The sequence below is a fragment of the Anopheles moucheti genome, chromosome 3 (assembly GCF_943734755.1).
Source record: "Anopheles moucheti chromosome 3, idAnoMoucSN_F20_07, whole genome shotgun sequence".
Classification (NCBI taxonomy): domain Eukaryota; kingdom Metazoa; phylum Arthropoda; class Insecta; order Diptera; family Culicidae; genus Anopheles; species Anopheles moucheti.
In genome coordinates, this window is record NC_069141.1 from 20,844,562 (window position 1) to 21,124,739 (window position 280,178).

General features: G+C 46.8%; 32 protein-coding genes and 1 non-coding gene across 41 annotated transcripts; 18 read left to right on the plus strand and 15 right to left on the minus strand.

Annotated features, from left to right (window-relative positions):
* Positions 1-18,732: 18,732 nt before the first annotated feature.
* On the minus strand, positions 18,733-19,415 carry LOC128304227 (DNA-directed RNA polymerase II subunit RPB9). Its single transcript, XM_053041387.1, has 3 exons — positions 19,267-19,415; positions 19,075-19,203; positions 18,733-19,009 (listed from the first exon to the last, which is right to left on the minus strand). Exons 1-3 carry the CDS (start codon positions 19,329-19,331, stop codon positions 18,820-18,822), a joined length of 384 nt encoding a protein of 127 aa, XP_052897347.1. The 5' UTR covers positions 19,332-19,415; the 3' UTR covers positions 18,733-18,819.
* Positions 19,416-19,596: 181 nt separating this feature from the next.
* On the plus strand, positions 19,597-20,796 carry LOC128304132 (hsp70-binding protein 1). Its single transcript, XM_053041272.1, has 3 exons — positions 19,597-19,710; positions 19,777-20,595; positions 20,662-20,796. The coding sequence occupies exons 1-3, from the start codon at positions 19,660-19,662 to the stop codon at positions 20,731-20,733; spliced, it is 942 nt and encodes a 313-aa protein (XP_052897232.1). The 5' UTR covers positions 19,597-19,659; the 3' UTR covers positions 20,734-20,796.
* A 2,011-nt stretch (positions 20,797-22,807) lies between these two features.
* Positions 22,808-27,065, plus strand: LOC128301856 (putative ankyrin repeat protein RF_0381). 2 transcript variants are annotated; one of them, XM_053038507.1, is made up of 6 exons: positions 22,808-22,841; positions 24,662-24,938; positions 25,016-25,437; positions 25,762-26,000; positions 26,068-26,220; positions 26,289-27,065. In XM_053038507.1, the coding sequence occupies exons 2-6, from the start codon at positions 24,676-24,678 to the stop codon at positions 26,604-26,606; spliced, it is 1,395 nt and encodes a 464-aa protein (XP_052894467.1). In that variant the 5' UTR covers positions 22,808-22,841; positions 24,662-24,675; the 3' UTR covers positions 26,607-27,065. The 2 variants fall into 2 exon arrangements, with proteins under 2 accessions (XP_052894467.1, XP_052894466.1); XM_053038506.1 differs by lacking the exon at positions 22,808-22,841 and adding an exon at positions 23,833-24,134.
* On the minus strand, positions 27,017-27,616 carry LOC128301857 (INO80 complex subunit C). The gene is made up of 2 exons (XM_053038508.1): positions 27,391-27,616; positions 27,017-27,325 (listed from the first exon to the last, which is right to left on the minus strand). Exons 1-2 carry the CDS (start codon positions 27,536-27,538, stop codon positions 27,129-27,131), a joined length of 345 nt encoding a protein of 114 aa, XP_052894468.1. The 5' UTR covers positions 27,539-27,616; the 3' UTR covers positions 27,017-27,128.
* Positions 27,617-28,512: 896 nt separating this feature from the next.
* LOC128304202 (uncharacterized) lies at positions 28,513-30,618 on the minus strand. Its single transcript, XM_053041363.1, has 2 exons — positions 28,707-30,618; positions 28,513-28,643 (listed from the first exon to the last, which is right to left on the minus strand). Exons 1-2 carry the CDS (start codon positions 30,542-30,544, stop codon positions 28,640-28,642), a joined length of 1,842 nt encoding a protein of 613 aa, XP_052897323.1. The 5' UTR covers positions 30,545-30,618; the 3' UTR covers positions 28,513-28,639.
* A 305-nt stretch (positions 30,619-30,923) lies between these two features.
* LOC128300782 (thioredoxin domain-containing protein 11) lies at positions 30,924-35,318 on the plus strand. The gene is made up of 5 exons (XM_053036973.1): positions 30,924-32,253; positions 32,317-32,511; positions 32,580-34,192; positions 34,257-34,383; positions 34,510-35,318. The coding sequence occupies exons 1-5, from the start codon at positions 31,303-31,305 to the stop codon at positions 34,780-34,782; spliced, it is 3,159 nt and encodes a 1,052-aa protein (XP_052892933.1). The 5' UTR covers positions 30,924-31,302; the 3' UTR covers positions 34,783-35,318.
* Positions 35,319-36,863: 1,545 nt separating this feature from the next.
* LOC128305076 (uncharacterized) lies at positions 36,864-38,244 on the plus strand. Its single transcript, XM_053042365.1, has 2 exons — positions 36,864-37,361; positions 37,441-38,244. The coding sequence occupies exons 1-2, from the start codon at positions 36,864-36,866 to the stop codon at positions 38,242-38,244; spliced, it is 1,302 nt and encodes a 433-aa protein (XP_052898325.1).
* A 73-nt stretch (positions 38,245-38,317) lies between these two features.
* LOC128304082 (sodium-coupled monocarboxylate transporter 1-like) lies at positions 38,318-40,603 on the minus strand. Its single transcript, XM_053041214.1, has 7 exons — positions 40,371-40,603; positions 40,004-40,281; positions 39,846-39,924; positions 39,581-39,724; positions 39,365-39,505; positions 38,679-39,305; positions 38,318-38,610 (listed from the first exon to the last, which is right to left on the minus strand). The coding sequence occupies exons 1-7, from the start codon at positions 40,601-40,603 to the stop codon at positions 38,319-38,321; spliced, it is 1,794 nt and encodes a 597-aa protein (XP_052897174.1). The 3' UTR covers position 38,318.
* Positions 40,604-43,267: 2,664 nt separating this feature from the next.
* Positions 43,268-45,334, plus strand: LOC128302586 (uncharacterized). Its single transcript, XM_053039435.1, has 4 exons — positions 43,268-43,402; positions 43,507-43,788; positions 43,859-43,955; positions 44,027-45,334. The coding sequence occupies exons 2-4, from the start codon at positions 43,560-43,562 to the stop codon at positions 44,688-44,690; spliced, it is 990 nt and encodes a 329-aa protein (XP_052895395.1). The 5' UTR covers positions 43,268-43,402; positions 43,507-43,559; the 3' UTR covers positions 44,691-45,334.
* A 690-nt stretch (positions 45,335-46,024) lies between these two features.
* On the minus strand, positions 46,025-110,139 carry LOC128303970 (serine-rich adhesin for platelets-like). The gene is made up of 7 exons (XM_053041079.1): positions 110,072-110,139; positions 108,499-108,878; positions 75,445-75,561; positions 61,451-61,987; positions 47,733-49,638; positions 47,229-47,585; positions 46,025-47,162 (listed from the first exon to the last, which is right to left on the minus strand). The coding sequence occupies exons 4-7, from the start codon at positions 61,908-61,910 to the stop codon at positions 46,364-46,366; spliced, it is 3,522 nt and encodes a 1,173-aa protein (XP_052897039.1). The 5' UTR covers positions 61,911-61,987; positions 75,445-75,561; positions 108,499-108,878; positions 110,072-110,139; the 3' UTR covers positions 46,025-46,363.
* Positions 103,813-103,885, plus strand: Trnar-ucg (transfer RNA arginine (anticodon UCG)). The gene has a single exon. It is a non-coding gene; the product is annotated as a tRNA-Arg (tRNA).
* A 2,372-nt stretch (positions 110,140-112,511) lies between the features above and the next one.
* Positions 112,512-121,025, plus strand: LOC128305818 (nuclear hormone receptor HR78). The gene is made up of 5 exons (XM_053043433.1): positions 112,512-113,268; positions 117,812-118,169; positions 118,253-119,321; positions 119,399-119,676; positions 119,748-121,025. The coding sequence occupies exons 1-5, from the start codon at positions 113,263-113,265 to the stop codon at positions 120,254-120,256; spliced, it is 2,220 nt and encodes a 739-aa protein (XP_052899393.1). The 5' UTR covers positions 112,512-113,262; the 3' UTR covers positions 120,257-121,025.
* Positions 121,026-121,328: 303 nt separating this feature from the next.
* LOC128303442 (U4/U6.U5 tri-snRNP-associated protein 2) lies at positions 121,329-123,282 on the minus strand. The gene is made up of 3 exons (XM_053040391.1): positions 123,180-123,282; positions 121,857-123,096; positions 121,329-121,787 (listed from the first exon to the last, which is right to left on the minus strand). Exons 1-3 carry the CDS (start codon positions 123,211-123,213, stop codon positions 121,532-121,534), a joined length of 1,530 nt encoding a protein of 509 aa, XP_052896351.1. The 5' UTR covers positions 123,214-123,282; the 3' UTR covers positions 121,329-121,531.
* A 651-nt stretch (positions 123,283-123,933) lies between these two features.
* On the plus strand, positions 123,934-152,417 carry LOC128301315 (bridge-like lipid transfer protein family member 3B). The gene is made up of 15 exons (XM_053037722.1): positions 123,934-124,469; positions 136,693-136,894; positions 137,264-138,135; positions 138,692-138,811; positions 138,881-139,173; positions 141,822-141,908; positions 141,990-143,173; positions 143,248-143,386; positions 143,502-143,631; positions 143,709-144,275; positions 144,364-144,478; positions 146,540-146,560; positions 148,425-148,567; positions 148,756-149,214; positions 149,288-152,417. Exons 1-15 carry the CDS (start codon positions 124,426-124,428, stop codon positions 149,460-149,462), a joined length of 4,551 nt encoding a protein of 1,516 aa, XP_052893682.1. The 5' UTR covers positions 123,934-124,425; the 3' UTR covers positions 149,463-152,417.
* Positions 152,418-152,748: 331 nt separating this feature from the next.
* Positions 152,749-154,398, plus strand: LOC128300680 (sodium channel protein Nach). Its single transcript, XM_053036835.1, has 4 exons — positions 152,749-153,386; positions 153,460-153,544; positions 153,601-153,886; positions 153,959-154,398. Exons 1-4 carry the CDS (start codon positions 152,749-152,751, stop codon positions 154,396-154,398), a joined length of 1,449 nt encoding a protein of 482 aa, XP_052892795.1.
* Positions 154,399-155,519: 1,121 nt separating this feature from the next.
* Positions 155,520-157,705, plus strand: LOC128305678 (TBC1 domain family member 19). The gene is made up of 6 exons (XM_053043248.1): positions 155,520-155,648; positions 155,737-156,158; positions 156,299-156,545; positions 156,620-156,757; positions 156,997-157,331; positions 157,393-157,705. The coding sequence occupies exons 1-6, from the start codon at positions 155,547-155,549 to the stop codon at positions 157,646-157,648; spliced, it is 1,500 nt and encodes a 499-aa protein (XP_052899208.1). The 5' UTR covers positions 155,520-155,546; the 3' UTR covers positions 157,649-157,705.
* A 5-nt stretch (positions 157,706-157,710) lies between these two features.
* LOC128305679 (39S ribosomal protein L28, mitochondrial) lies at positions 157,711-159,072 on the minus strand. The gene is made up of 3 exons (XM_053043249.1): positions 158,959-159,072; positions 158,664-158,805; positions 157,711-158,589 (listed from the first exon to the last, which is right to left on the minus strand). Exons 1-3 carry the CDS (start codon positions 158,977-158,979, stop codon positions 157,889-157,891), a joined length of 864 nt encoding a protein of 287 aa, XP_052899209.1. The 5' UTR covers positions 158,980-159,072; the 3' UTR covers positions 157,711-157,888.
* A 319-nt stretch (positions 159,073-159,391) lies between these two features.
* Positions 159,392-160,377, plus strand: LOC128305680 (mannose-P-dolichol utilization defect 1 protein homolog). The gene is made up of 2 exons (XM_053043250.1): positions 159,392-159,559; positions 159,658-160,377. Exons 1-2 carry the CDS (start codon positions 159,472-159,474, stop codon positions 160,341-160,343), a joined length of 774 nt encoding a protein of 257 aa, XP_052899210.1. The 5' UTR covers positions 159,392-159,471; the 3' UTR covers positions 160,344-160,377.
* A 257-nt stretch (positions 160,378-160,634) lies between these two features.
* LOC128305681 (inosine triphosphate pyrophosphatase) lies at positions 160,635-161,483 on the minus strand. The gene is made up of 2 exons (XM_053043252.1): positions 161,094-161,483; positions 160,635-161,012 (listed from the first exon to the last, which is right to left on the minus strand). Exons 1-2 carry the CDS (start codon positions 161,329-161,331, stop codon positions 160,684-160,686), a joined length of 567 nt encoding a protein of 188 aa, XP_052899212.1. The 5' UTR covers positions 161,332-161,483; the 3' UTR covers positions 160,635-160,683.
* A 792-nt stretch (positions 161,484-162,275) lies between these two features.
* On the plus strand, positions 162,276-171,827 carry LOC128305915 (myosin-VIIa-like). The gene is made up of 11 exons (XM_053043551.1): positions 162,276-162,296; positions 163,454-163,591; positions 163,681-163,803; positions 163,879-164,997; positions 165,062-165,577; positions 165,647-166,522; positions 167,865-168,065; positions 168,142-169,929; positions 170,005-170,120; positions 170,191-170,353; positions 170,423-171,827. Exons 1-11 carry the CDS (start codon positions 162,276-162,278, stop codon positions 171,707-171,709), a joined length of 6,348 nt encoding a protein of 2,115 aa, XP_052899511.1. The 3' UTR covers positions 171,710-171,827.
* A 10-nt stretch (positions 171,828-171,837) lies between these two features.
* LOC128305916 (zinc carboxypeptidase-like) lies at positions 171,838-173,360 on the minus strand. The gene is made up of 5 exons (XM_053043552.1): positions 173,068-173,360; positions 172,612-172,993; positions 172,458-172,545; positions 172,104-172,394; positions 171,838-172,031 (listed from the first exon to the last, which is right to left on the minus strand). Exons 1-5 carry the CDS (start codon positions 173,358-173,360, stop codon positions 171,838-171,840), a joined length of 1,248 nt encoding a protein of 415 aa, XP_052899512.1.
* A 590-nt stretch (positions 173,361-173,950) lies between these two features.
* On the minus strand, positions 173,951-175,526 carry LOC128304284 (zinc carboxypeptidase-like). The gene is made up of 6 exons (XM_053041447.1): positions 175,362-175,526; positions 175,155-175,291; positions 174,707-175,088; positions 174,557-174,644; positions 174,204-174,494; positions 173,951-174,144 (listed from the first exon to the last, which is right to left on the minus strand). The coding sequence occupies exons 1-6, from the start codon at positions 175,524-175,526 to the stop codon at positions 173,951-173,953; spliced, it is 1,257 nt and encodes a 418-aa protein (XP_052897407.1).
* A 223-nt stretch (positions 175,527-175,749) lies between these two features.
* LOC128304168 (zinc carboxypeptidase-like) lies at positions 175,750-177,150 on the minus strand. Its single transcript, XM_053041322.1, has 3 exons — positions 176,998-177,150; positions 176,028-176,931; positions 175,750-175,952 (listed from the first exon to the last, which is right to left on the minus strand). Exons 1-3 carry the CDS (start codon positions 177,148-177,150, stop codon positions 175,750-175,752), a joined length of 1,260 nt encoding a protein of 419 aa, XP_052897282.1.
* Positions 177,151-177,562: 412 nt separating this feature from the next.
* On the minus strand, positions 177,563-179,260 carry LOC128302518 (zinc carboxypeptidase-like). Its single transcript, XM_053039356.1, has 5 exons — positions 179,105-179,260; positions 178,898-179,034; positions 178,335-178,801; positions 177,971-178,261; positions 177,563-177,882 (listed from the first exon to the last, which is right to left on the minus strand). Exons 1-5 carry the CDS (start codon positions 179,258-179,260, stop codon positions 177,683-177,685), a joined length of 1,251 nt encoding a protein of 416 aa, XP_052895316.1. The 3' UTR covers positions 177,563-177,682.
* Positions 179,261-179,728: 468 nt separating this feature from the next.
* LOC128304380 (uncharacterized) lies at positions 179,729-184,627 on the minus strand. Its single transcript, XM_053041561.1, has 7 exons — positions 184,609-184,627; positions 184,342-184,518; positions 183,598-184,274; positions 183,380-183,526; positions 180,420-183,313; positions 180,158-180,347; positions 179,729-180,084 (listed from the first exon to the last, which is right to left on the minus strand). The coding sequence occupies exons 1-7, from the start codon at positions 184,625-184,627 to the stop codon at positions 179,797-179,799; spliced, it is 4,392 nt and encodes a 1,463-aa protein (XP_052897521.1). The 3' UTR covers positions 179,729-179,796.
* Positions 184,628-186,036: 1,409 nt separating this feature from the next.
* LOC128303228 (CD109 antigen-like) lies at positions 186,037-191,002 on the plus strand. Its single transcript, XM_053040109.1, has 12 exons — positions 186,037-186,137; positions 186,203-186,380; positions 186,444-186,803; positions 186,870-187,609; positions 187,678-187,942; positions 188,081-188,299; positions 188,379-188,421; positions 188,487-188,607; positions 188,676-189,220; positions 189,280-190,571; positions 190,647-190,800; positions 190,871-191,002. The coding sequence occupies exons 1-12, from the start codon at positions 186,064-186,066 to the stop codon at positions 190,894-190,896; spliced, it is 4,017 nt and encodes a 1,338-aa protein (XP_052896069.1). The 5' UTR covers positions 186,037-186,063; the 3' UTR covers positions 190,897-191,002.
* Positions 191,003-191,489: 487 nt separating this feature from the next.
* On the plus strand, positions 191,490-196,722 carry LOC128301004 (CD109 antigen-like). The gene is made up of 12 exons (XM_053037288.1): positions 191,490-191,590; positions 191,849-192,029; positions 192,095-192,457; positions 192,531-193,249; positions 193,314-193,575; positions 193,643-193,873; positions 193,939-193,981; positions 194,050-194,245; positions 194,313-194,611; positions 194,680-196,286; positions 196,354-196,507; positions 196,580-196,722. The coding sequence occupies exons 1-12, from the start codon at positions 191,511-191,513 to the stop codon at positions 196,615-196,617; spliced, it is 4,173 nt and encodes a 1,390-aa protein (XP_052893248.1). The 5' UTR covers positions 191,490-191,510; the 3' UTR covers positions 196,618-196,722.
* Positions 196,723-197,657: 935 nt separating this feature from the next.
* LOC128305211 (thioester-containing protein 1 allele R1-like) lies at positions 197,658-210,421 on the plus strand. 8 transcript variants are annotated; one of them, XM_053042554.1, is made up of 12 exons: positions 197,658-197,715; positions 198,035-198,273; positions 200,158-200,338; positions 200,434-200,793; positions 200,865-201,848; positions 201,915-202,166; positions 202,234-202,276; positions 202,492-202,681; positions 207,716-208,023; positions 208,090-209,699; positions 209,765-209,918; positions 209,989-210,421. In XM_053042554.1, exons 2-12 carry the CDS (start codon positions 198,155-198,157, stop codon positions 210,216-210,218), a joined length of 4,431 nt encoding a protein of 1,476 aa, XP_052898514.1. In that variant the 5' UTR covers positions 197,658-197,715; positions 198,035-198,154; the 3' UTR covers positions 210,219-210,421. The 8 variants fall into 8 exon arrangements, with proteins under 8 accessions (XP_052898514.1, XP_052898513.1, XP_052898512.1 ...); XM_053042553.1 differs by lacking the exon at positions 202,492-202,681 and adding an exon at positions 204,749-204,944; XM_053042552.1 differs by lacking the exon at positions 202,492-202,681 and adding an exon at positions 206,777-207,029.
* A 15-nt stretch (positions 210,422-210,436) lies between these two features.
* On the minus strand, positions 210,437-212,678 carry LOC128305214 (uncharacterized). Its single transcript, XM_053042560.1, has 2 exons — positions 212,412-212,678; positions 210,437-211,317 (listed from the first exon to the last, which is right to left on the minus strand). The coding sequence occupies exons 1-2, from the start codon at positions 212,676-212,678 to the stop codon at positions 211,135-211,137; spliced, it is 450 nt and encodes a 149-aa protein (XP_052898520.1). The 3' UTR covers positions 210,437-211,134.
* A 3,189-nt stretch (positions 212,679-215,867) lies between these two features.
* LOC128300542 (ring canal kelch homolog) lies at positions 215,868-218,323 on the plus strand. The gene is made up of 5 exons (XM_053036642.1): positions 215,868-215,998; positions 216,309-216,461; positions 216,559-216,960; positions 217,027-217,123; positions 217,196-218,323. The coding sequence occupies exons 1-5, from the start codon at positions 215,868-215,870 to the stop codon at positions 218,321-218,323; spliced, it is 1,911 nt and encodes a 636-aa protein (XP_052892602.1).
* A 468-nt stretch (positions 218,324-218,791) lies between these two features.
* On the plus strand, positions 218,792-220,873 carry LOC128300686 (ring canal kelch homolog). The gene has a single exon (XM_053036841.1). It carries the CDS (start codon positions 218,792-218,794, stop codon positions 220,871-220,873), a length of 2,082 nt encoding a protein of 693 aa, XP_052892801.1.
* An 11,473-nt stretch (positions 220,874-232,346) lies between these two features.
* Positions 232,347-243,836, plus strand: LOC128301784 (protein spaetzle 3). The gene is made up of 6 exons (XM_053038414.1): positions 232,347-233,100; positions 238,801-238,934; positions 241,642-241,766; positions 242,721-243,128; positions 243,205-243,330; positions 243,412-243,836. The coding sequence occupies exons 1-6, from the start codon at positions 232,347-232,349 to the stop codon at positions 243,566-243,568; spliced, it is 1,704 nt and encodes a 567-aa protein (XP_052894374.1). The 3' UTR covers positions 243,569-243,836.
* Positions 243,837-245,871: 2,035 nt separating this feature from the next.
* LOC128303809 (sodium-coupled monocarboxylate transporter 1-like) lies at positions 245,872-248,797 on the minus strand. The gene is made up of 5 exons (XM_053040877.1): positions 248,738-248,797; positions 247,686-248,217; positions 247,528-247,618; positions 247,052-247,461; positions 245,872-246,990 (listed from the first exon to the last, which is right to left on the minus strand). Exons 2-5 carry the CDS (start codon positions 248,177-248,179, stop codon positions 245,928-245,930), a joined length of 2,058 nt encoding a protein of 685 aa, XP_052896837.1. The 5' UTR covers positions 248,180-248,217; positions 248,738-248,797; the 3' UTR covers positions 245,872-245,927.
* Between the last annotated feature and the right edge of the window lie 31,381 nt (positions 248,798-280,178).

Below are 280,178 nucleotides of genomic sequence, written 5' to 3' on the forward strand. Positions count from 1 at the left end.
GGACAAGCAGCATTACTATCGATTGCGGGATGAAACGGTTTGGGCAGCTTCCAGATATAGAGCTAGATGGGGCTCAATTGTGTCGGACTGTTTGTGGAGTAACTGATGGAATTTTCTACCGTGGTGGCGCGGTGCCTTGGGAAAATCCCTTTTTTCCGACCCCCAGGAGTAGTAGTAGGGCACAACGGACTGCGCAGCCGCAACGCGAACGTCATCATTGTCCCCAGCAGAACACTGGAGTGCATACACAGATCTACGTACACAGCCACAGACGACACAACACACAAGGATATGGTGCTGCGGAGATTGCGGTGAACGAGAATCCTGTGTGCACGGAACGCACTGGGCTGCTCTCAAAGAGAGCAACTGTTTGGCGTAGAAATTATTGAAAGGTTCGAATATTGGGCACTGTGCAGCGTTAGTGATCGGTATCATAAGTGGTTAATATCAAACTAGCATTTTGTAGTGGAAATTTTGATTTGTCTTAACGTCACACTAAAGAAAAAGGACGATTTGGCAACAAAGGAGTAAACGCAAAATTTGTTTTTGTTTTTTTTTTGTGTGTGTTTGACGCTCAACTCGTATTCGATAACAAAGGAAACCAGTACCGAGTGTACTGACGGTCGCAGTGATAGAGAGTAACGTGAGAGAGCTCTGGGAAACTCTTGAAAGGGACATGAAATCCAAAGAGCCCTAAAATCCTTTCTGAGTGTTTAGTGACAACTGCACCACAGTATTCGGATTCGGAACAGGAAGAGAGAGAGAGAGAATGTTGAACTCCAAAAGTGTGGAAACAGAGCGATCTGTTCGTGGGGATGATTGATAGCTCGGGAAAAAAGGATTTGAATTGGAATTAGTGCTCCCAGGGTTTTCCCTAGTTATATCTGAATGAAGGGACAAATTTTGATTTAAAATTCAAACAACAAGACTAGTTTGACGTGAGATTTTCCTGAGAAATTTGGCAAACATTTTAAGTATCCAAATGTGTGGATATATGGCTGGTTATAGACCAGGACTAGATCATGCTCTTCATTAGTCATTAGAATTCTTTTTATATCTGAATAGTATATTTTGTATACTTATTGTATACTTACGTATTGTATGTTATTATTCCTTATTAGATGGGAATTCCCGTCTTATTACTTCATTTCTTGCCTAATTTGGACCGCAGTGTAGACGCGTAATCACCGTGGGAATTTCCCTGTTCCAGTAGAGACGGAAAGAGTAAATTCGAAGTTCATTCACGTACCTGTGTTGTTGCCCTGACGCGTTCACTAGTATGAACAACATTAAGCTCGGAGTTTTGGCAGGTTTCTTTGTTCTAAAAACAACACCATCCCAGGCACACACATAAGAGATATGGATTCTTTCTTCCAGCGATATTTGTAGGTTCCCAAACGACTAAATTGAGCGAGAGAGAGAGAGAGAGAGAGAGCGGATTTTTCCGAATCGCCTTAGCAAGGGTCTTCTCCTTCAGTGAAGGGAAACTCAGGAAAAATCACCCCAAAAGCCTCAAACACTCAAACACATTTAGAGCAGCGAACTTGTTACTCTCTTCACTGTTCCGTTCTCATGGTATTTGGTACAGGATTCGATTATTGTGCAGGATCAGTTCCACTGCCGATAGGGAGCAAAATGTCTCCCACGGTCTCGTTTCACGCCGAGCATGTGCAAAGTCCAACACACACTCACACTTGCAACTAGTCGTTTGTATTTGGTTTTGGCACGAGTTGCAAAATTTTGACAGCTCGTAGGACGAGATGTGCCCTTTACCATCGCCGTTGGCAGACATACCGCTGCTGCAAAGTTCTAATTCTTAAGGGTATTTTACAAAAGAAAAAACAGCATTACCCAGACACCTACTTTCTTTATTGGTTTATTGCTTAAAATCTATCAAGCGGTTTGCTAATTTTAAGTGGAATATTGTTGAGTTGGAAATCAACGGTTTTAGGTACGTTCGATATGCGCGAGCCCTTGTTTCTCTCGCTCCTTTTATGGAACGAACTGTGTGTCGGTGTGTTAGTGTTGAGGTCATGTCGGGTTCCTACCATCCCAGCCCAGCGCGTACTACAGAACGAGATTGAAGAGTCGTCCTGTCATCGCACTTTTGACAACCGGGGAAGGAAAACAATAAATCATCGTTGGTGGAAAAATTGGGGCGACTCCCCGGGTTTTTATAGCCGTCACAGCCACAGTGTGCTGGTCGAGAATATTGGAACTTTGGGAAGGGAAGAGGGATATCGGGTGGTTCTAGCAATCAGCTGGCAGCATTGTAGAACTGGCATTGTGTGGCTGGTTTCTAAGTGATTGAGTTGACGTGTACTTGATCCTTGCTTTGCTCTATTTCTCTGCCTACTGGGACCTGCAGGAAAAACTTACCACCGAAATTATACGTTCTTTTGGATAGTTGCAATACTTTGCTCACCATTGCTCCGTTCTTTGTTTTGTTTTTCTTCAACAGAATTCTTCACCGAATCTTCGTCACTCACTCTCGGATCAACAGACGACGACTACCGACCGGACCGTGTTGTACGCAAGGAAGCAACACACCAATATTATCCAATACCGGGACAAGGGATGGCCTCCAGTGGAAGAATTTCGAGCAACGAAAAAAGTTTGCACCACTCCACGATTGGTCGAGAACGAACGGGGAAATCCCAGGGGATGGTGGACAGCACGGAAGGACACACACAGAACACAACCCCTTTCTAGCGCCTCGGTGGTAGAAAATATGCAAAAATAATACCCCTTTATATCCGCGCGCGAAGAGAAAAGGAAGGTTCTCTGTTGCGGGTCGTGGTAGTGTTTAGTTGTGATCCGTAGGCCGCGGTAAGAACACCTAATTTCCTAAACTTCTTGAAACCACATCTTTCCTGCTGAAGAGAAGACCATCTTGTGTGTTTGTGTGTGTGTGTGTGTGTGTGTACGTGCACCGTGCAGATAGTGCAGTTTTCCTTTACCCTTTTAGTGTGTCCCTTGTCCCTTTTTCCTCGTGATGTTTGGTCACTTCAAAGCTCGTAAGCTGTGTAATTTAACGTCCTGCCCACTCCTGGCTCTTCTCCCCTTTTTACTCCCCACGGCATACGCATAGGCATGTCATTTCCCCGTCTGTGGAAACCCGTAGATCCGAACTTGTGCTGCATTGTACACTGAACGCAAGAACGGATATATGGGATTCTGTCGACGGTGGGCCATTCATCGAAGAGAATTGATGGGGGGGTGGTGGGCCCAGATTTTGGGCGGGCAGCATTTCGATGGTTTACAGTGTACGCGTATTTCGGTGTGCTTTTCCGATAATGATGTGTGCTCTTCGGCCCGAGAAGAAAATGCAAAGCGCGGTGGACGAATGGTGCCTATAGGAGAATTATCCACTAGAAGAGTAAATACCGAGAACGAGATCCGGGGGAGATCGTCTGGAAGAGGAACTTTTTTAAGCGATTTCCTAGCAATTGCGGAGCAGACCTTTTGTTATGGAGTGAAGACACGATTGGTGTGTAGTTTTAATGAAGTGTAAACCCATTTTTACTGCTACTTAAATTCCAATCTCAATCACAAACCATTAACGGCATCGACTCATCGGTACACACAGATGCAAATATAGCTGCTAAGGAAAGGGACAGCAAACGAAGCAGCGCAAAAGTGTACGTGTATGTGTGTGTGTGTTTGTGTGATTGATGGAAAAGAGAGCGTGATCCTTGCATTGGAGTTTCCTTTTTTATTTAAGTTGGAGCATCATCATCGGCCCCCGTAAAAGAGAAAACAAGCTCCCAGAACCCAGAAGATCTCCTAATGGAGGCGCCTCATCCTTCATACTGGTAGCAGCACTCCAGAGAGAGAGAGTGTATATGTGAGAGAGAGAGAGAGAGAGAGAGAGAGAGAAAGAGAAAGAGAGAAAGAGGAAGAGTGTGAGCATCTGTCCTCTACATCCATTCGTCCTTATCCAAACGGTAGGCAGATGTGTCTCTGTGTGTGTTACGCTACTGTATGTGTATGTATGTGTGTAGTGCTATGGACCCTGCCCGGAGCTTTCGGGTTCCTAAGCAGTATAGTACAGAGTTGAAGGTAGTAACGGCAGCAGACACAAGCCAGGAACAACAACGGAGAACAACAGCGCACACCTAGGATCAGACACTTCCGGAATGCTGCTGTTCCCCGGAGGTTTTATCTTGTTCCTCTCTTCCGGATATCTAGTTCTGGTGTTGCTCAAGGCTCGATCACACACAAGCAGCAGCATCAGCACCACTACCCAAGCAGCACAAAGAAATAAAGAAAGTGGTTGGAAAATTTCTCCAAAAAACTCCACACGTAAACGTTCGTGCGGTGCTAGAACTCTAGTGTAAAGTTATCCGCTTATTTCTGTAAACCAGTTCCAGCATTTGCTGTAAAAAGCTTTCTTCGATCAAGCGTGTGTGATCATCTCGTGTTTGTTACCGTTTTGTGACCGTGCTCTTATTTTTAGTCGTGCTGTGTGTTTAATATTTGGTGCTCTCTCTCTGATATTTAACAAACTAATATTGATAGCAGTGTACCTTTCAGTCCCTTCAATCCATTTCCTCCGCCTCTATCTGTTATATCCCCAAACTACCCAAACCTCCGTACATAATTTCTTCTATCGCCCACAGGCAAAACACCAACAAAAAAAAAACGCATAAGTTTCTCTTCCGGAGTTTCCATTACACTATTGGTTCGTTTATTCGACATTGGCGATGTGTGTTTAGTTTATAAATAAATTTAAAAACCAAAAATGAAAACGGAAATATTCCGTGTACAATCCCCAAAATTAATGTTTGCACACACTGCACTCGTGTGCTCTGGTGGAGACGTGAGTTACAACTCTGTAACAAAGAACGATCTTCTCCCCATTACTTGTATTTGTGTCAGTGCGTGTGTGTGTGAATGGATGATTTTGTGGGTTGTATGAACAAAAAAAAACGAAACAAAAATAGAAAAATAAAAAAAATAACAAAAAAACACAAAAAAATCTTCCTTGAAAGATAAACAAAATTTAATGAAACACAAAAATTTACAATAAAAAAAGCACAAAAAAAAACAAATACAAAACAACGCAAAGAAAAACAAAACAATGCAAATCTCACAAATCTGGTTGTTTAAATAAAATTTCGAAACCAATTGGCAGTTTTCTTATTCATTTTTATTACGGTAGCGTATTTCCCATTCGAACATAGTGTGTAAAATGTGGTAGTTCGGTTGGGGGGGTTGGGGTTGGGATTTGTAAAATTTTACAGTAGGACCTTTTTTTTAGGTAGCTAAAGCTTGATGGTTGTTTGGTGGAGTTGGTGCGGTAGATGGCAGCAGCAGTAGTAGCAGCATTGTAAAACTCCGCACTAATTCCAAATCGATGGGAAGAGCGGGCGCATGCATAAAAGGGCATTCCTCCCGCGGCAGTCGTCGGTCTCTGTTTCTGTGCCGATGTTCTTTGTTTGAGCTGGAGCCCTGTGTGTTTCACGGGAGAAGATGAGATAAAATCGATCGAATCTGTAAGTTATGTGACTGCAATGCCATCTTCACCGAAGAGGAAACAACCATCCGGACGGATGCAGCAGCTGAGTATGGGATAAGGGTGGTGGTAGTAGTAGTTTTGTTTTATGTATTGTGTAATCTTTAGCTGTGTTAGAGCAATTTTATTTATTTATAGAGTATTTTTAGAATGTCCTTTATTTATTCTAGTCATACATTTAATTGAAGCAACCTCTCGTAGCGTTGTTTTATAGAGGTATCGATCTCATATTCGACAGAACCAGTACCAAACCCCGCTTAGACCTTTCCATCGTACGAAGGATTTACTGTCTGGTTACGTAGAAATAACAGGCAAGTTAAGGGTGAGCCATTTAGGGTCTTATATAGGTCCTTGTGCCAAAAAGAAGATCGGATTTCTTTTTAATTCCATTCAAAAAAAATGAAAATGATTGTCAAAAAAAGAGAAATTTAATTCCATTTTACTCTTTTGTTTCCCTTTATTAAAGTTATTCTTCTCTCAAAATGTATAGTTCTTTTTGTACTGATGGATATTTTAAGATATCTTTAGTCATATTTTTGTTGTAACCTTCTGGTCGACACCATCCGTAAGGTGAATTCTAGAAAAGATTCTCTACCTGAAAAGACTGAAGATCTATTCATGGTTATAATAAGGCGAGGAAGACTTGTACTTTCCAACGCCATAATGTAAGGAAATTAGATCCTTTTGTCTGTTTCGAGGATGGCTGTTTGCTAGAACTGAGTGTCCAGAGCCCACGGGTTTGTGGTTTGTTATTACTAAACACTTCTTCCCTTACTTTCGCTGTTTCTCGACTATCTCTACTGCATTGGTCGACCTTTTCTAATGGTTAAAGCTAGTCGTTTTTTAATTACCCACACCTGAATGGTTAGTCCGGTTCATTGGAGACACGGTACAGTTAAGATTTGAACTTTGACTAAGCGTATAGTTAAAATTGGTGTATTGTAGGCGTAATTGAAATAAAATTAGAACAAGTTTAATGGCTAGTTTAGTTTGATTTTGTGTATCTTTTTAACAAAGACTTTGACTTTCGGGATTCGGGATTAATATACTCTATTTCTGATCTATTCCGTTAGCCTTATGTTGAATGTAATGCTTCATGTTTTTAGCAAATATATTTTAGTTTTTAGAATATTCAAGTTACAGTGGAGTTTAAGATTTTTTTTGACAAGGTTTTTTTAAATATTTCTATACTTTACACAATCAACTATCCACGAAAATGTCTCTAAAGTTTATCTTCTCCATCCACGATGGGGAAAAATGGAAGCTCCTGCTTATGCGAGCTGCGTGAGAAAATCACACCCATGTCGTAGGCCTTTCGCCATTTCAAACGTCAATGTTTGATGATTTGTTTTTGTTGTTTTCCCTATCACAAAACGCTGCACAAAAAACCAAGGTGAATATAAGCATAAAATGGGTAAGTACAAAGGGATGCGGATTTATTATGAAATGGCAGTTTGGGGAGGGAACAAAATTAAACATTTTATTAAAGAAAGCACATTCGTTTATCATCATATCACTCCATTTGTTGTCCTTCCAATGGAACAACATTTACTTATGGTTGTATTAAAACTATTCCCCTCATACGGACGATTCGAAAGCTCTTGAAGAAAGGCATTGATTATCATTAACATTGTTGCTTGCATGCGCACACTCAACCCAGGATGTGATGGCGATGATGATGGTTAGTGTGCACGAACGCAATTGTTTTTGTATGATAATTTAGGTCAAACACCCGGGTTTTGGGGTCATGTACCCCGGAAAATTGATTATTATAAAGGACAATTTTCTCGCCGATCGGTGAAGCCACTCCAAACTTGCAATCCTGTTTAAATTTCGTAAAGAGTTGTTTTTCTCTTAGTTGTTGACACACCGTTTGAAAGGATTGTTTTATTGTTTCAATAACGTTAAATAGAAAATTACTCAAAATTCAAAAATCAAAATTCAAAATTAATTTCTTTTAAGTTAGTTACAGATTTATCAAATTTCCGGTATAATGTGTTTCAACAGCAAATTAATGCCATTAGTTTGCATCCAATAGTGTACTAAACGATGTGCTGTTTACTTAGAATTGCAAAAGATCCCTCATTTTATCTGTCAGTTTTGACAGTTCGCGCAGCAGATCGTAACGCGGGCAACGATCGTCAGAGTTCGTTTCTACGTACTATTCCCGTGTTGAGGTAGTTGGTTGTATAGTACCGTGGTTCCGATACTCGACTATACAATCCGCTAACTTGCCTCGTGGGTAGTGAAACCGACATCCTGCCACACAAGGATACAACAATCAACCGTCTACTGAGCACTAACAGCACTAACACGACAATAATTCGATCGTTCCGCTTGTAATACGATCCCTTTTAAATGTTTCAGTTATGTTTTACCCCATATGGAGGCTAACAGTGTTTGATCCTGCATGTTTGATTAGGGTGTGTAACAATCGATTGAAGATCGTGCTATAGTGAAGTTTTCTAACAATCGTTTGTGCATTTTGTGATAAAAATGCTTCGTTATTATCTTGTATAATCCTTTCCAGCTATAAGGATAACGATCTGATGAATGCCTTATGAAATCGCCTTCCTAATAGATAATCGTTCTAATCCTTGTTCCCGAAGTCGTTCACAACTCCCTCTCACATCCTCCATCATCCACAGACACACACACCGAAGCTAGGAAGCATTTGTTGGGTCCGGGAGAACCTAGTTTAGTTTTGTTTTAGAGTAGCCCACTTTTATTGTTTCGTTTTTTTGTATCTGCTGATTCCCTGAGACCCTAACTTGTGACTATCGTTACAAAGTTTCACAAGTTTTGATCTCCGGTATTAGCGGTTGAGATGCAACGGTATTTTCGTACGGTGAAAGTGTTGTGTATTTTGTGCGTTTTCGGTGGGAAGTTCGGAAGATAAAGACACGGTGTGCACAAGCTAAGCGTTCGACAATCCTTTAATCCTTCGCAATCCCCAACTCCTCCCCACCTCCACCTCACATATTAGCTGTGTACGCACTGTCATACACACACACAGCAGTGTCTGGTGAAAGGTGCCGTGACTGTGGTGAACATGGTGGTGAATGGGTTTTAGCAAAACTGTTCCCGCGGGCCCATTACGACGGTTTATTCGATCGTTCGGGTTAGTGTTGCCTGTATGGTAGGATACGATCTGGTGCTGCTGTTGCCGTTGGCTACTCCTTGCTTCCCGGCTGGTAGATGCATCCGGTAAGATAGGACACAACAAACACGAGGCACTGATTTCCGAATGCAAACGGGGTCGAGCGAATACAAGGGCGATCTGCAGAAACCCGATGCGGAGAACATGTTTGCCGGAGCTCGTTACGAAACATGTTTTCCGCCCCGTTTCAATGGCAATTCGTTCTGACAATCGAACAATCAATGAATCAATCAGATCCCCCCAAACAGGAGGGATACTTTGTCATATTCCTTCGTGCTTTTTGGGTGTTTGTATTATTTTAAAATTTTGGTAAAGTTTTTTTGATAAAAAATTAGGACTTACGATATGTTTCCTTCAATAAAATTTCAAAATTGGATTTAAAAAAAATTTTACTTGAATTCTTACCCAACATAACTTATTGTCAAAGCCTGAAGGATTCTTATTAATTATCTAAAAATCTGCTTCTTTTATAACAAACTAACTGCCGCTTCCTTTATTTTCCATGCCCTTTTCCTGCAATTAAAACTCAAACGAAAACGCATCATAATGGCTCGATACCCGTAAAAGGATCACCAACACGGTGGTGGCCCACGATCGTTAAACCAAACACACTCGCTGTACGATCTTTGAACAGAATGGCCGAACCAGCGTAAAGGTTTGATTGCATGGCCCAGCCGGGACGTATCCTACACAACAGCCCTCCAACAGCCTAACTGAAGCCAGCAGCAGCAGTAACACCAGACATGCCAGTTGACCTCTCCTTCTCTGAAGGGGGGAGGCTTCTCGTCTTTGTGGAGCAGCCTGACGGAAAAAGGGACCACGGGTTAATTTCAGCTCGTGTCTAAAGCATCGCTGGGCAGAAACAAAACCAGCGAGAACGAAGTAAAGGGCCAAAGGGAAAAGAACAGTACAAAGACAAATCTCAATTCCCACCCTACACACACACACGCGCGCAAGGTGGCGAGCGGTGGGACATGGGAGGAGTTCGAGAAGGGAACATGGAGAGGTAAAGCCGGTTTCTGGTGCCGGCAGGCAGGTATTCGGCGATGGTGGCCCGTCTACGGATGCTGCCGCAGCTCCGTGAAGTGCATCGGTGCAATTGCAGCGGATCGTTCATGGATTTACAGGGTTTGCTACTAACTTTCTCGGTAGACTCAACCCATTAGCTAATCAGCTCATAGATATGAGTTTTTGATAACTAACAGGGTAGGGATGAAATTGTTAAATTCAACCTAAGATACGTATATATTGACCCTAAATTATCCCAGTCCTTAGGCTTGACCATAGATAGGTGATCTTTAAATGTTGACTTCTGTGAACACATTCTCACCTTCAGAAGTCTTAACTCAACTATACCATACATAATCAATACTCTCTATGCCATTTGCTAAGACTTTGTATTTATTCTATCCTTATGCTACAACCGATTTGCGGTCTTGGCTTGCTGCGTAGCACCGTCGAGCACCTTCGTCGTTCAATCCCTATCCCCGAAATGTCCACCTCCGAGTCGCAGATAGCCCTCTCTAGCTTCCCTAGACAAGTAGACAAGCTGGTTCATCTCCTTGGCGCAGACGCCCATGTCCTTGGTAGTAGCAAAGGGCCCTGAAAGTTTTCCATCCACCATCACCTGGCATGTGACGTTGGTCATTGTCATTCGTACTAGCCTGGTAAGTTTGGCCGGAATTCCAAAAGAGCTCATTGCGTCATAAAGTGTTGGCCCTAGCTATGCTGTCGTATGCGGCCTTGAAGGCAATGAGGAGATGGAAGGTGTGTAGCTGCTGCCTCGCCATCTTCTCCAAGATTTGCCTGCATGGTGAAGATTTTGCTCCATTTGTTAGGAACTTTATTCAATATCCTAATATCGAAGATAATTCCTGAGGTTTTCTCCCTCAAGAGACACTGCCCAATGTCATTAGGAGTAACTGAACGAGATCAAATTTTGGTATTTCCTAGTATCTAGAGAGATTTTATCCGGGCACGTGGTGTTTATAAAAACATCAAAGGAACTCATTACATTGGAGAATTTCGTTTGCCATAGGTGAACTTTTAATCAGTCACAATCCCTTCAATAAGATGGTTAATTTAACATAATATAACATAATATATATAAATCATGCGAGAAACCCTTTTATTTTTCAGTTCCAGTTTTGTTCAGCTTCTTTCGCTCCGAAAGATGCACCACGCTTGACGATGCACCGAACACATTCGGTGTGCTAAAAATAATGAAGTTCAGAAGATTTTACAGGGCAGGAATGTGCATACAGAGCATTAGGCACCACCACACACATTCCTCTTCATTTGGGCCGTGTAATGGCTGAGTGTACCGAAGAGTACCGAATTGAGTTTAAAATTGCGCGCTGCGAAAATGAAAGTGCGTGCGCGTATGTATGCCACTCGCATGTACGTTGCGTGAATGCCAGGACAACGTGACCGAAAATCTTAACATCACGGCGGTGCGTACCTGACAGTGTGTGGAAAAGATTCCGTGCCCGTGTCTGTGGAGGTCAAAGACATTTCGCTCTGTATGACCTTGGGTTTTGCAGTATCCCGGCGGTCAGGCAAGGGTTAGTTTTAGATATTTCACGCCTAGATTAGAACCACAAGCTGCAACGGTTTTTCGCTGCAACCAAAACCTTGATGATCTTTCGCTAAACGAGGGGTTGTGCAGAGGTGACCACGGGAGAGGCCATCAACCCGCCGGTATTGACCGACCCGCATCGAAATCATTTATTCACCCTTCGCCCAAGAAGCCAGGATTCGCGTCTAATCGCAGACATTTTTTGGTCGAGACAACAATTGCATGCAGCTGAGCTCGCACACCAAAACAAATGGCGAACTTACCGAAAGATGAGTGCACTCATCTGCATGTCTATTTTGTTCTCAGCTGGGAACAGCATTCACACGATACAAGCACATCCCGCTGTGTGAAGATGTGTCCGGTTTCACCGATCATGCTTTGCTAACCCTTCCCTCTGACGCCACCTCGCCCAGCGGGGCAGCATAACTGTCCCAAAGATGGAAAAATAATGTTGTACCACAACCCCGAAATAAGAATGCTTCTAAGTCTCCCGTGCGTCCCGTTGAAGGGCCCCGCCGGGTAGAAAGGCATGACGGAGCGCAGACAAGGCACTGCCCGGTTGGTGCATCCCGGTGGTGCTGTGCACATCGAGTGCAATTGTGTCCGGTTTTTTTGAAAAGCACCGGACGAAAACGGCACAACAAAAACTGGTTATGATAAACAGGATAGGAAAAAAAAGCGCAAAAAGCATGGAAAAATTGCTTCAAATTTTGCTTCCAACCACGGATGGCATGGCAAAACGACTTTGAGGTGGGCAATGAAAAAAAAAAAACAACACAATGTGCACCGGATGTAAGTAATGGCGTGTGTAACTAGCGAAAAGTTCGATCCTGAGATCATCTAATAATATGCTCGCAGGCAAGCATCACAATGCATCCTTTCACCCCTAATTCCTAATCCCGATTGTAGTTTGGTCCCCTTTTTTGCTGGTCAGCATTAGGCTTGCATATGTCCCGCAGCAGGACCTTATTGTACTTTCAGCACCGGTTTTGCACAAGTCTCCTGTAGTCTTCTGTAACGATTTTCATCTCTCTTACCAACGGGATGCGCTACCAGAGGACGGTTGCTACAACAATGGGAGATTCCATGCCCGGACTGTCGTCCACTGGTGGGCCATGGATGGAAATCATTGAAAAATATCTTTAATGACACAATGATCTTTTGACGGTTCTTAAGATGGCGGGTGGTTTTAGAAGGAATCTAAATAATTTAAGACGATCTTCAACGAAAGTAATTTTTTGGACGAGATTAGTATGTATTTGGCTGAGACTAGTTGTTCGGTGTCATTCCCGTAACATGTTGACCAGATGACCACTGGAAATGGCATAGCAAAGACCTCAATAAAAGTCCCTAGTATATCAATAGAAACACAGTACATCTTGAAGAATTTATTCTTCTTCGTATTCAGTGAATAATTTCCAGCTTGGATCTACCAACAATAGTGTTGCACTTTGGGTAAAAATTGACATTGGGGATAATCCCTCTCAAAATATCGTGTCATTATCGGTATTGACCAGATTTTAGACCTGAGCAGATTCGTCTTCCATATAGTGATCTTAAAGCTTGTTCCTCTATGTTTTGTTTGCTCGCCAATTAGTAGAGTGATTTTCCCATACACCTCTATTAATATACGTCCAATGATCCACCATGAATTCCAGGATAGTGTGACATAATAGACCGATCATATTCAATAAAATATTTTACTTTATTGCTTGTGTAATTTGATTTTTGATATGGAGCATTGCGAACGAGAACAATAATTAAGTAAATTAAACCACTTTCCACTTTAGAAGAAGATTGTACATATTTCTCTCATGCAACGATGCCTCGTAATTTCATTACAAAACCGTTTACAGATGGAAAAATAACTCATCTCTGTGCATAAGCGCATTATGTGAAGGATCCCAACCATACACACACAAACACATATAACGGCCAATGTGGGAAAAAGCATAATCCAGCATCCTTACATTGTGTGGCGTGGATGGCGATCGAATCGAACGAGGTGTGGTGCATCTTTCGTCGCTTTTCGCAAATAAAACCCCCAAACCTTCTTCATTAAATCAAACCTTTTGCCGGGACGTTTAAGGGAGAGAGAGAGAGAGACATGAAAGAGAAAGACTCAATGCACATTTCTATGCAACCGCAGCAAGGTAGACATTCGGGAGAGGGGGGAATGCTAAGGGGAGCACTAGAAAGGGGGAGAAAACGGGCAGCATGATGTGCGTGCGCGCGTTTTATACACGTGACGACGGTTTTTCTCGAATATCGCTCTCGACTGCAATGCTGCGTGTCTCTGTGTTGGTGCACCGAATGCAGTAGTGTGAGATATTGCGCTGCTTCACTGCTGTGCAGTTTTGTTCCCTTTCCCCATATTCCTTTCGCACACACATTCTCGTGCCAAGTACAGTTGAATGACCTTTCCAACAGGCCGGGTCCACGGATGCTGGGATTAAAATCTGTTATTGCATCGTGCTCTCTCGCTCAGGGAGCTCGTACTGTGTGTCTCTCGCTCTGTCGTTCTTCTGCTTCCATCGCGACACGAATTCTATGCTCGTTCTATGCTGCATCTCCTGTCACACCGTTCTCACTCTCACGCATATTTCTTTCTCATTTCAGAGCTTACCTTGATTCAAGTTTACTTCCCCACACACGAGCACGCACACCGGATGGATCTTCTTTATTGAACACACTGGTGGACCATCGTGGTACGCATCCTCGTCCGGACTCTTCCAGACTTTCCTCCGCGGGTCCTGTCCCATTCCCCCACGGATGCCCACGGATGCATACGGAAGCTGCTTCTTACTGTTGTTCCCGCATGCTTCCCAACTCGTTCCAGCATTCGCGGGTCCTTTTCCCGTTTTCTATCCCCGAAGATCGCGTTCGATCGGCCGATCGTGAAACACCGTACAGCGGGTGCATCTTTTGCCTCAACTAAACCGCACAGTTCCCACAGTTTCCAACCGAGGCGGCAACCATTATGCTTTCGATGATTGTTCGTGGGTTTATTGCAGGCGCAAAATCTGTTCCCTCCTTCACTCCGGTTGCTTTCGAACAAGAAACATATTCAACCCCTTTATCCACACGTGTGTGTCGTCCGTGTGTAACGGCGGTTGAATGATTTGTGGTCGCGTTTCGAAAGGATGGTTTGGAGGGGGGGATTGGAACTCCTTCCTGCACTCTCTCCAGCTAGTGGAGCTCCGATCATACACTGGATTATCTTACTGCTTTGATGACTTGTAAGCGAAGATCCCTTCTTCTGCACTGCGCACCGGATCCGTAGAGATACTGTTGAAGCGAAAAAGAAATATGGTAAACGAATACGCAGAATGGGCCAAAAACAACCTCAAAATGTGAGTTTATACGACTGGGGACGGCTTTAAACAACAGCCAGATCGGGATGACAAAAACCCCCCCGTCATGCAGAAGACTTTTCTTCCGTGCATGTGTGCGCTTGTCCCGGGGGTCCTTATTGCGGTACGGAAAGATCAAAAGGATCAAACCGTCCCACGGCGAGGAGGGATAAATGGACTGGAGAGGCAACGGACGGTTCACGCTCTCAGCACGCTTCCGCATCGATGGATGCGTTCGGCCTGTTGGTGGTGACGTGACCAGGAAACGCCAATGACCGCTCACAATGGGATTTGCATCGATCATCCGAAGGACGAGCGGCTTTCTTTCTCTCCGCTTCTCCGGTTTGCATCTATCTTTCTTCTCGTTAGTGCATAAAATGTGCTTTTTTCCCACGTAAAATACGACCCGGCCTGCGGGTGACTGTCCTTTCTCGGTGCAGCTGCTGGCTGCTGGTAAGGAGTTTCACCTACCTTACTCGTACACAACCGTCCAGTGGTCGGTAAATCATCCGATAGACAAATGCGCGACAACCAACCACCACTGGCGAACCCCGGGCGAGGAACGTAAACGATCAAATTTAACGATCATCGTGAAGGAGCGATTTGAAATAAAATTAATAATTACACCACTACTCCACCACAGGAGATGGACGTGAATTGGAATTAAAATGTTGAAGAGAATATAATACTGTACGTAGTAATAAAACGACTCTTTAATACGGGTGCAAATGCATTTACAGAGCTGGCGAACCATTTATGGCGAATGATTCCCCCAATGCGGATTGAGTCCGTTTTTATGCTCACCTTTATTGGTACCAGCTTAGAATCTGCTTTCGTGTTGGCTTTTCACGATGATGGGGAGATACTGTTGGTTGCTTTTTGTTGTTGTTGTTGTTGTTGCATGAACTGGTTTGAAAAACATGTTTCTAATCCACCGATAGAAGAGTGTGTTGGGGATTGGGGAATTGCGGTCCAAGGGATATATGCAAACCGCAGGCTGTTGCTCTCTGCTTTCGGGAAGCAGGAACACCAACCGTATCCGGAGGAAGCAGAGCGATGGGTGCGACGATGATGCGGGCGAACATTGCTTTATGAGTGCAGCCCATGTAGTGATGTTGTTTCTGTACCGAGCATCAACCTTCTGGTTTGCTTCATGCCCACGGTGGCGTGCGTGTGGGTGGCTTGATACGTTGATATGCGAAGAATGGACTTCACCTAGGAAATGGATCCCGTCCATCGGGACGGGGATAACGGGATATTCATAGCAGTAAGCGAAGTGGAAGAGATCAGTCTCTTGCTTCGTATAAAATATATGGCAGTTTTGTATATAAAATATAAATTTGTTTTAAGAATTAAGTATTTGGACTCAATTAAAATCGTGAAAAGACGGTTTCTAACTCATCCTCGATACATAAAATCACAACACATCCAAACGAAAGTGTGCAGGACAGGTCAAATGAGATGAAGATTTACATAATCAAATTAGGTTCTTTAAGGAAATGAAGTGCAACATGGTTTCCAATAGGTAAAAGGTACAGCGCCACACTCTGCAGCATGTGCGGTTCCATGACATTAGTTAATTAAATCTGACGTGTTTAACCCAATAAAGCTTGGAATTCTTTAGTGTCTGCTTTCCGACCAGCAAAGGCAGAAGAGCAAAAATCAAAGCGAGAGGATGCCAAGGTTTTCATAGTGGCATGGCAGCTTAACACCTAGAGCAACATCAAACACTACATTAAATGTATCTGTTGTATTTACTGTGCAATGGGCCAGAATCACCAGTTGATATCTAATACGGTACATTCGCTTTGTTCGGATTCTGTTTTTGTTGGTCAACTTCTCTATTGTTTCTCCCTTTTTAAACTTAGATAACTTTTTAGCAGTTGTTTTTGGTATACTTTAATTATCTTTTGCTTGTAACATATCTCACGTTTTTACACTTTATTTTCTCCTGAGTCTCCTGAGTTGCGGCAGTTTTCTCCATGAGTAATGAAATTATTGACGTATCTACGAAATTACTCTCTAAAGGACTAGTTTCAATCATAATCAAACTCCCAGATAGAATATTCCTTGAGAAAAAGCATGAGGTGGGACCAACTAGAGATTTTTTTTTGAGCTACTTCACCAAAATCCTTCAAAATCATGTAAAAAACAGAAAGAAATAGCCGGAATTTACAATCCGAAAAGCAGTGGAGCTGGAAATGTTTAAATGCTACTAATTATTAATTATCCTTTAATGACAATTATTGCTTACCATTCCTTCTCTTCATTAATAAATGTACGCTTCAACACCCTTGTTCTCCTCGAGTTTCAATATGTTCGAGAATGTTTCTTTAAATCCAAAATTACATTCTTTTCTCATTTTTTCTTTCTCTCCCGTTCGCCATGCGCTTTCCTGCTATCCATCCCCCAAATGTTTACGATTGCCACCGACTGCTGCGGACATTTTCGCATTGTCTTCCCTCCTCTTTAACCTGAAATGCATCGAATTAGTTAACCGGGGTGTGTGTATGTGTTATAAAGTGATGGGAATGGCACCACGATCACGCTTGCTCCAAAGACCAAGAAAGTAACGGGAAGGGATGAATGTCCATGCAGTTTTCAAATGCGCGCGCGTTTTGTTTGTTTTTTTTTGTTGTTTTGCTGTGTGAGTTCATTAAACTCATTCTTGTCGTGTCAATTTTATTGTAGTTTTTTTTGTTTTATTTATTGCGACTGGGGTCGATGCGCACGTTAGGAAAGATACCACACCGTGACCACCGCTCTCGGGGTGGTGTGCACGACGTCGAGGGGTTGATGAATAAAGGGGATATAAATAATATAATTAAACGCTTTGATTGGTTGAAAGTTGGACAAAACACCGTCGGGCAAAAGCACAAGATCGTGAAATTGATCATTTTACCGCACACGCATACATACACACAACCGGGCGCATAACGCACGTACGCAAAAATGTCTCTTAATAACACTTATGTCGTTCGAAGGAGTTTTTGTTTCCCATTCTCTTCGCTTAGTGCAAACGTTTATACTGTTTATCCTTCGCTTCTAACGCTAAACTGCTTTACCTTTTGCACGCGTAATTGCATTTAGTAATTATGACCTTCATCAACCCCTATGCGAAAGGGCGTTACAGAGCGCACTGTATGGCATGGTGTTTTGGTGTCGTGCGTGGATGTTGGTAGACACATTATGGGACAATTAATATGCACACCAGCAAAACCGTCAATGGGCGGTCGGACTAGGCTGGAACACGTTAGCGACACTCTTGCGTGATCAATAACAATATCACCCCTATTCAGCTCTAATCTGCTATGTTTGAAAGTCTGGCTAGCATGATTGCATGAATCAAAATATTCAATAAAAATTATCTAAAAATCTAAATGTGTTTCTCTTTGTATAAAATTTTATATGGGGTCACCATCACAAAAGGTTGACGGTATAGTAACTATACTCAGTTATCTTTGTGGTCGCCCGGTACACGTTTAGCTCTATCTGCACTAGCTTGAGAAGCAAACTGGATTACGACGAATCTCTCTCGTCCTGTCCGCCTGCAGTTCACCTGCTTGTCCATTTACTTTATGCAAATGCATGTCGTATCTTCGCACTTTCGCACTGTCCAATCTTAAGCTACTTTGGACATGGTGAGGGCACAACTGTACCACAAACCCGAAGGAAAATATGTTCGGTGTAACACTAGAGGAAAGATTATTTTCTCTACGAATGATTCAATTGGTAACTGTAACTCGGTTAAACTGATGTCTTTCTAGGGTGAATGGGTTTACAAGGCACACGGTGGCTCAACGCTGATGCTTGTCCTAGCGATAAAGGCGGTTGTCGTTGTACCTTTCTCTTTTTTTTCTTGGTCGTGGGAGCAGATCATGCGTGTGCAACAGACATATGCCAACATTGATACAGATGGAGCAGATAACGATGAATGTTTAATTAACGTACACACCGTCCGAAGCTACTGAACTGAAACGTGCAACGAATGACGGTAGCGCTAGGAAGGATTAAGTGAGATTTAGATTGAAGTACGAGTTACGAGAGAATGCTTAGTAATACATTTTTAAATCAAATGTTGGAGGTCAACAAACTTAATAAAGAATCGTCATTAAATATACGCTTCACCAAAAAAGATGAACTTGAGAAAATATTTATTTTATCTTTAATACTTCCATGAGAGTATAATCCAGCAAATGATGCATGAAGCTCATTCCGTCCACCGATGACAGCAGGAAGAGTTGGTGCACACATAGTACAGCCTCATTTCCTCCTCAGCTCGGCGGGTCTGTGCCTGAAAGAAGACTGCTTCACGGTGAGAACATTTCGGGCAAGCATGCTCCTCAGTGCGCGGCAGCGTGGGATCCGATATTACGTCCGGTACAATGTGCGTCAGTTCACTGGCGGAAAAGGAGGATCATTAGTCATTGAAACAAAAGACCGATATACTTCTACAGAAACTTACTCGATTTCGTGCATAATTTTGTTTACATAGATACAGTTCGAGTCTGCCTCCTGCTTGTAATCGCAGTTGCGACAGGCATAGAGCAGAATTTTATTTTCCTTATCTTCCTTTGGGTACAGCATGTTGTTGCTAAAGTTGAGGACAACGGAACTATGAGCGGTTTGATGATTCATGCAACATGAACGTACTTACCATTCCTGACAGAAACGGATACCAACGAATCCTGGACCATCATCATGTGTTGCATCGTAGGCCATCGTTGTGTGAAATTTCTTGCTAAAAACCACAAAATACTTCACTGAAACTCCCGGGATGTAAAAATACGCGTCTATTTCCCGGTGTGTTGTTTGTTGTGCTAGGAAACTGTCAAATTGACAGCTCGCATGGTGTCGGAAATGTTTCACACCGACAAGAGTGGTTATGCCGACAACACATTAATTTGGTGAAATATTACATGGTGCATTCTCGAATTGTCTCGAATGTTGTGACAGGAGGGATTCGAGAATAACATCAGTTTTGGATAAAAACATATCGTCCCACGCATTTGCTCAAGAACTTTCTGTACTTTACTGAAAATTAGCTAATATGGCTAGCGGTAAGAATCCAGATCAACCGAGACAACCTCGCAACATGCAAGTAAGTGATAAAATGGACGCGGAACATTTCGTGGTGAAATTTAATCACAATACATCTCCTACAAAGGGTTTGCTGAAATTCGCCATGGAAGCTACCAAAAGCGAAGACGCACCACATGCCGCACAACTTCAGCCGTTGGACGAAGAACGTCGAAGATTTCTCGAGGAAGCACTCAAATCCCTTACCGTCGATGTCGTTCAGGAGCTAGAGAAATCGATGAGTATTCTACTGGATAGTGAATCGGATGAGGAGGCAAAGATTGAGGCACTAGAAACCGTGACCGATTTCGTGGAGGATATAGACACAGCGAACGATTTCTTCAAAGTTGGTGGATTCGTTATTATAAAGCCGGGGCTCGAATCAAGCAGCGCAGAGGTTCGTAGCCGTACACTACGGTTAATAACAGCACTGGCACAGTGCAATCCATTCTGCCAGCAGCACCTGCTTGAGCTGACCATCTTGCCCAAACTGATGGAGTTACTTGCGGACGAGTTATCAGTCGCACAGGATGCTGTATCCGCTGTATCCGCTATGGTACGACAATACGAACCCTGCGCGGCGGCATTCATCGATATCGGTGGTCTCGAGAGCATTATGAAATGTTTACGATCAGATGATGAAAAGCTGTGCACAAGGTCATCATTTCTGATGGTCTCCCTGAGTAAAGAGTTTGCACCGGTTATGGATAAGTTTATTAAGCTAAATGCGATCGAATGTGTGCTGACGTGGATTGAGCTTTCGGATCGGATGCTGCAAACCGGACTGTCCGTTCTGGCAACGTTCGCGGAGACTAAAGAGGGCGTTCAGCGATGCCGGGCAGACAGTAGCTTGAAAGAGAAGCTGGACATGATCATTGAGCTTGGAAGTGAAAAGGATGATTATAGGGTGAGGAATGGGAGAAAGGGACATTTCGCCTCGAATTGCCTGTAATTGCTTTTGTTTCTATTTTAGGCACCACACGATTTCGCTAAAACTTTGCTGAAACTCTGTTATTCCGGTGAGCAGGATGGCGCCGACCGGTAGACTGTTAATACGAATCAAATGTACAACGCGTAAGAAGTTTTTACAATAAAATCAATTTCACCGTCTGCTAATGAATTGTCGTAACCGTTAGCCCGAAAACGTCCAAAATCCATTACCTTTAACCCATATTTTACGACGAACCACCCGGAAGACTTCTTACACTCTGGTTTGTGCACCCAAACGCACGCTTGAATGTGCGCAGTATTGCACCACATCGACACACCACGATCAGTAAACATGTTATCCGTACCCACACCGGGAAAACTACGACGATACGAAGCAAATGTGTGTGCATTTTTTACAATCGCGCGTCGTAACTGGGTTTTTGCGTCTGCGAGGAATGTTTTTGTTTTGTTCCGTTTGCATCTTTTAACTGCGTTCCGGCTTCGTCATGCTCGTCCGCGTGTTGATTCTGCTGTTTACTTAATCTTTAACCCCGTTCACAATAGATCCCGGAGCGAGTGCGCCATTTTTGTTGTTTGTCTGTTTGTTCCCTTTCTTCGCTGCGGCGTCACGTGTGCGTAGCATTTTAATAAAAAAAAAATCCTCCCCAATTGACTGCCTTTGTGAGGAAAGTGTTGGGCACGAAACCGGAAGGGTATTGGCCAGCAAAGTCAGAGATTGACGGTTGAAGGTACTGCGTGTGGTGGAGGCGCATTGTTTCGGAAGTCGATGTCGGCGTTGCCGGTGAAACCAGTCGAGAAAAGTTCAAGGTTCCCCTTTATGTTGGGCCCTATGAGCCCTTACAAGAGATGGATCATCGATAACAAACGGTCAGTGGAAGCGAATAATCATCATAAAGTTCATGATCAAAGTGCGTCCTATTGTGTCAAGTACTGGGCGTCTCCATGGAAATTCTTACAATCGCATATAACGATCATTTAAGAATTTATTACAGAAAAATAACGAAATGTTTTTCTTTTGTATATTTAGTTTAATATTTATACATCAGATTTTAGGAAGAAATTCAATTTCTCGAAGTAGAACAGTTACGCAGTAACATTGACGACGTTTTTGAACGACTGTTGACGACGTGTTTAAGTTCTCGGAATTGCCTATTACGATGCGCTCAGTAAATGTACCCGAATCGTTTATAGTTATTCATAACGTTTTTTTTTGTTGGGGTGGTTTACCAAGATTCAATTCTAAGGGGTAAAAGTTGGACAAATTTTCGTGCTAAAACAACAATGTTTTTTGTTCCAAATGATAAACTTTGTTCCCATTTCCCTAAGAAACACCTTTTTTGCCAAACCGTTTCCTTTGGGACCTTCACTTACCGTTTGTGTACAATGTACTCCACCTGACACGACATTTCCCCGAGTGTCCTCGAGGGTGCGGCGGTGTGGATGGACAACAATGAGAGCGGCCACCAACACGAAACCATGCACGATTTTCCTTTATACGGAGGAAAATAAGCCAATTTGGCATAGATTCTTGTGCGGAAACCGCTCACACAAACATGCCCAAGCAAAATGCGTTCGTGAGCGTGTGTATCCAATTCGTATCGTTTGCGCTTGCTATTCTTCTCGCTCCCACCCAGGGATGCCCGGATACCCGTGCCGGAGGATGCTGCTCCGTACCGTTGGGTTTTGTATCGGTCCCGCCACACACCGTTGTTTTGCTCTGCACGGCTGGTTATTAATTACGCTTCGGTTCTTTATGGGTGCGAAATTCGCAATGCAGGAAGGGATTTCCCGCTGAGAAGGAACCGACATATACCAGCAGGGTGGCCCGCACGATCTTCAGTCGACGATCGGCTTCCAAGCAGTCGAAAGCGCAACATAACAACAACACCTCTCAGTGTGATCAGTACTCCCTGCAAAACCAAAAGCGGGGAAAAGGAACATTAAACGGAACAGCGCATTATTTGCTAGAAAGTTCACCTACCTGGTGGGAACTTTAGTGGCAAAACGCAAGTGTGGTGAAGTTGCACGCACGGAAAAAGTGTGCTCCCCAAGTGTGAACCAGTACGCAAAGTGAGCAAGACATTACTGGACTGGAGATAAGTGAACGTGAATATTTGGTGGCAAACCGTCAGTGCCTTCGTGGAAGAAGGGAGGAAACTTTGCCAGCAGGACAATTCAAGTTTTCGATACAAACCGATTAAAGTAAGTGATCGTTAAAGTGTCGTTGATCTTCTACAGTGATTCCATCCCATCATCCTTTGATTGACAGCAGACAGCTTCAAATCACGCTTCGAAGAAATCCGAATCCCAAACCAGACGGCATGTCTTTTATGCTATTTTTGAATTATGCCATTGAACCTGGTGTCGGTACTCGCGCACAAACCGAGGTGCACTCGAAGAACGAGTTCCGATTCCTAACCGTGTGATGAGTTTCATCTGTCATCTGTGGGGGATGCTTCCGAGTGGAAGCGATCACGCATCCCGCCAATGCGCAATTGCGCGTTTGAACGAGACACGTTTTTGGAGCACGTACGGATACTTCTCGATCAGGTCGTCGAAAAAGGAATTGCCGGCACAGATAGAATAAGTGGATTAGCATTGTTAGCGGTCTCGAATGTGGGGGTTTGCTTTCATCTGCTCGAACGGCAATCGATCTTCATCATGAGCCGGACAACGAGGCAGCAATTTACCCACCGCGTTGGCATTGTTTATACAACAACGTGAGATATTTAGCATTCCCGGTTTCTTTTGCGGCTGTTGCGAAAATTTCTTGTTGCAATTTCAACCGCCCAAGTGATGATGCGCAGTGAATTACACATCAGGCACCAGACTTTTATTGAGATCAGCTGACGAGTTTCAACCCACCCTTTTCCAAAATTACGCTCCTGTGTGAGTGTGGCACCCAGTTTCCGTTGTGACCAATTTCCACCTGAATATGTTGATAGCTGACCCAACAGAATTGTCTGTTTGGGTTGTGAGAGTGTGTCTTGTGTCTTTCCCGAGGGATCTTTGAACGATCGTGAACACACTGAGTGTCTTCTATTTGGTGTCACTCACGAGAGGAAAACCGGCGGAAAACTCGCTCAGCTTATCATCCTCACCGAGGAGTACACTCGTGAGTCTCATTTGTCCGATGCTCTCGCGCTAACATCACAACGCATTCAGTTCCGTTTGCGTTGTGCGGTAGCGTGTACGGAAAGTAAAATTGTTGCGCCCCGATTTTAACGCGCAATTTTTCGCGATCCCAAAACTCGATCGCGCCAACCGAAAAGTCAATCCACAATCCACGGTCCTTTGTTTGGTAACTTGCTAATTAAGCACACGGTTTGCACGTGCTGACAGGAACACATTTCATCGGTGCCATCGGGGACGGTGGACGGCAATCGGTCCTCGCATCCTCACCACCCGGTCAATTTGTTCTATTTTCTTCGCTTTTTATTTGGCGCCTGCTCAACTCCACCACGGGAGGTGGTTTATCCACGATGAACGGACGAGGTAAGGGACAAATCGAGCGCATCGAACGGATCATCAAATCGATGGCGTGGCTGTGTGTTTCTCGGCTTCCGGGTGCGTCCGATCGCTGGATGGACCGTTGATGCAAATGGTGGGACCGATTACGAAATAAACCGTATCCGGTCAAAACCGTATCCGTAGCAAATTATTGTCACGATCGCGACCGTACAGAGCGTGTGCGTGTGTGAGTGTTGGCCCCTTTTCCCTGAAGTCGCGTTTTGATCAGGCAGGCAGCGTGATTGCAGGGAGTCGCGAAGGAGGTGGCGAAATGTTTATTTTTGTAAATTACGAAAATCCGTCCACACGTCATTCGAGAGCGAACGTGTGCGGTATACAAACGAATCGGTTTGATGCAGATGCCGGTTTGGTTCTGTAATGAACGAGAAAGGAATGGACGTTAGTTTTCGTGGCGAAAAAATTCGCTTCTCTCATACTTGAAGAACAATGTACTTACTGTGTAATCTGTTTCATAATCAAGCTCCCTTTTTTGGATTTCTCTTTTGTTCCAGGACGCATTATCACGATGCCGGCTGAGTGTGCCGCTAATCCGCTGCAGCGGGCCCTGGCCGATGCCATCATACGGATGGTGTCCATGGACGAGTTGCGCATACTGCTCGCCTGCGGTGCGAAGGTTAACGAGCAGGTGACACAAGGTCTGAGACCACTGCACTATGCCGTCTGGCAGAATAATGAAGCTGCCGTTAATCTGCTTATTGTGCGTGGTGCCGATATAAACGCGATCGATGAAGTTGGCTACAGTGCCCTACATCTGGCGGCAGAGCATGGGTAAGTGTAACAATCGGGTATGCCGAACTAACCTAGAAGAGCCGTACATTAACAAAAGGAATGTTTTCCTTCATTAGTTATCTGCATCTCGCGAAGATACTGCTGGACGCTGGCTGTAAGGTGGACTACCGTGAGCCAACGAATGATCCTTACCCGCGCACGACCCTCTGCGATGAACCGCTTCGTTTGGCACTGCGTAACAAACACTACGAGGTGGCCCGTCTGCTACTCGATCGTGGTGCAGATCCGAACAAGCGTTATTTCTTCGGCTCCGAGATCAATCTGGCGACGGATGTGGAAAGTCTGGAGCTGTTGCTTACGTACGGTGCGAGCACGGACGCACGTGATCGTTCCGGCATCACTCCGCTCATGCGTGCCGTGCGAACGAACGGTAACATCGATTCGGTGCTGCTGTTGCTACATTACGGTGCGGACGTTAATGCGATGACGGATGCACGGAATGATTACAGAACTGTGTTGCATTATGCCGTTCTCTCAGGTACGTCCCAGGATAGTGTAGTGACGAATGTGGCGAATAATCCGTTGTTATTTGTTGATTCTTTTCTTCTGGGGGCGATCGGTAACTGCGTAATATAATGGATGGTTAGGATTAGATCTGTTCGGTGGTATGTCGTTTGTAGCTTATCGTGTAGATTGGACGTGCTCTATTATCTCATGCCACCAAAACGACCACATTTTCAAAAGTTTTGTCTATTATTAGTCGTTTGCTTTGTCGCTAAATTCCCACGTTTCGGCCTTCCTCGCGGTCGCGTGATCGTTATCATTTGCTTTATGAACTTTGTGACCATTTGTTTCATTGCAGGCAATGCGTCACTCGTAACGATGCTTTTGAAACAAGGAGCACGGGTAGACATTCCAGCACCACTGCCGGAACCGGATCGGCCAAGCCCGCTCGATCTTGCCGTACTGCGGGGCGATCCCGTGCTGGTGAGAATACTGCTCGAGCATGGTGCTAATGTCAATCGCAGCAGTCCCGTCATTGGTTCGCCGTTGCATGTGGCCTGCGCCGATAACATACCCAACAGAGTTGAAATTTTGAAGGTGAGTGTGATTTGCGCACCAGTAATTGCTGGTGAAGCTAAACAGTACCTTGATGATTCTTCAACAGATGCTCTTGTTTTACGGTGCTGACCCAAATATACGCGTCGTGGGAGATGTTGCCACCAATGCGATACTACGTCCTCCGTTGGCAGAGCTGCTGGCCAGCAACGAACACGTCACGCCACAGGAACTGCATTTGTTGCTACGATACGGTGCAAGGGTAAGCATTAAATGCAAGGTTTTAAAGTATCAGCAATGTGTCACTTACCAAATTCTCTTCACCTGCAGGTTATCCTAAAGACCCAGTATCGCGATCCGGACGGTTTGCTAAACTGCCTGTCAAACCTGCATCACGAATCGGCCGCCTTCCGTATCATACTGGACGCTACCGAAGAGTTCGATCCTTGCATGATACGCCGTAACCAACAGCTCACAGACGAACAGCGCGATCTGCTGGTAGAACGTGCATCGGTGCCACGGAAACTCAAGTCCCAGATTCGTGCTTACTACCGCCGGCTGTTCGGGCGGAATCTGTGCGAGTTCGTACCGCCACTGTTTATACCGAGCGAACTGAAAAGCTATCTGCTGTACGAGCACAGCCTGTAACTGTTTGTGCAGTACGGCCAAATTGTTCCCCGTAGTGGTGACCTTTTGTCTTTTACACTGGACCTGATAAGACTATTACTGTCCTGATGGTGAATCATCCGATATTCCCACCATATGATAGACTAGTTTGTAAAGCGACTGTTTCGAGCCTTTATGTCCTCGACTGCTCAACTTCCGCACGTTCCAGACGGCACGTGGCGAAGGTGATCATGGCCTTGTGAATTGAGATGAAACCCCCCAATAGTGCTTTCCGTTTCATTCGAACACGGAGAGCGTTTACGCGCGCGTGCATGTACTCTCTTTTAGAGTAATACACATTGTGAAACGGTTGTGATATAAGGAGTGAAACATTTGTCTCTTATACCTTGTCGATTAAGTTAAGTTAATGAAAGATCGAACTGTTAGCTTGTAAGATGTCGAAGCAATTCAGCACTTCCAAGGAAGGTTTAATAAATATATGAACACTAATATGATGAATCACCGGTGGAGCTTGATTTTCGAATTGGCCGATATGGAAACCATTTAAACGATACTTGTAGCACCTCTTAGCGCCAGGTAGCCAGCGGTGAGATCCATCGGGAAGGTGCGAATTGTTTGGTACTCTTCCACGTTGTGGTACCGTAGCTTCGAATGTGGATCCGTGTACGGTGCAATCAGTCCGGAAATGTCGGAATATTTTTTGGCCGGCTTTAGTGACGGTGGAGCATTAACAGTCGAATCTGTAATCGAACGAAATGCAATCAATATACCGTACTGGTCTCAAGTATGGCTGTGGTTTACTCACATGTGATATCCGATTCTTTCCAAGGTAGCGTTTTTTCGTGTGTTAAGATCTGCTTCAAAGATTTCCACTGTCTTTTCTTCCCCATGATGTGGTTCACTTCGGAAAGGTCTTTCTTTTTGAATGCAGGCTTCGTCGTATCACTATCCATTGTGGGTTAAACGGTTTGTTCTTTAATTTCCCTCTTTTTTGCCAAAAACTACATCAGCCGGTGTCCGTACACGACGGAGCCTGTTGTCTGGATGGAGGAAGCCAAGCGAAATTCGCATTTGACAGCCAGCAGAGGTAAACAAACCACAACGTATTGCAGGGTTTTTCTTCGCATACAAGATAAAAGTTTTATCTTGAAACGAGCAAGATTTACTGGAACGATACGTTGCGATATTCAACAAGCAAAAACGGGAAAAATTTCCTGATTTTAACAGTTGTCTCTGTGCTGGTAATCATTCTCCTAACTTCTCATTTATTTTGATTTTTTCAACCGATAATTAGAATGATATTTATTAACTTTCCCGGTGATACAACCATTTCGCGGCCTCGGTTTCCTCTAAACCGTTAACGGTCAAATGCAGTTGTTTGCCAGTCCAATATCCTTTTTGGAGGACGCCTCAATGATATCACTCCATTCCAATTTGGCGCAATCACACTTCCTCATGTTCATGTAGATGACCTGGTAGGATTTTAAGAGCTGGGTCGTCCGGTATCATTCTAATAACATGACCAAAAGTCAGGGCCAAAAGTCCTCCTGAACATTTTCCTTTCGAACACGGTTAAGACACTTTCGTCAGTCTTGAACAAAGTTCTTGGCGCAGAGGCGGATGTAACTACTGATACTATATAAGTTCTACATAGCCTCAGCATTGATCGACGCCACAGGTGTTTTGAGAACAGAAGTTTCTGCAGACTGTAAAAAGATCGATAGATCCAGCACTTCAGCACGTTTCTCAACGCAAACCATTATTTTTGGGCTTACTAAATCTCGTTGCCGTCCTGCAACTTCTAAGCGTGTAACAGTGTGTGTCATCAGTGTATTCCAGGATGTTTAGTGACTTACAGAAGATGGTCGACCAACCAACTTCCAATTTTGGAGGGTTGGTTAATATTAAGAAATAAATCAATGTTATATTTGATAAAGATCGAATTGCTAACATGAAAAAAGCTATGCATAATAACACAATTTAGTAAGTCCCAGTAAGCTTGATAGGTTGTACGCCGTTCACCTGAATATATGATATGCTTTTATTGGTCGATTTTACCTGCAACAAAGCAAAAAATGGATTAATTCCTGTCTGTTGTTCCCAATCTTATGTCTTACATACATACAATCCATGCTTCCCTCAGCGCACGACAGATAAAGTTCTCCGTTTTGGTCAGTGGTCATTTGATTCGCGTCACGTGATGGTATTTCACACGTTCGATCATTTATACGATCCCTGGATGTGTTAAAATCGATCGAAGAAGAATTGCTGTCAATAATGATAACTTCGGGTGAGTTCGGTAAAATTTCAACGTATCCTTCATAGCCGGATAAATCGCTCTGCGACGACCGTTCGCTGGGTTGTTGTTTAACACAGATACTGCTCAGCGACACCACACTTATGGTAGGCGTTGACTTGCTTGGGGTAGGTGGTTTCTGTGCTTGGTACGGTGGTATGCAGGAACTGGGTTGCAATTGCATATCGGTGTGGATGTCTTGTCTTATCGTTTCAGCAAACGGCAACACAGTGGTGGTAGGTGTTAGACTCGCTATCCTCGCATGGAAGGGTGACAGGGTTGATATCGCCCCAGTCAGTTGCAGAGGATCTCGTGTGGAAGAAGTCACTTCAGCGACGTTTACGGGGAGGCTGTTTTGAACTGCTTGTGATTGGTTCTGTGTAGAGGTAACGAAAGGTGTGAAGATGTCCGAATCCGGAAGAGGAGAATCTTGGTTTAAATCAGTGGCAATCGATTGAATATTATGGTTTGTCACTGAACCATTCTCACTGGGCTCTGAGTCCAAGGAGGTATCCGATTCATATGAGATGCGTCCCGCTCGTATAGGACAGGGCCCGTTTCGTGACATGGGTTTATGCATGGGGGTTGCTGTCCGGTGTGAATGTAATGCGCGTTGAACTGGTGTGGGTTTTGGAGATGGTTCAACCATTACCGGCCCGTTGTTATTGTTGTTATGTCCTATAGAGCTTATTCTCGAAGGGTTGTTGTCTTCGATGTTGCCTTCATTTTCTTCCTGTTCTAGTGCAGTCGTACGTTGCGGCCGATACTCTATTAAATTTTCCGGTTCCATGTCCAGGGCGTTCTGGAATTTACAATAATCACCTGTGCTATATTTTTTATTTAGATAGTCACTATCGAACCGCAACGTTGGCCATATTAAATTTGTTCGCTGTTCGCTCGGAATCCTGGACTCTCGAGTAAGTTGCTCTATCACGTCCGGCACACGTAATAGCTGGCTGCCCTTCAGGGACGAATGATGTTTCAGTCGGTATCGGAATCTTCGTTCTGCAGCTTCGTGTAACCGTTGGCTTGCGGATAGGTAAGTGGGTAACTTGCCCAACTTGACTGGCCAGTTTTCACCGAACCTCTCCTTCAAAACACTCACCACCTTTTCCTTATGGTCGAGAGCTAGATTGTCGCGTGTCATATCGACGAAGTATATCTTTTTTAAACCCGCTTCGGCAAGCTTTTGCTGGTACACTGCTTGTTCCTGTGCACTGGTGATTGGCACTTTGAGCGCAATGCGGAACATGCCTTGAGCATAACGCGTGTCAAATCGTATTGCTTCAATATATTTACGGACTTTAGGATTTCTTGGTTTTGTAACAAAATCTTCATAGATCTGGGCAGCATACATTTGTATGGCAGTACCACTAAATTCGGGATGTATTTGTGCCACAACTTGCGTTATGTTTGTGTGGCGGAAGAACAGTTCCCGGGCATATGAGTTGGCAAGTACAGGGAAGGATTCCACTGTTACGGCTGAGGCGCTCGGAGTAGTCGCTTTGGATGTACACCTTTCTGAAGACACTGAATTGGTTACGCTCTCCTTTGAACGAGGAAGAATATGTTGTCGATTCGAGCGTATATTATTCATGACCTCGCGAATATCTCTCTGTCCGACAAGGGTCGACTGTCTCGAACTTTTCGGTGTATTCTCCATACTGATTTATTACTTTTATTTGCAGGAATATTTACGAACAGGACAAAACAATCTCGATTGAAAACAAGCGATCACCAAATCCGTTGATTCTGCGTATTTTGAGCGCCAATGTTGACAACCTAGGGCACGGTGAGAATTCATCGGTCATCCGCATTGCTTGCAATGAATTTGCAAGAATAAATCTAAAACAGACCGATGGAGTCTTAGCAATTCTTTCGGCTGAATACAATAAAAAGTGGGATTGTTTCACAATTTTCGAGCGATTTAAAGTTTATTTTGGAGTTATTCCCAAAACTTTACTTCCAGAAATTCGGATAACCAAGAGAGCACTCACAGTGCACTTGCTCAAAGCACAGCTGTCAAGACGTTCTGAACGACAGCTGTCAGTGGCAATGAGGCTGTGTGTGTGTGTTTTTATGTGTTTCTTATTTTGCTCGCGAAATTGGATTACGGAGTAGAAAAAGGAAAGGAATTCGATAATTGGATTTTCTAGACGGACAGATTTTTTACCATGACCAGCGTACGATACCAGCCCGTGTGAGAATTCGTCGACGTTTGTTGTCCAGCAGCAAACAGCAGCTTGCAGTAGTCGGTGCTTCCTCGAGTTGTGCTCGGTTCGGTCCGTGTGTAGAGAACGCAAATAGAATAGAATGTTTTGAACGAAAGCAATCCGTTCTTCAAAAGGGTAATGACGTGGTACTTGCTCTACCTCAACGGGCTCCGACATCAGCGATCAAGGCGAATGAAAGCACTTCCCTATGCATGCACTAACATTAGACCCGTCAGCAGAAGATTGCAGCAGCAGCAACTTTCAAGAATCAACGCGACGTCCCGCACTACCACCACTATCATCGCTACCAACACCACCAGCACCGGCACCGTCGGCGATATCGACAGCTGCAGCAAACAATCCCAGTCACCAAACCAGCCACCAACTGCGACGTCAGCAGTTTCCAGGGCGCAAAGCACAACGCCACCGTGGCCTACTAGCCAGTACCATTTCCGCATCCCCAGAACGACATGGCGATGACACGGCGGATGCGTGTACGGTGGCACTGGTAACGGGACGACCGCTAGCTGCAGCAAAAAATGATAACGTGGCAACGGTTCAACACGAACAACCGAGTGATAACGGACAGTTGAACAGTGGAACGGTAGACGAAAAGACTCGTCGGTACAATCGCATCAGCATGATAATCATTTACGGGCGCGAGGTGCTCTGCATACTGGCCCTTATTCTAACCACGTACGCGACGATACAGAACAGTCCGCCGAAAATATCGAAGGCACCGCCACCGGTTCCATTCTTCTCGAAGGGTTCGCTAGTGAACGATTGGCCAACCGGTGCACTAGGGACGACACAGACGCGCGTTTCCGTATCGGAACTTTCGCTTGTCCTGTACTATGCACCGTGGTGTGCGGAAAGCCAATATGCGCGACACGCGTACGAGCACGTAGCACAGTTGTACTACCGCGAGGCACACTTTGCCGCCATTAACTGCTGGCAACCGGGTGGAGAATGTCGCGCGCGATACACAAAGGTCCAATCGTGGCCCGTGCTGATGGCGTATCAACCAAGCGGCTTGGCTGTACAGTATCATCAAGCATGGACTACGGCCGCTCTCTCCCGGTTTATGCAATCACTAATGCTCCCATTGTATCGTTTCGGCAGTCCCGGCGATCTAATGGATCATATGACCGGGAAGGATGTATGTAGACGCAAAGTACAAATCAAGCAAGAGTTAATCATGAATGTGTTTTTCTCCTTACAGGCTGTATTGGTCGTATTTCTGGATGTGGCTAAGGATAGCAAACTTTACCAGCGTTACTATCAAGCCTCATTAAAATGGCTTGAGAAGGATCCGTTCCAGGAAGTATCGTTTGGAGTCGTAACGGGCCAGTCTTCCAAATTGTTTGGCGTTGAAACGGTCCCCTCGATCCGATTGTACCTGTGGAATGAAACAATTGTAAGCTTGTCATCGTCTAAAATTCACCCGGCTTTATGATTCATCTCGACATTTCGTGTTGTTTTTAGGAATATGAAGGAAATAGTCCCTGGACACCGCAGGATCTTATCGCTTGGGTTCATAAACATCTGCACGTAGTGTCAATGTGGATTGCACCACCGGGGAACGTAAAATCTACCACACTTGCTTCTTACTTACGGCAAGGTCCAGCGCTGATACTACTATCTCCTCGTCCACTGTACGAGGACAGTTCCGACGCGTACATGATGCTGAGGCAGCTTAGTATGCAGTACTACAACTGTCCGGGTGATGCATGGATATTGGAAATGGCACGTGAATACATCGCAGAGCAGCGAACGGCTAACGCAGCACGATACGTCGAAAAGCGTGAACACTGTGTGCGAGTACTGGGACGTCATCCTTCTCAGGAGGAGGAAGACGACGAAGGTCCTACGAGTAGCCATCGATACCGTCGCAACAGGTGCAAGGACGGGTTCAAATCGACCGTATCGGTATCGTTCGTGAATGTCCTCAACTCTTCAAAGTTTGTCGACGGTAAACCAGTGGATGGAAAACCATCAGCAGAGGAATACTGTGACATTGCGCCGGCTGTAGGATGCGGAAAGCACGAATGCGGCGCATTTGGACCGGAGAGGTCGCGTAAGCGTAGCCTGCTTTGGCAAACAGATAGCTGTTCGTCGAGGCGGTATAATGAGGCGAACACAAACTATGAACAAGCGCATTCAATCGTTACATCCATGATCGATTCCGAGCACGACTATCGTGGGCCAAAATTGCTTGCGAGACAAAATCTGCGTCAACAGTGCGAACTGTTACAGCTAGCGGAAGTGGAAACGTCGAACGTTTTCTTCAGTGAACTGGAACGGCATAAGGAATCGGTGGATTATTACTCCGCCATAGGTGGATTATCTTGTAAGCACAACAAAACGCTTACCTTCATCAGTATGGATAGCACGCTGTATCATGCGTTCGGCGAACGGCTAGGAGTGGATGTTTTGCAGGAACCTAATCGTACCGTTGCATTTATCGTCGATCATACCGATGAGTCGGCGTATGTTTTGCGTGATCCAATTAATCTTCATACGTTGTCGAAATTCGTGCACGATTACTACAACCGATCTCTGGCACGCTTTCTGCGATCGAAGAAAACGACCTATGAGCACAGTCACGCGTTTAATGCTGTAAAGTTTGTAGAACAAGATCAGTTATATCTCGACCGCCATCGAACGGTACTGGATGTGGCCGAAGCAAAAGCCAAAGCGGAACAGGCATCTCAACAGCAGGCGAAAACAGTGACAGAAAAGCGAACAAACAGTGAAACAGCAAATACATCCGACTCGAAACACCCAGTAGTGCCACCTAGTGGGCCCGAGGAACCGGAACGAGTTCGTGTTCCGCGCACCTATCATCGTGTGAGAGAAATTTACTCGAGCAATTTCCAACGCACCGTACTCGACTCGAACCGCACCGTGGTGGTTAGCTTCTACTCAGCCCAGTGTGCCTTCTGCTACATACAAGCGCACCATCTGCTCACCGTGTCACGCATGTTGCGCCATCAGCCGAACGTTTGGTTTGTTCGAATAGATGGTGAATTGAACGATCTGCCCTGGGAGTACACGATGGATGTGTTTCCATCGCTTTTAATTTTTCCAAATGGAAGGTATGTTGGTGATGCTTTGCTTTCGTGTGTACAGCACTCTAATAGCTATCGTTTATGGTTACAGAAAAGCGGAAAGTCGCATCTTTCCCGAATCGTTGAAAATCAACGTACCGAACATAATCGGATTTATCCTTTCCAACCTATCTCCGGCCGAACGATTGCATGCCAACTTTTTGCTTTGTTCCGATGTGGTAAGTGATCCTTGTGTCCTTCATCGTACTACAACTAAATTATATTCTCCGATAATACGGTAAAAGCCGTCATGTTGGAAATGTAAATAAATATCTTATCTCTCCCATTTCATTTCCTTAATTCAGAATAATGCATCGCTCAACGATTGCCTGCATATGCTCAAGCGGGAACTTACCGACAGCATTCGGTTGAGTTTGCTCGAATGGCGTCGTCACACAGCAAACACATGCGAACGCGATCGAATCGTGCGCCGGTTGCAGCTGTTGAAGCAATCGTATCTGGGCACCCTGCGCTGTCTTAGTCATTCCTGTGATCTTACACAACTGGTAAACGTTAGGAAGCGTATCCTTGACCTGTGGACGGGAGAACACTGCCGCAGCAGGGAAGGATCGCTGTGATCGTTACTTCTCGCCAAACGGGCAATGGGAAAACGAGCCGAAATAGGGCTGTTTGTTGAGGTGTTATTTGGCTTTTGTTTACGTTGTTAATATTATTTTCCTTATGTAGAGTATTATTTTACCGCGCTTAGCCAAACCCAACCACCATCGTGCGTGTGAGCATTTCCTAAAAAGGGGTTTTTTTGTTTGAATTTGTCAATATGGTCTTAAATTGAATTCTTGGCTTGTTTGAGCGATAAACATTGCATGTAAACTATTCTCATATTTAATTCAATGTTTTAAAACAGATCAGTTACGAACGACTCATTTTGATGGTTAACTTTAACAAATTTTGGAAGCAGCTTTTGGAAATTTGTAATTTAAAATATTTTGCCTTTCCTTTTGCATTACAAAATAAAAGAAAAATAATATGTGATCATCTAAAACTAGAGTGGATCTACAACTTAGGTAAAAACTACAAGAATTTGCTAATTTTCTCAATTGCCTGCTGGGATAAAAATTACATATGGGAGATCCTTAGAATTATTTACGTATCGCAGATATTCACCTGCGAGCCATTTGTTCTATTAGATGAGACTTTTTAAATTTAAATTTAACAAATAATAATCCACTAATATCAACGTACTCAGAAAGTAGAGTAAGTGAGGTTTCATTTAGTGCTCCCTAAATCGTTTCCGTTCCACTAACCAATCAATCGCCCGCATGAAACGATAGTCCAAGGTTCCAGAAAACAGTAACCAGAAGCAGAAAACAGTAACTGTAAGAAACTTCATTCGTCATTCGAAATTGTTCGTGATTTGTTTCTGTTTCCTTTTTGTGAATTCTCGCTGTTAAAATGATATTAGTTATGGGATAGGCAAACAAATGAAAAAAGGGAAGCGCAGCTCTTGCAACCGGTTACAGGACACCGGTTCGGTCCACTGTAAATAGCGCTAAATCGATAAAAGGTTTAGTGTGGCTAGACAAAAAAAAAAATACAACAAAACATTACAGTTTACAGTTGAGGTAAATAGTCCTTAGTTCTGCGCGAAATTTGTGAAAATTAATCCGATACAAGGTATTCGGACGGTTTAGTCTAATAAAGAATAATAAGGTCTTATGAAATGAGAGAAGAATAATGCAGAGAATCAGTTTGTAGGATTATTTTGCTTTGTTTCTTTCTTCAAAGGCAATGCGCTTCAGTAGTGTCGTGTGCTGTAATAATTCACTTTACTTATGAATCAGTTAAAACAGTTCGTAACAGTGACCTTCGCTTTTGACACCAAGCGGGGCACGTGAGCGTGATGGAATAATCGCGGTTATCAATTGTATTGTCCGAAGGTTATGAAGCAAGGGCATCGACACTATATGTCTCCAACAGTAACTGTTTCTTTATAGGTGTAATACTACGTCCTGTGACAATTTACTGGTAGGGTGAATTTTTTAGGTAAACAATACTATGGAGTCGGAAATAGGGCAAGTATGCATTCTCGATCTTATTCCTCTATCGTTTGATTTTTGATTCTTTAATTCTTAAAATCATACACTCAACCCTAGGGAAAAAAATTCATGATTAGAAGTACACTTGTATCACATTTTTTTATAATATGGAACACTGTGAAGAAACCTCTTTCAACAGCTCGCCCGGATTATCAAGGCTTATGATCAGGCACTATTCAACACTGATGCCTTCCTAACGAACGTATTGTTCACCTATTTGTGCGTCGGTATGATAGACCGCTCGAAACCGGTTATGTTCGCAACCGGTAACTGAATTAGAAAATAATAATCCTTGTGTTCCGATCAGAACAAACTTTCTTCGGTGCGGCTGCACGCGTGTATGTCATACTCGCATGTGCGATGTCACGCCAGGATAACGTTATTGTTAATACGATGAATATGTCGTTTTGTGTTGCGATGAAACGATATAGATAAGCACACGAGGACACGAGGTGTCGAGCTTAAAGAGCAAGGGTGGCGTGACACTCGTTACTAAAACTCACACACACACGGCGTGCGTACGTGATTGATGAATAAGGCGACCCAAACTATCCAGCGCTCACAGTCGATAATCGGACGTGAAACGAACCTGCAGTTTGCCGATGGTCCATCCTCGAGCATTCAGTTACAATATTCGACGGCGCCTACCAGGACACTCGAATGGTTTTCGTACAGTGATGACCACCGGCATGGGATGTTCATCGTCCGTTGTGCTGGAGGAACCGATTCCACATCCTACGACGCCCGTAGTGGACACCAACGAGCAGGGACGGCTTCCTTCCCTAGGGCCAAAACATCCCGAATCTTTGGTAGAAGCCTATCGCCGATTGGACGAAGAAATCTGTGCGCTTGAAAGTACTACGCCCGGACCACGGCTCATGACGGCTGAAGCGTGGGTCGAGTTATTGAAAGGTGCAAAGAGTAGCACTGGGCAAGATGCAGTCGTACCACAAGCACCTTCACCACCAGTAACAAATGAGGCCCTTCACAATGGAATCATCCCGAATGGGGTACCTGGAGGTGTGCTAAAACGGCCGCTATCTGCGGAAATAGAAAGTCCAACCGAAAGCGCGCGCAAAGAGATGGTTAAGGTTCGTGAAGTACGTTGAAGAAGTGAGATGATTGCGGAGGATGGGTGGAAATGTAATTTAATTGGCTACTTTTACTCTACAATTTCAGATCATCCTTAAGCTGGACATTGTGTCCAATCAATTCAAGGCGGCACAGCAGGAAGAGTTCATTGCAAGGCTTTCGCGTACCGCGATGGACCAGGAAGCAGATCACTACCGCGAGGAGATGATTGTACACTCCCGAAAGCGTGCCCTTACGCTACGCACTGCTTTTGAACAGCTGAAGCGATTGTATCTCGAACAGGATCGTTTATTAGCGTCAGTTTACAACGGAGCGTACGGTACGCTGGCAGAACAAAAGCTTGACGGCGAGCTAGATGCTGCACGAGACGTACGAGATCGTCTAGGCGGAGCCGTTGAACAGTGGCGCATTGCAGGTGGATTACTCAGAGCGGCAGCCAAAGGACTGCACCAGGTGGTGGACTATTGGGAGCTGATACGCCCGTCGAAAAGTGCGGAAGAAACGATCACACTAGCCTTGGATGCACGATCTACCTGTCACGGTGCACTAATGGCACTCGAGGCCGCTCAGGCAGCACTTCCATCGGTTGAGATTCCGTACATTACCATCCGCCAGCAGTCCGCCGTACGACACGCACTGATCTACCTTCTAACGGATATGGTTAATCCAGCCCGGTACCAGCATACGCGAGACGTGTTCAGTGTGTTTAGTGCGAACGTATCCAAGGCGGTCCACTGGTTGCACGAATGCTACAACGAGACGCTCAAGCAGGACTTTGATGTTGCCGATCAGGCCGCCACACTGTTGGCGAAACATTTGCGCGAAGAACGTCTGCGATATCTAGTGAGCAAAATGCCAAACAAAATCTACATCCGACCCGCGATCGGGTAGTGAACGGATGGGCGGATCGGACAGTGGAACAGAGCGACACGGTAGAACAGGTTTTGATGTACGATTTGTGGAATTCATTTAGGGATTTTCTCTATATCCGTCATTTCACAACTTCGCGTTAGCTTGTATTCGCCCTTTTCGGGCGTGTAGTCTAGTGTGCGGTACAGTGGCCGCACCCAGGGAGTGAGCAGGTTTAGCGGCACTCGTTCTTTCTGTCCTCCAGTTGCGTAGCTTACCACGATGCCTACAGCAATGACGATGATCGTCCCGAGCAGAGAGTAGTACATGAATCCAATGCGAAATACCCACGGCACCTCGGAGTTGTCGTGTCCTGCCGCATCGCGATAGAAGGTGCTCGTTTCCACACTGCAAACCAAACCAGAATCAGTTATAGAAGCTTCCTGTAGGGCTAGATTAGCTATCTCAGTAGTTACCCTGTTGCATTGAATCCACTGCAACCATCGTACCGGAAGGGTAAGCTCTCATACTTCAGATGTCCCCCGAGTATCTCGAGTTGAGCTCCGACAGCAATCGCGCTGAGCGTTATCAACGATACGATCGCACCCCAGAATGCACCTCGTCCGTTAACGTGCGGCGAGAACATACCGAGGAAGAAGATACCGAGCATTGTACCGGAGGTTACACCGGACACGGAGATGGCCAGGCTGAAGATGCTGCCGAGCTGTTCAACGACAAACACCAGCAACAGGCAGATCACACCGATCGTCATCACCATGACTTTTACCACCGTGCTGGCTGTTTTGTCCTTGAGAGCGAACCGTGGCCGAATGAAGTCCTCGAACAGTGTCCCGGACAGTGTGTTCATGCTGGTAGACATTGAGGATAGGGCGGCCGAGAAGATACCCACCACAAATAGACCCGGCAGGCCGGGTATGTGCCGTGCGACATCCAGCACATAGTACGCGAAAATCTGATCGTACTTCTGTACCGTCCCCTCGTGGATAGGATCGCAGTCATGGTACTTGCCGAAGATCAGTAAACCGTTGTAGACGGAGAACAGTTTCACGAGGATGTGCCCAACACCGAAGATCCAAACTGCCCTGCAAAAAGGGACAGAATGGATTAGAAAGGAATAGGAAGTCGTCAGAAGAGGACTTACTTCTTGGCGCTTGACATGTCCGGTATGGTTAAGAAGCGCTGTACACACTCTGGCGTAACTCCGATGTTTGATATCCACATCGAGGTTAAACCCACCGACACCAACCAGAACGAGGTCCGAAGGTAAGGATCAGGATCCATGCTGGAAGAACAAAGTGGGCCAAGATAGTTGGTTTAGGAAGGAGTGCCTGCATTGATGACCGGCATACTAACTCACTTAAACCATATCAAACGACCACCAGCCTCTGCTAGTCGAAACACGTTGATCACTCCACCGAGCTGCAAGGTCCCGAGTGTCATTACGACGAACAGCGCGCACAGCATGGCACCGAACTGTAACGTGTCCGTCCATATTACCGCCCTGAAAGCAACAACGCTTCGCTTAATGAAGAAGGTGAAACGAACGTTTACATCCCGCCTCAGTCTGCCCATCGACAATGGGCCGCTCTTAATGTGCCCAACGCAATAAAAAAATACCGTACCGTATGCCGCCGAATGTTGTGTAGAAAATGCAGATACAGCAAATCATCGGTGTTATGATGTGCACATTGATACCGGTGACTGTGGTGAGAGATGGTGATAAAGCGTGCAGTGAGATAGCGAACGTAGATCAGTTCAGGAGATCATACAGGGGATTTACCTTGGCTGAAGGCAATCGCAGGCGCATAGATGATAACGGGTGTGTTCAGTAAACAGTAGAACATGAAGAGACCGCTGGCTAACGTGCGGGTCCGTTTGTCGAATCGTTGCTCAATGTAGCTATAGCAGGAGACCGTTTGCAGCTCGTGGAACACGGGCAGAAAGACGTACACCATGAAGATGGTCACGATGAGGCCCGATATTGAACAGGCCCAGTACTGTATGCCGTACTTGTACATCTCCGCCGGCACACCAAGCATCGTGATAGCTGAGATATGGCTGGAAGAGGTGAGAATGATCGCAGGGAAGGTCATACCCATACATTCCGGTGTGGACGAGAAGAGTGTATTAAGGCAGTGTTCACTTACGTCGCTGTCAGCGACATGGCAACCGGGAACACCTTCATCTGTTTGCTACCGAGCAGATATTCGGCCGTATTGTTTTGCTTCTGCTTGGCAAAGAATCCATAGTACACACCGATCAGTGCCGACATACCGAGCATTGAGAAGAAGATGACATAATCAACCGCCGAGAAGAGCAACCGTTGCTCCGGTGCCGAGGTCCCATCGTCACCTTCCCCAACCGATGCACTTGGATCCATTGCTGGAGTTTACGTTCCAAATTAGCAATCTTCACACACACGTTTTCCAACTGCAAACTTACAACTCTAACACAACGGGGTCCACACCACCGGCCAAAGGCAAACACGGAAATGGCCCGGTGGACGTCAATTACGGTCGATTAGATATTTTTAGCGGCAAAGCGACGCTTCTCTGTGCACAACAAATGGCCTAAAGTGGCAGACGTACTTTCGGCACCACGGAGAAAGTGGAGTCCCACACGCGAAGTCCCATGCACACCTCGAACACTGCAACCTTACCGGATGGTTGGCGCGGATACGACTGCGGGCCTGCCACTCCGCGGATGAGCTATTTTAAAAGATGTCAAGATAGCGCGAACAGCCCTACGCGCGCGCCTGTATGTGTTTGAAGCGATCGCGATTTAAGATCCCTCACCCGAAAAGCCGTCGGTTTGGCGTTCACGTTCTTCGTTGTGCTGTGTGACTGAAAGTGGGAAGTGTGAGTCGGGTGGAGGGATTTCATTCATGTTAGCTTAATGGGAGCTCAGATGGTGGAGGCCCGGGAGGATGGAAGGGGTGGATGGTTAGGGAAGATAAGTGCATGACTTTTTTCTTGTTTAATTCAAATGTTGTCCATGGATTTGCAATGTCTCCAACGCGATACGTAATGTCCAACACAAAGATCTAAGCCTTTCCAGTGTTTGAAGCTGTGCACACTCAGGCATGATACGTCTGAGACCAGGGGGTTTCTATTATCATTGGGAGCAGCCCAACGGTCAACAGAGGGCGATAGAAGGCTGAGTCGGCAAGAAGGCTTTGGTGAGTGAGACGGATAAAGCGGCGAAAATCCCTTGTTTGAGCATGAGATCTTCCGCTAAGACCCAGCAGCTGATCGTACCGTAATGAGCGACGGGAGGCCCATATACAGAGGGAACTGCCACGTCTACAAGAGTGATGCAGTACAAAACACGCAGTGCACAGGACGCAGCCTAAGTGATGTCCACAGCAAAGGTAACTTCTACGATCTGAACATAGCTTCCGCATTAATATCTTAATCTTCAGACGGCAAAAAACAGTTAGCGTTAGACAGAAGTACTCCCGGACATGATCAACAGAAATTAAATAAATTAACAAAAAGTCAATTTACACTGCATCGTAGTAACTGGGGCCGTCGACTTCTTTCGCGTAGATCACGTATCGTGTATGGTTGACGATTGTTCACGAATTATCTTGCAGGATTATCTGGCGGAACGTTTGTTGATTATGCTGTTGCTAAATATGTACCTCGTGCGGGGGTGTCTGTTTGCTTTTGAGGGCATTTTTCGGTAGATAACTTCAAGTCCAATGAACTGAGGATGCTGCCATGGGTTGCAATTGTCTGTGACTGCACGCACTGTTGTCAACGCATGTAGTGCATAAATAGCAACCATTCTCCTGGATGTGAATAATCTGAATTGCGAGGTTTAATACTATAAAACGATGTATGGCGGTGTGAAGTTATACCCACGGAATTCAGCCATCCTTAGGTTGCTTTCTCTTTCCATTCTAGAGTTCAGATTCAGCGCCTACTTTAGTCTAGTATATGCGCTCGAACACGAAGATGTTGTTGATGTGCATACAGTACAGGATCTTCCGGAGGGAAATACTCCCAATACAGTCAAGGATTTACGTCCTTAAACTCCTGAAAAAGTTTTCTGAATAGAGTGATTGAAGTACTGGATATCGTTACTGTCCTTTGTCTACAACACTTTTTCCAGTAAAAATCTTCCAAATACCATATTTAAAATCCATACTGAACATAGACAACAAGTCAACAACGATTCTACGAATACCCTTCGTAATGTACCCATTCGCTAGCTTGAAATTCTGTAAAGTTTTTAATTAAAATAACAAAAAAAAAGGTATAATCCTCACATGAGAGGATTCCAAAATTCGCCCAATTAGCAAAACTTTCTCCGCGCCTACTGTGTTACGACTCCCCAAGCAAGCAGATTCCAATAGCAACAGCATACCAACCGCATCGTCCAGTCACCAGACCGTATCGAAGAGGGAGTTTTCCATTTGCCCAAGGTGCGCTTTTCGCAGTCCCGAAGTGAGCATTAGCCATAGAAACCCGTTCGTTTTCACCGCCACACATACACACAGGACACACAGGTGCAAAGAATGTGTCCCTTCTGCGTGCTGTTCTGCGCATTTTCCTCTCCCGTTTTCCTTCGCGGCAAGGTGAGCATCCGTCCTCCATTATGAAACAAGGACGAACGGAGGAAACGATTTATGAACACCCCGCACGGTGTTCGGAAGGAAGCAATGGGAAACCCTCTCCCGGTATCCTGTTTTGTTCTTTCATGTTCTTTGTTGCGCTTTCGCTCTCCTCTTTCCCTTTTTGTCCATTTCCCGCTCGCTTTTCCGGGAGGGAAAACACGGTGATGTTTATTTTGACTCATCGCTACCAATTCCTTCATCCCTTTTTAATTCTGCTATCGTTCTCCTTCTACCAAGTGAAAAGGGGGCTGCTGGCGTCAGAGCAATCCCGTAATTCAGAAATCAATAAAAACATACACCCCAACCCTACGCTTCCCCCGGTCCAAAGTGTGTGGTTGCACGTGAGCAAGGACGCGTGCGCGAATTCACGACACGCACACGCACACACGTAGCCATGCTATCCTCGGAGCCGTGGACTAAAATTTTCCCGTACAGGTTGTAATGTAGTCCCCGCGCATTATCACAACTACGCACAGAGACAGTGTGTGCGTGTGGTACGAACGAATTCCAGTAGTTCGCGAACGAAACGCGTACAACAGGAAGCCTATTTTCTCGGTGGTAAGTTGTTTTATGGAAAAGTGATACCTTCAAATCATTTGTTGTGTTTTGCACATAAGAAACAAAGTGGACAAAAGAGTGTAATTTGTGCTTTTTCATTGTAGTAAACCCAATCGATTGCAGTGATACAGAGGGAAGACTCAAAGCCAGCACAACGATGAGTTGCCTCGGGGATTGCCTCGAGTTGGGGCCACCGCCCGATATGATATTGTCGATGCCACCGCCACCGTTGTCCTCGTTTCTATTGCCCCGGAACGCACTGGTGGCCACCAAACCGAATGGCAACAGCAACAACAGTTTGCTGTGCAGTGCAGCCTTCATCTGTGAACCGTCCCTGAAAGCGAACGAACAGTCCGGGATGGAGTTTGTGGAGTTGCCCGGAAATGGTAGGACACTGGGAGTCTTGCTTTACTTCCCTCACGACAACTAACTCGCCCATGTTTTTATTTGCTTTAGGAATGGACGATACTTGGGTGCTGGTGCTGATCTCATCCTGCGTTGGAGTTCTGCTGCTTGGGGCTCTATTGGCCATGGTGGTGCTCAAATGTCGCGAGTATGTCATTTTATACACCACTGGGCAGTGCTACTCCAGTACGCATTACAATTATCAATCCTTTTTTTCAGTCGGTTCTGCTTCCGTTGCAGCTCGTTCAGCTACTCGTACCACGATAGCAACTTGAAGCAACCGCCACTGCACACGCTCGGCCATGAACCATCCACCGCAAAGGCGGCAGTATTTATGCCCGGTGGTACAATTCTCTATCCGACCAATCACTTGCACCATCACCATCAGCAACCACCGCATCCGGACAACCGTACACTGTGGGCCGCACTGACACCGCACGGAACGCAGCATTTCATCACCGAATCGTACGGTGGCAATCCCGAGGATCACTACGAAGTGATCGACTACGGGCGTAAGCATGAGCAGTACATTCCCTCCGCACACGGCACAATCGTGAAGAGCAAGAACTCGTTCGAGAATTCCGGGTTTGTTGACTACGATTACGAGGATCCGACACCGCTGATGGAATCGTACGCACACTTCGACGATATGGACTCGGGCTATCAGGAACCGCAGGAAATGCTGGGATCGCTGAACCGTGCCGCCACAGCAAACCGTACCGCCACACTCATATCATCGCCGACACACATCGAGAACCCCAATATGGCACCGCTCAACCTCTATCCCACCATGCTGAGCTCGACGATGGGTCGCAAGATGCACGGTAACACCGGTCCGGCCGGTGGATCCTTGTCGCGACGCATCAGCGACATTAAGAACTGAGGTGGAAGTAGAAACCGTGGCAGGAATTGACCATCGTAGCAAGATGGCGGCTGAGTGAGAATGGAAACGAACGCATTCCTAACTGACGACATCCTTCCTATATAGTACTTGTGGAGGGGACCTGAAAACCACTCCGATCACTACTTTGGTGTGACGCAATCGAATCGAATTGATGTGGTGAGAAGTATGTTCCTGTAAGATGGTAGAACAGTGAAATGATTTATTGACTACACAGCACGGAGCAGCAGCAGCGGAGGAGGACGCCGAAGAAAAGCATCTTCATTTACGTACCAGATCGCTTAACTACGTATTACCACGCATCTAACTATAATAACTATAACGCATACCACAATGCAAACGCTACTCGTTATAAGAACACTCTTCCCCCTTTTTCCCAGCCCTGCATCAACCACAGTTTAAACCAGGCACTGCAAAAGAAAAGGAAGCGGACAAAACCGTGTCCGGAAATAGATAACGCCAGTATTTGCTTTCCGCCTGCAAACGAAAGTGAAATCAGTAGAAATTTGGCGTTCGCATTAAGGGATGGCGAGTGCGGAAAGTGGTAGACATTAATCCTGTCCAGTGACGTGACATTTTGGTGGGAATTTTAAAAAGCAAGACAACAATAAATATACTACTCTAGATCTAAATGCTATTATTGGTGTTTCGGTATCATCTTGAATGGGTCGTCTAGTCTAGACTTCCGGGAAGTATCATGTTCAATTCTTGAAAGATTTGTTGATGATCTCAATTTTACTGACAAGCTATTTAAGCGGTTCCAGAATTGATCAACAAGAAGAATGTCTTGAAAGATAATTATGGTTAATGTAGATCTCTTGTTCGGTAGTAGATCAGCATAAGGAACTTTGGAGGCCTTTCGTCGAAGACTATTGATTGTTGAGCCTCTACCCGTCTTGAGCTTTACTCAACGATTAGTCCTGGTATGAGGATGACTGAATGTCATGTGTCGTAACTTAACGATAGTGGCTGAATTGTGGACATAGTTTCCATTTCAGTTTCAATTCGTTCAAGTAGGAGTTCTAGACAACAAACGTCATGGTTAGCAAACTTTGGGCAAAACTTTCTCACAGATACTTGATACTACTTGTTTGTTCTAGTCCTGCTTGTGGAAGAATCGACACCATGGTTAAATTTCCGTCCCTGCCGTTAATGTGGACTTTCTGTGAAAATCTGAAGGAGTGAACCTTCCTGTACCGTAATTCCGGCACTAAACCAATATCTCACCCGTGTTATCTTGATTGCAACATTTTACACTGGACTTGAACTAGCCAGACTTGTGATACAATAAGTAATACAACACATCCGTGTAGGATATTTCTGTTCATATTTTAATTACATTCATTACCACATACATATAGACGCCTTCACTTACGCCACATACTAAAGTTCTAACTCTACACACGCCACACTAGACAGCACTGCTGCTCCCCATTGTGTCGGTGGTTAGCCAGCTATGAAACAGGATCCAGTGCATGATATTCACACTGCTACCCACTGTACTAACAGCACCACGCGCTTTAACTTACCCGCAGTCTACTAAGTAGAACCCTGATCTGTCCTAACGCAACAAAGGTTTTCTGCTGTACAATCACCTTCGTACACGGTTTGTCCTACCAGCTAATAAGTCTTGCTAAAAACTCTTCCCACTCGCATCAGCACGCATTCGCATCGATGTCCATCGACCGGTGGGTGGATTTGTTACGCCGGCACAGCTGCAGCACAATTTCACCCGTTTTGATGCTCTTGAACAGCTTCACCGCCTCCAGATGGGTAAGATCGTGACAAACCTGCCCATTCACTGCGAGCACCTCGTCACCGGCCCGCAATCGACCGTCCTCTGCTGCCTGACCGGTCGGCAGGATACTCTTGATGAAGATACCAAGCGCACCCCGTGGACTATCACGGCCTCCTACAATGGTGAACCCGAGCGACTTCTTGCCCGGACCCTTCTCGAACGCGACCGTATGGAACGAGCACAGCGCAGACGACTTCGGACGTCTCGGCAGGGTGCAGAAGTTGCTGGCGGTAGATTTGTCCAGCTCGAGCGAACTGGTTCCGCTGCTCGTTTCCGCATCATCGGAGGTGGATGCGTGCAGTTCCAGCTTTTCGTCGTCACACAGATTCATCGTACTGCGGGCAGTTGTGACGAGCTGCGTAGTTTGCGGGAGATGGTTGGACTGTTTGCCCACAAGCGATCGGCGGACGACTTTCGAGGACGTGTTGGATGGTTGCGTCGGGGTAACGTTTTTGGTGAACGAACGACGTTTGGTGCAATCGAGCGACGGTGGCTGCGAGTCCACTTCCGTGCCGGGGATACCATCGCAGGTTACGACGGTGTTTAAGGAAGGTGGCTGAGACTGTTGGGACTGCTGTTGCTGCTTGTAAACCATCGAGAGTGGCTGCTTCGAACGTCGGGGAGTTCCGAGCGTGTTGTACTTGTTACCGTCGATTCTAGCAGAGGAAAGATAGTGTGGTTAGTCATCGTGTTACATCAGCTCCATGGAGGTGCATACGTACTTGATAGCAATCGACGTGTAGTTGGTAGTATCCTGCTCGGAACCAGTCTCGCTTCCACTGTGATCCGGTCGTTCGTCTTCCAAGTACGAGTCGAGCGATATTTTGCGGCTATTGCGGAACAACCGTCTGTTAACGGACGGTGGTCTTTGCTGCTGTTGCTGATGGTGGTGATCGTCGTCGTCTTGGTGATCGATGCCATTTGCCCTGCTGCGACAAATGACAAGATCGATGCTGGTGCGGCCAGTACCGCGCCGTGCACAACTATTGAGCAACTCCTGCACCTGACGCATCGACAAACCACGCAGTCGCTTCCCGAGGATGTTGACAATTTCATCGTTCGGTTTAATCGAACCTTCCCTGTTGGGGGTGCAAGCACCCGTAACGAATCAAAAAAATACAAGAATGTTATTAGTGATTGCTGCCCTCGGGACAGGTCTCTCTAGCTGACCTATTCGAACCGGTTTCAAAGCCCAAAAATGTTCTGTTCGACAATGGCGCCCTTACCTGCAAACAAGTCCTCCGGGCAGAACGTGGGCCACCTTGTAGCGATTGCTGACCTCACCCTCCGTGGTGGCAATCGGGGTGATGATAATACCCAAACCACTTCCATCCTCTGCGCCCGTTTCTGCCACCAATTCCACCGGCTCGTCTAACCGTATAGTGACCAGCTTGAACTCCTGCGACTCTGCCCCACTACCGTTCAGCACCTTGGTCGGTATGTTCGGTATTCTGGCACCCTGCTCGTGAAACACATCGTCCGTCTCGAGGATGGAGGACGCACCGGATTCGTTCACAAGAATACCCGAATCGCCATCTTCTGCATCCGTGTGGCCGGTACTACCACCGATCGCGATCACTGTTCCACCACTAACCAGCAGCTCCGTATCGAGATCGTCGATCGGATGCTGCTGCTTGCCCGGTGGAACTGCGTCCGGTTGCTTTTCCACATCCTCGTAGACATCCTCCCGCTGCTCTTTGGAAACGTTCTTCTGGAAATCGGCCAGCCCGGGCAGTGCGCCGTAGCTTACACTTCGACGGCTCGCCTCCGACAGCTTTCCGGTGGACTTCTTCAGTGACTTGGTGGCGGAAAGGTGGTAACCCTTCGCCACACTCGTACCTCCCCCGCCCCCGTTGTTGGTGGAGTAGATGCGCGAGAAGAGCTTCTGCGTGCGATCGGACATCGCGCGTATTTTGTTGGTAAAGTTGTCCTTCTTCTTTGGCGTCTTGAACGTGGACGAGTGGCCGTTGGACGAGTGTTCACCGTTGGCGGTTTCCTGCTTGAGGGCCTCCAACCGCAACCGATACGCGGTCTCGATCGGGCCGAGCGTTGTGCGCATTTGGGCAAAGCCGTACGTTTCGTCGTGATCGGCCGGATCCATCATGATCATGCTTGGCTCCGTCGTTGCTTCGTCGTTCTTTGGTAGTTCGCTAGCCGGTCCACTCTGTTCCGCTGTCGCCGGCCCAATTGCGTCACGCTCAGCTGCCACCGGTCGTGTGGTGGAGCGTTCCGTGCTTTGTGGGTATGATAAGCGTCGATCGGTTGGGGCTGTGGAATTCGGAGCACTGCTGCCCACATCGGCGGTGATAGCGCGCTTGAGATGGTGTTGGTGGTTCCGTCTCGTATCAGCCGTCGTCGTCGCTAGGGACGCTAATCGGTGCAGGGTGCTTTGTTGCAGTTCGGCTGCTGTGTCGATCTGCGTCGCGGCCGCTTCTGACGCTATGCTGGATGGCGCGCGTGCGTCCGATGGCGTCACAGGTACGATAACGTCACCGGTAGAACCGAGAAAGATTAAATCATCCACCGACTTGTAGAGCGGATGTCGCACTTTTTGCACTCGCAACGTTGCACTGCTACCACCGCCCACCGTTGCGGCACCATGCTTCCGATCGGGCTGCTCCTTACCGTCCGCTTCCGTCGCGTTCGTACGCGTTTCGAGACTGATCGGCTGGTAGCAGGACAGCCGCGTGCTGCCGAGCGGATTCTTCTTCTCCCGGTACGGTATCGACCGTTGGCTGAGGGACGGGCTGCGGCTCTCGATCGTATCGACAATATTGCCGATCGAGCGGCTCAGTTGCTTGTACAGCGAGGAGCTACCGGACGATGCGATACCGCTGACGGACACATCCGCGCTCTTATCGGCACTGGCTCGCTGCAGTATTCGCCGCGATACTGGTGTGGTCGTCGTTGTCGTCGACGTGGCGGCGGGTGTGCATGGATGTGTATGGCCGGTGGAAGCCGGTGTGCTGCTGCCAGTTGTTGCTGCGTTCGCGATCGCTTGCTGCTTGTTTTTGATGCGTATCGGTGAAATGTAACGACCTTTCGGACGCTCGATAACCCGCCCTTCCTCGATGCTGTAGCAGTTGATGCCGGACGATCCGGTGCGCTTTGCCCAGTTGACGGGAGACAGATCTGCGTTGTCGAGTAGGGAAGAAAGAACAGACCGGGAGAAAAGCACAACATCAGTAAGTATGTGTTTGTTTGTTTGTTTGTTTGATTAATTAATCATCAAGGGAGTTGGCGATTATTTAGCTTGCACTGAGAGAGAGAGCGAGGAATTTGAAAGCAAACTCGTTGCAACTGAACTGGTTCTGTACCGGAAGAGAAATGTCCCCATGGTGCGGTATTTCGCGAGGACGAAAATTAAATCTCACGAACAATGACGTGAACAATAAATTATGTCTTTCGCGTTAAAAGAATGTCTCGGACCACTCCAGCCCTGTTTCGTGCACCAGAGAGATACGAAGTCGTGAATTTTGGATACCTCGGCCCGAGACGGTCAAAAAACTTCCTCACCGGAACGGAGTTTCTGGAACCGTTTGCTTTTCGACCGCACACAAGGTCCACACCGTACGTGTACGACACAACACACCGCGGCTAAAGGTGAAACAATAATAGTCTCGCCAAACACAAGAAATAAAAACAACAACAGCAACACGTACAAAACGCGCGATCCGTTTGCGTGCGTGTAAACGCCAATGTGCGGTAGGCTTTCCGATTCCGCGAGAACTACTTGCGCTCTACTTTGTTTGCCCCGGTTTTTTTGTTGTTGCTGTTGCTGCTGCTTAACTCATGCAAAAGTGCATACGAAGCCATGTCACCGCCGTGTTTGCATGCCGGGTGAATGCCGCGGCTCAGGCCACAAGAGAGCCACGACCCTGAACTCGTCGCGACATGTCTCACAATCCTTCGCAGAAGTGAGCGAGAATTTGTCAAAAATTTCCGACATGTCTTGCGCGAATTGGTGCTCCCCAGCATGGATGGATCGGATGCGCTGGCGAGATCGTTTTTTGTTGCCATAAACATCCCGGACGTTCGTCAGACACTTTTATGGTTCCCTTTTCCCCGGTTACCTCCAGGGGGCCGATGCTCAGGAATGCTTTCAGTGATCCTCGCCGAGCAGCGTAGTGATCCTCGGGACAGGCGCAGCACGGTATGCACGGTTGCAACTCACAATCGTTACGATCGTTACACGCGGTACTGAAAAAACCGCCACCCCGAATGCGTACGGCAGACTAAAATCGTTGCGTCCACCGACGGTTGGGCTGAGGCCTTTCGCGAGCTCTACACAAAGCAGTGGAGCGATAATGCGCGGAGACACACGGACCGCGAGAGAGAGAGAGAGAAAGTGGCCAATGTGTGAAGAAAAACAGGCTCCAGAGAGAAAGAGAACGATAAGAGAGACCCCAAACATTGAGTGATCTTCGGGTTCCACGGAATCAGCTGCGGACAACCGAAGGGATGACGTAAACGCGGGAGTCATCCCCTCGTTGGACAGCCGGGGCCATTATGGAGGAAACGGATGCAATGGAAGAATTCCTGTACATGTTTAATATTCCTCTCCCCTGGGGGGGGGGGCTGAATGTAAAGCTAAATGTGATCATATTTGCCTCCCCACCTAATCCTCATTGAAGACCCACCCCTCCACGAGGTGCTTTTTGGTGATCTATCGATCTGCAGCGTCATGATGCCACGACGTGAGTCTACGAGGCGCTAGTTACTATTCCACACGACACACCGTGTTGGAGAACGACAACAATAACGAAAAAAGTGGCAGCGAGTCAACGACAACAATAAATTAGCATAAATATCCACCATGGTTCGATCAATTAACAGCGTCTGTCTCTGGGTCTGCACTCACTACACGGGGGGGTTCAAAATATGCTAAAAAAAAACCACCCCTCGAAGTCAAAGTGCCTACAACACACATTTTGCCTACTTTGCAGTTGACTGACACATCGCTTTGCCATAGCCTACTGCGGGTTTCGAAAGTCATCTCGATCGAAGCGTTAGCCACGGGGCAAACAAGTGCGAAGTAAGTACAGGTGCAAATGTATGGCAAGCTACTTAATTTTTTTTTTCAAATCTGCAAACATTTCCTCCCCTTTTTTGCAAACCCCACACACGTGTGTTTGGCACACTGCAGACCGATTGAAGTGTCGCTAGAAATCAAACACACTCGTCAAGTTGGCTCATTGCGTAAGCAAAATGGCTGAGAATAAGAATGGAAACGTGACCACTTAATTACGCACATACACCCCATTTCTCTTGCTTGCGGAGGCAGACTTGCTGGCAGACACACAAGACAGAAGTGAGCGAGCGGATTTGCCTGTTTGGAGTAGAATTTCAAAGACTTCTAAATGGCCTCCACGGATGCGCAACTTATGGTGTGCACGTGTTGGGCGTGAGATAAGAACCGGCGCAATGTCCCCGACCACGCTTGTGGTCCAGATGGAGGTTACGAAAAATGAGAGCGTGCCTTCCGGGAAAGGTTCTCAAGGGACAGGTCAAGAAGGTTGTTCAATTTGGAGGTTTTGCTGTGGTGATAACAAACCAGAGAGAAGCGTTTGCTTCGTTTGTCGCTTGAACGATCATAATTTATTAGACTGCTTGTGTCATACACACAAGACGGCTTCCACAAAAACGGCAAGGAAACAAACGCATCAACGAGTGGCAAAGTGAGCGGAAACTGTAAGAAAAAAAGATGACTTTCTTCCTTGCCAAAAAAAAAAACGAAAAATACGCAAGCAAAACACACCGAACACGCGAACGGCTTTGGGGTGAAAGTGAAAACTGTTTATAAATATTAATGTCCATCTCTTGGGCACATTTCGGGCAGTATCACACATCGACCGTATCCGTGTCGTGTACACACCATTCGGCAAACTATCAAATTCCGGCCATCCTCCACCCATTGTTGTATTATAAAACAGATCACAACAAATGAGTCATAATGTCGGGCGCAAAAGCACAAACCCCCGATATGAAACTCGTGCAAAACTTGGCATGCGAGTAACAACAAAAAAAAAAACAAAAGACGCAAGGTCACGCTTAAACTTGCACCCCGGTGCGGGACGGTAAAATGGCAAAACAGTGGCCAATTAATATATTAAATTAATTATCTCCTCCGGTTGCGTCCGGTCGTTCCATCTAAATCAATAAACAACCGATAGAAAGGAAAGAGAGGATAGCAAATCCACCACGATCGGGTTAGTGCAGTTGGCTGGTGGAACGTATAAATCCCTACAAAATTACACCCCCGGGCTCGAAAAATGCCCACACACACACACACACACAGTTGTTATTCCACAGTTGGATAGGTTTTTCGCGATTATTGGTTTGATTCCATGCCGCCACCACCGGGTGAAAGGAAAATGCCAAATGCAATCGCGTCACCCCTCCCGTTCGTTGGTGGTGAAGATAGCAATACAGACAAGTTGCTGCGACTCGGTGGAAAAGTAAATCGGAACCACCGGACAGAGGGATGCAATAAACAGGGAAGTGGAGTTGACCTTATGGCAGGTTGCTGCTTGCTGTAACGCGACCCGATGTTGCGAAATCCATGCGAGATAAAGCGTTCCCGCCGGACGCACCGGATTGCCTCCGGCGGAAGGACGCAGGACGCCTACACCGAAACGCGCGCCAAAGGAGATCAATCGATCGACGTTCGATCTTGTGCCATTTGGCCGTATGCCTCCCGGCAAAACGTTGGCTATAATGTGTACCATTTTACAATCGGTTCTCGTGGGAGTTTTTCGAGGACAACGTTGAGGGTTTTTCTGTTTTATGTCACAAGACTATGCAATTCTGGTAAAACAATTTTTTAGTGTTGGGTAATTCAGATTCAGATTCATGAATCCTCCGAGATTCATGAATCCTCGAGATTCTTCATGAATTTTCGCGTCTAAAAAAATCATAAAAACAGGCCAACATTATGTTTCAGAAGATATTCATGAATCTATGAGGATCCAGTAATTTTTGTGGATTCATAAATCTCTGAGGATTAATAAGTCTCGAAGATGCATGACTTTATTGAGAATCTACTCATGATTTGAACGTCTTCTCGTTAAAGATTCATATTAATGACTCTTCGCGAGAGATTCAAGTGCAAAACTACAATTCTTCTTATTCCGATTTTTTCCCTTGTGCAGAGCATTTGGCATCTTCACCGGCAATGCGTACGATGTCGGTGGGACGGTGTAAAAAGGGAAAGTAAATGCGGTGCCCGACATGTGGTCAGGTTTTCGAGCATATGGCAACGGCAATGTGGTCCGATAAGAAACGAAACAGGTTAAGGTTTGAATGATATTTGCCTTCGCGAAAGGAAACCTGAGGTAGAAGAAGCATCGGACGATTTTGTTCAATATTATATGCTTCAGTGACACTTTATTCGGCTGAAATAAGGATTCTCCTCCCTTTTGTAGGGTAATTTAACTTCCTTTATAAAATTTATTAAAATAATTTTTGACTATTGTTTATTTTCTTTTCGTTTTTTCGATGATTTACAAAACCCTTCACTCTCCTTACCTGTAGGAAATTCCCAACCAATCATTCCCAAAAGAAAACACCCTAACAACCTTTTCAGGACCACAAACATAAACCGCCGAAAACAGCCATGATGCCGCCCTTCTGGAGCCCTCTGATTAAGGCGATGCGATAATGGTGAAACGTGACGCAAGAAACATAAATACACGACACACAGCGCCTCCAACCGACCTACACCGAAGAAATTGACCCGAGGCTCCACATAAAAACCCGTTTTCGCATCATCATGAGCATCGAAACGCACCGTCGGTTCTGTCCCGGTTGCGCATATCGGGATCGTGCGAGTTGGCGTTTTTGCATGCGTTTTTTTTTTGTTGCGGGTGCGCCTGTTCGCTCATTCGCTCATTTGCTGCTTTTTTAGAGGTCACTGCGTCGTGTTACATAATGATGGTGCAGGGATGGAAGAGGGATTGAGGCTGGGAATCCCAATTCTTCGACTGCGCAGGGGAGATTGATTAGTCAGAACACTTTCAGTAACTTGGCAAGTCTTGGCAGCAATTTGTTGTGGAAACATGACGAATGGATTACATCGCATCTCCCGAAATCCCCACCGGGATGGGTGGTTTGATCTATTTCAAGTCTCACCGAAATGCCGTGCTAGTTTGTAACAAATTTAATCCACGTGAGTGCATGCCGGTCAGTGACACCACGGGGATGGGTGCCCGAAAACCGAGACGCCGCGTAGACCAACGAGGCGTTATGATTAATGGGGTATGATTGGACATTAGCAAAGTGTGCGATTCGCACGAAATGTCTCACAGGCCTGCTTTTGTGGACACTTGGTAAGAAGCTATTCGCGAAGATTAATTAACAGCTGTCCAATTGAGTGAGAGTCACTACTGTGCTGTAGGTACAGACACGGGAGTGGAATCTCCACTGGAACATTCAACTACTCCACTGAGCTCACTGAATGGGGTGGTTTTTTTTCTGACTCCTCATATGCTTTGAACGGTTTGTCATGTTAAACCAAACGGCCAAAAGAATCACATTTCCCTAAACGGGTTAGATTTATGTTAGGCTCCCTTCTCCGATGGCACCGTGGGTGGATGGCAACACTTCAGACCGTGTGATGAGAAGTGTCCGGATATGCCGGATCGTCAACCTGCACGTCATACACACTTGTGTTTTTGTTGGCGAAGAATGAAATAATTTATTGCTTGCTTTATTGTCCATCAAGCGCTAATGTGATGCTGCTGAGCGGATTTTATTCGTTTGCTTTCGGGCACACAGTGTACGAAGCGGTGGCATTCGAGTGGTTTGCTACATTTTAATATGGTCGATACCAAATCGAGCTTGATCGTGGGGTGATGAATTAATATAAAGCATGTATGTTTGGAATGATTTAGGGTGTATCAAGATATTCGTAATAGTTGTTTAATCAATAATTGTTGTTAAGATATTTCGATTTTTGGTCGATAATATTTGGATGGAGAACTCGTTAGTTTCATGCTATTGCTTTATGTTTCAGGGATAGACAACACGGGTGATACCAAGTAGTATAGCCGTACATGACGCTCGGGAAATAGCGGCACGATCATCTGTGAGTTCAAATCTAAAAAACCATCTGGACGTGCTATATATTATTAAACATCACCGTCTAGAGCAGGAATCGGCACACCTTTCACGAATAGTGCCGGATAATAGAAACAACTTTTGAAGCTATGGGCCCCCTAGACATTAAAACTGAGTTTTTTAGACATTTGAAACTTTCTATAAATTTGACCAACTCTTAAACAAAGCTGCCTTCATAACATGGGTTCTGGACTTCGCTTTGAAATAACTTAAGAAAGCTTTCAAACCGGAGAAATTTTGTTAAAAAATCTAGACGTTACATCAATGTTACATAGTTGATGTCAACGATCACGATCACAAATAAACATTGTTAGTATCGTGGTGAAGAGATCTGGTGTTGTTTGAAAGGTCTTTTAAAATTTTCTATCGGGTCGGATAAAATCTGTTGATCGCGGGTCGCACTTTACCGACTCCTGGTCTAGAAGAAAGTGGAAGAATATCAACTCGGTAAGGAATATATACAGAGGTAGAACAATTGTAATAAAATAGCATTATTGCACTTAGCTAGATATTACCGTTACATGCGCAGCCGTTATTGTAGAAAAAATTGCTCCAATTAAAGAAATTATTGCCAGATTTCTGTTTGCGTTCCAAACACGATCGCCAAGAAACAGGTGCACGACAGAATCTAGCTGCAATTGATATTAAGAGCGGTTTAGCAGAGAGAACTCTTGGTAATTACACAACCGGTTACTGTACACATTCCCCTGGATGTCATCTGGAAGGCAAAAACACCATTCGATGTGTGGACAGTCTTCGCTTCAAACATATCAAAACATTGTACTTGAATGGCAGCAGAATCCGCCCGTGCTGGGGAAGAAGCAATCCGCATTCGTTCCAATAAAACTGGTAGTGGAATTTCTCAAGAACTTGCGATCTCCTCACGAGGGTTTTTTTTTTCGTTGCGAACACCACCAACTCATCCCCCGTCCGGTACACGCCTGCGAGATGGCGACATCAACGATGAGCACGTGAGTTATTAGCATCTGTCAGTGGGAAAACGCAAACGGATTACGACAGGAAATGGGGGGGGGGGGGGGGGGCTTTTTATGTTTCTTCTACTGCAAACGGTGTGATCGTATGTTGACAAATGTGGTTGGATTATTTATATACAATTTATTCCCCGCGTGGCATCCGGATGGCGTTCCGGAGCCCCGGTAAAAGGCGCCACCGTACTGCGGGAAATGTTTCTTTTATGTAGCGTTGGTTTTTTTCTTCAGCAAGCGAAATGCTATTACCTCCAACGGTAGAAGATTGTTGCGGCTCAACGAGATCGAGTTCTCTTCGTGGATCGCACCGTAGTTTCGTAACCGTTTTGGACTAATCGAAGGCCACAACGCTACCACTCTGCACGGTCATTACACCCGGCTTAGTGCACCAAGCGGCCAGTTCTGTCGGCCATAATTGTAGCTTCCTTCCAAATTTGCATTCCCCACATGATCCGTACAGCGATCCGGTACGGCACCTTCGGACGGTTCCAAGGTGACTGGACATCAGCCGTCTGCTGTACGTGCAGGAATTCGCTGAACCACGCTGGTGCATCCTTTCATGCGGCGTTCGCGCAGTTGCACTAATGATTATGATTACCCTTTTCGGTACGGCGCGGTAACGATTAGGCAACCGGTGCCCCATTATGATGCGCCCCCGTTACCATGGTTCCCAAAAGCGTGGTTCACCCAAACGAGAAGGTTCAAGATCTAAGACGCGACGGAGTTGCAAGCAATTTTGCAACCAAACGAGATCGCGAAAAAAAAGCGGCGTGATTTGCTGCGAAAAAGGTGTAACGATCGCATGTATTGTTCTTTGATCAGAGTAGGCTGTTAGTTAGTTTGACGTTTCTGTGACGTATGAAATATTGGACGTTGTTTTTTTTTTTTTTGGGGGAAAGACGAACATAATTGTAGCTCAAATTTATGATGATCTTCATAGCTCCATATAGCTTATGAAGTGGTCCGTAACTAGGATTAGTTTCGATACCTTTGCAACTTTGAGGGCAATTATTGCTCGTTAGCGGATCAATTCAAGCTCAGCTGGTGAATTTATAGATGAACCGTGGGTCAAACTTAGGCCAATCGGTACAAGAAATCACACCACAATCCGCTAGATGTTCGCTCTCTAATTAAAACACTTATCGTGTTACGGTCCCTTTTTTGGGGGCGCATGTTAACCAACGGAGAGAACAGCCTGGTGCAGCCTTCCGATACAGAAGAAAAGCGCTGCTAGATCCACGTATCGGTCAGCTAGACACAGGTCATCATCATTACTAATGCACATTCTTACCACCCCCCCTTTTGCAAGAAACTTCCGAAACGGATCGGATTTAAAGCAAACCCTACAACAACAACCGCTTTTCCACCCACTGCTACTAGCGGCCCTTGATCGGTCATTACAAGCTGTAATAGGTGCACAACCCAGCCTGACCCACATTGTACGACCCGCATGAAGAGGCTTTACTTCCTTCCTGCACAATAACATAAACATTCGCTGCGGCTTATTTTCTTTCGTCGCCCTTCGGAAGGGAAAGCAGCAATGCTGCCGGTGGAATGCTTCCAACCAGGAACAGAGCAGGCCGTTTCCTGCTTCGAACGCCCACGCCCGTGCCCCGTGTGGTCGGATGTTAACGGTGTCCCTGAGATGCTGAGATTTCTTAATGCATGCGGTACATACCGTTCCTCGGGAGGGAGGGTTTTTTTTTGAACGCCAGATTAGGCGTACGTGCCCAGCTTCAATTGCTAGCTGGGCGAGTATTTTATTCCAAGACCGGGCAGCTGCTTCGGTCGGTTAAATCGTTTGAATTGGAACCAATTTTCCTCGTAAAAGGGTGCATTTCACCTTTTTTGCCCTTCCAAGTGTGTTCGCTTTTCTTACTGCCTCTGATAGGGTCAACCGATCAATTTCACGAGTGCATTTAGGTGGAATTGAGATCACACGATCGCTAGGGTAGGTGGAACATTCTGCTCCAAGAAAAACCCCCAGGTAAATACTTTTTTTTCTGAAGGGGAAACAAAATCACTTATCACACGGCTCGCACCGGACCGGGAGGTCAGCACAGGGTAGGAAGTGTTTTACACTTTCCTGTCGAATTTCTGGAGCAGGGCGTGCTGGGCGCCGCACGTAAATGGAAACGAACGATTCAATCCGGACGCGGTTCAGTAGGTTAATGGGCGGTCGTGGAAACGTGCAACGTTCATCCCTCACAGCATCCCACCCCTTTCGGGGTGAGCAAATTGAATTAATAAGGTTAAACCATTTCGGTGCAGTTCGATGATGAAAAGCCGTAATTTGTGCAGCTGTGTACTCCCGAAACGGATCCACAAACACATCATGGGTCAAGTGTTTCCCGGTACTAGGGAAAATTTCCAATCAATTTCCCTCATTTCAAAGTGTAGGCTCCCGATAAAAAAGGGAACATTTTAGGGCAAAAATACACACACGATGGTTACTAAATAGCTCATTTCCATTTCACCATTAATCGGAGCTTATCGAGCCGTTCTGCTTGGGGCAGAGCTATCAGTGACTTAGTGGTTGCAGCATCAGGCATTCGTTACATCATCTTTTAAAGCGGGCAGATGCAGATAAAAAGACTTAAGTTTCGGAAGATTGGTTCAATAAAGCACGGAATTTGGTCGTATATTAATCACCTCCGAAAACCAGATGTATTTGGAGTGAATTCATTTTATGGACCACATGAAGGAAGCTGAAGCAGATAATACTGACAGGTAGCTTAACAAATGGAATAAATCGATGGCTAAATCTACGACACCCATTTGTATCTTTATTTAAATTAGTTGCGTTTTTATTAAATGATTTTCCCACGCGCATCTGTTTCAATTATAAAAATGTTTTTAGTTAGGGTTCTAAGGGTACTTTCTGGCGTTGTAAAGGAAGATAATAGCTTATCTTCCTTAATTCGTTTGTTTTATAATCCAAATTTGATTCTGCAATAGCAATTTGCTTCGCCAATCGTGTGTCTCACACAGAATTACGCTTAACTGCCTGGATTTGCCTCCCAATTTCCGTACATCGACTTTCTTCAAACCCAAAAGCTCCCCACGAACATGGCCCACTGACCGGTGGACATGTCTGCAGAACGACAGCAAACAATAACACCCATTAAATAGGGCACGGTGGTGTTTGCTTTTGTTTTGAAATCATTTTGGTTTCATTCGCTTGTTTGTTCGGTTTTTGTTTAGTCCTCACCTTCCGGGGGCAGTACGGGCACTTCAGTAAGACCAGCGACGAGGGGGGTTTCGGTATAAAATATGCACACCCGGTGAAGCCTAAGGTCCAATCTTGCATGACAATGACAATGACCAGCGATGCATGGGTCGTGGATCGCTCAGTGCCACCAAGCGTTTCTACTTGCTTGGTATACATTGGGTCCGGTGCATTCACATCATCGTGTGATTTATGACGTTCATCATTCTCCTGCATTTCACTGCTGCTCCGGTTCCGTGAAGTTCCTGTTCCACTTTCCAACTGTGGAAAGTGGAGTACCGGAGTAAGTCACCAAAATTTGGCGCCTTGCTCTACCGGAGCGATATTCTTAACTCTATTTAGCACATTGTTTTCTTGACTAACTTTACCGTACGGTAAAGGGAGGCAGCCATCTTTAAAATTCACCTGAATCACTTCGATCTTGAACTTCCCGGTGCGTCCACCTGTCGCATAATTCATAAAGCGCGCTTCCCGTTCTTCATAAATTTGACAAGTTTATGCGAGTTTTATGCGACACCGTGATCGAAATGGCACACCTTCACATAGCGACGAGTCGTAGGAGGTAGCTGTTCTGGTCGTCAGCTTCACCCAAATTATGCAAACATCTTCCGCCAGAACGCAAACACAGCCCACGGTGCGAACACGATCGCGCTACAAAACGGATGATCTTCCTACGGTAATGGGCACGCGCGAGACCCATATCAATGCCGCCGGGCGAAAGCAATTAAGCGAACAAGTTCAACCATTTCGGATGCCTCGGATCGCGAATCTGGCCGCCCGGTGCGTAAATGAAGGAATCAAGTCATGTGTCACACCGGACGCGTGCACGGAAGATTAACGATGAAATATTGTGCGGCCAGTTCTGGGGAGGATCCGGCGAGATACATGGTGGCATGTTACGCTCCCGGTGTGATCGCTCCGGGAGGTCATTAGGATGATCAGTGGTGAGTTCTTGCGCGAGGAACATGCAAGTCGGTGACCACGCGACGATAAACCCCCAACGGTAACGTAATAATTAGCGTCCAGAGCGCATTAGTCTATTTTTAAATCGTACCGCACGAATAGTCTGCGTGTATATATGAAGCGATAAAATTTCGCTTTTTGACCCAATGCAATTCCACTGTGCAAAAAGGCCACCTACTGGAAGAAGCTAATTTAAGACTATCGATAGAGACCATCCTCAACGCCGGACAGATGAAGATTGCGTTTTTCCTCAGTCTGCGTACGGTGTCTGTTTAGAAGACGCAAGCCAGGATGGCGTGCTGGCGTAATCCACACGAAACCTACCAGCAGCACAGCTGTTGAAAAGCGGTTCGGACGTACTTTTCATGCTACGAGTTCCCGATTTCATCCCATCTGAATGAAGCCGACGGCACTGCTCGAGCGTCCACTTGAAACTTTGGCAGAGCTGCGTGTGAACAACATCCAACGAACGCATTCGATCGTTTCCGATCGTTAAGCTGTCAACGAGCCCAAAGGCTGTGGGTAGATTTTCGGTACCGCCAAAATGGTTCACTTCCTGTTTGCACTTTTCGAGAAGGATTTCGCCAAACGCCAAAAATATCCCAAAACGATCGAATATTTGCATGTTGCATTGTGGAAGACTTACCTATACGGGATTTCCTTGGCGTTGTGGCAGTTCCGGACTGAAGAATTTTATGTCCACCACCACCACCACCACCATTGCTGCCACTGCTGCACTTGCTGTCACTGGTGTAGGAAAACGGAGAGCTGCTGGAGGTGCAGGAGCTGGACGAGTTGGTGGTCGACGGTGAGGATCCACTCGAACCGGACGAACCGGACGTGGTGGAAGCACTGGACGGGGAGTTGGATAACCCAACAGCCGGTACCAGCAACTCCTCGGCCGTCTCACCGGCGGGATTCATCCCGAAAACTCCACCCCCATCGCCCGCACTTCTGCGCCGGATCGTTGTGCGGCGATCATGATCGTGCGGGAGCACCAGCCCGGACGGTTCATTACCGCCGTAGACATTCCCGGACTCGGAGTGTCGCAGCGGGGACAGGCTGAGCAGTTTCGGCGACTCGGTCGATCGTTTAAACCATCTCATCGTGCCGGGCCAATTATCGCATCGGGTCCGGCCAAGTGTTTGTCGTTAGCGTTGCGGCGGCGGCCGGTCGATAAACTCTGCGAAAAAAGGCGAAAAGAATTTTGCAACGAAGGAAACGGTTTAGAAAGGTGAACGAAATTAGACGAAAGGGAATGGAAATGAAATTGTTTCAAACCGACAGCATCGCAGGAGCGCACGAGTGAAGAAGTTTAATTGAATTCATCTTTATAGGCACAATAAAAAGTGTATCTTTAAGCGATCGTTACACGGCGACATCACTTGCATCGGGCTTCAGGCGGCGGTCCCTGGAGGGGGGAGTCCTTCATGTGGTGATAGTCCCCCCGATAGGGAGCCTCTGCCGTTAATGACAGCAGCAGCACACACAAACAGCCTTCGGTGCAAGTGAACGCGCCCATTGAACCTATGATTACCGTCCGCTCACGATAATTGACGTCGCAGTCAGTCTGCTTTACCGGTAAGTTGTGTTGCTCTTCCAGCGGGACGCACCTCGGATGGTTTTTTTTTCTATTTGCTGCTAAAACAAACGCCCGACATTACGCACTGCAACAAAAAGCCCGCTTCAACAAGCAGGAAAAATGTGTCGTACTAAGCAGTTCTCGATGTTTATGCTACTGGGGAAAGAACAAAGCGGCAAACGCCGAACTGGTCACGTATAAAGCAACTGCGCAAAAAGAATGGCAAAGTACCACCTAGTGCACCTGACCGTTTGGCGATGCAATGAAGAAGCTCCCAACGGTCCCCCGTGGATCGGATCGGATTGAATGGATTTATTTCCACCAACTCCCGCCAACAAGACCCGATCGCAACACACAACCGGATCAGCACGGGAACTCTCTCGGTTCCAGCACGAATGTCAACATAATGGTGTCTTTTCTAGCCATTGGTGGCCGGGGAGTAATAAAACACCGCTGGACGTTGCGGTGCAATTAGTACGCGTCCGACGGTGTACCGGCGGTAGCGGTCACTCATCAGTGTCAGTGCAGCGGGTTGATCAAGTTGCAGCAGGGTGGTGATTTATTGTTGCGACTGACGGATTCGTGACGCGGTTGATTGGGGGTTAAGGTGGAGTGCGAAATGCAGTTGCACCATTTAGTACAATTAGCTGAAGATGGTACAGTAACGACTTTGCTGGTTAATTAATGACAAGCCGTTAAAGACATCAGAAGCGAAAGAAATCACCGGCTTCGTCGGAATGTTTGCTTGTTTTAGGGTGTTTCAAGAGGCTGGCGGGTTTATGTTGTTCAAGGTGTTATGAATTCGCGATGGGTTTTGTGTAATGGACGTGTAATCAGAACAGGTATTTGAGTTCTTTGAGATGCTTTGGAGTGAGATATTCTAATTGTTAATAGAGTAAATGGGCTTTAAAGAAATTGTAGGCTTGTAGTAACTGATTGTTGGTTAAATAATCAGGAAGCAGATTAAATCTGAAGATGTCTGATAAAATAAGATTCTTTCTCTACCTTTAATCCAATTATGAACTTCAACACCGCCCAAATAAATCATAAAACAATTCGAACAACATCAAAAAACATTGAAAAGTTCTCAACGTGCCAATTAAAACGTTCCAACATTTTATATCATGCAAAGCAATCTGATAAACGAATGCGAAAGATGAGCGATCGGTGCCCTTTTCCTTTGACAGGCGTCGAATTCGTGGGCTCAATTGCTGCGACATCTTCCCCGGCTTCTCGGCAAAGATCGCGGGGCGATCGAACCATTTCGCTCTAATGGGTTCCCCACATTCGGTCACGGAGAAACAGAGATTTATTGCACAGTGAATGTCCTTTCACAGGTATCGCCCACGCCACGAATTCCTACCAATGGAAGGGATGGAAAGGATCGGCAATCTGGCGAACGGGATCTTGGCGAGAATTTTAATGAAGACCGTACAACAACCCAGCCGAGTGGCCGATGTTTTCACATCCGCTTTTGTTTAAATAGTGCTCCAACCCGGCAAAGGTTGGGAGCGGGATGAAGTTAAATGAAAAGCCAGGTACATGTGAAACGGCACCCATAAAGCAATGCTGTTTATTAATCAACTGGCGAAATAGTACCCATAAATAATCGCACCAACTATCGGCAGGATCGATCGTTAAGGCGGGGACGGTGATTGCACTTGTACCTTCGGCATGCTAAAAGCTTTATGCGGAAGGATTTGCTCTCCAGCGTCCATTTCTCTTCCGAGGGGTGTGATGGGGTGTACATTTGCGAGCCTTGCGACAACAAAACACCGAAACACACCCGGATTAAGTTCTCGGGGCTCGGTAGTCTTCTGTGCACCGTTGACAGCGCGAATGGATGATCGAGTGAGTCTGTCAACGGTCGGTTTGGTGAGGTTGATCGGTGCCGGGGGGGGATGGAGGTGAATGTTTAACACACGTCCAAACAAGTTTTACACCACTCATTCTCGGTGGTTTCATGTTGGGCAAGATGTATCCTGTGTGCTATAAAAATTTATAGCATTTAAGAGAGAGAGAAAAAAGAAACAGCATCGAGATGATTCCTCATGATTCACAAGAACCATCCAAAACCCGGGCGAGCGTTAGAAACCAACCGGAAATGAATCGGATTACGCAGAATAAAACACACAAACCGATCTTAACGATTTTTCTTCCAAGCTCTGTAGCATGTGCATGTGTAAAAGCGTTGCTTTCCACAACGACGAGCGAATCTCTTAAAAGCCATAAAACAGGTAACTTGTTAAGACACTTAGAACCATCACATCGAGGCGGGATGACGAAACCGGAAAACGATTTCGCTGCGTTGGTGGCGGATGCACTTTTGCTTTGCTTTGGTGGGCCCAAGAGCGATTGTGCAGCGAGTCCACGTGCCAGACCGTAGGGCCGCAGGGGCATTGATGGATGGTAATCGATCGATCGTTCCGCTCTGGAATTAATCCGCTTTGTACGGGCTCTTAGCTGTGCTAAAGGTGCTAAAGGTGGGTAAAAGCGCACAAGATGCGTTCGATGATAAAACGCCTGCTTGTCGTGTCGTTATTAGCAAAGTAAAAGCGTTTGCACATTAGGATGATATCGCAAGCACCATAAATCGTCGCGATCGGTGCCGCGCATTAATTGCAGATGAGTTGGTAAGAACGGAAAGCCATGCCATATTTCTAGATCTTATTAAGCAAATTGATTCACGGCGAATGACATGTTAAGCTTAAGCTTCGGAAATAACTGTACTGCGATAGATAAGTTTGCGCCTAAAGGTAGGCAAACACGGCGCAGCCAACGGTTATTAATTTGTTGCTTTGCTAACATCAGCAACATTAATAGACTGTCGCGTTAGTAATCTAGCGGAAAAAGGCAAAATGAAAACAACGCATTTCACTTTTTACAATTAGTTGCAAAAGTAGCACCAAAACACCAAAAAAAAACGCATAATCTTGTCAACGTTGAGCGAGAGGCAATTGCTTTCCTTATTAAGCAATCAATTAATTAACCTTGCGCTAAATCATTTCCGCCTGGCGTGCCCTTACTACGCGGTTGGCAGAGCAGTACGGGGTTGGAAGCGAGCGAGAGATAAATCAGCGAAGAGAAAAAAAGGTTCAACCACGTGCAATGTTAGCTTTCATTTTCCCGAAACCAGCCGGGTGATAATAAAATGCCGCACCGTCCCATTGCACGTTTGTTTTCGGATGGCATTTTTCGTTGCACCATCGATAGCTTTCTCTAGCCTCTAACCTCGGAGAGGCCCCGGGGTTGGCCCGGGTCGTGGTTTATCTTGCCACCACACCGCACATATCGCCCGCTGTACCAATGTTATACGCACGTTATACCATTTGCGTTACCGTCGAGACCGCAAGGGGTTTTGTGTAATTTTCGGCACATTCCAACGGATAGTTGTGTTAAAAGTGAAACGATTGCCGACAACAAAGTGATAGCGAAGAATGTTTAGTGGACACGTGTAATCGTCCAACTGCTGCCTTGGCCACCGTTGCACCAATACCATCAGGCAAACAAAGCTCACTGCCAATGGGGATAATATTTGTTTGAAACAAATTGTACATGTCGTGGGATGTTTTCAAAAACCGAATGATTGACACACGTTCCACGGGAGTTTAAGTTTTTAACGGGAGATAAGTTTTTTTTTTTTTTGGTTTGGTAATGAGTACCGTAACTTTGCTGACACATTGCATAATGAAACAGAGGCGGTGAGGACAGACGTTTAATATTGCCGGAAAGGACAATGAACGGTGGTAGTGCATTTTGACACGATTTTCCAGGTCCATAGGGAGATGGAGAAAGAGGAGGCAAAACGGCGACTTGAAAACTTCATTTAACACGACACGTGTGCCACGTACCTTCGGGAAGTACCTTCACCTGGAGGGCATTAGCTGGCTATCAAGCGACCTGGTCAGTGGACACTTGATGCAAGTCCCCACAGGTAAATGCCTTTCACTGTCATTTCCCCAATGGAAAGTGATATTATTTACAATCAGCCCTGCAGCTGGAGCAAGGGAGCAACTTTATCCGTTGGTTGGATGCACAAAGTTTGCATGGGATATGGGACTCGAAACGGGTTGAGTGGGAAAGCCGTAATACCCGCAGAGTAATACAATGAATTTCACACCCCCTTGACGTACGGTCTAGACAGCCTCACACTATTGGTGAATGTTTTCTTTGCTACAAATAAAGCTGATCGTTGCATTCGTAGGAGGTAGTCCCACCAGGTCTAATCATTCCGAGTGGCAGGCATTATGCGATTGAATTGAGCCCAAACCACATGGAAGCTGTCCGACGCCAGATGCCGACCGGGTCAACATGGAGGTGGAACTAGAAGTTATCGTTCAGGGTGCACGCTATACAAAGTTGTGCAACAGTTGTGCCAGAAGTTCAGTGAACCTCGGGTAACACATAGTAGGAGTTGCTGGTATGAAGTATGATTTTCGCAGATTTTGGAAATCACCTTGCCACGGACCAGATGGCCAGTACGAGAGACAACCAACGAAACAGCTCCCAAGGTAGGGCTCCACAGAGTAGTCTCCACAGGGTAGCATAGCTTAACTAAATACAAGCGTTGCCCGCCCAAACATTCCAAGGATTTCTGTGGGAGATCTTGCCGGAGGAGCGCCCCAGGAGGGAGAGATATTGGAAATTGAACCGGCGGTCGGATTGTGGACCTGAATACCTAAGCGTGAGATATCCATCAATAGCCTGGGGTATGGATGGAGTGGCCACCCTTTCCTGAGCGCCCATTAAACGTTGGTAATGAACATCGCCATTTTACGATCATGCGCCTGAGATCGTGTCGTGTCCATTCGAACGGCAGCAAACTTCATTTAGCCAGTGCTGATAAGAATAGTCGGCGTACTCGGTAGCTTAATCGCACAACCGGAGAGGGGTAAAATGTCGGTAACGTTAATTGCCTTCCAATTTCGAGAAAGTACGCCGGACTCTTCTGCCTTCTGGGTATATAAAAAAAAAACCAGTAGCAAACGCAAAACAAAAAATGGTTTTTCCACTGTTTCATTTGCAATAATTTCGGAATCTAATTGCCGTCCGCTTATCTCGAGCCAGACGCTAACCAGATGAGCGGTGCCGGCTAATCAGACGCTCGGAATATGGCGCTGGACGCAGGAATGGCGTATGCAGATGGCATCCCTTGCGGTCAAGATATGGGGGACGCCGTTTGGGAGTGATAATTGGCGAATAAGCATTCGGGCAGAACGGTGGTGTCCCGATTAAGAACCATAAATTGCCATACGATGTGTTGCTGTTTCTTTAGTTGCTGATGGGAAGTGGGAAGCACTTAAGCGTTTAGTTCTTTCCGAACTTTCGGTAGCTACTTTCAAATTGATATTTCAATTATTAAGCCATTAGCGAGTGGAACAAACCGATTAGCAGTCAACTTTTTTTCTCATGTTGTACCTTATTGAGTAGTTCTGAACAGGTTTTTCAAATTCCTTTACGGAATTCTTCCAGCACGGTCGAGATATGAGGTGTTTCTGGGCATGTTTTTTGCCTTATGTAGCCTCCTTGATCACAACACGATGGGAAACATAAAATTTAACCGATAGAAGACAATGTTTCTTTGGTGTAGAGGTGTTTATAAGACCAGAAAGAGAAGCGAAACGTGATTCGATGCGGGCGCCAATAATTGTTTTAGCAAAATTAGTGCCTATCAGCATTCTTGGCCTCTCTGTATTCTTCTGCCGCCCTTTGGTACATCAATCCATCATGTCGTTGCTGGCTACCAGTGTTCCAGCAGGCGCCTGGAGCGCATTTCGATTCACGCTGAACCTCACTTCACCTTCACCGATTCGTATTTTTAGCTGTGATGGGAAATCACGCGGAATTATAATGGTGTGGCGTTCGGTAATTTGAAAATTGGTCCTCACCAAACAAACGTCTGTGTTGTGTTGCTAGTGCAACATCATCAAGTTAATAAATCGTGGATGTTGTTTACGTGATCTTTTGTATTGGAATTTTCTTGGTTGCATTTTCAAATAAATCATTAGAAGTATGGAAAAAGATTCCCATGCGTACAGAAAGTTGCTAATGATTCTTATTAAACAGAGAAAGGTTTGGATCTCATTTTGTGAAAAATAAACCATAGAAGCGTCACTAAATGTACAGCTCGATAATGATCGCCAAATGTGGTGTTGTTTTGAGAAGCTGATCCTGAACGGCCGATACGCAACGAACCGAAACGGTGAATGTGATGAAGAAAAATAGCATTGTAATTAACACCAAGAAATTGAATCACATAAAACGGAGGAAAAATTGAAAACGACGATGAAAGCAAAAGCTGCCTGAATGATAATCTCCCGTGAAGTTGTACGCGTCTAATGGATGTATTATGATCATTTTTCAAATGAGCGATGAGTTCCGTCATGCGTTGCAGTGAATTAAAAAACAATTAATGCGTGAATTTTCATTGCAATTGTTTGGTGCGCTGGTGGTGTTGCTTTCGCAATGAAAAGGATGGCCAATGGCAATTACACGCTAAACAGAGTGTTTTACGTTAGTTATGTAAATGATATTAAATGGGAGTGATCGGGTGATGTGTAAACCTTGCGGATGGCTGTTTATTGTTGTTATTTGATTTGACATTGACGCATAGTGCTATAACGTGATAGTAAAATCAAACGATAATCCTATCATATTTAGTAATAAAATGAACAACTTAACGATCGTTACTTCATGCAAGCTCATGAACTCTATGCCCATCAACCTACGAATAAAGCTTACCCACTCAACAAAGTATCTTCTCGATGGTCAAACAGCTAGTAAAGTGTAGGATTATCTAGTATGCGTCTTCAGATGTCCACTCGGAGCACACCTAGCACGATTAAGGCCAAAGACTTCTGCCACCTGTGGGTATTGCAGGCGGCACCAAGATTTAGTAACTGCAGAAGCTGACGAAATACCATTGCCATAATGGTATCCAAGACATCCGTCCGCTCACGTCAAACGTTCCGTTCGGTACATCTTCGTCCCACGTAAATGCACCCAGCACCCAAGACGCAACATACACACCATACCATAATTGTAGCTGACCTTTTCCTCCACTGGGCACAACGCACAAGAGCACACCCGGTAGGCACCATTGCGAACAATTTATCTCCCCATGGTTTGTACCGGATAATTATTGCGTCTGGTCAGTGGCTGTGGAATTTCAAACAGCAGCCTCACCTGAAGCATCAAATGCATCAATCATAACCGAGGCGGCGTTGTAATAGTTTACATATTTGAGCTTACAAACCCCCCTCACTCGAACTTAGAGAGAATTCTCCGTCCGTAAAAATTCTTTCACGACTAATTTCGACACCGTCCCGCACGATCGCCGTAAGGGCGGATTCGTCTCCGACAGCACACCGCGATCAGTTTTGGGAGGAATTCAAGAGCGTAGGGAAGGGTCCGCCACAACAAATGCACCCTCCAATGGTACGTTCCGAGGATGAGTTGGAAGATTAGAAACGTAATCACACCACTCGCAAGAGAACGCTGGCAAAGGAAGTTTAAAGTAGGGTGGATTCTTCACCCTTCTGTCGATCACCAGGGGCGAGTGCTTAGGCTAGGAAATAGAAGTAAATTGCTATCCAATTACTTGTCCCCACGGGGGAGATCGAAAATAAGAGCGGGTTCATTCTAGCGAGGTTTCTAACAGGGAAAACATCCCAGTGGACCTCAAGCTGAGATGCAGAATTGCAGGGGGGATGACATGTTTTCCGATGGTGCTTAAAGTCTCCAAAAGTAGGTTTACCGCACCGTAGGATGGAGAACTGTGCAAAACGCGTGATGAAGCTAGGTGAATAGGGAAAGGCAACATTAGCTTTGTCATTACACTTGTCAGAGTGGGACGAGTACGTGAATAAAAGGGGTGTTTGAATACCAAGGACTGAGCAAGTGGATTTTTTAACTTAACAACAATAAGATTGTGATGAAATTGTAAGATTTGTCAATCAATAATTTATTGATTACAATTCACCACTCCCCTAACTATATAGCAGGATTGGCATCTAAAACTACACCTCCCGATGGATGGTACCTAATCTGAACAGCCAATATGTCAGAATACGATATAACTAGAGACCAAATATTGAATTTTGTACAGCTACTTGGAAAATTGAAAGCGTGTACCTCATGATAAATATCTCTTCTTCATATAAAGTCAATTAAGAAGGCGTTGTAGATGAGATTTGACTCAGATGATTAAGAGTTCAATTTGTTTAGATTTTAAATTCTATTTTCTGAATAGTTTGGTCTTAAAATTGTAAGAACTTCATAGATCTAAGGTGTTATGATCTATATTCTTAACAAACATTTTAACGTTGTCATAAGTTAGCGTAAAATAACGAACTACGAACAGAATTTTGCTCCTAAGGTTGCTATTTAAAGCAACACGATTATTTGTAAACAAGAAACCATATCAGGCAGATCATGTAGCATCCAGTGGTTGAATATTTCTTCCCGTAATACGACATCGTTGTCAAGACGCGTAAAAAAAACAACAACTTAAGCTATCGTAAGGTGTCGTACCTTATGCTGCCAACGATATCTAATTACCCTCCCGCTAGGGTAGAAGTTGGTAGCTGCTCAAAAACAGGAGCATGATCCAATTCTGTCCGGTTACTTTAATCCAATGCTCCTCTTTTTGCCCCACGCTCAACCTTATCCCCATTAGTGCATCCGTTTTCGCACCCTCGTATTTCACTCTCGTTTTGCGGAACGAAGCACTTTTGGGTTATTTTTTTGTTGTTGTTTTGCAACGCCAACGGTCCAACCGGTGCGTTATGAGCTTTTAAGGGAACGGTTTTGCACACTTCCAACACTTCCTTCCTCTTTGCATTTTAGCGTTAAGCGTTTTCTCTCAGAAGAGGAAAACCCATCCCCCTCTTAAATCGGCTCACCCCCCTCGCCATGATCTTGCATGATCGCGCGTTTGTTTGGGTGTGGAAAAACTGGAACAGAAGCACCGCCCAGCCAAGCATACCATTACGACCATCACGTGCAAAACTGCAAACACCATTCGGATCCCCACAAATCCATAAGCAATCTATACACGGCTTAAGCAGAAGGGGAGCAGCGATGGGTTTTCCTCTTCTTTTATTAATTATCCACCTCTGTTCGCTTCCTCTGCTGTCGCTCGGTGGGAAACGGGTCGTGAAAAGAGCCGCAAAATCTCGTCCATCTTGCATCTTGGGGCTCCACACAAACAGCAAACCATCTCCGGTCCAGATGGTGCAATATGTGGTAGCTACCTTTAACGCAGGCAGCAAAAAAACAGGCAATGAGCTGTATGTGTGGCCATCTCAAAGTCAGCATAATCGGGAATGCCGTAAAAGATCCTTGTATCAAGTAAAGAAAGAAAAAAAGGGGTAAAAGGGATCATGCCGCCGATCTCCAAAGCATGGGAATTTTCAAGAAAAGGATGTTGTATTATGAGTTTTTTTACGGACCACTCGATTCGCTTGCTCTTTTGTTGCATGTCGTTTTTTGTGCTTCCTTTTTCGCCCACGGTTGTCATTTGTTGCTTGTGCGAAGATCCTCTTCCGAGTTTGTTCCCATTGCAGATCATGTTCGGCGGCATTCAAAAGGTAAGCGCTTAAAGCATCCGGTTTTGTTTTTATTTTCGGTAGCAAAGTAAAACGATTCCTGCACTGGTGTAACGTCCGAGATGTGTGTTTGTGCAATGTTGTTCGTTCATTTTTAAATAAAATTCCCACAATATGGCAAAATCTTCACAACCCGGGGTCGGTAACATTGCTCTACCGGTAAAACGGTACCAACAAATCAATCTTCATCCTACCAAAACCACGAAAACAAAACAAAAAACCGAACCATTAGATGTTTATCTTAGCCCAGCTCATACTCATCGCGAGTTGCAAAATATCGTCCTCACCGGCCAGCTTCGGTGACCTTTCGAGTGCGCTTTATGTTTGCTAGAAATATGGCTACAAGTACACGCACGGCCAGCACCGTGCACCGACTGGCGAACCTGACCGCAATAAGCGGTTGTAAACGATTTATGCGCACAACGCACCAACCGTGTGCTTGGTGGCTTGGTGTTTCAATCATCACCACCATTGGCCTTACTCTTTTTTCGGTTGCTCTTCGTTTTTCACCCAAACACCGTGCGTTTGCCGGCGTTACACTCGCCCAAGCACATAAACGGTGGGAAACTTGGTCAGTTGGGCAGTGTCGCATGACGCGGATGGCGCAAAAAAACCGAACTCGCCTCGAACGCGATGACGGACCAACGACGATGACGAACGGGAGACGGTCCCCCCCCCAAAATGAGTGACATCGTTTCGTGTGTTTTATGAGTGTGCAGATTTGTTACAAACGACAAAAAGTATGTAGTTAAAATAAACGATATGAAATGTCTTACTGTCTCCCGCCAGCCTAATTGGGGTGTGTTGTTGAGCAATGTTAAGCGGAAGAACGAAAAGTATTTAAAACTTAAAGAAACTAGCGGAAAGATAATGCAAAAGGTGACGATCGGCATCAATGGAAAGCAAGCACCTTATCACCACTACCGCAATGGGTGTTTATGAAACCGTAAGAAAATGAATCTCACGCGCAAACTGCACGTCGCTACGGGTAAGCGGGTTGAATCATTCATGAGCTCATGAAAATTAAATATTAAATTGTTTTCAACCCAGCACGTGAAGCACGCGCTCCACGTGTTCGTTTTGTTTTCTGATGGCGTTTTGAAGCGTTTTGAGGTAATTATGCAAACCATAATGTTTTACAAACGATAAACGTGTATGATTATGATGGTGTTGGTCCCATTGTTGGTTTTTTTTTTGATAGGGAGGCGATTATTTAAAATTTTTATTGATCAAGTCAAATGCTGCTTATCGTCATGATCGTCAGTATTCATCACTTTGAAGAAATTTGAATTTGAATTTGAATTAAAACAACGGGTTCTTGCGCATTTTTTTCTTTTTGTGCTGTAAAGTTATAGCTTAAAGTGTAGACAGTTTTATGTCGTATCTTTTACGGTAAAACAAGTGGTAATGATTTTCATTTGTTTTTTAATAGAAGCGTTGTCGCTTTTTGTATCTGGGATGAAGCCACCTGGTGTTATGCATTTTTCCTAACAATTCCAAGACGATCTTTAAGCCTTCTTTACTTGCTTTATGTGACGAAGTTATCTCTCAACGATCGGGTGAATGTAACAAATAACCCCTAAATTGCAATTACATACTTTCAGGCGTTGCTGACACTAGACACCCGCGGGAAACATCATCGATACAGGTAATACATCTGTAGACAATTTTGCTTTGTGTTCCAAATCAATTTGGATCAGTTCATTACAGTCTGGCATATTGTAACGTCTTAACGTTTAAACGTGGCGGCATGAAGCAAAACGAAAAGAATGTTTTAACACCTTTAAACCCGCTTGCCCAAAACATCATCATCCCTAACGGTACCAGCCTACATGCGTGACTCTTAAGATAGATTGATTTCGTACCCTCGACACACGAAAACAACACACGTGGCTTGCGGTAAGTAGCACATACCATTGCAGTTTCGCTTCATTTATTAAGCGCTTTAAATGTTCACCTTCACAAGGCAGACCAGTCCACCGGGTCCACGAACACCTGACGAGATCAGAACCAGCGAGGGAAGAAAGGAAAAGAAAAACAACAAAACCCCTCGGCAAAGAATGAATGCGGTCAAAATACTATTTCAATCCCTTCTGCCAAATGGAAGGGCCTGTCAAGCCCCTCTAAAGCATACCTCGCCGGGTTGAGATATTGTCGTTCGAAAAAATGCGATTAAATTCCACCGTAACCGCCCTTGCATGCCTCGGTACCGCCTGTGTCGATCAGTGTGTTCAGAACATTAACCCGCACGCTAGCCCCGTAGGTTGCAACTGATCGCCATGGTATTTATGTGCAGGGCATTCGAAACGGGAATAGCTTAAATAGACACACATTTTGTTTGCGGGGTGAGTGTATGACCCGGAGTGCAGTTGTTGAGGCGATTTTCGGGTGTGCGGGTGAGCATGATCGAGGAATGTATGTTCAACATCGGGCGGCATTGTCGGGGCTTGTTATGGTGGCAGTGTAAACAAGAGGTTCTTGTTTGTTCGCATGAATATTAATCGCCTTGCGTTTCCACAACCCGAACGTGCTTGATGATGGTATGTGCTGTGAGGGTAAGATATTTCGGGCGGTGATATTTAAAGCTACAAAAAGGCACAGAAACAATTGCGACAGTAACAGAGATCAATCTTTAAGTGAAGCCTTTAAAATATCCTACAGGTAAAATATCACTTCGAAGAATTCTAACACGTCGCAACGAGACGGATATGTGAGTTGAAGGTTTAAAATGTACTGTCTCGATAATGCACTGCGAGTCGATAAGTGACTTCCTAATGGACAATTTATTACCATTTGTCCCCGTGACGCTAGGGCACGGCTGGTCCGATTATCTACACGAGATGAGGTTCAGACGAACTTCGACCACCGGCAGACACTGTAAAGACCGAGTGCGAGGTGCCAAGATACCTTCGGAAGGATTTCCACCATTGCCCACCGTGCTCAGCTACCTGCTGACCTGGACCCGGAACGCCACACGGTTTATCGCCTAAAGGGTGCATGTTACCTACTAGACCCGTCGTAGGCGTCAGGGTTGTGAGTGAGTTCCATTACCGCTATCTGTGTTACTAAACATTTCAATTATCCTGTCGGCCAGACAGCTTTGAGGCCCTTTTTCGTAGATGTGGGTGGCTAAGACCTCACGAGCAAAGGTTCAACACCTTTGAACCATTTGGCCCAAACGACTGTAGAGCACTTTAGCGTTGATGATCATATGATCCATTAGAAATATAAGGAGATTTGCAAGATCTAAGTGACTTTTTATCCAACATTATACAAAAGTCTTCAAGAATGTCTTCTAGAACTCAGGAAATTTTAAGTTGATTTTTTCAAACGATTCTGAGTTAAGAATTGATCTTCAAGTGATCACCATGGTGAAAGATTGTGACTGAGACAAAATTGCCATAATCATTTGTGCGTTTAAAAAAAAATCATTTAAAATAGCGTACTTACATTCATACTATCCGGATCCCCAAACCAAAGGCTTCACTCCATACATGCGTCGCTGTTAGCCTTCACCACCTGCTGTCGCCTTTAGCGTGTCGTGTCGTGGTGTGATGCAATCGAGTCCTAAAGCGAGAGATAACAACAAAAACAGAAAAAACGTACTAAATTAGTACACAATTTGCCGGTGACAAGTTGATGGCCCTTTTGGCCGAGACTCCAGCACGAAGATGAACCTGATGCAACGCACCGTGCAAAAGCAGATAAACAAACTGCCCATGATGCGCAATCATGGGACGGTTTCTTACGGCACGGGTGATCTGCAGTGCTCGCACTTACGAACATGGCGATCGCAACGTAAGCCGGCTTGTTTTGCGTGTCGACTGTCACCAACTGTGGCTAGACGAATTCGTTTTCATTAGACCAGGTTAGGTGGCACGACAAAATGGGGAGTGGAGGGAGGGAGGGGAAGAAGGGTGTGGAAGTACTCTCGTCCAGAGGAACTAACGTTACGTTTTTTGCCCTGCCCTGCCGGTCGGTAAGACGCTGTATAAGGGAAGCCAGAACCAGTTCGTTGGTGGCGTTGGGGAGATCCGTTACAGCGATGCCCAAGCACATTTCCTAACCTGGTCAGGTCGGCCAAGTCCGGGCCCCCTGTAATCAAATCGCCTGTCGAGCCCGAGCTCGCGCTCGCGGTTTCGCTTTCGTTTGGCCAGTTGGACGAGGGGTTTGTTGCGTAAGCCGAGACTTCGCTTAAGCAGGTCGGAGGCCACGTTCTTCGCATGCCCGTTGCCGTTCAATCGAATGATTAACGATGGGACCGAAGCGAATGGCGGGGGTGGTTAGTGCGGGACAGCTGGTGCGAGTTCCACTGACCGCCGAAGAAGCCGTGTAGCAGATTAGCGAAGGAATTTGGAACTCAACCCAGAAGACGCGGGAGGTTACCGCTGTGTCGTAAGTTATCGGTGATTCGATGCGAAACTTTATTTACCTATCGGTCGGTGGTCATAAAATGCATCGTTTACGCTGCAAATGATAGCGCTTTAAAGGCGGGTGAGAGAGTAACCGATTGCTGACCGCGTTGCTCGACAATAAAGTACAGCGATTGATGTGATCGGTTCTGACATTATGTAAAACTGTTTCCCATGGAGGTGCAAGTATTTAAAAACGCTTTATTATGGAGCTTAGATTAACGCGAGCAGATAAATGTTGTGGCCAGTCAAATAGATACCCCCCTCCCGAAATAGCTCTGCCGTGGTTTGTTTATCTATCGCAACACCTCGAACCATTCCCGGCACCGTTTTAGCAAAAGAAGGTCTCACTTTCTAACCGTCATCCGGCATCAATCAACACACCTCCCGACCTAAAAATCGGCACTCAATTTGGCACACGAAGCAGCTGTGACGCCATCACGCCACGTTTCCCACTCTCAGCGTGTCGGCCATGCAAAGCAGGGCAAACTGTGGAAGGAATGGTTTTCAAATCACCTCTTCATTAGCCCTGATCGGTCCACTTTAAAGTGACGCGTTTTGTTTTGCCGCTGTCGCTTGTCGCTTTTCTTTCCCGCGTGAAGCTGCGCCGTGATCTTCTTCAACGAAAGTGATGACGCGAAGCGAAACCAACACGAAAAGAATCTCATCCAAAGAGCTAGCGCAGTGCGCGCGATTCAACCGGTACGATCAGATACGAAAGATTTGTTCGGCAAGCGACGAACCCCCATCGGGGCGCATCGATGTACTTCCGTGTGATGGCAAACAATAGCGAACGAACGAAGCTGCTTCGGCTTGTATGTTTTGCATTTCTCTGCCGAGCCGTTTTAAGCCGAGTAAACAATTTCATTCGAATATAAGCATAAATATCGAGCACCGGCTATAAAGAGCTGGCGGAAATCGAACCGGGTGTGGCTGAACGCTGAATGCCTGAGAATTAAAACGGTGCAAATCTAGTAATGGTGAGACTTTTTTCCATCAACTCATCACACAGTTGGCAGTCGCTCGAGCAGGGTCTAAAGATGCTTCTATTGTTTTTTAAGTGGCTCCATCAAAGATTCCATATTAAACTAGTTTAGCACAGTTGCTCGTATACGAAGCCACCCTGTCTACTGCCAACAACTGATGCAGAATGCCCGTAAGTAATGGCTTTCGGTTGCTTTTAACAATGCCGCGATCGACAAACATTAGCAAATGTGAAGGTACGTTTTAGAAAATGCTACAAAATGAAGCTCATCCAGTGGGTGTGGAGGGGTTTTGGGCACACAAGCACCTGCATGATTAAAATGGGTGGCATTAGGCGTGCGGGAGGCATGTCTTCACTTGGCTTGTGCTATTTTGTGCAAATACGGTCGGCACCCGAGAACGTAGAAGATGTTGCATAAACAGGTGGCTAGAATGGCTAGACCCGATTACCAGGAAGTGGTCGCGAAACGTCCATTTTAATTTTCCTACAAGCATCGCCGGTGGTTTCTTCAAAGAACGAAAGCCGCCAAACCGAGCTGGACGAGAGCGTCATTGTGGAGTACGATCACAAATACACTTAAGCGGCAAGCCGGTTGCTATCGGTGGAAAGAAAATCATAATTTCTCTCGTGGGCAAAGCACCGACAGCAGAAGGGTGTGGTTGGTGAGTTTGATTGCTAAACGGGTCTCCCTTGACGGGGAGTTAGCGAGCTCCACGCAAGACACACCATCGCCAAAAGGGACACCATAACAAGCCATAGCAGCGCGCACGCAATGCAAAATGGGCGGCAGCAAAACCGATATTGCTTCCGGTTACGAACGTTCCGATCAATCATGCTTCTAGTAGTATATTATGTAAATATGTAAACCCCACGGTAATATCAATCAAGCTAAAGACGGGTCCACTAAGCGAAAGTGGTCTTGAGGCTTCCTTCAATGATTAGTTTTCAATCGGAAGTGAGCTTGGGAAAGCAGGCAAGTGGGAACAAATATACCCTCGCTCTTGCTCGCCCCTTTTCCCCCACTCGGACTTCTTAAGTGCGTTGTATACTTTGCAAAATATTTTCACAAATATTTCAAACTAATGGAAAGACACTCCCTCGGTGAGGTAAATATAGCAAAGAGGAGAGTAACAACAAACTCGACCGGGACAAACAAACACTGCGCCGGGGTTGCCACCGGTAGCATACCACCTGGCATAAAGTGCTGCCGGACGTCAGCCGTCGGTCACCATTCACGACACGTCCATTTCATTGGATTGGTTCGTGCAGAGCGTCTTTGAATAACTTCATAATCATTTCTAATGTGTTCATCAATGCCATCGCCCGGCACCAACCCGGCAAGTATGGATGCACCTTCATCCGGTAAGGCAGTAAGGGTGAAAACATGCAGACTGTTTGCGTAGCGCCCTGCAGCCGTGGCGAGTAAGACGAGGTTGAGATATTCATTACGTTGCCCCAACCTTGCTTCCCCGTGTGAATAAAGATGAAGCAAAGATGATGCTCCGGCTGGTTTTTACATCAACTTTCAGGTTTTCGGCATGCATGCTGTCATGCGGTAGGCCCCTGGCTTGGACGACACGTCGTGCTTTTGCACCCTAATGAGACATCTCGCTAAAACGGCGGATGACTGCGGAGCGCCGTGCCGATGACTTCAACGCGTCAGCAACAAAAAAAAAAACAACGAACCCGGCATAAAGTGGAAGAAAATCATACATCATCTGTAACAACAACGAAAAAAAAGGCCTCAATGAACCGACGCACCTATTGGCTTCTTCGACGAACGCGTTGGAATGTCAGCACCTTCCTTCCTTCCACGATGCCGATCCGATCTTCCAACGTTGTTTGGTGCTTTAAGAATGATGAATAAATAACCCGCTGTCCACGAGTTATAGCGCTGCGTTTGATGAAATTATGTACCGGTAATTTATGGGTTATGGCAAAATGGTGGCGGCATTGGGTGACTTATATTTTTGCCGGCCACTCACCCACCACACGTCCGCGCGTCAGGGTTGCAAAATGCGAAACAGATCATCCGAACATGGTTTGGAGACGAGCGTACGGGTTGGGATTCCGGAAAGTGAAAACTTTACGCACAACAAGACGATAATGATCGGTTTGGGTGAAAGGTGTGATTAAAACACTGTGCGGTTTAGGGAAAGGGAAGGGTGGGTAGTGTGGGAAGCGGCACTCAGTAATGATTGCGAAGTGCAGGGAAGCGAGAGGCATGATTTGTGTTATTGCAACAATGTGCAATTCTTGTGCATCTTTATCGCGATACATATTTACTGGGAAGGATATAATCAAGGGGACAAGCGAGCATAACGCATATTAGTATTCCAACTTTAGCTCAGTTACGAATAGAAATCGAGAAAAAAATGAAGGAAACTCACAGACGTTTGTTCAAATAAATCAATATTGATTGTGAACTTCTTCATGGTTCCCCTGCGTTGAAGAATAAATGTTATAAAAACTAGCGTCTGGTAGTTGTGCTGAAGTTGTGCCATGGAGAACCAAGCAGAATGCTTGTCAAAGTTTATTACTGCACACAGTTAATGTGCAATATTTGAAGTTCGTTCCACTTATCCAGCCCCGCTGACATCATCGGTTCTATCTCGCATTTTATATTTGGACACTTTGCAGACATCACGTCATCGTAACTTCGTGCGATTAAGCCCTTTTCACCCACGGATGGGATCACATTCGCCCAAGCGGTAGAATAGAGCTAACAAATAAAACACTCTACATCCTACACTATCCAACCCTTATGCAACTCACCACGAGGGAGTTTCGATGGAGACCGCCGAGTATACATCGGCACAGCCCACCAATAAAATTACCCCCAGCAGTAGGTCACAATAATACTCCAATAAGGAGTGCAAGCCACTTTTTGCTTCCGATTAAGGATTCCAAAGCCCCGTATCCCATGCAAGAACAAAGACTTTCCACTGTCCACTGCAATATTCAATCGGTGGCGCCTGCACTGGCGGATCACCCCGCACGTGTGTGTGAGTCGAGTTGGAGAAAAAAAACGGTGAAACTTGATCTACCACTCGGTAGGTATTAACCCAGAAAAGAAAAGACATGTCTACGTCCTCGAGCCACGATAACTGGCGGTGTTGTTTTGTACCGCGCACATCAATCGATGAAACATTGTTGACTGCTCATCGAGTTGTTTCGAGTCGTGGCGCGGCTGTCATTTGATAGCCATACTAATGTGCCCAACTGCCAAGATTGTAACGTCTAGTTTCTAGTTTACGAGCCTAAAGCTGCCACTTTCGATTGTCTCGATGATGTTAGCCGTGTATGCCAACATGCCGAAGGGATCTTCGGACGTCGTGTCGTACATTTTGACACCAGCAGTGAAGCAGACGACAGTAATGGTCGCTTACAGTCAGACATGTAAAATAACTTCATTGATGTATGTACATGAGTTTGCGCCATTGAACAAATTTAAGCATACTTTGATGCCATGCCATGCGGGTGCAAAAATGATGGGAAAATTCATCGCGAAAAGCGTCAACTTTCCTTACAGACAGGAGGTTTTGGGAAGGATTACACCTTTCCCCTCTCGATCGATAGAGTCATTAAGAGGCTTTACTAGATTGCGTACACGATCACACGGCAATTGTAGCTACTGGCTACGAAACGAAAGGGCAGCAAAGTGGCGAAAGTTTGTGACACTGATGTTCATGTTTGACATTTCTTACCACATTACAAGTTTGCAATGTCGTGCACTCGTTACTGTACATCTTCGAGCGGGCGAAAGATCCGGTACGCTTAAGGCTTGCTTTGAGGGACAAATGCGCCACTTGGCGCCGCTACCATTTCCATCAACGTCACCGAGAGTAACGGGAAGGGTACGTCAGAAATAATCATCACCTGTCCCATTACGGCATCTGTGTGGTATAGAAATCAAAACACCAAAAATAGAGATGAACTTGTACGCAAGTCTGGCCTCTTCCATTTAGCCGTTCGCCTGGGAGGGCTGTTTAAAAAAGGCAAACGTAGACCTTAATCAAATAAATCCCCAAAACAACCTTTACCATGGTAACTAGATGTTTCGAAAACCTGCCCCAAAAAAAAACGAAGCAAGCCACCGTTAGTAATAAAACTTAAAGCGTTTTGCGTTGACGGTCCGTCCATCCATTTCACTTCGGGGCCGAGTGTCTATGCCGGTAATAGCGAATAATTATTATTTTGAAGTCATAATTCCTACCATCGACGGTGGTTTCCTGCTTCACTGCAAACCTTTACAGTCCGGTGTCACATAAGGGAGGGAAAACACAACCCGCGGGAGACAACAAACGACACAGCGAGACAGTTATGTCCACTTCCTTAATTGCCAAAATTGAGTGGTGCTTGTTTCGGAGCGGGAAGTTGATTACACAATCCGAGGGCTTATCTAGTGCGATGCGACATTGAAGTTGAAGCTGGTTGGCGGCCCGCCGTCCACCATTAAGTGGACCACCGTTCGGAACGGTGGACAGGTGACAGGAACGAAGTTCTATGCGAGGCCGAGTCTGAGTGAAAACCCATTTTTGTTTACCGTTGTGTGTTCGCCTTCTAGAACATCGCTGATCGTATGGACCGCTATAAGCGAGCAATAATGTCCGAAAACCGAACGGTGTTGTAGAGTTATGTTACACGTGAGGTAATGCATTTGAGCAAACCCTAAAGACATTACCTTGCTTGGTGAAAACTTCAATCAAGGACTCCCCGTTGGGCAAAACGCACCTTTTTTTTCGGGAGGAAAGCCATAAGATTGGCCCGGTCTGGCAAATTGTTATGGCCGTCCAATTAACACATCCGCTCTCCAGTGGAGCACTGCCATGCATGCATCATCCCGTAATGAGGGTCATCCGTAGGCGCAGATTGCGCACCATCAACTCAACCGTCAAGGGTTCGTCGTCTGCACTAAACGCACGCCGAAATCTCCAAACCGCGATGTGGCTTCCTTCCATCATGGTTAGGATTAATTGGTTTTTTGGATCGTGATGCGCGAGAAGAGGGCATCACTTTACCGGCCAGCACATGCTCAATGACAGACCAGACTTGCTGTGCGCATTTCGGTGTGCATTTTGCGCTCTCCATTAGGCGTACAATTGCGGATGTGAACGAGCCCGAAATGCGGATACGCGGACAAGTGTTAAGGTCGTGATGGTATACAAAGAAAGATGCGCTTAGCCGGTGGGTGCCAGTTGGTGAAAGAGCGGAAGTGGAAAGAATAGACAAGGGAAAACCTTCCACGGTGACCACTTAGCTGCCGATGAGCTAACATTGGAAGGTTGTGTGTGTTTTGAAATTAACCGCAAAGGGGAAAGATCGGTGTGAAAGACTCGTTTTCTCCCAGCGTGTAAGGTGTAAGTTAATGGCTAGAAAGGCTAAATGGAACCTTAGTGTAGACCTTGGTACGACGCTACGAGGTTGATAGATACAGAAATAATTATGAAAAATCACATTCTTTCGATCGAACGCTAGTATGGTGGCTAGTGGAGACATTAAAAGGCTGGTGCCGTGACCAGGATTACCACTCACTTCATATGGGCAGCCACACAAATGTGTCAGTAAATCAGACAAAATTCGTTCAACTTTCGCTCGGGATGGGAAATCATTTCCCGTACATAAAACATACATTGCTTCAACACATCCAGAAACATTAGGTTGGAAACGAAACTCATCAAGCACTAAATCTAACCTAATTCGTTCGACACACGTGTGCTGCGGTGATCGTACTGTGCCGAAGATTGATACTCTGTTGATGATGATCTGGTGCCGTACCGTACCCATATACCCTTCTTAAATAAACAAACTTCCAGTAGGGTGGGTGTTATACTAGCCCAAATTCATTCATTCTTTCAGGGGAGCGATCGTTGCAGTGGGTTTGATTATGTTATTTTTTTTAAACACCTTCACCTCCCTCGAGAGCGATGATGCGTGCTCGGCGCTGAACTTGACTGAGTTTTACGTGCCGCCACTAAAAAGCATCCATATCGAACGGTTTACTGGCTGTAAAGGCACCCACCAGTTCAATGGCCAATGGTGTTGGATTTTATTTACACTGCAGGCAAAGGCAGAGAAGTAACAACAACACAACAAAAACAAATCGAACAAACCCACAATATCATACGCTGGCGTTTGATTCGGATTGAGCGCCACAGTAGCAGCACCTTGACCATGGCTTCGAATTCGAAAGTGGAGTAGAAGAAGCATCCAAAAATGCGATCAAGCGTGTGCCATTGAAGTGGATCATCGTGAAGGCCGCTCAGCGAGCACGGAAGTTTTGCGTTTGGGAAATGATTTAAGATGACGGTTACGGTAAACCGCGAGGAAGGATCATGCTTCGAGTGGCCAACATCTCGTTAGCACCTTGTTAGCGAACGACCTTTCAACGTGAGTTGCTTGAAATCTCAATTGATCGGTGTGTTATTGTTACGTTATGTAAAGTTGTATAAAGTTATCTGTTCCGATCTAAACAACCTGAGAAGCTGTCGCTAGCTGGTGATCGTAAAAGGTAAATCCTCCGACAAATTAATATCCCCCGCCAAGGTGATCAAACAGCTATCGGCACATTTTTTAATGTGGTTACCGAAAAGGAAGCTTTTAAGTTGAGCAAATGAAGTCGTAAGATACCGCTACCGGAATAATCCTATTCCCACCGGTGTAAATCACACTTTTCATTTCTCCTACACCGGATTGTCCGGATCAGGCTACCTGTTGGCGTGGTGTGAATGTGGCGCCATTCCGAATCTGAACCACGCATCAGTAGATTTTACGGGTGCACCAAGCCCACCTTGACTGGTTCATTTACTGGTGGATCGTATATCATCACTAAGCGCATGAGACCATTTAGAGTGCGATGGGGTGTTGTTGCTTTTGCAGATGGGAAGCTTCATTGCCAGGTGTAAGGATTTGCATTTGTGATCAGCCTAAGTAGGATAGATAACATCGAAACGAGGTGATGCATCCCACACACAGTACGGAAAGTTGAAGGATAACCTTCAACAGAAGATTGTCCTTTACGTCAAGGAAGTCAATTCTAAGCGGACGGTACAAGTACACTCGTGACATAACCTATTTCGCTGCTCGAACTATTTACACGACGCCAACAATCAAACGCAACTGTTTCCATTTTCTCGATACCAATCTCTTCTCACGATTCATCTTGCCACAATAGACTGCAATCAATTAAAGACTTGCCCCTTCTTCTCCATGAGGCCCCATGTTTATGTTTTTTCACCCTTCTTTTTTACCGTGTGGGCATGTTGCTCCTCTCACCTATCAAAGCAATCCACACCGATCGATCCGCTCCAATCGATCATTGGTGCACCGGGTGTGGGCTGTCAGTAGCATATAGATAACTGTACCTGTTAATGTGCCCAACCTGTCCGAAATCAACCCCCAGATGGTTATCGGTTTGGTTTTGGGGCGGCATACGTTTGAAAGGAATCAGGTGAGGAAAAGAAAAATAGCGCAATATTAACAAATTAACGGGCAAATTTAAGGTGAAAGAGCTCCCTGTTGAGGGTGTTACAAGCCATTGTGCAGATGGTCCCTCCCTGGTGGTCGGTGCAAAATGAGACACTTTACCCACATAAACGCAGTTAGCCGGTTAGATTTACTTCCATTCTTTCCCATTTGGTGGTTGGTTTTGGGGCGATTAATCGTACACTTAAGTTGCCCCGTTTTATCACACTGAAGTGCGGTTATTGAAGGTACACTTTTTCTTACCTTCGCCATCCTCATCGGTAGCGGGGAAACAAACGGTATGTGCTTACCGGACCAAACCGCGAGAACAATTTCGCGGATCCGCTATCACGACCACCACCACCGATTGGTAACTGTATCTGGCGGCCAACCGCTCTAGGGCTATTACGTTGCACACGTGATGAGCTTGGCAGACATTTTAAGATCTTGCGATTGTTCTTCTTGCCTGCTAGCTGTACTTAGTGATTGTTCATAATCCGTTCAGACATTGCTTGAATTGCTGGGTTTTCGTTGTACATACCATCATCCTCTTTCGTCATTCCGACCGTTCACGAAACCTCATCAATAAACGAAATGCAACCAACGTTCGCCAACGCAACGTCGATAGAAGAGTAGTGAGGATGGTCTGGAAATCCTCAATCGGTGTGCGGTGTAGGTGACATTGATTTCGGTAAAAATAAAACCCCTTTCCCCTTTTATCAGATAGCAGCGATAGCGATAACGATCGATTGGCCGAACGCAAGAGAAGGGGTTCGATCGATCATAGCCCCAGACCATGGTCAACCGTTGCATTGATAATTGATCGATAGCATTGCAATTATTTCGAGTTTAGTATGGTAGAAGGCAATTCCACAACCTCGTCACGTCTAAGCTGAAAATTATGGATTGGACCTTTGTCAATACATTTATCATCTTCATATGGGTAGAAATCGGTTAGCCATCCAGCACGAGGTCAGCGAAAGATGGTCGAAACAAGCGAAACGCAAATAATTGATTGAAATTGGAGAATGGAATTACGTCTGCAGAGTTCGGTTTGAACAGGAAGACTGAGATTTGGTTGATTATTCTAATAGAATAGTTTACTGCTACATCCGTTTCGGTATCTATTTAACTTCGTGCTTTTTTTCACTCAAAACCCTAACGTTAACCATTATTTTGTTATGTAAATTTAGCTCGTTTTGGATGTGGGAACTACAAAACGGTTCACATTATGTTGGATTAGAAAACCGAAAACAATTTATCGATTATAAGTTATGCCTTCCCGTTTCCACTGCACCTGTTCCGGGACGTCTTGTCAATCGCACTAAAGTTAAGTAGCTTATTCTGCAGCTTCATTGGATGCAGCTGGCGATACAACAAAAAGGGACCCCTCATGGGTGTTAATGAACTATTTATATTTAAATAAACCGTTATGGCATCAAATTGAAGTGAGCTTCGCATACGTATCTCGGCAAAATCAATCCCTAATAAGCTCATCTTAAGCCCGCTTGTTGGCTTTGAAGCATCTCCACAAGAAATTCGAAATCCCTCACATCAATAACTGTAACGATCGATTGAAACCTTCGTGTCACATTAAGGAACCTTTCGAATGGTTTCAGATTGAAGGAAAACAAACCATCAACCATGGCATCAATATCTCTTCAACTGTTTCGATAAACAAATCTATCCACGAGTGCTCTTGGGGGTTGAAGGACAGTTGGTTGGACCCTCATCTCTTCAGGTATGCAAATGAGCTGGAACGGTAAACGGGCTGTGCGCGATAGGAAGACTTTGAGCTGAGGTAGATGGAAAATGTCACCTGCTTTATCGTTGGTTGTCTTCCCTACGATAGCCGAGCGAAGCTCCAGTCTCGATCGATCACTTTACCGGCACGAACTGAGGGATTGCCATCCTACGCACTTGATGGATGCACTGCACGGCAGTGATCGTACATTGCGGCTTGACGAACTAGAACATTGGAATCTAATTAACCTATCGTAAAGAAAACTGTTTTACAGCTTAAAAGCAGGTCAAGCAAGCTTTACAGGCACCATCCAGAGACTGTAGCAATCTAGTTGGCAGCGACGAACAATAAAGATGAAGCACCCTGTGGTGACGCGGTGTGATAACACCTACCGAATAAAATCGCAACTAGGCCACCACCAGCCACCAGCTTACCATCTTAGATCGGACACGCGGAACTGCCGCACAAGTATAATGCGCCGCAAAAAAAAGAGGCAGAGGTTTAAGTTCCGCCCCAAAATTATCTCCACCCCAGGAAATGGACGCGTGAAGGACTGCAGAAACATTAATCCGTTTAGTCGCACATAAATGACAACGAGCGCTCCCACCGTCAGCCCGTTGATGCATTGTGAGTAACGGGGCGTTGAAGATATGATTTAAAGTGCGAGGGTACGTTCACACGGGTGACACCTGAAAACGGCCGACAATAACACATTCCATCCGTGTTCGCGCACACCACCCTAAACTGGAGAGAAGGCCACACCGGTTCAAATCTAAACGTTAGCGTGAGCTAGTTAAAACCCTGTGGCTAATTTGCGATAGTAAGGGAACTACAAACCATTCATCTCTCGAAAATGAACCTTCACAAACGATGGAGATCTTCTCGCTGCCGAAGAATGGCGTTTCGCTTGGAAGGAACTCCCTTAGGTATTTCAGACACGATGACGATGCTAAACGAAACCTCTAATCGTCAGTTGATGGGCACCTCGAAGGAATTCTATCCCGATGGAAGAGATCGAATTGGATGCAGCGATTCGGTATGCATCAACACCAGTTCCAGCAACACGAAATATGTTAAATAGCCTTGTTCTCTAGCCAGAAGTTCACGGTGTTGTTCTAAAAATAGCGCTCTTCCCGACCCCGGTGCGGAATGGAACGAAAGCTTCGTTGACTACCGTGGTACATTCGTTGGACGGGAGTTGTGAGAACGAGAAGAGATATAAAATAATCTATTCACGGCCAGGGCCACTCATCTGCCAGTCGCCGCGATGATGATGATGCTGGCGAATCACTGCTTCTCCTGTACCGATTCCGATGGTTCGGGGTGGCAATTGGTTACGGTTTCGAAAGGGGGCCCTACACGCTCCGCGCGGGCTTAGTCCGGCGAGCGATGCAAATCAATAATGTTCAATTAACAACGGTTCGCCGGTACGCTGGATTGGCGAGTGGCTACAGAGATGGTTATCTTACAGGGTGACGTAAAAAGGTTGATGTACATGAGAGTGTGGTCGCTTTGCAGGTTTTGCACACCTTCAACGTTCCGTAGCTCGTGAGGGAACGAGCTTTCATCTAGCATCATACGTGCGATATAAATTTGCCGGAACGATTAACACGAGCGATGTCGTCAGCAACGTTTTGCAGGTAGTGCTCACATCCGGCCTGGAACGGGATCTCACCTTAATGTACAACAATACATTTGCCAGTATACGATGATTAATCGTGTCAAGGTAGATGAAGAGTGCTTCTAGTGCTTCTACTGCAGCTACTGTGAGCATTCGATGGCTATTGAAACAACCCGGACATTCACAGAGTTCACGTTGAAAGGTGAGTGTTATATGTAATCTATATTTAACTAAATAATCCGAAGCATTTAAGAGTATGGTAAGCCGTAAAATATAGCATCGATAAAACATGCTACATACCCACCACCACAACTGATAAAACGAACGATACAAGGTGCATTGTTGCACGTCTGCTCTGGATCTCTTTAGAACATTCGACCACATTAGTTGCACCTATCGCGCTAACAAATGGCCGGACGAACAATATCAATTGCTCCCACACGGACCCCGAGTGGCAGTCGGTAAGGGCGAGAAATAAATAGCACACATTTAAGGGTCCTTCGTTTGCTCGCGCCTGTGAACAGATTTCTCTCCCAGAAGGGAACCAAATAGACGCCGAACAGACAGCATGTGGTGTTGGAGGTGAATTCTTATTAAAATAGCACCTCCAGGTGCGGTACACATTCGTTCGAGAGTGACCCTTGCAAAAAAAAAGGGGAGTTCCAGAGTATTTTTATTGTATGCCTTTACGGTAACCCGGTAAATCTTGGGCACGTTTTGTATTACCACGCGCGCCCCACATGGAAACAAATAAACATTTTCACCGCAAGAGGGCGTTGGTCTTAAAAAGTGGTGTTTTAAATCTTTAAACCACCAGGTAAAGCGAGCATTCCAAACGGCAAGATGCGAGCATCCGAGGATGGGCGTATGGTGTAGAATGTTGTACCAATGCCGAAACGTGTCCAGTACGCGGGAAGGCTCCAGCTCCATTAGCACACCGCAAACCCGATGGGTTGCTGCTGCACTGTACGGTTCTTGTTAATATGATAATTTACTGATCGTTTTCCCGCAGGAGTGCCACAGTGCACACCGGGTGTGATATGACGCCCGGAGACCGCTGGGCCACTGGGCGAAGGGAGGAATGTCTTGTACACCGAGAACTCCTCTTTTCGCTTCACTTGGTCATTACAACCGATGTTGAATCATTACCGTTCCGCACTGGCTCATTATTGCAGTAACACTACGATAGTGGTCTGCGCGGTCGATAGGCGTGAGGTGTTTGAAAGTAGCGGACCAACGAACCTCCTAAAGCCTGGAGGATCACCCTACGGGAGAGATCGTCCAGGAAAATGATTATGGAGCATGGAGATACACACGTTTGTATGTCGACATACATCGTATAGGGGCTCAAATTAATTGTAACAACGTCGCAGATAGCTTATGCATCCAACGCACATACGGCTCGCAAACAACGAAACTCTTGGAACTCCATATCTCCGTAGAACTTCAATTTGGAGACCATTCCATGCGCCTCTTTCGAGACACCGAGACCACAGAGACTGTTTGTTCGCCCTACATCTGTTTGTTCTGGACGGTTTTGGAAAGCGCTTTTTTCCCCCGCCCCGTTCTTATCAGTGATTTGTAGGCACTGCTCGCGGGACAGTGTGTGCTAACGAACGGCGATTTGTCTGTTGTTTGCCAGTTTGCTTAGAATCGCGTCCTACGAACGCCTACGCGCGGGAAATGCACTTCAATTTCCCTGCGGAAGAATGTGCTATCTGGGTCTTCTTCGTGTTGCTGTGAATGTTTGCCTATTTGCACGCACCTTATAATCTTTTTAGACCGGGTAGAGCTGGGTAGATTAACGGGACCGTAGTTGAGTGGTTGTAAATTGTTAGAAAACCCTAGCAAAAGATAGGCACGTGGATGGCATTCTGAGATGTGTTGAGACTACGGTCATAGATAGCAAGGTGTGTTTAAAAAACGAAACAATTCGAGTTATAAAAGATTCATATTTTTTACAATGATTTTGAAGGAAGTAGAAGTGAAAAGCTCGAAGAAATTGATAGTACACAACATGGACAACTCTCTTAAGCATCCATGACAAATTTACAATTATGAGATGTGAGTTCTTAATGCTTTCAAATATTGTTTAATCGTATGTATATGCACTACAATTTACGGCATTTCAATGACTCTGTATTACCGATGGGAAAGCTGCAATAATAACATCTAAACGAAGTCGAGAACAATGATATCAGCCAATCCAAATCGCTAATAATGCAGAAGAAAGTTTATATTAATTAAAATCTCATCGCTGCAATCAATTAACCGTAGAAATTCGATAGCGTCTCGACTACCGCAAACGGTGGCGTACAGAGGTTCCGCTGGAATCAGCTGGAACCCTGCTCAGCCCCGGGGTAAGATGTGTGCGACCGATGAGCGGCGAGCCGCGAGAAACAAAAATCAATCCCCAACACCCAACGGTGTGGAAAAACCGCATGTTCCAGGCCACTGCAGCTGTACGAAAACGTGCCAGCGCTTAAATAAGTCTGGCAAACGGAACATCGGGAAACGAACGGCGATGCCTCCCGATTTCATTTCCATCTTCCACGGTTTCTGCCGAACGGGCTGATCGTTCGATCGATCGATTCAATTTTGAGCTTCTTTATCGTGGCTTGGAAGCCACCATGTGGGGATCCAATTTTATTTTGCCTTTTCCCCTCTTTGCAACCAAACAGTACGGAAGCAACTGCTGCCCGTAATCCAGCGTATCAACCACGCTGCAAATGTGATTTTCCTGCGGTCCAGTGTTGTGCCAGTGGGGGTTGCAGCATACGTACAGCATGCATCACCATCGGTGGAGTTCATCCCACGTTGGTACGGCCGGTGGAAGCAGCAATCATTATTACGGTCAATCATGTGTTTCATTGCATCATTAGCTTACCCACATAAGTACCGATGCGGGGATGAGAACGAAAGGATGCAAAAACCCCTGGCAGAGGCAGTGGTCGAACCCGTCGAAGAGCTTTTCCAATCGTGGTCGCGTTGATGAAAAGGTGTCGAAAGGGTCGTGCTACGGGTGGATTTCGATGATGCGGTACTAATAATCTTACCATGCGAACAATAATACATGTAATCTGGAAGGAAACTGGGACTCATCTCATTACACATACATACACACACAGGCAAAACGTCAAACCTGGCGAGCAGAGGAAGAAGTGACTCATTACACACCGGTTTGGCGGAGCGTTATTAATCCGCTCGTGGTTTGCCGCGTATTGAGGTTCCATTTGCAAAGATGCACGCGATGGTAATATGTGGATAGTTGAGCTAAAAAGATGGCTTTAGCACACGAGCCTAGCTATGATGGGATAAGCAGATGGATGGTTTGCCGAGCAAATGGATTCATTATGTAAGATTGAAATGGGGAAAAAATGAAATGATATCTTCACATCTGTACAGTCCAAAAATATTTAATGTGAGCAATAAAAACAAGTTTAATGTCATATTTAAAACAAAGGCGGAAATCACGAACCAGAACTGCTTGAGAAAGATGTACATCAATTTAATGAGCGTTTGAAAGTATGCTTGTTTTGTGAAGTAAAACAACAAAGCTTTAACGTTTGATGGATGTTTTCATGATAAAACCCTCGAGAAGTACACAAGCACAACATTGCTTGAGGTTTCAAATTTAAAGTTTTTGAAATGAATTCTCTCGATTATGTACAAGTAAAACCTGCGTTAAATTTAATCAAGCTAAGCATATTATGAAATTAAAGGCTAACAGTTGGCGTGTTCGAATTCCCTATTTAATGTTCTTTTAATTCCAAAATAATTGGTGTCCCACCAAAACAAGCTGTTTCTTCAGTGGCATTAGAAAGTATCGTTTTCTTCCCATATTTTTTTATTCGCCTGTTTTCAACGGACACCAAATGCTCAATTGGTAAGAGGCTGCATTTTTTCGTGGATTAAAAACGCACATTCAAACCGACGGAGGTCGAATGCCATGTGGACAATGAATGCCATTCCTGTTTTGGGGGTGCATCGTCTAATGATAGGATTAATTCTCTTTCCAATTCCTCACATTAGGAAGTAAGCTTCAAACGGGTGCCGACTGTGTGTGTGTGGTTTAAAAAGAATTAAACGTTTCTCACGATACAAGAAGGATGCGTGTGGGTGTAATTATAAAAAAAAACTGTCCCATAAAGCGATGCTATAAAAAGACAAATAATGTCCAATTATGTTTTGCAGTGCTAAAACCGACTACCACCTTCTCACACCCAACGCCATTGTGCAGCAGATCGTCGTAGGAAATTGTTTGGAACCTTCCAAGGTATTGAAACGGTATAAAAAGAATTCCACATTTATCCGTACCACAATACCCAGGAACCAGGGGAAGTTGCTCAAGCAAATGCTCATCGAACCGGATATTGAACAACGAGCGGGACGAGCGAAAAAATAAAAGGTTGATCGGGATGGGTACGTATCCTCACCGACCAGACACCACACTGTCGCCCACTGACTGTATATTTGTTTATTTTTAGGTAACGACAGTCAAACCCTCCGCTGAGAGCCTGGAAAGGTCTTGCCCGCAAACGGTATTGTGTCGCATCGGAAGTACGCCGAATAGATTGAAGGATATGGTTTAAATTTAGATTTATGCAGCGACCCGGTACGAAGCGAACCCTCCGGATACGCTGGGCCGGAAGTAACGGACCCTTGGTAAACATCCAGCATGGGTGTTGGGTAAAAAGGGACGGAAATTTTGAGAGAAAATCACGGCTAGAATTATAGCTCATTGGAGGGATTTTTTGCTTGACAAAGCAAGACTTTTACCAAGTGATGGTTGAAGAATTGCAATTTAAATTGTTTCCCATACCGGTACCAGCATAGAACGATTTTCCGAAACAAGTTATAAACAAGCATAACCAGTAACGTCCAATAGAACCTCATCATCCTCAGTCATCTCGTGCTCGAAAACAAACCGTCTTTGTGTGTGTGTGTGTGTGTGCAAACCGTTGAAGTACCGATGAAGTTAAATTACAAAATAATATGATTACCGTACCTGAATTGCATGCCGTTTGCCGGGTAAGACCTTCACGGATTAACACTCTGTCACCTAATTTTCCAATTTGTCTCAAATGGCGATGATTGGGGCAACGGTTTCGCCGTTTGTTTCACTTTTTGGGGCCATGTTTTCACAACATGTGACACGCGCTGGGCTGGAGGGGAGAGGAGTATCAATTTTCCGCTCATTTTCCGGCGCTAATTAGCTGTGGGAGTGCGGGTGTGATTGAAACATCTTGTCGCAAAGCGAATTGTAGAAATTGGTAAAAGATGACATCATTGTTGTTAAACGTTTAGGCTATACTTTTGAGGTATTGAAATGAAGTAATGTAAATTGTGCCATTTTCGTTGTAAAATGTATAGAGTTGTGAATATTCTTTACAAATAACATTTAAAATTGTAATCATTTAAGCAAAAAAAAAAATGATTTTCTCACGAATAAGCCTCCAATAATGTGTGACTGTTTTGTGAAAGCAAAAGAAAATAGTCACGCGACACACGAATTTTTATACAGGCAATGTCACGACATCAAGAATCGCATCAAACGACATTACGGTGTTCAAATTAGTGTATATCTAGCGCATCTAATGTATTGCGGAAATTCATTAAAAAGATTTTTATGTACGTCTTACATAAAAAAAAACAATCTTATTTTAAGCACAACACGTATCACAAAAAGCTCGCCTAACAGTGGCATTGTCGTAAGAGATAATTTCCGCTGTATGTATTCGACACGCTACAGCACACCGAAAGTTGCACTTTTACCTTTGTCCACGTGCTCAATGGATGCACAAAAAAGAACCGAAAAAAATACAAATATAAGACCAATCAAGTTATGCAAGTTTGATAGCTAAACATCACATTTTTTCAACCACTCAGAAAGCAAAGAAAAACAACAAAGCAATCTATTTAAAGCACTTGAAAACATAACAAATTTGTGGCCGTAATTCATCTGCCTAAGTAGGTAACTGTCAACGGGGAAACAAAAAGAAACCTAATTAAACATCAATCGCTACGTAAAACAAGACACGATCGCTCCCGTCTACCAAATGAAAATGCATTCAAATTAACCGCTTCATAATTATTACTATCCCCGTAGCCGGCGTAACCGGCAGGAATGGTCCCCTAAAAAAAGCCACAAAGAAAAGACGGGGAGAAAAAAAATGCACTGATTGCATAAATTGTTTCGTCTTAAATTCAGCTCCATTCCTCCCTTTAGCATTACCGATTGCTCGCCGATTAGGTACGGTTAGATTGAAGATTGTTTTTGTGTGTGTTTTTTGCGCTACCCCCGGAAACTGGGACAAAGCCTTACGATTCGCTGGGGTGGGGAAGGAGTTGGAAAAACAAAATCATTACACCAAACACTATCGCGGGTGAAGTTGTAGTGCACAAACAAAAAAAAACTGCATTTCGGAAACGATTTCAGCACCGACGTACCCTACAAACGATCTCCCTCAACCTACATTGGTGGATTGAAAAACGATCCCACCAAGGTGATCGGAATGGGGGGAGTACTGCTGCGGCAACAGAAGTACTGAATATTTTTCCGATTTTCCATTTCCTCAAACCTTTGCGAAGGGTTTGGTTGGCTGGAAATAAATAAAACACCGATCTGAAGATCTCTTGTCACCGACAGCTTGTTGTGGTTGGTGGAATGTACACACCTCTCATCGAATTAGTTCCTTCTTTTGAGTGAGTGGAAATTCCCTTCCCACCTCGTTTACGTACGACCACAATCCGGAACCCTTTTTTTGGAGGGGGTTTGATTTAATGATATAATTTCTCATCTTTGGAGACGATATTTAACCGTAGATCATTCCATCTTCAAGCTTTCCACCGCACAAACGTACGCCCCACGGCGATTGAATTTTCCCGCAGTCTAGCTCGCGTGTGCCTCAAGGGGATGGGGGGAGGGTCTTGGTGTTTCGAGGTCACACCGAAATTTTCTCGCCCAGCACAATCTCGTAGTTGCGGCATGGCTTTGGCGTGCATGATCCGCAATCCAGTACGCCCAAATTGCCCGCGCGAATGGAGAAAGTCAATCGAGCGCGGCTGGTTGGGCCAAAACAGGGAGGAAGACAAAGCCTGACTGACTGACTGACTGACCTGAAACGAGAAGAGTGAAAACAAGAAATGCATTAGAAAGACTGCAAGATAAATGATGGCTGTCGAATGTTGGTACTACTGAGTCAACATTAAAACGAGATCAGTCGCAGGAGAGCGCGAAAGTGGTTACTCGCGTTGTAAGATGGGGAGATTCCTTTGTAAGGGTTAAACATGCAACGTGACGTTTGAAATTGTTCAACAGCTAATTATTCTTGTAGATGTTCGTCCAGAAATGGTATCAAATTACTAATGTTCATGGATTAGGTAGTGGAGCGTACGCTCGATCCATCTTTTTCACTGGACCCTTTTGGATTAAATGATTCCATTTAAAAAAAAACAAAACGAATATCTAATGAGTCACCAGCATGTTGTATTCGACCCATTCTCGATATATAAATCTAATGCAGTGATACAAAGTGTCGAAAAAAACAAAGAACAACGGTATCTTACCACCCGTAGCTGAGTAGTGCTGGTTGCAACGTTTATCTACCGTCAACCACAAAAGGTTCTAATGGAATACTTCCTCAAAAGATCGTCGCTCCATCGCGAGGGTGAGTATCTGGACTAACCCACGGCACGATCCACTGCTACACGTAGTTGACATAAATTCAGACCCGCCACATAGACCATAGACCGGTACGTACCGGGGCTAGGGTCGAACGCATCGATCAGAAGAAATAAATCAAGTCCCATCCCCGAATGAGGGATGGGCTGTGGTTTTTTCGGAGTGCGGGGACCAGCGGGAACGGCTCTAGATATCACGGTCACCCCGTGGTTCGACATTTAAGGACGTTCGAACCGAACGTACACACCAACTCATCAGCCTAGCTGGTGGGCGTTCGGGACTGATCCCGGCACACGTTTTCGAATCGTAAATGAGCATTGGAGAGAAATTCAATTCCATTTGCAGCACTTTCCCGCAGGTTTGGTGGGTTCTGTTCTAGACGTCGCATAATATTAGTCGATGGGTAGGAACGATCGCCGTCAACCGTGGTCACAAAATGGGGTCGCTTTGAGGTTCGAGATTGCGGTTTGGAACTCGTTCGGGTGGGGGAGAATCCGCTTGTCACAGTGTCTAATTCCTGCGTAGGTAACAAACAGCCCGTCCGAGAGACATTCCGCGTCCCGTGCGTCGTGATAGCAGGATCACCTTGGGGGAGACACCAACGGGACAGTAGGAGACGAACCTACCGCCGGAGAGTAAGTCCCGTTTCTGTCATCCATCGATTCAGATTCGATCGATTCTGGAGCGCCCGGTCGGGAAAACTTCATTCCAGTGCGTCTTCCCCGGTGTGTCTTCGGCCAGGGAAAGAGCAGAAAAACACGTTGCAGTACCGCATTAGAACGCGTGTATTGCGATCGTTAAAGAGAAGCAAGAAAAAAAACCAGAACCCGCTCCTATGTTGCACCAAACCGATCAAGATCGATAACGACCTAGAAGATGTTGCGGTGATGGGACAGGGCCAAGGCGACGATACACATATGTAATCGTACACACGTACCTTGGCAACACACAGTGGTGAACAAGATCACGAACCTTGTACGGTGGAGCAAGAGCCCACCTTAATAGTGTCGTCATCTCTGCTGCCGATCGTCACCGCAGCAACCGTATCAGCGGTAGCAGTTTCATCATTGTTGCACGTACCCTTAGCGGTACTGCACGCAAAGAATGAGAATACGGGACACGGATCATACGTGTCCGAAGGGGTACATCGGAGAAGCATGGAGACACCGTACAACCATCCATCCCGGACTTGATTTGTGCTTGATGGAGAAACCTTAAATAGTGATGTAATAAACACAACACGCGATAACACCGCGTGCATGAGGTACAGTATAGCTGCACCACTATGTAGCTGTAAGATGAATCACAAAATAGGAATAATGAAGATCCAACGCTGTGTTTTGTCCAGTTGAACACAGGAAGACTTCTAGCGATCGCTTTTGATAAGACTTTTCTTTTGCCCATTTAGATCACCCTCGTAAGGCAAATATCATTTATCTACTTCGATTGGACCAGGACGATTATTTACAGATTGTGACATGTTCATCCTCGCAGGCACGGCACGCCGTCCAAGAATGGTGACATTACATGACATGTTGCTATTGTTTTTTATTTTATGGGAATAGTTGTACAACCCAGCATACAAAGTTGCACCAATCCTTGCTACAAAACATTGCCAACAGCATCGCCAACCTGTCGTCCAGCATGACAGCATAAGGTCCATTTTCGTGACGATCGGCTCGAAGTAACTGCTTTCAGCACCTTCCGCACACGCACGTTTCAATCACCCAACACTGCGCGAGCTACGATGACAAATCGCTTAACGTCATTAGGCTCGACGAAGAAGGAACCGCGAGGTGGGCAACGAATCCTTGGTGATGTCAATATGAGCCGGTTGTCGGAGCCCTAGGCTCACCTAGCCTCCATGCCCTCACCGAACGGATGCCAGGTGGATCGTTGTTGGAATTCCATTTCGTTCTGCAGCTCTTCCAACCCAAAACCGAACGTCCTTGAGCCGGGCAGGGTGGCGATTCCAACACTCGCTCGCACCCGACCGTAATGGAGATACGCTTTTCATCTCCCTCCCAGCGCAGATAGCATCGGTCGTTTAAAGAAAAAAAAGGAAACAAACTGCTAAAAATATCTGTGCGGTGATCACGGAGAAAGAGAAACGGGTAACGATGTCCAATTCTCGCACAAACGGAAAAGAAATAAGCGAACGTTTGAGCGGGCGCGTTGAAGCATAAAATTGACGCAGTCTTCACTGCCGTGGTGGGTTTAATACCGTCCGGTGGTGCGTGCTGTGGATTATCATGTTGCTTTCGCTTGATCCGTAAGGCAAACGTTCGAATCAAATCACTCAGCGCCGCACACGGTGCTGGTGATCAAAACGAAAGACTTCAGGCGAGTTTACAAGCGACGAACCCCGTTCATCGGCACAAGGCGTCAGCTATGCCGTCATTGTCGAGCGTCAGATGTACACATTGGCCGGAGAATGCAATCGATTTCCAACCATTCGGTAGTAGCCACAGTACTACGCTACCGATCGTCATCATCTTCCTCTCGCTTTATCTAACCGGCAGTAGCAAGCAGTAATAAAACATTGATATTTTTACGCCCGTCTCTATATTGCGTATGGTGAGCCTTTGCGAGGATTGGTTGGAAGATCTATCCAGCACCTGCGCGTAACCTGCGTGCTTCACCGCGAACCATGTTGCAGGGAAAACCTGCCACGTTCCATCCACCCGGAGGTGATCGTGCCGTTACTATCCGGAGGCACTTTAAAAAACCCTCGGCTCCAAAACGGGGCTACAGCAGAACCGTGCGATCGGCTGCGGTCGAGGCGATGGGGCAAACCGGTTGTTGTATGGTCGCAAAAAAAACGAAGAAAAAACCCCCCTCATCACACACACACACACAAACCACAATCGTGATAGCTATGCTGTGATTTTTTTTTGTACAAACGTTTGAGGATAATGGGAAGGGAAATGGATGCAGGACGTGCGAGACAATCATTTGCAGCGACGATAAGAAACTCCACTGGAATCGGCGCGAGAAGAAGAAACATATCTTCAAGCAAGCTCGTCCGCAGCTTTAACACGCATCAAGACGAAAGACTTAAACGGTGGGTAAACAGCGAACGTACGAACGGTTTTGGTGACACGAGCAGTCAAGGTCGTAAGGAACTGAAAAACCGGACCCGACCGTTCCAGCATAATGAGCTGGGGCCCGCATGTCCATGTTGCTAAACATATTCGCAAACAACAACCGAAAAAAGCGGACGGAAACATAAAACAATCCACTCATGACTCATGGGGCACATAGGCTTCGGGGTACCGAAATTTTCCAACATATTATTCATCCAGATTGCAACATGTACGCTAACGGGATTACATACCTTTGCGGTGATGGCAATGTGATGCAATGTTGGATTCTTTGCTTTCGCTGGAATAAATTAGACATTTTTCAACCAGCCCGTGTCCAGTTTAACCTCCAAATTGGGCGATGAAATATCGACGTGCAGATAAGACGATTTCGATGGGAAATAACTTCACCTTATGTGAGGGTTTTTTATGCAAAAGGGACAACGTAGGTATTCCATTTGTGGTACTGTAAATGGATAAATACTAGTCCATCTGTGTCCCTTTCATCGTTTTTCTGAACTGTAGAGTCCATGCGCATCGAACCATAACACGATGTTTGCCGCAAAAAAAGGGTTTCTTGTTGTTTTTGATGAACCAAACAACGATATGTACGTTAACCGTACTCTATTATTCCCAACATGAGCTTCCACCGATGATACAATGGACGATAATCGTAGCTGAGAGTTGAAGATAACGCAAACGGAACAGAAAAGATCGCTGCGCAACCATCCCGCAGCATAAGCATGAAGCCGCGATCGGGATGAACCGATTGCCCGAGAGCGAAACACCTGTGAACCCTTTGCCCTTATGCTCGATCGTGCACTCCGTATGTATGTTGTGTGTGTGTGTTTGTATTCATACGATAATGATTCCCAAGGTCGTAACTCATAATCAACCTCGGTCGGTTTCTACGTGAACTCCGGCTTCTGCTATTGACATGGCCAGAGCGTAAATCGAACACACCAACCAGGATGATGCGATGCTAAGAAGATCCCAAAAAGAAGAGCCGAGTTGAAACATAAACGAACGTAATAAAGGAAAGGGAAAAACTGAAATTGGAAAAAAAAGGGAGCCAACCAGGCCGGCGGTCGGTTGGAGGAATGGAAACGAACCCAGAAGCGGCAGCATTCGAGAGCATCATTAAGGGCTTTTCTACAGGGGGCACAATGCGATGCACCGGGTAGCGCATGCAGCATTTGAGCAAAACAGGAGAACCATTGGGCAATGGACAGTACCAAAGGGAAACCCCAAAAAAAAAAACAAGAAAATGGAACGAGATAGAACGTTCGCTTTTGTTCCGGGGGTTCGCGCTGGAAAGTGAACTTGCGCTTTCGAACCCGATGCGGTGCGCGGCAGGTTTCGATTCCCAAGCTCGAAGCCAAATTTCATTCTCGTTAAATCGTACGGATTAAACCTTAATTAAGTCGCCGGATCAACCGGCTGAGGAACCGGCCGCGTGTCTACTCATTTTCAATCCCATTTTCCAGGGTTGCCCGGTTTTGTTGCCGGTGAGAATTGGAAGCGAGAGTTCTAGAGTTACTTCGTCAGCTATCGATTGCTTCAATCGCTTTCGATGATGAAGCTACCCGAAGCGCACCAGAAAATTTGAAAGCATCTTCGCACCACGCATGTGATCGTGCCTGAACTATCACTGAATGATGGTGTGAAATTTAACGTAATAATTCTGGGTGTTGATTGGATTGTAGGGTTGTGTGAATCTGTCTTTTAAAGCAAAGGTCCGACGTGGGATGACCGTCATATTTCTCCGGCATGTAAATCACGCACTCCGTGTAGTTATGCGGGATAGACCATTCAAATCGAGGCAATTTTCTCAATTGAGCTTCGGTCCAGAAATCTCAACACTACTGGGCCCAGACAAATAATTCTAAACTGACCGTTATTAATTGCCCAACAAGCACCACTCCATTCCGATCCAGTTCTAACTGACTGTTTCTAAAAATAAACGAGCATCCCGAAGATCAAAGCGTACGCTGCTTGTGCTTCCGTTGGCGTAGCGTATTACCACCACCGTACGCCACCGCGCGCACAGGGACTATTTTTCTTTCGGGCCAAGCAGGATACCTTTACTGGCCGATCCACACTCCACGGCCGGTCCACTTAAATCCCGGAAGTTGTAAATAAATTGCTCCAGCAACTCCAAGCAATACGCAATACCAGTACGAGAGACACGAAAGATGGGTTCTCTTATATTTTCGCTTCCATCCACGGTGCTGTGCGCTGTGTCCAGGGAGAAATATTCTCACTAATGAAGGCCACGGAAATGCCTCGAAATCCTTCCTTTGTTCGTTGTTTCGTTGTTCCTCGTGAAGCGTTACCACAGAAGAGCAAGCAAAATGATAAGTTTTAACGGTGAAGATAGTCGTTTTTTTTGTACAATTTTTCATCAGCATCCATTGCTCCGATTGGCTTAGCAATCGCTTCGAATGTAAATGCTGTGGAGTGGGCTTTGGATTATAAATTCCCCTTGCTAATACATGATCACTTCCTGGGTTTGTGTATAAGGTCTGCAAATAACTGCGGCAATAAATCGATTGAAACGCTCTTCTGCTTACTGCAAACTTCAAAAAGACATCAGAAGCAATACTAATGTCTTTCCTCGGTAAACTACGTGACGTCTTGCGTTACCCGCTTTCCAAGGAAACGATCCAACTGCCAAAGAATGCACCTGTACATATCAGCAGGATAAATCAGAACGTGCCCTGTATTGTAGACCGCTCCAAGCATGTCAACAAACCCCAAGCTCTAAGCGCTTGCGAGATCTTCGGGCCGTGATCTTTCCGTGCATTCTTCCACATTTTGGGAACCCGCCGTGGAAAACGGTGCTGTCGATTGCGGTGACAGAGCGTACCGACGAACGGCCGGGCGGTTTCAGTGTTTGTACAGTCAAATCACGTGACAGTGACAGAGGTCGTCCGCCTGACAAAATGGGTGGCGAGAAAATAAAAACAGAAAGGAACATCCCTCGCGGTTGTCAAACTCAGCCTCCACCTCGGGAGGAGCGTGCTCAGGCCTCCCTCCGGTTTTCAGGTGATTAGATCTCGGTTTCGAAAGGCTGGTTCAATCGGTAATTGAATATTGAACAGAGGAGAAACACCGACAGCGGGCCATTGTCGTTTCCCTTCCCAAGGGGGGGTCATGTGCCTGTTGTCACCGACACCGCAGACCAGACAGACAAGACAGAAGAACACAGACGGTTCGGTTCTGTTGTTGTCGCCGTGGTGGAGTTTTTGTCACTGGTGGAGTTGTTTGGTAATTCGAGTCCGTTTTCGGTGCTCGGTCTGATATGAGATCGAGCTTGAGTAGCGCTAGAGTTTGGAACCATGCTGGGGTGGTTTTGGTAAATCAGGAAATCTTTCCTTTTGTTTCTCTCTCTCTCTCTCTCTCTCTCTCTCTCTCTCTCTCTCCGTCAACCTAGTCAACCAGCGCCATCAGGATTGTTGACATTATTTGTTTGGAGTTTTATTTTCGCCCCTCTTGAAGTGAGTCTCTTGACATCGGCACACCGTTCCAATGGACAGCTGTGCTGTTATGATGCACGGATAACAGGCAAAATCCCTATTTCTGGCAGAAGATAATTTTTTTCCGCTGTTTAAAGCCTTTCACCACCTCCAAAGAAGAGTAAACTCGAGGCAAACAAACCGATGCCGAGAGTTCTTGAGTATGCAAGGGGTTTGAAAAAAAAAAATGCCAAGTGCGTACGATCGAGGGTAGCCGAACACTTGTTGTTCCTTTGCTACATCTGACTACTTAGCATTCCACGCCGCAAGTGCCTTCAAAAAGGCTACTTTACCGTTCGCAATCGAGCTCGAATGGAAGGAAGAGAGTCAGCAGTGCCAGATGAGCTTTTAGGAAAAAAACCCACCATTTTACAATCCAAACCACCGTCAACGATCATCAAACTACCCCTAAGCCTTTTTGGGATCGCCTCCTTCGCGGCTAGTGCAATCTTCTATCACTCTACTTCTCTCTCTTGCTCGAGAGAACTCGGTGGCCTCTGTCGGTGCCTCACCGCCGCCATGATGGGGCGAAAATTCGACCGCAAACAGTCATCGCGAGGCTGCGAGTTTAGGGTAAAAAAGCATCAACATTCACTTGCGTAAGGTGAGATGGTTTCCTTTCGGGAAAATGTTTAGCAACGGTAAGATACACACAGATTTGTGTTGTGTTTTTCTCATTCTTCACTCTTGAGAGGAATTTAGAACCCAGCCGTGCCGTGGGTAGGGAATGCAGACGCCACCACTAAGCGCACCGTGCTCGAAAACTCCACTTGAGTTAGGAAGGTCGAGCCAGTCAAGTGTGGAGAGAACCCGCGCCTCCGTTCACAAAACCAAACACCCACTTCCGTGTGTTGCCGCCGTTCCCGACATAATTTCTTCGGTAAACATTGAGCTGGTTCTGGGTGCGTTTTTTTTTTTTTTCGAGTTGTAAAGGTTTGTGTTGTTTTTTTTTTCGCTGTTGCTTTGAACCAGAAGAGACTGCTGTGTTACAAGTTTTGACTTGAGCGCTCTAATCCGTTCGCTACTTGCTACTGTCAACATCACGTTCTCGCCTTGCACCGGATCGGAGTGTTCCGTTAAACGAGGCAAAGCGCGCACTGTACGCCAGGATGAAGCACGGGGGATGGGGCGAACCGGAGAAGGTTGAATTTTTGGACAAATAAAGTAGCAGCGACAGAAAAAAAAGAGCCGAGAGCCAAAACTCCATAACCGGGCAGTTGATGGCAATGGGGTATCGCATAATCTTATCGCACGAGGCACGATCCAAAGCAAACGAGTTTGCTTCCGAGCCGGCGGTTTGCAACGACGACCGTGTGGCCTAATGGAGAAGGCGTCGGACTTCGGATCCGAAGATTGCAGGTTCGAGTCCTGTCACGGTCGGGAAATTCGCGCACACGGCGAAATAAATTGATTTTTTATTTATGCTTCTTTCTTAACAATTTTACCCCCTCTTCGCTGTTTCTGGTGAGAAAGAATCAAACATTGGAAAATCTTTCTATCTTTTAAAGGGATAAAGAGGGATCTTTTTTTTCAATTTGGTAATTTAATTTAAACTCAACGCGGCCATCATAAATAAGTTTTGCATTGTATCGGCATCCAGTTCAGATTTAAAATCAACTTTCACTCGGTTCGTGTTCGCTTCACAAACCTTCCGGGAAGTGGAAGTTGCGGCCACTCACGATAATAATCTGATCCGCACTAAAGACCCCTTCCGAACCACCGCCGAATTCTGCAAAACTCGTCAGAATTTCTCGCACTTCCCAGAGTGGAATAGCATCTCGGTTTTGCACGGGTTTTTTTGTCTGTTCGCTCCAAACTTCTCCTGCTGAAGGATATGCTTTGGGTTGTGCTAATCCATCTACCAAGGTCAGCGTGTTTTTTTTGCCAACGTTTGAAGCTGATCTTTCACCACAACCTCAGGTGGAAACAATCGAAATAACACATTCAAAGAAGGGTTTCAACCCCAATATTTTGACCGAAACAAGCTTGTTTCGTAAAACAATTTGGGTAAATTTGCAACAAAGAGTTGACGATATTGGTTTAACAATTTATTTCCGTATCGAACACAGCTTCCGAAATGTGGCGCGGACAACTTTCTTATCATCAATGCGGCCAACAAAAACGGATACACAATTTGTACAGCACATACGCAAACGAGTGGAATGGAAATGGTTTTAACGCTTACCATATTAAAAAAACAGAAACAACAACAAATCCCATAACCAGATCTGCCATTTGTCCACCGAAAATGTCCGCAATAGCTTGTTTGTGTTTTTTTTTTCCTTTTATTTCGAACCGTCGACGTGATACTTATGCCAAAAACAGGATTTTAGATGTCGTCCGATATGAATTGACCGGGGGAAACCGGGGGAGAGGAAGGAACCCCGGGGCAGGGGGTCGAATTTTAATGCTATCACAACCCTCTCGGGAAGGAGATTGGCCCCTAGACATCGCGCCTCTCAAGATGGTGAGCTTCAGTTGTGTTTCATTTCGTCTTCTACGACAATACCGATGTAGTAGCTAGCCGTTATGGATTGTGTGTGTGTGTGTGTTTGTTTCCTCGCCGCGGAATTTGCTACTGTAACCTCCCCACCCCCCTCCCCCTCTGTGTTTTCTGCGCCATTTGCCAATGTCAGGCGACATTCTTTCTTGTGCAACGTTTTGAGTGAGGCTTCGTTAGAGGCGCAAGCGTGAAGATGAAAGCAACGAGGAGCACGATCGATGGAGGATGAGGTGCAAAAGTTTTCACTTTTCAGAGGGATGTGCCGGCGGAAGACGAGTAGGGGGAGGTTTGGTAGAAAACTCACGTTTTCACTCTCCGGCCATTTATATGATGTCCACCACCGTGCGTAATGGAATGGGAAGTGTCGCCGGTCGTTAGCTTTTTGTTTTTATGCTTGCTTTTTTCAATTACTGCGACAAAGTGATGCGTATTGTCTACTTCCTGGGGATGGCCAGCTATAAAAGTGCCAAGTGATTTATCAAGCTCAAGGAGCTGATGTGCGGTAACCGGTAAAAAATCGGTGATAAAAATTTAACAAAACAACCCAATCTTTCCCGGTTGGATATCTTATTTCCTTTTATGCAATTTGAAATTTTCTATTCAAAAACTCCGCAATAACTCCGCTGGTTCGGTACGTATTCGGGACCTTCGCAACGAGAGGTCGCTTTAGAAAAGAAGATTTAACCTCTTTGCGGTATGTCGCGCTTCCTGTGTTTCGTACAAATCACCAAAATTTCGTACATTTTCCTTTTCCAAAAAATGCATTTACATTCCGCAAAAGCGAAAAACCGCTCCATCCGGCAGACCCTATCATTACCGTAACCGATCACCTTCGCTTGTTCGGCTTTTATTCGGTCTTCATTCAAATGGTAATTACGTGCGAATGTGTGGCACAAAACGGAGATACGGACGCATCACTGCTCCTGCGCAAAATGATGCACGTGCAATTGCACATACTTTCACGGCTGGTGCCACGGTGGTGGTAGACGGTTTGTTTTGTGGTTTTGGCGAGATGGAAAAACCCCCTCCCTAGAGGGCAATGCAATTCTGCGAAGAAGAGCAAATGGTGTGCCGTATACATCCGAAAAACGAGACACCCGCTCGATCGGTTTTGCAATGTATTGCTTCTTCCTGCAAGGTCAGATGTGCGTTTGAGTGCACTTTCCTCACGGATGTGAAATGCAACTGCATCCCCAGATGATGTTTCCTTTGCAATGCGGCGGTAAATCTTCTTTACCATGCAAATGCACACCACTCAGGGACTCAGGGTGTGCGAAGGGGGATCCAATCGTGCTGATGATCCGACCGAAAGGGAAACGAGAATGCAATGGACCACCACGATCGTAAACTGCAAGGAAGAAACACACACCGCATGGCGGGAAAGAAAAAAAAAGCGAGCGTAAATCATCTTTCGGCAAGAGAAAAACTTGCCTTTGCTTTTAGCGCACTGCACGAAAAAAGGGCAAACACCATCCGAAACATGTGTTCCATGTGTTCGGCCCTAAAGTAAGGGTCCTTGAACGCGATCTTCTCGTGTTTCCGTTTGGGTTTTGCATGAAAAATTACATGTGCACGCTAATAATACTTCTCTCCCGCTCGATTTCCTTTCTATCTCGCATGGTGGAAAATCTTTTGGGATACACACGAAAAAAAATCCAGTTCCATTGCTCTAATAAATATTCACTCTAATTGCAGCTTCCTTGCGATTCCCTTTTTCGCAATGTGTGTTTTTTTTTTTTTATTTTGTACCCTTCGCTGCAAGCGCCACGTGCTTGTGAGTATGTAAACGCACACAACAGCCGAGGTTTTGCATTAAAATCGATCTGGACGGGGTGTTTTGCTGTTGTTTTTCTTTTTTAATTCTTACCCCAACATTGCACAGTTTTGCACGGAAACGGTGAAACCCTATTTTTAACCACAGCCCAGCGTTGGGTAATTGTACCTTCAGGATGATACACACACACACGTATATTAACGCCCGGGCGCTAGTGCGTCCCCGCACACAGGTGTGCCGTACACGTGGATCCGGTTTTTCCGCGGGTTTTCACCAGGGGGACGTGATTGAGTACGAACTCTTGAGCTACCACCGAAGGGTGTTGCCATGGAACGGGCCCCGGGTGTTGTCCAAAAGCGACGCGCTCTTTCCAAATGTCGTCTCACACGCGTGTTACCGTGCGTTTATTGTTGTTACATTTAATCTATCGTCTGCAGTCTGCACCGTTTCAAGCAACAAACACATGGTACCCCCCCGGTGGCACCCATACAAAATTATTACAAACTCTTAATGTTTAGAGAGTGTGCTTTGTGTGGTGGGCTTGTTGCAAATGTGATTGAAGCTGATAAAAAAACGAGAACAGAAAATGGAATGAAAGCCAGTCTAGCAACGACAACATCCTAACCCTACGGCCAACACGTGGCAGGATTTCCAGCAGCATATGGACATGCGTGATCAATAAAGTTTGATAAACACATTTATTGCGAGCTGGTTTTAATTCGTGATTGAAACAGTTGTTGTGCTTAATTGCCTATTATTGAATAGATCCCACCTGCTTGATATCGAGACAACGAGACCGTATTGTTGAGGGCATCATGAATTTATTCATAAACTTTATATTTGCCGATGATATACGACATCCAGAACAACGTAACATTATGCTTTTGATGATAATACTAAAATTTTAATTGAAATATCTAGTATAGCGGTTTATGCACATAACATAAAATTGAAACAACTTTAAACAAATATCAATTTCATATAAAGGCTATAACTTTTGAATGATAATGCACTTTTGTTTTCAACAATTCTATTAAATGGCTTCGGTACAGACAGAAAACTAATTGCAATAAAAATCGTTTGACATCTTGCAACCACATGGTTCAATGGTTGGGAAATCGGGAAAATCCACAGTAATTCTCCCACTCCACAAATGCATTATCCTACCCGTTGTATATTTAAGAGCGAAAAAAAAGGTCACACAGGTACCTCCAGAAGCAAAAGTCGATTGAAAAGATTCAACATCTCGAAAAATTCTCTCATGGCTCCGTTTGATGTCTCGTGCGTGCAGGAGGAGGTACAGCGTTAGGACTGATGATAGAATAAAATAATCCCATCCCATAAATAACGACCAAAAGGGTCCAAAAACAAAAAAAAAACCCAACTAGGGCTTAGGGAAGTCATCCGACGCCCGGTGACCATCACTCTTGGCAGTGCAGTGGGCTTTTCGAGTGGCAAAAGCAGATCACATTTTACCTGGACGCTGGCTTAATGTACGCCAGTGGACGGCAAACCGGCCAGGCGAATGTGTAACAAAAGACTCCTTAAATTGCATTCCTAGCCTTGCCGGTTCTTGCCGCATTTTGGAGGTACGAAGGTTCTAATTTTCTACCATTAAGTTCCTTCACATCATTACAGCAGTTCCTTCGATCAACCACCAGCACCTCCAATGCCGAGCCCGTTAAGTAGCGTTTAATGTGCGAAGTGTAAGCTTACCTTTTACACGTCCATCCAAAAAAAAACACTGCCGGCCTGAAGAGAATGCACCTGAAGTCGCTATTAATCACTTGAATTCTCGAGAGATATTTTTCGTGTTTTCACCTCCTGTGCAATGACACCGGAAAAACGTTTCACCTTTACACTGACGGAATATGAAAATCTTTTTCATACGCCGATTTTCATGGACCACAGCAATTTTTCCCCCTGCTAATTCACACTCACTTCCGAGGTCAGCTTGGTTTGGTAATTATTCTTCTTTTCTTTTCTTGGAGACCTCGAATATTCACTCTTTGGCACAAATGGAAATGGTAAAATTTCCCGAAAGCGTATTCGATCGTTTAACTTTCAAGGATCAAGTTGAAGATGATTGCGCATCTCTGTAGAAATGGGAGAGGGATGGATTTAAAATATTTTAATTACCAGCACTGAACGTACCGAGAGAAGGAGAAAAAAACACCTAAAAGAAAATTACAAAACTCCTCAAAACACTGCAACCCTTCATTACGCGGATGATTTGTTCACCAATGTTATTATTTTATGTTGCTGTTGTTTTTTTTATGTTATCGATTTGAGCTCACGCAAAAAAAACCTTCTTTTGCACTATTTTTCATTAATGTTGCAGCCACTTTTCCGGGGGCGCCCACCCCGCAATGGAAAAGAGATCCATTATTTTCGACCGAAATCGATGATCGCTCGATCGTACTTGACGACAATCGGTGCGTGCGGTGTGTGCGTGAAACGTGAAAGGCACGATGCGCAGCCTATGAAGCTGACGCCCGTCCGCCCACACGTGAAACGAACTTGGAAAACTTAGCGCATTTTCTTTCACTTTTCTTCGCTGTGCACTTCAATTTGGTTTTGTTTGGTTAGATGTAGATGGTTGTTGTTGTTGTTTTTTTTCACTACTTTGCGCTTCTCCTCCATCACTTCACATTCGGTGGTTTGGGTTGCGGAGAAATCCAGCAATTTACCGTAGGAAACCCATTTTCAAACATTAGCCAATCGTTTTTGGCCCCCACCAACCCACCACCAGGCGGGAAAATTGTGCGGCACCGATCGGATTCGATCCTTGTGCGAGGGTGCGATGGTGGAAATGGCACTGGCAGTGAAATTTTTTGCACCATAAACCGATAATGAGCGACAATTGCGATCGACGCTAAAGGCGGCGAACAAACCGAATGCAGACACAAAACACGCACCATCCGACACGATGGCTACACACTAAACGTTTTGTACTTTATTTCACCGCGGTTCCATTGCTGCTTGCTTTTGGTTTGTTGTTTTTGCAAGGATTATTTGCCACTAAACCAAACAATAGGACGAAACATTCGCACAAACACACACACACACACACACACACACACACGGTGGAGTAAACTCACGTGCGTTACGGCACGCAACACCTATATCACTGCATAACAGCGCAGCGTGTTACTATGGTGACGATAGCTCGTAATTAAATGATAAAAATCAAAACTAAACCCGCGATGACTGATTTCGATTCGGCTCCCTTCACAGCATGCACACACTTCCACAGCAGCGCGAACACCAAACGATCGGTTTTCTGTACCTTTTTTTGTATTCCTTGTGGGAAAATGTTTTTGTTAGGCGCACCACCGCCAGACGTGCCGGTAAAGCGATGCGGGTTTACCACAACGCAGCGACGCAGCGAAACGCGGTCTATCCGAACGAGAGTTGAAAACGAAATGTTCGTAAAGTTTATTTCTGCGCCCGTTCAGCCCGACCGTACGCCGTGCTCAACGCCGCGGGGAATGGTTGCTATAAGCAACCTCTTATGGCTACAGTGTGTAACGAACTTGAACGGCACTTGGTATTGGGCGTTCTTCGGTTAGCTGTTGAAAATGCAATTCGTGAAAAAATAATTTTCATTGTAATGTTTAACAGCATTACACTCATATAAATCTAAAGCCGCAAATATTTTTATAGTAAATGGTTTAATTGTTTTGTTACGTACTGTACACCTTTGAGTGCACATTTATCTGGAAAGGATGAGTGATATAAAAATTTACCTAATTTAGTGTAGGAATAGCAAGTTAAACCAAAATTGTAGCTGTACTGAAATCGAAGAAGAAGTTTAAAAGTTTAGATCTCAATGAATCTAAATTAGTTCAAACAGAGATACAAAATTTGTATAAATATCTTTCTTCCTGTAGAATCGTTTACACTTTATTGAAGTTTTAATATTAAAAAAGAAGTTTTGTTGATCAATCACAATAGAACAGGAAATCAACAAATTTTCTTTCGTAGCAACTGTTTGTTTATGGTTTTCCCATTACGGGTTCGACACCTTTGCGTTTGCTGCGAGAGAGTCCATCAGGTAAAAGAGAAACAATTCAATTCAAGCACGTGCACACCATAGGCACGTTGTTGTTAGCGGATCTAAACAGTTAATTTTATAAATTTAAACAATAAATAGCTATTAGAATTGAACTGTTTTCCTCATTTTAGAAGGAAGACAACAAAAATCTTTCGGATACCGATGATTTGTTTAGGCTTCATTCATTCTTTCCATCTCGCCCAACATCGCTCCAGATTCGACAGCAATTGTGTTTTAATTAGCTTCGTACAAGAACATGCAGCGCGTACTAAAGGATTGAAACTACACCGGAAGTGGAACGCTGAAACGTGCCATATCGCACATTTCACATGTGCTGTAATGTTTTCTCCTGTATGGATTGCGAACCTGCACGTCCGGTACAATTGACTCTTTCAACGGGAAGAAAAATCTACAGAGAAATGCTAGTGCAGCTTTGAAGAATTGTGCAGACAAATGATTGTTTTTGTAGGACAATGAAGAAAACGGGTGTGGCAAACATTTCAAGTACGTTCAAATGTGTTCCACCTGCATGTAGGTCTTATTATGTTTTGCACAGTAAAAATAGACAAGTCTTTTGCCTATTTATTTTCAAAATCAGCGTCTAGGACATGTGTCCTTTGTCAGCAACGAATATAAAGACCATAAAAGACTTGAAAACGAACAATGACTTGTGCGCTGCAAGAGCTGGCTAACATGTGGTGCATCTTTTGAGTTGTTTTTCAATTATGCAAACCTTTTACCAGCTCGCATTTACATTTGTACTGCGATGCAATGTCTGCTACATGGACATAATTCCAAATACGATATGTTTATTTAACCGATTAACGACTCGATGCGAGACACAACTCTTTGGAAGGAACGTTTGTACAGCATCCAAACAGAGAAGCTGAATGAGATGTACCACATGTCTTACGTCTAGTAATGTATTTACCCATACGGCACTGAGGGCCACGGAAGGATTCAAAAGAGTCCTGATGGTTATGGTTGAAGTAAACAAAAATTCTTCCTCAATGTTCAAGCTGCAATTTAGTTAGAATGCCCAACGTTGGGTAAGCTAGGAAAGAGGGAAATTAGTCATGAAATCGGATCGTATCGGATAGCCAGTTCTTGCTACGGGGAATTGGTCCGGATGGGCATTTGGTCCGGTCCGTTCGTATGAAGATCAGTGCCGCTACCATCATGCTACCGAGCCGCCCCTTTGTACTTTTTAAACTCTCAAAATTTATGCTGCAATAAACGATATGAAGGGTTAATTTATGATCCGAAGCCAAGGTATTTGAAAATATAATATTCTCTATACACCTTGAACGGCTTGCCGGAAACGTCAATGTTCATCGCGCTGTCAAAATCGAACGAAATATTAAGCACCGTGTACACATTGCAGATTATAAAATGTTTTCCATTGTCAATAAAATGCCCTTCTCATTGTACTTTGCTGTCATTCCGATACGATGAATTATGCGTTCTTTTTAATATAATAAAGCTAAATGATTTTCATCAAAACAACTTCAAAACGAATTGAAATAACGACTAAATTCTACCGCAATAATTCCAGCAATATGCTGACGCTACGTGTAATTGCAGCTTGCACTAGTGTCTTCGAATGCTGTCAAAACAAAGCGATCGAGCATAGGAAAAACGGGACCGTCGCGCTCTTCCGCGAAATCGCTAGGTTGGAAGTTGTGCGCTGGGGCAGAGAAACAAGTTCTCGCTTCGAAACAGTGCTCTTCCCTGTTTCCACTCGAAATGTTGCGACGACATCGCACCTGTTAAGACGCATCTCGCAAACCAGACGAACAACACTAACGGAGCAGTAGCTCCTTGCGGTCTAGTGAAGTGAAGTGAAGTCTATTGTTCCTTCCCGATTTAGTGTGGGTTCGCGTTTGTGTGTCGTCCTGAAGGTGTGCAGTGTCCTGTGTAGAACCGAATTCCGTCCATAAATTTAGCAGCCTATCATTAATCGGGTGCTTACACAACATCGTGCGTGTAGAAGGGTGGAAAAATTCAATCGGAAACGGCCTAAGTACACGTGCGATATTTTGTTGAGTGTGTGTATTGTTCTTTGTGTGTGTGTGCGCACCACCCCCTTCGCAGTAGTGTGATTCCATCTCAGGTGAATGTGTGTACCGTGTTCTGATGACGTTGTTGATCTTACGGAAATACCACCAACGATGTTCAAAGTGCTCGGTGTGACCGTGAACCGTGCGATTGAAAAGATTGTTGCACGGGGTGGCCTCCCTCTTTGAAGACGTACGCAGAACAAGCATCGCAGCAGGCCGTAGCATTTTACCGTTAGAAATTGTCTCGTCGACAGCTCGGGCCCCCGTGGCAACGTTTCCCGTTTCAATCAACAGCAGGGACAGGAAGAAAACAGCAACAACCGGCCAAGGGTGAAAGGAACCCTCCAACCCCACCCCTAACGAATGAAGGTAAATGTCACCGGAGGAGCTACAGTGGGGGAGATAAGGGACAATAAAAAGCATACGAAGCGAATCCTTAAAGTGATCCAATTTGTTCGACCATTCACCGTCGTTCACCTTTCGCTTTGTAGTGAAACGATGCTTGGGCCCTCTTGAGATTGGGTGTGTGATGCTGAGAACAAGATCGTGACATTTGGCCTATCCCTAGCAAGGTGGGAAGAGAATGTCAGCGGCGTGAATGCAACAGACCATCGTGCGATCGACGTACGGCCACGGTTACGAAGGGTTTGTGGTGAGCGCATGTTTGCGTAATTGGTTAGTGGGAATTTATAAATCATTTTTCATTCTAGAATGCAATGCAATTCTGCTTGACAACTTCATTCTGATGAGCGCTTCTTGTCGCTGAACGCCTGCAAGAACAGGGCGCGTTGGGAAAAGAACCCTTCAGTACTGTCGTCGTCGTTTCTACGCTGGTGTACCGTTTTGATGGAGATGATCGATTGTGATCGGTCTCGCTCTGGCCGCGGTTCGTTTATCGCTCCGTTTCCTTTGCCACGCCATCGCCATTGTTAACGATCGGTGCGCGCGATCAGCATCAGCTCGATCTAACCGGGGCAGAGAGACCCAAAGGGAAATCAAATCGTTTCACCTTTTTTTTTATACGTTCCGTCTCCGTGTGTTCACGATATCAAATGTCGCCTGGCGCGTTTGTGTGCGTTATAGTATGTGTCAGAAGAGGTAGAAAAAAACACAATGTAAATATAGTCCCCTACCTACGAGATTTAATATGCTGCAGCCGTCGTAGTCTTCTGCCCACTGCACAAAGCGTGCGGCTTAATACAACGCCATATTGTTACTACCCCTCACAAGACCTCACAGGGGTTGAGGGAGAGGCTATGGGAGGGATGAAGTGGTCACACACATCACCCCCGAAGTAATGTGCGACAGCCGACCTTTTCCAATTGGCACACAGATTATGCCGATCTGAAAGTGTCTCGTCTTGAAGGTAAGGTTCGCGCTCGTTTCGGGGTTTGTTGTGTTGGTTTTTTTTTCAACACACTCGATCCTCTCGCTTCCTTGTTTCGAGTGAACGAACGGGTTCTTGTTTTTTTCCTCTCTCTAGGGGCAGGTTTTACACACCTGGCGAAACACAAAACACGCGAAATAAAATTAAAGCAAACGGGGTGGTGAATGTTGGCCTCCGCGAGGTGAATGTCACCCAAACCCGCTTCTGGAGTGTAGCGATCGTCACTGTGTGCGTGGAACTCGTATCTCAGCACACACAGCAAACAACAAACTACCGGAATAGGGGTTGTTTTTGGGGACAGGTTTTTAATCTCCCAACAAAAGAATTATCAAAATCGAGACGTAGGGATCAATTTACAAATGTACTAAAAATAGAAAATTATTGTTATTCAAAGCTATTTATATTCAAAACAACGCTTTCAACGCTATACAATTGCTCTTGCTGACGAAAGAGAGTTTCAAGTTTAGTGAAATCTGATTAAGGATTTCTTTATGTTTTTCTTATCACCTTACAGTCCTTGGGGATGTACGGGGAAAGTTCAACATCTCCAGAAATGTTTCGACTCTTTGTTTTTCAATTGAATAATGCGTTCCCAAACAATTAGCGATTGCGTTCTTTAAGGCGTTAGCCATCCAGTTGTTGGGACATAAATGCTCTTTGTTGTTCCAAAACCATTGTTAAGTTATTCCAATAGTCCTATTTGTTAACACTCAACCTACTCAACCTTTGACCTCACGGTCAAAAGATGAAGTTTACGGAATTACAATACTCCAATCCAACCCAACGTGATTAACTTCCAAGCGTGTAATTTTGTAACGGGTATAGCTCGAGCTGTGTGCTTGTCTCACACTCAGCAGCAGCTTCATACGCAGCGAAGAAATTAAAACTAGATCGTGTCGAGGAAAAAGTGACTTCGTAGGCAACTTTTTCTTCTCCTACCTCCAACCTTACCATCGGGCGCACTTCCAACCCATCCGTGGATGTTGTAGCCCTTTGCGATGGATCGGTGGTGATCGGTGCTACTGCGTCACCGTTGAGAGCACCTTGCTCTGCGCAGCAGATGAAAGCAGCAATTGGAAAGGAAGCCCGGGAAATGCGAAGGGATGAGGGGAAGAACTATGACGAGGCGTAACGGTGACCATAATGAACACGGAGCCGCGAGAAAAGGGCGCTACCCGGTACGGCAGCAGGGAAGGAAAAGCAGGAAAACGCCAGGGTGGAAGAAAGCGACGCGATCAGCATCGTTCCGTCTCTCGAGTGCGCCTCACGCGCGCGCGCGTGTAAAGTTCAATGAAATCTATCAAAACGGGCTTCCCATCTTTCTCCCGGGAAGGGTGTGTGTGAGTGGCCAACGGTCGATGTCCGCGATCCACCATCACCACCACCAACGCTCCACTACGCTGAGATTGGATTGGACCAGTGCAGGTGACCGGTGTGGAAGGAGGCTTTTGGGGTGCGAAGAGCGCAGAGCGGTGTGCATCATAGCAGAGGGCGGATAATGTGTATAAATATGGTGCACTATGAGCGCGAACGTTGTGCGGTGGTTGCGATCTGGTTGATGGGAAAATCAGATTGTGCGATCTTCGTGTGGTGTGTTGTACGCCATCGGCAGAAGGCTGTAATGTGAGCTTAATTTTAAAAATTAAAAATATTTCCGGAATTTTATTGGGCTTAACGGTAAAAAATGACTACAACTGCATGATTGGTGGTAGCGACATTCGTCCAATTCAAAATGTCCAATAATTAGTTCGAGTTTAGATGCTAAATGTGTTGTCGACTCTAATCTCGAATCATTTCAAACTAAGCTAAATAGTGTGTTGAGGTGTGTCAGTAAGAAAGGTTTAGAAAGGTAGCCAGAAAGGTTTATTGTACTTCCTCATCTACCTCAGCACAGTCCCGTTTAATTTGAAAACATTAGAAATATCTGGCTACCGCCTAACCACTGGAACACGTAAAGCCCTTGTTGTGTCACTATTCTATGTCCAGCCGCAGTAGGGGTTTTATACAGAAATCATGCGTTACGATCTCTACTATTCGAATGATACAGATTCAGACTGGATTCCAATATAAAATCTACAAAAATTGGCTCACTTTACATTTGACAGAACGCAGCTTAAATTGTTAGACAGGTGATGGTGAAATTTAGAAATATTCTCATTTTGTTTTAGTTACATTATTGTAAAATTTTGTTTAGTATTCCTTAACACACTGAACACTTTAAACAGTGAAAGCTTCGATCTGGTTCCTAACCCTCTTGCTATTAATTTTGATTGCACTGATAATGTCCCTCAATACCTTCAACGCGTTAATGGAGCGTCCCGCTTTTATGCGCACATTTCTGCAAAGTTGTATTACATAAAAAAAAGATTCAAAGCAATTGACCGTATCGCATCGATTCAGGTGCAATAATCTTTCCATCAGCATCAGCGGTCGGGAATTACCGAGGCTTCCGAAGTGCCGAACGACGAACGTAAAAGCGCGGTGCGTGGCGAATGCAGGTGCGCGAATGCAACACAACACAGGCAGGCTGGCTGTGTGTGGCTGTGTACGCGGCTGTGCTTGGCCTAACCTTACCCTTCGTGCCGAGATTATGGTGCTGGGAAATAGAAGGCATTCGTGAAGAGTGGCAAACGGGAACCGTCAGAACCAGAAGCATCCCCAACAAATTACAGAAGAGAAACAGTAGCTGGGGCGGCCGTGGTGTGTGTGTGTGTGTGTGTTGCGCTGGGAGGAAACCCTGGACCAGTCAACCAGTCAGCCAGCCACCGAGACCGAGAGATGCGCACAATCAACCATCCAGAAGTAATGTTAGATTGCGACGAAAGCGAGATAGAGCGCAGAAACGAACCACAAACCCGATGGAGGCTCTGTGGAGTGAGAGCGGTGGGAAAGGAAGGAAAGAGACAGCATAAAGTGGGAACCATGCTGTGGCCAGAGCACGCCAGAAGCGTCCAGAGCTTTGACCTCTGTAGTAGCCGGCGAAGCACTGCTGGTAGAAGGTAGAATCGACGATCGAACAGAAGGTTGCAAGATGACGATGATGATGATGATGATCGCGTTGATGATGTAACGTTCACTCGATGCTCGAAGGGTTAGTTCCTATAGGCGGAGGGATGGAATTTATGTGCTGTCTTGCTCCTCCTCTTTCTCTTCTCTGTCTCTCCGTACCCTTTGGGCGCGAAGGTATCGAAGGGTATCGTGGCAGTAGCAATCATTTCCATTAGGTACCGTGTACCGTACGGAGCAGTTTTTTTCCCTGTGGCTAGAGCAACAGGTGAACGTTAGCTCAGGAGAGTTGGAAAGTCGATCAACGCACAGTGGGACACGTTGACTACTTGCACACTCCTCTATACTCTGTACTCAGTGGTGCGAAAGGGTGGTTGGAGTGCGTCTTGTTCGAAAAGTGAATAAACAAATGACGTTTATGATTGTCAGGTTGTTGTTATTACTAAGAAAACAAATAAATAGTGACAATTGTAGCATTTCACCTCATGCCTTTCTCTCATTCTTCTCTCCCGGACACAGATTATGAAGCTAGAGGGAGGCATGCATCTGCAGCAGCAGCTTAGCAGTGGCAGTGGCTCATCGGCCCACGGTGGCAATCTTCTCGAGGACAAATCCTACCAATCGTCCCATCATCAGCAGCTGCAGCAAAACAGTGTCAGCATCGAGCTGTGTCTGGTGTGTGGTGATCGGGCCTCCGGTCGGCACTATGGTGCGATCAGCTGTGAAGGCTGCAAAGGCTTCTTCAAGCGCTCGATCCGGAAGCAGCTCGGCTACCAGTGCCGCGGGTCAATGAACTGCGAGGTTACGAAGCACCACCGGAACCGATGCCAGTATTGTCGGCTGCAAAAGTGTCTCGCCTGCGGTATGCGCAGCGATTGTACGTATCTTTTACCGCGAAGGATTGGCTACGTAGTGATGTGTTTTTAATTTTCAAAAAAACTGCTGGTTTTTTGCTTCCAGCCGTCCAGCACGAGCGTAAACCGATCATCGACAAGAAGGACGGCCAGATGGGACCGAACCCGAACAGCAAGTACAATCCACACCGGAATAAAGAGTACCATCACAGTGGAAGCGCCAAGAGTGATTCGAAAAGTGCGGTTGCATCGTCCTCTTCCGTATCGTCGGCAGCAGCTGCTGCCTCGTTTCTGAATTACCTGCCCGGGTTTAGTTTGGCAGATTTTACCGCAAACCTTAGCAAGCGTACGTTCGGTGACAAATCGATCGGTCGCGATGGGGTGTCGTCGGAACGACCGGCTGCATCCAGCTCGGTTGGACATCAATTTGCTTCTGCCGGTGCTGCTGGTGTTGGAACTGGTGCGGGTGGTAGTGGAATGTCCGGTAGTCCGTACGGAAGTTTACAATCACTTAAGATGGAAGTGCCGGACGGTCGGCAAACGGGGCAGGAGCTGGGGAATGTGTCCACCAGTGCGGCCGATTCAATTGCAGCATTGATCGGATTGAACACGACGGCAGCCGTAGCAGCGGTAGCAATGTCGAGTGCTACGCTGGGTGCTACGACGCCCAGTGCGGCAGCAGCAGCAGCCGCAGCTGCTTCTCTGCTTGGCGCCGATACCACCGTCGATAGGAGTGGTGATGGTGGAGGCGGCGGCGGAGGTGGTAGTGGAGTTGGATTGCGTGGAAGCAATTCGAATGTGTCGTCCGGAGGAGCTCATTTTCCGTCCCTTGCGATGGATACCAGTGAGACAGGCTCGCTGGATAAATCGTTACTGTGCAGCTCGCTGGAGTTCCTCCAAAACATGGAGCAAGAGCTGAACAGCAGCCTCAACAACAATTTTGGGATTAAGTCTGAACTGAACAACAGCAGCGACGAGGTGTGCATTGAGTTCGATTACGGTGGAATTGGACGAGGAGAAGCCGTACTGACCGAGAGTTGCGTGGCGTTCGACATTCAGGTGCCAAACGTGCTGCCTAACTATTTGAGTGTGCACTACGTGTGTGAGACCGGTTCGAGGTTGCTGTTTGCAACGGTTAACTGGATGAAGAAGAATCACGTCTTCCAGATGCTCAGGTTAGTGTTGAATTAAATGTTGTCTGTCAAAAGATGCAGTAATAATAAATACTTCTTGTGATACGTTTTCTTTTCAGTGACGGATTTCAAGGTGAGCTGGTGCGCCAGGTATGGCCGGAGCTGTTTATGATCGGTTTGGCACAGAGCAGTGGTCAGCTTTCGTTCAACACGATCATGCTGGCACTGATCCAGTACATGAGAACGGTCATCCTCAATAAGAAATATAGCGTCGACGTGATTAACTACCTGATGAAGTACGTTCTGCTGATACAGGAGTTCGTGAACGATCTGCAGAAGATGAATCTGACCGATCAGGAATACGCTTATTTGCGATTACTATCGATTTTCAATCCCGGTTAGTATGTTACAACGCTGCACATTCTTTCCCGTTCATTATACTGATCTATTTAATGCTTTCCGCCGTAGATAACGCACTGCAAGATAAGGAAAAGAACCAACACCTGGTAAAGTTACAGGAGCACATACTGGTCGAATTTCGGGAATATTATCGCGATCGACACGCCCGGCTTGCGAGTAGTGAAAGTGAGGAAAACCTTCGCGCTACCGAGGAGGATGAAAATGAAGAAGATGATGTCGATTATTACGAGCGTAGCCAGAACCGTCACCATCATCGACAACATCAGCACCGCGGCGCCAGTGATAGTGATCATACGCGTGATCAGGTACAGGGCGAACAGCGGTTGATGAAGCTACTGTTAAAGCTACCGACACTGCGCGCACTGAACTCGAAGTGCGATCTGGAGGATCTGTTCTTTAACAATCTAATCGGCCAAGTACAGATCGATAGCGTGCTTACGTACGTGATGCAAACGAACGATGGGGCAATATCGTTTTCAAATCTTGTACAAAAGTACGAATCACTCGGAGGCAACAGCAACAACGGTATCCCAACGGCGATGGATAGTGACGAGTAGAAGGCAATAGGCAGGGGGAAGCATATTTACTGAAGAGACTGATTGATTGGCGTTTTGTCTTTCTTCCCCACCGGCAGTGCATTCAAAATGTGTTGACGCCCGAACGCGAAGGCAGCTTAAGCAGCTTAAGGATACGTTTACTATCCGGGCACCCATCGGCCTTAAGTCTATTTTTTAATCCGCTTATTGTTATGTTTTATCGCTCGTTGATCCTCTGAAAGATGCACAACATGAGCAAAACCCTGAACGTGGCCTTCTCGTTTTAATATCCTGTTAACTGATTTCAATTTCGCACAGGACAACAATTTCGTTCTAGAATGAGTAGTATTATTAGCTATCTTTTTATTATTTTCCCCTTAAAGAAAGGATGATTATACGATAGGTAACGTAGCACACAGCATCGAAAGAATTGATGCAATTGCAATGGTATCTATTCAGTGCATTTCAATCTATTGTCAATGTGTGTGGGTAGAATGAATCGAGCAACTGTTTTGAACCACCGTGCTTTTTTCTGCAGTCCTGGAGAATGAGTAATAATGTTAGCACCATTACCATCCAATAGAGAAAAACTTGTAGCGAGCAAACATGTATCCGTACCTGAGGCAGTGTAGTAGATGTTTAGAAACGATCGTTTGTTCGTGAAATGTGCGCAAAGCGAGGGCGAAACGAAGAATTTATTGTGGTTTTCACGCGAGAGAAAAAAAAACAATAACAAGGCAATATTTAGCAATTAAGATTTCATCAGGTTTACGTCCCAGATTGGCATTCAGCAGTCGATGCAGGTGGCTGTTTTTGGAGAGCCGATGTGTTAGGTTATTTATATACACAATGTATTACAAGTATTGTGAGGAGTATTTGCTGCATAGTTTATAGATTTACATATATATATGATTCGTAACATAGAGCCCTCCTCATACGCCCACACGCATATACCACACTACGACAATATTTTCTCCACTTAGGAGAAACAAAATTGTTTACACAAGGGTACAGAGATAAGAAAGAATTCCCGCAACTGAAATAAATAAACTTTACTTTGTACGTAGTGTTGCGAAGTGACATACTTCACGATCGCTCCCCATTGAATCGAGAGCTCTTTTTTGCCTTTAGCATCCCGAACAGTGATGACGATTGGTTCTTTCGGTCTAATATTTTCAGCATAGAATACGAATAAACATTAAATGTGTACTTTCAAATGTAAAATTATCTATTTAAACGCAAGCAAACACGCATATAATTGCTACGAAAAACATAGCTTTAAACCGAAACGCTTGTTTACGTTTCATCGCTTTCCTGCAATTCGTAGATCTGGATGTACGCCTCGGTTAGCGTGATCATCTGTGGCAAAATGTTGGTTACATGTAGATCCTGCATTTCGTACCACTGGTTAGTGCTTTTCTGCAAGATGTGACACCGGTAGGTGCCGGAATTGGGTTCACCGTCGTGCACGATGTTTGCCACCAGATTGTATTTGGTGTATCGATGAGTTTTTTTGTTTTCCTCTGTCAATATATCACCAAAATCAACGTTTCTAAAAAATAACACAAAAACGATTGATTAGAATATTAACGTTGTTAAATGGATGCTTCGGATTACGTACTTGACCGGAAAGTTGACGATGGTAGGATTTTTCTCCAAGAAGAAGGTATTCTTAGTGAAACGTTTAATGTAAAGGATGACATACTTTGGCAGGCGAGTAATTTCGAATCGCTTCAGAAAGTTATCCTTGTAAGTTTTGTACTCCTTTTCCGAGATGGAATTAAACTTGGCCAGCAGTTGGTACAGATTCACCTGTGGGATAATGTTTTCCCGCAGTTCATCGATGAACAGTGGTGTCGCGGGAAGATCACATGTCAGGTATAAAAATGTGGACGTTTCTTCCTTTTCCTGATACTCATCCGTAGCCAAGAGTAGCTGCTTCTGAACATCGTCCAATTCGGTTGGGGGTAGTTTCCGGGTGTAAATTTTCATTTCTCCCAGGAAGCTCCGATTAATAACGGACGAGTCCGGTTGCTTATTTCCTCGCAGCTGCTTATGCAAACTGTGCAAAAACCATGAAAGAAACTCGATCGGATCACCCTGCTTCGTGATCTGGAATTGCTTGTTACTCCACAGCACAACCGCCTGCAGCATCTCGTGCGGTGAAACGTGTGCCTTAAAGTTCCGTGGATTCCACAACTTACGCAGCAGCTCACCGAAACGCTGCACCAAGGTAAAGGCCGTATCGCCAGGAGGCCGTTTAATGTTGGCATAGTTTTTCTCCATCAGGAAGAAGTCACGGATCGGCTTCACGTGCGACAATGCCTGCAGGATTACGTTGCAGTAATCGTTGGCTTTGATGTTGTTCAAACCTACCACACCCGGATGATAGAAGGTACCGTCGACCGTACGCGATTGCTTCACATCTTCCCGATCCAGGCTGCGAATGTCCCGCAAAGTAAACACCGGATCCAGCACATACTTGATGTCATCTAGCGATGAATCGATAATCTCGTAGTTATCCGGCAAACAGTAAAATTTCAGCGTGGATAGGTTCAGAAAAACGTGGTGCGATTCCGCTACAGAATGGGTGTACGCGTGGGTATTGGTTCCACGACCCTGGAAGTATTTGCCGCACACCAGACACGCGTAAACGTTGATGCGGGTCAGCGAAACGGAACAAAGCTTCTCGAAATCAAAATCTAGCAGATGCCGATTGATTGTGTCCAGATAGGGACACTGCTTGGATCGATCCGAGACGGTTGGCTTCCGTTTTACGGCTAGCTGGCCACTGTTTCCAACATCCTCATCGTGGTCGTCCTCCAGCTTGGGCTTCTTGACCGGTGGTGCAGCCTGCTGACCTGCAACAGTGTAAACAACACACATTTGTGAGATTACTGTGCAGAGTTTCCGGTAAGTGATTAATAGAAGTAGCAACACTTACCGGTTTGTGAGTTGATTTCTTTTGCTGGGGCCATTTTTATCTTAACAATAGGACAGAATTTAACTTTTTAACGCGGAGGAAATGAAATTGTTGTAAAGCTTGTTGAAAAACAACTAATTTTCCCGCATTGAAGCTGTCACAACAAGCCGCCTGAGCAAACGTCACTCGGTGCTCAACAGCCGATTTCACGCACACCATCAAACGCTATGGAAACAAAACAAACCAGTTGCCAGAAATTGGCCCAAAAATTATTATTGCGTGGTAAGGGGTCTTTTGTACATTACATTATATTATATGTGTCAGATAGTAGCCGTAAAATATTAAAATTAAACCGAAAAAAGGAAGAAATATGGGATGGAAACCAAGTACACCAACGTGCAACCGTAGAAGCACTCAACCCAGGCGTGTACATCTCGCGCCCTCGAAACGTCAACTTGCAACAGCAAAAAGGGCTTAGGGCGAAGAAAGGGCACTGCATAAGAAGAAGATTTGTTTTCACTGCGTTCGGTTAGCTCGAGAAGGACGTGCCACTTGTCGTCCACTGGTTTTCCGCTTACAAACGCATTTTCCGTTCGCTTATCAGCGGTGATTAATCGTACAGCGAGTGTCCCAGAGTGCGTGGCAGGCATCGAGACATCGACCAGTCGATGAAGCGCAGCAAAGTGTAGCCATCGTGAAAAGGGTGTCCCCAGTGAGTTGTGGGATCGTGCAGAAACGTGATGGTCTATTGTTTCTTGGTGTAAGGGTATGGCAAGGGCAAACGGAAGACCGTAGACGGTCCAGAAAGGAATTTGCTCCACTCCGTATCACCTACGTGTCCAGTTACGAATGTCCAAGGTGCTAACATGATGGCATGAATCAGTGCTAGTGTGTAGTTGGGTGGGAAAAGTCAAAAAGTGTCAATCGAATAAAGGAAGGAAGGTGCTCTGTGTGAGGGCCTTCTCCTGGAACGTGTGTGTGATCAGTCGCATGTGTGTGGCTGGTTTCAACCCTCTGTCATGTGCGATGCACATGTTACCCTCGTCGTTCGCAAGCGTGTAACGGTGGCAGTAGGTGCAAGTGTTTCCGGAAGTAGCAGTGCAACGACTCAAGTGCCGCTGGAAAGCTAGACCGGCAGAGGCTGTGTGAGAGAGAACGAGCGAGAAGGAAAAATAAAGAAAAGCGCATCACATACCGCCACGAAAGTGTGTGCAGTGAAGGCAATCGAAGGTGAAAATCCGAGAGCCTTGGTCGAAGTGGCGCAACAATGGTGTCCATTATAAAGAATCAACTGCTCAAGCATCTTTCCCGGTAAGTGGTCGGGGGTGTCACGTCGCCAGACAGGTCAGGGGGAGTGCCCTAAAAAAGTGGAGTATCCTTTCCGGAAGCCACCATGGTCCCTTAACCGTATTTATACATTAAATTGTTTCGTATTATGCTTTTAAACCTTCCTCAACCTTATTTTAGTTACACAGAATGTTGGAATGAAGCCTTCGGTTGAAACAGCTGTTGCAACAAATGCGTTTGAATGTGCGGGCAAATGGCAAACTATCTGTGGAGCGGGAGGATAGAAAATCATGCTCATTATCGAAGAAAAGCACGACACCCACACTGGTCTGGAAGCGTGCCAACAATAGTGTCCAGTCGCGTTACACCATTACGCATTTGTGAAGGCGAAGGTGTGCCGCATTACGACATTTCGATCCTTTCGATCGCTCTTTTCCCTTGTTGAGAACTGACCTTGCGTACAGTTCCACGCATGTAAGGGACAGTTATGAATGTTACCGCACGGATATTTGCAGTAACTTTCGTCCAAAACTTCGTTAAAGTACCGCGCAAGTATCACGTCGGTCAGGTCTGTTTGCATGTCATTTAAATGTAAATTAATTTGTTACCCAGCGTTAGTTGTCGTTCGCACTAACAAGCGTGTAGGGAATGGTACCGGCCTTTCCGTTTCAGTTCGCAATTCAAGGCATTTTTTCCCAAGGCAAACCACTTCGTTTTGTCGACCCCAGAGAGCGAGCGACAGGAAACCCAAATCGATGTTGATATTATTATTTCATTTCACCTTTTGTTGATCACACGATTACGGACACCAAAGAGAAAAAGGTTTCATTTCGGAGTTTTTAAAAACAGATATACACAAACGTTGAGTATGCTAGTAAAACAAACACTCTGCATAACTATCGTGCGTTTGCGGTGGAAACCGCGCTTAAGACATACTGCTTCCGGTTTGGTCGGTTATCCGGTTGTCCGTGCCCGAAAGCCATGACCTTTTCCTGGCCAATGTGTTGTCAGTGGCAGCGAACAGGGAGAAAAGTCTGGTTGTAAAACACAATCAACCAGTCGGTTAGGTGTGGGTGGTTTGATTCTTATTTCTTTTTTGTGTTTGATACCACCCACTCAACAGTAAAAGAAAATTTTCTTTGCTGGTTTAGGAGGGTCCTTGTATCCCGGTGTGACATATCAAAACATGAAATCGTGAGATTGGTTAATATTTTCTTTCCAGTTTGATAGCCGTAATAAATGTTGAGTGTAGAGTGGATATTTGCAGGCGAATTTTATAGCAAAAAAGGGTTGTTAAAAGAGGTTTTTTTTTTCTTGATTTAAAGATATACGAGAAACACCATAGACCATAGGGAAACGTGTGTTATGATTCCATAGTGACGCTAACTACTTCCTTTTATTGAAGTGGATTAGAAGTTACCCTTTTAACAAACTCTACGCCACGCAGAAACTAACTCACGGCAAAGGAAAAGTTGCTCCTCCTAACACCTTTATGATCTTGCGAACGATGATGCTCGCTTTTATATTGGTACGAAAATATTCCGCTCAGGTGTGTGATAGCTCACTAGCTTCAACTCAAGCACGCCGGCATGGTGCAATTTTAAAGTGCTTCCCCACCCAGTTTTGGTCGGGGCTGGAAAATAGCATGAAAATAGCGCACCATATGGTAACGGCGCGCGCGGGATACGTATATATTTTCCTATTGCGTGTCACGGCGCTGTTTTTTTTTTTTGACGAGGAAACCCCGTTCGCGGTACACCGTTCGCGGGTATATTTCGTGGAAAACAGTTGTCTGGGCGCGCGTAAAAAAAGGAAATAAGAAAGTGGTATAATGAAATGAAATAAAAATAAAATGACTCCGTGGGTTTTGTACCAGATACACACGCAGACACACTCACGAAACGAGCCAGTACAGTATAGCATAAATGGTTCTACGTCAGGGATCGGCAAAGTACTTCCCGCCAGGTGATTTTATTTGGTTGGCAATTAAATTACTGTGAGGGCTTTTAAAGGTTTCAAAGGGATACTCAGAATATTGTTATGCCAGTCGATCCATCCCCGAGATCACTATGATGTTTCTAATATCCGCTATTCAGGAATTCTACGCATTTCTATTAAGCAATACTTAAAATCAATTTGTAGAACAGGATTAGATTTTCATGTTTTTTTAGTGTGTTTTTATGTTTTTTTTTTTTACTGATAAAGGATTTTAAGCTTTCAGCTTCTTTTGCTGGAAACAATCCGTTGGAGATTTTTTTCGCTTAATTCGGTGTACAACTATTGCTAACAATGGCTATTGTTCTATGATTTGAATAATCCTTAACTAAAGTTTTAAGTTTTTATAATAAAATTTTGGTTCCCCAGACCTGTAGGGCAAGTTTAATATTAATACTGCAACAAAGACCATACCACGACACGAAAAATGTTTATGTAATTGATTTAGGGGGCGATAGTATAGCATTAATGTTCCCTTGTTGTCCCTTGCTTTGACTGCATGATGAGTTCTAGCGAAAATTGAAAATTACTTTCTAGCTTCATGTAACACTCTTGGCGTCAAGTTCTGAATTACAATACAATAAGTGCAATTATTATTGTAAATAAATAAACCGCATTAATGACACTGACACTCAGTACTCGTACAGGCAAAGCATACCTACTGATCTTTTTTACTTCAATAGGTCATTTCCGTCACACAATTACTGACGAGTTTTTATCATGTGTAAAGAAAGTCTGGGTTTGCTTTGGGTGGTTGGTTCAGATAAGGTTTCGTTAACTGATTGTCGATTCGAAATTACGATCGAATGCAGAAGTACATGATACTGGATCATTCCTGTAAGTATTATGGGTCCTTATTTTAACAGCCTAATGTTGAAATTTTAATTCAGTAATGATAAATAAAAAACCTTAGGCACTGCCAATTTCCTTGCCGCTCCCTGTTTTATCGCAAAAAGAAAAATCTAACACCGGGTAATAGGAGGACAAGCCAGTGGAAAAGTGGTGTTATTGGGACAGATTGTAATTTTGAAATGTACATTTTGTTTTACTTATACATATATTTTTTGTCTCTCGCAGTCATTTCATTTTCTTCATCCATTTTTACTCCACCAAACGTTGGACGGCAGTTATTGGATTACAATACACGTTCGGTTGTGATTTTCTCGCGTGTCGTGCGGTACCGGATGAGACAGAATTATTAAAAATGTATGTCAATTATGCTGATAGGAAGTGACACACTTCCGTTGGTTGTCAATGAAGTAAACCGTAATTGATACGGATACGGAATGGAAAGACAAAGTACAGCGAATTCTTTTGTTAAAAAAAGGTTAGGAAAAGAAACCTCGAACACGTTATTTGATAGTAAACAAAAACAAAATTTGCTCATAGAAGTATTTTCTATCCGTTATCGCCAAATTAAAAAGACAAATGTTTCATTTGCTATGTAAGCACACGCTTGTGCTTAAACGTACGTGCACAACGTTGACGATTGTCAGATCAGAAAAATAAACAATCCAGCAAGAGAGATGTGTTATCAGCTTCAAACTTGCAATGGCATTTTGCACAGCAAGGGAGATCAACTACAGCATCACCATCCACCGCAAGATCTGCAACAATCCTGCAACCCCGAGGAATGTTTCCATTTCTTCTGATGTATGTCAGTGACCATGTCTCCTTTTTAGTAATCACTTTCGGTCCGTAATGCATAAAATAAACATAAGCACAACGAACGCGCGATGCATTGTGTCGTTGCATTATTTGTATTTCAACGAGCATATCTTGCATACGCTGCACGAATCCTCTGATGGTTTGCTTTGAAGCAGTACCATTTGTCCTCCTGTATGGTATAATGGTCACAACCGTAAAGGAGACATGTTGTGTTGCAAAATTCATCGTCACCGACAATGCGCCACGAAGTGAGATTATCGATGAAGAAACAGCAACTTCATACCCGGTGGACACTGGGGCCGCTTTATCAGGTGAATGAGTAAAGGATTACAAACAAAAACGTACGCTCCTATACCGGTTCACGCGGGGCCACCCAACCTTGGGAGTTATGGTTGTTGTTTAATCAGTGGTTGATAAGACGTGCTAACGTTTTTTCGCCGCTCCCTTGCCTAATTTTTTTTTGCATTGTCCATCGCCACCATGTCCGGTACAACACTCATCGAGTATGAGCGAAGCAGATGTTTAATGCTTTTACGTGTCGCTTCCAAATAACAGCGACCGAAACTTACAGCGCTGTTTGTGCTAGACGGAAAATTTATCAACAGCACCAAGAGTTAGTAAAATAAAAATAGCACTGGAAAAGAGGATGGTTTTTTTTATTATTGATCGCTTTGTGTAAAGCTTTTTCTTTCATACTCGGATGATAAATGGATGTTTATGTAGTTCGTTTTCTATCAATCTACGTTAACTGCAGACGGGTTGGTCGGCAAATAAACTTTCTTCCGGACAAACTGCAGCACGATGCACTGGAATGGAAGTGTGCATGTGTGTATGAGTGGAACGAGAAAAGAACATCAGGTAACATCCACTGCAAACCAGTTTGATTCCACTAACGACACTTGAAAGTTAGATGAAACAGAATATGTTTTCTATCCGTAGGATGGGTACGGTTCTTTTTTGCTAGAAGAATGCTGCGACATTTTACATCCCATCGTCTTGTAAACTAGTAATCTTCCCATAGCGTTTATTTTTTCTTTTTTTTTTTTGCTTTTGCATGAGACACCGTTAACGATTTGGCGCTAAAGAACATGGCGCACTCATTAGACTCATCGTGTGCCTTACGGGTGAAGTGTAGTGGTCTGGTTCGTCCTCTAGAATCTTTGTACCATTTCTTCACCCAACCCCCCTTGAAAAGGTCTTCGGTGTTGTGTGACCTTAGACCGTTGAAAAGATGAAAAAGTGGAGCAGGTTTTTTTTATATTACTCCCGCGTTCCACTACAGCCAACTCGGGAGAAGACCGTCCTTTGGGGGGCGCTGACTTGATGATCGTTTCCTTCAAGACGGCGTGTAAAATTGACGTCATTACGGTGCAGCAATTTCAGTCACAAGCAGACCCCGTACAGCCGTAGGAAATAGGAGAGTAATTTGGAATTATACAGTGGACGAGCAAAGTTCCAAAAGAGACAAAGAGAGAGGGAGAGAAGATGAAAGATGTGATTGAATTGTTGAAGGTTGCAGGAAGTGAAAGATTAATCAGATGTTTTTTCTTGTTACCATTTTATAGACGAAATTGAATATTTTAGAATGTTTTAAAACATTTGGGTTGGTAGTAGATAATACTACTACTGGCATGATGCTGACTATCCGGCTACTTGGTTAAATAAATTTATTAAGCCAGACATGGCTGGCATGATCTAGTAGATAGTTACGCCAAGAAGAAAAAGAGAGAGAGAGGGTGAGACAGCGAAAGAGAGAGAATCTTCGATGACTCAGTTGTGATTTTATATATTACATGAGCCTGGAGGTATACCATTTTTTTCTTAAAAATAAACACATTAAAACAGTAAAGTTCTTTGAAGGATTAAGATTAAACAAGCTGTCTCTAATCTGTCTCATCTCTAATCTGTACACAAAACATGCGTGATCATTGGTGATCATTAAACATGTAATTACATACTTTCAGGCGTTGAATGGTCAAGACATAATCTATTGACATTAGGCTGAGAGGATTATGAATCGTACAGCGTTCTGCACAATTTCAAACTGTCAAATTAATGTTCCGAAATGTATAGTGTAGTTCCTGATTAGTGTATTAATATCCTGGTCACGGCGCCAAAATATGTTCTCGCGATAGTATTGATTTATTTTGCTACTTTGATGGCGAAATCACACGGGCTGACTATCAGGCTGCATGGTTAAAAATAAGTCCAGTAAGCCAATTATGCCAGCCACGACCCATCAGTTCATAACACCAGGAAGAAGTTGTATTGTAGTAACCCATCTCTTACAAATAACTCATATTATATTTTTTCGTGTGATATGCAAGATTTAACGATTGCAGTAATGCAATAAACACACCTCATCGGTTGCATTCTTACAATATTAATACGAACATTTTAAAAATGGATCACAAATGGCACTTTTTGTCCCGATTCACTGCATTGCTTTCTGCTGCAGTTATCATAACTTACGTTCCACGATACGGGGGCAAATGTAAATGGATACGCACGCTTCACCGCCTTCGCCTTTTGATGGTGATGCACAATAAATCTAAACATTTGCCTTTGCCTGTTGTCGTACACCTTCAACCTTCGGATGGTCGATTTCCAGGTGCCCAGGAGTGTTCCGACCGAATGCATCGATGGTGATGGTGATGATGATGATGATGATGATGACATAAGTGAGACAGTGTGTGAATCGACACATATCGCAGGAAATCCCCATTAAATATGCGTACAAATGGACGTTCTGTTTGAGTGAGTAAACCTGTCTTGTGAAGTTGTGAACTTTCTGGCAAACGATTGACACAAGCTCTACTGGAAAGCAATTATTGTGCAGAAAAATTATTGCTCCAACTCCCATCGGGAGTTTCTGTTCGGGAATTTCGTTTTCCCCTGCGTTGGGGTAGTGCGCCACTTAGCAGATTTATTACCTGGATACGTTCGGATCGTCTTTCTTGTACACAATTTTTCCGACGTGCAAATAGATGCTGATGCTGAGGGAATTTGTGCAGTTGTATAATTAATGCTACTTTTCCATTACTTCCTTTTTTACATTTCTTCCCGATTGTGATTGATTGCTCGTAAATTGGTAAGCTTCCCGCTAGAAACAATTCGAGGAAAAACCAACCCCCCCTATTGTTCGGTTGTAGAAAATTGCCATTTTGTGCTAGTGGTACACTTTTCACCGTTCAGTATTCTGGCGTTTGTTGTTTTGTCATGCCGCATATTAAATTATGAAGGCAAGCAATTTATCTCGCCGAAGTAAAAAAAAAAACAAACCTCCCCGAAGATTCGAAGTAGAACATGGGCACGTGCTCTTCGGGTGCCGCGCAGCGTTGGTGTGGATTGTGTATGTTCCGGAGTCCGGAGTGTGGCCGTGAAAGGGATTCATTTCTGTTCGCGCGCGGATGCGCGCATATGCATAGTTATGATTGGTGTTGAGAAAATCTATCGCGTATGGCCACCCGCTAACACGTGCACATCCGTGTGCTTCTCGTTGCGATCCCGTTCGCCGTGCTGTCGGGGCCGTGATGTCTGCAGATGAAGCATGATTGTAAATGAGAAAGATGTCCTCCTCATCACCCCGCCTCAACGCGATGGCGCACGTTTCCCAAGCATCCACTGTTTGTGCTAGCTGCTTGGTTGAAGGTTCTTTTCTACACTTCCGCCCAACGTTGAAGATGGATCGATCATCCGGACGTGCTTAGCTTTACAGCTCATCACGAAGCTTTTCTTTCTATTTCGCACACCAACTCACAACACTCGGGAACACCCCAAACCTGGGATGGAATACATAAATAATGGAATGAAATTTATTTCCTTTCAATGTGGCCCTCCCGTGCCGGGAACAGAACCCCCGTTAGCAGAATGGCGGCAACCTGTAGCACGTCCCGTAAGCAGCACCGCGTGTCATCGGTATTAGGCTGACCGGTGTGCAGTGCGCGGAGGAGCACAAGCATTGAACGCACGGAACGTTAGGGCTTTTCCCCCCTCGGGGGTATTCGGAGATGGATTGGTTATTAGTTTAGTCGTCGATATATTGGAATCATATCTGTGCCATCGGCCAAGTTTGGTCACATTGGGGTACTCGTTGGCTTTGCTCGGAAGGCAGCAAATTTCACAAACCCACCAGCGTTTGTTCCGTTTGCGTTGTGGGGAAACATTGTGAAATTTACAATGCGGAAGCACATCGATGAGATAACTGGTGACTGTGCGGAAGATAGATGAATTGTCTGGTCGGGTGTATAAGACGACCGTGCGACCGAACGTTCATACACACGAAACACTCGAAAGATAGAGAAGCAGAAGACCGTACCGAAAAGCGTTCAGTTATTCATTAGAAGCATTATTTATGCATGGTGCGCTCGGTAATAGCTCTTCGGGTGCACGATGGGATGGGTCCGTGCGATGGTGAGAATCCGGGTGCGAAGCATAGCATCAGCGTGCTGGTACAATATTTATCATTAAACTTGACCGTTACAGTCCGGGGAGCAGGACCGTTCGAAACGATCATTTCCGCAGCGTGTGGGATGAAGTGTTAATGTGCGTGAAACGCTTAGTACGAGTGACTTTACATTAAAATTTGCCCTGTTGTTAGCTTTGGTGGGAGCTTGTTTTGCATAGTTTATTGTGAGTCGTCTAAAACGTAGAATATAAAATGTTGGTGGTATTATGGTGGCGTATTAGATTGTAATTTAATGTCCATCAATATGTTTTAATCTTTCTCAACCGATTATGGAGATCTGCTGTTAAGATTAAGAACAAATAAAAAGAAGATGTAAAATTCTATATTTCATTCAAACAATCATCTCCAACGTGATTTGTTTTTTGGTGGGATTAATTGGAGGTTGTATATTATGAGCCATTTTTATTGACAGCAATCGAAGGAAAGGAAAGGAAATCGCAAAGGAAAAAAAATGTTTCTAAATTATATTTTTACACTAATCCTTTCACAGATTCACTTACAACAAACTTGCTCATCAATTGATATCGCATTAAAAAGATTGCAAATGACTTATTGTGATGGGTTCTATGGGCTGGATTCCTCTGGAAGCGTTCAGCGGCCATTTCTCCTGCACCATTCCTTCGGTGGTCCTGGTGGTCGCCCCACCGACGGAAAGTACGGGGAATTACCGTGACGGTAATGGTCCGGAACGAGTGTTTGCCTGGGCAAAGTCTGCCGGAAGTGGTGCGACAGCAGGCAAAGGTTGTGGAAGCAAATTGAAAGTCACTCCCATTTGCCACAGGGCACTCCGGGAGTACCGAGAGTAAATTCTGGGCGGGAGTTTTTGTTGCACCGCTATTTGCTGCTTTTCCTCCCTTTGGCTGCTCGTAAAAGTCAAGCCACCACGGACACTGGATCAGTGCATAATTGAATTCCTGCTAAAGTTTACCATCGGATGGATGAAAAGTCCCCGCGTGTATGTGTGTGTGTGTATGTCCCTGTGTGCTTATTCCAGCAGTTACCTCATTCACTCACCACCCACGGAGTGGCCTTTCAGATGTAGGACGAATTGTTTTAACAACGGGATGGTTCGTCGGTGATTTCAATATAAACTTTCTGCCCTCTGCTACTTTGAGGGCGCGAACGCGGCAGTAGACTCATGGCTGTTGCGTTTTTTTCCTTTCTTCCCTGCTGCTGGTCATCCTGATGATGGTCCTGCTGCTGCAACCGTTGGCGACGGCGACAAAATGGTTAAAGTTTTGTCCTGTCTCGGTGACGTTTTAATTTGTCGCTGTAAAATGGGGCCAACCGAAGCCCTCTGGGGGAAACGGAGCGTTGGGTGGGAAGACTCCTGCTGCTCAGGATGCATTAAACCATCTCGCTTCTGCTTTATTTCATCATTCTTCGCTTGGCGGCCTCAGTAAAAAAAAAGGGAACGATCGTGGTGGTACGAATACGGCCATAAGACACCGTGTGAAGGCCACATTTCGGGTGCGTTAGCTGCTGCGGCCCGGTAGAAACCTAATTTGTTTATAGTCATCAAAGCGATAAATTGGCCCAAACTAAATTGTCAGCAACGTCAGCAAGGCCATCCCTTCGGGGGTGGTTTGGATATCGCGGATGTCCTGATTTGATATTTTATCTACGGGAGAAGTGCTAAAATCTGGCACATTTTCACAGGGATTGGTCCGGTGATGATGTGGTAATGTCTTTTTGACTTTTAACGGTCTCGGCAGATAATGAGATGTGGGTGGTGCGGTCGCGATTGCTCGTTTTTTTTTTGAGCCAACTTGGGATGGGATGATCTGGCGCTGATGAGAGGGAATAAATAATCTCATGCCAAACTTCAGGGTGATGATTTACAACCATCAAAGAGATTGTTGTTGCACCCCTCGACAGTTATGCCTCGAAGCGTTTAAACCAAAGCGATTATGGTTAGACACATACAGTTAAAGTCAATGCTGGATAGCATGATAATTGGACCATGCATATTCAATGGGGAAAGTCACTTTTCTCTCAGTATATTTCCTGACTTCTTGTGGGTTCCTTCATCGAATGCACAAACTAGATTTAAATCTGCATTAATTCAACTACCTTTACTCCTCTTCATGTGATCAGCGGTCTTTCAGACCTATTTTTCGCCTTGACTTCGATGGTTGCTCCTTACATATTCTGGCTTTCACCGAACCGGCAGATAAGCTTGTGGTGAGTGTAATGCCAACATTCAACACTATAATATTCATCACCGGAAGGATTAGAAGCTCATCAGGCTAATGAGAATGTAATCTCTTTGTTGCCTTTACTTAGCGATACTCTGCTTGACAATGAGATAGATGATCGCTATTTTCCAAACTTCGTGTGAAGATTATTTATGTTAAAGTAAGTTAATTCTCACCGGGACAAGTACTGTAGCGAATTGGTACGATGAAAAAGTATAGTCAGTAATGCATGACACTAAAGTCGTGTCTCCCGACTTGATGTTTGGTGCAATTCTCGATTCTCGCTTTCGTGCCTCCAAAGCCCAAACTCTCAAAGGCCATCGTTTTAGTCGCCCTGTAGACAACTTCCAACGCCAATATGCGTCGGTTCGTTCGGTGTTCTTCGCATTACGTGCATGCCATTTATTCATAGCCCATCAGCAGTTGCGTTGCTTGGCCAAAATTGCTTCAGTGACGACTGAAACGAGCATCGTTTTCTGCAAATGTTTCCCGATTCGTGTGTCGCACGTCGCACGCTAATCAAGTAAATTATCGGCTGTCCCCGGGCACAAGAGCAACCAAACTGCTGGCACACTACTGGATGTGATGAGTTCTTTTTGAAGGTTTGCTTCCCGTACATCTTCCGTAATGTCATTGCTGACAGCGAAATGCAATCAAGCAAGCGGCCCCACGCCACGGCCATAAGTACAGGAACATGATGCGTATGGCACAGCCGTTGACTGATGTATGGTATTGCTGCTACGGACATTCCTCATAACCCTCGTTTCGGTCATGTAAAATAGCTCTCGCACACGGAAAAGGTGGATGAATCTGGAGTGAGAGACACAGTTTTGGCCCGAAGTTTGTCCGCTTAACCTGGTATCACATCATTTATTGGGCTGAGGTCATCTTCCCTCACACGGGCCGGGGCCCGCTGACCATTCACCGGCAGGATTTCCGCCAACGAGCATTAAACGGTGCGGAATAATTTGCCCTGATTAGGATTCAACTCACACAAACACGCGCCACCACACCTCTTCTTGGACGGTTATGCCAGCGCCCAGGTTGTGTGCTTCTGCAGCCACACATTAGACCTTCCCGCGGTAGTGTGGAACGTTTCGGTCGTCCTATTGCGCACTGGATGACTTCTGGAAAAGCTTGCGGCAATGCGGTCCAAATTTGCTTCCTACTCGCTTCCCAAATACTCACCCGAGGGAAGGCGCACGTTTGACGACTTTACTGACGGGCTGTCATTGGGATCCGTTCCTTCTGGCGCCATCCGCTCACACCAGTAATGGCCCTAATCGCAACGTGCTATCAAATCCACCGGTGGTTAAGGATGTTTAGGTATTTTATTTTTATCGTTCTTTCTTGTCCTGGGGCAACATTCCTTTTTTTTTTTTGTGTTTGTGTATGGCGCAAAGACACAGATGATAGGCGCAGCGAAGGAGGCAACCCATTCCGTTCTATAACGCTTTCGACAGCTTCGGCCTGCATACATTTGGGAGGAAAGTAAAAGTTTCCATACATCCCCATACACACGCCCCACACATTTCCCCGTTTGCCGGTGGACTCGGGTGTCCCGGGGAGCTGAGCAGAAAAGCCAAGTATTTTATGTACGGTTGGGTAGTATTTTATTTCCCCGAGCGCTCGTTTGTCGACTTTTCCGAATATGTCATTTAATTTCATCTTCGCTTCACTTCTTCGCACTTTTATTCGACATTTCCGCCCCATATCCGCCCGTGAACTACCGAACTTTTATCCTTTTTTTGCACTTCCCTGATCTCATTGCGCTAAGGACTGCGAATTGGTCGAGTAAGGGAACACCGTACCATATCCTGTTTCCGGTTTATTTATTTGTCCCTGCCGGGGTTCGTGCCGAGTTTTACTCACATTTGAAGTTGTACACTGATGCCTTTTGTTTCATTCCACTCTGCAGCTACACGAAGAACTTGTCGCCGGACAAGGTAAACCTGAGCGCATTCCGGGGCGAAGGTGAACTCTCCAACCTGCAGCTGGACGAGAATGTGCTGACGGAACTGCTGGAGCTACCGGCCTGGTTACGGCTGACGTCCGCCTGGTGCAATCATGTCTCGTTTCGAATATCCTGGACCAAGCTGAAAAGCACACCGATTCTGCTGGTAAGTGGACCGGGCAGTGTACGGACACCGGGCTAAATGGTCATCCGTCAATGCTGGAGCGGGAGCGGAGTGTATCGCCTTACCCGGTTGACACCATTACCCAATAAGTGAGCTTCTGCCGCGTTGCTCGGTTGCGTCAGTTGCCTAATTATGTGACGATAAATATGGTGGTGTCGTGTAACGCTCATCTTGTGATAATGATCTCTTGGAAATGTTTCTGTTCCAGCGTAACGAAATAAGCAAAACTTTTAGAAGAAACAATCTTTTATTTTATTGTATATTGTTTGTATTGCCATTTGTTTGTATTTGTTGAATGTTAATCGACACGTTCGACACGTACTAACTCAATGATACGCTTTTCCTTTGCAGACACTTGACGAGGTGAACATAACGATAGAAACATGCGAAATAGCGCGCAGCGGAACACCAACAGCCGGGCTTTCCAGCCTGGCGGTACCTCAGGGGAAATACAGCTTTATACACAAAGTCATCGACGGTATCACGATCGCGGTGAACACGGTGAACGTGAATCTAAAAAGTCCCGCCTTTACCGCCTCGGTACAAATGTCGCGAATACGGGTGGAATCCCGCACGCCCAAGTGGCTGCTCGGCGATCTGCGCGTGACAAGACTCAAGGATCCAACCCGCGGCATGATACTGATCTTCAAGGAACTGTCCTGGCAGACGGTGCGCATCGAAGCAAGCAGCACCCAAGACCTCAACCTCACACCGCTGCGCCTCCTAACGAATCAGGCACGCTGCCGCATCACGATCAAGAAGAGGCTAACAGATTGCAGCATCGTTGCTAGCCGGTTGGTGCTGATTCTGGACGATCTGTTGTGGGTGCTGACGGATTCACAGCTCAAAGCGGCACTCCATTTCGTAGACTCACTAACCGGCCTAATCAAAGCTTCGACAAATGTGGTGCAGCGGGTAAAAGCACAGAAGAAGCTGGAAACGCTCCCGGAGTATCAGGCACAGCTGGACCAATCGAAGAAGGTACCGGACACGCAGCAGTTGTCGGCCGCCCAGCGTTATTTCAATATCTACGATATGCGGGAAACGTCGTATCACTTCTTCAGTCAGCGCATCGATCTTCACCTGTGTGATGACGCCGGTGTAGGACGGTCCAGCCATCCTAGCCTAACGGACGGTGGAGCATTGCAGATATCTGTGCAGGGCTTCCAGATCGATTACTACCCGTACCATTTGGCGAAAGCCGATCGATCCCACTGGCCAAAGTGAGTAAAACGTTTTTCTATCGTGGCACGTCGTGTTGCTTATTTTGGTATTGCTGTCCCATCTGCTTTCCGTTGTTATGGTCCACTGTTGGGTGTGGCTCGGTTCTCGGTAGAGCGAACGCGGCTAGTGTCACATGTCAATGAATAAGCAGTAATTTAATTTACGAACTGGTCAGCATATGCTAACCGACACACTGTGTGCTCACTACTGCGACACTCGTTAGTAAATAAATTGGGAAAGTTATGCACTACGGGTATGCGATGTATCGAGTTTCAAAAATGTAGTTTCGAGAGAATGCAATTAATGACAACTTTATTGATTTATATCAATGGCGTCATCCGCCCCTGAATGCTGGCATGATTATTATATTTGATTTAAATTGACACACATATTTCACATAAACACATATTTGATTTGTGTCAAATCATATTAACTAATAGCTCTACTAATAGCAAAAATCAATTGTCAACGAGTGCATCGAAGATACTATGCTTGTGAAGTGATATCCAACGATCACTAGCTAACACCGCCTGTTTCCTATCTTACCTATCCTAGATATCGTGAGGCAAGCATACCACCCGCTCTCTGGCTGGAGCAATCACTAAACACCTTCAGGGAAGCCATTCTAAACCTAAGTCAACCAAATCGACCACCGCAGCATGCTTCATTGGAAAGGTATATCCTAAATACACTCTAGGGCTATCGCCTTATCATGGACTGGCAATGACTTTTTACAAATTCCAGAACAACAAACTTCGGTCAACAGCCAGCGGCACCCGCATCACCTGCACCGATGGGACATCAGCGTGGCGCTAGTACGGCAGGCGTCAATGGCACCAATCAACCCCCAGCCCAATCCGTTCCCGGTACACCAAACAGTGGCAGCAGCCATAGTACTGTTTCACCGATGAAAAAACACGTCCTAGACAATCTGGCAAAGCTAATGTGTGCCTGCGTAGTGATGAAAATTGAAGAGTTTACACTGTACCGCGTGACGACGTCCGGGAACAAGCAGATGCCCAAAGAGTTTGTTGCTGGTAAGTGATCGCGAACACACGCACATGCTGCAAAGGTCTCGTAGAATGTGTGATCTTTTCGATTCGTTCACTGCGTGTATGCGAAGTGTGCGGGCGCGTATGACATGCAATAATTTATACTTTTCTCCTTCACGTGTGACAAAATTTATCGTTTCATGGTGGCAAACACTATAAAGCTCAAAACAAGCGGAAGAAAGGTACCGATCGTGCACGGTTGATTCTAACCGTAGAATATGTTTGCAAAACTTTCACCATTTGTTCTTCTATGCTTGAGTACTGTTACCATATTTCGTTACCTTTCCTACCTTGCTCTAGTGCATCCAGTTGATGGTCACACTCATACTGTTACGTGTTTTGTAGTTCATTTGTTACGAAATTTCGTTATATACGTTGCGCTCCTCATGCTCCTCATCTGCAGACGATTCCGTATCTTCGATGCTCGGCACCGCATCAGGCTCATTCTCGATCACCGTGTAGCTAATGAAGCGCACCGTAAAGAAGTAGAAAAATTCAACAATGCTAAGTATGCTCGCCCCGGTAAACAGGCCCAGAATTCCACCGATCGACACGACTACATCTATGCTTTCGCGTACAATTTGTCGTCGGTAACGCTGCGTGGGATGGATCATCAGCTTTAGTTTGACCGATCGCTCGTCCTTATCGTTATCGTACGCATGTCGTCCCACAAGTCGGATCTCATTCTCCGTACAGGACGGATGACAGTGGCACGGATATCCTCCCGTGTACCAAGGTTGCAGAATTCTCGTCGGTGGTGCTATCAGATTGAAGTTGTCCAGACACTGCATGCCTTCGAAATTGCATGCCGAACTGTTTTCCTTATCTTACCGTTGAGGAGAGAAGACAGACTAAACCATGTTATGATTATGTGAGTGAAGATCTACTACAACAACTTGCCTGTGAGCAGCATATTGTGATGGAAGCAATTACAGACACGAAGCTGAATCGCTTTCAAACACTCGGTAACGCAAACACTGTAGCTGTACTTCACGTAGCTTATGTTGCCCGCTGCTAGGGAAAGCTCGTCTGGAAAGAGGCATCGTCTAACGTCGATATCCACCGAACGCACGAGCGGATCGTTAACGATGTTCTGAAGGGTGATGTAAATTTTCTCCTCGTACCCTGGGCTAATTTGTCGAAATTGCAACCGTGCCAGCAAGATATGCGGGATGTCGTCCTCGTTCATTATGTGCGTCTAAGGTGCAGAAAAGAAGTTTTTGGCTGCATAAAAGCAAGTAGTGTAGCGTAACACTTACCGAAACTGCTCGGTTATAAACCAATAATAGATCTCCATCGGGATTTTCATTATCCATTTCCAAAGGCAACCAATATTTGCCATGTCTGTGAAAAGAAAGCATGGTGGCACCTTGAGACACGAATTACGCTTGTTGGGTCGTTTTCTCCTTGCTTACTTGTCAACCGTTTGTACAGAATTTAGCAAAAAGCACAATCCCAACGTCGTTTCGATGGGTTTAAAATAACGGCAACAGTCGAACGGTTTTTCGTTCCAACGGCACTCGTGGAACAGCTCGGTACAGTTAGCACGTATCATAGCAGCAACGTGATGGTAGTCATCCTTGGGGCACTTCATGCAATCCTCACAATCCTCGTACATCGCACAGTAGTTGGTTATTGCACCGACATTGTACAAGTTGTGAAAAATAATCCTCAGCAGAAAATCTTCCACGTCGTAATTGTACTCCATATCGTCGTTCTTCTTCAAATCTTCTATGAACGTTTCCAGCCGCGGGTAAGTCTGCTTCACGTACCCCATCTCGCAGACACCGACGGCAGGAAACACTACGGGATCGGTTCTGGTGTCTATGTTTTCTACCGCAATGCTGATGGTATCCTGGCGGAACAAGGCCATGTAGGCGAGTATCAGCTGCACCGCGAAAATCCAAGCGACCAGCGTGCAACCGAACCAGAAAAGGCGCTCCGTCCAGTGATACCGACGGTTGAAGATGTAACCGACACCGGCCAGTGAAGCATTGTTGCAGTAAACTACCACGATGCGATACAAAGCCCGAACCACTCGCACTAGCAGTAACATTTCGGAAAGAAAACGAATGTTACTGGCAACTGTTCTACTTTAAATGAGTTGTGAGCGATACGCCTTTGGCATAAAAAGTAGTTAAAAGTGTGCGTGAGAAGAGGGCATATTATGGGGCCAGTCGATAATTATAGCTGTTGTTAACATGAATATTACATTACGTTTAAATCATCGTAAGAAATTGAATTCTATTCGTCACCTCCTACATTTCCTTTACAGGGTTTTGTATGTCAGAATGAGCTATAATTTCGAACATTCTCTTATGCGCTCCTTATATTCTGCTCTTATTTATGCATTTCGCTCAAACTTTCGCCCTTAAATTTTGTTGGAAATTTAGTATTATTACAATGAATTTGTTAGGCAATGTTCTGTATTCTGATCTATAAAACTATGTATCAATTTGGTATTTAATGTTAAATTTAGTATTTAGCTCAACAAGTATTTTAGATCGATAAATAGTCGTTTGATATCGTTCGATTGCATGCAAGACTTCTATTTGCGTATTTGATAACTCCACTTTAATGCAAAATATCTGTAAGAAATCGTGTATTAATGATAAACTTTCGCAACCTTTCAGCTGATCGAGACAGAGTACCACCGGATATGGCTACACTACATGCGGAATTTACGTACTTCTACTATCCTGGAGACTTTGTATTTCCGTGTACGTATTCTAAATATATTTATATAACGATTTTAACGAGACCTACAGTCATAGGTATTTATTTGTATTTTCCTCCTACAGTACCACCCTCGAAAGCGTTCGTTCACATCAACCCCGTACAAGTGCACTTCCACCTGGACAGTCTTCTATGGCTGAGCTCGTTCATACTGAACCTGCACGAGAGCCTTCTGCGCACGAACAACGTCACGAGCGGCCTCAACTCCCCGTCCACCCCTTCCAGCGCGTCGGACACCGAACAGCAGCCCAACATAATGTACATGGACGTGAAGGTGGAATGTATCATGCCGCGGTTAATATTTGAAGCCGCACCGGGCGCACCCCAGCAACGTGATCGACCAAAGGCAATGCACGTGGAGGTTTCCCGCTTTGCGCTGACCAACATCCGTGAGACGGGTTCGTCACGGGCGGATCTTGCCCAAGCGATATCGTCGCTGCAGGAGGGTAGCCTAGTGTTCGGTTCCGGATTTCCTTCGAAACCGGGCGATTTGTGCATCGTTACCGATCGGATACTGTCCCACATAGCGGCAACGGATGTGGGCGGTGGTTTGAACGGTGCGGTGCTAAACGGAGGCGATGGGCTACAGTCGGCTTTCAGTAATCTTACGCGTTACGCGACGTGGCGGGAACCGCGGGATGTATGGTGCTTGAAGCTGGATCCGGTTTGGGTGGAGTTTTACGGCGCTCGTTCGATCGGCCCAAGCCGAGCGATTCCATTTGTCGATGCGGTACCGGTAACAATTTGGTTGCATGGGCGCTCGGATGAAATACCCGAACTAATCGCACCGGAAACCATTGTTGGTGGTGCAGAGCGAAGCGATGGTGGCAAGCGCATTCACAATAGCAATATTTCCATTTCGAACAAATCGAGCGAAAGCAGTCTCGTCCTGTCCGTTAACAGTTTAAAACAATCACTAGATTTAGAGTCAACGCCACTCGGTAGCAGCTACTGGAGTGGGCCCGGCGGTACGGTGATGGATGATGAAAAGCGCAAACGTTTTTCTACCGCTTCTGTACAGGGGTCCGAAGCGAGAACCCAACCGCAACTACCCACAGCATTCCCATCGGTCGAGGCGGACAGTGAGACGGACAATCGGACGGCCGATCTGCATGTCATCGCCCACGTTTCCAACCTAGTTAGTGTTCAAATCGATCATTATCAGTATCTGTTTTTGCTTCGGTTGGCCGAAGAGTTGACCGAGCTGGCCACCTTTCTATCGCTGGATTCGAAGCGTATTTTGCAAGCGGTAAGTAAGAATGAAACCAAAAAACCCCAACTAATTTTCGAGTTCGCTTCATCTTGCTTGTTTGCGTCTTTCAGGCAAATACGGAAAAATCGATTATTGTTGGCTGTGTGATACCGCAGGTGGAAGTTTCGCTCGTGATGCCTTCCCAAACACCCGGCAAAGAGTCTAGCGGAGGTGACGGTGAAAGCGTATTACCAGACTCGGCCAGTTTAGGTAAAACACGCGTGGTTTAACTATTTTTGTTTTTTCTGTAGCATTGTAGGGGTTAGGATTTTTGTTTCGATGAACATATTATCCGTCTGTTAAATCCATCCTTTTCCCGCTTTAGGTTCAGGGTGGCCAAATTCGATGGACCAAACAAGAAATTCTAACATTTTTAGCAGTACCGAATGTCCCTCCCCAATCGCAACAGAACCACCGGTGGAAGTACATCACATTTCCAATCCCAATACCCACGGGTACGGATAGTACTTGAGTTTTTCTTTTAATGGCTCTCAACCATTTCCTAAACTTACGTCCTGCTTCTACTTCACAGACACAATGTACAGATACAAAGTATACCGACAACTTCCTCCACGTCGGGCGTTGCCTCGGTTGAAACGCCATCCTCTTCTTCGGTCATTGTAACTGCTCGTACGGTCGGATCCGCGAATGTAGCGATCCCGATTCAGGGTCAGCAAGTTGTAGTGCAGCCACAATCGAAGGCGCGCAATTCTACCACCGACTCATCATTCTCGAAGGATATCAACTCTGGTCTCAGCTCCATGAAGAAGGGCTTCTCGCATCTGATGACCTCGATCGATTCCGCGCTCAAGACAAACACGTCGGACGACATCAGCGATACGCTATCGGTACAGTCGGATCTAAGCTCCGATTCGGAACTGCAGCGTGTCCTGGAGGATACGGAAAAGACGACCGATTGCTTGGACGCCATGTTTAAGTTGTATCCGTTTGGGCAGGAAAGCACAATCAAAATGGCTCCGATTGAGGTGGCCAGCGAGGTGTGCGAAGATCCGTTCCTGACAAACATGTCCTCTCCGTCCGATCCGTCCGAAAGCAGCAGTCTTAAGCGACGAGACATTGTATCAATGGTGACGTTTAGGTAAGTTGTCGGTTTCAAACATGGGATACGTAAGCTGCTGGTGTACGGGGTTTATTTCAAGCATAACTTATTTGCTAATCGTATCCAGATTGACCACCGTGGAGGTGATTCGCCAAAATGTTGGAAATGGATCGTCACTCCGGTTGCAAGTATCCGCAATAAGCTGTGATGAATGTGGAGCGATACCGTGGGACGAATTTCAGGTAGGTTTATTTGTTCCGGTGATGGTAGTATAGAACAATTCGTTCACAACTCCTCAAAATAATCACTAAAAACACGTACCAGAACACAACGATCTTTCTAGCGAAACACAATTCTCCTTTCTCTTTCTGTCTATATCTCTCAATCTAATTTTCCCTTATCGATCGTTTCGATTTGTCTCTGTATCTTTTGTTTTTATGTCATGTATTTTTTCCACTAATATTACTCATGATAGCAATGATATATGGCGGTTCCTCAACTGCAACGCAACGTTGTTTTATCTTTCGGTGTCTATTTATTGAATACTCCCGCATTCGTATTTGTTAAGCGTAAGCGATGATTTTAGACTGCCACGAATATTGGATGGTGGAAGAGGTTTAACGGATATTTAAGGAACGGAGGTTTAAGAGGATATTTGATTGTAAAGATCGTCAGTTTGTAATATGATACATGTAATATAACATGCAATTTCTTCAATTCAGTTTATAATTTTTTCCATTAATCTATTTCCATCTACCAGGCGTCTCCATCAGAGGCAAACAAAAGACTAGGCGTCTCCATGTCTAGAATGAATCTTTTTGTTTTTTTATTTATTCAGGGACGGCCAGGCCGTATTGCTTGTGAATCTTTTTTTTTGTAATTGTAATAAAATAATATTTTTATTGAGTTGAAAGATATTTTTTATTAACGGAAGAAGCCTTTCCTCTAAGTGGTAACGTTTAATATTTCTCAAACACACAATCTTTTATCCCGTAATTTGTTCCGAACTGCCCACTGTGCAATTGTTTCGTTGTGAAACAGTCTCTGTACATAAAAATCCCCAAAAACTATCTGTCCTGCTGTGCTAAATGTTTTGCGACTCCAGAATTTGATAGTTTATCGCATAACGCGCTATAATAATTGACGGTTCAAATTTAAACGCGAAACATGTGGTGTTGTGCTACAATGTGCTACAGCATCCAGTATCGACGGAAATGTTTCGTACGCTGTGTGTTCCCGTTTTTTTTTGTTATCTCCTCTATACATTGCTACGCCTTTACCTAATCGAGTGAACAATTTGGCATGTTTTGTTTTATAAATTTTATCTACAACTTACGATATAATCCATAAACGCACCAATTTCCTTTCTCTTGTCGTATTTATTCTTTCCTTTTCCTTCTCGCACTACACGCCTCTTTTGCGTATAGTTTCGTTTATCCCAATTTGCATTTCATTTCGTTTCCTACGTCACGTCCTTTCTCTACTCGTGCTAGCTAATATATTTATATCTATACTAAAAATACTAAATAATCTTACAGTTTCTAACCATATTTATGCGCTATATATACATATACTCAAACTATCCAAGTGTTAATGTTGTTGAAACTTTTTTCTTTTCTTTTTTCTTTTTTTGCATGCTTACTCTATCATCTCTATCTTGTATAACAAAAAAAAATAATCAAACGATAACAACCGACGATCAAACCCGAAACAACCCATAAAAAACAAACAAACGGTGCCAATAATCAAAATAATATACACACACATACACAACACTGCAATTATGTGAAACTTGCGCATCCGCTGACAACAATTGATATGGACATTATTGTACGATCTCATTTTGGGATGGATTCGCTTTACAAAATGCTTGCGTTTGTTACAAACGGGTTGTGTTTCGAATTGTAACTGTTCAATCTTATTGCATTCATTGTACAATTTACTTACACGTTTGATATCGTTGCCGTTCGCTCTGTGACTCCTGGTGGGGTTCCTGATGTGAATGTTTTGTACGTTACTATTCTTACCACATGCTGTTATCCAATTGATGCTGTTAATATGCGGACGATTTCTTTATTGGTACCGGTGGACACTCTGTGCTACATAACAAACTCTGTTCGTGATGGTTGTGGACATACAAATATCGATGTATTTTTCCTGTGGTGTGCGTGTGTCTGTGTGTTTGTGTTGTGTATGTATGTTGTTTCCATACAATGTAATCAACCCAAAAATCGTTGCACTGCCATCAAACGAAATGCTCACTTGTCGCTGACCATATACACATTACACGCCACATTATAAAGGGTGGCCACCGTAAGAGCAAGGTATCTATATTTGTTCAACCAGTAATTTTACGTGTTAAGTTTATGTTACCAAATGTTTATCATTTAAAAGTGTATGAATTATGTTGTGTTTGTTTTTGTTGGTTTTTTGATATTTTTTAACATACGCCGTATTGCGCGTACGCAAACAGTATTAATGCTGCTGAGTTGTAGTGATGGAAAGAGAGATCCCTTTATTTTTCATTTGAAAAACATTCTTGGCCCTTTTGTGGACACTGCTAGTTACGGAATGTTCATATTTACACGGAGAAAAGGAAGCATGCTTGTGGATTCCTTTGTCGTTTATGTGTGCTAGCATCAACTCCCAATAGTTTTTTTTTCCACTGTACCAGAAATGATGTACTTCTGTTTGTCTTTTATATGAAATTGAATTGTATCTCCCTGTGTACATGAAATTGTTTGTTAATGTTGAAAATTACAAATTAAACCTCGACTAACCAACACGATTTGAAGGATAACAGCTTCGTCCTCATTTCCAAGCCTTACACTGAACCAGCACAGACAATATCACAACGTATCGCATCTGCTTGGATTCGATCTTGATTGCTTGTGATGCCCATGCTTAAAAACGCTCTAGTTTAGTATCATTGTTGACTAATAGTATTGCTAGTTGCAGGAAAAAATGGTTTAGCTTTGGTAGCTATTACTATAAACATATTCAGCAGTGAACTAAAAAGTAAAATGCTTAGCAAATATGCATTATAACCGCAACACAATGTAAGAGCTCTCGTTCACACACAGAAAGGCTTGTGAAGGGTTCAGAGCAAGTCAGTTTTACGAGAAGGATTTAATGCTTTTACTACTTCAAAATTCATTCCCTCTTTCAAAGGCATCCTTATGACAGGTCTCAGCATTGTTTCTAGGTACTTTATACATTGTTCAAGATTGTTAATCGATTGTAGATTTAGATCATTTTGTATATATTAATAATTAGTTTTAAAGATATCAAGATGAAAGATGGGAATGAATCGTTAGGTTGTAATTGCGATGTGTTAACAGCGTTCAAATCTGTAAACCCCTGTCACACAGTATGGCGAGTTCCCACTCGTACGATAGGATAGTGCAGTTGCATGTGTTTATCCCATTTTCTTCCGTAATCCAGCTGGCTTCTGCTCATAAATTGCCCTCGATCGATAAATGTCTATCACCCATACTTGTGTCTACTCGATCAAGCACTCCAAGAATGTTATATCTCACACCTAACTTTGTGTTCAGTATAGCAGGAGCGATTTGTTTTTAGAATAGTATTTTACCATTCCTTTTCCTTGTTCGTTAATCTCTCTTTCTTCTACGATGTATCTCTATTCTTCTCCGTTTTCTACACACATTTGCTCTCTTTCTCTTCACTTTAACTTTCTATTGTGTGTCTTTCATTTTGCGCCATTGATACGTTTGATGCTTTTCGTTATAAATTTTTAAATTATATCTACAATTCTTTTTCACAAATCATTCTTTCTAGATTACACTTGCAAACCATTTTCTTTTAATCTGCAATGAAAAAAAACCGAAAAAAAAACAAATATGTTACACATAATGTTAATAGTTTAATTTTCTTTTCCTTTTTTTTCTTTTCCCTATTTCCAATTTTCACTTGCTCAAATGTGATAAAAACAACAATACATCTACGTTTTTCGCTTTTCTGAAAATTGTAAATTGGTAATATTTCAATTATATTGGAAAACATAACCATATTTACGGTATGCGTTACGCTAAATTTACTACCGTACGAATAACCACGGCTCGATGATCGGTTTCTAATCAAATTAATCGGCTCCAATCATACGGTGTATCTTGTACGTTTACGAAAATACGAAAATACGTAAATTTGAACCACCCACTCACACAGACCAAGTTCGGAACTAGATGTAGAGCATGGAACATTGCACCGCATAATCCGGAAGCACCGCCTTGTGTTGCGATTAGATTAGAGGAAGAGCTCACCCTGCCGGCTGATTCGTGCAAAATTACTGACAAGAAGACTATCCTGAGGTAATGAAGCAATAGATTTAATTGGTCGGGGAATATGAACGGGTCGACATTGCGGGGTTCAAAGCGAATGTGGTTGACAGTGATCTTTCCCGTATTTCCACACTCTCGCAAGGGTTTCCCGGTATGGTTTGTTTATTGTGTAACATTTCTTTTTCCGTACGGCTTGCCGTTTCCCCGATCATCTTTAGCTGGTTTAAGCGCAAGCTGAACGTGGAGGTAAAAGATATCGATCTGCAGCTGTCGATGAGCACCGTCGTGGGTTTGGGAGATCTGGCTGAGGATGAAATGATACCGACACCGATACCGATGGAGGTGATGGTGGAGAATGTGAAGGTCAATCTGATTGAGGATCGGCCGCCGGTGAACATTACCTCGCCCGGTTCGTTGCCCGTAAATTTAGCCATCGGACGGGTGCTGCTGACTCGCGACGAAGCGGGTGTGTTCTACGTGCAACCTACGTTCGGTAGCAAAGCGGACGACAGCGTGGACGGTGGCAAACGGAAGCTGATTCGTTCCGACACCGAGGTTAAGCGCGAACGCGATCGTGAGGTAAAATCCCTGCACCTGGTGCTGCAGCAGCTGAAACAGGACAATGACAGCCTAAAGAAACAACTGACTGACAATGAGCGAACGTCGGAAAGCAATAGGTGAGCGTTTGCGGTTGCATGGTAAACTTTAAGCACAGCTAATTTCATCATCATTATCTCATCTTTGCTGTAGGATGAAAGTGCGACAGGAGAACGAAGTACTGAGAAACTACCTGAAAGCTGCCCAGGATGATATCACTACACTGCTTGACGAGAAGCGCACCTTAATGGCGACGATCAAGTCGCTACAGGATCAACTGACTTCGTTGAGTGACGTGCAGCTGGGTCAGCAGGACGGCAAAAGATAGCATAACTGCATGGACTGTATACAGTGCTGCGGCGAAAATCCATTCTAAACCGGTGCCGGCATCGTGCCCGGTCGGTGTGGAGTGTAGACTCTTTGAAGAAGGCAACGGGAATGACCATCTGCCTCGATGCGCCTTCTTTAGAGTACTAAATATAAGGTGGTAAAGTAAATGGTGGATTTTAGTCAACAAGCAAGACCGGACAACGTCTATTGTAGTTTGTTCCAGCTTTTCACGTCTTTAGGTTCCTATTCTGGGCTAGTTAGGAATTGCTCCAAAGGGACAATGTTTTATCATGTTACTGTTTCTGTTTGTGGGTTATATTTGAATGGAGGAATTAAATGTTATGTGAGTGGTATTGGTCGTTTAAATTTGATTGGCACACACACAGAAACTCGAATGAAGGAATGCTATTTTAACACCAGGCAATAACACGAATGTAATTGTACGTTAGGCCGTGCTAGCTAGTCTGCATCATCATACTTTACCCCACCGTTGTAGCATGTATGAGTAAACAGTCTCAATGATGGATGAACCGTCTACATATAAGTGATCATGATCACCATTCTTTTATCAAAGTCCTTAAAGTATGCTTAAAAAGTATTCGGTGAAAAACGGTTGTTATTCTGTTTATTATTATTGATTTTGATTTGTTACGAAACGGAGAAAAAACCAAATGCCAATGCGTTATTGCCATGAATTGAATGAATTCGTTTTAAAAGTGTTCAACCAAAATACAGCAAAAGGAAAGGTAATATACGCATTGTACATTGTGTGATGCACAACAAATCGCAACTTGCTAGCAATAACAAATACTGTGCGTGCGTGTAAAAGCTATGCTTTACCGAGCAATAGGGAACGACGAGAAGGCACTTGGTAGGTGAAATTTGTTGTCTTACTTAAACACCCATTCCTTCCAAAACACGTTGTGAGATATAATGCACTACTACCGTTACATTCTTCTTTAGCAATAGCGTGAAATAGGGAAACGATTCAGCCAAGATTGTGTGTGATATTAATTTTACCTGCCCTTTGTTTTGCTATCGTATGTCCCGTACTAATCTAAGGCCAGCTTTAAACAGAAATGAAGCTGTTTGAATATCCGTGTTGAGACAACAGAAGCGTTGTGTAGGATAGTTAACCATTTTCCGTACAAGCGGGGACAAACATGAGAACAGTCAACATAAATACATATATTTAGGGTAGGATTTCGCAATACACAAACAAATGGTGCGGGGACGTTTAAGGTAATGTTGTTCCGTTCGCGGTTAATGTTCAGTACAGTGTTAGGGAAATGGTAACAATGCAAACAGTGCTAGTTTGTGTAAGTGATATGATGATGCAACTATTCCCTCAAAAGTGCAACTGTGCATGGATGAGTGACAGGTTTTAGTTAACTTTTTCTCTCGTGATACACGATCAACCCTTATCCTCTCGTTAGCTAGTTCGTTGTACAAAAGGATGGTATGTGTGGATATATTTTGAAGTACCAGATCGGAACGAATTATACAAAGCAGACAGGCACTAGAATAGGAATGAACCAAATATATTATACACGCGCGACATACAAGGGAGTAGATGCAAAATGGGATAGGGTTGTCAGGTGTGTTCGCCCTATTCGCCATTAAAAAAATTATAATCGTTTTCATATTGTTCAATGAAGGCAAGTGACCGATTGTACGAACCGAGCAGCAACTTAGAGCGCTTGCATACAGGAGTTGGAGGTTAGGCAAACATTGTTTATCTCACGGTGAGCTCAGTACTTTGATGGATGAACTTAACGATCAGTTAGATGTTCCACACACAGATGACACCATGTTATTTCATAAACTAGAACGGAGATAGATTAGACTGAACAACTACGGGATATACTTATCTCATAACGTAGAAGAGATTATGGTTGTCTATTCGGAAGGATTCAAGAAACAATGAGCAGGACTCCCCTAGACTAGACTTTATGGTGCTCCTTGGGGAGCTCACCAGGTTAGTTAGAATAACAACGATGGGTGGCCGGACGAATAGTGATCACTATCTTCAAGGTCTTTTGATACCACGAATGGTCTGTTTATCTAAAAAGAAGAACCCCCCTATACATCGTGGTGCTAGTAAGGACTTTTAAACTCTGCCAACCAGTCACGGCACGGCTGAGAAGCTGAAGACTTTATCGAACAATCAGAGTTAGACCTCATACCTTGGGGACATTGATTTCGAAGTTATGTAGATGTGAACGCATACTTCGGTGAAACACGCCCCAATGTACACTCCTGTAGCAGGTCAAGATCGCAAAGCGGTTGCAGTGTCCCATACGTACATTCTTCTGTAGTTTCTTTATCATTTCTGTAAACAAAAGAAAAAACCCCTTTATAAATGATATTGAGCATTGATTGATTGCACGTTCAAACGGATGCGCACGGCACTACGGAAGGACGACAACGGGCACGGAAAGACTTCGAGAAATAACTTGTGCTTAAATGCGTACACTAAACATACATCATACATTTACACTATCGGTCATAAGAAAAGGTGAATTGTTTAAGGCAATATGTAAGAAAAGAGGAAAAAAACATGTGATTAGTGTGGAGGAAAATGGCATCAATATACATAAACGTTCGTGTTCATACGAGGAAACCCGGATATCATCCGGTACATTATTCTGACCATCCCGGTTTGCAAACCTCCCGCATTAAAGCACCATAATGGAGGATCGTAATTCTTTCTTTCCGAAGCAAACATTCCCCAACCCACGTACACCGAATTGTAAGACCTTTTAAACTACCGAAAACTCACCACATGTATGCACACGCATCACACGTACACACCGAGAGCAGGAAATGTCGAACATGGCTGGCAGGCGTAACACCCAGAAAAGTGTTACATAATAGAAACATATTTACCGATTATAACAGTTACCTATCTATTGGATTCAATAAAGAAAACACACACACACACGGAAACCCAACGAAACATTCGTGAAGAGATGGTTGCTGCGCTGCAATAGAAAGAAATAAGGGGAAGAACGATGTAGTGGATACACCATGAGAATGATACCGAACGATCGGTTGTTGTCAGTAGACTGCTTGGGTCCACATTATGTGGCTGCTTGGGTTTACATTATGTTCGGACTACTTTGATAATTTATTATTCATGAACACATTGCAGTCGGTAAGAACACGAACCTAATGCACATTACATGCTGCAAAATGGTGGACGCGTAAATAATTAATCCAGAACATCATGCGCCATTTTAAGCCGTTAACCGTTCCTCGGCTGCAGCAGATAACGGTTGACGATGACGGTGGCAAGAGCGTTCCGTGTGCTGTATCGCATTCTGGTTGACTATTGTTCTAACTGCTCCCTGGCCGGTGTTGGGTACATCTCGAACCGCAAATACCACTGGACGGAGCGATTGTTCTGGATGGCATGTGTACTGTTCGCGTGGACCGGTTCTTACATGCTGATCAAAACGTACATGGAACTGTTCCGCAAGGATGCGGTCAGCATTGTGGTGGAGAATCTCGATCCACGCAAAGACATCACCAGCTTTCCCTCGGTGGGCGTTTGCGAGATGGGCTACACCAAGCAACAGTACGATGCGTTACAGCAGGTGATCGATGGGTTTCGGACGAGCGAAGAGATGGATTACAACTACGATGTGGAGGAATTTATGCTACGCCTGATCTATCACAATCTGTACAATTATGGTTCGATCAAGTCGTACTGTGCGATGTACAAGGACTGTGACGACTGTGTCAAGTGCCCGGTGGATGGATATCCACGGTTTTCCGTGGCGGTCCGTGCAAACTGTTCGCAGCTGTTCGACGAGTGCCGTTGGAACGGGGAAGTGTTTGACTGCTGCCGCTACTTTCGCCCAATACAGACGACGATGGGTTCGTGCTTTCTGCTGAACTCCATCCAGACGGTCAATAAGTATTGGATCGATCCATGGTGAGGCTTTACTGTTATGTACAATTATATTAAATCATATGCTTTATTTCTTCAGATACGGCCCACAATGGTTACGCATGGATATGAGTATGGGATCTCCTAAAGGGGAGCTACTGCTAAACTTCAGTCGAGCAACAACGGTCATATCGATCCCGTTCCTTAGTTTGCTATACGTAACGTAAATCTTCACTTTTAGGCATACGTCCAGAACCAAGAAGACATTCCGCACATGCTACTAACGACGCTCCAGTTCAACCAAATGCCGGAAGGATACGCGGGAAAGATCTTCATCACCGTACAGAACATTGCGAACGATCCGCTAGTACGAACGGTCGGCAAAGATGTCCGCCGTTGCGTTTTCCCGGACGAGGACACCGATACGCGGTACGCCAAGTACAGCTACAGTGTGTGTGTCACGGAATGTCTAAAGACGGCACAGATAAAAACGTGTAACTGCTGCCATCACAACATGCTGCTGGGAAGTATGGATACCGAAATTCCAAATACCGAATGTGCCCATGTGCTTCATTGCTGGATCTTACCATATCTTACAGAGTACGACAAGAGCCCGGTTTGCGGTTACGATGGGCTCAACTGTCTCGACCAGCGCGATCTGATGTTTCCCCAGACGACCATCATGCAACCGTGGCGCACGAATGGGCTCGTGTGCGATTGCTTCCCGTCCTGCACCGAGCATGAGATACGCATCATTGGGCGCGAATCGGACATGGAGCGTCGCACCGGCCGGTCGGTACTGATCAAAATAATGGGCCTACCATCGCAACGCTACCGGCGACAGATTGTGCGCGAAAACGTCGATGTCGTCGTATCGATCGGTGGAATTTTGGGCCTCTTTACTGGTGCGAGTATTTTAAGTTTGGTCGAGTTTATCTATTTCTTTACCGTGCGCTTCGGATCGTACGTGGTGATCGAGATTAAGGAGGAAGAACACGTCGCGGTCGCTGATAGTGAGTCGTATGAAAATGAGTTTTAAGGAAAACACCCAACTATACGCTAGGGGATGAGAAGGTTTTACCATTTGCAATATTGGATTTTATTTTCCATAGATGTTGTATTGTTAAGGTAATGAACATGGCCTTAGTCGAGGTTTTAATTGAAATTTACTTGAACGAATTCATCAGTCGTATCACATTGTTCGGTACCATTTCACATGACAATCTCAAAGTCACGTAATAAATACAAGCAGCTTTTTAAATTTTTCATTAACAACTCTAATAAAACAATGAAATATATCAAGAACTTATGTCACGCAAGACTACTTCTGCTTCGTCCAGTACGCAACTCCCTTCAAGCCGTAGTAGTAACTCCTATAAGGAAAGAAATTCCAATCACCATTGCTTTTCCACCTGCCGAACCGTAGTCCAACTACGTGGAAAACTGTAAAACAGGTCAACACCGTTGGCGGTTACCATGGGCAACGATTCGGGGTTATTTGGTTACCAATCAAATATACACCAGCGCGGCAGTGCCACCGAATCCAAGCAAACTGGAAAAGCCAGTAGAGTGGAGAACCCGCGCAACGCGCGTCTGTCCGATTGGGAAATTTTTTCACAAAAACGAATCCAAACCCAAAGCGTGCCGTTTGTGAACCCCTTTCCTTTCGAAATTGTCTAGCGCGGCGGTTTAGCAGCTATTCGCGGAAGGGTGTGGTTGGTTATACCCTCGGAATAAATAAATGTTTACCGTGCCGTTGAAGTTTTCTGACGGGTTGTCGTAAAATTGATTTGCCAAAACGTGTGCCTTCGGTTCGTATCGCCACCGTAGACCGAACGGAAAGTGGCCAGAAACGACACGGGCTTGGTGCGGAAGTGAAACGATGTTGGTGAGGGCAACCAATTCAAAGGATACAGAAGACACAACGGTAAGTAGGGTGTGGAGTGGTAGTCGGTACAGTAAATTTTGTGGCAAAATAACAGAGAAAGCGATACAGAATAGAAATGCGAAGGAAAATAGCTCCAATACAGCACATGTAAAACCCCCAATTGGCTGGTTGAACTTTCTGTTGGGAGTTTGTCGCTCGGTCCGGAAATTGCAACAGTTTCTTCTTAGTCGTCGACAGAGTTGCCCGATCCGGCCGAACCTGGTGCAATATATCCGCTGGCTGTACGCGATAGAAGCTTCATGGAGGAGTTGAAGGACACGAGCATCCACCATACGGCCCTTCGGTTGGCGGAGGACGTAAAAACGATGAAGCTGTACTGTAATCTCTACAAGACGGTTCAAGTAAGCAAAGCGGAGGCTAAATAACGGCCATGTCTGAATGGATATACAACTTCTTTCGTCTTGTTTTTTATGGTTACACCACAACCAGAAACTTTCCTGCTCTCCGGAGGTGGATAAGGATGACATGAAGCAAACGCTCGAAAACGCCATCAAAGCGAACGGTCTGGAAACGGAAATACGGAACGTGATCTACCATCTGATCCGGAATGTCGTAAAAAGTGACACTCGTCCAACGCCCGCCAGCAGCGATCCGTTGAACTATCTACGCCGAGCAGGTATCCAATGGGAACGACGGGTACGCAAGTCGTTGAACTCGATGTGCTCGGAATCGAAAGCGCAACTGCACGGTCAGATGCGTACCGCATCCGACCGGGAGGAGATCCTCTCCAAGTGGGACGAGCTCAGCACCTATCAGATCGATCTCAGCAACTATCGACCGGTGTACGCTCCCAAAGATCTGCTCGACGTGCTGCTATCGCTCAAGGGACCGATGAAGCAGGATGAGACAGAGTAACCACAAACACCCACATCCATACACATTTAACCGTTGTGTTCCTAATCACGTTCCACTGTAAAACAATGCTAACAATTTAGTAATCTTATCATTTTGTCTTCCCTCCATTTGCTATCTTTTCATGGGTTGTGTGAAGCTTTCTACCGAAATGGGAATTCTCCCACATATCCCTCACGGTGAAGAATCTCTGCCAGCTGCGAACACACTTTTCCGAGGTGCTGAGAAATGATAACAACTTCGGTGATTGGTCGGTAACGTGCCAGAAGGTGCTGAAAAAACGCCATGCACCGCTCTGCCAGCAAGCGCTAAAGAAGGGAGTCACACCGCCACCGTTGCGTGGGGCACTCTGGTCCTACGTGCTTGGCAGTCAGGTGGAACAACATGTACGTTCAAACTCATCGCTAGGGTCGCGTTTATGTGTGGCTAGTAATGTCCGTTATCTCGTCCCTTTCTGCAGCACGTGGAACATTGGGAAGCACTGCGACAGTCGGTACTGACCAATGAATCCATAGTAGACAAGCTGGTTTTCAAGGATGTACAGCTGACCGCCACCAATGACGATCGTTACTTCGTGTTCGAAGATGTACTTTATCAGGTAAGGTGGATATTTTCTATCTTTCTTGTGTGGTTCTAATGTGTTATTTATGTTCGACGGATAATTTAACTCATTAATATAGGTTTATGACTAATGAGGGTCTCCTAGTGTACCGTTGCGTTATGCACGCATAAATGATATCGTAAATGATATCAAAAGCGTGTTCTGAAGAACAATATCCTAAAGCCATAATATAACTACTAACAATTCTTCTACTAATAACCCAATTCTTCATCCAGATTATGCTCTGCTTCAGCAGAGACACCGAAATAAGCCAACTCATTCAGGTCGAATTTACCAACTCAGCGAAGGCGAAACAGTACGAAGGACCTCCGTGTGGGTTTGTCCCGTTTCATGGTATCTGCATGTTGGCGGCTCCGTTTTGTTACCTTTACGATAATCCCGTCTCGTTGTACTACACCTTTCGAGCATTTTACATTCGTTACTGCCATCGACTAACGACGATCAACACCCATCCACAGGGCATCGTGAGTTTGTGCCTCTTGTTCGAAAAGTTGCTGCAAACGCACGAACCACAGCTATGGTCACATTTCCGGGAACTTCAAATTCAACCGTAAGCGCTGGAAACTAGCTTATTTTTTCGCGATTTAAATTATGTTCTCCATTCTCTGCAGGATTCGCGTGGTGTTCAAATGGTTAATGCGCGCATTCAGTGGCCATCTACCACCGGAACAGTTGCTCATACTGTGGGACTTAATTCTGGGCTACGATAGTCTCGAAATACTATCCCTGCTTGCCATCATCATACTGAGCTTCCGGCGAGAAAGCCTGATGCAAGTGACGTCGGTAGAGAACATAGAAGCCATCCTGTCCGATCTGTCCTCCGTCAAAGTACTGCCACTGATTCAACTAACACTGTCACGGGATTAGAATTGCCGACTGCTAAACAGCCAAACTACTGCCGAATGAAAATAGAACATGGTTTTCGTTAACACTATTAACAGGCTTTTTTGTCGTTTTATTTACTTCCTGACTTGCAATGCAGGTAGTGAGACTAAAGGATTCACGTCAATTCAATTCCATTCACCAAATCCCTGGTTTTTACACAAACGCACACACGTAAACACAACTGTCTTTATGTGCAGAGTGGTGCCGTAATCCTCGTAACGTTTACCAGTTTTTCGGCTTAAAGCTGAGCTTCGACAGCCATGAGGATGAGGTGGAATCCTTGATTCCTTTCAGCTCCTCACTATCTCCGCTTTCTCCGTCCTGTGCCTCTCGGATGCCGGCTTCTCTTAACTGTTCGATCAGTTTCTGTCGGAAAAGGATTTTCTGCGGCAGTTGTGCGTCTCTGTCTTCGGTGAGGATCTTCATCTTTGCTAGTGCCTCGTTATAAGTCAGTCCGTACCATTCGATCTCTTCTGGCGTGTACTGCTCCAAGTAGCAGGCAAACTCTTTCACATATTCTTGCTGTTTGGTCGGTTCAGACGCTAGCCTGGGACAGCCAGTGGCGAGTTCTTCGAGGATTTTCTTCTTCAGCTTAATTGCCAACATCGAGCGCAGATCACAAGCGGGCGTTTTTAGCAGATAGTGATCAAACCCGTGATGATCGTGTATTTGAGCCAACGTTCTATCCGTCACCGTGACGGCCATGTACTCATTCAACACACGACTATGCACCACCGATCGACGCAACACAGGAACCCAGAAGTGTGGCACGCGGCGTTTGTATTGGTTACGCTTCTGGAAACCCTTGATGACCGCTTCACCACCCCAGATGCCTTCGTGCGCTTCGAGTGGATTAATCATTGGTATCGGCACGTTCTGGATGGGTGTCACGAGCCCGGTAACATCTTCGCGTTGGAACATTCCTTAAAAGCAAGCGACCAACAGAGTCCAATTATTGATATGCCTTTGTGAAGAACACTAACCTTCTGCTACTAACCATCCTTGGGAACGTAATGCACTGCCGCGGGCTGTTGGTGTTTCCATTCGTTCCAAAACTTCCGATATGCCTGAGGCAGAAGAGCTCCGAGGCCTTTAGTGAATTTTTCGGATTTCCTTAATCCATAGAGCAGGTTTGCTCCCTGTAAAAAGTGCGACGTAAACACACATCGTTGGATGATGAAATATGGTCTTGGTTACAGCATCAAAACACTAGCGACGGGAAACTACGTCGTGGTAACTAAATCGTTACATCGTTGGGACAGTTTCACAACGAATCGATCTCCTTTACCTACCTGTGGAGTCGCTGAAGCCATTCAAAACCCAATTTTGATAGTGATTTATACAAAATATCAACAAAAGTGTGAATAATCCGCGGTGTTGTTATGTGCGCAGGATGGATTTTTTCTTTCTTTTTTTGTTACAGCCTGTACAGTTTGAAGTTTATGAACTGCTCGCCACAGTGTGTTTGATACGGCATCATATTCCATTTTTAAAAATCGCTACTTTTTTGCCATTAATTTAATCGTGTTTCTGTAAATTCATATTTCCTTGGAAAATTGGATTGCTGTAATGTAGGATTTTTATATTTCTAGCATCATATTTTAAATGTACAACCGGACATGTACCACATAATTCTCAACCACTGTGCTGAGATTCCGCATCGAAATTTGACAATTGTGGCGGCGTGTCATTGTTGCCGTGTTGTCGTTTTTTGCCGTCGGTAATTTAGTGTTTTTCTCGCGCACTGGATTCGGTAACCGTTTGCTGTTTTTAACTATAAAGTGAATCATAATTAAAGCGTCGAAATGGTCGATTACGGCAAGGAGTTTATGCTGTACCTGATGAACGAAAAGTGCTATGATAACTACTTCGTAGAGTTCGATCTGCTCGATGGTGCGTGGTATTGTACACATTACTCCATGGATTTGGGTATTGCCAATGTCCTTACACTAACCTTTGAATATTTCTATGCTCTCTGGTGGTCTTAATAGGTGACTGTTTCCGTGCGTTGCTCAGCAAGGGCTTGGGATTGGGTATTATCGCCGGTTCGGTGTTGGTAAAGGTGCCTCAGATTACGAAGATTCTTGGCAACAGATCTGCTCGCGGTATCAGTCTGTTCAGCGTCTGCCTCGATCTGTTTGCCATCACGATCCACATGGCTTACAGCTTCGTGAATGGGTTCCCGTTCAGTGCCTGGGGCGATACAGCTTTCTTGGCCCTGCAAACGGCCATCATCGCCATGATGGTACTGTTCTTTGGCGGTTCTACCGTATTATCGGCGGCGTTTTCATTCGCCTACACGGGGCTCGTGTACGTGCTGATGGGAGGCATAACGCCCTTGAAGTACCTGCTAATTGCACAAGGCTTCAACGTACCGATACTGCTGCTGGGAAAGTTGTCACAGGCATTCACCAACTATCGCAACGGTAGCACCGGTCAGTTATCGGCGGTAACGTGCTTTATGCTGCTGGCCGGCTCGTTGGCGCGGATCTTCACCTCGATCCAGGAGACTGGCGATCAAATGATGATCATAACGTACGGTTCATCATCCTTCGCCAATCTGGTAATCGCTCTGCAGGTGCTGTACTACTGGAACTCGGACAAGCAGAAGAAGACCGCGTCCGCGGGTGCGGCAGCGGTAAAGAAACCAAAGGCCAAGAGCAAGAAAACCGACTAGACTGGGTCAGCGACATCGACCGGATACGATTAGTCAATCCGGCAAAAGAACTTGCACTTGCTGTTTGCATTTTGATTCCTATTTTCTCTTTTTCAATTCTAAAGTGTGTAAAACGCGAACAGACTAGAATGTGTGCGTTTTAGTTTAAGATGTAAAACGCAAACATTTCCACGCATGCAAAAGACTATTTAAATGACAAAAGAATACGGAGGCTACTGCTAGTGCCAGTTGTGCACCGTTCGTCAATTATGGTGCACCTAACGAGTTTGTAGTAAAATAAATTACCAATAATACTCTCCAATGATCTATTGTTTGTGACTTTCCTCCTCTATTTGCAACTTCATTTACCTTCGTTGGAGAAATGCTCTGCCAGCTTGGCTAGCGCACGGTATCGATGGGAGATTTCGTTCTTTTTCGGCTTTGGTAGTTCGGCGTACGTTTGCTCGTACCCGGTAGGTTGGAAGATCGGGTCCCATCCAAAATCTCGTGGACCTCGTGGTGCAACTATGATGCCATCGGTACGCCCTTGGAACAGTATCACATCGCCGTCCGGTTGATCCGTGTAAGCGAACGTGCACACTGCCTGTGCGGATTTATCCTCCCAACCGTCGAGAAGCTTATGCAATCCTTCGGGGCCTAGCTTGTCGAGGAACCATTTGATGTACGGACCTAATGGAGAAGTAATGTTTACGTTATCTAGGGGGTTTTCATTTGAGGTTGAAGAATTCAGTGCTGGGACTTTACACTCACCCGGAAGTCCTTTTAAAGCGTTAAAGCATAAACATGTGTCTTCAACCATTACCGGTCCCTTCACTTGCCGAGCCGCCTCGAGACACTTGCGCTTGCAGATGTCATCAATCTCACCCTGCAACTCGGGTAGGTCCAACTTTACAGCAGTGATTTCCCGTGGAAAACAGGACCCCAGAATGGCACGCACTTCCTCGAGTTTCTTTGCATTTCCGGTAACAAACGAAATCGGTCTTGCCATTTTTTACTGTGGCGATACACGCGAAACCTGAATTAAAATGATGATGTGACATAAAGGTAATCCAATTAAAGGATAATTCGGCTATTCAAGAGGAGCTCTTGTAAGGAGAATACAAAGCTTTACAATGAAACCGGTAAAATTTTGCACAAAAAAGGAAAGTATGAAACGTTCTGATGTTTACCCGGTGTGTTCAGGATGTAAATAAAGATCAGTGTTGCCAAATTGAACTTTTGAATTCCACGTGTGTGTCAATCAATCGAGCAGCAATGCATTCGGGCAGTCGAAGGGATTCGAGCAATTTGGCGCAATTTTATCGAGAAAGCATGGGTTATAAGCAAAAACGTGGTTCAAATACAAAGAAGTGGGTTAATTATTTACATGACACTATTTCAAATTATTACAAAAACTCTAAATTTGTAATCCATCACAGCAACCATTATGGCACACAGTGTACACCTGTGTGTGGTTTAACTTCGCGGAAGAACTTATCATCACCGTTCTACAGATAACGGACTTCAATAATTGATAACACGGTGAGGGTGATATCGTACGAATCTCAGCACCGTACAGTCACTGGCGATTGATTGAATCGAACCAGTGCACTAGGTACCGGCAGTAGAGGCGACAGACTTTTCCCCGTAGCCCTCTCGAACGCGCGTTGATTCGTAACCTCAAGTGAATTTGGTGTAATCGGTAGATATCGATAAAAGTGCACTAGTTATTTGTTTTTTGTGTCATCGCTTAAAGCGTTACACGGTGAAAACAGTGAAAAACTAGTAGCCTTCAGCAGGTACGAATAGATCGCGAGCAAACACACAAATCGCCCAAAAATCCTGGTGACGTTGCACCCGTGGTTCGCTCGCCCACACAAATTTCGATGACGAGTATAAGAAGTGTGTGTTGCTGAGAAGAAGCGAACGGTTGGAAAAATTCTGTTTGTCACGATGGACACCAAAGAGGAGCTTGTAAGTATTGTTCACTCGTCCCCCTACGCCCCCAACCGTAAAGGTACCACATTCCGCCGGTGTTAGTCATTGATAACGGTTGACGGGGTGAAAAGGATAAGCACGTCAAACGTTACGCGCCACCTCAACACATGTCTACTTCCGTGTAGCAAAGGTGGTTGGATGGTCGCAATCACCAAAACTCGACAACGGCAAGAGATGTTTCACTCTGGAGCATTTTGATGACGAGTCTGATACAGCTCCGCTAGACTTCGCGATAGAGACGTCCATTGGAGTGCCGTTTGGTTGTTGATAAGTGACTTCATATTGATAGTGGACCACCACGACGTGTCACTGTGTTGAGGAGCCTGTGCGATACCTCAAGTGCATTACCTATACAGAGTGTGATAGCGGAACTCGGACATCCTAGCGTGATGTTGTTGATTGGCCCGAAGGCATCTGCTAATTATGTTATGAAAAGCACAGCAAAACGGGAACACCGAGTATCTACGATTGTGCCGAATGTTGAACATGTGGTGTTATCGTGGAGCTCTTATCGAACAGGACAGGGTGGAAAGTAGTACCGACGGAAAAGTAATTGGAGTGAAATTTAAGTCGAGTTTTAAATGGTAACACACGCGTTAATCTTGTACCAGTTGATAAGAATTAAGACAAAGTGAGGGAGGCTTTGTGTGCCGTTTTAGAAGCTCCAGAAATATCTAGTCCGTGATCTGTTTCTTGGGGCGGCCCGGTGGTGTAATGGTAGCGGAACTCCGGTCTTTACCCGATAATTCAAAATAGCATCCGTAACAAACCCCCGCACGCAGGACTGACTATGCAGCTACGTGGTAAAATAATTCTAGTAAAGCAGAAATGACAGACATGAATGTTGTTGCGGTAAAGAAGAATAAGATCAGTTTCTTGTTTTGGATTTTCGTGGTCTGCCTAGGTTTCTAAAGGCTAAACAGTAAAGGATAATAATGTTGAACTATGAGAATGCTCGGGATGTAGCGACACAGTTTAAAGATGAGCCTTCGTACATGATCAAACAATGCTTACAACAGATCTCTCGATAAGCCTAACCCGGATCTTTCAATGCTATCACGAAGATTAGATAAAGGATTTCCGGATTACTCACTTCGTATGATTGATGATGTTCTATATTAAACTTCACACAGGGTGAATGGGTTTGGATCCAGCCAAAGCATAAGCATGAGTTTGAGCTACCGTTTGCTGGGCGTGTGCTTCGTACTCACGAGGGCCGCACCTTGCTTGCCAACGACGATGGAGAAGAGTTCTGGGTTAAGGACGCTGAGGTAGGTGTATTGAATTCTCCAACAAACTGGTACGTCCTTCCCACTTACCCACTTATGCTGCATTGTGTTTTCTCTTCCCGCTCCACCAGATAATCAAACCGATGCACGTGTCGTCACAGAAAACGGTGCACGATATGATAACGCTGGGCGACCTCCAGGAGTACGCCATACTGCGTAATCTCATCGTGCGGTACCGACAGAAGCAGATTTATGTAGGTCAATCAGTTGTGGCCAGCCGGTGCGATCTTGTGTATTGATTATATATTTCTCGTTGTCTCACCCAACAGACGTACACGGGCAGCATGCTGGTTGCGATAAACCCGTACGAGATACTGCCGATCTACACCTACAACGAGATCAATCTGTATCGGGACAAGAAGCTCGGTGAGCTACCGCCGCACATCTTCGCCATCGGGGATAGTGCGTATCAGGAGATGAAGCGCGAAAAGCGCGACCAGTGTATCGTGATCAGCGGTGAGTCGGGTGCGGGCAAAACCGAAAGCACCAAGCTGATCCTGCAGTATCTGGCCGCGACGAGCGGTAAGCATTCGTGGATTGAGCAGCAAATTATCGAATCGAACCCGATACTGGAAGCGTTCGGGAATGCGAAAACGATGCGCAACGACAACTCGTCCCGGTTTGGCAAGTACATTGATGTGCACTTCACGACCGAAGGTGCGATCGGTGGGGCACGGATCGAGCAGTACCTGCTGGAGAAATCGCGCATCGTGCGGCAGAACAGGGGCGAGCGCAACTATCACATCTTCTACTCGATGTTGGCCGGCATGTCGAAGGAGGAACGCAAACGGCTCGATCTGGAGGACGCACCGAAAGGGTACGCGTATCTGACGAGCGGCCAGACGCTGCTCTGCGAGGGACGGAACGATGCGAAAGAGTTTGCTGATGTGCGGTCCGCTATGAAGGTGCTCGCATTCGACGACCAAGAGATCCAGTCTATTCTGAGTCTGCTGGCGGCCATCTTGCACATGGGCAATGTTAAGTACAAAGCGACCGTGGTGCAGAACATCGACGCAGTGGAGATCAACGACACGTTGAATGTGGGGCGCGTTGCAGTGCTGCTCGGCGTTTCGAAGGCTCAGCTGCTGAGTGCTCTGACGCGCAAAACCATTGTAGCGCACGGTGAGCGTGTTGTGTCGCAGTTGTCCAAGGATCAGGCGTTGGAGGCGCGAGATGCATTCGTGAAGGCGATCTACGGCAAGCTGTTCATCACGATCGTGGACAAGATCAACAAGGCGATCTACAAACCCTCGAACAAGGGACGACTTTCGATCGGTGTGCTGGACATCTTCGGGTTCGAACAGTTCGAGGCGAACAGTTTCGAGCAGCTGTGCATCAACTATGCGAACGAGAATTTGCAACAGTTTTTCGTGAAGCACATCTTCAAGGTAAAAAGAGTTCCGGGGCCAAATTGGGCAGTGTGAACCTACGGTTGACTTTGGTTTCTTCCAGATGGAGCAAGCGGAATATGCCAGGGAGGGTATCAACTGGACAACGATCGATTTCATCGACAACCAGGAAATTCTGGACATGATCGGCATGAAGTCGCTTAACCTTATGTCATTGATCGACGAAGAAACGCGCTTTCCCAAGGGTACCGATTTGACGATGTTGTCCAAGCTTCACACCACGCACGGCTCAAAAACGGTGTACGTAAAGCCAAAGTACGATAAGGATCCGGCCTTCGGTGTGCAGCACTTTGCGGGCGTAGTGTTTTATCGTGTGGAAGGTTTCCTGGAAAAGAATCGCGACTCGTTCAGTGCCGATCTCAAGGAACTGGTGACGAAAAGCACCAACGAGTATCTGGTGGCACTGTTCGGTACGGATGATTCGCTTGATACGACCAAACGCTCGATAACGTTGTCGCTGCAGTTTAGGAATTCGCTCGATTCGCTGATGCGAACGCTCTCGTCATGCCATCCGTACTTTATACGCTGCATTAAACCGAACGATGTGAAGCGGCCTAAGGTAAGTTTGTATCGAAGTTTTCCTAGAAGTAATCAGCGGATGTGTAATTATGCGTTGAATTTTTTGTAGATTATCGATAAGACGTTGTGCGTACGACAGCTGCGATACTCAGGTATGATGGAAACGGCCAAGATAAGACAGGCTGGATATGCAATTAGGCACACGTACCGAGAGTTTGTCGATCGCTATCGACATCTCGTGGCGGGTATAGGGCCCGCGCACAGGGTAGACTGCGTGCAGGCCGCAAAAGATATCTGCAGGAAGGTGCTCGTCACCATACCGGACGACTATCAGTTCGGAATGACGAAGGTGTTCCTGAAGGAGAGTCACGATTATCTGCTAGAATCGGAACGATCCCGAGTGTATCTACACTACGTCGTTCTGATACAGCGAGCATTCCGCAGAGTGTTGTTCTGGAGGTATTTGCGCCGCTATCGCCAGGCAGCACTCACAATACAGAAGCACTGGCGAGCAAGAGGTTACCGTGCGGACTATCTGAAGATGCGCAATGGCTATCGGCGCCTGCAAGCGGTAATCAAGTCACGGTCGCAAACGTACGCTTTTGGACGACTTCGCGGAGCGATCGTACAGCTGCAGGCACAATGTCGTGGGTACCTGACGAGACGGAACCTGCGCGATAGGATCACGTACCGCGCGAGGCGCATGAATGAAATCATTGCGATACAACGCACGGAAGAGTTGCAGTTCCGTAAGTCGGGCAATGCGCGCTGGAAGGAGGACGCCGAGCACAACTACTGGTTGCGGGTGGACGAACTGAACCGGGAGATGGCGTACCAGCAGGTGGACGTACGCCAGGCAACGGTGGTGTTACCGCAGCCCACCATTAATGTGGAGGAAGACAACAAGATCGTGGACGACGTGTTCGGGTTTCTGGAAGGTACTACGAGCCCCGAGCCGGTACCGAAACGGAATCCATCGCTAGCCGTAAGCAAAATGCGCCAGTATTTCGAAGAGAAGAGTCGCAACAAAAAGATCATCCCCACCAAGCTCCTTTCACGTCCGGTTAACTACTACGAATCATCTAGATTATAAGTGGTTCATGCTCTCGAAAAACACAAACACACATTACAACGATGCTCTCCTACAAAACATGCACCTGTCACTAGAAACAAATATAGTAGTTAATCACTAGAACGTTCACTTAATGCCAGCAGCTAAACAACAGCGATCGTAACGATCGTTTGTGGTAATGACAACAGCGGCTAATAGTAGGCATAAAGCCACACTAAGCCACAACAATAGGTCACTAAGTCACAAGAGCAACACGAGGGAGGATATTTAGACGATATTTTGTAAATAAACCAGCACACTTAATCTCCCATCATTGCACCCCGCTCGAAACGTACACTAGCAATTATAGTGGAAGAAGTAGTGATAGTAGTAGTAGTAAAATTGTACATACAACATTAGATTTTCGACATAAAAGAACGCTCGGCATTGACTCGGCATATGTCGCTTGAGACGCGTATAGCTGAAGTAATAGTGCGATTTAACGCGACAACCATGAATCAGTGATGAAGATGGATATGTTTTGGCAAAAAGGGAATTCCTCAAGCGCCGCCAAAGAGTCACATTTGCAGACTGAACGTTGAGGGCCGACTGTGCGCTGCTAGACTTTGACGGATAGCTATCCGATATCAGTTTTCTTATCGGTCAGCTTCTAAGCCATCAGCTTACAGTACATGACAACTCCTACACGCACGTCAAGATATGCGTTGCGTACAGCGTACCGCCAGCGATGATTGATCAGCCGGGAAGGACGCTTAGTCAACGCGGAACGCATGCGTTCGGAAGTGGCCCTTTTATGGTGTTGCTTTAGGTTTGTCTCGTTTCCGCGTTCGGTTTTATTGGAGTTTTACATGACATGTTTTTTTTTTGTTTTGTTGGCTGCGAAGACCAATCACAGACACATTGTAAATTCTGTAGATAGCATTAATGATAGCATAAGATCATAAAAACACAAACAGTACACACCGGATTGTATATACATGCACCATTCGAATTGTTGCTTTCTAACAACGATGACACAAACACATCATACAAACTACTCGTATCATATATATCATTTATCTACACAACCAAGTAGGTGAAGAAGGCGCGGTGAGGCTCAAGGTCGATACAAGTTTTATCTAGTCACACGCTATGTACATAAGCGATATTTCATCACCTTAGTGTATATAAAGTTCTTTTCTTCGATCTAATGGTAAGGCCGTCTGAGTGGGTCACCTTACTAACGCACCATTACCATCTGTATCTGTACCTTTAGGGTGCTGAGCAACCTGAAGAGCCGGGTCAGCAAAACGAACAGGAGCAAACGGTTTCTTATCGCGAGGATTTATCCGACTACAACTTTTCCAAATTTGCGGCAACCTACTTTGCAAACAATGCGTCTTATCAGTTCAGCAAGCGAAAGCTTAAATCCTCCCTGCTTGACCTCTACAGCACGGCTGATGTTATATCCGCGCAGGTAAAAACGTGGACTTGGCAATCTTGGGTTCTGGAGAAGAACATGGCGAATAATTAACTTTCCTATCTTGCTTCAGGCGCTTTGGATCACAATTCTACGATTTATGGGCGATATGGCGGATGCAAAGTACGAAGATGAAAGCGACGACTCAAAGCACAAACCAGTGATGCAGCGGGTTTCCACTACGTTGGGGCGGAACTTTGCAAAATCCAAAGACTTCCAAGCATTCCAGGAGACGCTGTCCGAGCACGATCGGAAGATGATACACCGCACGCTGAAGAAGAAGTCGAAAATTCCTAACGAGCTGAAATTGATCATGGAGAACAACGAGGAGATTACGGACTATCAGGAATTTCTGAACAGTCGTAGCAATAATCTGGATAAGTTGCACTTTGTAATTGGACATGGTATCTTGAACAAAAATCTGCGCGATGAGATATTCTGTCAGATTTGCAAACAGCTTACGAATAATCCGACCGCTACTTCACACGCCAAGGGTTGGATCCTGCTGTCGCTCTGTGTCGGTTGTTTCCCGCCTTCGGAACGGTTCGAGAAGTATTTGCGTTCCTTCATCAGGGATGGTCCGGAGCTGTACGCTCCGTACTGTGAGCATCGGCTCGATCGTACGCTTCAGAATGGTACGAGACGCCAACCTCCTTCGTTGATGGAGTTACAGGCGACTAAAACGAAAAAACCCATGAGTGTTAGTGTGATCCTGATGGACGGTACTAATCGAACCGTCGAGACAGACTCGGCCACGACGGCTGGGGAATTGTGCGAGAAGATAGGCGACCTGGTTGGGTTGAAGGATCGCTTTGGGTTCTCCATATTCATCACGATGCAGGATAAGGTGCTATCGCTGCAAAGTGGCCGAGAGTTCCTGATGGACGCCATATCGAACTGTGAGCAGTATGCGAAAGAGCAAGGCCTTAGCGAACGGGCTGCCGATTGGAAGATATTCTACCGCAAGGAACTGTTCGCACCGTGGCACGATCCGGCGATCGATCCTGTCGCAACGGGGCTGATTTATGCGCAGATAGCACGTGGATTGAACTTGGGTGAGCTGGTCAGCAATTCGGACAAGGATCTGGCAATGCTGGCCGCCCTGCAGTACTTCGCGGAGTATGGTAGCGAGATGAGTGCGAAGACACTGCAGGAGCGACTGAAAGACTTCGTACCGAGAAGCGTGCTACGCCCGGAGACGACTCCACGATGGATGCAGATGATAGAGACAGCGTTCAAGAAGAGTCGCTGTGTGAAGGAGTTCCTTCAGCGAGGTGTGGCCAAGGAGGACATTGTGCTGTTTGCGAAGATTACTTGGGGTATGATGTTTTCCCGCTTTTTTGAAGCCGTCCAGTCCGGTGGTCCATCGCTCGCGGCGGCAAACGTTATCATTGCGGTCAACTGGTCCGGTTTGTTCTTTGTGGATGAGCAGGAACAGGTGCTGGTAGAACTGTCCTATCCTGAGGTGGTACACGTAAGCTGTGAGGAAGATGGTGAAACGGAAGTAGGTACATTGTACCTGGGCACGATACAGGGCGAGGAATTCAGCTTCAAAACTTTCGACGCACGCGTTGTGTCGGAGCTGGTTAACTTCATCATTGAGGGATTGAAAAAGAGAAGCATCTATGCGGTAGTGGTACAGTCGTACAAATCGGACACTACGGATGATACAGTGCTGACCCTTCTGAAGGGAGATCTCATTGCGCTTGGTCAAGGATTTACGGGGGAATCGATCACGGCAGAAGAATCCACCTGGGGTTATGGAGAATGCAACGGAAAGGCCGGTTATTTCCCAACGGAATCGATCTATGTTCTTCCCACGATCATGCCTCCATCAGGTGTTGTGCTGAATTTCTACAAGGTAAAGACCATCGATCATACCCCCATCGTCTGCATGAACGATTCTTTAGCTCCATCTTTTTTCACCCGTTTACAGAAAGAAAATGCTATTAAAAGCCAGAAACACGCAGGTCCTATTTATAACACTATCCAGAGAAAGAAGATGCACACGCTGCAGCGGTTCGCCACGGATCACTTTAGACCAGTAATTGCGTAAGTGTGAGATGGGTGATGGCTTATGAAAAGGGTCTTTTTGATAATATCATGTTTATTTGTTTCCCAGAAATATGTCGTCATCAACAAGCATTAACAGTATGCGCAAGTCTACGGTGGAAGAGCTGTGGAAGCATACAAGGGATCCGATGAAGGCACCTCTGTTAGAGCGCCTTCAAAACGATCGTGCCAAATGTGACACTGCAATGATGATTTTCACTCTAATTCTAAAGGTATACCTTAAGGACTCCATTGTGTAATGGTTTTTGTAACACGCTTTACACTCTTCTCGCCTTTCTTAGTACATGGGTGATCTCCCAAAAAGCCGCGATCAGATCGATGTCAGTAAAATATTCGCCCCAGCAATGGCGGATGATCTGCTGCGGGATGAGGTGTACTGTCAGATTATGCGCCAGCTGACCGAAAACAAGATCCAAATCAGTGAGGAGCGCGGTTGGGATTTGCTGTGGCTTGCCACCGGTGTGATGCTTCCCAGCCAGTCACTGCAGAAGGAGCTGTTCATGTTTTTACGCACCCGCAAACACCCGATCGCTGTGGACTGTTTGCAGCGGCTGCAGAAAACGATCAAGGTGGGTTCCAGGAAGTATCCGCCGTACATTGTAGAAGTGGAAGCGATACGTTACCGTACGGTGGAGATCTATCACAAGGTGTACTTCCCGGACGATACCGACGAAGCATTCCAGATAGAGTCGTCCACGAAGACGAAGGATTTAATACAAACGATCACCCGTCGGTTGGAGCTGAAGTCTAGCGAGGGGTTCAGTCTCTTCATCAAGGTGATGGATAAGGTACTCTCGGTGCCGGAGGATTACTTCCTGTTCGATTTCATCTACGAACTGTTGGAGTGGTTACGTGAGACACATCCTTCGCGGTCGAACGAGAATCGCATCCAGTGCGAGTATCAACTGTTCTTCATGCGGAAGCTCTGGATCAACGTAGTACCGGGACGGGATCGAAATGCGGACGAGATATTCCACTTCCATCAGGAGGTGCCGAAGCTGCTGCAGGGCTACTATCAACTCACCAAGGAGCAAGCCGTCGATTTGGCGGCATACATCTTCTGGGCACAGTATGAAGTCTCCGACCAGATGCTGTTGGGTAAGAGCTTCCACGATTTTCTTCCCATGCTCGTTGCAAAGGATGCAGAGCGGATGCAAAAGCTCGATCACTGGAAGCGGGATATCGTAGCGAAAATCGATTCCGTCAAGGGTATCAGTGTGAGTGAGGCTAAGCTGGCATTCCTGAAGCTCATGCAGCAGTACCCGATGTTTGGATCAACGTTTTTTGTGACGAAACAAGCGACCGATCAGAACCTACCCCCGACTCTGCTGATAGCGATCAATCGAACCGGGTTCCACTTGATAGAGCCGCACACGAAAGAGGTTCTGCACAGCTACAGCTACACGGAGCTAAACTTCTGGAGCTCGGGCAACACGTTCTTCCATATCAAGTTCGGTAACATGATGGGATCGACGAAGCTGCTGCTGGAAACGAAGCAAGGATACAAAATGGACGAGCTGTTGGCGTCTTACATACGTCACTTCAAGGCGCAAGCGCAGCGAAACTAAGTGTCGGCTGCAGATTGGACCAAACGTACGCAAAAAAACAGGGCCACAGATAAGGAAAGATTAAGGACACGCAAACCGTTTAATTTAGTCGTAATGCTTTATTGTACAGCCAATAAAATCAAACCATTTTAGACGTATCCAAGGGTTCTGGCTTCGGCAATGAAGGCAATGATTCCGTTGAGTGTTTCCTCGCCGTTAGGAATGATCTGGTTGGCAGGGAGGACGAATCCAGTCGCACCGGTATCACGGAACTCGAAGGTGTATCCCAGCCTGGTGCCGTGCACTCCCACGAAGTAGTCTACCGTGCTGCCGGAAGTGACGTCTGTGGGAAACATGAGACGAAAGAGAACCGATATCGTACTCAAATTCTTTCACGTATGATTCAAATACTTACACAAGACGCTGGCACTGTTTCCGTAAGTGTAGCGAGTGCCATGGGTAGCCTGGATGGCTGCAGCAGTAACAGCGGCAATGCGTTGCAAGTCGGCTTCATTGGACGGCAGCGGAGCACCAGTATATCCGAACGGTGTCAGCAGGTACTGGCCGTAGGAGTGGAACGAAAACTGGATGTTAATTCGGTCAGCGATCGTGGCATAGTAATCAGCCATAGCCCTCGTTTCTGGCTCGGAGAAAGCCGCCGGTCCAGCGAAGGTGTCTGAGCAGGGCACGGACGAAGCTCCACCATCTGGAAAGAAGATGAAAGGGGTATTAGCGTTTGATACGGTCAATGTCAATTTAATTCACTTACTCATCCACATGTAGTCGAAGTTGCGGTTAGGATCAGTACCAACGCATAGATCATTGATCGGTTGACGGGTCTTGCGCCATTGACGGTTCTAATGAAGGTAGAAGTCGAACGGTTATTGACATCCGAAGAACCTCATCCAAACAACGCTACTTACGGTGGTCTTGGTGTAGGTTAAACCATCAGGATTAGCAACCATGATGAAGTACCAATCGTAGTTCTGGGCCAAATTCTGCACCGCCGGGTTGCTCGAGGTGAGCAGTTCGTTTAACAGCCACGTCGCAGTGGCGGACGAGATCCATTCGCGAGCATGAATGTTAGCCTCGATGAAGATACCCGGGTTGCCAGCCTTGTGCGACAACTTGACGGCCTTCAGATCACGTCCCTCAAACGAACGGCCGTACACCGTGCCGGAAAGGATGGACGGGTTCTGGGCCACGATCTCATCCATCCAGGCGTAGATCTCATCGACGGTGTAGTAATCGGTCCAACCGAAGGTAGCACGAGTGCTGCGATTCGGGCGCTCATTGTCGATCACTCTGTGGTGGATAGAGGAAAGATGGCGAAGTTAAGTTGATGCACTGTGTGAATACTACAATTTTCTTCGTCGTACTTCTGGAAGTCTTCGATCTGCAGACGCGTCTTCAAGGCAAGGGCCGTCGTAATTTCTTCGAAGTGGGCGAACTTGTGCGGTGGGACCACGATGCTGAGGCGCATGTTGGTCTGCACGGGCGATTCCCAGAAGTTGTAGCCATCGGGGTTCAGCTCGAGGTGCTGCAGCGTTTGCAGCTGACGTTCGGTTTCGATCGACACCTCGTACACGCGATAGTTGTCGAACCGGGCCTGTTCGGCCGATCCACCGCTGGCAATGGCGGCCAATAGCAGCAACGTTAGCTTGAACCACATCCTTCCCAATCGATACCTCAGCGAAACGATGAGATGTGTGGCACACGGTGGGTGGTTTTTATAGGTAATTCGCTATCTTAGAATAGGATTTGATAATGCTCAGCGGAGGTAAATTGTCTGGGGACAAAGAATTAATCGTTATGTCCTGAGGCCCCAATCAGCTGGATAGGATTAAGTGACGCAGGCTACGAGCAATGATTTGCTACAATCGCTTTGAGAAGAGATAGTATTTAAGAAGCGTATTGCCGTACTGGAAAACCCCCATTGATAAGGCAATGTACGATAGTACGTTATGATAATGATAATTCTCATTGCACTGAGCCAAATTATAGTCCCGGGGGTTGTAGGACATCTAGAAACCGAGGCAAAAAAGCTCGACAATCGTATCAGCATTGTTTTCGTCACAGGAAAGCGATCACTTGAACATTCGATACGTTAGTAAACATAACCTCCAAGTCATGAACCCTGTCCATGACATAATGAATGCAAAATTCGCAGCGCGATTAGATACAGCGGAGGCGAGCTGAGATAGTATTGTGAGGTTTTCGTTTATTATCGATTTCGAGCATCGTATCGACCACATTCACCACTCACATATAGCCCAAAATCTTCGCCTCATCGATCATACCGACAAACGCTTCCAGGAGTTCCTCAGCATTCGGCACAATTTGATCGGCCGGCAGGATGAAGCCAAACTCAACCTGATCGCGCAGTTCGAACGTGTAGCTCAATGGGATACCGGCTACGGCAAAGGCCCAATCAACCGAAATGCCCGACGCAACATCTGTGGAATGTCGAACCATGTAGTGAAGTTGTGATCGAGCAAGAATTCCTCCAACTTACACAGTACATCAGCCGTTGTGCCTACACGGTACGGCTTATTGTACAGCTTGTACATGTCCACCGAGGCACGTTGTCCGATCTGCAGCAGATCTCGGTAGTTGTACGCACGCGGTGCATTGTTGTAACCGAACGGGAAGAGCACATACTGGCCGCGCGAGTGTATCGACAGCGAGAGTTTGACGTTTGCAGCAATCGATCGGACGAATGACGTTAAATTGCTTACTTCAACCTCCGATTCCGGTGCCGTACCGGAGTAAGTGTCCGAGCATGGCGTCGTAGATGTTCCACCATCTGCAAAGGTAAAAAGTCGTTTGCTATAGATCTGACAGTATTGAATGCTAACAGCCACCTACTGTTCCATTGATGATTGAAGTTACGATTAGGGTCGGTTCCGTAACACAGCAGGTTGTGTTGGGTCCTTGTTTTGCGCCACAAGCGTTCCTAGATGGTGGAAATTAAAGACTCCTTAAATTGAAACTCTCTACCGTTTCCTACACCCTTACCGTGGTGTGCGTGTACGCAAATCCATCCGGATTGGCGACGGGCACAATGTACCAGTCGTAGTTTTCCGCAATGTGCCGCACCCGAACATCCTCCGAGGTGAGCAGCTCGTTCAGTATCCACGTGATGGAGGCAGAGGTGATCCATTCGCGTGCATGAATGTTCGCATCGATAAAGATACCCTGATTGCCCGGCTTGTAGGAAAGCTTGATAACCTTCATGTCACGCCCTTCGTAAGTTTGACCGATCGTTTCCACCGACAGTACGGTGCTGTACTGATTGACCATTTCATCGACCCAGGCATAGATTTCTTCCAGCGTGTGATAGTCGTCCCAGCCAAAACCTTCCGCCTTTTTGCGTGCGGGACGTTCTTTGTTAATAATTCTGGAAGGATAAGGAGGCATTGGAGGTTACAGTGCAGAGCGGAAAGATGCGAAAGTTGGCAAGTACTGTTGGAGGTTGCTTGTCAGGAGGGTATTCTGGATCTCAAGCTTTCGGAAGAGTCGTTCCACGCTAACCACTTGATCTGGAGGCACCACAACTTCGACGCTCATGTTCACACCGGCTGGATAGTCTAGGAAGGTGTACTGCAAAGGAATACGAATGTGAAACTTTACACTTCTCACTACCAAGCACTGTAACTCCCGTTCTACGCACCCCATTCGGCAAGGATTCCAGGCTTTGGAGCTCCGTCAGCTGCTCCGCCGTACTAATATCGACCTTGTACACTGCATAGTTTTCGTAACTCAGCTTACCGTGGGCGTAAGCTATCAAGGTCAAGGCGCTAACCAGCGCTAACGCAAAGATCCGTTTTGTTGCCATCGTTATGCGCCGGCAATAAATGAGTACTACCGTCTGTTTTGCTTAAGCAATCACCAAGAAGCTTTGCATTTTTATTACATCTTATCGGGTCGGTTCAATTGTGTATGCCTCTCGACACGTTTATCTAGCTGACAGGGAGCTGGTGTATTATGTTCCGCCCCGTGAGAGCTGTAAATCTTGTCCACCACGATGGTTGATTGATTTGACGAGGTGTCTCGCCACTTCAGGATCGTTGGAAGTAGCCCATTGTTTTGGCTTTGGCAAGCATAGCTATCAGTGCATCGAGGGTCTCTTGGGAGTTGGGAATTATTTGGTCCGCCGGCAGCACGAACCCGTACGGGCCATTATCGCGGAACTCGAAGCACATCGACAGCGGGGTTTGGTGATAACCGTGCGCCCAATCGGTTGTGGATCCCGAATCAACATCTGAAATGGAGCAGCGCAAGGGGTAGAGTCACACGGCACGAGTTAAGGTGAATAGATCTATTAAATGGCACTTACACAACACATCCGCAATGGTACCGAAGGTGTAGGCTGTATTGTAACGACTGGCAAATCCAATTGCAGCCGCCTCCGCTATTTCCATCTGGTCGGGATAGTTGTCGGGATAGTCGGCATCTTGGTATCCGTACGGGAGTAGAATGTACTGACCGTAGGAATGGAATTGTAGATGGAACTCAATCCGATCGGCAATCGTTGCATAGTACTGGATCGTATTACGTGTTTCAATCTCGGACGCCGGTTCCGGTCCCGCGTATATATCGTTGCAAGGCACCTGGGAAGCTCCACCCTCCATCCAGTGGTAGGGAAAGTTACGATTCAGATCGGCTCCCGCACATAGCACATTGTGCGGATAGCGATTCTTGCGCCACAGTCGGTTGGTTGTTTTGGTGTAATGGAACCCGTCCGGGTTGGCTACCGGCAGGATGTACCAGTCGTAGGAAGTGGCAAGCTCCTGCACCGCTGGTTCGGGAGATGTGAGAAGCTCATTCAGCAGCCAGGTGGCCGTGGCCGAGGTGATCCATTCGCGTGCATGTATGTTAGCCTCGAGAAAGATTCCCGGATTACCAGACTGTTGGGACAGCTTCACAACCTTCATATCGCGACCCTCGTACGTTTGTCCAATAGTTTGCACGGTAAGAATGGAAGGATACTGCAGCACTAACCCATCGATCCAGTCGTAAATGGCATCGAGCGTTTGGTACTCCTCCCAGCCGAAAGCTTCACTGCGTTTCGATTTTCTGGGTGGATTTTCCGCATCGAGAATGGCTTGGAAGTTGTTGGTGGCCAGATGGGAGATAAGATGTTCGTTGCTTAACAGCTGGAAGTATTCGCCCAGTTTGCTTGGCGGTACAAGAACGCTGACATTCATGCGAACTTGTGTAGGTGGGTCTAGGAAATAAAACTATCCAAAATACGAGTTCTACAATAAACGTGCTTACGCTTACGCTTCTACGATGATCTTACTTACTCCATCGTTCCGTTGTTCTAGTTGCTGTAGCACTTCAAGTTGCCCCTTGTTCGTAATTGCCAACCGAAACAGATGGTAGTTATCGTACCGTACCAACTCCCCGGATACGGCGACCAACAGTAGGGCAAGCAGGATGCTACGATATGATCGCATGTTGAGACTGGTCTGTGTGGTTGAAAGTAATGCCACCAAGGTGCTTCTTTTATACGTTTGCAGCAGCCTGTTTCCAAAAAACCATTGCAGCTGGCCATTGCTATCCCAAAAGTCTTCTCACGCCTTATCGCGAAAGCTACTCCATTATTTAATAAGATACTGAATGGTTCTCCGGTACTTTTACGACCTATTGCGTAAAGTTATCAATGTTGATTCTATTGATAGAAATCACGCCGAAACACATGCTCACCGATCGTTCATTGTACGGTACACACAGTTCATCAGGGAAGGGCAAATCCCCTTACACTGTAGTCCGTTATCAATTGTGCACTATGGCAATGTATGGAATACAAAACGAACGTGGAACTGGGGTAAAAAATAAAACAAGCATCAACAAACGGATTCCGTAGCATTGTGCAACACAATCAATGAGCTATGTTTATTATTATGTATCATTTGGTACACCCTTCGTACGCTCTAATCTAATCATGCTAAATCGATTACCGTGTTACGTAGGTCGCACTATCTACCATTACGCATTAAAGTAACCGAGCTCCTTGCCCTTGCGGAAGAATGCAACCAGGCCGTCCAGCACCTCCATCGCGTTCGGAATGATCTGCTCCGGGGGCAGAATGAACCCATGGTAACCATTGTCGCGGAACTCAAAGGTGGCAGCCACCGGTGTACCTTGCGTACCGTGGGCCCAATCCGGGGACGATCCCGAGGCAATATCTAAAGGGGAAGAGCGATCAAACAAGCAAATTATTATGCGCCACAGGGAAAAGCAAATTTTCCGCGCGATCGTGGAACGCGTACGTACACAACACATCGGCCGTGGTACCGAACTCGTACGGCGTACCGAACCGATTGTAAATGGCGACAGCGGCCGCCTCACCCATCTCCATCATGTCGTAGTAGTTTTCGGAATATTCCGCGTTTTGATGACCGTACGGGAAGAGAATGTACTGACCGTAGGAATGGAACGACAGGTAGGCGTTCACCCTCTCCTTAATGCTCACGAAGTAGTTCATAATGTTTTGCGTTTCGATTTCGGAACCCGCTTCCGGTCCGCCGTACGTGTCCGTACAGGGGATAGACGATGCACCGCCCTCTGCCACAAAAAAAGGAGTGTAAAAGCCCCGTCAAGAATGCCGTGCATCGGTAGCCCACCCAGCATTGCTTACCCATCCAATGACCGGGGAAGTTACGGTTCATGTCCACACCGTAGCAAAGCACATTGTGCGGATAGCGATTCTTGCGCCACATTCGGTTGGTGGTTTTGGTGTAGTTCAGCCCATCGGGATTAACCACCGGCAGGATGTACCAATCGTAGTTTTCCGCCAGCTCACGCACCTCCGGTGCAGTGGACGTGAAGAACTCGTTCATCAGCCAGGTTACGGTGGCCGATGTGATCCATTCGCGGGCGTGAATGTTCGACTCGAGAAAGATGCCCGGGTTGCCCTGCTTGTACGAAATCTTGACCACCTTCATATCACGATCCTCGTACGACTGGCCGATCGTCTCTACCGAAACGATGCCCGGGAATTCGGCCACCTTTTCATCGATCCAGTCGTAAATGTCTTCCAGCGTTTGATAATCTTCCCAACCAAAGGCACGTCTCGATCGTCGCGGACTCTCCTCATCGATGAGCCTTGCGTGTATGGATTGTGGAATTAAATTGAAAGTAAAGTCTTGTTAAAACGAGCACTAAAGTGAACACGGCGAGCACAAGAAACAAGTCACATACTGTTGGAGATTCGGAACCCTCAAACGGTGCGCTAAGGCCAGCTGTTGGCTAAGCTCATCAAACTCGGCATACTTGTGCGGTGGCACTACAATGTTAAGCTTCATGTTTGTCTGCACGGGCGATTCCCAAAAGAGATACTGAAAAACAAAAGCCACATCCGTAGGAGTACTAAGTCACGAACGAACACGTACACCGTAGCACACTCACGCCATTCGGGAAACGCTCCAGATGCTGGAGAGCTTCCAGTTGCGTTTGATCAGCGATCGCCACTTCATACACGCGGTAGTTATCGTACCGGACTTGCTCCCCACGGAGCAACCCGGTAGCACAGCACAGCAGCAGTACAGCAACTTTGACGATCATGTCTTTGAGCGGACACACCTGAAACCGATTGCATCGCGTGGAACGTTCCTTTTATAGGGGGCCAGTGGATAACCGCAAGCTGTTTAAATTGTCCATTTTTTGTCGATAACAACGCAAGTACCAGCTATCGGAATCACTTTTGTGTGCACGGTAGGAGTTCTTATCATAATGATAAGTTGATCATGAGCATGATTGTGGGATTACGCGATAGTATACGGTTGTCAATCAATTGTACATTATTGGGGCGTGACGAGTGTACAATTGTCATCGATGTGATAACACGCATTGGGTAGAGTCAGTTATAAGAGTCTAGAGTCTGGAGCAGGGATCTCGAAACTGCGACCCTCGAGAACCTCTAGTCTCTGTGTAAATGGCAACCCAACTACAGATGTTTCAACCAATGCGGACTAAAAACTTTGGAGACCCCTGGTCTAGAGGATGCTAAGTAAATTGAAGAGCTGTACTCGTTTATTGAAAATATTCAAATCAACCTGAATCAGTTGGGTGGCTGAAGCCACGAAAACCTCGTGTCAAAATTACACATAGCATTGGCCGTAGAATGTAACGTTATTCATTTTTGGTGTTTCGATCTTCACCTGATAGCCATCGTAAACCACGTAGAGGGATACGCCCGGTACGTTAAAGACGATCGTGTCGTACACGTAGTAGTATTTGAATGGGTACACATCGACGCTACCATGGTCCAGGGCGTACATCAGTTCGCTATCGACCGTGAAGGTGTACTTGGTGCCGGTATGTTCGTACTGCTTTCCGAAGAGCGGTTGAACGACCACGCTGTGACCGTTCAGGACGAGCTTGAAGGCCTAATAGTGGGAAGAAAAGCAAAGCAATGTAAAACCCGAGGTCGAGGTTACGCTTAGCGGCTGTTCCACTTACAACACGGTTCTTTTCCAGCTTCTGCGCATAAACGGCCCAGGTGTATGACACGGGATGGTCGGAAGCATACAGAACCCATTCGTTGAAGACCGGCTTCTTGGTGACGGTGTAGTGATAGGGAGCGTACTCGTACACAGGGTTAACAACGCAGCTGTTTACGTAGCCGAAATACTTCATCACCTCGAAGTAGCTAAGCAGGAATAGTACACTAGCAGATTAGCAAAACCTTCCCCCGCAAAATAGTTCGGTTTGGTGAACTTACTTGGTGAACACGGTACTGTCTGGCTGGAACATCCACACAAAGTCGTAGTATGGTACGTGATCGAAAGCAACCGTTTCGTAGGCCGACTTTACGACGACATCCACAATCGGGTAGGTGTAGTACATCGGGTACTCCACTTCCACAACGAATCGGTTCTCCGGCACAAAGTGGAACTGTTCAACCTGCGGGTAGTAGGCCGGTCCGACGTGCTTCGCCCAGAACCAGAACGGCTTAACAAACTCCTCGTACACCGGGTAGACGTGCTGGTAGTCGACGGTATACAGATACTTACGGACGGTGCTGTGCATACTGACACATTCGTGCGTAACCGGTGCGGAGTAGTCCTCAAACTGGTGCAAATCGCGTGGTACACACTGCTGGTAGAAGTACGTCGGGACGCTATGGTACGACGGAACGTACGTAAAGTTCTTCTGCACATCCGACTGTACGCCGGTATATTCGACAGCCACAACCATATCATCCTTGACGCATTTGTGATCGTACGAGTAACCGTGGTAGTACGAAAGCTTGCCGGAAACCGACTCTAGCACAACGTTCTTCACCCAGTCGATGCAGATGTTCATGTTCTTCTCGCCCGGGGTTTGGTGCGTGATCTGCATGTTGACCGTTTTGAAGTACGTTCCATACTCGTGCGTGTAGTACACGTTAACGTCCCAGTGGTTAACGACCACATCGATCTTCTTAAAGACGGCCGTGAACTTGATGTACTGACGGAAGTTCGGTGTGGTGCACAGTTTGTGTGAGATTGCTTCGCTGTCCACCTTGAACGTGAACTCTACCTTATCGAAGGGATACACTTTGCACGGGTTGACGTAACCGACAACGCCGAAGCTCGTTGGTTTCGGGGACAGCACGGTCGTGTAGAACCAGGTGAAGTACTTCGTCACGAAGTCAAACACGGTTACTTGCTCGAGGTCGTGGAACAGTTCCGATGCAAAGATGTCGTTCAGTGACTTGAAGTATTTGACCGATGGTGGAACTTCCACGTCGAACGCCGACAGATAGAAATGCAGTCCGGTGTACTTGGAGTGGGCTTCGTACAGTACGACATCCTTCTTCTTCGGTACCGGTACAGCCGCTACCGTTTCGTAGTGGAAGCACACAGGGCAGGTGGACTTCAGATAGTCCACCTCAGTGTCTGGGCTAGCGTAAACCTGTGTCTTGACGTGCGACTTGAAGCCGACCACATTGAACACCTCGTTGGAGTGCTTGCTCCAGACGAGCTTGAACGAGTTCTGCTGGAAGTTGAAGATGACATCGAACACTAGCGGGACGTGGAAATCGAACGCTTGCACGCGGCGCGTACCTTGCCAGGTTAGGGCGAACGGATTGTACACCGATACACCGTAGTAGCCGTGCATCCACATGCGGAAGAAACTATTGATGGTGAGCGTCACCTCGTTCTGGTTGGTCGTCGATGGTACCACCACGTTGTACTTGAACTGTGACACGAGCGGCATCTTCAGCGCAACCTTAACCGGCACTCCATCGTACGTCGGCGTGTACAGCTCGACTTCGGCCACGTTTAGCACGGTCGTAAACTGATACTGCAACGTCTTCAAGATCGTCAGATAGGTGTAGCTGTAGAACTGCTTGATCGTTTCCTCGTTGAAGTGCTTCGTGTACACAACTTTCCCGTTGGCCATGAACGTAAATTCAACGTGTACAGGAACATTGTTGTGATTGTGCGTAATCGGTTCATTGATCGTTTTTGGATCAACGTTGAACAGTTTAGGCAACAAGAACGTGAGCGGGTTGTGAACTCCCTCGAACTTGACGTACACCGAGTAGAGATCGTACACGCGATCCATCACGTAAGGAGTGAAGCTCACGTAGAACTGGTTCAAATTGTTGTGCTTGACATCGGCGACCATATTACCGCGAATGATGCTGCCTACCTTCTGCTCCACATCCACGTAATCGTAGAAGAAAGACTTTGTCGCTACTGCCGGATCGTAGTGGACGAACTCGGTGACGACGTGCTGCAGATAGTGGTAGAAGTCAGTGTCGTAGTAAACATCCGAGTTGACCAGGCTTCTTATGGTGGTGATGAAGTACGAGTAGAGATGAACGTTCGTTTCCACCGTCATGAAGGCAACAAGCTTAGAACAGTAGTGTACATCTTCCATCGAGACGATCACCTTGACAGCGGCCACACGCAGCTCAATAGGCAGCGTGTCATCGGTCACAATCGGGAATACGATCTCGAAGAGCGTGTCGTGCTCGTGCTCCATAATATGCATCAGCGCATAAATCACATGCACCTGCAGGTGACGATCGTACGCCAGATCCAGCACCGGTTCACCTTTAACGAGCGGCACCAACAGTTCGCCGACCGTTCCCAGCTGAATGTTCTTCAAACCGTGCAACCAAACCAGCTGCTCCTCGAACGTCTTTGCCTCCTTCAGATGTTTGTAGTACACTTTGATGTACTTTTCGATCTCCGTCGAGTACTTTTCGTGCTGGAACGTCTTGTAGACCATGGTACCGAACGTTAGGATGGCAGCATGCGCCACATCTGGCTTAACGTATTCGGGGAAGTTCATGAAGTCTTCGACACTGTGCAGAAGCTCTACGGACGGAGCACGTACGTTGACACCGAGCGAGAACAGCATGCCGGACGCGACCGATTCCTTCACCTTGTGGTTCTTAACCATATCCAACACGAACTGTACGGCGTACTTTGTGCCGACGGACGGGAGCACTTTGTAGAAAATGTCTACGGCCATCAAATCCTTCGGAGTGGTGGACTTGGTCAACACGGTCCAGAACTGAGCGTAGTGTTCAACGGTGAACGGTTTCAGAGCTTCAATGATACGCGTGATCACTAGTCCGTGTTTAGTTTCGGTTTCCTGGTTCGTGATTTGATTTTCCTGCACCGAAAGGGTATCGTGTCCTTAATATTATTCTCACACCGCTTGGAAAGTAGAACAGCTTACCTGTAGATACTGGACAGCTTCGTACAACATCACCTGAACCTTGGTACCAACGGTAGAAATGTCTACAGCCGGCGTGATGGTGGCAAGGGTCGGATAAGTTTCCTCAAAGACCGACTCGGACGTTTCATAGTGCACGTAGTGGTACATCTGGAACGAGAAATAATGTGGTCTAGTAGTAGACATTGAACATCTTCAAAGGACACCTTCCGAATACGTACGGGGAATCCGGAGAATTCAAACGTCTTGCTGGGAGCAACCGTTTTCTGGAACACGATTGTCTGCTTGGTCGTGACAAATTGTTTCTGATCCTGAACGGTGAATGGTTGCACGTACTTTGTGCTTTCGGAGTGCGCTGCGACAACGCTCACACCATCCCGATTGAAGATCATCTCATATTCCACCACCGGGACTGCCGAATCAAACGTGGTAAAGTTGTGATAGACATGGAACGGTTCCACATTGGAGTAGACATCGTACGGCAGGTGAGCAAACGATTCATAGTCCGGTGTCTTCATTACATGGACTTTCTGTCCGTCGGTGGAGTGTACGGCGTAGGTGACATTCACCTTTCCATAGATGGATTCTTCCGTTTCGGTGAACACGAATGGTTTGACAAATTTCTTCGCCGGGAACTTGTCGACCGGAAGCTGCAACATAGCGGCGACTCCTTTCTTCAGATTCACGCTCCACAGCACGTCCGTCTTGGTGGTGAACACCTCCTGCACCAGTCCAAACTTATCGTAGGTCACGTAGAATGGTTGAATGAACGCTTCGGCTTGCTTGGCGTACTGGGTGTAGTTTTCTGCTGTTAGTTCTACCGGTATTGGCAGATGGCCCGTGTACAGGAACACCTTCGGATCGTCGAAGTACACGAATGTTCCGTTTCCGGAAGGATCTGTGAATAGTAACAGCTTCTCATTGAGAGGCTACTCTAGGGTGTGAGAATCAATCAATTTAAGTACCTGGTCGGATATGCATGTAGGCCTTCACACGGTACAGCGAACCGTACTTCGGTTCCATCACACCGGTCGTCACATCCAGCTCGTACTGATACACGTACTCGTCAGTGCCAGTGCCTACGAAGACACTCTTCACGACACTACCATGGGCCCAGCTAATAGCCGCCACAAGGGCACAGGCTGGAAAGGATAAAACATTTTACAGCTTCACTCACGCACAGGTGCCCTCATCAGCTGTACTACCACAGGACATGACTGTCGTTAACTCACCTAACACTAACCACTTCATACTGTCACCAACTATTGCCACGTTTCGCGATGCGATCCGTTTTAAACCTCGCTTTTACCTTTCACGAACGCCACCGAAGGACGCCAGCCAGTCAACTGCTCACGGGAATGGTGCGAAGTGCGACTTTTAAAGGCATTCACTTATCACGGAACACGAGTCCTTGTTTACCTTTCCAGTGCGATGATGTTCATCGGTGGGTCATCGGTGAACAATTGAACGTAATAACGTACACTGCACAGATAAGTCGGAAGTGTATCGCCACGGTGATAATTTGTATGCATTTTGGATGCGTTGTTATGCGGACGAAAGAAGTGGACGAAATGAGTGAAGTTGAACGACCCGCCGTTAACATTGTTGCATGTTCATGACGATACGAATAATGTTCTCGATCATTTTGGGAAGAAATGTGGCGTGGTGGGATATATTGCTTTAATTTATAGAGCTCCGAAAACATTACTCAACAGTATGTTCAACAGTGTTTCATCAGCAGATAACATTCTGTTCCAATAGATCATATCTGGAATAGAATGATGCTGTAATTCACTAACCGTTGATCAGTAATGAAGGCAAGCTTGTGTGCAAGTTTTGTGCAAAGTGAGCAGAACTTAAACGGTACGGTGTGCTCCATAAATGTATGTCAGTACATGGGATTCTTATATTACAAAGTTTACATTTTATTGTATACAATGCAGCAATATTGAAAGACGAAGATCGAGAGCACAGTGATCCCATCGTTTCGCTCGAAGATCGAAAAAAAAAACATTGACGACACTCACGTCATGTTTCTCAAGAAATTCCTGCTAAGATTCACGATTAGCTGGAAATGTTTGTGATGCTACCAGGCACGCTGTGTTGGGGTGTAATAATAATAATGAACTGCCTTCATGAAGTTTCAGTTTGTTTTCATCAAGGTGAAACACGCAAAGTGGGATGTGTAATTTAGGTCTGCTCTGGCCCATCATGTCTAAGCGGGATGATATACTGGTTGAAGATAAACATTTTGCTACAACAGACCACCGAGTCGGAGATTGTTTCTCAGATGCTACGGACAGAACAAACCTCCAACGAAGCATTTATGTCTATGTCGAGAGACACTCGATTTCCACAGCCACGAAAAATCCCGAACCAGAATGTTAACCTCTGCGTTTTTGCTTCGGCCTATGCTGAGATGCCCAGTTAGCTTAAAGTCACGCGGTAGGCCATCGAACCATTTTTTTTAAATTGAGACTGTTTTTATATACTTATTATTGAAAAATCCATTATTTATTTTTTTTCAGTTTTTTTTCCCGGTTCTAGGCCATTCAAACTGGATCGTTACCATATCAGTAACCGTAGCATAATAAAATAGCGCTCTAGACGGCTTTGCCACTTCCCTGTTTCGCACAGGCAAATCAGTTTCCATTTTTAACTCGTAGCGAGCGGATCGTGGCTCTGAGATGGCGATAGTGCGATTGATATTGTTAGTGCTTTCCCTGGCATCGGGTATTCCCCGAGATTGTGCAGGTCAAAGGTGAGTCATGCGGGAAGCGATAGAAAGACCAGGCGCAGAAACATTAATTGGTTGTTGTCGTTTAGGTATGCAATTCTTGCTCCACGTATGGTACGAGCTTACAATACCTACGACTTGGTAGTGACAAATTTAGCAGATGAAAGGCAAGAGTTTCTGTGCGAAATTGTTGATTCCAATGAGAAGGTAGTAGGCAGGTCCGCAGCCATGGTCCAACCGAATCAGCTAAGCACGGTACAAATTCAAGTAAGTTGAATGTTGCTGCCGATGAAAACAGGAACAGTGATACTCCAGCGATACTTTTTACAGCTCGAAAGTTTGGAGCAACAAAGCTATAACCTGAAAGTTTGGAAACCACAGAGGAAAGTGCTGCTGAATACTACCGCGCTCGAAACCATTGATAGAAGCTATTTGGTGCTGTTCCAGACTGATAAACCTGCGTACAAACCGGGAGATAAAGTACAGTTTCGCGTAATATTTCTATTCCCAAATGCATACCCGGTTACGAACACTGCCAGGCCAAGCATTTTCATAACTGATCCTGACAGGATTAGCATGAAGCAGTGGATCAATGCATCACTCACGAACGGAGTGTTCGAGGGTAGCTTTCAGTTGGCGGAGTACACCCAGTATGGGTTGTGGACGATCAGTGCCTCATTGAATCGGCAGGTTCGTTAAGCTGATGGTTCGTGTGGCTAATGATTGGGTTAAAGCTCTATACTTCGTTTGTTGCAGCAATATAAAGAATCTTTCAGCGTAGAGGAGTACACCCTGCCGCTGTTCAAAATACAGGTAAACCCTGTACCGAATCCCTACTTCCGTTGCGTTGACTCGAAAATGTCGCTGAAAATAAGTGCTTCCTTCGTGCACGGTGGTTCGGTACGGGGCACTGCCACTGTAGTGGTTCGGGCCAATTACAACAATTATCCCTCGCAAACAAAGGAGGTGACACGCGCGCAAGTTGCCATTAATGGAACGACCACCGTGGACTTTCCAATTCATGTCGTGGCCGAGAATTGTGACGAAGAGCGAAACGTTTGGTTCGATGTAACGGTCACAGATAGTTTGACAGGGGTGAGCTATAACACCACCAGCGCCTTTACGGTACACAACAATGGAGGTGTTACTATGGAGGCAATTGATGGGCATGATGCCTTCTATCCGGGTCAAGCGATGTGGATCAAAGTGCTAGTTTCAACCCTCGATGGGAAGCCGCTAGTAAATGAGAACGTCACCATAGTTTGCACAGTGCAGGACGAAGATAGGAACAATCGGGATGTAGCGATCCCCAAAATCCAAACGTTGTTGACCAACTCCAATGGAATCATACAATTTCTAATCAACACAACCTTGAACACGGTTGAAGTGGATGTGACGGGTAGCTACAAGAATCACAACTACTCATTAGTCTCCGCTTATCCGATGTACGAGGATAGGACTCTCGAATACCTCGCCATCAATTCACGTCAGGCATAGTATGTTGTCATGGTAATTTGATATGACTTTAGCTAATAATTCATCCGAGTCTTATTTTTGTTTTCAGCTATGTCTACGGTAGAAACATCACTGTTGATCTGTATTCCAATGTACAACTGAAAAGAATTTATTATATTGGCTACTGCTCTGGTAGAGTGTGTGAAAGTGGGGTTCAAGAAGTTTCCTCCACGGTCAATAAGTACGAGTTCGTACTGACGGTAAAACCAGCAATGAAGCCACGGATGAAACTTTTGGCATTCACCGTCAAAGAGGATGGAAAAATATTAAGTTCTTCAATAATTATACGAATTCTGCCGACCAGTAAGCCGACTGTAAGTAATACTATCATCAATTATTGTTACTCGTGGTTGATTTCAGAGCACAAGAGCACTGAATTTCGGGTATTACTACTCCGCCTGGCATTACGTACTCGTTCCTACCACATGTATCTTTGAATCGTATGCTTTCAGCTCAATATTAAGGTCGCTTTAATGGAAACAAAATGCGATGCACATACCTTCGACATTACGGCAGAACCCAATGCTTTCGTTGGTTTGTTGGGCGTTGATGAGCGTGTTATGCAGAGATCGACCGTAAACAACGACATTTCACAACACAAGCTGAATCTAGCAATGCGAGCCCAAGAAGATGCTTCCAATGCTATGTGGTCTCCGTATGATGTTTTTGGAGTAAGTAACAGTACTTGCATTAGTAGCTTATTTTTCTGTGGAATGTAATACCATTTTTTCAATATTTCGAACCGGGCAGAGTGTGGGAGTAGCGTTGCTAACGGATGGATATCTTCCAGATGGTAATGTGGTAAACATGATCATGCATTTGTTATGGCTGTTCTAATGCGTTTACACCGTTTTTCAGTTGGGTTCATTCCACATTCCTTTGGGGAGTTTGAAAGAGGTGTAAAAAATTCCTATCAAGAGTATAGCATACGGGAAGACTTTTCGGAAACATGGATTTGGGAATCGTTAAAAATGCCGAAGTAAGACTCCTAAAAAGTGATCACAAATGCAAGTGGGTCTCATGTAAATTATTTTACGTTTCATTCAGTGGGAAGGGCTCGATCGAGAAAACGATTCCGGATACCATTACTACCTGGGTGGTGAATGGTTTTGCGGTCGGCCCAGTCAATGGATTGGAAATTCTACAGAAACCGGTGCAAATAAACACGCAAAAACGGATCTTTGCACAGCTCTACATGCCATCATCAATGAAACGTTTGGAGGAAATTACGGTTCATTGTCTCGTCCATAACTATGGTAATGCTACCGAAGTGTTATTGGAGGTGCATCCCATGTTGCCACCCACCAAACTATCCCTTGCCCAAGGTGCAACTGCAAATGTACCCGTCAATCTGCAATCTGACCGAGTGGGCACACTAACTGTAGACGTCATTGTAAGAGAACAGAATGGAAAAGAGATCGATACGTTAAGACAAAAAATTTCAGTTCGTCCGGAAGGTTTAACGAAAACTGTGGAAGATGTGCGCATTTTGGATTTCCCTAGTCAGAACAAGTTAAGCTTCAATTTGATGCTACCGCCAATTGAAGAAGATCGTACTATAAGTAATGAAGAGGTTACTCTCTCGGTGATTGGTAAGAGATAGTAAAATATATGTATCAGCCAGGATAATCATGGCTCGGTTTACTTACAGGAACGTTTCTTAATCTGAATTCGCTCGATTTGGAGCGGATGGTTCAATCCTCCCATGGTAATGGAGAAGACAGCATACTCTTCCTGCAAACTGCAATGGCTGTCTACGATTACTTCCAGACGACAAAAGATCTGCAACCAAGAATTAGGAACCAATTTCTCTCCTACATGGAGGTGGGTTACCAGCAACTGTTGCGATACCGTTTGGATGACTCTTCGTACAGTCTGTTTGGAACCTTACGCGAGTGTGGCAGTGTCTGGTTAACGGCCAGCGCAGTAGAATCGCTGCAGAAGCTATCTAAGTACTATCCCGTAGAAAAGTCCCTCCTTACCGATACTTTAGATTGGCTCAAGTATCAGAGTGCCGAGGATGGAAGCTTCAATGAAAGTTGCATGATCGCTCATCCACACATTCAACGTACGGGAGGAAAGGAACTTTCGCTTGCAAGTAGCGTTTTGTTTGCTTTCGTTGGGAGTGAACAGAGAGAAGACTATGTGCAGGTCATTAACAACACAGTATCACTTTTACTGAGTTCTCCTATCGAAGATGTCTACTTGCTGGCGAAAACGACCTATTTACTTACTCTCATGAATCATGCGGCCAGCGCAACAATGCTGCAAACGCTAAACAAGAGGGCAGTGACGGATGGGAAGTATCTCTACTGGAAAGTAGTAAACCGCGAGCCAACGTCGTCGGCACACATTCGAGATCAGGAAACCACTGCCTATGCTTTGATGGCGAACATTAAACGAAATACTCTCAATCAACTGGATATAATACGAGTAGCCCAATGGCTTCAAAAGCATAGTTTCGCTGGTGATCACTACGTGCCTTCATTAGAAAGGATCATTGCTTTGGAAGCCCTTGGTATGGTGGCGCATCGATTCAACAGCACCGTGCCAAATATGCACATAAAGGCGGGCAATTTGATCATCCAAGTTAACTCAACGAATCAGAACCTGCTGCAAAAATGTATCCTTTCAAAGTATACCCGCCGTGTAAGCATATCAGCAGAAGGAAGTGGGCTGGTTTTAGTGAAACTTACCTACCGATACAGTCTGACCAATGCGCCCCACGTCAGCACTGGGAACTCTTTACACCCCATCAACACCCGTAAATCGTTTCGAGTGGATATCGAGAAGATACCAAAGCCAACCAATAAACTCGAATTGCACTTGTGCTTCCTCCAGCCGTTCTATGTGTACAATTCGTATGTTTATAAAGCCGCCATAGACTTCCCTACAGGATATGAAATAGATGAACTGCAGGAACTTTACGGTAATGCCACCAGGGTAAGCATACGCATTGAAGGCATTTTCTTAAAAGCGCTTCGTGAATAATTAAAGAGGTTCAATTTATTCGTTTAGCGTGCGATTCTGCTGGAGAATAAGTCTCGTCTGGAAATCGTCTGGTACTGTAGGCAACCTGGGAAGGTTTGCTACAAAATTTCAGCCTACTCCCGTTGTGAGTATGTAAGCCCTCCGCAAGGATCAATTTACTACTCCTCATTTGATACGAAAGGTATGAAGTTTTCATGAACTCGTAACAATGTTTAAAACCGATATTTCTTTTGTTTAACTTTACTTCACAGCTTTACTTGCTGTTTATCCATTTTAGAAAAAAAAAAAACGAACGTCTATACATAATTTTGTTGAAATAAACAATGTTTTACCCCTTAACCATGACATAAGTTTGTATATATACATACATTATGTTAAGTTTAAAAAAATATATTATCTACTGCATACTCCCAACACATTTAACATAAATACTGCAAATATGGAACTTGACTAACTCGTTGTATCCATGTTCGAGATGAGAAATGCAATCTCGCTGGAGGAGCTGGATGGAGTGGCTAGCGGTTGCTCTATGCTCGATAAAGCGCGTATTTTCAAGGTCACGTTTTGTTTACATCGTCGTACCGGCATGTGAGTGACCCACCGCGAGAGTAAAAGCGAACGCGAGAATGGTAGAATTCTCGAGCGACTGCGCATAAACGCTTAACATGTTTTGATTGTATATTTTGGTTCCGCAAAACGCGAACGCGATGCCACCAACATTGCTATGCGCGTTCGCGTACTCACACACAAACGGTTCGTCCGGAACTCGGCACGATGATGCATAAAAGCATACCGCTGAGAACTCGCGGCTCATTAGTGCGTTTGCTGTGCTGCGTAAAACACGAAGTGACCTTTACTTTTATCCGAAGAAATTTACTCGCACCATTCATAATGTTTTCTAAGGGCGGTGGAATGCGTTTTGGAGGTGAATTAAAGCGTACTGTGCCTGATCCGAAAGATCATAAAGATGGGTAAGTTCGTGTAATTTCTTGTGGCAGTAGAATTTCGGTGTTGGTGATGTCAGCGTCTGCTCTAGTGTGGGGCGTATTTTTACGCATGAGTCACCCTCAGCGCTAGCAACGCTTATTGGATGGTTTTTATTTAGGTTAGAATGTTGTACGCAGAAAAGAAAACGGTGTCCATCTGTTCCGGATAATGGAACGATCTGTTTCGCATGATCTATTTGCAACAGCAATTAGTAACGCTATGTTTATTCGATCCTTGCCCAGTCACTATTCGATCATAGGTCCCAGAGTTATACGTCCAAACTCGGTGTATCGAGCACTGGTGTCAACATTTGATGTAAAATCAACAATTGCATTCCGCGTGTCGATCGTGGCGAAGGAGAAAATTATTAAATCCGAAGAGGTCACGTTGAATGGGAATGAGTCACGGTTGCTAAGCTTGACGGTGAGTATGATTATCACACCAGTTGGTAATTAAACAGCGACATATAAGTTGTTGCTCAATTCCAGATCGACAGCATACCGGAGGATGAGTACGAGCTGGTTGCGGAAGGTCTTTCCGGTTTAGTGTTCAAAACACAGGCTAAATTAGATTTTGATAGCAAATTCTGCTCGGTATTGATACAGACCGATAAGTCGGTTTACAAGCCGGGTGATACGGTCCGTTTTCGTGTGTTGGTGTTGGATCGCTACATGAAGCCGCTAACGGTGGACAGTGCCATGATGGTTTACATTCGCGATGGTAAGGGCAATCGAATCAAACAGTGGAATAACGCAACGCTTGGGGAGTGCGGTGTGTTCCAATCCGAACTCACGCTGAGTACCGAGCCGGTGCTGGGTGCGTGGGACATCAACGTTGATGTGCTTGGACTGGTGAGTGACAAAGAATGGCCCCTGCTGGTGCTCTTTGCTGGTGGTGAGAAATAATGGTTTATTTTGATTGCAGAAAACGTTCAAATCGTTCGACGTGGACGAGTACGTACTTCCCACCTACGAGGTAACAGTAGAGTCACCCGGGTATACGTTCCTGGATGATGACGTACTGAAGGTAGTGGTCAACTCCAAGTATACCTACGGGAAACCGCTAGTTGGTGAGTTGACGTTGTCCGTGAAGTTGGGCTCGTCAATGTGCTTCGGACGTGGGCCAAACTTAACCAGCGTTTGCCAGAAGGTGGTACCGATCGATGGCAGGACGGTGGTGGAGTTCAATCTGAAGGAAATTCTGTTGAACAAAGTATACATACGGCAGCTCGAGATCGAGGCGGAAGTATGTGAAACATTAACGGGACGCACCCAAAAGGGGTCCACCTCTGTGACTTTGCATGATGATCGCTACGAAGTTCGAATGATCGAAGAATCACGTTATTTGCCGGGTCTACCATACACTGCCTGGATACAGGTGACCAATCGCGACGGTAGCCCAGTGCAAGAAGGAACGAAGGATGTGGAGATATCGCTGCGCAACTACAATACTGATATGTTCAAGGAAACCATAACGCTGGATGATAAAGGCATGGCAAAGCTGAACGCCAAGCTAGACGAACTGGACTTTGAATATCTGAGCGTTGAGGTTAAGTATCGAGGAAAGGACTATTACGTCCAAGGTATCACGAAACCCCAGGTTGACGAGGATGCACTTATGAGGACCTTGCCGTTGGAGAAACAGTAAGTGCGAGTCAATGGCACAAGCTTACGTAGTATATCCTTATGTTTTTCGTTACTTTTGCAGAACAATGCCAGGAAATGAGTTAAAGTTTGAAGTGGCATGTACGAAACCGATGCAGTTTGTGGCTTATACGTTACTAGCGCGTGGTGAGCTCCTGGCAGGAGGAATTGTAGAAGCGTCAGACAATAAAACTATCAGTATTACTATACCGTCCACCTACTGCATGGTGCCTTGTGCAAAGCTGCTAGTGCACTACATCTCTACTACGGGTTACATGGTTAGCAGTTATGCGAAAGTTAAATTTGAAAAATTGTTCGAAAATAAGGTAATATCGTACTTTCTCCATTATCTTGCAAGATGATAATAATTGATGTTATTGATTCTCACTTCAGATTCAGATGAATCTTTCAAAGGGCGAGCTAAAGCCAGGAGAACCATTAGACATTGACATACAGACGGAGGAAGGATCTTTCGTTGGTTTACTAGCTGTTGATCAGAGCGTTCTATTGTTAAAGTCTGGCAACGATATTACTTGTGAGCAGATCAAGCAAGAGTTCGAAATGTATGATTCACCTCAACACTATCACGGTTATTGGATGAACAGAACTACGTCGGATTGTCAGGTAGAGTAGGAGATACTAAAATGTTTGTTTAGACAAAGTATCCTAAACAGTGGTTTTATTTCTAGGCAGTTGAAGCGGTACTGCTTTCCAATAGGTTTATTCCCGAAGGTAAGTATACATGAATTGTTCAAACATACTTCAGACCCTTTTTACTCTTTTTGGTCTATTTTCTTAAGATTTGATTCCTGAAGGACGGGTATTTGCCTGCAGCGCCGTAGGTGCTATGGCAAGTGGATTTGGAGCAGCGCCAATGATGCTAAGATCGGCCAAAATGGCTGTAATGGAAACTGAGATGTTCGGGCAATCTGTTCAAGAACCGACTGTTCGTGCGAATTTTCCAGAAACATGGATTTGGGAGAGTATTGTAAATAGGTGAGTAATAGCTCGTAAAATCTCTCATTATTTGCTGATAATAAAAGCTTAATATCTTGCATTCCAGCAAAGGCATGGAAAGTATTCAAAAGATCGTACCAGATACGATAACGTCCTGGATCATTACCGGATTTTCGCTCAGCAAAAGCCATGGACTTGGATTGCTGGACGCTCCCTCGAAAGTAAACGTATTTATGCCATTTTTCCTATCGATTGATCTGCCGTACTCGGTAAAGCTGGGCGAAACCGTAAGAATACCCGTGATCGTGTTCAACTACCTGGACGAGGATCAACAAGCAGATGTCGTTTTCTTTAACAATGATGGTGAATTTGAATTTATATCTGAAGACGCTGGTGATCGTAAAGGTACGCATCGATTGTATGACTTTTGGCGTAAAGAGGTACGATAAAATAAGCAAAAATCTTTTACACAGAAAAACACCGTCAGGAAAAGCTGCCAGTATCGCGTGGAAGTGGCAAAACGCTTACCTTCATGATCAAACCCACCAAAGTTGGACATATAACACTGAAGCTTACTGCCAAGTGTGCGTTGGCAGGAGATGGCATCGAAAGGCAGCTGCTCGTCGAGCCGGAAGGTTTGCCGCAGTACGTCAACAAGGCACTGCTGATTGATTTACGTTCGGCGAAAGACATCAGCCAGACATTTGAGGTACAGGTGCCGGAAGATGCCGTTCCCGATTCGACGAAAGTTGAGGTATCCGTCATCGGTGATGTGTTGGGATCGTCGATAGAAAATTTAGACTCCTTGATACGAATGCCGTACGGATGTGGGGAGCAGAATATGCTCAACTTTGTGCCGTGTATCGTGGTGCTGGATTATCTAAAAGCTTGCCGACGACTGACGGTGGAGATCGAGAGCAAAGCAAAGAAATGTATGGAGGTAGGCTATCAGCGTGAACTGACCTACAAGCATCAGGATGGATCGTTCAGTGCGTTTGGTGAGAGTGATAAGAGCGGTAGCACCTGGTTGACTGCCTTCGTGGCAAAATCGTTCCAGCAGGCAGCACAGCACATCACCATTGAGGAGGACGTCATTGATATGGCGCTCGGTTGGCTTAGCAAGGTACAGTCACCCGATGGTGCATTTCCCGAGGTTGGTTCGATCTGCCACAAGGATATGCAAGGTGGTGCTGGATCGGGTATAGCATTGACCGCGTACACCGTGGTTACGTTTCTGGAGAACGCCAAATTTGGGGCAAAATTTAAATCGACAATTGAAAAAGCATTGTCGTACATCAAGGATCACATCAGCGAACTCGATGATGTGTATGCACACGCGTTGGCGGCATACGCTCTGCAAATAGCCAAACATCCTCTCAAAGACGAGGTGTTTGCTAGCCTGAAGTCAAAGGCGAATAATGAAGGCGATATGCAATGGTGGAGTAAAGCTCTCCCGGAACAGAGCAAAGGCGGCTGCTGCTGGTATCGCCCATGCTCGGTGAACGTCGAGATGAGTGCCTACGGCCTGTTGGCAACGCTCGAAACATCCTCCTCGGGACTGGAAGGCTTACCCATCATGAAGTGGCTGGTTTCGCAGCGCAACGACAAGGGTGGCTTCGAGTCGACTCAAGATACGGTGGTGGGATTGCAGGCACTTTCCAAAATGGCCGCTCAGTTGTCCTCTTCGGAAGCGGACATGTCGATTAAGGTGACGATGCTTGGCGGTCAGGAGAAGATTCTATCGGTGAATAAGGACAATATACTGGTACTGCAGAGGCATGAGCTTGCTGCAAACACCAGAAAGGTAGACATGTCGGCTACTGGTACGGGTTGCTCGTTGTTCCAGCTGTCATACAAATACAACATCAAGGATACAGACAACAGTCCTCGATTTACGCTGAAACCCGAAGCTAGGAAAGGATCAATCAAGAGCTGCATCGATTTGTCCGTTTCCACCAGCTTCATCCCGAAGGAGGATCAAGCAGTCTCAAACATGGCCGTTATGGAGGTGGATATGCCAAGCGGGTTCATCATTGAGAGTGACGCCCTGAAACAACTGAAGGAGCACGAGTTGGTTAAGGTAAGACAAATAAAATGTTTAGCTATTGATGTAAATGAACTGATGACCGGATGAAATCTTCTTCCAGAAAGTGGAAACTAAACGAGGCAACACGACGGTGGTACTGTACTTTGACAACATCGGCGAGGACACCATAAAGCTGAGCATGTCGGCGTTCCAGAAGCACGAAGTAGAGAACGCAAAGCCGGCAAATGTGATCATATATGACTATTACGACAATAGTAAGTGTCTATTACAACCGTTCTTGTGCTTATTGATGACAAATTTTCCCAATGTTCCAATATTTATTACAGCCCGCTGTGCTCGATCGTTCTACGATATCGCTATTTGAATACCTGTAGGAGCCGTTTGATCTTCAAGACCCGGAATGCGGATACTTTTCAAAGTCAAATAAAATTGTAGCCCAGATTTAAATACAAACGCACAATAAAAACGCAAATATTATAATTGCAAACATTGTCTTTCCATGCAACTGTACTGTAAATAACACAAACAATAAGCAAACAGTGCTACAAAATGAGAGAATTTCCTGCTAGGCAGCAATTAAAAAAAAGCCCTTCGATCGCTAACACAAACAAACAGAATGTTTACCCATTCTGTTCGCAGAATTGCGTACTTGAACGTAACGATTTGTGGGGGGTATGGGGGGTGAGATGAGAACACATTTTCATTCGTCCAGCTTGGGTTTTCCCGCTTGGTGGTACGTGTTCTCGACGCCGTACATCGATTGCACTCGAGCACACAATAAATCCCCGCAGTCACTACAGATGCTGATAATTCGGATGGCTTAGGCTTTGATGCGTTGCTGTTGTGTTAAGAGATTGCGGGTAGGGTGTAGGTAGACGGGTAGCACGGGAAGGACAAAAGAACCAAGAATGAGATGCGAAGTTATCAAGCCGCGATTGAGGTTTGTTTTTGAGTACGGTTTTCTTTGACGTTTTCGTCGTCGTGTTTTGGGGTTTTTGTGGTAAATAAAAACAAGTTTTACAAGCTCGCGGAACAGGTTTCTTACGTGAGCGATGCCGGCGTTTTTGTGGCTGTGTGTTGGTGTGCTGAAACAAAAGCCCGAATAAAACCCTTTGGAAGGGTCACCAACAAAACCAGTGCGTAGAATTAACCTATAACCATTGGAGAAAGCACAAGGATACATTAAATCTAGCTGTGAATCGTGCATTGTACCGGCAAGTAGACATTAGATACAGGGAGGATCGTTACTAGCGTTGCTATAGGAGACCGGTTCCGATGCACGCATACCACGATGGAGGAAAGTGCGTGATTACACACCATCGCGATCGCGTTCGGAGAAGTCGTGATCTCGCGATCGTTTGGAAGCAGTGTATAAAGCCTAACCACCGAACAGGTTAGAGGTTTAGTTCGTGCTCCACAACCGAACTGATCGGTGTTTGTGGCGTGACGCTGCTGTGATTGGGTGCGTTTAATTTTCCCTACCATAGGGTGCGTTTCCGTGTGTGTGCTTGTGCTTGATCACACCCCCGCAACCCAGTGATCACAATCATCCCCCAACCCTTCCGTCCGTCCTAATGTTTCCATCTCGCTCTCGCTGCCGTGTTTCTATCGTGCACTTCCCATTTGTGGTGGCCACTGGCGGTGAACTCATTAGTGGATGCGAACCATTCAAGAGTGCGCGTTTTTTTGTTTTTGTTCGTCCACTATATTTTCAGCTACAAACGGGGGGGAATCACACGTTGTTATTTTCAGCTTCTTTTATAGTATTTAATTTTCCACAGCGCTTATTGTGATAAGGGTACGCGGAAGGAATACACGAATACGTTGTTGGTGCCGTGTGTATCGAATCGAAGCGGTTTGCTGTTTGTATCGCGTTGAAATCACCTTGGTCGCAACACATCATGCGACATTCAACGAAGGATCCGGCGAGGATCCTGCGGCCATCGTTGACCTCCTCGTCGGTGCTGCTAGTGTGTTTGGTGCTGAGTGCAGTGTTCATAACCGGTTCCCAGGGCGATGGGTTAGTATGCAAATGTTTTAAAAAAATCTCATTTCGGCACGTCCACGATGCAGATGACCGCGTAACCTGCGAATAATGCGCGATAACATCGAGAAGATTCTTTCCCAATTGGCAGTGTTTGAGTTGGTGTGCGTGTTTCGGGGATGCATATTTTCCAACCATTCCGAGCTCGCTGACCGATGAACGGTGACGAAATCGTTGCAGAAAGTGGTCGAACCACTTTTATAGCCACGCGCGCCGTGTGGCGCAGTGGCGCTGGAGGACAAGTCTTCCGTTTTTGGTCAGGAAACACAAACAACCTCCGTACTGTGTCTGAGCGCGTCTGTGTGAGACTCGGTTGATTGTGGCGAGCTTGGGGTTTTGGACGTGAGTGACACATGCTCGTGGAACTGTGCGTCGGTGTATGTCCGGATGGTCTCGTTATAGCCTCCAAACCGATCAAACCGTTTCTGCGTAGGACACGATCTTGGTGAGGCGAAGCGCATTGTTTACCTTCCACGTTGGTGACGCATTTGTGTACTGGAGCAATAGTGGAGTATAGGCCCCAACCCACACGTACGGGATACTCTAACATGAGGTCATTACTAATTCCAGTCAGTTTGTCGGTGTACCGACGGTTATGTCTCTTTATTCAGGCGAAGATTCATTGCGGAACTATGAGCCTTCAAACCACACAGGCAGCCACATTCGCGAAACAGCGATTAAGAGACATATTTAAACAAAAAAAGTTGAGCTCTTGTTCGTCTTTCTGGACGTGAAGAGGTATAACATAGCCTCGAGAAGAAAACAAAACATGTTCTTTAGCATTAAGCCAATCCCGGCCGAGCATCGTTGCGTTAACCTTGACTGATCGTTCGCATCGATCGTTGAGCGAATCTTCGCAAGCGAATACTCGGAAATAACCTCACCCATTTGATGAAGGTCATTCTTTACAGCCGCCTGACAGCTGCTGCTGAGATTACATAACCATCGCTGCGATTAATGATCGTACATTGAATCTTGAAGAGGATGATCGACGCTATTATATATTACCAGCGCCAAGAAACGGCAGAGCATCGACCGCGAATTAGCTCCCCCAAAAAGAAAAAAAAAAGAACAGCCAGAACAATAATGGTTGTGGGACCATGTTGGAGAGAGAAAGATACAGGGAGGAAGAAACACAGAGAGGGCATAAAAAATCTAATATTAACAACATTTTCAGTCGTGATTCGCTGGTTTTTCAATGGTGTACACTTAAAAAATAGATCGTTAAAAGTGGTCAGCTTGCCATACGTTTGAACCGTCGTTTGTACGTCGAAGCGCTATGTGGGGTGGCAAACGCTGATGCATCAGAATGCAGTAATATTTTGGTCCCTTTTATGGCACTTTTCTAATGGCACTTTGGTGCTTAACAAGCGCACAATGGAGGCAACAGTAGAGATGATACGTGATGTCACTGTTTATTTTTACGGTTTGCTTCATTGTTGGAAAAAAGCAACGTGTCTTGAATATTAGTACCAGGAAGTTAAATAAAAGTTCACTTTATTTAACGAGAGATCTATTGGCAAGATTTGCTCCATGTATCTGGGGGTTCGTAATGAACGTGTGGGAAAACAACGTGCCTTTTGGCTCACTAACCACACACAGTGAATAGGGGGTAGGTGTCGAGAGTAGGATAGGGTTGCTTATCGTAAATGCATGTTAAATAAAAATGATAATTTGTACAGTATTTCACCGGATATTCAACTTCACATCCTATTGTTTGCCGTGTGTGAAGGTATCATTTAGAATTACACGCAAGTTTGCAGTTAGATTGATTCGGGTCATGAATACTATTGCCTCAATTATATAACACATTATAATTTGATTTTGTTTTGCTATTTCGCCGATTCTCACTTCATCAAGTCATTACTCGATCGTTGGTGCAAAGCTGTTGCGCCCGAACTCGGAATACCACGTGGCGGTAACGAATCAGGACGTGGATCAACCGATCCGTTTCAGTCTCGCCATTACGGATGCAAGCAGCGTGATTGAAAAGCAGGAGATAACACTAAATACCGGTGAAACACGGCTAGTTCCGTTTGCGGTAAGTTTAACCACCCTCCAAGCCACTACGCTCTGCTGGTAGGGGGTTAAAGTTTGATTGTGCATTGTGGTTTTGTTTCCATTCGTTGTGCTTAGATTGGTGATATCCCGGAATCGTCCTACAAACTGGTGGCCGAAGGGTTATCAGGGCTAACCTTCAAGAACGAGACTGATTTAGAGTATCAACAGAAGAGCTTCTCGGTGTTTGTGCAAACCGACAAATCAATCTACAAGCCGGGTGATACGGTGCGGTTCCGTGTGCTGGTACTTGACCCAAACACCAAGCCGCTCCCGAAGGCGGACAGCATCAGTGTGCACATTAACGATGCAAAGGCGAACCGCATCAAGCAGTGGAAGGAAGGGAAGCTGGTGAAGGGTGTGTTCGAATCGGAGCTGACCCTCTCGACTGCACCCGTGCTGGGTGCTTGGTCGATCAACGTGGAAGTGTTGGGCACGGTATGGATGATTATGGTTTCGTATTAGGTAGTTGATATTTCATCCACCTTCTGCTCTTTCCATCCGTACAGAAACACAACAAGGTGTTCGAGGTGGATGAGTATGTGTTGCCGAAATTTGAGGTAACGGTAGAATCGCCCGGCATAACGACGTTCAAAGACGGCAAGGTGAAGGCTATCATACGGTCGAAGTATACCTACGGTAAACCGGTGAAGGGTGAAGCGACAGTATCGGCCAGTCCCGAGTTCCAGTTTCACTATGTGCAACCGTTCGCCAAGGATGTGATCACCCGCAAGGTGGTTCCGATCGATGGCAAGGGTTCGGTGGAGTTTGACCTACGGGAGGAACTACGGCTGGAGGGTGATTACTCGCGGAACATCGTTATTGAGGCGGTTGTCGAGGAGGAACTAACCGGCCGGAAACAGAACGCTTCCGCCAAGGTGATGATCTACGATCGACGATACAAGATGGAGCTGGTTAAGACGGATGATAACTTCAAACCGGGACTACCCTACACCGCCTGGTTGAAGGTTACGCATCAGGATGGAACGCCGGTACAGGATCAAGCTAACCAGGTCGAGGTGAAACAGTCAACCTACGAAAGTACGCAGTTTGTGAGGAACTACACGCTGGATCAGAACGGTATGGCGAAGCTGGAGATCAACACCGATGTGAACAGTACGTACATCAGCATGGTTGGTGTGTATCTGGGCCAAGAGTTCTACCTGAGTGGCATCTCCAAGGCCGATTCGGATGTTGACTCTTACATCCGTGCGAGAGTTCTCACCGAGATGCCGCTCGTCGGCAAGGATGTTTTGGTGGAGGTGACCGCTACAACGCCGATGAAGTACTTCACCTACCAGCTGCTGGGGCGTGGTGATGTGTTGCTCAGTAATACGATAGCAGTGCCGGAAAGCAAAACCCACTCGTTCAAGTTCCCCGCCACGTTCGCCATGGTGCCGAGAGCGAAGTTGGTCGTGTACTTCATCGCCGCCAATGGGGATATGGTGAGCGATAGTAAGGTGATCACGTTCGATAGTGAGCTGCAGAACTTTGTAAGTGCTTAGGTTTTCATTGATTGCGGTGAGAGTTGCGCATTAAAACAGAAATGTTAATTGCAGATGAAGGTAAGCCTCTCGAAGGAGCAGACAAAACCGGGCCAGGATGTGGAAATTAGCATCAGCACCAATCCGGACTCGTACGTCGGTTTGCTGGGTGTCGATCAGAGCGTACTGCTGCTGAAGAGCGGCAATGACATCACAAAGGAGCAGGTGTTCGGTGAGCTCGAGAAGTACGAGGAGCGATCGTACGGATATTATCGCAGGAAGAAGCGTTTCGCGTGGAACCCGCGTGCTGAGCATTCAGATTTTAATGTAAGGTTTGTCGGTGACGTTGCTTGAAGAATGGGTATGTTAACCTAACGTTTGTTCAACCTTTCAGACTGTCGGTGCATTCGTACTATCCAACGCCAATGATCCTCCCCGTAAGTATCGCAAGTTGCACGGTATATGAGTAGGACGTCTTCTTCCCAACAGGTGGAATTTCTTTCGGGGAAACATTGAAGAGTTATTCAAAAGTGGCAAGAGAATTTTGCACTCATGTCATGCCAGAGTTAGACACTCTTCTAGCATTGGAAGTGGTAGAACTAGCGTTGATTACCCTCATACGATTGACCACTATTGCACTATTTTCCCACAGACCATAGTCAACCAATATACTACCAATTTGCTAGTAGGCCGGTCCCAGCAGGCGTGATTATAACCTCTGCCAGACCGTTTTCCGGAACGACTATAACGAGCACGACCACGGTCATGGCGCCCCAAAGCGAACAGACCGTTGTTAGGCGCACCTTTCCAGAGTCGTGGATTTGGGAAAGTGTTGTTGAAGGGTTTGTACTGCTGCTTTCAATTCGATTCGGCGACCATTTTGCCTTTTAGTATAACTTGTTGCAAAAACATAACTCCTTGCTCGCGGCTTGGTAGAACAGAACGTATGTGGATAATAGACTTCCGTCCCATCAATTCCATCATAGTTCGTTTGCTGGTTCGTTGGTGGTGTAATTTATCATGATCTGATCGGTGTTACCGTGCACTTGATTGTTGTCGCAGGATCTGCATTTTTTTCGTTGCTGTCACGTTACAGACGATGTGGTTGATATTCGTGTGGCAGCGGAGGACAGAATTGGTGGAGCATTGCAGTTCGCTCCGGGCACGCCGGGTACGGCTACAGTCAGTGATGTACCGGTGGTTCGGCAAAGCTTTCCCGAATCATGGATATGGCACACGATCGCCAGGTTTGTCACCGCTAGTATGTGGGCCTAGGTGTCCGCCCCCCAAAAAACTAACAACTACACAACCCACCAGTGGGGGATTTTACAAATCATGGTCAAACAAATAAACGGTTCGGTTCGGTAAACAGGAACTTACTCTCTCATCTTTGATCGTTTAGTATCGTTTCACCATACACGCGGTACCCATTATTATCGCACTACGCCGGCTGAACGGTGGACAGCGCTAAACCTTGCTCCGGTGCGGGTCATTTTGGTTAAAACTGTCGAAGTAATCGTACGAATGTTACTCTACTCAATTAAGCATTGATTTTCCCAGACGTTGCGTTTCCGGAAGCCATTGCGTTTGCCTCTCCTTCGCTGGGCACCGGCACGTTCATACCCGTAGCTGATAGCCCCACCGTAAGGAAAGAGTTTCCAGAATCGTGGATATGGTATAGCGCGGCCGAGGAAGGGTGCGTACATTCTTCATGCTGGTGGTTTTGTGTTTTTATGTTGTTTTTGTTCACTTTCTACTGCTAGTACTCCTCCTATCACTATCTCTCATTGGTGGAAGCTGTAGTAAACGGTTGTGCTATTAATGAGTAATTGTGTAATGTTCATGTCTAAAACCAGCTACGAAGGGTGGAAGTGCATAATTTCTTGACCACACACACTTTCTTTTTCCGTTTTGTACAGTATAGCTTAAAATTGGAGTCGTGCGAAGAATAGTACTGTTTAAATTGTATTTCCCTAAAGAAGGAGAAAACACATGTTAAAGTGTAAAACACCACAATTCCACTGTTAGGGACTAGTTTTCGTTGCTATATCTGCTTTCGAATCGAGGTTTTCCGGATATCGTCGAGGATTTTCCGGCGGAACTTGGCTGCTCATTCTATCATTCAGTTGACTTTTGTGTAAATTGCTTTGATGACTGAGCTGAGCAGTTACACCGCTCCTAATTAATCATTTCTTGCTGGTCCCACCGTGTAATGAACTTTTTTAAATAACGTCTTTTCTTAACCGAACTAGGGTAAGCTCTCATCAGCAAATTGTTCTCCGATGTAAATCTTATGTGTCACACGCTATCCGCACGCTACTCGCTGGAGATACTTAGGAACGATTATGTAGTGACCCGTATTCTCCATCAGTCATGAATTTCAAACATAAAGGATATAATTGCAGTGCGATCACTGAACCGTCGATTTCATTCGCAGGCAGAACGATCTTGTACAAGCTTCGTCGCAAAGGTCAAGTAACGTTGGAAGCTAGCATTAGCCTGCAACTTGATGATGTAGATGGAGCGTCGCCGGCAAACGAACCCGCCACTAGAAAGTCTTTCCCGGAAACCTGGCTGTGGAGTACATTTCCGGCTAAGGGGTTTGTGTGACGTTGTGTTGTTCTTCCTTAACCACACACACACTCACTGCACTGTGTATGAAACGTAGTATTAGACCTTTATCCCATTTGCAACCCTGTGTACTAACCGTCGATTGCATTTTATCGCAGCAGTAGAAGGAATGCGTAATCCCATAGCTCGAAATTGTTTAGACAAAAGTTGGTCTCGTGCTAGAACCGGACACTGTACTGGGCACCATACTTTCGATATGTCCGTCAAACCTTCGCTGTGCATACTGCAGTAATATTCCCTGATTAATGTGTCTCAATCTCCGCCGTGACTTTGTGCAGGTCCTTTCAGGCATTTTCACTTTCATAGAACGGGAATGCCTGGTGTGGCGATGTTGATGCCGTTGGCTGCTTCTGCATCTAGCGGGCAGTCGTTCGTCGCAGCCTCGGCAGCTATAGCACCGGCAGCTATAGCACCGGCACAGGTTCGGAAAGAATTTCCAGAAACATGGCTATGGCAAACGATCGCCCCGAAAAGGTGGGATATGTGTCCTTATTTTTCCAATTCTTTCACTATGTGTCCTTCTGTCTGCTTCCCATGCCACACCGCCGTATCGGTATGGTTGACCATGCATGATTTTCGTGGGTTACTGCAACAACCATTATCTTCAACTTTAATTCTCTGTGTCTGTGAAGGGGTATCTATGTTTATGATTTGCTTAGATGAGGTTAATAGAGCTCCACTGCGCATTGCTGCTAGTCGTCACCATCTGATCATTGCACCGGAGTATCTAATGCACTATAGTGTAAGTGTAGTTTTTGTTTGCAGGAAAATGGGACAACAAATAAACACAGTTTGCTTTGAATATCATTCAACATGACGTCAAAAAAACTCCTATTCTTCCAGAGTTTTACAATTTAGTTTTATTAAGAGGGATATTGAATAGCGGTGATACCGTCTATGCTGAGGAATTATTCAGCAAGAGGAAATCTATTGCTGCATCTAATGCCGATGTCTCTACCTTGAAATCATCAGCCAAAATAATAGTTAGGAAAGATTTTGCAGAAACGTGGCTATGGCTGTCTAGTGTCAGGTTCGTGAAAGATTATGCAATGTGGGAAGGCTAAGCTCTAGAGGCTAACTTTCATTTACAACTTGTGTGATGTTCAAGGAGTAATTTTGTCTATCGTCCACTGTGTGTAACTAAACGCATATTTCTCATGATTAGCAAGGTGCCAAAAATTCATGCAAAACTTACTGTTTACATGTAGGAATGTTAGAATAGAACAACATATTAATAAGACCGTTGGTTTAGTGTGGTATAGTAAATGAATGGTACATTATCAATAGCGCCCGCCAAACAGTATAGCCAGCTGTTCGAGGTCACGTCTACTGTGAAATTTACAGCAGTCCAACCAGTGGGTTCTCGCCACTATTTCCAACCAGCGGGGGAACGTGTTCAACCGACCACTCGGTTTGTAAAGCGATCATCGACAAGAACATTTTTCCCCGATCGTTGGCTTTGGGAAGCTGAAGACTTTGGGTACGTACTGGCAAAACGCAGTGTGGGGGAAAGCTTGGAACGAGTGTTGTTTGACGGTGTTTGAAGTGTGTTCTAATGGGCGAAATGAACGTGGACAAACACAGGATGTTGAGACGTTAGAATTCTTATTTTTAGTTTTTAAATTGTTATGGAAGCATATTCTATTCCCGAATCGGCAAGCACTATCAACAATATTCTCAGTAACCAGTATTACATCATTGGTTTTATTAAAGATCACATGCACGCATATGAGCTTGAAGATCGAGTGTACTTCTCAGCGATGCCTGTGCCCCATAGTGCGTTTGGAACTAGTGTAATGATGGAGTCGGACTCCGGGGTGCATACTGCTCAGGCACCTCCAGCTTTAGTGCGTAAAGAGTTCCCCGAAACGTGGCTTTGGCAGACTATAGCTCCAAAAAGGTTGGAAAAAGGATGATTGTTTTTGTTTACTTTATATTGTATGTAGTCCGTTCGCCTTTAGGAAGTACAGTTGAGGGATTCAAGTTCCTATAAGAAGTAGTTTATTTCAGCTGTATGTTTTGTCAGTAGAAGTAGACTGTACGATTCTTTGGGAAATACGACAAATTCTCTGAAGGTATTCACTAGCTAATCTCATTCTCACGCACAGCATCAGTTGTTGCAATGTCCTATGTGGTGTCCTTTGTCTAATGTTTAGCATCGTTGATGGAAAGTACAGGTCGACAAGCTGTGGGGAATTACGGCTAGAGCTTTCCAATGCACACCACCATTCTCTACAGCATCATAGCATCTTCGCCTACGCCTGCTGGTTTTCCCATTTTCATTATCGATCGCCACATTCTTCCAGCAAATAACACATTGCCTGAGGTACCGATTTATAAGTTCCACCGCGCCCCGAACGGTACCGTGCTGTACACGACGATCGAAAAGCAACGATCGATACCGCAGAAGCAACAACACGTGCTGAAAACCAATACGCGGCCACCGTTGGCTGGCCCGTTCGCGTTCAGCCGCATACCGCGGCCACACCGCGACATACCGCGCATATTCCTGTCGCAGGAAATTCAAAACACTTGGCTTTTTGAGAACGCCTACTCCGGGTAAATACCATAATGGAAAGATGTGTTTCTTTGTCATACCTCCCGATTTTTTTTCCTTGTAACCAACCTAAAACCAAAATCTGCTCCACGTCAGAGCGCTTCAGGGCTAGTATGTGCCAAACGGTGTACTACTTATTAACAGACACTTGGTTACGAAATAACAAACCAATCCAACTACCATGAACCATGTGTGAACGCTTCAGGTTAGTTTGGAACTAGGCCAAATGCTGTGACAGCTAAGTGAGTGTACGTAAAATCAGTGGAAGTATAACATGATCGTTTCATATGGCACGGCATTTGCCAAGATGGCGACCGCCTCTCAGCACATTTCACCGACCGTTTGATATTTTGGACGCACAGGACTTGCAGATCGTCCGGCAGGACTTAATCTTACGGCAAAAGAAAAAAAAACATCTCGCTTGTCATAATTGCTATAGGTATACAAACTCCAATCATACATCACGGTGAGGGCTAACTAGCGGATAATGTAGCTAATTCTTCACATCATTTTGGATAATTTTGTGTCTACTAACCTAACGAATGTGTGTGTGTGTGTGTTTGTGTGTATTTCTGCAAGTAGTTGGTCGAATGGGCTTTGCTTTTAGTTGTCGGTAACGTTTAGTAACGCTTTAACACAACAAGTGTTCGGTGCCAATAGTCCTAACGTTCCGTACTCTGCTACACAGCTTCAGCGGTGAAAAGACGCTCCAGAAAAAGGTCCCCGATACGATTACGTCGTGGATCATCACCGGTTTTTCGGTGAACCCGGTGTACGGACTTGGACTTACTCAGCAACCCCGCAAACTGAAGGTGTTCTTGCCATTCTTCGTCTCCACCAATCTCCCGTACTCGGTGAAGCGCGGTGAAGTTGTAGCCATACCGATCGTGGTATTCAACTACATGGAAGAAGATCAGACGGCTGAAGTGATACTGCACAACGACGAGCAAGAGTTTGAGTTTGCCGATGTTGAGAATGAAGTTGTTGAGTCGTCCAGTAAGTATTACCACATCAATATCTAAATATGATACGAATAACGCGAATGTTTCCAATTCTTCACAGAGGTGGAACTGTTCCGCCAGAAGCGTCTGGATATTGCATCCAACACGGGCAAATCGGTATCGTTCATGGTGAAACCTAAAAAGCTCGGACACATTACGATCAAGGTGACGGCGAAAACGAAGATCGCGGGTGACGCCGTGGAGCGCCAGTTGCTAGTGGAACCGGAGGGACTGCCCCAGTTCATCAACAAAGCTGCCTTTGTTGATTTGCGTGCAGTACCGGAGGTGACGAAGACTTTCGAGGTGGAGATTCCGAAGAATGCGGTACCGGACTCGACCCGCATTGAGGTAGCGGTCATTGGTGATGTGATGGGTTCGACCATTCAGAACCTGGACTCGCTCATCCGGATGCCGTACGGGTGCGGTGAGCAGAACATGCTCAACTTTGTGCCAAACATTGTCGTACTGGATTACCTGAAGGCCACCAACAAACTGACGGCCAACATCGAAGCAAAGGCGAAGAAGTTCATGGAGGCGGGTTATCAGCGCGAGCTCAGCTACAAACATACGGACGGATCGTTCAGTGCGTTTGGTGAGAATGACAAGAGTGGCAGCACCTGGCTGACGGCCTTCGTGGCTAGATCGTTTAAGCAGGCGGCCAACCACATCACCATCGACGAGAAGGTGATCGACAAATCGCTCGAGTGGTTGAGCGATCATCAGGCACCGAACGGTAGCTTCCCGGAGGTGGGCGTCGTTTCGCACAAGGATATGCAGGGCGGATCCGGTTCGGGTGTTGCACTGACGGCGTACACGCTTATTGCATTCCTGGAAAACATCAATCTGGTGGATAAGTACAAAAACACGATCAATAAGGCGATCGACTATGTGTACCGCAACACGGAATCACTGGACGATACGTACGCACTAGCGTTGGCCGCGTACGCCCTACAGTTGGCCGATCACTCGTCGAAGGGTTTGATACTGAGCAAGCTGGACACGAAGGCGACCACCGACAGTGACTCGAAATGGTGGCACAAACCGATCCCGGAGACGGAGCAGAAGAACCCATGGTACAGTAGGCCCAACTCGGTGAACGTTGAAATGAGTTCGTACGGTATGTTGGCTTTCTTGGAGGCCGGTCTCGATACGGATGCGCTCCCGATTATGAAGTGGCTGATCGGACAGCGTAACGATAAGGGTGGATTCCAGTCCACGCAGGACACGGTCGTGGGGCTGCAGGCACTCGCAAAGCTCGCAGCTAAAATTACGTCGCCCAACAACGATGTCACAATCACGGCAAAGATTAACGAAAACCAGGAAAAGCGCATGACGGTCAATGCCGAGAATGGTATGATCTTGCAGAAGTTTGAGCTCCCGTCGGCCGCTCGCAACATCGAGCTCAAGGCTACGGGCAGTGGATTCGCGGTGGTACAGCTGTCGTACAAGTACAACATGAACGTGACGGGCGAGTGGCCACGCTTTGTGCTTGATCCGCAGGTGAATGCGAACACCAACCAGGACCACCTACATCTGTCCGTGTGTGCTAGCTTCGTACCGTCCGCTGGCCAGAACGCTTCCAATATGGCCGTCATGGAGGTGAGCTTCCCGAGTGGCTTTACGGCTGATTCGGATACACTACCATCGCTGGAAAATATGCCTTTCATTAAGGTAGGTAACTGCGGTTTGCGCCCATGTTCGTGCATTAATCATTTTATCTTCCCAACACCCAACAGAAAGTGGAAACTAAAGATGGTGACACCACGGTTGTGCTGTACTTCGATAGTTTGGATCAGCGGGAACTCTGCCCAACGATCTCTGCTTTTCGTACGCACAAGGTCGCGAAGCAGAAGCCGGCTCCAGTTGTAATCTACGATTATTACGATAACTGTAAGCTCTGGGCTAGGCCAGCCGGTGTGAACTGCTGTTAATCGATCTCATTTTTCCGTCTCGCATCTAGCTCGCATCGCACGTCAATTCTACGAAGGACCGAAGGCCTCCATGTGTGACATATGTGAGAAGGAGGACTGCAGCGAGGCGTGCACCATCCGGTCCCAGAAGCAACGGTCATCGGACAGTCCCAGCCGTCAGCCAACCAACGGCGGAACAGAAGCGAGCAGCAGCCAAACGCTGACGGTCAGTTTCGTCACCTTCCTGCTCACAACGATGCTGGTGACCCTGTTTCACTAACGGTGTGCCGCGATAAGAACAACTAATGTCAAGTGACTCCATTTCGGAGTAGCGATTGGGTTTGTGCTACCAACGGGTAGATGAAGAAGGTACAGTTCGCTCTTTTTTATTGTGGAGTTGTGCCAAAAGCATTGGAATCATGTGCGGGATGGGCAGGATAAGGTTGATAAGAAATAAATGAAAGATGTCTAACAACGCGTTGATTACTTTGTAGTTTATTTCATTAGAAATGGTTTCAACAGTTTAGAATTAGTGTGAATCTGATGCGTTCGTTTGTACAACTCAACTGATTGCTGGTAATCTTGTCCGTAGTTCCATATTGGAGGCACAGCTTCAAGTGCTCGAAGGTGTCCCTAATTAGTGTCTTACAATCTCTGGAACAAAGTTCCGAAACAGCAAGCCAAAGCTAAATTTAGCCCTCAACATTGCTGTGAAATCATTTGTTCTGACCCACTCAATCATTTGGTGACCTCGAGCTGACTGTAGCACAGCAGTGCTTCCATTGCGATAAACGAGGTCGGGACTTCATTTACCAGCGGCCCTTCCAGAGAGAAAGAAACTACAGCAAGATCTATAACAGACAACTTATGGACATTTCGTGTAGTTTGGTAGACTGTCATTATCAACACGAAATAAGCTTCTGTTCTATTCGCTCACTTTAATGTATGTGCTTAAATAATAATAACGAAGTCTCAACGTGTTCTCAAGTTCGTCGAATACTGTCACATCTAGATTTAAAATTAAAGCTCAGTTACCATTCGTTAACGTAAGGGGGAAATCGAAAATGCAATAAATAGCACAAGAGCACGATGAACCATCATCGTGGTGTGAAATGGATGCAGCTGGTAGAGAGGTATTAAGGGCTTTGCTGTTTGGAGCGTACAGGCATTCGCATTTTCCAGCCCTCAGCGACCGTTTAGTCGGGCAGGGTTAGGGTGAGCTTTCCCGTACACCTGTAGATACATTCGCTCGGTGGAAGTTCGCCTATTTCGTACTGTTTGAGGGACTTGATCGCCGTACCAGAGTGTCCAGCATTGAGGAAGGCGATGGTAGCGTCGCGTCCTGCATTCTCCACCAGCACATCATGTCCGCCAGGGTGCTAGAAGGTGTAAAAAAGATAAAGAACAAATAGAGATTCAAGAAAAGTTGGAAAGATGTGGCGCGAAACAGACAACGTATGCTATAAGCTCGATGACAGTGTAGATAGACTTTTCTTTATTCCCAAATAACTGTAAATCTTGTCACAGTTTTGGAGGTACCCCTCCATGCAGGTTAGCAATCTCCGTATGCGGAATGAAGTGTAGTGTTCTGATAACAGCGATCACACCCACTGCCACAGTTCATCATAGTTACACTATCCGTCACTGACGTCATGGTGACGTGCCTTAAGGCAGGCATACACGGAGCTGCGGCAGTATCTGCCCCAAACATAAAAACCAGTGCCCCGAAATCACGATAAGACGGTGATGATATAAGATTATCTAGAACGTTCATAAATCAATGCACCATACAGAAGGTACTGCACGGAAAGTGATTGTCCCGAGTTTGCTGGATAGACGACAACGTGCCCGATGCGAACGGCAATCTCCAGGTGCTCGGGTATATCAGACTTCTCGATGAGTAGGCTTTGTAAAGCTTGACCCTTTTTTATATTTTATATGGTTGATAGAACTCTTTGCCTTAGGTAATTTATTGGGCCCATGAAGTCGTAATTCTTGTACACCCTTTCCACTACAAGTACGTTTTGTTTGATGATACGGATTATGATATTATACGACTATTAATTCATTCATAGTTGAAATAATCTAATTTTGCTTTTTTAATATAATTTAAACGTAAATTCTGACTAAGAGTCGTGCACTACCATTTGCTATTATTCCACCAGCCATGCTACTAAACGTATAAGGACAGTGAAGGACAGTTGTGAAGATAATCCAAGTGATCGTGTCTAAATTAGAATTTTCATAATTAGAGATACAGTCCTTGGTTGCATTTTTCACAACACTTGAATTAATATTAGTTCGTAATGTTACGAACTAGTAATTCTTCAGATAACAATCACTCACTTAGGGACACACATAGCATGGGTCTGCTGTCAGGCCACTTCAGTGTCAATGTCTAGCCACCACAAAAACGAACCTGCCGAACCTACGCACAGCTTGAAGTTTAAGTCTTTTTACCGGACTGGCTTACCAATTTCAGAAAATTCGTAACATCGTACACACGATCGTACAGTACGATCCAGCAATCGTCATAGCAATCGTGATAAGCCACCTCACTGAGCGTAATCTGTTGTCGTAGTCGCTGCTGGTGGCCATTATTACTGTTGCCATCCGTACCGGTCGCTTTAGTTAACCGTAGCGCGACCATTGCCAGCTCCAGTATGGTTGCCGTTTGATTACCGTTCACCATATCACTTCCCTCGATCGGGCTTTGCAGCTGTGTTTCTACCGCGGACATATTGATTTTCGTGTAACTTAACTTTCGAAAGGGACACTTTTTTTTTCTATTGCCGTAACAACACGCAAGAAAATGATATGCTGCTTTCCGCTCTACACAAAATACACCCGTCACGATCCAAAATCCGAATGAGACTAAACTGTGCCGACCGTTTGCAGGGCAGTTTATACAGTGCGGGTCGTACACACACTATCGGGCGCACGTTGGATCGAGACGGCTTTCGATGGTTAGTAGCGACGTCACTGGTTTGGTTTGCGGGTACGTCCACGATTTTGTGGGCCGTTGCAAGCGGGACTACGCAATTCTTATGTATGCTCGTGTGCACAGCATGCCAGTCGGTTTGATAGCAAACACAAAAACATACATTTGTTTGTTTAGGTCCTTTCTGGGCCCGTCTCAGACGTGGTGATAGTGCAGCATCACGAACTCGCTTGGTGATGCACTGATCGGGATGCCAAACTTATCAAATAAACTTTTGAATCGATCCAAAGTATTACCGTACCGCCATGATTCATTTGCCTGTAATACCCTGTAGAAGAGTAAAAGCACAATCTAAATCTCTGGTTTCGGTTTAGACTTCGACCATCCATCCTGAAGACAACCAAATGAGATAACGAGGGACTGATTTGGGTGTCTGACAAGAGATGCCATTTTTCGACAGAATGGATGGCAGACAGGATCCAGCCAGAATCTTATCAGATGAAGAACCAGTATAGAGTGGTACAGAATGTTGGAAATGCTGAATAAAATGTGTACGACTCCGTTATCAACGAGTGTCTACAATCGTTACCATTTATTGAATTGTCCTGTTTTTCGTCATTCTTTCGTAAAAAAAAGTGGAAGAAGATGGAATTATGCAATTAAAAGATTCACAGTTGGCAAATTGTACCGTAGTTATCAACGAACTCTGGGTGATGGGGGTGTGGTTTAAAGACTAACTAATGTACCCCTGCCTACTTTGGTGGTACTACTTGGCGTTGCTAGAAGCTCCTAGACGTTTTGGTCCACTTTTTCTTCCACGACATGTTACGAGGTTGTCTGGAGTTCAACAAACCCGAATGTTGGAGCTGTAATGAGGTCTGGCTTGTTGCGTACGCTGAAGTGTCCAAATCGATAGACAGTTGTAGGTATTCCGATAGCTCGTGCAACGACTCAACCTCACTAAGCCGCAGCTCAACTGGATATTGGTAGAAACTCCCGCCACGCAACTCGGTTCAGGCTGGTAGCTGTTGGTGGCGGTGTGCTGTCTTCGGTAACTCGAGAACAAACCGTCTGAGAGAGAGTCGACCGCATTTCAGGTTGGGCCAAGTCAGTGATTGACGGACTCGTTTCTACCACGTGCACGGTGTAATTCTTGTTGTATCTGTTTATTTTTCTTTTCGAGGCGCCCTTGCCATGCGTAAGGATTCATCAGTCGAAACAACCGCAAACATGTTTGTTGTTGTCAGGTTACTACGAGCATTCGCATACCAACATCGCAATGTTTAATAGGGCATTGGTAGTGAGGTTATGAAAGAAAAAAGTTGTTTGAGGTTGAAAATGAATCACGGTCAATATTTTTCCGCTTGGATGTGAATAAGAAATATGCTAAAGGTGTTTGTTTTTGTCCCATTGCTTTTTTGCTGCAGTATGCGAATAAAGTTGATAACACAAATTATTCTTCCTTACGATCCGAAGTAACTATGGACTAAAGAAAAAACGCATCTTCGTATCACAACTGAACGCCGGACTAGTATAATTATTCTGGAAAGAATTGCAATGAAACGTGTGTTAAAGTTCGGATTTCATCATGCCGTGTAAATAAAAGGTTGTAAGTTTGGCATAATGTAACAAACGTACATTGAGTGATTACTCCACGTGCGTGTATTCGTCACTTAGTACGTTGTGTTTTGTACTGGCAAGTGATTGACGCACTGCTATTCCTTTTTTGTCTTTTGGGCAAGTGCGACGCTGCCTAGTGTGGTGTTGTTTTTCACGTGACAAAACACAATCGGCGTACCCATTTAATGCCTACCCGCCAGGCAACCGAGATCCTCAAAAGCTGATCAGTTACGGAAAACAAACAACCTGCGATCCATCCCGGCGATAATGTGCTGCTGTTTGCTGATGAAATAAAGGCAAATTATCGCATCATTGATCTCGGGAGTTTTGCGTTTTGGGTTTTTTATGTTGTATAGTTGCTAGTGCTTTTAGCACAGCCAGATTTGTTACTTTTTAATAAATTTGTTTCGAATGATCGTTTCTTGATAACGAGCTCTCAGAAATTTACATTATTTCACAGCAATACAGAAATTCCTTTCATCATGTTTTGGTAATCATCTCACAACTCACATCGCATTAAAACGCATTTCGTAAACAGAAAACAACATTTTACACATGGCTTTTGTGTGTTCTTCTGAAAGCCGTAATAATTCACGGACTCCATAATAAAAATATGGGTTCCTAAATATTCTTTAGCCACGTGTTTGTAACGGAAGTTAAGAAATTATAAATTCAAATCTTTGTATTGCTGTCACAAACGTCAACAAAAGCAAACCCGACTGACCTTAAGCGCAGTTTCCACAAACCATGTAGTACGGCCCAGATTGTAGTAATGCGTTTAATTTAAATAGCGTTGCTATGGTACAAATTTGTATTCCGAGTGGCATTGCTTGAATTTAGATATTGCAATATTTTAATCCCGAAAATTCCACAACAAAGTTGCTGAGAGTAGGTCCATACATACCAGGGTGTGTAAACTACGCTTTATCATTGTCATTGTTCCGTCACCTTTGCACTGTGATGTGAGTGTTTCTAATGCAAAGTAGGTGCGTAATGCAGGAAAATTCTAAATAATCGAATTTCCCGCTACACACAACGCAATATCGTGTCCATCTGCATTGTGTTTGTGTAGAGAAATATTCGTGACGGGGTAAAGTGTAAAACCATAATACTCGCCAATGAAGAACTGGTCACGTTACGTTCCAGCTGCTGTTGCTGCTCGTCCTCAGTTGGTGTTTTTGGAGCAGTAGCGTCGAAAGAACTTCCGGATCATTTTTCCAGCACAGAACCGTGTGGTTGGGTCGTTTGCAGTAGTTCACGATGCAGTGCTGTGGCTTTTAAACAATTGTGTAATCGTAAACGATCGCGGAAATTGAATTTTGCTCCAGCAAACAGAAGGGAAAACACTGGATTGGCTTTGAACGGTGTATGCTATCATTCATACAGTACACAATAGGAATCATGAGTAGTCTCGGCAACGGCAACAATCAGCACAACATCAACAGCAACACCGGAAGCAGCCAAAACTCGGCCGCCGAAGGCACAATGGAACGTGGAAGGTGAGCATCCCGACGGGTCGTGGTGGTTCCAATTTCCCAAAAGCGAAAATTGGTGTTATCGATTTTTGTTCATCTCACGCGCGGCCCTGTGTGCGTTCTGTTATGCTTTGTGTATGGGAAGATGTACGGTGTACGTGAGAGAGTGTTAGTGAGATGTGAATGTTTTGTTTACATTTTTCACAATAACACAATGGTTGGTGAGAAGATTGGAGCGTAGCGAGATGAAAAAGAAAAATTCCGTTCAAGGATACAATACCAATTATGAAATTATAATTTAACACCTCTTCCAAACCTGCCGTCTTCCTTTCAGCTGCATCCTTGTACGTTACGCAAGCCAAAATTCGCTGGACGAAAGCTCCCAGAAGCAGCTGCCACGGTCGAATGGAAAGGAAAAAACGACCGGAGCCTACCGTAACAACATCCACACGCAGCGTTCGTTCGAGGCCATGAACATGATGCGAGAGTGAGTGTAACCCAATTCCCACCTGACTGGCTGGCGCCGTCCATTGTTTCCCGCTTGGTCGGAATATCGTTCGGATTTAATTCTTTTCGATTTTTAGGCAAAATCTTCTCTGCGATGTGGTGCTGGTAGCGGAGGGTATTGAGATCCCGGCCCACAAAATGGTGCTCGCATCCTGCAGCCCGTACTTCTATGCGATGTTTACCGGGTTCGAGGAAAGCCGACAGGATCGTATTACACTGCAAGGGGTCGATCCGCGGGCGCTGCAGCTGCTGATCGAGTACGTGTACCGGGCGGTGGTGGAGGTTACGGAAGATAACGTGCAGATACTGCTAACCGCGGCCAATTTGTTGCAACTGACCGATGTGAGGGATGCGTGCTGTGACTATCTGCAGACCCAGCTCGATCCGAGCAATTGTTTGGGGATACGCGATTTTGCCGACATACACGGGTGTATCGATCTGCTAAACTATGCGGAAACATACATTGAGCAACATTTTTCGTGAGTTACGATGAACAATTATGTGTGAATGTTTTTATTGAATGTAAATCTTTTCTATGCACTTAGGGAGGTCGTTCAGTTTGACGAGTTTCTAAATCTGACCAGTGATCAAGTGGCTCATCTGATCAAGAGCGATCGTTTATCGGTTCCAACAGAAGAGAAGGTAAACAATCATACAACGAAACAGCGCAATTTCCCATTGACTCTTTTCTAATGTTTTTTTTGTGTATTGCAGGTGTACGAATGTGTCATCACCTGGATACAGTACGATGTGAATGGACGCCAGCATCATTTGGCAGAGCTAATGGAGCACGTACGGTTGCCATTACTCTCCCAGGACTATCTCGTCCAGTACGTGGAGAAGGAGCAGCTCATGAAGGGTGACCTTCAGTGCAAGGACTACATTATAGAAGCTCTCAAATATCATCTGCTGAAGGGTGAACAGAAAACGTGCTTCAAAACGCCCCGTACCATTCCGCGCCAGCCAGTTGGATTGCCGAAGGTGTTGCTTGTTATCGGTGGCCAAGCACCGAAAGCTATCCGCTCGGTTGAATGTTACGATCTGCGGGAGGAAAAGTGGTACCAGGTTGCTGAGATGCCCACACGCCGGTGCCGAGCCGGGTTGGCTGTACTAGGCGATAAAGTGTATGCCGTCGGTGGATTTAATGGGTCGCTGCGTGTGAAAACGGTCGATGTGTACGATCCGGTGCTGGACCAGTGGACCACGAGCCACAACATGGAGGCACGTCGCTCGACGCTTGGTGTTGCGGTACTTAACCACTGCATTTATGCCGTCGGTGGGTTCGATGGATCGACCGGCTTAAGCTCGGCCGAGATGTTCGACCCCAAGCGGCAAGAGTGGCGACTGATTGCGTCCATGTCGACGCGCCGCAGTTCGGTAGGAGTCGGTGTAGTAAACGGTCTCCTGTACGCCGTTGGTGGATATGACGGTGCGTCGCGACAGTGTTTAGCATCGGTCGAACGGTACAATCCTTCCACGGACACCTGGACACAGATTGCGGAAATGTCTGCTCGGCGAAGTGGAGCGGGAGTCGGTGTGCTCGATAACATTCTCTACGCGGTGGGCGGTCACGACGGACCGTTGGTACGAAAGTCGGTCGAAGCTTACGATCCAGCCACAAACACTTGGCGTGCGGTGGGCGATATGGCATTCTGTCGACGGAACGCGGGAGTTGTCGCACACAACGGCATGCTGTACGTCGTCGGTGGTGACGATGGACTCTCGAATCTGGCTTCGGTTGAAGTGTACAGTCCGGAGACGGACAGTTGGCGTATTTTGCCCTCGTCGATGAGCATCGGTCGCAGTTATGCTGGAGTAGCAATGATAGATAAGCCCTTGTGAAGCGAGCAGCAGGGCGCACGGGTCGCCACCAAACAATCCTACGCTTCTCACCATACCACCACCTACACCCGGTACGCAAACTGTTCCACCCTGCCGGTACAGAACGAAGCGACGGGTCTCGCAGCCGGAGCCAATGACGACGAAAACAGTCAGGCGGAGGGTCTCAATCCGGAACCATCAAACGGTGCGCTGAACGGAAACAATGTACACTACGAAAACATTTACGAATCGATTGAACAGTTTGCACCCTTAAACGGTGGTGGTGGAAATGGTGGAGCCGGTGGTAATGGTGCCCATGCGGGTATCCCTGCTGTTTCGAATCCCTTACAACACGCAGTATTGAATCAACCGCCATCAGGGCCTTCGGGGCTCACTCGTACGCTGAATGGTGCTGTTGGTAATGGTGCCGGAGCGGGTGGTGCTAGTGGTGGGTGTATTCCGCCTCCACCTCCAAGCATGCTCCATAGCATGCAACAGCTGTACCATCCGATGGCGTATCGTAACGAGCTATACGATCGCACTGCCGGCTATGATGTTCCACGTGGCCGACCAGCTCCGAACTACTACCAGAATCAACCTTCTGGTGGGTCGTCTAATGGACGATATCCCAACCTTCATCTCGACCTGAACCGTGTTCGCTATCCATCGGGGTCCAGCTCACAGCAGCAGCAACAACGCACACCACGCCAGCGTAGTTTCGACGACACGGAATCGTACCATTACTATCGATGTCAAAATCAATCCAACGGAATAGCGAAGTATGACAACTTGTACGAGCGCGTAAGAGAGGAACCGGCCTACCAGAACACGGGATCTTTTGCACCGGCCGCCAACCGTGCGGCAGGCCTTTTCGGGCGTTTCGATGTGATTGGGCATGGTGTTGGACGTATCGAGCGCCATTTAAGCTCGTCCTGCGGAAACATTGATCACTACAGTCTCGGTGGACATTACGCCGTGCTCGGACACAGCCATCTCGGAACGATGGGACACATTCGACTCAATCAGACGAACGGCAGCGGATCGAACGGGGTAGCAGGTGCAGCAGCAAATGGACCGCACTGCACTAATGGTACCTCGGTTACGCAACCAAACCCAACCAAGGATTCATCGTCGGTGAATGTGAAGAGTTTCTTCAGCTGTCTCGGTGGAGAGAATTCACAATCGATGAACAATCTGAACAAGTCATCCACATCGAATGGAACGGCCGCTGGTGGAGTGGCTGCAAGCAATGGGAATGATAGTACATTGCCAGGACCGGGATCGGCAGGATCATCAGGGGCAGCAGGAGGAAATGGTGGTGGACAAGGCAGTAGCATTATGGGTGGATTAGCGAGTGCTGCCGCTGTTGGTGCGAATGGTGCCGGGTCGAGTAGTACAATGGGAGGCAAATCAACCGGTGCAATACCGAAGATAAACCGAAAATCGAAACAATCACAGCAAGTACCATTGGATCCGGTCGGTAGCGTACCGGCGCCACCATCACTCGTTGTCGGAAATGGTTTGCCTCAACCGGATGTTTCCCTTGGGGGAGGCGATCCAACGTACGCGAATGCATGCGGTGGTCGGGTTACGAAGCCCTCGCTGCAGTGGTTACTGGTGAACAAGTGGCTTCCCCTATGGGTCGGACAAACGCCTCCGGATTACAAATTTATCGATTTTAACTTCATGTTTTCACGAAACTGTGACGGTTGTTCGTCAGCAGGTGGATCTCACGGGCAGCAACAGCAGCAGCAAGAGCTCGTACGTTATGGCACGATCGATCAAGCCGATTATATTCCACCGGCCCGGGAGTATCCCACTATGACCGGAAGTTACCCGAGGGTGCTTCGCAATACGCCCCAGCTGGCTCGATTGCGTGAGCATGAGTATGAGAATGTGCCGCTGAATGATCCGCCCACCCGTGGGACACGTGGGATTTCTGCCCTCCAACCAGCGCGAGCCCGCTCGGAAAGTCCTAGTCGTTCTGGAGCTGATCCATTGCTGCGTACTTGGGCATTCAATTTCGAAAACAATACCTTCCGTCCAGCGCGTAGTCCGGCGCTAACGACAGGATCCTCCAGTTTGGCTATAAATCGTGACAAACCGCGCGCTGTTCGTCGAATTACGGATGGAACGTTCGGCGTACGAGATATACAACAAATAGACACAGAAAAGCCCGGACCGAGCGGATTGGCCGGAAAGTTTGTCGGCATGAAGCAGACAGAGCCGGATAAGGAGGATGGTCGTCTTTCGTCGGCTTCTTCGTCATCGGATTCGGATAACTTTGCTATCGAATCGCTTGCCGCGGAATCTGGCGGGCAACCGGAAGAAGAGGAAGATGAGGATGGTAGCACCCGGTCGGCAGATATTCGTCCGGATGGTGGACCTGTGGGCAATTCTACCGAGAAGGAACAGGTCGGTTCCTCCTCGAACGATACATCCGATTCGCTAAACTATGACGGGCCGGAAGCGGCCGATCGCTCACTATCGGAGGATGAAGTTGAGCTGGCCGTTGCTTCCGCTGTCACCGTGGAAGAGGGCGAACGACCGGACCACACGGTGCCGGAATAAATTTTAGAAACACAGTGACATAACATGACAGCTTGAGCGTAGAATGGGAAGGTGAAACTTTTCTCCAGTTAGCAGTTTAAGTGGTAGGCCTAATTTAAAATCGTTTACTCTCTTCCTGTGATTACAAAAACGAAACCACGCCACCCCAATGGGCGCGTCTCGGAGAGGCTTTAGAAGAAAATTTACAAACCATTTGCAATCAGAACGTTACTCTTACTTGCTCAATATTTATTAACGATTCACTGTTTGTTTCATCGAATATGTATGTACCACCTTGAACAATCTTATTTATTGGATCTGAAGTTTTGTGCATCCTTTTACTCTAGTGATGGCATTTTTATTTGCGCTAGAAAATCGAAGAATCAAAAACAATAATGAATAATTCCACTGTTACCTAATGGGAAACACTAAATGTCGATTTTTAACCATGTAGTATATAGTACACACTTCCATCTAAACAGCTAAAGTACATTGAGTGAGACAAATAGAAACGATTTAGTAGTGATGTAGTGGGTTTTGTGTTTACCTCGGGCAGAGGATATAGGTGTTAGGTAGAACGAAAAGAAACGATGTAAAGGTTGAACCCTATTCATAGGTGGGGAGGGTAACGCAAGTCTTAAAAATAGGCATGACAGGTCAAGACCGATCATGGTTCCAGATAATATCAAATAAGGAAAGGAAGCAGATGCCAAACAAAAGCACGCAAAAATGTTTTGGTGCATTCCAGCAGTTAATTACGACAGGCGTAAAGGGACAAGAAGCAATCCCCATTCTGATTAGGTTAGAATCATTCCCGAATTTAATGCAACGGAACAGCAACGTAAAAATTTCGCAGTTCTTATGGCAACTGTGGCGGTACAAAGCATAATAATAGCAAGACAAATACAACATAAACACACTCACACCCAAAAGCACAAGCGCCACGCCGCAGCAACATATTTGCACATTAACAATATGAAAGCGATAATAATACAACACGGTATGGTAGAACGTACAATGTTCGTTATTTTAATAGCGCGCACCATTTAGCGCACCATGTAGCGTCTATTCTGGTAATACCTATATTTACACACTTTTCATGTTGGTGGACTACCACGGTCCACGTCTAATTGCAGTCCGTCGGTGGCGAAGGGAAAGACAACCGTGTAACACTGTACTGTTCATTCGCAAAATATGCATTTGATATCTGTAGGAAGTTGAGATTTAAGTATAATAAACTGTGAAATGTGATTTAACGATAAAACTGTGCATTGTGCTTTGAAACAAAGTACGCGTTTTGAAGTACGTTTAGTTCTTGTTGGTATTTGTAGATATTTGTGTCGTGTGTCATGTCATGGCAATGGCAACAGTTTCGGACGTTGACGACGCGTTTGTGCTGCTGGTATTACAATTCATGCATTAAATTTACATCGATAAGTGCTTGCGTTGATGCAATACGTTACGACATTAGTGGAGGGTGCTAGTACCGGCATGAACATACTTGACGCATCGTGAATGTGTCATTGCCTGTGGGAAAAATCTAATCGAAAGTGAATTACATTTCTTACAAATTCTGCTCTCTTTTGATTTGGAATTGCAGAGTCAGCTAAGGAAACAGATACCAGCATAAACAGTTATGCAATTCCGGCCTTGCTTGTCTTGGTCAGCTGACATCACACAAGACTGGTGAGTAATCTAGTATGGGATATCTGAAGAAGATGAAATGTGATCTGAAGTAAAACTTCATAAGTATTAAAGTAGACATTGTTTTTTCAGCAATTTCACCAGCAGAAGATTATAACTTTCTAACATCGGTTAGTCTTGTCCGTCTGTTCCAAGACTCAGAGTACATCAGGCAGTAGTTGTAGAATAGAAATGTTCCAATCACTATTGCCCTAGTTGACTAAGGCCGTCTGTTTGGTGCGCTATAATAGACAACATCCAACGCTTAACTATTGACATCAGACATGTAAAATTAATACTCCACCCTTGTATTAATGGCTAACCGTCTGTCTTACAAGTCTACATCAACACTCCAAAAGTTCTATCTATGCTGATAGCCTTGAGGGAGTTAAGGAGGACAGAAGGTAATTTATGGTTCAAAAAAAGAATATCACTAGAATCCTGTAGTCCGTAGTACTTTTCGCTATCTATCATCAAAGTAGTATGCGAACTATGATTTGTTTGAAGGATGCTCAGTGTCACACCCTAGTTTTCACAAGACAGGACTGGTCCAAAATCAACTCCGGACCAATCCTGCGTACGCAAAACTAACTATCGAGCTACGTGGTAACCTGTTGAGGTTGTTGTGACGATTAGGCGAAGGACATAGCTCCATTGACATCCTCTTATAGAGTTAACTGTCTTCGTATTCGGCTATGCAGTGATTTTGCTGACAGGGCGTCTTCACAAGCTCACAAGTTGTATTCTTTTAAAAACATCTCTACTAATGTACGCGAAATTGAATCATCCAGCAAAAAAAGCTACAAACATGTAATACTATACTAGCCATCTATAAACTTAATATAACAGCAAAAAATGCAACTGAAAGACGAAGAAGTGTACTATTCCACCAAGAAGAACCGTCCAGGATATCGTTAAACGTTTGTCGAGATCAATCATATCGCTCCCGGATACGTCACAATAAAATAATGAACAAATGTGTGACAAGTTAATTTAGAATCTTGATCGATAGTAACAACACCTGCGACGGGAAGGATAGCCAATTGGCGCCGTACCGCGCTCGACCGCTATCGAGTTGCTCCAATTTTGGTAGCGGGATCTTACACCCGGCAGATACCAGGATGTGATTGGAGGGCTTGCTTCCGTGTCGAATGTATTCCCCTTGGTAAGTTGCATGTTATACAGGGAACAGAATTTGTCGGTACTTTTAATCGTTTTTTTTTAATCTTTTCTTGGCAGGGGCAAGCACTGTGGAACCTTTCGTTCAGCGTTCCGTCAAAACTGCAATGTCACCGGGTCAGATTACAGGAAGTAAGCCATGAAGTAGGTTTGTTGATACAATTAGCTAAAATCGTTAATCTAATTTGATCCGTTGCAGGTGACTTTGGTGTGTCTAACTATCTAAACCCATAAGCACGTTTAATGTCCATAAAACTTAAGCGAAACAGCGCAGCTAATCGTTTACATTTTATAGCCTTGCACAGGGCGGTTTGGTGCAATTGGGTACCCATTGCTGCCCGTTGGATGTCAATAATTTGCCCACCATAACCATCAAACGAAACGACTGTACGATCGGTAAATACAAATTAGCTACCAGAGGTGTGGCCCCAGACCGTGTCCGAAGGCTGGCTCCGAGGTCTTTTAATCCGTACCGAACGGACCGCGGACAGTGGCGCATGCAAACGTTATAATCGTTATGATTAATCAAATCTAGAACCTGCTCATACCGCTCGATTGGCAGGACCGTGTACGATCGATAGTACAGATCAGTTCGCTTTCGGGTGGTACACAATCGGCGGGCGAATGGGCGATTGTAGATTTTGATTTTAATCTGTAGCAACCCGGCGGGTGGTCTTTCGGATCGGTTCTCCACGACAAGTGATCGTTTAGGTTTGATGACTGCGGTTTGAAGTCCTTCGGAGCCTTGACGGCTGTGAAATCGCGTAGATTTAAACGTAAAGTGACAAACTTTCCGATGGTTTCCTGTATTGCTTAGCGTCATTTAGACATCCGTGCGGTGCCACACAATGTTGCTAGAGCAAACAATTGAAGGTTTTTTCGATATACGGCACAGCAACTATTGCAGCCGGAGGTCACAGCAGAGAAGACCTTATTCGCTTTAACCTGTAGCCGTAAGGAGCTTTTTGCGTTTCTAGGGCTCATTTACCTTACCGCAGGAAGAGGAGAAGACTAGAAGACCCCCTCCCTATCGGGTTTGTGTGGTTTTCAGCACAAAGACCCACAGACGGAAAGGTTGCTCGCAATTGCTTTAGGTACTTGCAGGTGGTGCAGTCGTACGTTGCTGTTGGTGCTTTTGCAAAATGATTGAAGGGCCTTCGAAACCGAACTGATGTAGATTTGGTTCACGTGCACGATGTTTGAAAGTTTGTATGCGAACTTGACTCATTAAAAACAAATCAAGCCCCATAAATCACTATCCGGCTGGGCGAAGAAATGTCAACCGATCACGGGGATGTTGTGCGTGTTGCACAAGAGCAACATCAGGCGAACGTCTCACTTTAGGCGACTAGATTAGAAGACGTGTGTTTTTCTGTCCACCTCACGATGTGGAGGGTGAACGATTCCTAGAGTCACAGTGAGAAAACTGTGTGTGCAAAACCGTAAAAGTAAAAAAACTCGTAGTCGTAGGACGATTGGATTTGACCTTGAACTCCGGAATTCGTGGAATGCCGATATCAGGCAGCTTGCTCGCGCTTGATCGATGAATCCGCGCGGGCGATCGTTCGGGTTTGAAGAAGACACCCAAAACAAAACCGGATCGATTCGAAAACTGGATGCAAGCCGTCTGCTAGAAGCACATCGACTGATGTGTCTTCACGAGGCCTTAGAACCAATCAATTTATTCGCCATTCAAGCCGAAACGATATCCTTGTTGAAGGCAGCTGTACGTTGGCCGTTGAAAAACCCGCGCACTGTGTAATGTCCCTACTACAGGTGAAACCCTTCGAAACACTTTAGATTAATCATCATTTACATCATCATCAGCACTTCATTAACGTCACGGTGGTGACGTATCAAGACGCGGGAGAGTTCCGTTGCTCGTTTGTACAAATCAATTATTCCCGGATTGGCACCCCCATCGCGTCGGTTGGGATCTTCCCGCGATACGGATCTGTTGATTTTTATTATGCTGCTTCCCCGTCAAGTCCGCTTCCGGTTCTGACTGAGCAGACCCGCGTCCGGAGATCAATTCTGACTCGATCAATCGGTTCCGCGTCACATTCCGTCGTTCCATTGATTGGTCATGCAAATGAGGAGCGTTTACCTAACTGGCGCGATCTTTGCTCTGAACGCTGATCCTTCTCTTGCTTCATCGAGATATAGATTCGAATGGGTTGCCTATTGGGCGGCTCAATTTGGCATGGAATTTATGCGATTAAATGGTATGTAGTTTGTGTGACAAACGTTAAAGCGTGAAAAAAGTTTAAGAAGCAGCAGATGTATTGCTAATATATTTTACGAATAGTGTAAAATTAAACTTAATATTTAATGATAAAACTTTTATAATGCTACCATAAAGCTGGCACACAATCATATCTCTTAAGTTTTTTACAGACAAACATGTAATTCTTGTTTTTCATTGTTAAAGGGCTATTGCTTGTTGCCATACGAAATTCTTTGTATTTTTGATTGTTTTTTATAAACTTTATCGCCATTAAGACGTTTAAACGTTTAAGTTTATTATTTGATTTTTTTTTAATTAAATTAACAATTTTTAAATAATCGCATACAAATTTTCACAACGTTTTTCGAAGAAAAGCAGTTGAAAAGTAGTTTTTTGTTAATTATTGTGTTTTGTTTTTGACAAATTATTCCATGCCTACACAAAGAAATATTTTTGCTGAGGTTCGTCGCTTGTTGAAACCACAAAAAGTCTTTTGTTTTATGAATGTTGTGGAACTAAAAAGAAGCTTGTTTTCATCTATAGTTTTTACTTGTTTTAATCAAATTCATTATTAATAAAATTATCAATTATATAACTCATGTGTAATAAGACTGATTTTCCAAAATATTTTTATTTTAAAAAAGGTTTCTCTACAATTGAAAAGTGTTTGGAATTATTATCAAAACATTTGCCATAATTATGTTGCTAAATCAAGTAAATAAAATATTATGCGGATAATATTTAAATAAGAACTTAAATTAAAAAAAGAGTGTAAAATGTTCCGGAGAGCTAAGATTGTGGTAGTCACAGTAGAGAGCGATCAACGCTCAATCAACGTCTCTACTAAAACATCCCCCTACTATACATTCGCATAGCCTACTTCATCTTCGAGCACACCCCCACCTTTCAAGATTTGCAGTGCGTCTCTCACGCATCTCTCTCGCTCCCGTGATTTTTCTCGTTCTCTCGCGACTGATCAGACAATTTTTACATAATCGATCGGTGAGATTCGTTTCATTGCGCATCGTCAGCTGGTAGTGGCAGGACGCGCGATCGTTCCGTCTGGTTGGCTATCGCCGGCAAACTCAAGCAAACAATCAAAAGTCGTCAGCGACAGCCGACGCGTGCGTGTGTGCAGTTTGTGTTCACCGTTTGTTCCAGTGATAAACTCGATCTGATTCGATCGGGCGTTTAAAGTGAGTGAGTTGTTCCAGTACCTGGTGATTATTCACGCCATGATTCATGTGAATTTTTAGCCTTCCTTCTTCTACGCACCAATTACAACACCCGCTACGGTGTTGAAGTTCATTGCCAGCTGAGGTCGAAAGGGAAAATGAGCAACAGGGAAGGTTGGGTACGGTGCACTTGGGAACCATTTTGGTAGGAAACGGACAGTAAAACTGACCCGCAAAAACGAGCGAATGTAATTATGGCTTCGCTGCGTTTCCTTTGGAACCGCGGCCGAACGCGCGCCCTTACGATCGTGGAAATGCGCGGGTAGGCGCGAGCGCACTGTACACCACCCAGAACCTGGGGTGTGGACAAGGTCGATGTTGTGTGTTTTTCTTCTGTTTTATTTTCTTCCCCCACCATCCCTCCCACCGCTCCCTCCTTTTTCATCCCCAAAACCATAACCGTTTGGCTGGAAGTGCAAATCATCGCTAAAGGTTACCGATCTTGATGGCAAAAACACAGAAATCATAAAGCGGTTGTAATTGTTCATTTGCGACCCATCATCTGATGTGTATTTGAGTGTGTGTGTGTGTGTGTGTGTGTGTATGTGTGTGTATGTGTGCATTATTGTTTGTGTGTTTAATAGTGGAGGAGCGGCGCGAATCCAAATAGCTGCGCGATGGTGAAATAGTGGCCACGGTTTAGATTCGATATGATGAGCGATCGGTCGATCGGCACACGTTGGGCGAGAGCTGTGATGATGTGCTAGCAAATCTGGTTCGTACGGTAGACGCGTGACATTGAGAAATTGAATGAATATCAACCGCATCGTCAGCGGTCCGCTTTCTGGCCCGGTCGGAATTATGTTCAGTTTCTGTTGTTGTTGTTGTTGTGTTTGGGATGGTTGATGGTGGTTAACCTTAAACGGACCGTTGGGAGCGTCTTGGTATGGTCCACGTCTTGTCGTTCCCCGACTTGCCAACCTCTTTCGAGTGACATTCACGGTGAAAGGAGTATGACAAAAAGGGAGAGAAAGAGACAGAGACGGAACGAAAGAGAGTGTCACAAAATCGGAAAAGGGGTGTTTGCGAGCAGGGTGGGGGGGGGGGGGGTGCTGTGTTTGTGCTTCCTTTTGGGCTTTTGTTTTCTTGTGTGGCCGATGCTGCTTTTCCACCACCGGCGCGAGTTGATCCACCGCCCGGTTCACCCGCGAGGCATGAAGATGTGGAGCTTTTTTGTCCGGTTTCACAACACCTGTGCGATGGGACGATATTATGTGATGGTTTGTGGTGACCGATTGCGTCAGGGTTTCTTTGGCTTTGCATGCTTGATCGTGACGATGCCTGGTCTGCATTACTTAAGAACCATTGGATTTCACTTTCGTCCGTCCGGGATCGGGACCGGATACCGAGGCGGAAAAATAGTACCACCAAAATTTACTTTAATTCTAGTGCATTTTATTATATAGATTCATTTGAAAGACAATCAGTGAGTATTCTTTCATCGTGTAATATAAAATATTATTTCAAAAAATCATTGTAATTAAATTATTCCTTTCGCGACGTATGATCCGAGGGTTCGTCGCTTGTGGTTAGTAATTGAAGTCTTTCGTTCAAATCGTTCCAAATTGCACTTGCACTCAATCAGCCCATTGGGGCATGATATTTGCGCTCACGGACCTGTCATCGACAATGCTTTTTCCGACACGAGGAGCGTGAGGATGTCGCCTTGTTTTTTATGTAACGTAACCATCAAAAGAGCACATGGCGGTGCGTGGTGTTGTGGCTATCGCTAATATTCATCAATGGACCTCACGTCAGGAGGGGGGAGTTGTTTTTTTTCTTCTCTCGGCTGACCACACATACTTCGCTGTATGGGTGTTTAATTCGCGTCACTCACATGGCTTGTTTTGTTTTGGCCGGGCGGAAGGGAGGGATGTTTATTTTGCCGTCTGACAGGGTGTCTTCACCGGATCCGTTTGGTTGATAATGATAAATAACACTTTCACACAGCTGCGTGTGGTTTCTTCTCGGGCATCTAATGTGCTGGACAGAGCGCTTGAAGCGGTATGGGTATTTAGAGGACATTTTTCCTCCGTTCCGGATTTTTGTTATTGTTTTGCTACGCGTACGCACAATGTACGTCAAGCGATTTCCCTGCCCGACAAGAATGTCTGCATTGTGTCATCCAAATGTGGCACCGCTTCTGAGTATCGTAACCGATCATTCACCTGTTTCTTGATGCTTGTGTTTGCTTGTTCTGCTGTAAAAGCGTGTTTTCTGTCCAGGAAACTGATCGATATTGTTCAGAATTAACATATTCATACTTTGAACCTGGACACGAACAGGCCAGTTTTTTTTTTGCAGCCAATTGCTTTTGATTGAGAGTTTATGCGAGCGGGTCCAGTTACGTCCACTGCTATGAAAAGGACAGCCATAAATCATGCAAGAGTAAAAAGCCTATGGTAGCTAACGAAGGGGAGAAAAAGGTCAGATCACTGCGCACTTTTTTGTTGTGGGAAGGATTTAACGTGTCCGATAAAAAAAAACGATCCCGTTATGAGTATGTTTTCTTTTGTTTGTATGAATATTTGAAACGATCTTGCCTGATTTAATTCGAATGGACGAGACTTTACGGTTTGCCGTACGGTGGACCATACGTAATGGGTGCCCATTTGTTCGACGAGCTGGCAAAGCAAACACCACAAGCTGCCCGATCGATTATCGCTTATGATCAATAACAATCTTGTCAACGGCTTTAATTGGTATGCTCGGGCTCGTGTGTGAACTCCGCACTGGGCGCATGTCGCGCCTGTCCTTGGACTGTGCAACGCCACCGCCAAACGATTGACAGTCATTTGCATACATAATAAGTGCACGACTTTGGCGCGGTACCAGCACCAGCTGGCATATATGGAGCACAGCGTCGGCCGGGTGTCTTACTACCGCACTATGCACTACATCGTACTCGCTGGGATCCCCAACTCCAAGGCTGCAGAACGCCAGAAGCTGTCACTTTCCATGCTGAAGCTTTACTGCATCTTGCGTACGGTATCGCATCTAGCAGGAAATTCCTTTTATTTTACCCCGCCCGTCCATATCCATTTCCCACCGCCACGGGGTCTGTTTTATTGAAACCAATTAGGGATGTATATTTTATTAGTAATCTCGTTGCCTGCTTTTGCTATTCATCCTCTCCGCAAGCATTGCGCACGGAAATGGTACGGAAACAACAAAGAACCTAATAATCCAATACGCGAACGGGTCAGATCTTTTTGTTTCGTACGATGTCGCCCCGTCACCGCCGGGGCAACATTGTTGGGGTGAGATAAATCTTGTTCAAGACACTGTTACGTGGTTTGGTGTTTTTTTTTTATCCGGAAGGAGATGTAAGAAAGGAAGGCAGTTGTCGGCGCAGGTAGTGCAATAGCTGCCCTCCCCAGTTTGTCATTGGTAAGTTCTTTTGTGTGCGTTTTAGTTGAGTGCGGGCTGGAGAATTATTGGATCATTGTGGGTCCGCGTTTATTTTTTATTAGGCTGAGGTTGAGGTTTTGACTCATTTGCTTTAACGATAGGAAGTTTCTAAAGGCGATATCTATCGCATAACTAATGGCACTAGGGAAATCAACTTCATTGCCAATAAAAACAAGGAAACTTACACTCAACAACACCTCGTTGTGGTGTACGCAAATAGTACCGCAATCAGAGTGAGTCACATACTTGAGCAGCACAGTATAAAGCTCACATAAGCACACACAAAAAAACTCACGTCTTGTAAAACACGTTCTTGAAAGTGGTAAGCTCGTTGTCCAATTTTAGAACCAACAACGCCCAAACGTCTCGCCGATAATGATCAGTAGGTACAAACCACTTCCCTGCGTAGGTATGTTGTTGATTCATGCATACCGAGGGCGGAATTGGGTGTTATAATTCGTAATAGAAAGAACCGGTCCAGCTGTGCGAAGAAATTACGGATCACTCGGGATGATCTGTTGTTTTGCTCATGTTTTGATGGGACTTAACTAAACCTTTCAAAAATCAATTCACGTAAGTTCACCTTTGAGGCGACCACTACAAAATACTCGGACGAATTCAGTCCCTGATGTTAGGTAGTAGTTCTCAGAAGAATCCGCCATATTTAATATTGGATTAGGAACAGCTGCAGGGCTTTATCGAAGTTTAACATTTGAGCAAACGAAAATAAGCAACTGAAGATCCGGGAACAGACAATCTATACATTGAAAATCTTTACTTATTGGGGATCATCTTCTCCTCGAATCCTCTAAAAATACAAAACAGCATAAGTGTCCTCCACGCGTAATGTTTTGCATGTGTCAGGAAGTTAAGCATTTGTCAGGAAATGTCAGCCGGGATTGATACACACTCAGCATGCGCGATGCAGCCAACCACGGGAATCGGCTACCGGCTTCCAGAGCGCAGAGCAAAACAGGTTACAAGCAGCCACTGGCAAAACGTTTGCCAAAGTTCATTGTATCAACATGCGCTTCGGGGTTCGCTTTGATCGCTGCCGTAAGTCCGTACGGTACCGCATCCCTCCCGGGGGTGGTTAATAATCATAAATTTATTCGTTTTCAGCTTCAGCACGCAAGCACGCGTTTGGTGAGTGTGTGAGAAAGAGCCTGTCGCCGTGGGTGAATGGCAATTTTGACACACGCCACGATCGAAGACGATCATAGGCAAATGAAGCCGTCGTTATGGGGGAGGTTACGCAATGGGCTTTCGGAGGGAGGGTGGGTTTCAAGTGTGGTTCCGACTGGCAGGAAAGGAGAAAGTTTCGTACCGGGGCGACTGGGGCGATGATGCAAGTTAATCGTTATTCTGGACAGAAGTGATAAAGAGTGTTTAACAGCTAAGCTGATTGATAAGCATAAGTTATGGTGATGACTTTAAAGCAATGCTCGCCAGCAAGCTTAACATACATTATGAATACTAACACACATTTTGTTTTATGTTTGTTTACCTGCAGGGAAATTGTTACGAAGAAGTGATCGTGCGTAGTCCGTGGCTCTACGATTCGATTCTTGTCGGTCCATCGTAAAGTGTTAAACGAATGATTGTGAGTGTGTAGTGCAATGTGACGCAAATAGAATGGCCTTATGTAGTTCTCGCGTGTCTTTAAGCATAGAAAGTACATTGAAGCAATTGTGTGCGTGTACGAGCAAGTGTTTACATTGAATTATACAGTGCTTATTCGTGTGTTAAGTGTTCGGAAATGGCTTTGGTGAACTATACGCTGCCATTTGGCAACATGCAGCCCCCGACGTGGGCTACCGTGAGTCCGTTGCAAAACCAGCATGCATCGGCTGTGAACAATCTGCTGTACGGACCGGCCGGTCATCAGGGAGATGATCAGGATTTTTACAAGAATGCTCCATATGCTCCACCACAGCGACAAGCAAAGCAAACTCCTCCTCAACAGCAGCAGCAGCAACAGCAACCGCAGCAACATTCGATTCAGTACCGACAAACGCCCAGGAACAACTACTTGCCTCCTCCATCGTACATCCCGCCAGGCGCCGGGAACTATCCACAGGCACCCACACCACCCCCACAGACACAGCAACCACCCGGTCGGACGTACGGCGAGGGAACGTACGGGGACGGAAGCGGTAGCCCACCGAACGCGGGTGTACCGCAGCAATCGCAGCCACCGTCTCAGCAACCCGCATACTACGAGTACTCGTCCGGTAGCTACGCCACCCAACCCGGCCGCCCATTTGCGGATCAGCACGCGAACCCACAGACGGGTACGAGCTATCGCCCCAATACTCCCCAACCGGCGGCACCACGAACGCCTGTCAATCAGGGCGGTGCCGCCAGCTACCCGCAGCGACCGCCGGTGTACGCTAGCGTGGGGTCAACCGGGCCCCGCACCTCGATACATCCGGTGCTGGATTACGATGAGGAGGAGGATGATGATTACTACGACGAAGCGGTGGAGGTGACTCCGATTGTTGGGATCTCAGGTGAGTGTCAAGGAAGGAGGACATTTTGGGACTAACAAGCTGTAGGAATGAGGTGAAATTATTCAAACCCACAAGCAAAGTTGGCGTTGGAGATAATGATGGACATTGATTTGGGATACGATACGGTCCATCTTGCTCTCTTTATTTGTTACAAGAGCAATTATTGGAAGTCCTTGATAGGAGCTTAACATAAACGGGGATTTCCCGAATCGCGCATGGCGGGATGTATCAGAGGGATCTATCGTGTAGACAGCGGGATGGGGCGTAGAGTGAGATGACTGATAAAAGGGAAGGAACATCCAGATCATGGGAAAAAAGATATGCGATAAAGCAAAATCGGAAGTGGGAATGGCGAGCTTCAATGGAGTCTAACCCAAGAAGTCGATAGCGAGCGGGATAGGAAGGGGCAGCCAGTTGATAACCTGCACGGAAGCGACGAACACACTCTCCAGTCTGACCATTGAAGTCGAGCCTGGAGGAACTGGGGCGTAGTCCATGCTGGATCGACCTCAGCAGCAGAACAACGCCTTCAGGCAGAGAGGGTCTCTAAGTTCGGAGGAAAGTCTGACAATTAGACCTAGGGATGTGTTGGACTTGACTGCAACGTGGTCCACATGTACATTGAACGAGAGTGTTTCATCCAGTAACCATCCAGAAGTAGTGCGTTTGAGGATAAAGCGATGTTGATGAGAGGCCATAGTCATGGGTGTTACCTGACGAATACATAGTTAACTACAGCTTGTAGCTAACCTCATAGTAGACAATTTTGACATGCCATTGAAACAATTTGGGGCTGCTTCAACCAAACATTTATAACTACTTCAACTATGCTTCTAATATCTTGACACAAAACGTGTACCAACCAAGGTAATTAGATGTCTGCTAATGAGGTACGTTATGCTATTTGAGAAGATAAGATAACCTTGGTATTGCATAATTTTAAAATGGGTTAGAGATTTGATAATCTCATCTTCGATACAAAAGCTTAATGATGATCCATAGAAATAACTACAACGTCATACAGGTTACTAAGATACCAGCAACCAACACTACACGATGTACGTACGATGTTCGATTGCAGATAAACATTAGGATCGCTCCATGCACCACAAACACCCCACGGCTACTGTCGAGCCTCTCTCCCATGCTTAAGATGTCAACGCAAGGAATGAATAATTTGTTGTGTAGCATTCAAAACCCAGGTACTTACAGTAACCCTGACACGCGGTGTAGCGTATTGCCGCTAATGGTATGGTACAAAAGCGATCCAAACAGTGCAAACATATCGTGGCCGATGGGCCGCCACACGGTAAAAGCTACGTCCTTTGCATCGGCACGGTACAGGATAGCGAAGAGCTTACCGCATTCGCTACCGCTTGATTGTTCGCTTGGTGGCGAACCAGTGGCCACGGTGACCCGTGCTGTCCGCGGCACAAAAATCAATAACGTTTCGACCGTTCATCATCACCGGCACCGGAGAGGGTGATTGCCTTTTTCAAAGATCACGAACCGTGCACGGTTTTATGACACCGTCGCTACGGTCGCAGCAGATCGCTACGAGCCGGCAGTGATCCATCACTCGTCATTTCGTGTGCAGCCGGTGATGAGTGTTTGCTGACGGTCCCACGCATATGCTCGAATCCCTTTGGTCCTTTCGGGTCGAGCGGCTAATTGATTTATTGGTTTGCGAGAAGCTTTCCAGGTGCCCTTAAGAGTATGTGCAGTGAATGTCAGTGTTTCTTAACCTTGAATGGGCGATCGTACTGATGAGCTTTGGTTTAGTGGTGAGATGAGTGATTTTAGCTTCAAAGCACGGTTTGAAGCCTGTTTGAACTTTTAAATAAATGTTTTGGTTGTGGTTAACAAGTGGAATGTTTCACAATAATAAGAAAGAATTTTAATAAAACAAATCAACTTTAGTAACTAGATTTGATTTGGCAAGAAGATTTGAATTCAATATGCTTCCACCAGACGACATTGTAACTTTTCTCAGACTGTAACACTCAAGCACGGTCTCCATTGTTTTATGCCGTGTCGCTTCACAAACATAATCCATCATTCCCAGTTTTGGCGCTCCAAATGTATTGCGATACCATGGCAACCTGGGTTGAGCGCGATCATCAAAAGTGTGCCATGACCGCGCGTGCGTCAGCGTGTCATAAAATGCGCAAAGTTTAATTAACGTAACACAAAATCTACATCTCCCGCGCTAGCATCCTGTGTGAATTCGCCGCGATGCGTTACGTCAGCTTCGGGGCGCATTGTGATACATCCGGCCACTTCCGACCGGATGTCGGCACGTGCGAATGATCGTGCGGGTTTCACAGTAACAACTGCTGGAGGAGGTTGTAGTAGTAGTAGTAGTAGTACTCGCCTACAACTTACAAGAAGATGAGTTGAATTGCGTGGTCGTACAGCAAGACGGCATAGAAAGAAGAGGACAACCCCAATTGCTTTGCTTTTGACAGTAACTCATCAAGCTGCTGGATTCATTTGTTCTCAAACTGTCATTAGCGACGACCCACCGTTGGTGATCTATTGGCACGAACGAAACCACCATCGTTTTGAGACGTTTTGTAACAAAATAATGAAATTCGAATGCTGGAGATCCAACAGAGCGGCCTGACCGACAGGTTGTTTGACGAGGGCTTGGTGGAGTGGAGGGGTAGAAACAAAACCCGATTCACAAACAAATCTCAACTCCCTTACGAGCCGCGCCGTCAATGGGCAATTTCACGTCAATGCCAGTCAGCCAGTAAGTCAGTATGTTAGTAGGCCCGCGCTCACTTGAGGCTTCCGTCTGTATGCGTTCGGGTCGCTTGTTTTGTGTTTTCCAAACACTGGAAGGCACCCTTGTGTCTCAGACACGTGTTCGGGGAGCCGCATGGGAACGCAGCAACATCCCCTACTGATAATTGCTGCCGCGTACGCACGCAGCACAGATCGTCTTTAGTATTGCACGATTGGGCTGTGTTGTACGTGATGGAAATATCTCACCTTCTGCTACGTGGGCTGGTATGTGCCGCTGATTAACGCTCTCTTTGATTAGCTGACGATTAGGGGTGCTGTGGAGCTGCCGGGTTGGCGGGTTGGTGTAGAAGCATTTGCACGTTTTGGGATGAAATTATTGTCATGCCATCGCGGCATTATCCGTCAGCTGATGCGCTAATATGTAGTGTGAGGAGCTGCTGTTGAAGGACGTACCTCGAACGCTGGATGTTTCGTAATACTTCAAATAAACAGAAGTATCTTCCGACTAATTAGATGCAAAGCAATCACTCGGTCGGTTCCCGTACTGTCGGGCTACGGATGCATTGCGGTAGACTTTACACACTTTAATAGCTGTCGAGAGTGTTGGTGAACTGTTGATTCATTAGAATGGGAATTCAAGGGACAAATCAAGCTGTAAATATAAAGAAAACGGTTAAATTAACCATTTATGTAAGAGAGCCGATTGATGAGACAAATAACAGAAGTTGTTGACAAAGCTATCACGAATTTGATTAACATGTTAATTAGGTTTAATTTATTTTTAAAAGTTTACTGTCATAAGTTCAAATATAATCATAAAATTTGAGTTATGTTATACTTAGCGAAATACTTTTAATGGATTATCTGCGATCAGACACGATTGTCAGACATCCAGGAGCTTTTGCCATCACACCCGCAATACTAGCAACGCTTTCGTTTTCAATAATGTTTTGAAGAAAAGATGCTTTTTTGGTGTATTTTGAACGCACCAGACTGCAATTTAGTAGCAAATTCGACCAGCATCGCTAACAACTTTACCCTTCGACATTCTTGTTTGCTTTTCAACCGTAAACCTAGCACCACAACCCGTTATCATAAACACAAACACGAAGTCCTTTGCTTTTGACAGACGTCCACGACCTCTAGTGGTGCGCTGGCGGTGTTAGTAGAAGATTTTGATATGTACCGTCTCGGAGGTTAATCTACGCAATTAGCATCACGGTGCAAGCTAATGCACTAGATTACTGATCCGGTTATGTCGCGTAGTGGCGCGAAACCTTTGTATACTTATTTGTCAATCAATTCACACTTGGCTTGCTGTTGTGATCCTGTAGAGAGAGCAAGAGATAGGGGGGAAGAGGGAGTAGGGAGATCAATGATTGAGTTGAGGTTGAGTAATACTGCAGTTCACAATCTGAACTTCTCGCATGGATGACATTAGTAAGGCGATCCTGTTAACAATTTTTTCACGATGGCTAATAGATCGTTCTTTGTGGACATGTATCCGGAAAATAAATAAGTGAAAGGAATCGTCATCTCATTCCTTTCATTAGCCTGCGAAGGACAGTTCTCGCCAGAGCTCAACCGTTACTCATGCGTACACGCCTCAAACCGACGGACTACTAACGCCGGAAGAATGTGCTCCAGCTCGAACCGATTTGGGAGCTGCATACGCTCGTTCGATTAACATTCTTTACCTTCCGCGAGTGTGCGTGCGCGTGTGAATCATGCGCTCCGCACTGCACTAAAGCGGTGCGGAATTGCGTAGGTGACGTCGATTGTCAAAGTGGTGGAACAGGGTCACCGCTAACCTTGACTTTCGCCGCCGGCAATGCAACGGTCATGAAACTCGCTAAAGGTCGTCTTCCACCGGGGCCGCCATTGAATGGCGATCATGTTCTTTATTAGCGTGCGATCGGAATAGAGGCGGTCTGGGCATTTCTGACGGTGTCGCCGTCGCCTGCTCGATCTTCACCAACGGATCAGCTACAGCGTTTAGCGAGCGTGTGCGCCGTGTGTTGTCGTGCGAAATTTGACAGCATAAATTGACAGCCGGCGCCAGCAATGGTGGATGGCATTTTGCACCATGTTTAGTTTATTGCCTGTGCTGGGCTTGGTTTGTTTGTTGATTCCTTTTCGGTGCGTAGAGCCCGTTACGCCCCGATGCATACCGTTGTGGATCTAACGCTAAACAATCTTCCGCCTATGCATGCATGACGTCTGATTTCGTTGCTTGCACGCTTCAAGCTTACTAGTAGGGGCTCGGGAAAAAGCTTGCTCCCCAAAAAAAACAAGATCTCCCTTTCACAAAAGGTATCATTTACATCATCCAGCGCTGTAGTATCTGCGGCTACACTGACAAACGTTTTATTCAATTAACACCGTCCCACTCATAGCTCCAATTAATACACAATCCCTTACTGATTCGACACAATCAAGTTGTACCCGGCAGAGGTGTGAGAGACTCCACTTCCAAGAAGCGCACAATGAACTGCATCCAATGTTCACGTACACCGGCGGTGGCGTGCGAAGCTAAGATTAGGCTTCGTTCGTAAGGGAAGCTTTCGGAGGGGTGTGTTTTTTTTTTTTTTGGTATACAACCGTCTGATGAGGGATGCAGCTGTACGGGATGCATCTCGTGCATGTCGCCGCAGCGTGTATACATTTCGCAAAGCATCAGCAATCGTAGATCTAATCGGATTCGGTTGAAACTTATGCACACTCGTTATGCGTTTTGTATGAATTAAACAGTTGCGCTAAAGTCTCCGCAATATGTACCATTCCACGTACGAACCGTTGTAGGAAGTGAACGTGTTTTTGGGCGAGCGAGTTTCATTTAGGTCGCAGGTTGTGTTGCTAATGATTTACTTTCGGTTTCTAGCTTAAGTAATCATCACCATTGTTCAGTGCAGCAGTCCAGACAGTAACGGGCATAACTTTTCTTTACAGATAACCGAAAAAACTCTCGCATGCCAACAGTCACACCGATCCAGGGGCCCATATTTATAAAGAATGGGACCGTTCCTGTTGTGCCATTATTCGCGTATCCTCAAGTCAGCAACGGAACATTCATCCAAATACCGGTAAGTAACCATAGTAACCATCAGCATGTTATGTAAAGCGTTTGACTGTACCGTTAACAATGTGGAAGTAATATTATTCATCCAGTGAAGTGAAGTTATTAATAGACTACAAAGACTATTTGGACTTGTGAGAAGTATTCACGAAGATAAAAGAGACAACATAAAGTGCAACAGAGCTCAGGGGTCTGCCTGACACCAGTTAGAGATTTGTACTAGGTTTTCTTTTTAGAGATGTACATGCACATAAAAAAATACCAGCTAAATGATAATGTGTACTGGTGGATTGGACAACCCTCCATCCATCATTATCAACACGGAATGAATCGAGAGAATCCGACAAGTTTATTACTTGGGGGTTATTTTAGCTGACAATTTGATGTTCCACGCTCACATCGACTGGGTCGTCAGCAAAGTGGCTAAGAAGTGTGGATTCTAAGTAGGCTGGCGAACGATCTCGATTTTTTTCTTCGGGAAAGTACACCTCTACAAATCACTAATTTCACCATACTTCGTCGTCGGTGGTTAAAGCGGACATTCGATGGACATTCAAGGGTTCCGTCGTTTTTGTGCAGTCTGGTCTGACACAATGTTAATTACTATCTGAGTAATCGGCATGGGTTTTGAGAGGATTTTAAGATGCATTAGTAGATCATAGACCCTAGGTCCTGAGAACTCCAAGATATGTACCACAAATTTTATGAAATATTGATCTCCTTTTATTAGTAAATCTTGCATAGTTAAGTAATACCAGTAATACGCATGACAGTTAGTAAATTCGATTATTTTTGTAGCAATTTATTCCCTCACAGTACACATGGAACAGTTCTCTTACGTACGAGAAAACTACCAAAACTTCACCTTTTCGACGGTGTCATTGACGCGATGCGATAGATTAAAAGATCGTTATTTTTTATGCAAATTCGGATCCACACTGGCAAGCGCTTCGGTATTGCGGTTTCGCGGCTGCCCAAGGGAAAGGGAGATCAATCAAGACCGGGGGGTCGGTTTTATTTTTTTTGGTGGGCCTGGTCACAAAAGCAAGTTCTGAGTTCGCGAGAAGGCTAGTCTGGCTAAGCGCAAACCCGGCTTACATGGACGCCCACGTGACAAATTTCTGTTGGAAACATGAATCCAACGGTTCGGATCGCTCCACCACGGCAAAGGCTCCAACACCATAAGAATTATTTCTGCTCGGGGGTAAGATTGTCAGCTTAGTTGTGTTATTGCGGTTTTTTTCGTTTGTTTGTTGCACTGAAGGAAGAAAAAAAGCGTGCTACAAACATCATTTTGTCTGGCGGAATCTTGTTCCACTTTTTTTTTGTTCGGTTGCCTGTGTTTGGTGTTGCGTGCCGGTTAATGTTTAAGTCAATGGACGAAAATGAGTTTTGATTCTTCTGTCGTTACACACCCAAATTGTATATGATTTCCGCTGTGGCCTGGCACTGTGATTGATTCGATCTGGGTTGATATTTTCGGCCCGGCATGAGAATATAGCACCGGACAATAAAGTAAATCCTCGCCCCTATCCGTTCTAGGTGAATGTTCTTCGGTGGTTTAATGATTGTTGGATTGAACCCATTAGGTATTGTGGCGTTGCACCAGTGCGGTGTGAATGGTGGTGTAATAAAATTGGAGACTCGATCGGTACCGGTACTCGGGGTGGCCACATGGATTTGGTTCTCCGCGTGGTGTTTGGAGCGAACCGAATCTCCCATAGGTTGGGTCACTATGACCTTCACATTCACTTCCCCAGTCGGGCGTTGTTAGACGGACATGGTGGTACCACCTGCAAGAACGTTTCCTCCGAGAACGAATTGAAGGTGCCGGACACAGACCCACCTGATGGCTACGTTCACCGATTGGCCGCTTTGGTTATGAAACGATAATTAATTAATATCCCAGCCTTAGACACGCCAAGGACGGGGCCGTGATAATGCCACCTGGTAGCGAGTGCTCCCGTTTATTGTGTGCATTTGATCGCATTTCACACTGTCGACGCCAGCATTGTCGTGATCGTTCACGTCCAAACCATTGACAACGCGCCCAGTGTGCGGTGTATACGCCTATATTTAAACAAGCAACCGAGCTCCACAACGATCACGCCATAAAAGCAGAAATAAATCAATTTGCTACCGAGAGGTACTGTGTGGTACCAGTGGATAATGTGGCGGGAACTCGGGTGTACCAATATTTCCGGACAATCACCGCATGCTAAGTTGGTGGAGACGGTGTCCGAAAAGTGTGTTTTGTTGGTCGGATTTTATTGCCGCTCTGTGCCGTACCGGTGCCGTGTGGTGTAATGTAAAGGAAGCAGCGAACAAATCTGTCCAGATCCAGGTTGTTTATACTTCCACCGGCAGCGTCGTGACAGTTGGTGGAGAACGTGAGCAGACTCTGGTATGGTACTGCGAAACGCCTGCAAATTTCGATGAATCACACACATGGACCGAATTGTCAGTACGGTCAGGCCTCCCGGGATAGCGTTGTGGTTCATCGACGGCGTGCGAACACGGCCCAACACAATCGATCGACGATCGTTCCACACGTACACCAGTTCATGTGGTAGTGCTCTACTGCTTCACTGGATTCCAACATTCCACAGGTCATTCACTAGAATCCGTCGGTGGATGTTTTATGCTTTAACCCAAGAATTTCGTCACATCTTCGATGCAATTCTAACCTCCAGCTCCTTCCTGCTTCGTTTCAGATATGGTGGACAGCTTTATCCGTCGCACTCGGGCTCAGCATTCATGGAGATGTCATCAGAGGTGTTCCGTGCATAAAGAAGTACCATCAACTGTTCTGTCCGACGGCGGGCAATACCTATCCTAGGTGAGTTGGGAGGACCGGAACGTGCTGTACATGCACAATCGCAGCCAATCGGGTTTGGCAAAGTGGCCCATAAACATGTGCGCTTTATGGCGCGCCATTGTGAACTGCATCAATCAATGTACAAGAGCAGCATGGCACGTAGAATTCATTAGAGTGTATTCTGATGTTGTTGAGTATGTTATGGCGTTGGAAGCCTCGTCCGCTGTCTCACGTAAGTCAGACGGACTTTTTACGACTTTCAAATATCACCATCAAGTCGGTGATCTTTCTAATATCTGCTACTACCACTCTCCACTGCCTGATACCTGATCAAATTTCACAAATGATGAAAGGTCTCCCGTCCGGTTCGTTGTTTTGTTTTGTTTTTTTCCTATTCATCCTCCTTACTTTTATCAATTCTGGTACACATTAGCAACATCCAGCAATGCCTCCGGAATTCAAATGTGGTCCAATCCACCGGGGCTCGGATGCGCTAAAATATGAGAAAGATAAATAAGTGACATTTAGAAATGAGGTCACTGGCGTCGCGCTCTCAACATCATCGCTGACGTTGGACGAAAATCGAGGGTTGTAGAGACGTTGATGTGGTGAAGTGATTTTCCACTCGATTTGTTTCCCGCATCGGCTTGAAGCAGAGAAGTTCAGCGGGTTGATTAGAATGGCAAGGCCAGCTGTCATCGCCGGTGTACACGCACGCGCGAATGGCCGTTTGCCTGTTGCCAGTTTGGACACCTCTACCGCGTGACATTCGAGATAGAATTGGCAAGCCGGCAGGCAGATGTAGAAGATGGCCAAACCGATCACTTGTTCGGGTGATGTGCCTTAAGTGTGTATCCTCTGGGCGAAGTATCTACCGAGATATGCTTGAGCCGATGGTTATCAGAATAATTCTTCAGCGTATTGGGCTTTAATGTGCTATTCGGATGCTTTTTTGTTAATTCTTCTTCTAACTAGTGACAAGATTGAGATGTTCATCGATGAGAACAAAGCACTAATGAAGCGAATGTATGGTGACTTCGAGATGGCATCACGGTTTCCGCCGTCGTCCCCGGGGCGGAAACGTAAGCGGAGTGTACCGGGGACGGATCCCTACGGTGACGATGACGAGTTTACGCTGCTGCCGGAACTGATGGACCTGTACGGTGAGCCGGGCGGTGAGGTACGGCTCGGTGGCGATTCGTACTTCAGCAAGCTGCGAAAGAAACGTCAAAATCAGAACACTAGCACCCGTGGTAACAATGGTGGACGCGGTAGCGGCGGTAGTGGCAGTGGAGCTAGCGGAGGAACCACCAATGCACGCCAGACGGCAACTCCAGCCAACGGGAATGGAGGCAGTGCGAACGGCGAATCCAACACGGGCAGGTAAGATCTCTCAACAAGGCAGATAGTGATCGGTGAGCAGCGGTAGTAACATTGTCGGGGTGGGTTTCTCCAACAGGGTTGATGCCTGCGAGTCGAAGATCGAGATAGTGACGCCATACTGGGCGACGAATTCCGCCGGCAAGGTGCGCGCCATCGTCAACACGCAGCACTTTGAGCAGGCGATCCACCAGGAAGTGTGTTCGTAAGTAGATGGCCCAGTGGAAACGGTTGCTCGCGGCGTGTGCTTTAACTTCTATCTTACCCTTCCACCTTCCTGGCCTAGCAAAACACAAACGAACCGTTGCTCCGGCGACTGTGGCTGTGAGCAGAAGTACAAATGGCACCGATTGCTAGCGTACGATCCGGACAACGATTGTAAGGGCATCTTTATGGACTGGTTCCTGTTTCCGTCGTGTTGCGTCTGCCGGTGCAATCCTTAGCTCTGGATCTCGCGATCTTCAGGGAGAGACACCAAATTGAAGAGATTTTTCATAGATTCGCCCCCCGCCCCCAACGCAGTAAGGTGCCTTGATTACTGTTCATATCACAATTCTATTTCCATCGTGTATCTGTGTAAGCACCGGCAAAACTCAACGAGTTGAAACGCTTGTTGTGTTCCTTCATTACTTTCCTTTTTATGCTGTATGTTTTTATTTTAATTTTTTAAAGTACCACCTATCCATTTTATTCTGCTCTCAAGCATAACAATAAAACGTGGAAACTACTTACCACCATTGAAACATTATTTGCTGGGGTTGTGTATTCTTCAGTGGGGAGATTCATTATCACCTGCAGATGAAAATAATTAATACAAATAGTTTTGTTAAGTAAGATATATATGAAACTATTTCAAATAAAGTAGTGCACCTGAAAACCCCTGCACCTAGTACGCCCGAATGTATGCAATGTACTCGAATGTAGCTACTCGAAAAAGCATCATTCGAATACGCCTGAAAGTATGCAATCGGAATACAAGATTACTTCATTATTTTAAACATTCTTCACTATTTTTAAATAAAATTGTAGTGTAACCTACCTGCTAAGGTACCTTAAAGCCATTCAGGCAGTAAACCAATAGCACAATGTTTCGTCTAAACTCCCGAATTCCATTCACATCCTGCAGGCCCGCCCATTAGCATAGAAACATCATTTGTCAACGCGTGCGAGAAGTGAAATGGAAAATGCGTTCGGTTGGTTGGAATTTTCGCAGTCAAAATAATATGTTCTGTTACCGACGAATGGCCAACATTTTACCAGCGTACGGTTCCCAATGCCACCGGGTGTTTCCGGGTTGTCTTTTCACTGCATAAATATTATTTTTCCTCTCGGTTTGTGTTGCGTGTCTGAATGTTTGCTTCGTGCTGTACGAGTGTGTGTTTTTTTTTCGTACTGTTGGGGGAGGATTCTTTTTTAAATAGGAAGAAGTCACTTCATTCGCTCGTTGCTGCACGCATCGTTGCGTTCGCGAAGGGACCAACAATCCATCGATCCTCGTCAGTTGGAAATTGCTGAAGTTGGAAGGAGGTAAGGATGACTCCAACGAAAATGAATGATGTTTGATGAGGAGCGTGTTTGAACTCGAAATATAAGTCCTATTTTAAGTCGTCGTCTGTTCCGATGCAAGGCTGAATGTTACTCGGCGAGGTTGGAATCTTTAAAATGCTGGAAGACGTTTACTGGAAGGAGTAACGTAACGAAGCATGGTACATTTAGGATGTGACCATTTCTCAACTTCAAGTTCATCATCGATTTTGTGGTGATTTTTGGGTATTTTGGGACCAAGCGTCTTTTCACTTTTCTTCGATCCTTCGAAGATTGTCTAGCGTTGAGTGAGTCTTTGAGAGAGCAACAGAAAGAGTGGGAGTAACTTATATGCAGAAGGTGAAACGATCAGTAGACAAGTAAAATAAAGATTTAAAGCTTCTTTTTTTCTTTTCTAGATTTAATAATTAAATTTGGCTAAAATATCTGTAATGTCACATCGAGAAGCTTAAAAATATAACAAAAACTGATGATACCTTTTTACAAACACTCAACCAACGAAGGACACTTTTCATCCCTTCCACATAAGCTACAAAAGGTTCAACCAGCCATTCCGGACAGCGAATGGGTTGAAAGTTTACTTACGCTTCACGTCCGTGATGGTTTGCGAGTTTTCTAACTGCTCCATTCGCCGTATTGTTACCATCGCGTATTTTTTGCCTCTCCGGCACCGGCGGGAGTGGAAAAAAGCTGGAATGCGAAAAACGAAAGGACGAAAAATGCCAAAATGACTTATGTGCTGTGAATGTACAATTTCACGAACGTGCGCAATGTCCGGGAAGTTCCTACGGCCCATTACTGTACCGCCAGGGGAAGCTTCCCCGTCTTCAAGGAGCTTTACCCGAGGTAAGCAGTGTGGTACCGGGAAGGGATACGAAATTGTGAAACAGAGAACGAATAACAAGACAAGATGCTCGCTGGGAATAATAAGTAGCTACTAGTCGTCGAATCGTCACGAGAAAGTTGAGTGAAGGTTGGAAAGATGGCAAGATAAGCATAAATACTAACACGGACGGTAGCTGTGCCGGGAGTTTCGAAATAATGCTGTGAACGGAAAAAAGAAGACTCTGGACGCAAATTATTCACAATAACACGACACAGAAAAAAGGGAATAAAATGATATTTATGAAAGTGGGGAAAAGTTTTTGGACAAATAAAATAGAAAGGGTGACATTCGTTAGCGGTAATATATGTACGGTGTGGTTATGGTGCTTTATTTGTTACCATAAATGTAGCTTGAACTAAGGCTGTGCTCGTCTACTTTTTCTCCGGATCGGATGGTTTTTGTAGTTCCCGTAGTGCCATATCGATTTCCTCATACTTGATGTTGTGCTTCAGCAGTGTCATTTCCTTCTCCAGCTTGTCCGAGTTGCGTAGAAACGGTGCCAGCAACCGTTCGTCGTCGATGTCCCCGCCGCCAGTGAGTTCGCTTACAACGAACGACACGATAAAGAAGCTCACCAGCCCCAACAGCGAGTAGTGCATAAAGCTTAGCCTGAAGATTAGAGGAACCGTATCCGTTTCTGTCGCTTGCGAGATAGTCTGCGTTAAGATGGTGGTTACGTTGGTAAAAACATTCGCATCACATCCATCAGTCCGTAACGGAAGCATCGGGGGTTTGGGATTCAGCTGAGCACCCGTCATCACCGTGCCGGTGATTGCCATCGACACAACTGCCGCACTGATAATACCCTTCGTGTTGATGCGCCTCGAAATCATGCCGGCCGTGAACATGCCCAGCATGGTGCCGGACGTGACGCCCGAGGACGCGATGGCAATGTGCATAACCTGGCCCATCCGTTCGGCAACGAACACGAGCCCAAGCACCAGGAAGCCGAGCAGCACGACCAACATCTTCATGATGTTACTTGCCTTCTTTTCGCTAGCGTTCGGCATTCGATGCTGTATGAAGTCCTCGTAGATGGTACCGGCCAGGGTGTTCAGTACGGAGGACATCGTCGACAGAGCGGCGGAGAAGATGCCGGACACGAACAGTCCCGGCAGCCCGGGAATCTTCGTGCCCACGTCCATAATGTAGTACGGTAGTATTTGATCAATTTTGGAGATCTTCTGAGTGGAGAAGGGATCGCACGTTTCGTACTTGGCGTAGATGAGTAACCCGATAAAGCAGGAGCAGCTCTTGACGAAGATTAAACCTCCGGTGAAGATGATGAGCGAATTTTTTGCCACCCGAAGATCTGGGACGGCCAAGAAACGCTGCACGCAGCCTTGATTCACTGCCAGGTTGGAGACCCAGAGGGTCGTTAGTCCGAAACAGACGGTCCAGAACGATGAACGTACAAATGGGTTGGGGTCCATGCTGTTTTGAAAAGAGCTGCGTGTAGTACACGATCAACAAAGCGTATTATACCCACACTTACTTGAAAAAGATAAGACGCTTCCCACGATCCGCGGCTTCCCAAACTTCCATGAATCCTCCAACAGAGCTGATGCCTAGCACGATGACAGCAATGCAAGCTCCAATCATAAGCACGAACTGCAGTGTATCGGTCCAGACGACCGCTCGCAGCCCTCCGACGGTGGTGTAGAAGATGCAGATCACACAGATGATGGGCGTAATCACGTGCAGATTAATTCCCGTCACCTGGCTGAAGGCGAGCGCCGGGACGTAGATCACGATCGGGATGTAGATGAGGCACTGTAGCGCATACACCAGACTGGCAGCCGATCGGACAAACTTGTCAAAGCGCAGCTCCAGATAGGTAAAGGCGGAAGTTACCTGAAGATCGTAGAATACCGGCAGGTAGATCGTTTTCATCAAGAATGCAACCTGCAAGATGTAGTTGAAACCGGTTAGGCACAAACGATATCACTAGCTTCAGAAGAATTAAAGTACCGTGAACGCTGGTATAATAAACATCCAGTACTGTGTTCCATGGCTGTACATCTCGGAAGGGACACCAAGCATTGTTATTCCCGATATATGACTGCAAGCAGAGAGAGAAGCAGAGCCCTCGGTAGATGATCTTTTTGGCCTCAGTAATGTCTACCTACCTGGCGATAAGGGATGCCGATACGGGGAATTTGTTCATCGTTTTACCACCCAGCAGATACTCCTTCTTGTTGTTCTGCTTAATTTTTGACAAAAATCCGAAGTAAACCCCGATAAACGTTGACAGCAGCAGTAGCAGCGCGAAGATCGTGTAATCAAACCACGAGAAAAGAAGTGTCTCGGTAATCGCTGTCATTGTGCTGGTGGTGAGAATACTCTCGGGTGTAGTGATCGATGAGCCATCCGATACCGAAGTTGTGTCACTGGTGATCGTGGACGTTTCCAGCGCTAACGTACTTGGAGTGCTGGATACAGTGGAGACTACAGTGGAGGTGGTCTGCATCGTTGTCGAGGTCAGTAGTTTGGTAGATTCGGTAACAAGCTGTGTGATGAATGTTACAGGATCGAAGGTAAAAGGTGACGGTGTGGTTTCTGTGCTGGAACCGGTGGTCATTTCCACGCTCGAGTCCTCCAGCAGAATTGTATCCTCATCCATTGTAAAGCGGAAGGTTGTAGGGCTTTGAAAGCAAGAAACTGTAATTACACAAGCGATTAGTGTTAGTTCCGGATGCTACGCTTCCCTGTCCGAAAATGTGTACTAATGGTAAATGTTTGCACAACAACGTGACGTAGTAACATGTGCTGAAGTTGTTGATCAAAAACAATTCCCAAGCAGATATCAGAAAATGTGCGCGTGTCGGGCCTCCCCCAAAACAATCTGCGCCGTCACTGTCATAAATCAGACGCGGGATTAAGTGGCTCGGATCAGCGCTTCTCAAGAGCAGAACAGTTTATTTTTAGCCCAATTGGCAGTGTGCAGTGATGGTGCTGCACGTTACCGGAATTAGTTTCACGGGATGGAAGGGCCTTGAAAGCGGGAGTAGTGTTCTGGAGGAGCTTTCTATACGATTTGATAACACTTCGTTTACTTTAGTGCGTGCTGTAGAACAAGATTGTTCAAGAATTGGGTGTTTTCGAAAGCTTAGGATATATTGAAGATCACTTAGGAATACTTCTAGCAAATAGACACATTTATGACATGTTTTTCACTTACAATCACCTGCAAAATGCTGACACAAATGTATTCACTTTTTTCGCATTCAGATTCACTGACTGTACTCCTCGGTGGGTTACCTGCGACCAGATATCCAAAGATGGAACTGAACATCCGCAACGTGAAAATACACGAGAGGTCTCGTAGCTTTCGAGCTAAGCATATAAATTGCATTCACATCTTGTGACAGCAAGGTAAACGCCACACTGCGAACAAACACAGATAAACTTGTCTTCGAGATAAATGATCATTCCACGGTTCTTTATGCACGATTCATTCGGTCATTGTTTAATCTAACCCAACTCTGGTTGGTATTCACGTTTTGGATGCCTCGTATGCTGTATTTTAAGAGTCAAAGAGTGTATTTTCACTTGTAATGTAGCGCACTGTTCGTCACTACTGACACTAGAAATAACTGACTAGAACTTGAGATCGACCGGTCCAGCAAGCGACTGATCCGATTCTTCTTACCGATTATGAAGATGTGACATCAACTCCTGAACAGATGACTGTCGTCCGTAAATATCTTCTAAAGCATACAGGGAGCCGTGGTGCATCTTATCAATGGTCTATGGAGCGGACAGTAAGGCTGGTGCGAGAATGGTGAAGCGTCACGAACCGCGTGGGCATTTCAATCACGGCGCGAAACGATGATTCCATTCCAGCGTCTTGGTTGTTGGACAAAGTAAATGATGCTGATTGGTGGTGTGGTTGCATTCCCGGATGCGTTCCTCTTGGACTGATTGTAATCAGCGGCGGATCAAACGGTAGGCGGAGTAGGCGGTCGCCTAGGGCCTCGCCGTGTTGGGGGACACAAACAACTTGTGCCGATTGTGCGATTTTTGGAAATTTAGCAGCAGAGTTAATTTATAGCATAAAATCTAATTAAAAAGGTAGAAAATTGATCGAAAATATCCTTAGATTTTATATATCCTTGGTTAGATAATTTTTTTTTATTTGATTAGCTATATCGGCCCGGTTACACGGCTACGCAAGAGAAGTATGCAGTGTATTCAAACTCCTTGTTCTTTATCGGCACGACATCTTCAGGATGTTTATGCCTACCATTTCTAGTTTTTCTTTACTTTATTTACCCGTAGGATAGTCAGTGCTGCGTACGGAGGTTTGGTGGTCCAAATGAAATTTTTCCGTGGTCCTGTCTTGTACAGACCTACTGCGCTACCAATACACCATCTGGTCGCCCCGTGAACCCTTATATGCCCTTTTACTTCAACCTATTCATGTATTCTATTTCTTGAACGGGATTTTTTCATCTGTTCGTAAATGATCCTACCGTTAGATGCTAGAATAGAAACCATGCTTATTTTCACTTCCGCAATATTTGCAAGCTATTGCCATTGCGATACTCGTGGGGTGGTATTGTTTTCTCTCACCGATTGAACCGTGAAAATGTCCAGCCTGCGTGTTTCGAAACAGTATTGTGGTGGAGTGTTGTGTTTAGTATTTCGATTGTCATAATTTCTGCAAGTTTTCAAGCCGGTAATGATGTTATAATTGACACAATCTGTCAGTGTACTACGACATAGCATTGTCATAGAATATGAATAAAATCATATTGCAATCATTAGAACTCTCTTTTCCGTTTGATATTTCATACCTCATGGTTCTTGGAATACCATTTCTGTCTTTCTTGATTATTACTTATTCGAAGCTGGATTGTAGGTCCAGCTTATGTCCACCCATCCCAAACTGTCCAAACACTTCATCATATCCCCTTGTAGAATACTGTTCAAACTACATTGTTGTAATCTCGGTAACATTTGCATCGTTGTTAGACTGAAATTGTTCTAAAATTTCCAATTCTAAATCCATACGGTTGAAGATCATCACCGCGAAATCGTTCATCTAAATTAAAAATAGAACACGAAAAAAGATACTTGAAGAAATCAAGTATGCATTGATATAAAAACGATGTATTCAGTGAAGAACCTATCATAATAGTCTTGCTAAAACATTGTCGTGCGTGCTGAAAGCGGTCTCGTTTTTTGCATTGAAAACTCAGTTTGTTTGAGAAAAATTAGTGAGTGCTTTGTGGTATTGTATCCCTATAATATGCTACTGACTATCAAATTGTGCCTGAGGAGCACATAGTGTGTTTCATACTGATGTAAATGTGCAAGTGTAAATGTGACGAAATGATCACAAGTGTCTTCACAATTAGCGAAGAGATCGGCCCAGAAATTCTTGGATTTTTTGACGCACGGACAACCGACCTAAAATTGGAGCATCAAACTTAATACGCGAAAATCAAGCGAACGATCGAAATTCACATTAATATATGTGCCACTAGAGTTGACAAAATGCTGACAAATTTGCCCAATGACAGAATCAGCTGGGCAACTGTGAAAACCACTATGCCGTAGCCGCGCACACAATTGTTTTTAGATTTCCGATACCAGGAGAGCATGGTTTTCCATAGGTGACATCTGCAGCTTGGGACAAATTTGATTGATCAAAATTGCTATTGCCTACTATCAAACACGTGAGAACGATCGCTAATAAGTAATATCAATAAAACGGAAAGCATCCTTCATTTCGCTCAAACTTTCCGTCGGTTGGTACGAAATTCCATACAAAACCAGCTGTTTTCCGATTTCCGATACCAGGAAAGCATCCACGGAAGAGGTAGCACTTAGAACAGCAATTTTGCTCAAAAACCGCCTGAAGGTATGCAATATTTAAACACTAACTTTCCCGTTGGTCGAGTAAAATTTTGCAGCAATTTTGCTCAAAAACCGCCGAAAGGTATGCAATGTTTAAACACTAACTTTCCCGTTGGTCGAGAAAAATTTCTTCGAAAACTACCAGTTTCCGAATTTATAGCACCAGGAGAGCATGCACGGAAGAGGTAGCTCCTGGTACTGCGCCGAAAGGTATGCAATGTTTATACACCAACTTTGCAACCAAATTTCCGCCGTAAGGTATGCAATGTTTATACACTAACTTTGCAACCAATTTTCCGCCGTAAGGTATGCAATGTTTATACACTAACTTTTCATACAAACCAGCTGTTTTAAGATTTCCGATACCAGGAGAGCATGTACTTCAAGAGGTGACATCTTCCTTCCCCCTCCCCCCTTCCCCGCAACATGGCGGCCAAGATGGCGGACAAGATGACGGCCAAAATGGCGGACAAGATGGCGGCCAAAATGGCGGACAAGATGGCGGCCAAGATGGCGGACACAAGATGGCGGACAAGATGGCGGACAAGATGGCGGCCAAGATGGCGGACACAAGATGGCGGCCAAGGTGGCGGCCAAGATGGCGGACAAGATGGCGGACAAAATGGCGGACACAAGATGGCGGCCAAAATGGCGGAAACAAGATGGCGGACAAGATGGCGGACACAAGATGGTGGCCAAAATGGCGGACACAAGATGGCGGACAAGATGGCGGACACAAGATGGCGGCCAAGATGGCGGACACAAGATGGCGGCCAAGATGGCGGACAAGATGGCGTACAAGATGGCGGACACAAGATGGCGGCCAAGATGGCGGCCAAGATGGCGGACAAGATGGCGGACAAGATGGCGGCCAAGATGGCGGACAAGATGGCGGACAAGATGGCGGCAAAGATGGCGGACACAAGATGGCGGCCAAAATGGCGGACACAAGATGGCGGACAGGATGGTGGACAAGATGGCGGCCAAGATGGCGGACACAAGATGGCGGACACAAGATGGCGGCCAAGATGGCGGCCAAGAAAGCGGACACAAGATGGCGGAAAAGATGGCGGACAAGATGGCGGACAAGATGGCGGACAAGATGGCGGACAAGATGGCGGACAAGATGATGGCCAAGATGGCGGACACAAGATGGCGGACACAAGATGGCGGACAAGATGGCGGACAAGATGGCGGCCAAGATGGTGGACAAGATGGCGGCCAAAATGGCGGAAACAAGATGGCGGACAAGATGGCGGACACAAGATGGCGGACACAAGATGGCGGCCAAGATGGCGGACAAGATGGCGGCCAAGATGGCGGACAAAATGGCGGACACAAGATGGCGGCCAAAATGGCGGAAACAAGATGGCGGACAAGATGGCGGACACAAGATGGCGGCCAAAATGGCGGACACAAGATGGCGGCCAAGATGGTGGACAAGATGGCGGGCAAGATGGCGGACACAAGATGGCGGCCAGGATGGCGGCCAAGATGGCGGACACAAGATGGCGGACAAGATGGCGGACAAGATGGCGGACACAAGATGGCGGCAAAGATGGCGGACACAAGATGGCGGCCAAGATGGCGGACACAAGATGGCGGACAAGATGGCGGACAAGATGGTGGACAAGATGGCGTACAAGATGGCGGCCAAGATGGCGGCCAAGATGGCGGACAAGATGGCGGAAACAAGATGGCGGACAAGATGGCGGACAAGATGGCGGACAAGATGGCGGACAAAATGGCGGACACAAGATGGCGGCCAAAATGGCGGAAACAAGATGGCGGACAAGATGGCGGACACAAGATGGCGGCCAAAATGGCGGACACAAGATGGCGGACAAGATGGCGGACACAAGATGGCGGCCAAGATGGCGGACACAAGATGGCGGCCAAGATGGCGGACAAGATGGCGTACAAGATGGCGGACACAAGATGGCGGCCAAGATGGCGGCAAAGATGGCGGACACAAGATGGCGGCCAAGATGGCGGACACAAGATGGCGGCCAAGATGGCGGACAAGATGGCGTACAAGATGGCTGACACAAGATGGCGGCCAAGATGGCGGCCAAGATGGCGGACAAGATGGCGGACAAAATGGCGGACACAAGATGGCGGCCAAAATGGCGGAAACAAGATGGCGGACAAGATGGCGGACACAAGATGGCGGCCAAAATGGCGGACACAAGATGGCGGACAAGATGGCGGACACAAGATGGCGGCCAAGATGGCGGACACAAGATGGCGGCCAAGATGGCGGACAAGATGGCGTACAAGATGGCGGACACAAGATGGCGGCCAAGATGGCGGCCAAGATGGCGGACAAGATGGCGGACAAGATGGCGGCCAAGATGGCGGACAAGATGGCGGACAAGATGGCGGCAAAGATGGCGGACACAAGATGGCGGCCAAAATGGCGGACACAAGATGGCGGACAGGATGGTGGACAAGATGGCGGCCAAGATGGCGGACACAAGATGGCGGACACAAGATGGCGGCCAAGATGGCGGCCAAGAAAGCGGACACAAGATGGCGGAAAAGATGGCGGACAAGATGGCGGACAAGATGGCGGACAAGATGGCGGACAAGATGGCGGACAAGATGATGGCCAAGATGGCGGACACAAGATGGCGGACACAAGATGGCGGACAAGATGGCGGACAAGATGGCGGCCAAGATGGTGGACAAGATGGCGAACAAGATGGCGGACACAAGATGGTGGACAAGATGGCGGACAAGATGGCGGCCAAGATCGCGGCAAAGATGGCGGCCAATATGGCGGACACAAGATGGCGGCCAAAATGGCGGACAAGATGGCGGACACAAGATGGCGGACACAAGATGGCGGCCAAGACGGCGGACAAGATGGCGGACACAAGATGGCGGCCAAGATGGCGGACAAGATGGCGGCCAAGATGGCGGACAAGATGGCGGACACAAGATGGCGGCCAAAATGGCGGAAACAAGATGGCGGACAAGATGGCGGACACAAGATGGCGGCCAAAATGGCGGAAACAAGATGGCGGACAAGATGGTGGACAAGATGGCGGACAAGATGGCGGACACAAGATGGCGGCCAAGATGGAGGCCAAGATGGCGGACACAAGATGGCGGACAAGATGGCGGACAAGATGGCGGACACAAGATGGCGGCAAAGATGGCGGCCAAGATGGCGGCCAAGATGGCGGACACAAGATGGCGGACAAGATGGCGGACAAGATGGTGGACAAGATGGCGTACAAGATGGCGGACAAGATGGCGGCCAAGATGGCGGCCAAGATGGCGGCCACGATGGCGGACAAGATGGCGGAAACAAGATGGCGGACAAGATGGCGGACAAGATGGCGGACAAGATGGCGGACAAAATGGCGGACACAAGATGGCGGCCAAAATGGCGGAAACAAGATGGCGGACAAGATGGCGGACAAGATGGCGGCCAAAATGGCGGACACAAGATGGTGGACAAGATGGCGGACACAAGATGGCGGCCAAGATGGCGGACGCAAGATGGAGGCCAAGATGGCGGACAAGATGGCGTACAAGATGGCGGACACAAGATGGCGGCCAAGATGGCGGCAAAGATGGCGGACACAAGATGGCGGCCAAGATGGCGGACACAAGATGGCGGCCAAGATGGCGGACAAGATGGCGTACAAGATGGCGGACACAAGATGGCGGCCAAGATGGCGGACAAGATGGCGGACAAAATGGCGGACACAAGATGGCGGCCAAAATGGCGGACAAGATGGCGTACAAGATGGTGGACAAGATGGCGTACAAGATGGTGGCCAAGATGGCGGACACAAGATGGCGGACAAGATGGCGGAAACAAGATGGCGGACAAGATGGCGGACACAAGATGGCGGACACAAGATGGCGGCCAAAATGGCGGACACAAGATGGCGGACACAAGATGGCGGCCAAGATGGCGGAAACAAGATGGCGGACAAGATGGCGGACACAAGATGGCGGCCAAAATGGCGGACACAAGATGGCGGACAAGATGGTGGACAAGATGGCGGACAAGATGGCGGACACAAGATGGCGGCCAAGATGGCGGCCAAGATGGCGGACACAAGATGGCGGACAAGATGGCGGACAAGATGGCGGACACAAGATGGCGGCCAAGATGGCGGACACAAGATGGCGGACACAAGATGGCGGCCAAAATGGCGGACACAAGATGGCGGCCAAAATGGCGGAAACAAGATGGCGGACAAGATGGCGGACACAAGATGGCGGCCAAAATGGCGGACACAAGATGGCGGACAAGATGGCGGCCAAGATCGCGGCCAAGATGGCGGCCAAGATGGCGGACAAAATGGCGGACACAAGATGGCGGCCAAAATGGAGGACACAAGATGGCGGACAAGATGGCGGACACAAGATGGCGGCCAAGATGGCGGACACAAGATGGCGGACAAGATGGTGGACAAGATGGCGGACAAGATGGCGGACACAAGATGGCGGCCAAGATGGCGGACACAAGATGGCGGACAAGATGGCGGACAAGATGGCGGACACAAGATGGCGGCCAAGATGGCGGACACAAGATGGCGGACACAAGATGGCGGCCAAGATGGCGGCCAAAATGGCGGACACAAGATGGCGGACAAGATGGCGGACAAGATGGCGGCCAAGATCGCGGCCAAGATGGCGGCCAATATGGCGGACACAAGATGGCGGCCAAAATGGCGGACACAAGATGGCGGACACAAGATGGCGGACAAGATGGCGGCCAAGATGGCGGACAAGATGGCGGACACAAGATGGCGGCCAAGATGGCGGACAAGATGGCGGCCAAGATGGCGGACAAAATGGCGGACACAAGATGGCGGCCAAAATGGCGGAAACAAGATGGCGGACAAGATGGCGGACACAAGATGGCGGCCAAAATGGCGGACACAAGATGGCGGACAAGATGGTGGACAAGATGGCGGACAAGATGGCGGACACAAGATGGCGGCCAAGATGGCGGCCAAGATGGCGGACAAAATGGCGGACACAAGATGGCGGCCAAAATGGCGGAAACAAGATGGCGGACAAGATGGCGGACACAAGATGGCGGCCAAAATGGCGGACACAAGATGGCGGACAAGATGGTGGACAAGATGGCGGACAAGATGGCGGACACAAGATGGCGGCCAAGATGGCGGCCAAGATGGCGGACACAAGATGGCGGACAAGATGGCGGACAAGATGGCGGACACAAGATGGCGGCAAAGATGGCGGACACAAGATGGCGGCCAAGATGGCGGCCAAGATGGCGGACACAAGATGGCGGACAAGATGGCGGACAAGATGGTGGACAAGATGGCGTACAAGATGGCGGCCAAGATGGCGGACAAGATGGCGGAAACAAGATGGCGGACAAGATGGCGGACAAGATGGCGGACAAGATGGCGGACAAGATGGTTGACAAGATGGCGGCCAAGATGGCGGACAAGATGGCGGCAAAGATGGCGGACACAAGATGGCGGACAAGATGGCGGACACAAGATGGCGGCAAAGATGGCGGACACAAGATGGCGGACAAGATGGCGGACAAGATGGCGGACAAGATGATGGCCAAGATGGCGGACACAAGATGGCGGACACAAGATGGCGGCCAAGATGGCGGCCAAGATGGCGGACAAGATGGCGGACAAGATGGCGGACACAAGATGGCGGACAAGATGGCGGACACAAGATGGCGGACAAGATGGCGGCAAAGATGGCGGACACAAGATGGCGGACAAGATGGTGGACACAAGATGGCGGCAAAGATGGCGGACACAAGATGGCGGACACAAGATGGCGGCCAAGATGGCGGCCAAGATGGCGGACAAGATGGCGGCAAAGATGGCGGACACAAGATGGCGGACAAGATGGCGGACACAAGATGGCGGCAAAGATGGCGGACACAAGATGGCGGACAAGATGGCGGACAAGATGGCGGACAAGATGATGGCCAAGATGGCGGACACAAGATGGCGGACACAAGATGGCGGCCAAGATGGCGGACAAGATGGCGGACACAAGATGGCGGACAAGATGGTGGACAAGATGGCGGCCAAGATGGCGGACACAAGATGGCGGACACAAGATGGCGGCCAAGATGGCGGCCAAAATGGCGGAAACAAGATGGCGGACAAGATGGCGGACAAGATGGCGGACAAGATGGCGGACAAGATGGCGGCCAAGATGGCGGACACAAGATGGCGGACACAAGATGGCGGCCAAGATGGCGGCCAAGATGGCGGACAAGATGGCGGCAAAGATGGCGGACACAAGATGGCGGACAAGATGGCGGACACAAGATGGCGGCAAAGATGGCGGACACAAGATGGCGGACAAGATGGCGGACAAGATGGCGGACACAAGATGGCGGACAAGATGGCGGACACAAGATGGCGGACAAGATGGCGGACAAGATGGCGGCAAAGATGGCGGACACAAGATGGCGGACAAGATGGCGGAAAAAATGGCGGACACAAGATGGCGGCCAAGATGGCGGCCAAGATGGCGGACAAGATGGCGGACACAAGATGGCGGACAAGATGACGGCCAAGATGGCGGCCAAGATGGCGGCCAAAATGGCGGACAAGATGGCGGCCAAGATGGCGGACACAAGATGGCGGACAAGATGGCGGACACAAGATGGCGGCCAAAATGGCGGACACAAGATGGCGGACAAGATGGTGGACACAAGATGGCGGCCAAAATGGCGGACACAAGATGACGGACAAGATGGTGGACAAGATGGCGGACAAGATGGCGGACACAAGATGGCGGCCAAGATGGCGGCCAAGATGGCGGACACAAGATGGCGGACAAGATGGCGGACACAAGATGGCGGCAAAGATGGCGGCCAAGATGGCGGACACAAGATGGCGGACAAGATGGCGGACAAGATGGCGGACACAAGATGGCGGCAAAGATGGCGGACACAAGATGGCGGCCAAGATGGCGGCCAAGATGGCGGACACAAGATGGCGGACAAGATGGCGGACAAGATGGTGGACAAGATGGCGTACAAGATGGCGGCCAAGATGGCGGACAAGATGGCGGACAAGATGGCGGAAACAAGATGGCGGACAAGATGGCGGCCAAGATGGCGGACAAGATGGCGGCAAAGATGGCGGACACAAGATGGCGGCCAAGATGGCGGCCAAGATGGCGGACAAGATGGCGGCAAAGATGGCGGACACAAGATGGCGGCCAAGATGGCGGACACAAGATGGCGGCCAAGATGGCGGACAAGATGGCGTACAAGATGGCGGACACAAGATGGCGGCCAAGATGGCGGCCAAGATGGCGGACAAAATGGCGGACACAAGATGGCGGCCAAAATGGCGGAAACAAGATGGCGGACAAGATGGCGGACACAAGATGGCGGCCAAAATGGCGGACACAAGATGGCGGACAAGATGGCGGACACAAGATGGCGGCCAAGATGGCGGACACAAGATGGCGGCCAAGATGGCGGACAAGATGGCGGACAAGATGGCGGACAAGATGGCGGACACAAGATGGCGGCCAAGATGGCGGCCAAGATGGCGGACAAGATGGCGGACAAAATGGCGGACACAAGATTGCGGCCAAGATGGCGGCCAAGATGGCGGACAAAATGGCGGACAAGATGGCGGCCAAAATGGCGGAAACAAGATGGCGGACACAAGATGGCGGCCAAAATGGCGGACACAAGATGACGGACAAGATGGTGGACAAGATGGCGGACAAGATGGCGGACACAAGATGGCGGCCAAGATTGCGGCCAAGATGGCGGACACAAGATGGCGGACAAGATGGCGGACAAGATGGCGGACAAGATGGCGGCAAAGATGGCGGACACAAGATGGCGGACAAGATGGCGGCAAAGATGGCGGACACAAGATGGCGGCCAAGATGGCGGCCAAGATGGCGGACACAAGATGGCGGACAAGATGGCGGACAAGATGGTGGACAAGATGGCGTACAAGATGGCGGCCAAGATGGCGGACAAGATGGCGGACAAGATGGCGGAAACAAGATGGCGGACAAGATGGCGGCCAAGATGGCGGACAAGATGGCGGCAAAGATGGCGGACACAAGATGGCGGACAAGATGGCGGCCAAGATGGCGGACAAGATGGCGGCAAAGATGGCGGACACAAGATGGCGGCCAAGATGGCGGACACAAGATGGCGGCCAAGATGGCGGACAAGATGGCGTACAAGATGGCGGACACAAGATGGCGGCCAAGATGGCGGCCAAGATGGCGGACAAGATGGCGGACAAAATGGCGGACACAAGATGGCGGCCAAAATGGCGGAAACAAGATGGCGGACAAGATGGCGGACACAAGATGGCGGCCAAAATGGCGGACACAAGATGGCGGACAAGATGGCGGACACAAGATGGCGGCCAAGATGGCGGACACAAGATGGCGGCCAAGATGGCGGACAAGATGGCGTACAAGATGGCGGACACAAGATGGCGGCCAAGATGGCGGCCAAGATGGCGGACAAGATGGCGGACAAGATGGCGGCCAAGATGGCGGACAAGATGGCGGATAAGATGGCGGCAAAGATGGCGGACACAAGATGGCGGCCAAAATGGCGGACACAAGATGGCGGACAGGATGGTGGACAAGATGGCGGACAAGATGGCGGACACAAGATGGCGGACACAAGATGGCGGCCAAGATGGCGGCCAAGAAAGCGGACACAAGATGGCGGACAAGATGGCGGACAAGATGGCGGACAACATGGCGGACAAGATGGCGGACAAGATGATGGCCAAGATGGCGGACACAAGATGGCGGACACAAGATGGCGGACAAGATGGCGGACAAGATGGCGGCCAAGATGGTGAACAAGATGGCGGACAAGATGGCGGACACAAGATGGTGGACAAGATGGCGGCCAAGATGGCGGACACAAGATGGCGGACACAAGATGGCGGCCAAAATGGCGGAAACAAGATGGCGGACAAGATGGCGGACAAGATGGCGGACAAGATGGCGGACAAGATGGCGGACAAGATGGTGGACAAGATGGCGGCCAAGATGGCGGACACAAGATGGCGGACACAAGATGGCGGACAAGATGGCGGACAAGATGGCGGACACAAGATGGCGGACAAGATGGCGGACACAAGATGGCGGCAAAGATGGCGGACAAGATGGCGGACAAGATGGCGGACAAGATGGCGGACAAGATGGCGGCCAAGATGGCGGACACAAGATGGCGGACACAAGATGGCGGCCAAGATGGCGGACAAGATGGCGGACAAGATGGCGGACACAAGATGGCGGACAAGATGGCGGACACAAGATGGCGGACAAGATGGCGGCAAAGATGTTGGACACAAGATGGCGGACAAGATGGCGGACAAGATGGCGGACACAAGATGGCGGCCAAGATGGCGGCCAAGATGGCGGACAAGATGGCGGACACAAGATGGCGGACAAGATGACGGCCAAGATGGCGGCCAAAATGGCGGACAAGATGGCGGCCAAGATGGCGGACACAAGATGGCGGACAAGATGGCGGACACAAGATGGCGGCCAAAATGGCGGACACAAGATGGCGGACAAGATGGTGGACAAGATGGCGTCCAAGATGGCGGACACAAGATGGCGGACACAAGATGGCGGCCAAGATGGCGGCCAAGATGGCGGACAAGATGGCGGAAACAAGATGGCGGACAAGATGGCGGACAAGATGGCGGCCAAGATGGCGGACAAGATGGCGGACAAGATGGCGGACAAGATGGCGGCCAAGATGGTGGACAAGATGGCGGACAAGATGGCGGACAAGATGGCGGCCAAGATGGCGGACACAAGATGGCGGACAAGATGGCGGACAAGATGGCGGCCAAGATGGCGGCCAAAATGGCGGACAAGATGGCGGACACAAGATGGCGGCCAAAATGGCGGAAACAAGATGGCGGACAAGATGGCGGACAAGATGGCGGACAAGATGGCGGACAAGATGGTGGACAAGATGGCGGCCAAGATGGCGGACACAAGATGGCGGACACAAGATGGCGGCAAAGATGGCGGCCAAAATGGCGGACACAAGATGGCGGACAAGATGGCGGACAAGATGGCGGACAAGATGGTGGACAAGATGGCGGCCAAGATGGCGGACACAAGATGGCGGACACAAGATGGCGGCAAAGATGGCGGCCAAGATGGCGGCCAAGATGGCGGCCAAGATGGTGGACAAGATGGCGGACAAGATGGCGGACACAAGATGGCGGACAAGATGGCGGCCAAGATGGCGGACACAAGATGGCGGACAAGATGGCGGACAAGATGGCGGCCAAGATGGCGGCCAAAATGGCGGACAAGATGGCGGACACAAGATGGCGGCCAAAATGGCGGAAACAAGATGGCGGACAAGATGGCGGACAAGATGGCGGACAAGATGGCGGACAAGATGGTGGACAAGATGGCGGCCAAGATGGCGGACACAAGATGGCGGACACAAGATGGCGGCCAAGATGGCGGCCAAAATGGCGGAAACAAGATGGCGGAAACAAGATGGCGGACAAGATGGCGGACAAGATGGCGGACAAGATGGCGGACAAGATGGTGGACAAGATGGCGGCCAAGATGGCGGACACAAGATGGCGGACACAAGATGGCGGCCAAGATGGCGGCCAAGATGGCGGACAAGATGGCGGACACAAGATGGCGGACAAGATGGCGGCAAAGATGGCGGACACAAGATGGCGGACAAGATGGCGGAAACAAGATGGCGGACAAGATGGCGGACAAGATGGCGGCCAAGATGGCGGACAAGATGGCGGACAAGATGGCGGACAAGATGGCGGCCAAGATGGTGGACAAGATGGCGGACAAGATGGCGGACACAAGATGGCGGACAAGATGGCGGCCAAGATGGCGGACACAAGATGGCGGACAAGATGGCGGACACAAGATGGCGGCAAAGATGGCGGACACAAGATGGCGGACAAGATGGCGGACAAGATGGCGGACACAAGATGGCGGACAAGATGGCGGACACAAGATGGCGGACAAGATGGCGGACAAGATGGCGGACAAGATGATGGCCAAGATGGCGGACACAAGATGGCGGACACAAGATGGCGGCCAAGATGGCGGACAAGATGGCGGACACAAGATGGCGGACAAGATGGCGGACACAAGATGGCGGACAAGATGGCGGACAAGATGGCGGCAAAGATGGCGGACACAAGATGGCGGACAAGATGGCGGACACAAGATGGCGGACAAGATGGCGGCAAAGATGGCGGACACAAGATGGCGGACAAGATGGCGGACACAAGATGGCGGCCAAGATGGCGGCCAAGATGGCGGCCAAGATGGCGGACACAAGATGGCGGACAAGATGACGGCCAAGATGGCGGCCAAGATGGCGGCCAAAATGGCGGACAAGATGGCGGCCAAGATGGCGGACACAAGATGGCGGACAAGATGGCGGACACAAGATGGCGGCCAAAATGGCGGACACAAGATGGCGGACAAGATGGTGGACAAGATGGCGGCCAAGATGGCGGACAAGATGGTGGACAAGATGGCGGCCAAGATGGCGGACACAAGATGGCGGACACAAGATGGCGGACAAGATGGCGGACAAGATGGCGGCAAAGATTTCGGACACAAGATGGCGGACAAGATGGCGGACACAAGATGGCGGACAAGATGGCGGCCAAGATGGTGGACAAGATGGCGGACAAGATGGCGGACACAAGATGGCGGACAAGATGGCGGCCAAGATGGCGGACACAAGATGGCGGACAAGATGGCGGACACAAGATGGCGGCAAAGATGGCGGACACAAGATGGCGGACAAGATGGCGGACAAGATGGCGGAAACAAGATGGCGGACAAGATGGCGGACAAGATGGCGGACAAGATGGCGGACAAGATGGTGGACAAGATGGCGGCCAAGATGGCGGACACAAGATGGCGGACACAAGATGGCGGCCAAGATGGCGGCCAAGATGGCGGACAAGATGGCGGCAAAGATGGCGGACACAAGATGGCGGACACAAGATGGCGGCAAAGATGGCGGACACAAGATGGCGGACAAGATGGCGGACAAGATGGCGGAAACAAGATGGCGGACAAGATGGCGGACAAGATGGCGGCCAAAATGGCGGACAAGATGGCGGACAAGATGGCGGACAAGATGGCGGCCAAGATGGTGGACAAGATGGCGGACAAGATGGCGGACACAAGATGGCGGACAAGATGGCGGCCAAGATGGCGGACACAAGATGGCGGCCAAGATGGCGGCCAAAATGGCGGACAAGATGGCGGCCAAGATGGCGGACACAAGATGGCGGACAAGATGGCGGACACAAGATGGCGGCCAAAATGGCGGACACAAGATGGCGGACAAGATGGTGGACAAGATGATGGCCAAGATGGCGGACACAAGATGGCGGACACAAGATGGCGGCCAAGATGGCGGACAAGATGGCGGACACAAGATGGCGGACAAGATGGTGGACAAGATGGCGGCCAAGATGGCGGACACAAGATGGCGGACACAAGATGGCGGCCAAAATGGCGGAAACAAGATGGCGGACAAGATGGCGGACAAGATGGCGGACAAGATGGTGGACAAAATGGCGGCCAAGATGGCGGACACAAGATGGCGGACACAAGATGGCGGCCAAGATGGCGGCCAAGATGGCGGACAAGATGGCGGCAAAGATGGCGGACACAAGATGGCGGACAAGATGGCGGACACAAGATGGCGGCAAAGATGGCGGACACAAGATGGCGGACAAGATGGCGGACAAGATGGCGGACACAAGATGGCGGACAAGATGGCGGACACAAGATGGCGGACAAGATGGCGGACAAGATGGCGGCAAAGATGGCGGACACAAGATGGCGGACAAGATGGCGGACACAAGATGGCGGCCAAGATGGCGGCCAAGATGGCGGACAAGATGGCGGACAAGATGGCGGACAAGATGGCGGACAAGATGGCGGACACAAGATGGCGGCCAAGATGGCGGCCAAAATGGCGGAAACAAGATGGCGGACAAGATGGCGGACAAGATGGCGGACAAGATGGCGGACAAGATGGTGGACAAGATGGCGGCCAAGATGGCGGACACAAGATGGCGGACACAAGATGGCGGCCAAGATGGCGGCCAAGATGGCGGACAAGATGGCGGCAAAGATGGCGGACACAAGATGGCGGACAAGATGGCGGACACAAGATGGCGGCAAAGATGGCGGACACAAGATGGCGGACAAGATGGCGGACAAGATGGCGGACAAGATGATGGCCAAGATGGCGGACACAAGATGGCGGACACAAGATGGCGGCCAAGATGGCGGCCAAGATGGCGGACAAGATGGCGGACAAGATGGCGGACACAAGATGGCGGACAAGATGGCGGACACAAGATGGCGGACAAGATGGCGGACAAGATGGCGGCAAAGATTGCGGACACAAGATGGCGGACAAGATGGCGGACAAGATGGCGGACACAAGATGGCGGCCAAGATGGCGGACAAGATGGCGTACAAGATGGCGGACACAAGATGGCGGACAAGATGGCGGCCAAGATGGCGGACAAGATGGCGGACAAGATGGCGGCCAAGATGGCGGACAAAATGGCGGACAAGATGGCGGACACAAGATGGCGGCCAAAATGGCGGAAACAAGATGGCGGACAAGATGGCGGACACAAGATGGCGGCCAAAATGGCGGACACAAGATGGCGGACAGGATGGTGGACAAGATGGCGGCCAAGATGGCGGACACAAGATGGCGGACAAGATGGCGGACAAGATGGCGGCCAAGATGGCGGACAAGATGGCGGACAAGATGGCGAACACAAGATGGCGACCAAGATGGCGGACAAGATGGCGGACAAGATGGCGGACAAGATGGCGGATAAGATGGCGGACAAGATGGCGGACAAAATGGTGGACACAATATGGCAGCCAAAATGGCGGACAAGATGGCGGCCAAGATGGCGGACACAAGATGGCGGACAAGATGGCGGACAAGATGGCGGACACAAGATGGCGGCCAAAATGGCGGACACAAGATGGCGGACAAGATGGTGGACAAGATGGCGGCCAAGATGGCGGACACAAGATGGCGGACACAAGATGGCGGCCAAGATGGCGGCCAAGATGGCGGCAAAGATGGCGGAAACAAGATGGCGGACAAGATGGCGGCCAAGATGGCGGACAAGATGGCGGACAAGATGGCGGACAAAATGGTGGACACAATATGGCAGCCAAAATGGCGGACAAGATGGCGGCCAAGATGGCGGCCAAGATGGCGGACAAGATGGCGGCCAAGATGGCGGACAAGATGGCGGACAAGATGGCGGACAAAATGGTGGACACAATATGGCAGCCAAAATGGCGGACAAGATGGCGGCCAAGATGGCGGACACAAGATGGCGGACAAGATGGCGGACAAGATGGCGGACACAAGATGGTGGCCAAAATGGCGGACATAAGATGGCGGACAAGATGGTGGACAAGATGGCGGACAAGATGGCGGACACAAGATGGCGGCCAAGATGGCGGACAAGATGGTGGACACAAGATGGCGGACAAGATGGTGGACAAGATGGCGGACACAAGATGGCGGACAAGATGGCGGCCAAGATGGCGGACAAGATGGCGGCCAAGATGGCGGACAAGATGGCGGACAAGATGGCGAACACAAGATGGCGACCAAGATGGCGGACAAGATGGCGGACAAGATGGCGGACACAAGATGGCGGACACAAGATGGCGGCCAAGATTATGGACAAGATGGCGGACAAGATGGCGTACACAAGATGGCGGACACAAGATGGCGGACAAGATGGCGGACACAAGATGGCGGACAAGATGGCGAACAAGATGGCGGCCAAGATGGCGGACACAAGATGGCGGACAAGATGGCGGCAAAGATGGCGGACACAAGATGGCGGACAAGATGGCGGACACAAGATGGCGGCAAAGATGGCGGACACAAGATGGCGGACAAGATGGCGGACAAGATGGCGGACAAGATGGCGGACAAGATGGCGGCCAAGATGGCGGCCAAGATGGTGGCCAAGATGGTGGCCAAGATGGCGGAAACAAGATGGCGGACAAGATGGCGGACAAGATGGCGGACAAGATGGCGGACAAGATGGCGGACAAGATGGTGGACAAGATGGCGGCCAAGATGGCGGACACAAGATGGCGGACACAAGATGGCGGCCAAGATGGCGGCCAAAATGGCGGAAACAAGATGGCGGACAAGATGGCGGACAAGATGGCGGACACAAGATGGCGGACAAGATGGCGGACAAGATGGCGGACACAAGATGGCGGACAAGATGGCGGACACAAGATGGCGGCAAAGATGGCGGACACAAGATGGCGGACAAGATGGCGGACAAGATGGCGGACACAAGATGGCGGCAAAGATAGCGGACACAAGATGGCGGACAAGATGGCGGACAAGATGGCGGACAAGATGATGGCCAAGATGGCGGTTACAAGATGGCGGCCAAAATGGCGGACAAGATGGCGGACAAGATGGCGGACACAAGATGGCGGACAAGATGGTGGACAAGATGGCGGCCAAGATGGCGGACACAATATGGCGGACACAAGATGGCGGCCAAAATGGCGGAAACAAGATGGCGGACAAGATGGCGGACAAGATGGCGGACAAGATGGTGGACAAGATGGCGGCCAAGATGGCGGACACAAGATGGCGGACACAAGATGGCGGCCAAGATGGCGGACAAGATGGCGGCAAAGATGGCGGACACAAGATGGCGGACAAGATGGCGGACACAAGATGGCGGCAAAGATGGCGGACACAAGATGGCGGACAAGATGGCGGACAAGATGGCGGACACAAGATGGCGGACAAGATGGCGGACACAAGATGGCGGACAAGATGGCGGACAAGATGGCGGCAAAGATGGCGGACACAAGATGGCGGACAAGATGGCGGACAAGATGGCGGACACAAGATGGCGGCCAAGATGGCGGACAAGATGGCGGCCAAGATGGCGGACAAGATGGCGGACACAAGATGGCGGACAAGATGACGGCCAAGATGGCGGCCAAAATGGCGGACAAGATGGCGGCCAAGATGGCGGACACAAGATGGCGGACAAGATGGCGGACACAAGATGGCGGCCAAAATGGCGGACACAAGATGGCGGACAAGATGGTGGACAAGATGGCGGCCAAGATGGCGGACACAAGATGGCGGACACAAGATGGCGGCCAAGATGGCGGCCAAGATGGCAGAAAAGATGGCGGACAAGATGGTGGACAAAATGGCGGACAAGATGGCGGACAAAGTGGCGGACAAGATGGCGACCAAGATGGCGGACAAGATGGCGGACAAGATGGCGGACACAAGATGGCGGACAAGATGGCGGACACAAGATGGCGGCCAAGATGGCGGCCAAGATGGCGGACACAAGATGGCGGACAAGATGTCGGACAAGATGGCGGACACAAGATGGCGGCAAAGATGGCGGACACAAGATGGCGGCCAAGATGGCGGCCAAGATGGCGGACACAAGATGGCGGACAAGATGGCGGACAAGATGGTGGACAAGATGGCGTACAAGATGGCGGCCAAGATGGCGGACAAGATGGCGGCCAAGATGGCGGAAACAAGATGGCGGACAAGATGGCGGCCAAGATGGCGGACAAGATGGCGGCAAAGATGGCGGACACAAGATGGCGGACAAGATGGCGGCCAAGATGGCGGACAAGATGGCGGCCAAGATGGCGGACACAAGATGGCGGCCAAGATGGCGGACACAAGATGGCGGCCAAGATGGCGGACAAGATGGCGTACAAGATGGCGGACACAAGATGGCGGCCAAGATGGCGGCCAAGATGGCGGACAAGATGGCGGACAAAATGGCGGACACAAGATGGCGGCCAAAATGGCGGAAACAAGATGGCGAACAAGATGGCGGACACAAGATGGCGGCCAAAATGGCGGACACAAGATGGCGGACAAGATGGCGGACACAAGATGGCGGCCAAGATGGCGGACACAAGATGGCGGCCAAGATGGCGGACAAGATGGCGTACAAGATGGCGGACACAAGATGGCGGCCAAGATGGCGGCCAAGATGGCGGACAAGATGGCGGACAAGATGGCGGCCAAGATGGCGGACAAGATGGCGGATAAGATGGCGGCAAAGATGGCGGACACAAGATGGCGGCCAAAATGGCGGACACAAGATGGCGGACAGGATGGTGGACAAGATGGCGGACAAGATGGCGGACACAAGATGGCGGACACAAGATGGCGGCCAAGATGGCGGCCAAGAAAGCGGACACAAGATGGCGGACAATGTGGCGGACAAGATGGCGGACAAGATGGCGGACAAGATGGCGGACAAGATGATGGCCAAGATGGCGGACACAAGATGGCGGACACAAGATGGCGGACAAGATGGCGGACAAGATGGCGGCCAAGATGGTGAACAAGATGGCGGACAAGATGGCGGACACAAGATGGTGGACAAGATGGCGGCCAAGATGGCGGACACAAGATGGCGGACACAAGATGGCGGCCAAGATGGCGGCCAAAATGGCGGAAACAAGATGGCGGACAAGATGGCGGACAAGATGGCGGACAAGATGGCGGACAAGATGGTGGACAAGATGGCGGCCAAGATGGCGGACACAAGATGGCGGACACAAGATGGCGGCCAAGATGGCGGCCAAGATGGCGGACAAGATGGCGGCAAAGATGGCGGACACAAGATGGCGGACAAGATGGCGGACACAAGATGGCGGCAAAGATGGCGGACACAAGATGGCGGACAAGATGGCGGACAAGATGGCGGACAAGATGATGGCCAAGATGGCGGACACAAGATGGCGGACACAAGATGGCGGCCAAGATGGCGGCCAAGATGGCGGACAAGATGGCGGACAAGATGGCGGACACAAGATGGCGGACAAGATGGCGGACACAAGATGGCGGACAAGATGGCGGCAAAGATGGCGGACACAAGATGGCGGACAAGATGGCGGACAAGACGGCGGACACAAGATGGCGGCCAAGATGGCGTCCAAGATGGCGGACAAGATGGCGGACACAAGATGGCGGACAAGATGACGGCCAAGATGGCGGCCAAGATGGCGGCCAAAATGGCGGACAAGATGGCGGCCAAGATGGCGGACACAAGATGGCGGACAAGATGGCGGACACAAGATGGCGGCCAAAATGGCGGACACAAGATGGCGGACAAGATGGTGGACAAGATGGCGGCCAAGATGGCGGACACAAGATGGCGGACACAAGATGGCGGCCAAGATGGCGGCCAAGATGGCGGACAAGATGGCGGAAACAAGATGGCGGACAAGATGGCGGACAAGATGGCGGCCAAGATGGCGGACAAGATGGCGGACAAGATGGCGGACAAGATGGCGGCCAAGATGGTGGACAAGATGGCGGACACAAGATGGCGGACAAGATGGCGGCCAAGATGGCGGACACAAGATGGCGGACAAGATGGCGGCCAAGATGGCGGCCAAGATGGCGGCCAAAATGGCGGACAAGATGGCGGACACAAGATGGCGGCCAAAATGGCGGAAATAAGATGGCGGACAAGATGGCGGACAAGATGGCGGACAAGATGGCGGACAAGATGGTGGACAAGATGGCGGCCAAGATGGCGGACACAAGATGGCGGACACAAGATGGCGGCCAAGATGGCGGCCAAGATGGCGGAAACAAGATGGCGGACAAGATGGCGGACAAGATGGCGGACAAGATGGTGGACAAGATGGCGGCCAAGATGGCGGACACAAGATGGCGGACACAAGATGGCGGCAAAGATGGCGGCCAAGATGGCGGCCAAGATGGCGGACAAGATGGCGGCCAAGATGGTGGACAAGATGGCGGACAAGATGGCGGACACAAGATGGCGGACAAGATGGCGGACACAAGATGGCGGACAAGATGGCGGACAAGATGGCGGCCAAGATGGCGGCCAAAATGGCGGACAAGATGGCGGACACAAGATGGCGGCCAAAATGGCGGAAACAAGATGGCGGACAAGATGGCGGACAAGATGGCGGACAAGATGGCGGACAAGATGGTGGACAAGATGGCGGCCAAGATGGCGGACACAAGATGGCGGACACAAGATGGCGGCCAAGATGGCGGCCAAGATGGCGGCCAAAATGGCGGAAACAAGATGGCGGACAAGATGGCGGACAAGATGGCGGACAAGATGGCGGACAAGATGGTGGACAAGATGGCGGACAAGATGGCGGACACAAGATGGCGGACACAAGATGGCGGCCAAGATGGCGGCCAAGATGGCGGACAAGATGGCGGCAAAGATGGCGGACACAAGATGGCGGACAAGATGGCGGACACAAGATGGCGGCAAAGATGGCGGACACAAGATGGCGGACAAGATGGCGGAAACAAGATGGCGGACAAGATGGCGGACAAGATGGCGGCCAAGATGGCGGACAAGATGGCGGACAAGATGGCGGACAAGATGGCGGCCAAGATGGTGGACAAGATGGCGGACAAGATGGCGGACACAAGATGGCGGACAAGATGGCGGCCAAGATGGCGGACACAAGATGGCGGACAAGATGGCGGACACAAGATGGCGGCAAAGATGGCGGACACAAGATGGCGGACAAGATGGCGGACAAGATGGCGGACACAAGATGGCGGCAAAGATGGCGGACACAAGATGGCGGACAAGATGGCGGACAAGATGGCGGACAAGATGGCGGACAAGATGATGGCCAAGATGGCGGACACAAGATGGCGGACACAAGATGGCGGCCAAGATGACGGCCAAGATGGCGGACAAGATGGCGGACAAGATGGCGGACACAAGATGGCGGACAAGATGGCGGACACAAGATGGCGGACAAGATGGCGGACAAGATGGCGGCAAAGATGGCGGACACAAGATGGCGGACAAGATGGCGGACAAGATGGCGGACACAAGATGGCGGCCAAGATGGCGGCCAAGATGGCGGACAAGATGGCGGACAAGATGGCGGACAAGATGGCGGACACAAGATGGCGGACAAGATGACGGCCAAGATGGCAGCCAAGATGGCGGCCAAAATGGCGGACAAGATGGCGGCCAAGATGGCGGACACAAGATGGCGGACAAGATGGCGGACACAAGATGGCGGCCAAAATGGCGGAAACAAGATGGCGGACAAGATGGCGGACAAGATGGCGGACAAGATGGCGGACAAGATGGTGGACACAAGATGGCGGCCAAAATGGCGGACACAAGATGGCGGACAAGATGGTGGACAAGATGGCGTCCAAGATGGCGGACACAAGATGGCGGACACAAGATGGCGGCCAAGATGGCGGCCAAGATGGCGGACAAGATGGCGGAAACAAGATGGCGGACAAGATGGCGGACAAGATGGCGGCCAAGATGGCGGACAAGATGGCGGACAAGATGGCGGACAAGATGGCGGCCAAGATGGCGGACAAGATGGCGGACACAAGATGGCGGACAAGATGGCGGCCAAGATGGCGGACACAAGATGGCGGACAAGATGGCGGACAAGATGGCGGCCAAGATGGCGGCCAAAATGGCGGACAAGATGGCGGACACAAGATGGCGGCCAAAATGGCGGAAACAAGATGGCGGACAAGATGGCGGACAAGATGGCGGACAAGATGGCGGACAAGATGGTGGACAAGATGGCGGCCAAGATGGCGGACACAAGATGGCGGACACAAGATGGCGGCCAAGATGGCGGCCAAAATGGCGGAAACAAGATGGCGGACAAGATGGCGGACAAGATGGCGGACAAGATGGCGGACAAGATGGTGGACAAGATGGCGGCCAAGATGGCGGACACAAGATGGCGGACACAAGATGGCGGCCAAGATGGCGGCCAAGATGGCGGACAAGATGGCGGCAAAGATGGCGGACACAAGATGGCGGACAAGATGGCGGACACAAGATGGCGGCAAAGATGGCGGACACAAGATGGCGGACAAGATGGCGGACAAGATGGCGGACAAGATGATGGCCAAGATGGCGGACACAAGATGGCGGACACAAGATGGCGGCCAAGATGGCGGCCAAGATGGCGGACAAGATGGCGGACAAGATGGCGGACACAAGATGGCGGACAAGATGGCGGACACAAGATGGCGGACAAGATGGCGGACAAGATGGCGGCAAAGATTGCGGACACAAGATGGCGGACAAGATGGCGGACAAGATGGCGGACACAAGATGGCGGCCAAGATGGCGGACAAGATGGCGTACAAGATGGCGGACACAAGATGGCGGACAAGATGGCGGCCAAGATGGCGGACAAGATGGCGGACAAGATGGCGGCCAAGATGGCGGACAAAATGGCGGACAAGATGGCGGACACAAGATGGCGGCCAAAATGGCGGAAACAAGATGGCGGACAAGATGGCGGACACAAGATGGCGGAAAAAAGGGGGGACACAAGATGGCGGACAGGATGGTGGACAAGATGGCGGCCAAGATGGCGGACACAAGATGGCGGACAAGATGGCGGACAAGATGGCGGCCAAGATGGCGGACAAGATGGCGGACAAGATGGCGAACACAAGATGGCGACCAAGATGGCGGACAAGATGGCGGACAAGATGGCGGACAAGATGGCGGATAAGATGGCGGACAAGATGGCGGACAAAATGGTGGACACAATATGGCAGCCAAAATGGCGGACAAGATGGCGGCCAAGATGGCGGACACAAGATGGCGGACAAGATGGCGGACAAGATGGCGGACACAAGATGGCGGACAAGATGGCGGACACAAGATGGCGGCAAAGATGGCGGACACAAGATGGCGGACAAGATGGCGGAAACAAGATGGCGGACAAGATGGCGGACAAGATGGCGGCCAAGATGGCGGACAAGATGGCGGACAAGATGGCGGACAAGATGGCGGACAAGATGGCGGACACAAGATGGCGGACACAAGATGGCGGCCAAGATGGCGGCCAAGATGGCGGACAAGATGGCGGCAAAGATGGCGGACACAAGATGGCGGACAAGATGGCGGACACAAGATGGCGGCAAAGATGGCGGACACAAGATGGCGGACAATATGGCGGAAACAAGATGGCGGACAAGATGGCGGACAAGATGGCGGCCAAGATGGCGGACAAGATGGCGGACAAGATGGCGGACAAGATGGCGGCCAAGATGGTGGACAAGATGGCGGACAAGATGGCGGACACAAGATGGCGGACAAGATGGCGGCCAAGATGGCGGACACAAGATGGCGGACAAGATGGCGGACACAAGATGGCGGCAAAGATGGCGGACACAAGATGGCGGACAAGATGGCGGACAAGATGGCGGACACAAGATGGCGGCAAAGATGGCGGACACAAGATGGCGGACAAGATGGCGGACAAGATGGCGGACAAGATGATGGCCAAGATGGCGGACACAAGATGGCGGACACAAGATGGCGGACAAGATGGCGGACACAAGATGGCGGCCAAGATGGCGGCCAAGATGGCGGACACAAGATGGCGGACAAGATGACGGCCAAGATGGCGGCCAAGATGGCGGCCAAAATGGCGGACAAGATGGCGGCCAAGATGGCGGACACAAGATGGCGGCCAAGATGGCGGACACAAGATGGCGGACAAGATGGCGGACACAAGATGGCGGCCAAAATGGCGGAAACAAGATGGCGGACAAGATGGCGGACAAGATGGCGGACAAGATGGTGGACACAAGATGGCGGCCAAAATGGCGGACACAAGATGGCGGACAAGATGGTGGACAAGATGGCGTCCAAGATGGCGGACACAAGATGGCGGACACAAGATGGCGGCCAAGATGGCGGCCAAGATGGCGGCCAAGATGGCGGACAAGATGGCGGAAACAAGATGGCGGACAAGATGGCGGACAAGATGGCGGCCAAGATGGCGGACAAGATGGCGGACAAGATGGCGGACAAGATGGCGGCCAAGATGGTGGACAAGATGGCGGACAAGATGGCGGACACAAGATGGCGGACAAGATGGCGGCCAAGATGGCGGACACAAGATGGCGGCCAAGATGGCGGACAAGATGGCGGCCAAGATGGCGGCCAAAATGGCGGACAAGATGGCGGACACAAGATGGCGGCCAAAATGGCGGAAACAAGATGGCGGACAAGATGGCGGACAAGATGGCGGACAAGATGGCGGACAAGATGGTGGACAAGATGGCGGCCAAGATGGCGGACACAAGATGGCGGACACAAGATGGCGGCCAAGATGGCGGCCAAAATGGCGGAAACAAGATGGCGGACAAGATGGCGGACAAGATGGCGGACAAGATGGCGGACACAAGATGGCGGACAAGATGGCGGCCAAGATGGCGGACAAGATGGCGGCCAAGATGGAGGCCAAGATGGCGGACACAAGATGGCGGACAAGATGGCGGACAAGATGGCGGACAAGATGGCGGACACAAGATGGCGGCAAAGATGGCAGACACAAGATGGCGGACAAGATGGCGGACAAGATGGCGGACAAGATGATGGCCAAGATGGCGGACACAAGATGGCGGACACAAGATGGCGGCCAAGATGGCGGCCAAGATGGCGGACAAGATGGCGGACAAGATGGCGGACACAAGATGGCGGACAAGATGGCGGACACAAGATGGCAGACAAGATGGCGGACAAGATGGCGGCAAAGATTGCGGACACAAGATGGCGGACAAGATGGCGGACAAGATGGCGGACACAAGATGGCGGCCAAGATGGCGGACAAGATGGCGTACAAGATGGCGGACACAAGATGGCGGACAAGATGGCGGCCAAGATGGCGGACAAGATGGCGGACAAGATGGCGGCCAAGATGGCGGACAAAATGGCGGACAAGATGGCGGACACAAGATGGCGGCCAAAATGGCGGAAACAAGATGGCGGACAAGATGGCGGACACAAGATGGCGGCCAAAATGGCGGACACAAGATGGCGGACAGGATGGTGGACAAGATGGCGGCCAAGATGGCGGACACAAGATGGCGGACAAGATGGCGGACAAGATGGCGGCCAAGATGGCGGACAAGATGGCGGACAAGATGGCGAACACAAGATGGCGACCAAGATGGCGGACAAGATGGCGGACAAGATGGCGGACAAGATGGCGGATAAGATGGCGGACAAGATGGCGGACAAAATGGTGGACACAATATGGCAGCCAAAATGGCGGACAAGATGGCGGCCAAGATGGCGGACACAAGATGGCGGACAAGATGGCGGACAAGATGGCGGACACAAGATGGCGGCCAAAATGGCGGACACAAGATGGCGGACAAGATGGTGGACAAGATGGCGGCCAAGATGGCGGACACAAGATGGCGGACACAAGATGGCGGCCAAGATGGCGGCCAAGATGGCGGACAAGATGGCGGAAACAAGATGGCGGACAAGATGGCGGACAAGATGGCGGCCAAGATGGCGGACAAGATGGCGGACAAGATGGCGGACAAAATGGTGGACACAATATGGCAGCCAAAATGGCGGACAAGATGGCGGCCAAGATGGCGGCCAAGATGGCGGACAAGATGGCGGCCAAGATGGCGGACAAGATGGCGGACAAGATGGCGGACAAAATGGTGGACACAATATGGCAGCCAAAATGGCGGACAAGATGGCGGCCAAGATGGCGGACACAAGATGGCGGACAAGATGGCGGACAAGATGGCGGACACAAGATGGTGGCCAAAATGGCGGACATAAGATGGCGGACAAGATGGTGGACAAGATGGCGGACAAGATGGCGGACACAAGATGGCGGCCAAGATGGCGGACAAGATGGTGGACACAAGATGGCGGACAAGATGGTGGACAAGATGGCGGACACAAGATGGCGGACAAGATGGCGGCCAAGATGGCGGACAAGATGGCGGCCAAGATGGCGGACAAGATGGCGGACAAGATGGCGAACACAAGATGGCGACCAAGATGGCGGACAAGATGGCGGACAAGATGGCGGACACAAGATGGCGGACACAAGATGGCGGCCAAGATGGTGGACAAGATGGCGGACAAGATGGCGTACACAAGATGGCGGACACAAGATGGCGGACAAGATGGTGGACACAAGATGGCGGACAAGATGGCGAACAAGATGGCGGCCAAGATGGCGGACACAAGATGGCGGACAAGATGGCGGCAAAGATGGCGGACACAAGATGGCGGACAAGATGGCGGACACAAGATGGCGGCAAAGATGGCGGACACAAGATGGCGGACAAGATGGCGGACAAGATGGCGGACAAGATGGCGGACAAGATGGCGGCCAAGATGGCGGCCAAGATGGTGGCCAAGATGGTGGCCAAGATGGCGGACACAAGATGGCGGACAAGATGGCGGACAAGATGGCGGACAAGATGGCGGACAAGATGGCGGACAAGATGGCGGACAAGATGGCGGCCAAGATGGCGGACACAAGATGGTGGCCAAGATGGCGGACACAAGATGGTGGACAAGATGGCGGACACAAGATGGCGGCCAAGATATCGGACACAAGATGGCGGACAAGATGGCGGACACAAGATGGTGGCCAAAATGGCGGACATAAGATGGCGGACAAGATGGTGGACAAGATGGCGGACAAGATGGCGGACACAAGATGGCGGCCTAGATGGCGGACAAGATGGTGGACACAAGATGGCGGACAAGATGGCGGACAAGATGGTGGACAAGATGGCGGACACAAGATGGCGGACAAGATGGCGGCCAAGATGGCGGACAAGATGGCGGCCAAGATGGCGGACAAGATGGCGGACAAGATGGCGAACACAAGATGGCGACCAAGATGGCGGACAAGATGGCGGACAAGATGGCGGACAAGATGGCGGATAAGATGGCGGACAAGATGGCGGACAAAATGGTGGACACAATATGGCAGCCAAGATGGTGGACAAGATGGCGGACAAGATGGCGGACACAAGATGGCGGACAAGATGGCGGACACAAGATGGCGGACAAGATGGCGGACACAAGATGGCGGACAAGATGGCGGACAAGATGGCGGCCAAGATGGCGGACAAGATGGCAGACAAGATGGCGGCCAAGATGGCGGACAAGATGGCGGCCAAGATGGCGGACAAGATGGCGGACACAAGATGGCGGACAAGATGGCAGACAAGATGGCGGCCAAGATGGCGGACAAGATGGCGGTCAAGATGGCGGCCAAGTTAGCTTACAAGATCGCGGACAATATGGCGGACAAGATGGCGGACAAGATGGCGGCCAAGTTAGCTTACCAGATGGCGGACAATATGGCGGACAAGATGGCGGCCAAGATGGCGGACAAGATGGCGGCCAAGATGGCGGCCAAGATGGTGGACAAGATGGCGGATGGGAGTTGGTTGGTGACCCATGGGAGGTGGGTGGTGACCCGTGGGAGTTGGGTGATTACCCGTGGGAGGTGGGTGGTGACCCGTGGGAGGTGGGTGGTGACCCGTGGGAGGTGGGTGGTGACCCGTGGGAGGTGGATTGGTGACCTGTGGGAGGTGGGTGGTGACCCGTGGGAGGTAGATGGTGACCCGTGAGAGGTGGGTTGTGACCCGTGGGAGGTGGGTGATGACCCGTGGGAGGTGGGTTGTGACCCGTGGGAGGTGGGTGGTTACCCGTGGGAGGTGGTTGGTGACCTGTGGGAGGTGGGTTGTGACCCGTGACAGGTGGATGGTTACCCGTGAGAGGTGGGTGGTGACCCGTGGGAGGTAGGTGATGGCCCGTGGGAGGTGGATGATGGTCCATGGGAGGTGGATGATGACCCATGGGAGGTGGGTGGTGACCCGTGGGAGGTGTGTGGTGACCCGTGGGAGGTAGGTGATGGCCCATGGGAGGTTTGTGGTGACCCGTGGGAGGTGGATGGTGACCCGTGAGAGGCGGGTGGTGAACCGTGGTTGGTGGGTAGTGACCCGTGGGAGGTGTGTGGTGACCCGTGGGAGGTGGATGGTGACCCGTGGGAGGTGTGTGGTGACCCGTGGGAGGTGGGTGGTGACCCGTGGGAGGTGGGTGGATTTGAAATTTGAAAAAAGCTGGTTTTGTATGGAATTTCGTACCAGTCGATGGAAAGTTTGAGCGAGAGATGCAGAATACTTCCCATTTCATCCATCTCACTTGCATTGGCGTCTCACGTGTTTGATAGTATGCAATAGCAATCGTGATCAATCAAATTTGTCCCAAGCTGCAGATATCACCTCTGGAAAAACATGCTCTCCTTGTATCGGAAATCTGAAAACAATTGTGTGCGCGGCAACGGTATAGTGGTTTTCACAGTTGACCAGTTGATTTGGTCATTGAACAAATTTGTCAACTCTCGTGGCCCTGCACATATTAATGTGAATTTCGATCGTTCGCTTGATTTTCGCGTATTAAGTTTGATGCTCCAAGTTTCGAACGGTTGTCCGTGCGTCAAGAAATCCAAAAATTTCTGGGCCGATCTCTTCGGTCATTGTGAAGTTACTTGCGATCATTTCGTCACATTTACATCAGTATGAAACACACTACGTGCTCCTCATGCACAATTTGATAGTCAGTAGCAAATTATAGGGATACAACACCACAAAGCACTCACTAATTTTTCTCAAACAAACAGAGTTTTCAATGCAAAAAACGAGACCACTTTCAGCACGCACGACAATGTTTTAGCAAGACTACTATGATAGGTTCTTCACTGAATATATCGTTTTTATATCAATGCATACTTGATTTCTTCAAGTATCTTTTTTAAAGTTCTTTTTTTAATTTAGATCGACGATTGCGCGGCGATGATCTTAAACCGTACGGATTTAGAACTGAAAATTTTAAAACAATTTCAGTCTAACAACGATGCAAATGTTTCCGAGATTACAACAATGTAGTTTGAACAGTATTCTACACGAGGATATGATGAAGTGTTTGGACAGTTTGGGATGGGTGGACATAAGCTGGACCTACAATCCAGCTTCGATTAAGTAATAATCAGAACAGAAATGGTATTCCAAGAACCATGAAGTATCAAATATCAAACGGAAAATAGAGTTCTAATGATTGCAATATGATTTTATTCATATTCATATGTCGTAGTACACTGACAGATTGTGTCGGTTATTACATGATTACCGGTTTGCAAACTTGCAGAAATTATGACAATTGAAATACTAAACACAACACTCCACCACAATACTGTTTCGAAACACGTAGGCTAGACATTTTCACGGTTCAATCGGTGAGAGATAGTGGAGGATCAATCCCCTTGGAGGCCCAGGGCGGAAAAATAGTTGGGACCTCTAATTTTAAAAACGATGCAGGAGGGAAGGGGAACATTGAAGGAACTTGGAATGAGACAAGGTGAAAAGCGCAGTAAGAAAGGGCCTACTCCGCCTACCGTCTTATTCGCCGCTGGGCCACCCCTAATCATCTTCTTCAAATGGTCCGCCAGGGCCATCACCATCATGTTGCATGGCTCGCAGTGCTTCCGGGATATTCGCCATGCAACACTCAGTTGCAGCGGATACATGAGGACACAGTATCAAAATTCAATGATCATTGTTTGTGCTTTGGGCTCATTCAATTATTACGTAACGCAAAAATTGACAATTTTTGACCCCCTCCCCCCCCCTATTGTAACAAAACGTAACACTGGACGCGACCCCCCTCCATTAATTACGTAATATTCCGTAGACCCCCCCCCCCCCTTGTTTGAAAAAAAAATGAAATTTTCTTAAGTAATCCATGTAATTCCATCGTATTTCGACTTATGCAAAAAGAAACAAACATACTGCCTAA

Bases quoted from the DNA above. Each gene is read 5' to 3' on its own strand.
- LOC128304227 (XM_053041387.1), bottom strand. From the start codon at position 19,331: ATGGCCTACGATGCAACACATGATGATGGTCCAGGATTCGTTGGTATC. The intron at 19,204-19,266 runs GTAAGTACGTTC...CCTCAACTTTAG, and splicing joins ATCCGTTTCTGTCAGGAATG to CAACAACATGCTGTACCCAA. The intron at 19,010-19,074 runs GTAAGTTTCTGT...CTTTTCCGCCAG, and splicing joins AAAATTATGCACGAAATCGA to TGAACTGACGCACATTGTAC.
- LOC128304132 (XM_053041272.1), top strand. From the start codon at position 19,660: ATGGCTAGCGGTAAGAATCCAGATCAACCGAGACAACCTCGCAACATG. The intron at 19,711-19,776 runs GTAAGTGATAAA...TCTCCTACAAAG, and splicing joins GACAACCTCGCAACATGCAA to GGTTTGCTGAAATTCGCCAT. The intron at 20,596-20,661 runs GTGAGGAATGGG...TTTCTATTTTAG, and splicing joins GTGAAAAGGATGATTATAGG to GCACCACACGATTTCGCTAA.
- LOC128301856 (XM_053038506.1), top strand. The intron at 24,939-25,015 runs GTAAGTGTAACA...TTCCTTCATTAG, and splicing joins CATCTGGCGGCAGAGCATGG to TTATCTGCATCTCGCGAAGA. The intron at 25,438-25,761 runs GTACGTCCCAGG...GTTTCATTGCAG, and splicing joins GCATTATGCCGTTCTCTCAG to GCAATGCGTCACTCGTAACG.
- LOC128301857 (XM_053038508.1), bottom strand. From the start codon at position 27,538: ATGGATAGTGATACGACGAAGCCTGCATTCAAAAAGAAAGACCTTTCC. The intron at 27,326-27,390 runs GTGAGTAAACCA...GTTCGATTACAG, and splicing joins GAAAGAATCGGATATCACAT to ATTCGACTGTTAATGCTCCA.
- LOC128304202 (XM_053041363.1), bottom strand. From the start codon at position 30,544: ATGGAGAATACACCGAAAAGTTCGAGACAGTCGACCCTTGTCGGACAG.
- LOC128300782 (XM_053036973.1), top strand. From the start codon at position 31,303: ATGCATGCACTAACATTAGACCCGTCAGCAGAAGATTGCAGCAGCAGC. The intron at 32,254-32,316 runs GTATGTAGACGC...TTCTCCTTACAG, and splicing joins ATCATATGACCGGGAAGGAT to GCTGTATTGGTCGTATTTCT. The intron at 34,384-34,509 runs GTAAGTGATCCT...TCCTTAATTCAG, and splicing joins TTTTGCTTTGTTCCGATGTG to AATAATGCATCGCTCAACGA.
- LOC128305076 (XM_053042365.1), top strand. From the start codon at position 36,864: ATGGTCCATCCTCGAGCATTCAGTTACAATATTCGACGGCGCCTACCA. The intron at 37,362-37,440 runs GTACGTTGAAGA...CTACAATTTCAG, and splicing joins AGATGGTTAAGGTTCGTGAA to ATCATCCTTAAGCTGGACAT.
- LOC128304082 (XM_053041214.1), bottom strand. From the start codon at position 40,603: ATGGATCCAAGTGCATCGGTTGGGGAAGGTGACGATGGGACCTCGGCA. The intron at 40,282-40,370 runs GTAAGTGAACAC...CACCTCTTCCAG, and splicing joins GCCATGTCGCTGACAGCGAC to CCATATCTCAGCTATCACGA. The intron at 39,725-39,845 runs GTACGGTATTTT...TGTTGCTTTCAG, and splicing joins ACAACATTCGGCGGCATACG to GGCGGTAATATGGACGGACA.
- LOC128302586 (XM_053039435.1), top strand. From the start codon at position 43,560: ATGAGTTGCCTCGGGGATTGCCTCGAGTTGGGGCCACCGCCCGATATG. The intron at 43,789-43,858 runs GTAGGACACTGG...TATTTGCTTTAG, and splicing joins TGTGGAGTTGCCCGGAAATG to GAATGGACGATACTTGGGTG. The intron at 43,956-44,026 runs GTATGTCATTTT...CCTTTTTTTCAG, and splicing joins GTGGTGCTCAAATGTCGCGA to TCGGTTCTGCTTCCGTTGCA.
- LOC128303970 (XM_053041079.1), bottom strand. From the start codon at position 61,910: ATGAGATGGTTTAAACGATCGACCGAGTCGCCGAAACTGCTCAGCCTG. The intron at 49,639-61,450 runs GTAAGTCTTCCA...TCGACAACGCAG, and splicing joins GCCAAGGAAATCCCGTATAG to ATCTGTCTCCCGTCAACTGG. The intron at 47,163-47,228 runs GTACGTATGCAC...TTCCTCTGCTAG, and splicing joins TACACGTCGATTGCTATCAA to AATCGACGGTAACAAGTACA.
- LOC128305818 (XM_053043433.1), top strand. The intron at 118,170-118,252 runs GTACGTATCTTT...TTTTGCTTCCAG, and splicing joins CTGCGGTATGCGCAGCGATT to CCGTCCAGCACGAGCGTAAA. The intron at 119,677-119,747 runs GTTAGTATGTTA...TTTCCGCCGTAG, and splicing joins ACTATCGATTTTCAATCCCG to ATAACGCACTGCAAGATAAG.
- LOC128303442 (XM_053040391.1), bottom strand. From the start codon at position 123,213: ATGGCCCCAGCAAAAGAAATCAACTCACAAACCG. The intron at 123,097-123,179 runs GTAAGTGTTGCT...ACACTGTTGCAG, and splicing joins AGAAATCAACTCACAAACCG to GTCAGCAGGCTGCACCACCG. The intron at 121,788-121,856 runs GTACGTAATCCG...GTTATTTTTTAG, and splicing joins ATCGTCAACTTTCCGGTCAA to AAACGTTGATTTTGGTGATA.
- LOC128301315 (XM_053037722.1), top strand. From the start codon at position 124,426: ATGGTGTCCATTATAAAGAATCAACTGCTCAAGCATCTTTCCCG. The intron at 124,470-136,692 runs GTAAGTGGTCGG...TCCACTCTGCAG, and splicing joins CTGCTCAAGCATCTTTCCCG to CTACACGAAGAACTTGTCGC. The intron at 143,174-143,247 runs GTAAGTAAGAAT...TGCGTCTTTCAG, and splicing joins CGAAGCGTATTTTGCAAGCG to GCAAATACGGAAAAATCGAT.
- LOC128300680 (XM_053036835.1), top strand. From the start codon at position 152,749: ATGACGGTGGCAAGAGCGTTCCGTGTGCTGTATCGCATTCTGGTTGAC. The intron at 153,387-153,459 runs GTATTGGATCGA...TTATTTCTTCAG, and splicing joins TCCATCCAGACGGTCAATAA to ATACGGCCCACAATGGTTAC. The intron at 153,887-153,958 runs GTATGGATACCG...CATATCTTACAG, and splicing joins TCACAACATGCTGCTGGGAA to AGTACGACAAGAGCCCGGTT.
- LOC128305678 (XM_053043248.1), top strand. From the start codon at position 155,547: ATGGAGGAGTTGAAGGACACGAGCATCCACCATACGGCCCTTCGGTTG. The intron at 156,758-156,996 runs GTAAGGTGGATA...TTCTTCATCCAG, and splicing joins TCGAAGATGTACTTTATCAG to ATTATGCTCTGCTTCAGCAG. The intron at 157,332-157,392 runs GTAAGCGCTGGA...CATTCTCTGCAG, and splicing joins CGGGAACTTCAAATTCAACC to GATTCGCGTGGTGTTCAAAT.
- LOC128305679 (XM_053043249.1), bottom strand. From the start codon at position 158,979: ATGGCTTCAGCGACTCCACAG. The intron at 158,806-158,958 runs GTAGGTAAAGGA...CACTTTTTACAG, and splicing joins TGGCTTCAGCGACTCCACAG to GGAGCAAACCTGCTCTATGG. The intron at 158,590-158,663 runs GTTAGTAGCAGA...CTTGCTTTTAAG, and splicing joins GCATTACGTTCCCAAGGATG to GAATGTTCCAACGCGAAGAT.
- LOC128305680 (XM_053043250.1), top strand. From the start codon at position 159,472: ATGGTCGATTACGGCAAGGAGTTTATGCTGTACCTGATGAACGAAAAG. The intron at 159,560-159,657 runs GTGCGTGGTATT...TGGTCTTAATAG, and splicing joins AGAGTTCGATCTGCTCGATG to GTGACTGTTTCCGTGCGTTG.
- LOC128305681 (XM_053043252.1), bottom strand. From the start codon at position 161,331: ATGGCAAGACCGATTTCGTTTGTTACCGGAAATGCAAAGAAACTCGAG. The intron at 161,013-161,093 runs GTGAGTGTAAAG...CTTCTCCATTAG, and splicing joins CGCTTTAAAAGGACTTCCGG to GTCCGTACATCAAATGGTTC.
- LOC128305915 (XM_053043551.1), top strand. From the start codon at position 162,276: ATGGACACCAAAGAGGAGCTT. The intron at 165,578-165,646 runs GTAAGTTTGTAT...AATTTTTTGTAG, and splicing joins ACGATGTGAAGCGGCCTAAG to ATTATCGATAAGACGTTGTG. The intron at 166,523-167,864 runs GTAAGCAAAATG...CTGTACCTTTAG, and splicing joins AACGGAATCCATCGCTAGCC to GGTGCTGAGCAACCTGAAGA.
- LOC128305916 (XM_053043552.1), bottom strand. From the start codon at position 173,360: ATGTGGTTCAAGCTAACGTTGCTGCTATTGGCCGCCATTGCCAGCGGT. The intron at 172,395-172,457 runs GTAAGTGAATTA...TCTTCTTTCCAG, and splicing joins CTTCGACTACATGTGGATGA to ATGGTGGAGCTTCGTCCGTG. The intron at 172,032-172,103 runs GTAAGTATTTGA...TGTTTCCCACAG, and splicing joins AAACAGTGCCAGCGTCTTGT to ACGTCACTTCCGGCAGCACG.
- LOC128304284 (XM_053041447.1), bottom strand. From the start codon at position 175,526: ATGGCAACAAAACGGATCTTTGCGTTAGCGCTGGTTAGCGCCTTGACC. The intron at 174,645-174,706 runs GTAAGGGTGTAG...TCCACCATCTAG, and splicing joins TTGCGTACACGCACACCACG to GAACGCTTGTGGCGCAAAAC. The intron at 174,495-174,556 runs GTAGGTGGCTGT...TTACCTTTGCAG, and splicing joins CTTCAATCATCAATGGAACA to ATGGTGGAACATCTACGACG.
- LOC128304168 (XM_053041322.1), bottom strand. From the start codon at position 177,150: ATGCGATCATATCGTAGCATCCTGCTTGCCCTACTGTTGGTCGCCGTA. The intron at 176,932-176,997 runs GTAAGTAAGATC...TATTTTGGATAG, and splicing joins TAGAACAACGGAACGATGGA to TTTTATTTCCTAGACCCACC. The intron at 175,953-176,027 runs GTAAGTGCCATT...GCTCCATTTCAG, and splicing joins TACCATTGCGGATGTGTTGT to ATGTTGATTCGGGATCCACA.
- LOC128302518 (XM_053039356.1), bottom strand. From the start codon at position 179,260: ATGATCGTCAAAGTTGCTGTACTGCTGCTGTGCTGTGCTACCGGGTTG. The intron at 179,035-179,104 runs GTGAGTGTGCTA...TTTGTTTTTCAG, and splicing joins TGGAGCGTTTCCCGAATGGC to TATCTCTTTTGGGAATCGCC. The intron at 177,883-177,970 runs GTACGTACGCGT...CTTCCCCTTTAG, and splicing joins TACCACGGCCGATGTGTTGT to ATATTGCCTCGGGATCGTCC.
- LOC128304380 (XM_053041561.1), bottom strand. The intron at 180,348-180,419 runs GTAAGTTCACCA...ATTCCTGCTTAG, and splicing joins GACAGTACCGTGTTCACCAA to CTACTTCGAGGTGATGAAGT. The intron at 180,085-180,157 runs GTAAGTGGAACA...TCCCACTATTAG, and splicing joins AGCTGGAAAAGAACCGTGTT to GCCTTCAAGCTCGTCCTGAA.
- LOC128303228 (XM_053040109.1), top strand. From the start codon at position 186,064: ATGGCGATAGTGCGATTGATATTGTTAGTGCTTTCCCTGGCATCGGGT. The intron at 186,138-186,202 runs GTGAGTCATGCG...GTTGTCGTTTAG, and splicing joins CGAGATTGTGCAGGTCAAAG to GTATGCAATTCTTGCTCCAC. The intron at 188,608-188,675 runs GTAAGACTCCTA...CGTTTCATTCAG, and splicing joins GAATCGTTAAAAATGCCGAA to TGGGAAGGGCTCGATCGAGA.
- LOC128301004 (XM_053037288.1), top strand. From the start codon at position 191,511: ATGTTTTCTAAGGGCGGTGGAATGCGTTTTGGAGGTGAATTAAAGCGT. The intron at 191,591-191,848 runs GTAAGTTCGTGT...ATCCTTGCCCAG, and splicing joins CCGAAAGATCATAAAGATGG to TCACTATTCGATCATAGGTC. The intron at 192,458-192,530 runs GTGAGTGACAAA...TTTTGATTGCAG, and splicing joins ACGTTGATGTGCTTGGACTG to AAAACGTTCAAATCGTTCGA.
- LOC128305211 (XM_053042552.1), top strand. From the start codon at position 198,155: ATGCGACATTCAACGAAGGATCCGGCGAGGATCCTGCGGCCATCGTTG. The intron at 200,339-200,433 runs GTAAGTTTAACC...CGTTGTGCTTAG, and splicing joins CACGGCTAGTTCCGTTTGCG to ATTGGTGATATCCCGGAATC. The intron at 207,030-207,715 runs GTAAATACCATA...TCTGCTACACAG, and splicing joins TTTGAGAACGCCTACTCCGG to CTTCAGCGGTGAAAAGACGC.
- LOC128305214 (XM_053042560.1), bottom strand. From the start codon at position 212,678: ATGTCCGCGGTAGAAACACAGCTGCAAAGCCCGATCGAGGGAAGTGAT. The intron at 211,318-212,411 runs GTAAGCCAGTCC...TACACCTTCTAG, and splicing joins TTACGAATTTTCTGAAATTG to CACCCTGGCGGACATGATGT.
- LOC128300542 (XM_053036642.1), top strand. From the start codon at position 215,868: ATGCTATCATTCATACAGTACACAATAGGAATCATGAGTAGTCTCGGC. The intron at 215,999-216,308 runs GTGAGCATCCCG...TCTTCCTTTCAG, and splicing joins GGCACAATGGAACGTGGAAG to CTGCATCCTTGTACGTTACG. The intron at 217,124-217,195 runs GTAAACAATCAT...TGTGTATTGCAG, and splicing joins CGGTTCCAACAGAAGAGAAG to GTGTACGAATGTGTCATCAC.
- LOC128300686 (XM_053036841.1), top strand. From the start codon at position 218,792: ATGCAACAGCTGTACCATCCGATGGCGTATCGTAACGAGCTATACGAT.
- LOC128301784 (XM_053038414.1), top strand. From the start codon at position 232,347: ATGGCTTTGGTGAACTATACGCTGCCATTTGGCAACATGCAGCCCCCG. The intron at 233,101-238,800 runs GTGAGTGTCAAG...TTTTCTTTACAG, and splicing joins TCCGATTGTTGGGATCTCAG to ATAACCGAAAAAACTCTCGC. The intron at 241,767-242,720 runs GTGAGTTGGGAG...TCTTCTAACTAG, and splicing joins GCGGGCAATACCTATCCTAG to TGACAAGATTGAGATGTTCA.
- LOC128303809 (XM_053040877.1), bottom strand. From the start codon at position 248,179: ATGGATGAGGATACAATTCTGCTGGAGGACTCGAGCGTGGAAATGACC. The intron at 247,462-247,527 runs GTACTTTAATTC...TACATCTTGCAG, and splicing joins TTATTATACCAGCGTTCACG to GTTGCATTCTTGATGAAAAC. The intron at 246,991-247,051 runs GTAAGTGTGGGT...TTTTCAAAACAG, and splicing joins AAGCGTCTTATCTTTTTCAA to CATGGACCCCAACCCATTTG.